This window comes from Rhamphochromis sp. 'chilingali' (genome assembly GCF_963969265.1).
Source record: "Rhamphochromis sp. 'chilingali' genome assembly, chromosome: 2".
Classification (NCBI taxonomy): Eukaryota; Metazoa; Chordata; class Actinopteri; order Cichliformes; family Cichlidae; genus Rhamphochromis; species Rhamphochromis sp. 'chilingali'.
The window spans coordinates 51,492,178-51,762,772 of record NC_137930.1 but is presented as its reverse complement, the minus strand read 5'-3'; the positions used below and the strand labels follow the sequence as shown (position 1 = coordinate 51,762,772).

The 270,595-nt window shown below is 41.5% G+C and overlaps 4 protein-coding genes across 6 annotated transcripts; 1 reads left to right on the top strand and 3 right to left on the bottom strand.

Moving 5' to 3' along the window:
• Positions 1 to 50,712: 50,712 nt before the first annotated feature.
• On the bottom strand, positions 50,713 to 58,823 carry c25h12orf75 (chromosome 25 C12orf75 homolog). Its single transcript, XM_080867485.1, has 6 exons — positions 58,498 to 58,823; positions 54,413 to 54,437; positions 52,630 to 52,665; positions 52,229 to 52,308; positions 51,437 to 51,467; positions 50,713 to 51,331 (listed from the first exon to the last, which is right to left on the bottom strand). The coding sequence occupies exons 1-5, from the start codon at positions 58,538 to 58,540 to the stop codon at positions 51,463 to 51,465; spliced, it is 189 nt and encodes a 62-aa protein (XP_080723611.1). The 5' UTR covers positions 58,541 to 58,823; the 3' UTR covers positions 50,713 to 51,331; positions 51,437 to 51,462.
• A 4,557-nt stretch (positions 58,824 to 63,380) lies between these two features.
• appl2 (adaptor protein, phosphotyrosine interaction, PH domain and leucine zipper containing 2) lies at positions 63,381 to 80,387 on the top strand. The gene is made up of 21 exons (XM_080861765.1): positions 63,381 to 63,511; positions 65,003 to 65,101; positions 65,695 to 65,754; positions 66,596 to 66,667; positions 67,520 to 67,607; positions 67,737 to 67,778; positions 67,869 to 67,927; positions 68,253 to 68,399; positions 68,598 to 68,680; positions 69,289 to 69,441; positions 72,148 to 72,336; positions 72,411 to 72,453; positions 72,712 to 72,768; positions 73,977 to 74,071; positions 74,719 to 74,874; positions 75,091 to 75,143; positions 75,316 to 75,490; positions 76,514 to 76,550; positions 76,662 to 76,817; positions 76,913 to 76,960; positions 77,178 to 80,387. Exons 1-21 carry the CDS (start codon positions 63,455 to 63,457, stop codon positions 77,307 to 77,309), a joined length of 2,001 nt encoding a protein of 666 aa, XP_080717891.1. The 5' UTR covers positions 63,381 to 63,454; the 3' UTR covers positions 77,310 to 80,387.
• A 76-nt stretch (positions 80,388 to 80,463) lies between these two features.
• tubgcp6 (tubulin gamma complex component 6) lies at positions 80,464 to 107,465 on the bottom strand. The gene is made up of 25 exons (XM_080868359.1): positions 107,201 to 107,465; positions 106,003 to 106,808; positions 105,674 to 105,837; positions 104,852 to 105,065; positions 103,366 to 103,524; positions 102,913 to 103,034; positions 102,691 to 102,754; positions 102,480 to 102,589; positions 102,242 to 102,333; positions 100,082 to 100,221; positions 98,089 to 98,238; positions 96,524 to 96,605; positions 95,860 to 95,948; positions 95,588 to 95,703; positions 94,602 to 94,740; positions 94,478 to 94,525; positions 92,521 to 94,333; positions 91,922 to 92,083; positions 89,478 to 89,646; positions 85,307 to 85,448; positions 83,494 to 83,688; positions 82,768 to 82,900; positions 81,848 to 82,061; positions 81,162 to 81,355; positions 80,464 to 80,954 (listed from the first exon to the last, which is right to left on the bottom strand). Exons 2-25 carry the CDS (start codon positions 106,786 to 106,788, stop codon positions 80,863 to 80,865), a joined length of 5,589 nt encoding a protein of 1,862 aa, XP_080724485.1. The 5' UTR covers positions 106,789 to 106,808; positions 107,201 to 107,465; the 3' UTR covers positions 80,464 to 80,862.
• A 2,468-nt stretch (positions 107,466 to 109,933) lies between these two features.
• LOC308384705 (plexin-B2-like) lies at positions 109,934 to 257,658 on the bottom strand. Of its 3 annotated transcripts, XM_080863289.1 has the most exons (37): positions 256,883 to 257,657; positions 229,301 to 229,487; positions 169,804 to 170,933; positions 166,600 to 166,788; positions 166,334 to 166,465; positions 165,304 to 165,404; positions 163,662 to 163,788; positions 163,056 to 163,215; positions 162,372 to 162,483; positions 161,744 to 161,855; positions 161,276 to 161,377; positions 159,897 to 159,989; positions 159,274 to 159,361; positions 158,806 to 158,972; positions 157,584 to 157,732; positions 145,232 to 145,337; positions 144,415 to 144,551; positions 143,778 to 143,960; positions 142,708 to 142,801; positions 139,603 to 139,800; positions 130,760 to 130,945; positions 129,529 to 129,665; positions 129,071 to 129,171; positions 128,505 to 128,734; positions 126,432 to 126,613; positions 123,488 to 123,554; positions 122,900 to 123,046; positions 121,586 to 121,742; positions 120,654 to 120,754; positions 119,190 to 119,274; positions 118,629 to 118,780; positions 118,226 to 118,386; positions 115,494 to 115,641; positions 115,242 to 115,306; positions 115,037 to 115,112; positions 113,550 to 113,624; positions 109,934 to 112,972 (listed from the first exon to the last, which is right to left on the bottom strand). In XM_080863289.1, the coding sequence occupies exons 3-37, from the start codon at positions 170,929 to 170,931 to the stop codon at positions 112,868 to 112,870; spliced, it is 5,553 nt and encodes a 1,850-aa protein (XP_080719415.1). In that variant the 5' UTR covers positions 170,932 to 170,933; positions 229,301 to 229,487; positions 256,883 to 257,657; the 3' UTR covers positions 109,934 to 112,867. The 3 variants fall into 3 exon arrangements, with proteins under 3 accessions (XP_080719415.1, XP_080719416.1, XP_080719417.1); XM_080863290.1 differs by lacking the exon at positions 229,301 to 229,487 and having other exon boundaries at positions 256,883 to 257,658; XM_080863291.1 differs by lacking the exons at positions 229,301 to 229,487; positions 256,883 to 257,657 and adding an exon at positions 175,612 to 175,728.
• Positions 257,659 to 270,595: the final 12,937 nt, after the last annotated feature.

Below are 270,595 nucleotides of genomic sequence, written 5' to 3'. Positions count from 1 at the left end.
TTTGAATTCCCCCAAAAATCTACCAAGGAAACTCCCAGGCTATTTTGTTCTACTGCTGCTTCACCAGCAAAAGCAGTATTGTATTCTACAAATACACCAGTTTGAAAGCCCCGTATAGCAAATGTACACTTTCTCACCATTGCCTCTCTGTTAGCTCTTCACAGAGCTTTATCACCTGTGCCAGCTGACTGTCTATCCTCAAACTAACTTTACAGTGACTGATAGGAGCATGGGTGTGGACTCTGTGTCCTGCTTCCTCTTCCTCCACTGCTCTCCAGAAGTGCCCTTTTCACACGGAGGTGGGGGGAGTGTGGTGCTTGATAAAACTCCACATTTTGAAGATTTGGTCTTTGTTTAAAGACATCACATGACTGACAATCACCAGGTAGAATATGTGCCTTAACATCTTACTAAATGTACCTTAGTACTTAACATTTGCAGCCAAACAGAGTTGACATGCATGACCAAAAGCACTCTATTTAAGTTTTTTTGTTTTTCTAAAAAAAAGCTTTTACTCTCATTTAGCTTTTCAGACAGTAAGAAATTCACCCAGCGTCATGTTTTGGCTGCATGGACCTGCACACACAGTGCATTATGGCTATTTGGCTCAGCACATCTACAGCACATATGACCATATATCAGCAGAATTACCATGTTTATATGACCTCGCTGAACCTTCAGCACATTCAGGTAACTTGGCAGCAAAACCTATCTGCCTGTCTACATTAATCCTTGTCAGGGTGGTCCATCTACTGTTGTCTCCCTTTAAAAGGAGGAAGGGGAAAAAACTTCCCAGGAGTATGTGTGGCCTGACATTCACTATCCCATTACAGCCCACCTAAGACACAACCTTGCACATAAAACAACATGAGACACGAGGTAATGAAGTGCTAACCACTGAGGTAATCGCTCTCGGAGCACTGACCCTTTCCCCTTCCCTTCTCATCCTTACGCCCGCCACTCTTCTATCTCATCCCTCCTTTCCTCACATGCTTTTACACAGAGCGTTCTCACTCCCGAGGCGTAACATGTCGACGTTTTGTCACGTCCCGCGGCGTTCCTGAGGAACGCGAAAGGAGACCTTCGGCGTTCTTATGGTACGCGGCGGGTTATGGCTGGAATCCAGTGCAATGACGCTCCCGCGGTAGTAGACGTTCCAGCCCTGTATTCCAGCCCTAAACCTAACCTTATCCCTAGCCCTGACCATAACCTTATTCCTGACCTTAACCAGGACTTTAATGATGTTAAATAGCGTGTTTCTAAGCGATTTGAAGAAAAAGAGCGAACATGTGTAGGTTCAGTCCAGACGGTTCTCATATTTCCTCTTTTTCCGAGGTCATTTAGGAACGTGGTGGGTAGCCGAAAACGTAATATGGTGACGATTTGTCACCTAGCATAAAATGTTACGCTTTGGGAGTGAGAACGGGTTGTTTACAACAGTATGTGACTGACAAGAGATTCCACCAGATAAGTAAAAAGCATGTCTCAGGCATGCTTGTGGGGTTGAAGACAACTGTGAGTTCTTCACATGATGAAGGGGATTAAAAGTAGCCACTGGATAAATACGTGCCTCTTGAATTGATATGAGAAAAGAGGAACAGCATACTCAGACATTAGGGGCTATATTTCCTCCTGAGATGAGGGGTAGGGGAGTTCTTTTGGTGGGGTTGAATTTCAAATAAAAGCAACTACTTTGTGACCACAGGTGAGTCCCACTTGATTCTCATTTATGGTGACATTTGGGATGGGAGTTTGAACTTTTTTCTCCCAGGCAAAGATAAAAATCTCCCTCTGGCAGCTGCAGTTTGTTAGAGTTGGGAGGGGGGAGGGGGGGGGGGGGAGTTGGCAGTCGGGCTGTCTTGTCTTAACATGGTAGACAGGCTGGTGAGTCGTCCCTGAAAGATTCCCTTTATGAGTGACGGCCATCCGGGCCGTTCTTCAGTATGCTTGAGCACGTGTATGGTTTCCCTTTCCCCCCCCTCTCTCCTTTTCCCTTCCACCTAAACAGCAATGAAATGCAGAATGAAAACAAATGAAAAGATAGTGCTTTGAAAGTGGATCTATCCCAGCAGCCCGCCGCCACCTCCCGCCTTAATTCTGACCCCCTCCTCCACCCACTTGTGCAGGCTTGATGAAAGAGTATACTTTTCTTCATCGCACGCAACGGAGGGTGGGAGGGTTGAGGTGAAATTTACAAAAAGAAAAAAAAATGTTGTGAGGAAGGAGAAAGGAATGATGGAAGCAAGAGAAAATAAGAAAGTGATGTTAAAGAATATCCATTTGTGGAGGCTGTTGATGAAAAAAGATAGAAAAGCTTGTCATCGGTACGCTAAAATCAACTGAGACACAATATATATAAACTGGAGAAGAGGGTGGCAAAAGAAAAATGTTACGTTTCTTGCTTTTTTGTAGATGAGGAATATGAAAAGGTTTAAAATGGGTAAACAAGGGTAAATGGGTGGAGGAGCTTTAGAGGACACGGTTGTGGTTTGCAGTGTGGTGGTTAGAGAAGGAGAGGGTGTTTCTTTAAAAAATTGTTAGACATTCATGGAAATATGTATGTTTTGCTTTATTCAAAGTGATTTTCACTTTTTTTTTTTTTACTCAAACTTCTACTATTCCTAAGAAAACAATTACTCTGTGATTACCAGGCAGCTGCCATAACTGGTACCTCTGACCACTCAAACCATTTACTGAGAAACTCAGTACCTGACAAGATCAAAGAAAGTAACGCACACATGCTTCCCGCACCTCTTTTCAAAACAGAAATCTTTCATACGCTAATGACACGCTATAGTGGTGAACTATGCACCGAGCAGGGTGGGAAAGATTAGTGAACTGACAGACATTCCTCTGAGGTGATGTTGAGGCGCTATCGCAAAATATGCTCCTCGCAATGTTGAGAACCAAAATATGAACCCTTTGGACAATATGAGAGCTGATATGTTTGTACGATGGTGGTCCCCAACTGGCTGACCCAGAGGTCAGAATCAAAACTTCTGAGGTGGAAATTCCTCAGGCTTGGTTCAAGGAGAACGTTACAAAGGTGAGAGGCGAACCAGGATGCCTTTGTTGCTAGACTTCGGAAGCAATTCTAGCCAAATGACTGGTTCCCGGGCCTGCTGACCACAAAGGCGCATTCCAGACATTCTGCCCTCAGACAGTGAAGTCCTGGTGTGTTTACAGAGGGCAGATGGCCTCCTTACAATCTGTGTGGCAGGAGGGGGTGTCAGAGAGCGAGCAGACAATCTTTTGATATCATTGTTTTTATCCCACTTCCAGACTTTGTGTGGTTTGGACTCTGTTGAATCACTCTGTGAGTCAATGTAAAGCTCATCCGTCTAAACTCTGTCAGAAGTTTATTCAGACTCCGAATAACCCTAAACCCTGCAGGCATAGCAGCTTGTAGTTTCAAGGTCAGGTCATCTGAACATAGAACAGAGCTCAAATTGACACGTCAGGAAAAAAAAAGGCCCATGGGTAACAAGAATCAGACCAAGAATCTGTAGAACCAAATTACAACTAGTGTCTGTAGTTTGCAAGCAAAGCAGTATTAATAATTATATGAACAGTGGTGTTGTATTTCCTTACTATAATGGTTATAACGTATGTTAAGTCCTCCTAGACATTCCAATCAATCTGGATGGAACTTGGCATACAAACTGCGTAGGGTTCAAGGATCATGGAATCATTTTTACAAATTATATATATTCTGTGTAGTACCTGATCTGAAAACAAATAGCAACATTATGTATACATTTCCACGCATCTTTTAATTGTCTTCTTACAAATGATATATGTCTGCTGGGTGTATCAGAAAGAATCACCTTATTTAAAGTGTTTTCATTTTGCAGCCGTTCACCGGTAATGACTGAAACATGAACTGTTAGAAAGAGGGCATTCTGGAGCTTCACGTGGTTGCTGGTAAGTAGCAACCGCGTCAGTACTTAAATATAACCTTTTGAAAATAGATGACTCAGTGTTGGGGCTGTTTGCTCATTACTTTTCTTAAATGTAATGCATTATGCATTGTCACATAATTACCATTTATCAAAATAAACCTTAGGCTACAGTCCCACACATCGACACAAAGCTGTATTCTAATGAGGACTCATTATTGATTCTTTATTTTTTAGGTATGAACACAGAACAACACACAACAAAGTTGAAAACCAGCCCAAAGACTTCACACTGAATTTCCTGTAAAATATGATGAGGTAGAAACACAGTCTTCAAGCCTGACTGCTCATCACTGCTTTTGTTAGCTGTTGAAGATCGGGCTCTGGCTGCTGGGCCGGGGTCAGCATTCATGTAGCTTTAACGTCCCCCTGGGTTCTTTGCAAGCTTTGCGTTAGCGTGCTGTCTGTGCAGATGCTTGCAAAGAGCCAAAGCTGTGTTAGCTTTCCATATCCATGAAAATGACAGTAGTGTTAATGCATTCTCAGTAACCATTTCTCACATAAATGTACCCAATACTGAATTTCTACATTAAAAACCACTCAATTAGATAGCCAATGTGGTCTGAAGATTAACATACCAACAGATTCCTTTTTCTGGCAATAATGCAGACTCATCCAAGCATTACAGATCTCGTTTCGTCTCTCCATCAATTAAACTGAATTAAATTAACCTCCATCGATTGGAGGTAGATATATTCAAAAATAAATTCAATAAAAGACTTATCAACATTGTCCATTTGGAATATTTTTTCCATGTTATTTTTGTTGTTTTTAATACCAAAAGCTTTTAACAGGGTGTTTTCTGGCTTAAAATAGTAGCGTTAAAATTAGTAACAGTAATGGTTTGTTTGTAAACTTTCATCTTCTCATTACAACACAATCTCTGCGCATCATTGCAAATCTGACAATTCAATTACCTTTTGAATTTTTACTCAAAGCTTCAACACTGAGAAAGTTGTGACTAAGGTACACCAGGTGTGCATACGGTATTTAGACATGGTATTTTCCTTCATCTAATTCACATCCTCAAACGGCTCTTTTATCTGGAATTTTATCTCAATAAAGCAGCTGCAAAAACAGGAAAAAGCAATTTGTGTGCATGCAACGCTGCAAGGGCCAAGGCTTCCTTCGGCACAGTTGGCTCTCGGTGAAATGTCAAAGACAGTTTAGAGTTTCAGTCCTGATCTAGTTTCCCTTCCGCAAAGCATAGCGTTTCGTTATAGGAAGACAATCTTACTCTAATTAACCTCTACCTTGTGTGGGTGAAGATAAACGTGTTGTGCAGCTAGTGTGACAAAACGAAGGCTTTGCATCCCCATTGTAAACATAAGAATCATTGGAGGGCCTTTTTGCACTGAGCCTTCTGCATCGCTAAACTATGAAAGGTTTTCATCCCACTGGCGGCGTGTTAAACTTCCTTTCCCACACACGTCATTTGTCTTTCAGTCAGCCTCGGCCACGGGTGGAACGGCTACTTCCTGTGCAAAGCGGAGAAGGCTGAAGGGGTTAAACGGGAGGCCGCCGACCCGCATAAATAAGCTCTCTCATTCATGGCCTCTGTTACTCCCTCATTGCTTAAGTCTGACTCACAAATATCCAAACACTAGTGAAGTCCACCACCACCACAACCACCCCAATCCCCCCACCCATTACTCTTTTAAACTCCATCACCACTACCAAACTCTTCTTCTTCTTCTCCCACACAACTCACCCGCTCCAGAAAAGCTCAAATTGTGTTTTCTTATTTGAAAACAACCCCAGTATTCATATCACACACACTTCATACACGTAGTATTATGCACCGCACGTTTTGTGCATATATGTTATACACACTTGCATGCAGGCTCACACTCAGTGTTTCCTTTACACACACAAACACCCTGCGAGAGGGAGACGAGGTCAAGATAACTCTTCCCTCAAGAATGCAGAAGAAGTTTATGTTGCCATTGGAAAGGGAGCGAGAGAGAGGCATCTTGTGTGAGCTCAGATGAGCAATTATCCTTTTCAGCACGCAGACAAGAAAGGGCCCTTTTTCTGGGAACGTGCCTCCCACTGATATTTCTCCTCGCAGCCGCGGGAGCCCAGCAACATTTGGACTAAATGGGCAAATGTCGATCTGTCACTCGGCAGGAATGTGTTATTTTTACCGTGACTATTTTTACCTCCACTTATTTCCATGGCGCCAAGTAATAACATTTTGTTTGGAAACATAAAAGTGGGACCAGTAAAGTTTCTGGAGGCGCTGGTTCTTCTCTTGCACTTTGCATCTATGTTATGTGTACATTAGATGTGGTGGATACTGAAATCTCAATTATGAGCGGTGTTCATTTGGTTTGTGGCCCCTGCAGCTTACTAAGATGTGGTACCATAACGTAAAGTAATGACAGTATAAATATAGAGTAAGAAAGATATTACAAGCACAAGTAAAACAAGGATCACTGTGTATTAATTAATTATGGTTTATCTTTGTCTGAAGGTCTGCTTACAACTTTATGATTGCGGGTTCTGAGGGTGTATAAAACAAACTTCTGCACTGTTACCAATTATTCTTATAGGGACTTTTATGGAGAGTAGAAATAAACATTCAGGGTTGTAATCTTTAAAAAGACCTAAGGCTCCACGCCCATTCATCCACTCGCATGTGTCTGGCACCTCTAGCTGATCCTTCCTGTCCTCCTGCTGATAACGAGTGTTTACAAGTGAATTCCCAAAGTTGATCAGTGATTCCTGTCCTGCCAACATTTCAGCCAGTCCCATGACCGTGCAGGGGTGGCTTCTACGGCACATTTTCCTTCACAATCACTGTTTATATCTCCTCTCTCCCTGCGTGTGTGTTAATGTGTTTATCCTGTATGATACTCAGTCTTCCCTGTCCTCTGCCAAAGATTAATTGGATTGTTTTCTGGCTTCTCCACTCACGATGTGAATAAATGACAGGCGCGCAAGTGTTTACACTTGATTTCTCCAGTTGGCAGCTGAAACCGAAAAGTTCATGTTTTGCTTTGCCTTCACGATCCCTAGAAAGAAAATAAGGGAGTGGGAGTGTAGTGTAGGGAAATAAAACAATTTCCTTACGCTACGCAGTGGGTTTGTGTTGGATTTCTGCACAGATAAATATGGGTCGTTTGTGAATAGGTCTGCACAATTTTATTAATTTTTTAATTTTAAAACATCCCTGAAACTTTTTACACTGACATGAGAAGAATGAAGAGTAATTCAGAATCAGCAGCTTGGTCAGCAGCTTAATATGCAATGTAGGTTTCTGTTACAAAAGGCATGTTCTTCCCTTTTGACCTAAATGTAAACCAGGCAATAATGACTCGTGCTTTTTTTTTCTTTTTGAAAAAACAACACGACACAGCATTTTCTTAAAACAGATAGATTTAGACTATTAATCCCACACCGGGGAAATTCATTTGTTACAACAGCACACGCGTCAGAAAGAATACGTGAATTCGAGAGATATTAGAAAACAATAAACATAGAGGAATAAATTAGAAATATAATACAAAAAAGCCTTAAAATGCAGAATCAGTAAAATACAAAAATCTGCTATAGCCTCTGTCATCCCAAATTGGGGTCATGATCCTGGATGTGGACATTTACTCTTTGTTTACCCTGTGTAAGATGCACTGCCCTTTTCTTCTGACCTTTCCTTATCTCTGGCCAGCCTTGTTCACAAAGCGAGAAAAAAAATCCATCCAGACAGGACGAGGACCTTTATTTACATTGCAGATAAGAATTGTGGGTAGTGGAGGGCACAAGGTGTGTCTGCATGTTGGCTTGTTTTGGGGAAGCTTCTGGGATGTCTGTGATAAGAACAAAATGGGTGAGATGTGAGGGGGGGAGAGTTATTTCCAAACATTTAAAAACAGGTCTATTAAACTTGCGCTGTCCTCCGGGGTATTTTTTTTGCTCTGCTCAAGCATTAAATCAGCATTGAATCCCACGAGAGAGTGATGGCAAAACACAAAGAAACACATTACACATCAGTAAACCTACTATTCAGCTACATTCAGCTTCTCCCGTATTTACAAGAGAGTCACTTCAACAGGTAATGCCACATGTTTGATTTTTACACCAGATGCTTCTGATGACACAACTCTAAAGGGACTTGTGTCTCCTTGACGGGACTGAACCAGGGATCATTTTGCTTGTCAGACAACTGTGTAAATGACTACACCGAACCTAATATTAATTTACATAAACATTTTTTGACAGGCCTAACCTGACCACTGTAGACAGTGTTCTGCCCCTGCATTGCCAGATGTGTCCATATAAAGTGATTTTAAAATATCTTAGATTAAGGTCAGTAGAATCACTTGACCTGATGTATGAAACCACCTTGACATCACTATTACCTTTTTCCCCACTAGCACCTACTTGGCCTGACTCAGTTTCAGTCTTTTTTCCATTACAAACGAGTACTAGCACATGGTGTCGTTATAGCAACGAATGCATGATACATGCAAATGGAAATGTCATTTGCATGAGACACAAACACAACACAACATTGGAGGACATCGAGGTCATGGTAGACCTGTTGCTCAGTCTATGGCTTTTTTTTGTCAGACTCAGGGACCTTGGTGTGGTTTTTGTGTAGCCATTTCTCTTGTTGGTTTCAAAAAAGTTTGCGACTGGCACTGATTGGCCAGTCTGAGGCATGCAGCCTGCAGTCATGCAGTCTGCTGACATCACATTTTAGGATCTACTGTACTTACTTGGAAGCCTGTTGAGCAGATACTAAAAAAGTACCTGGTATCCAGTACTACTACCTAATGAAAAACCCTAAAAACCACTTTGAGTCAAGTCAACCTGAGAAGGTACTAATGGAAAAGAAATATATGATGTCGCCCATTGTTTAGGTAGCTCACATACTTCAGGTTTAAGAGGAGTGTTCTGATGATGGCCTTCTTGGTGTTTTCAAAGCAAATGTGAAAAGCAAGAGGTAGATGTCACTGAAGAACGTAAGGACCCTACACGTCAATAAGAACTTGTCAGTGATATGTCCACCTTAAAGCAAACCATGCTTTAATGTCAAATCTTTGACTCTAATGCCACAAATAACATCATGTTGCATTTAATGTTCATGTTTTTGACCAGTGATTGTGTTTACATACAGTCAAAGGCCAAGAAAGGTGAAGGGTCATTTTCCCATAGACTTCTATACAACTCCACTAACTTCTGAGAAAGAATGTAGGTTTTAGGCAATTTCCCATTGTGTTCACTTTTAAGACTAACAAGTGACATCCATCTTTTGTACACATCCTTCTGTCTGAGACTTAAATACAGTTCTTTCTGTCATTAAATCAAATTGGAGCTAACTGCAATCCCTCAAAGTCCTCAAGGATTTACCTCTCTTGACAAGTCATAATGTTCAGTCTCATTCATTTCATACCAGAGGTATTGTAGCCACATGTTTCCTACTTGAGCAGTTTCCTACTTGTAAACTAGATTTGTGTGAATATTCAGGTTATAATCATTAAAAGGATTATGGAAAGCCATATTTTTCTCAAAGCTCCTGAGGCACCCAAGTTAATTGGTGCTAAAATATAAAGAAGTTCCAGTAAAAGCAAACATGGATAAAAAGCTGTAAAACGCAACAGTTAATAGATGTAGTAGCACTTGATACAGATTATAAGATGTAATGAAATGAAGAATTTTTGAGCAAATGCTTGATAGGTTGTGTAGAAATGTGTGCATGCATGTAAGTACGTATGTATGTATGTATTAAAGATATTATAAAGTTTGAGTTGCATGTTTAGCAGTCAGAGGAAATACCTTTGAAGGGTAAAATTGAAGGAAATCAATTAGTTACCATGACACGTTTTTTTTGCAGATTTCCTTTTTTAGCACTATATAGAATAAGAACTGTCTTTTTAGAGCTAACATGTCCAACTCTGCAGTGAAGAGTCAACTTTATTACACTTTATTCAAACTGCACACTTAAAAAAAACCACTTGCCAAGTAGCCATTCGGGAGAAGCAGTACTCAAGTCAAGCAGTCTCATAGAAACATATGAAATTACCCCTAACCTCATTCTGTAATTTGAACATAACTTGCCACCACCATTGAAATAAAGCACAAAGAAAATCAAATTTGGTGGACACAAAAATGCCCCTGTTCACCTGAGGCTGCAGTGTAAATAAGTGCGTAGCTGTGGCGCTGCTTTCCCCCAGGAGTCTAGGTTCAGGTTTAATGGGTGAGGTATATAAAAAAACATAAATAAATAATGGTTTGGTCAGCACAACTTCACTGAGAAAATTAAAACACTGATCGTTTTTTAAGGGGTTTAAAATGAGGGTTTGTTTAGGACTCTACTAATTTTTGACCTTTTCAGGTTGTTTTTATTGTAATGACAAATATGACAGGGATTTTTATTGATGTTTGCTTTATTCTGAAGAGAACACAGACGTTCCTGTTTATTTTTGCTTTTATGTTTTTTTTAAGACTCTGCAATGTTTAATCCTCTTTACAGCTTATTGCACAAGCCTACTGTATGCTGATTAAAACTGACACCCTGCTTCAGAGTATTATACACATAAAATGCTCCTTTAATGTCTTCAGAGAGGAGGAATGTGGATCTTGTCTGTGCCAGCTGAGGGAGACCCAGAAGTGTAAAGTGTGTTGAGTGAGAATTATAGCCATGTGTGATCACTGTAATTATAAAGTTCAGGAGAGTTTGCACTCCATTCATCATCACTTGGAGGTGTCTCATATCGTTCACACGTTGGCTGATTCAGCTGATGAATGTGTGTGTCAGTGAGGTAAAGTTTGGGCGCAGTATTTTATTTTTGTTATCTTCAGAGCTTAATATTCTTTCTATCTTTCTTTCTCTCTCTTTCTTATATGTCTTTTGCGTGCAAATAAGTATGAGTGTTTACCTAAGAGTCTGACAGACAGAACAAACTGCCTGTGAACGCTGTCGAATGAGCCGAGCTGTGAATCACGAGTTAATTTTTTTCTTATTCAATTCACACTCACATGAGTACTGGAGCATGAAGGTGTTTGATGTCCTCAAATGAGCCAGCTCCCACTCCAGCCCTCAAAAAAAGCCAATATCTGCTCTTCACCGAGCACTCATATTTACCTCTTAACGCTAAATTGCTGCTTGGAGCGGCGGTAGGCATATCTATCACTAAAATGCATGAAAAGCCGAGATAACTCGATTGACGTGGGATGAAAACAAGGCTTTCCAGCATTCCCAAACATTCTGCCCAAGTCCACTGCATGTACATTCATTCATTCAATCGGTGATTCATCTGCATGTTGACAGAAAAGATGAGCTAGAGAGACAGCTTTCCACAGGAAGAGCTGTAGCATGACGATCTTCACATTAAGTTGGTTATCACGAATGCAGTTCATGTCAACTTTCCCCAAAGAGCATGAAGGCATTTGTGTGTGTGTGTGTGTGTGTGTGTGTGTGTGTGTGTGTGTGTGTGTGTGTGTGTGTGTGTGTGTGTGTGTGTGTGTGTGTGTGTGTGTGTGTGTGAGAGAGAGAGAGTGTTTGTAGATAAACTGGATAAAAACAGAGAGGGGATAAATGAGATATAAGGAGAGCAATAGGTCTGTCTGTCTTTGATCAGTTTCATCATGAAAAAAAAGAGCTTCCAGTTTACAATAAGGCTGCTGTGCCCTTCTGCAAGGTAAAAGCTGGCCAGCAGTATTTCATTAACATCAAAGAGGCGAATCAGGTGCGCTGCATTTTCAACTTGTGTTGTACAACAAATCAGCAATTAGCTCATTCCTGTGCTTTGGCATCATCATCCTCCTCCTCTCTGGTTTAATTTAGCTTATGTAAGAGTGTCCCCTTACTACACAGGCCTGTTTTATATGGATGCCTTAGCAATGACTATGAGGGTGAAACTGACATTGTGAATGTTTATACCCTGTTGTGTTTACATGCTTACAAGTGAGTGATTATGGGAAGGCAGCTGTCATTGCTCACTGGATCTAAGGTAGATGAAGGTGGCATATTTGTATGTATATGTATATTTTGCTTAAAAGCTAATTGAAGCAGGATCCACTCTTAAAGGTGTAATAGGTACTATTGGATTGGATCTTTGCACAGGATAACCACTCATTCCTTTGTTACACTCAGGACTGTACTGTCTATACCCTGGATTTCTACATTCCCAAACCCCTTGGACTAAGCTTTGCTTACTTTCCCCCAAATTCAGAGCACCTTTGAACTACAGGATATACATCAGACATTAATAATTCTCTTTGTATACTTCAAACACTCTGACTGTTCATGGCAGGGAAAGCACATGTGTAACTAATAATACTAATGATATTTACATATACTAGTAAGCCTTGCCAGTGTTTCAGAATTCAGCTATTTCAGAGGCATGCACCTTCATTTAGCTTAAGAAAGATTTGACAGCACTATATTTAGTAAACAGAAAGGCTAACCTGTCTAACATAGCAAATATCAGTACCACAGCTTGCTTACGTGGCCATGGAATCTTTGTGAACCAATGGGGAGAGAGGAGGATTCCCAGATGTGAGCAGTATATTCACTACCATCCACCCACATTCACTTTCATTGTTGATAATTGTATTGTAGTGCACAGTATATATGTCCCATTAATAGTTACAATGTAATGCCAAATCAGCACAGCAAGATTTGCTGTCACACCTGATCAGGGGAGGTAAAGATGGCTGTATAACTAAACACAGGAAGAATGATGATGCAGAGAAGTACACTTTCAACAACTGAGAGTTTTGGCTTTATTATGAGCACTGTTTCAGTCAAAGAATTGCTATCTGTTGTAAAGTTTGTGTCAGCAGCAAAATGCTTCCAACTACGGGAAATTTAACACACACACACACACACACACACACACACACACACACACACACACACACACACACACACACACACACACACACACACACACGTATATATATATCTGAGTAAGATGTAATCACAAAATAACAACTCTGTCTAAAAGTCATTTCCGCCAGCATTCTAAAAATATCCAGCTCCCTTGTTTCACAGTAGGTAGTTATACATTCAGTGTAATATGTGAGTTTCCCCACTGGCTGACTGTCATTATAATCTGCTTCCTTCAAGTCTCTGTTTCCATTTTAAGTGTGGAGGAATAACTGATGGCAACTGGCCTAGACAGCCACATTCATGCCAGTGATTAAAAGAAATTGAAAAGCTGAAACTTGAAGGAAGCATGTAGGTGGGCCCTGTGCAAAATGTTCTTTAATTACGTGTACCCTTTCCGAACCACAGGATTTTAAACAGTGCTGCATGCTAGTTGTAAATGTTGTCTTTCTAACACTGTCAGGAAATTGAAAACAGGCAAAAAAAAAAATATTTTTCCGGCGCTAAGGATGATGGATTACCATTTATCTGAAACAAAGCGCCTTTAAATCCTTTATTCAGAGAAAACTGGCTTAAATATACCCCTTAATCGATCTGATGAAAGATTAACTACCTTGCATGAGTTCATGCTTTTGAGTTCTGTCTCTGCAATTATCATACGTTCAAATGAAGTAGGTTCATTATCGAAGGCAGATGTTCATTTAGCTGACATTGCTAATTGCCGGTCTCCTCCAGCGTACGTGTGTGAGAATAAATGAACGCGTGCATGTACATATACTCAGAACGCACAGCGGGCAAAAATCCCAAAGAAAACCAGAAGCGATCCAATCTGACTCCAAGCCATCTGTCTCTGCCAGAAGAAATGATAGAGGGAGCAGTGATAAATTATTCCTCTGCTTGTGATCTTCGAGGCAGCATTCTTCCCTTTCCACAAGCATATGTGACCCCTGTCTTCCGATTTTTTTCCTTTTCTTTTTGTTTTGTTTTTAATATACTGCCTTCCTCTAAATACATGTTTTATCCTCTTCCAAATGGACTAGTTCCTCACTCTTGTTCCTCTGTGGTTAGCTCTGCGTGTTGTGTCGTGTGGCCAGCTTTCAGATGTCTCCCCAAGGCCCCCCATAAGTAGCAGATGGGTATAACGGGATCCATGAGAGTTTAGAGCACCATATCGAAGATCATGTGATGATGTGACACCCAAGGGACAACAAAAGGAAAGACTGATCTCATTTCTTTTCCATACAAGTCCCCTCCCTTATTTAGGCTGTGTAAGTCTGGAAAATAGAAGAAAAAAACAGATGCTGAAGCAATTTAATGTGGAGTTAGTTAAGAATTAGCAATGGGAATTCTCTGTGGTGGCTGCACCCTTAAGCCAGACCCACACTGGTCTCACATTTACAGACTTGTCTCCACACTGCAATTCATTGTGCCAATGCACAAGGAAGGCCATGCAGAACCCACTATCAGTGGTGTTGTAAGTGGAAATAAAACAGGGTTTCGTGGAGCAAATTTGAATTTGCATAACGAGTCTATAACTTTTAGGCTGAAGTTATTTAAAACATTCTTTCAAAGTTTAGAGCTTCTTTCCACTGAATAAAAATAGACCACATCTACTACAGGCACAGGTTTTAAGAGACAAAACAGCAGTGTTTATCTCCTTTCCAAGCAAGAGCCTCCTGTCATAGTTCTTTGTATGTTCAGCAAAATAGTTGGTGCAGTTTGGTGGAAAGAAACTTGGGGACTCATGCCAGAACGATCCAGATTAATAAATATCACCGCATGCTGGAGGAAAAGAATCCAGCTTTGATTTGAGGGCTGAAATGTCCCTTTATGATCCACAGTACCGTGCAAAAGTTTTGAGTCACCCCTATTTAATTTATATTTTGCGTCTAAAGATCCAGATTTTCCTATACTTTTTTTTTCAAGTGGTCTTGAGCAATAGTTCATCAGGCTCTCTAAAGTCTTTCTTTGAACATTGGCTGCTTTTTTACTCATTTTCAGTCGAGTCTTTGTGCCTCACCTTTCTCAGAGGAACATTTTTTTTGTTTATTTTTTTTGTTCACCCACTTAAGATTAATTTCTGAATCATTTAAGCATAAAAAGTCACATAACTCAAGGTAAAACCCAGTGCTTGTGTTTACACATAACAGACAACTTAGCAAAGAACCAGTCCTTAATTGTTACTTTAGACACGTGTGTTTTTGCAACAGGCTGCTATTAAGCCTGTTGCAAAAACACACAATTAGTTTCCATGTCTTTATTGGAATCTGTGAAAGTGCCAAATATAACAGTTTTTTGTTCTTTTTTTTATTAAATAGGAAATATCCAGCAAAAATCTGACAGGGGACCTCAGACATGCATCTGGTCCTTTAGTTTATCCATCTGCTGTTCACTGAAACCTTCTCAGAAATGGTTTCAGTGGAAGGTTGGCTGTCAAGAAGCAATTCATAAGGAAGGGAAACAGGGAGAAAAAGTGAAGGTACGCCAAATTTCACAAGAACTGGAGTGAAAATCTGTGGCAACGGGTCTCATGAATGCAAATTTGAGATTTTTTGTTTAGAATACTCTTTGTTATATCAAATATTGACTTTCGAGCTTGTTAGAGTTCCACACTCTACTTTTGTCTTATACAGTGTATTGTATTTCTATGTATATTTGCACATTTCAATAAATTGCTGCATCTATTTCCTATTTCCCTAGCAAAAATATAAACAAATAAGGGGTGGCTCAAGACCTTTGCACAGTATTATAGGTTGTAGAGTAACTACTGCTCAAGGAGACAGATGCACTGCAGTCATGAGGTATTTATGCAGCAATGTATTGAGGATCATCTAATTGTCTCACAGCTGCTCCTCCACTTCCCCTGCAGCTTCCTCCTTAACTTCGACCCCTGTGCTTGGCTCCACTACCAGGTAAATCATGAAAATGACTTTCCACAGCTCACACTGCACTACATAAACTACTGTATGCCACATTACCTACACACTCTGAGGCGGCATCTTTCACCACCATGCTATGATGGCCAGACCCTCCGAACAGCGATGAGATGGTCTGTCCCTGCATATTAAGCACCCTGATGGGGAAAACACGTTAGGCCAGGGAGGACTGGGGACTTTCGTTTTTACACACAGACTTAAAAAATAAATTACATCTGTACTGACAAGTTAGACTTTAATAAGCTGTAATTTTGCATTAATAAATAAAATAAGTAGATGTGTGTGTGGGGAAAAAGATGCCTACCACTATGTAGGGCAGATTTAGCAGCTGTGAAATCAAACATATAGGCAACAATGACAGAGTGCTGTAGGTAAATGGGTTGCTCACACATCTCAAGTGTTGACACAGTCTGATTAGAGGCTAGAAAAGCCGAGAAGGTCACACACCTGCAAAGCACTTTCCACTTTATCATGCCTGCTGGTCAGCTCCTACTGTTAGCGTTCGACTTAACTGTTGTGAGATGCAAACAAGGTGGCAAACACAGCAGGGTCATGAAAAAGTCTGCGTTCTTCACTGAAGATGTTCTCAGAGAGGCTCCATGCGTGCAAACCTTCCATTCGTCATTGTCAATAGCCTGTGTTGTCTGGCCAACCCCCAAAAAGCTTGAGAATGAACCACTGACTCCTGTAAAAGTGTTTTCAAGTTAGCCAAGGTTCAATAAAAAAAGGCCCAGTGCACGAAGTGTGCTGCTAATTACCCCACTTCAAGTGAAGCAAAACCTCTGTTAAGTTAAAGTAATGGACTCTGTCACCTCTTTTTTAGGCTTTCTTGAAAAATCTATGTTAAGAATTGAATGGTTCTGTTAGGAGTAACAGAGAATTATTTAACGGGAATACAACCAACTACGGATAAAAAATAGTGATATTGACAAACAGAGCAAGGACGGATTATTATTTTTTCCCCATCTTCAAGATTTAAGGTCTGTTAAAATGTAATTTCCAGCACTGTAGTGGTGCAAACACAAGTATTGGTGGGAGAAATCATTAGATATTTTCTTAAAAACCATTGTCAAGTATGGTAGCATCGAACTGAAAAATTAGGATCACCAATTTTTTCTTAACAGAGCAGGAACATGAGCAGGCTAACAGATGCTGCTGTCCACAGAGGACCACCTTAACAGGCCTTAAAAAAAGAACTGTCCTGTTTTTTTATAATAAAAGCAGGACTGACCCATCTCTGCCGTTTAGAGGTCATGAAAGCACACAAACAAAAAGCAGAAAAGTGGAAACATTCGTTAGGCTGAGAATACCCGGCCTAGTTCTGAACTAGCCCTTTCTAAACTGGTACACCTCGCTTGAGAGCAGCTGGCCTCAATGTTTATTGGTCTTGTTTTTTTCCAAGACAAATGTGTGTCTGTAAATGTATATTTGCACCCTTGTGGTTTTCCATGGGACTTTGAAACAGATAATGTTGGTCCAGTGAGGACAAAAACACATGAAAAGTTTCTGCCTTTTGAATTTCAAGGAAATGATGGTGCAGCTACCAGCTGAGTGGTGGAGGAATATTGTAGAGTCAAATTCAATTACCACAAGTGGAGCAGATTCAAAATGAAGGCGTCTGATTCAAATTGGAGATGTTTTCAATTCAAAACAACAATTTTACATCATTAATGTCGACGTAATGTGAGCTTAGTGGTGCCACAACTGATGTTAAGCCTTTTAATGCTAAGATTTAATGCTTATACATGAACACAGCAGGGAAATGATCACTAAGGGTCAATGCTCTACTTTCAGGACATCGAGATTTCCTGCAGTCGCTGTCTTATTTCAAATTTCACTTTGAACTCTAAAAGTTTGCTTTTGGCTTCAGATCTTTCAAAAGCAATTACAGCATAACTTTATCTGCAATAGCAAATAAGGCCCAGATAGCTCAAGATCACATCAACTTCTAAGAAGGTCCATCTGACACAGGACACTCCTCCCACATGAAACTCTGTAGCGTACCTCACGTGAGGCCAAATTTCATTTGGCCAATCTTTCTGTGAATCTCGGTCTCTCTCTTTGTCTCACCTTTACAGAAAGTGAGTGCAAAAGAGAGAGAGCTAAATTACATAATGAGATCAAGGGCTGGAGTGTTTGTGTGGACCCAGTTTGACGAGCAGTAAGCAGACATGATCTGAGAACCATTATTCACTCTGACAGGTCCAAATGAATGGGCCATTTCTCTAATGCGGAACAGGGATGGGGGCCTCAGATACTTCAAATGTTTCAAATTCAGCAAAACAGTGACCTCCCTCCAGAGAGCTGCAAAATAAATCCCCAGTCACACACTTGGGCCGCAGAAAAAGAGAAAAATGGGGCCTGTCTACGCAGCCCACTCGCTTGCCTTCTTACCAGCACGTGAGACAAAGTGGAAAAGTATGCTGTGCTCTGCTTGCATTGTGTTACATGGTTTTCGATATGTTTCATGGCTTTTTGGAGGCAGGGGGTGGGGGTGGGGGATTTTTGCGCGCTCATTTTTCTCATATGTTTATCTGTGAATGGTCAAAAGCAGTGCTTTTGTGTTATCATTTTATGCATATGAGCGCGTGCCACTGAAAGACCATTTGTAATACTCTAGTGCACGAGACGCAGAGACTGTCTGCTTTCTCAGTTTTCCATTTCCCTCTCGCCTCTTGTTCTCTGTATCATCTCCCACTGTCGGTCTGCCCACTAGGCCAGGATCTCTGGACCTCAGCCACGGAGAGGCCATTTTCTGGCTCCAGTGGTGTGTGCCGAAAAATCCCTACTTGAACTCAGTAGAACCATGGGCTTCATGACTTTCCAGCTTCTCGATGGCGGTTGCCAATTTGAATCCACTTTGCTGGCTGGTAGAGGTACAACCATGTATTATAATAATAATTTTTTTTAAAGGATCATATTCTTGGAGCACAGTAGACATATAAAAATCTGTTCCAATTTCAGACTCCAAAAGGCACTCGCCTATTATTGCAAACATGAAGGTGATGTGCAAGTAAACTGCTTCCACTGACAGTGGGAAGCTTCAGAGGTAAATAGTATCTTGGGTCTTGTGGAAAAAAACAGAATGCAAATTACAGCTTTATATTTTAAGTCTTTCAAACCTCGTATCTTGAATCCATCAAATCATCAACTGCCTTATAGCTGCACTGAGTCAAAAAGCAAAAATAATAAAGGTTTCAAAACTACACGGACTGAAGTTCAACCACACCACTTTCCTCATAGTCCAAACTCCTGCTCATGTCATACTTCATGTCACTCAGTGTGTGAGCATGCCGGCAGAGAAAAGGAAGCCATAAAACCGTGAAGTGCTTCTTTTCCTTCCCTTCGACACATTTCTCTTTTGACAGGGCTTTTTTTGCACGCTGAGCAGGGAGGAGCGGCGCTAGGAGGAGGCTGATGGAAAGGGCCACCTGAACAAACCCAATGCGGAACCAGGCAGCCAGGATGACCAGGCCCAGCCAGATTTATGGCCCTCAGCCATTCTTTTCCCACAGTGAGGCCCCTCTCTGGAGCTTCTGGATGTATTATTCCCAGTCTTTTACTTTTTGTCACCTCTGTCTACCTCTCCTTCCTCTCCCTTTCCTGTTCCACATTCCCAATTCCCTCTTTTTTTTTTAATGCCTGTCGTTTATCTTTGTCGTTCCTCTTTTTCTCAATCTTGGTATCTTCCACCGCCCTTTTCCTTTTCTCCCAGACATCCTGGCCAGCTGCTCACTCAGACAGGGTGTCTACAACTCTCCATGTAAGCAGAGTTGCAGCTCCGGAGGTATGTCCCATAGCCTGCAGCGCGGAGCTCTTTCTCAACACCTTTGTGTCCTCTCTTCGCAGCATCCATGACCTTGACAGCACAACTGCATGCTTTCTCCAAAACCACCCACACACACTACACAGGGGTTGTCTGCTGGAAGTAGTGCTGCAGAATGCGTACTGGATGAACACCAAAACAATGTACTGTGCCATACACAAGCACACAATACACTAAAAATACATTTTGTATTTGAATAGTCCATAAAATTAAGTATTCCTTTGAGGGAGTACCATTTACAGTACAGTAAACACAAGAAACAAAAATGTGCTCTCAGCTTATTTTGTTCCCTTTCTGTCTTTTTTCATTTTTTTTTCTCCACCAAGCAACAGCAAAGCCTTGGCAAATGCTTCACATTAAAAATCAAACCACTGACTACAGACATCAGTAAAAGGGTAGAAAACTTCCCCAGACGAAGCTAAACTCTGTTACAACACCCCATGAGACAAGGGGTAGTAAAACCAAATGAAGTGTGCTGCAAATTAGCCCTGCTTTGCTGTAGATGTAGCAATAATTAATGTAGGTCTTGCATGCTTTTCTGCTGCGGTATTCTGCCCTGTTGGCCAAGTTAGTCTTAGATAAGGCAAATTTGAAACTATACCTTCATGTGTATTTACCTTGGGAAGTGTGTTATTTCTTATTATTTCTGAGAAACATCTTCTTAAAAGTTTACAGAGCTGCATTCCCCCCCCCCCCCGAGTTCTTGGGTAATTATACAGCATTCCTTTGTGCCTTAACAAAAAACATTTTAAATTATTGGAGGCAACAAATTTTTTTTATAAACTGAAGGAACACTGACCTAAATTACAAATGAACTTCAACTGACAACATGCTGTAACTAAAAGTTTGCCACCCAGTGTTGGTGAAACGCTATGAATTCTCCAAGCCTGTAAAATCATGGTTTATTACTTATTGGTGGGGCTCGGGTGTTTCTTTGTTGGTTGTTACAGTAAACCTTGTTGTCATCGACGCTGCACGGTGGAGACCTGAGACCTTTGAGATGGACGTGTTTACTCTGCAGTTAATCACCATGTCTGATGCGGCCTCTCTGGATGTGTGAGGGGGAAATGCCGGCTAAATGCAGTCACCGCGACCTAATGAGGTGGTTTAGCTCTAGCAGCGTGCCTTCAGTTGTACTCTGTAATTCAGAGACACCGATTCCACAGTTCCCCTGACCAGTCTGCGTCACAAGTGCGTTCGTCCGTATTCGCCACGTTGCCCACAGCTCTGTGAAACATGTTGAACGGCTGCTTTAGGAGACTGGGGTCCTGCAGGCCGTCAATCAATGTGGAGTGTGTGGTTTGATAATGGGGAGAATGGAGAGAGCTAGGAATGGTTACAGAGAAAAAGGAATTATAGTAAGCAAGTAAGCGTCAGACTTCCCATATGAAAGCAAAATGAGTGTAAAATGTATCTCTCAACTGCAGCAGGCCTTTCTTCTCCTCCTTGTCCTCGTGGCACAGCATTGCTGTTCTTGGAAGAGCGTGGGGCTGTAGCTCCACTCCTCGCTAATGGTTAAACAGCATGCCTATGCCATGCTCACTAATGACAGGCTAGGCTTATTCCACTGAAGTGGCGCTTTTCAGAGTCAACGGCGCACAAAGAGCATAGCGAGCACCTCCCAAAGCAGCTGAGGTGCTGTGAGGACACCGTCTACAAGAATGCATGCACGTATTAACAAAGATTCAGAGGGGTTTGAGCTAAGCTGTGCAACTGAGAAAGTGTTTATTACCTGGATGTCATTCCTCCTTTCGAAAGCATTCATTAGCTTTCCTTTTAGTTTACCATTAAAACCATCAAAATCCAACCTCTACATCCTGTTCTAATTTACATTAAAGTGTCCCAGAATCAATCCTGCGTGTTATGCAGGATATTTGTCTATACATGAAGATGAAATAGAAGTAAATGCTTCCCAGATTCACAGGGTCGGGCCTTTCGCTGAGCAATCAGCAGACAAGAGCATGTAGATGTTGCTTGTTTGTCTGTGTCTGTAGAGCCCTTTGTTTGACTTTTTTGTTTAGACATATTATTAGGGCAGTAAACTTCCTAGAAAAGACTTTATGTGCACCACATGTTAAGCCTTTTTTTAAACATTTCTCAAGACAGAGCTAAAGTGTAAGAGGACCTCCACCTATTCCCACTGTGAGGTGATGTAGGAGAGTTAGAGGTCTGAAATATGTTAAAGAATTTCATGCACATCATCCATCATTTCCACTGAGCAAAGCATGAATACACATGTATGCATGCACACAAGAAAAAGAAAAGACTTTGATTGCATTCTGCTTATGTGCCTGCGTGGGTGTCTGTGGATGCAAAGGTATGCGTGCACTCAAATTCTCTGGCTTTGGGATATTTGACTCTCGGATCCTGACACACTTTCCCAGCATCCATAGGCTATTCTGTTTCTGCCCCATGACGAGCCCACTTAAACACTTCCTCCGCAGAAAAGGTGGGAGCAAGAAAAACGTAGATTTTCATCAAAGCTTGTGCTGCATGAATATTTCAAACACGCAATATGATTCCTCTGTGCCACCCGACACAAAGGAGAGGTCTCTGGGTGAGTTCAGGGGTGGGGTAAGCGGAGGTGAAATCTCAGATTGTAACGTGCTTTGTAGACACCACCTGCTCACAGTGTCAGACATGCAGACAAGGGCCTGAAGCTTGTGCCGCGACAGAGGTTTGGCTAAACCCTATCCGACTATGTCTGAATGAGTCAGTGCCAGGCCTGCCACTTTGCTGTGGAAAACCATAAGTACAAGTCCAGGCGTGTGCTTGCATTGTTGATTGTATGTGTGGATGGAGAGGTTGGGTGTGCCTGTGGACATACCAGGCATTCCAGGCCAGCAATAAAGCCAAATTGAAGGTGGGGGATAAAGTCGGGATGTGCTGAATGATACCTGGGCAGCTGAGTATGAGAAGGTGGGACACTGCCCTAGGTAAAGTGAGGAAAGATTAAACTCGAGTGAGGATATTTGTGGTCAAAACCATCACTGACTCTGAAATAGACAAGTATGTCCTCAAGAGCCAAGAAGAACATATTAATTTCACCACAGCTGTTCCACAATCAGCCAAAGGGATTAAATAAGACTTGAGTAGTTTGTGTGAATGTTGTACCCACTGAATGTATAACAAACACTTATTGTGATGATTCTAGTCCTATATCACCGCCAACACACACTATGAGAATTTATTGTCATTGTAAATGTTCACAGTGGTGAATCTGGATTGGCACAATAACTCCAGGTGTTTAGGTTTAGAAAACTTTTCCAGGGTGTTGGTGACGACATCAGCTAAACACATGCTGTGCAGATCTTAAACAGTTGATGCTTTCCATAAAAAATACACAGCAAACAAAACTTTCAGGCATGCTGCAAAGAAATAAACTTTCATATTGCATTGATTTCAAACTTTTTGTCATGTGACATCTTTAAAGGTACAAGTTGTAAAATCTCAGTGTACGATAACAGTAGATTACAGACTTTTCTTACCCTTCCCCATATAATCATCAATGTGGTGATTACTGTAGGGCAAACTACAGTTTTAGTCAGCCAAGCAAGATAAAAACATTAAATTCAGGCCATACTGTTTGTGTATACCAGCGGTCCCCAACCCCCGGGCCTCGGACCGGTATCGGTCCGTGAGTCGTTTGGTTCCGGGCCGCGAGAGTTAAGGCTCAGGTGTGAAATGTATGGTTTTCAGGGTTTTTATCGGTTTTCAGCGTTATTTTGTTATCGTCTTTATCATTAACTCGGTTTTCCTGGCTCTTTTCATGTGTGTTATGAATAAATCTTCTTTTTTTCGGTACCGATACTAGTTTTATTTTGTTGTGTTTATCTGCGACACCTTAAAGGCCGGTCCATGAAAATATTGTCGGGCATAAACCGGTCTGTGGCGCAAAAAAGGTTGGGGACCACTGGTGTATACAATATATTATATTATATCTATCTATCTATCTATCTATCTATCTATCTATCTATAGATATAGCACATTGCAATAAGTTAAAAATAAAAGTTATATATGTTTCATTGAAATGTTTTGTGATATTTTATGATATTACCCATAAGACACCTCAAATACTATGGCAGTTGTTCATCTACAGTGAGTGAGTGAGTGAGTGTGACTGTTAGTCTGCTGTTTCCCTCATCTATCAATATGCTAGGTGTCAACATCTATATACACTGGAAGAGGCTGTAAAACTCTGTGAAAGGAATCAGATTAATAAAGGGACTACAATAGAGAATAATGAGTTCATAGATGTAACTTGCATGCTTAAAAGATTAGGCTGAAATGGGACAGACTAACAGGTAGTACAAAAGATAAAATGTCAGTTTTGAAGTGGATACAAGATAAATTGATGAAAAGCGATATTTGTTGCATTGTATTATATTCCACAAGGTGTGGTGTAAGTCAGTGATTAATAATTAATCGTGTTATTGTATCTGAAAGAGTAGATTTAACTTGTTCAGGCAAGAGCAGTAAATCACAGTTTGTTTTGGAGGAGCATGATACTGAACATGGTGACATAGGCTACCACAATGTAGTCAAACGCCCTCAACAGGGGCAAAGTACAAATACTGCGGGACCTGAGAGCAAAAATTTGAGTGTTTTGTGAGAATAAAGGTAAGGACATTCCAGAGCTCTCAAGTGCAGAATGGAAAGGAGATCTTGTGTTTGATATTAACAGTTTGACTGTCTGTCATACGTATTTCCACCTCAGATATTGAATTTGACTGCAATTGTTCAAGAACAAAATAGCACAGATTTCTGTCCAAAAAATTTAATTGTTTTCATTGTTCAATTGTAGCATATCTTACTAGTAGGAGTTTAGTAAGAGATAAAAAATTAATACTGAGCAGAATTGAGTTCAGTTTTTTGGTGAAGCTCATGTGGACCCTGAGGAAAATTCATTGCCAACCCCTGAGTCAGAAGGAAGGATAAAGCCGGCCAATGTTTAGGAAAGGCTTACTTTGTGTTAGTAAGTCTCTTCTGCCAAACAAGCGTGAAATGTCACCCAGTCTCTAAACGTCGCTCTCGAGTTAAGTGCATTGCAATAGTAAAAGCAGAATTTGTTTTGTTCTTGCCAGACATCATTAGGAATACTGCACAATACTTGTTTTGTTTGTTTGTTTTTTCCAAAACACAGTACATTCATGGCTAGAAATTGATCAGTAGTCTGTGCATAGTTTATTTAGCGAGTCACAAATACTCAACAGTAGCAGCACAGATTTCGCAGTTTTATGTTCCGTGCTGCTACCTCAACTTGTCAACTCATGTAGGTGGGGCTGCTCCAACTTTCCTGGTTGCAATTCCAAGTTGAGAATGTTTCAGATAAAAATTCAGACTGGGAGTAATTCCAACTTCATCTGGACTGCAGTAAAAATACAGACAGGACAACAGAAGTGCTGGAGGCTTCATAATGGCACCTCTCTAACCAATAGGAAAATGATAAAATGCTATATTGTGCAAAAGGCAGGTAATTACTACTTAGTATATATAAAATATTCTGTCTGCTTGGTATGTCAGGGGACTATTTTTGAATCAGGCCTCATTCACACACAAGTAAGCCCAGCTTGAGGTCTTGATTGGTGATCAACATGTTTTAAAATGGGCTTAATACAGTTTCAGATGGCTGTTGGTGAGTGCAAAGTACAGCTGAAGGCATGGTTCATTAAGCCACAACACTGAAGCAATTAAAGCCAATTAAAAGCCTGTTCGAGTCCAATGGCCTCCCTGCTGAGACAGCCTGTGCAACATGAGACTCGAGAAGAATGTAGGAGGTCCATGCTGCTGACATAATTCGGTCATCAGGGCTCACGGGAGTATAATGTGCTACAGTGTTTGAGTGGAGTTGCATTGACATTAGACAAAACGTTCAAAACGTTTCCCATGTTCACATGTAATTGAGCTAATATGTCACCTAAATGCTTTCATCTGGTGCTAAACCTTTAATTTAACTCCAACAGTGGATTTTACAATACTGAAAAACCTCCATTGTTCTTTTGATATACTCTGCATTCCCTCACTCTCAGACATACTCTAATCTCTGTTGTGGCAAAGACATGGAGTTCTGCTGAAGCCCCAAATAATCCCTGGGGTTTAATAATGGAGCAATTTCCAGAGCTGTGTAATAATAACTCAATGTCCATAGTTAATGGCATGCTGCTCTGTATGCTCGGCAGATAGTCTCCCTAACATGGCACGGCCAATTCAAAGAGGGGACTGTGTCTCAGAAAAACAACAGAATGGGCTTTTGTCTTTTCTTGGTCAGACCTCCAAGCAACATGTGGACAGGGCAACCATTTTACTCTTTAGGTATGCCCTGCTGAATTCAGGGCTCATTCTGCTCCTGGACAGGCTAATGCAAGCCAGATTGTTGGTTCTTCGGGGAAAATATAGATCTCATGATTACCAACAATTGAACAATTCATTTGACGTGGTGTATGTGCAGCTGCATTTGAAACTGTGGTTATCGGGGGTGTGTGTGTGTGTGTGTGTGTGTGTGTGTGTGTGTGTGTGTGTGAGTGAGAGAGAGTGTATTTAGGTTTGATCACTCCCACAATAATAAATCAAAAGAGGCTGGTAGCTTTTAGATCACATTGGGCCTCATGTTTTGAAGAATGGATTGGCACAGAATATGAGCTCTGATTGAACCACTGAGAGGTTGTTTGGATTAGAATGAGCCTATACATTACACAGATGGAGTTCAGTTTAAGTGTGTGTGCGCATGTGTGTGTTAATGTGCCAGCACACAGCAACAGTTGTCTGATGAACAGTTTAAAGACTCAACTGAGATCGCCAGCGCTTGGATAGCTGGAGCCCAAATAGCTTCAGATGGGTTGCCATAAAATCATTTTGAAATGGCTAAGGGAGGCAACAGAATAACCTTATTGGCTTAAGATGAATGCTTGTCTACAAAGGAATTTCAGAAATGCCAGGGGAGACTGCCGCTGCCAGGTAGCTTTCCAAAACATCCTCTTGTGTTATCACGAACCCATTCACAGCTGGCTTACACCTACTTTTTTGCAGTGCTCTGCCTAGTAGCAATGATATAGCACTTATAAACACATTAATATACTGAGCACTGCAAGGTAAATCTGAAAACCCTCTACCTGCATGCTAACTGAAACTGAATGTTATTGTCCACCGCTGACTAGTTCCATCTCTTTAGTCAGTTTGAAAGCAGCAGCAAGAATAACAAAAAGCAAATATACAAATAAAAAAGCCATCCAGTTTTATCTTCATATAGGAACTTTTTTGTTTTTAGCAGAAGTTAGTGTCTGCCACTGCATGAAAACAGTACTTTTTTGTTTGTAGTCTTTAAATAGGTGGATTAAATGTTTTTTTCCAGTCACGTCATCAAATCATGCATATTTTGATTCCCATGTTTATTCTTTTGTTGTGTCCAGGGTTGGCAGTAGACCGTATGAAGTGGACAGGAAATCAACATTGACAGGGGGGCATTCAGCTGAAATCACTTTGTTATTCCATTTCCTTTTTTTTTTTTAAATGTACTCACACGCTATGCATAATTACAACCATACATGCACAGTACACTCACAAAGAGATGTAGCCACAGTTATAAAAGTGCAAAAATATCTCTGTTTTTAGATTGCAGTGGCAAAGGAGGAAACAAACAGGAGATTTTCCCGAGGTACAGAAGTGGATCAATGAACTCACCACATGCTAGGACAGGTCACTGTGAGCGCACAGTATCCACAACACATTTCCATTAGTTTTGCAATTTTCAAGAAGGGTCATGCTTTAAAATTAGCTGTGCAAGTTAGAGTCTTTTTACTTTCAAAGAGACGTGGGGTGCTTCCCAAAGTCTGAACTGCACAGGTCCATCCACTGTCTTCCTCAGTGATGTTAGTTAACATGTTTGCTGCAGAAGCACCAAACTACTGTTAACAAAGTAATTTGATTGCGCTCCAACTGCAATAACTCATCAGTGACATGGGTGTTCAAGTATTCTATTGGGACGCAGTATGAATTAATGTATAGCTCAGTGCGTTGAGTGGGCGACGGCATTCCATACGGCTGAGAGTGGCCAACCCGGTTTGAGTCTGATCCACAGCCCTTTGCCCATGTCTTCACCTCTTTTTCTCCCTCCAATTTCCTGTCCTTTCTTCACTGTTACTGTCAATAAAAGCTGAAAAAGGTGTAAAAAAAATAAAAATAAAAAAAATAACGTGTATCTGTAGAATTCAGCTAAGGGGGCATGGTGGCTTTATTGGGCGAGCCTGAACCCACAAGGCTTGTCTATAATGCTGAGGCTGGTTGTGTGCTCCTTATGTGGTTTAACAAATCTGTGTGTATGTCTTGCTTGCTCCCTAACCACAGGTGAGCATAAAAGGTATATTTTTAATGTTGTTACTTAAATGTCCCTCAATAATTCAGTTTTGTGTAGCTCTTTAAAGCTTAAAAATACATTTTACTGGCAGTAAACAGGTGTTTTGGTTGCAGGTTGTAGCTGGATAAACCCCATATAGGTCGAATCCGCCCTAAATCAGAAGACTGACTGATTCAGAAGGTTAGCTTCTTGCAGTTCTAGATTTACTTTAGTTACTATCGACTTTGATGCTAATACAATTTAATCATGCATCATGGGGACAGTAGCGGCTATTCTGGCCTGTCCCGCAGTAACACTGCTGTGTTTCTTTTGCTTTACTGTTTTTCTTAGTTTTGGCTTATTGTATGTTCCCATCTAGGCTCATGTTCTGTTCTCTTTTTACTAAGTAAATGGGCACTGGCTGGCATTACAGTTAGCTTTCTTCTTTATTCACAGCCGGTTTAGTTATAAGTGGTGACTCTGAAACATTTTATTTAACTTAGTATAATTTGTCTGGTCTCTGAGCCCTTTTAAATAAATCTAAAAGGTTGTTTCACTCAAAGTATTGAATTGTTTACTGTTTAATTTAGAGTAAACTGTGTGCAGTTAACAGTCTCATATGCCTGAAATTTGATTTTGTTGTGCCAAACCAAAAATAATGTTTTTGTTTTGCATATTTTATTTCTGAGTGATTACTTTTGACTTTTGTCGGTTTCCTTTACACCACTGGAAGACGTATGTAGCCCAGTTTAAAAAAAAAAAAAAAAAAAAAGGGGGGGGGGGGACTGAGCTGAACAACGGGCTACCTCTGTGCGTGGACATCGTTTGGTTCTGACTTAGAGCAGAAAACGGCACTGCAATATATGCAGCAAACCATCCCCCACCACAGACACTACCAAAACAAACCCCTTCTACCACCTAAGCAATAATCATTTGAAAGAGTAGTTTATGAATGAGTAGCAAAACAGAGCCATCAGGTCCTGGGGGAAAAAATAAAAAATAAAAAAAATAAAAAAAGAGTCAAACATTAGATCATGTTTTTGCCCGCAGCACGCCATAAAATAAATGTCATGAACTGGCTGTGTGCAGGCAGGTGAGGGCCCAAATGCAAAACTCCCGGAAACAGAACTGAACTCAAAAATCACTGCTTTATTGCAGGCTTAACAATGAAAAGGAACATAACACTAGACTGGGAATGATAAACAGACACAAGGAACCACAGGGGAAGGAGGAGAAAGGGGAAGAAGGAAAGAAAGAAAAAAAAATAATAAAAAAAAAAATCACACAGCTTCAGGGAGGAGACACTGATGACAACACTAAGCACGGAGAACACAGGGCTTAAATACAAAAGGCAGTAACGAGGAAATGAGACACAAGGGGAGCACGGCTGGGAGCAATCAAACCTGACAAGACTGAGGGAAGCAAAACAGAACACGTTAACCTGAGACACTGACCTTCAAAGTAAAACAGGAAACGCACAAACTGAACTTACAGACTCAGGGAAACAGAGACATGGGACCAGGGCGGGCACAGAGACACAGAACAGAAAGAGCTCAAAATATAACCAAAACCCAACCGCAAAGAACATCAAAACAAGAATTAACTTTAAACATAAGATAATAATCAAAACCGCTGAGTCACAGACTGAGGACCATGACAATAAAGACTTAGCTTAAATCTATAAATGTATGGTGTCATGCACTCCAGGTACATAACAAGCAGCTGAAAAGTCTTAACACAAGTTGAGTTGCCTCGTTTATATTACAAGTGTTGAGCAAACGTATTGGAGGAAATCCGCAACATAGCATACTATGCTGCAACAACAGATATGTGGACGAGCTGAACAACGCATCCCTTGGGAATACTTGGAACACGGCAGAGAAACTTCCCAGGAGTGGCCTGCCTAACAAAATTAAGAAGAGCACATCAAGGTGGTCAAAAAAAGACCCCAGAACAACATCTAAAGAACTCCTAGCCTCTGCTTTTATGATGAATCATGGCACAATTCAACAATAAGAAAGACTGAGCAAAAATGGGAGATTTCCCTCCCCCCCCCCCAAAAAAGGCTTGCCCCACATTTGAAAGAGATCTTGATGAAGAAGGCTTTTGGAAAAATGACTCCTGAGACAGAATTTGAACTTTTTGAAATATTTGAGTACTGTTAAAACTAATACAATATTTCATAAAGAACATCATACCAACAGGCAAACATGTTGGTGGTCTGGGGCTGCTTTCCTGCATCAGGATGTGGACAACTTTCCATAATTGATGAAGTCATGAAATCTGCTCTCTACCAGAAAATCCTGAAAGTGTCCGGCCATCAGCCTGAAGCTTAAGCACCCTTGGGTTATGTAACACACCCAAAAAGATTCTATGTCTGACCAACCGTCTCAGCCGTGGGCAAAAAGATGACAGTCAATAACATTCCAGAAGATAATTTATTGACACAGTAATCAAAAGATAAAAGATAAAACAGTCCAGTGTCCCATTTGCGGATCAAGTAAAAACATAGAGTCCCAAGGCCAGAGCCAACTATGCCACAACGCCATTTGCACTCCACACATCGACTTCAACAGGGTTAGCAGTTGTCCTCTGAGACCCACCACCCTGCAAGTAGATAGCCAGTGGTCACTCCAGCCTCTGCAACTCCGCTGCCTTTAGGCTGTAGCATACAATAGGCCCTGGCCTGCACAGAGAGACAAAATAACACCTTCACTATATAATCCACAGTGCAAAATCCATCCATCCCAAACATATCAGGTTTCATCACATTACATACCTGCACAGAGAGACAAAATAACACAGCAGTGTTTGTAGTGTGGGCTATAAGTAGACCAGTGTATCAGTGCAATCGATTTCACCTGCCTCTAATTAGTCCAACCCCATTACAGCCATTGGCTCACCAAAAATGCGACACACACACCACCACTCCCAACCCAGTGCGACTTCACACAGTAATGTGGAGCTGAATTAATACAGGCACATTAGTCTACCATGTTACAGTTATTCAGCTGGACAATGATTTAAAACACCAGCAAGTCCACCTCTAAATGGATGTTTAAAAAAAAAGTTTTGGCATGGTCGAGTCAAAGTCTAGACTTAAATCAGATAGAGATGCTGTAGCATGATCACGCTGTTCATGTTGGAAAACCCCTCAGTGTGACTGAAAACTACTCTGCAAAGAAAAGTGGGACAAAATTCTTCACAGGAAGGACTCATTGCGAGTTGTTCCAAACACTTGATTGAAGTTCTTGCTGCCAAGGTTGGCACAACCAGTTAACTGTTTTAATTTTTCACAATTTTTTAATCAATCAAATCATTTTTTTAAACTTACTCTGGATATTTTTGTCAAATGTTATAATTTGTGAGATGATCTCGGGAAAATAAATGAAAAAAAGGAACTCAGGAAGGGGGCAAATACTTTTTCACAGTGGTACATTTTCTCTGAATGTGAAAAGAAAGTCATATCTGCAGTCATTATATATATCAAATTCCATTCACCCCAGAAATATTTCCTACCATTTTAACTCAGAGATCAAAACCAAACGCTGCCTGTTAGCGTGCAATTCCATGATCCCTCTGTAACATGAAACTTGTGTAGCGAGCCGGACCACATGGGGAGTGCGATGTTGTGAGGTGAGGTATTTTTCGACTGGGAGACAAATATGTAATGCGTTCCAGACACTCTGGCCGCACACGGCTTTTTCCCCCTGCTACCTATAGCATCAATCCTCTCCCCTTTCACTAGAACAATAAACCCACTGCCACTAAGGAAGAACACTTTGCAGATCCCAACAACACAACTACCTTCTTGAGGCCTGTGGAGAGGGATCCCACTACAGTCTCCTGCCTTACAGTTGGGCTCTCAGCAGTACAAGCTCTTTCTGGCTCACAAACAATGGCAAGACCTTATACCAATGTCCACCCATTCTAAACTTGCTTTCAGCTCACCCACAGAGTGAACCAGGACACTAAATCTCACCCCAAAAGAGCTGAGGTGGTTAGCTGAAGCGTGACCTCTTGGATGAGCGACTCATACAGAGATGTTTCTGGTGATTCTCCAACAAGGAAGCCTAAGGTGGTTTAACTGAGTTGCATAACTGGGATGATACTCAAGTTTATCTATTCAATGAGGGCCAGATGGAAGATGTGTATTTTAAAAACAAATCCCATTGGCATCTGCTTTTCCCCACCTAACTTCCTACTTTCAGCTCACCATCCTTCCCTCATCTTCTTCACAATCAGGTTTGATCCTAAAACAACAGCAATGTGCTCCTTGAAAGCCTCTGTTTTCACGTTGTCAACACTGTGTGGGATACAAACATTGACTATCAACTGGCATACTCTTTCTTTCCACACTTTTCTTTTTAAGCGATATTCAGCTGCAACTTCCTATTGTCACTTTTGGTCTTTTTCTTACTCTCTCTTTCTCTCTTTATTAAATCAGCTCCACTCAATGTTATTATGTTGGGACTGACTCACCAAAGAGAGCCAGAGGGGATTGGGGGGTGGCAAGGTAATTTGATATATTTCTTATTTTAGTTAAAGCAGATCCATCTACTCATGCATCTTCAAACTGCCGCCAAAGAACAACAGACTGACAGCTCTCCCTGTGTGAAACAAACACTCCTGCGTGGCCTTCATTTATTAGGAATGCACAAGTGGAAGTGTGTCTGCGTGTGCGATGTCTAAGCTTCCCCATGACTCTCCGATGTTCTTTTCTCTTTCATGCCCTCTTTTTTTTTGTTTTAATTCCTCTCTTCTGAGGCATCTGATACTGTGGACTTTCTGACACATGAGAGCTCATGGAGCGAACCTCTGAGAGGCCACAGAGCTTTGAACTGAGCTGCATGAAACAAGAGTTAACAAGGTCAAACTGAGCTCTGCTGGTCTGACTTTTACCTGTGATATACCTGCGTATTAAAAAGTCTCTATTGATCTATGAAGCATTGTATATCAGAAATTGGGCAAGATATAGGCTGATGTAAATACTGCATGTTTGTATTGATTTCTTTATGTTATGTCTCCATGTAACCTGTAACCATGCTTCCGTTGAATTATCCAGGTAGTTGCTTACTTTGTCTTACATATTGAGGATTGAACAGTGTTTCCCACTCCATACTACAGATGCTGCTGTTAATTGTATTTATATCTGTCTACAAAGTAAGTTCACACTGTTTTATTTTCACTTTTTCAAACCCCTGTTATACAGTAGTACCACTTCATTAGGTATATCATGCTTGTACTGGGCTAGACCACCTTTTGCCTTCACAGCTGCCTTAATGCTTTGTGGCATCGATTCATTTCTCAGAGATTTTTCTCCAATTTTAGCATGACACCATCACACAGTTCCTACAGATGCATCAGCTGCACATACATGATGTGAAAGGTGCTCTGTTGGATTGAGATCTAGTGACTGCGAAGGGAATTTGAGTACAGCTAACTCACGGTCATGTTCAAGAAAGCATGGGCGTCAGGACGCAATACACCGTGGTCATAACGTGATGTGGATATCACCAGAAACAGTACTATCTGAGTTATTGTTGCTTTCCTATCAGCTCCAAGCAGTCTGGTCATTCTCCTCTGACCTCTGAGATCAACAAGGCATTTTTGGCCAGAGAACTCATTTTCAGGCCATCCAATCCCAGTAGATCAGAAGTTTCTGAAATACTCAGACCACCTCATCTGGCACCAACAACCATGTCATGTTCAAAGTCACCTTTCTTCCCCAATCTGAAGCTCGCTTTGAACTTCAGCAGGTCATCGAAACCATCCCTACTGTAAATATATTGCGTTGCTGCCATGCGTTTGGCTCATTACATATTTGCGTTGAAAAGAAAAACCTAATGAAATGCAAATTCCAAGTAACGATGAAATCCTTTCATGTCTCAGAAGGAAACAGCAAATTGAAATCAGTGTCAGTTCTCATGGTGTTCAGGTCTTAATTCTTCATTTTTGTGAGTGTAATCTGACTGGATTGGATGGTTTTAAACTCAAGCTGTGTGGGGTATTTGGCCACGAGAAAAAGGTAGGTGGAAAAATAGAGCTGTAAGCTATGGTGTAGTCCTCCACATACCTTAGAGCGAGATACATCTTTGAGTTTTAATAAAAGTAAACACACAGGGTAAGTTCTCTGGAAACTGCACACCACACTGGTCTGCTTTATTTGCAAGGCTGCTTACCTGCTGCAGTTTTGCTACATGCTGGTCGGTTTGTGTCATTGTGAGGTTCATTTTCAATTGGAAATGAACATACCATGGGCCACAATTCACCATAACTATGTAATAAGGCAGACTTTTTGTGTGCATCTTGTGGTGCTGCAGTGTTTCAGAGTTTAGAATTGACATAAAAGTGTCACAAACTCTGGATAAAAAGTCCTACACATTAAGTGTTTCCTACGTTAAGAGGATAGCCTAGAAACATGAATGCCACAGGTCATGATAACTGGCACATTCCACACTCAACTACCTCTGAGACCTTGTCCTCTTTTTGCTTTCTGAGAATCGCGCTCCAAACTCTCCTTTATTGACCTACTTTCAAGGTGGTGCATAGATGATATATGAAGCAGGCTTTTTTTGGAGAGCAGGACTAACCAAATGGTGGGGGTTGTCGGGGGCTGAGTGGCTACATACTTCTGCAAATGTACAAGTAGCAATTTATTTTACCTCTTGGCCTCTGTGCTACATTTGTCTTTGTAGAAGAGAACATCACCAGAAACTGAAAGAAATAAAAAAGGAGGTGAAATAAGTAAAAGCTGGAGTTTCATTCTCAAAGTGAGAGCCAATTCACAAACCCCACTTCAGCCCCTATATGTACAGTATGTGAGTGAAGAGGCCACTTATGTTCAGCCTACAAATCATGCAGGCAGCTATAGGAGTTGGGAGTGATAAAGAGAACATAATAAAACAAGAGAGAGAAAAATAAAATGACTAGCATATTATCTCAGGTTGTAACTCTAATGAGCTCGACAGAAGACAGGAGCCGAGACAGTGAATGTGCAGCCTTTAAACGAAAGCCTTGGCTAATGTCTCCTGACTTGTCAAACAAAGGTGCAGCCTAACAGCATTTCCTCTTATGGTATTGACCTCTAACCTTTGACAATAGTAGGTCAGAATGACTGGCATGCACTTATTTTAACAGTAAACAGAAGACAAGAGTTCTCTCTGTTTGAATAGCACAGACTCACTTTTTACTACAACTGCTTTTAGACTTTAGATGAGAAAGAAGACTTTTAGATGAGTTAGTTCTACGATAAATATTTGTTGCAACAATTTGCTGCAGATTTGTGGCATTTTGAAATATTAATTCTATGTTTTTTAATTAGAATTTTCTATAATGTTAGAACTTAAAGAACTTACTGGTGAAGTGAGTAGGATTAGAATAAAATAAGTCAATTGAAACATGGCAATAGAACAATTAAAAGCAAGAACAGTTTTGGAAAACAGCCACAGAAAAATAAATCTATAAATATGAACCAACAAATTAGTTCACATTAACATTCCTGTTACAGCAGACCTCAAACCTCATCATTATCTTTATCTTCTCTTCTCAAAAAACATGTGAATTCAATAGTCCTTTTACCCTAACAGCAGCAAAACACCATAATCTGAAGGAACTACTTAAACACATCTCTGTGACGTACAGATCAGTAACAACAGAAGTCAGCAAATAAAGAAAGCGTAAAGGCAACAGATTGTTTTTTTCAAGTTGCAAAACCTAATTGAGATGCTTAACACTGGTGTAATATACTTTATTACTTTACGTAATAATAGAATTTCAGATTATTCAGTTGGCATCAGCTGTTTTTTAATCATTTTGATAATTTTTGGCTTTTTTTTTTCTATATTTCAATTAGATCATTCCAGTAACAATTTGTTATTCAGGGTTACTTTTCTATTGAAACGTGGAGCCAGTCCAGCAGCACTTAAGTGCTACAATGCGAAGTGTACCAGAAAAAAATAAATTCATTACCAAAAAAGGTTAAATCAGACTGAGCATTTGCACGCCAGCTTTAACCCACAGTGCTGCATGGCCACAGATTACCTATGTGTTTACCTCGAAATCATCATGACTAAGATAAAATTGTTTTGCCATAATTTTTTGTTTGTTTGTTTACACAGTTGGAAAAATCTCACCTGGAAACCTTTGTGCTGCATTTTTGGAATCTGATAAGCCTTTAAATACACTAAGTGGACTTCCTTGTATATCGTGTCTTAGTGATATCTTAAGATAACGCCCCCTTATCAGTCAGCACAACAACCCTGACTGTTTCGACTGTTTTCAGTTCACAGTCCACAGCTATCCTAAGTACTGATGTCTGCTAATATGCTCCCAGTGGTGGTTTTGCATGCTAATGGACAAACATTTGCATTGTTCCTAATTTGAATCTAGTAAGTATACACCTTAGGTTGTCTTAAACTCCACATCCAGCACTGTGCAATCTGAAGGTTGTATAATGGTGAAATAAAACAAAAAACACAGTCATGTAATCTAACACCTGATCAACAATAAACCATGCAATGATCCAGCTACAGCCACAGCCGTCATTCTCAGAACAGTGGATTAGAGGTGATGATGATGCACACATTGCAACAAGAGTAACATGTTCCAACAGGTGTAGGTCCTGTACATCAGGAGATATTACATGTTGTCCCTGTGTCATTACATAAGAGGTTTCAGACCAGGGCAAAGCATTCTTTCATGATGATTCACGAGAGCAAAAGCATTATAAAACATTGAAATGAGTAGTCTGATCATTGATTCTGGGACAGGGAAGCAAACAGGAGACCTTAAATCAGATTAAGACCTGAACAGGACAGAGACAGGTGTGAGCAGTTTCCCAGGTGCACCTCCACAGGCCATGCAGTGCCAGTAATCAGCAGTCGAGGCTGTTAATGACAGGGTGCTGCTGTCAGAGAACTGCAGACATATACACGCACACTCACACAGAAGCACACGTAGTCATAACTCAGAGGCACGCTTGCACGCACACAGTCAATTAAGCATTCAAAAGGCATTTTGCTTTCTCAAGCATCTCACTCATCCTCCATCTGTCTGTCTGTCGCTGTTGACCACTCAAGCATTTTAACACCTTTATTCCAATCTTTCAGTTGCTGTTGCACAGGTCAGCACACACGCAGTGAACTTAAACTGCAGCTGCGCAGTTACGTAAGCACCTGCTAACCTGTCTGCAAACCTGCTGATCTCTGGCCCTTTTATTACCAGATCAAAAGTCAGCCAGCAAAACAGAACGCTCTTCAAAACAGAACACAGAATGCAAACAACAGTGTTACTGATAACATGGAAAACAGCCCAGCATCATAAGTGAAATTTGGCCTCTCTTTACTTTATCTGCAAGTAAATAAATAAGGGATTCTAATTCTATTTTTCCTGTTCCTTGTTTATGGGTTCATGTAGCTGATGTGATGTTGTAAAATTTTGTGACACTATGATTTAAACAATGACATTTGGTATGGGGATACTATAGTTGTAATAGTCTAAACAAAACCTATATGAAAGTTTGTATATTGAATTCTCAGAAAAAATACAAAAGAATAAATTTTTGTGAATTTTAGATTACAACTTTTTCAGAAATTGTGAATTTTGTGTATATCTCCATTCTGTCAAAGTAAAGCTTTATGGAGGACAGATTTGTGTATCAGCATTTTTGAAAGACGTGATGAAATAGGCCACCTGTGCGCTGCTGATCTCTTAATCCGATGGGGGCTCCAGGTATGTGGGACATGCAGCCGATTCTGTCTTTTGCCTTCCCTTACCGGGGTGTGGTGATGGTGCTGCTGGCACATTGTGTCCTCGGTTCAGAATGTGAATGCCAATGGTGCGTTCAAAACCACACCACACTCAGCCCTGAATACATTTCAACTAGTGGTGCATGTGTTTCTCCTCAAAATTTCCATGATGGTGATCACAGACGTACAGGGAAACAAACACTGCACTTTCCAAAAGCAGCTAGGATGTCACTGTGAGATACCGATGACACCGCATGCTATTTTAACCTCACAGCCTGACCCTGAAGTCCAGTCAGATATGAAGTGTGTCACAGGGTTGTGCAGCTTGTCTCACACGCATCTCATGTATACCTGCTGATTACAGGCCCTGTCAGAACTTATTCAAAAGCGCTCAGCATGAAAAGCCTTGAGGGCATAACCATGGTGCTCATCCTCTTCGAAACTGCTGATGGTAAACACGCACCACGAGCACGCTTCAAAGCCTCCTTAAACTCCACACTAACAGAAACCTTGACCCTGTAAGTGTGCTGTGCTGCATTAATCATGTACATGTGAAATATACTTATCGGGCTTTTTTCATGCCACATCCAGCTTTATTTGTTTTTTTACATGACAACAATATTAGTAATGAGTAAACAATCAAAATAAACTGAATTATTAGACAAAATACTACTAATTTGATCTGATGACTATATAGAGTTGACCTATTATTGCCATACTGTACCATGTGTTCTTTATATAAGACTCACATACAAAATCACAGTACAATTCCAATTAAAGCTAATTAAAATAAACTGAACTTTCACCATAAATATTTTAGGAGTGAATGAAAAGGACATTAACACCACCCATGCTTAATTAAGGCTTTTATCATGGAAATGTTCAACTGATGTTAACAGTGAAGTGCAGATTGTGTAATGCACATATGTGTTCCCGAGGAAAGCCTCCCTTCCCTCCCTGCTGACAGGTCCTCAGCAGCTCTTCGTGCCACAGCTGACACTCACTTCAGATTGGCATCTCTGATCTTACATAATCTCCTTCCATTCTCCAGCCACCACCTCCGCCTCAGAGCTCAGTACAGAAAACAAGCTTTTGTCTCCAAACAAAGCCAAAACACCACATCTATCAGCAACTCTCATTTGTTTTGAATTTCTCTTTATATCCTTTTACATCGATATCAAGCATGGCCAGGACTGGTTTAATGACCTACAGCACAGAGAAGAGAAGTCCGTTGCCAAGCAGTTGTGTTTGTATAGGCTGTGGGTTTTGCTAAAGGGAAGCTATGGGTGGTGAGAGGAGGAGGAGGAGTGAGGTGAGAGGATGTGGAGAGGACAGGAGTGGCTTGGCACAAGCTACCGTTGGTGAGCATCAGGCCTCTTTGGCTAATGGATAGAGAATATTGTGTTGTATAGCAGTGCACTAAAGGGTTTTTATTGAGTGAGAGTGAAAGAGGGAAAAGGGTGATTATTATGGCTCCTGGTATAGCATAATTAGAGGAAAGCACTGTTCCACTGTCTGTGGGTGTACATATAGGGGGTAGGAGTGTTGTTTTTCTCTTTCTCAGGAGGATAAAATAGTATGCCATGCCTGGTACATTTCTGTCACACTTTTCTATATTTTCTGACTCTTCACAAAAGTTCTAACATTAGGCTGCATATAAAAGATGTGTACTGTTTCTAGAGTCCAGTAGGGGGGAATCCTGGTCACACTGGTTGCAAAAAGAAATCAGAGTTGCTGATTTGCAGACTGTATATAAAAGCTTGAAAATTGACAGCACTAAAGTGGGTTTACTTTCGTTACCTCTAATCGACCTCTGGTTGCAATAATGTATCTGATGGCTATGAGAGAATGAGCCTACTGCTAAGTGATTTGGGGTTGCTATCTTTTTGATATAGTCTATGCTTTTAACAAAAATGTAGCCAATTCTTTTTAAAGTGTCTGACAAGAACTCATTGAAAAAAAACAAGACCATCATGTTTTCCACCTTTGGCTATGTTCCTCTGCATAATTAAAAGCAGCAACCTGTCATAGCAGCAAAACATTCATTAATAAACAGCAAAAACAATTCCTAAAAATACAAAATTTGAATATCACCACCTGTCAATTTAGCAAAATTTGAATGTGTAATTACATATGAAGCAGACAGAGCAACATAAAGCAGTCCTTTTTGCTCAAAGTCTAGCTCTGTTTTGTGCAAATTCTTGAGGAAAATATATGGCTTTTTAGTTGCTCCACACTCCATAATGTGGGTGTGATAGCAGTTAAGCACACATCAAGGCTTTGTTCAGGAAATAGGAAGTGAACACTTAGCGTAGTTCGGCTGTGAACGGCAAAATGATTTTCTCCTCAGAACAAAGGCATAATCATGATGTTTCCAAATTTAGTGCTCCAGCATTTCCTTTAGCAAAGAGCGCATTAACCACAAGCGCACGCGCGCACACTCCCGCATTCGTGTGCAGACACACTTTTACACGCTCTGAGCTAATTGCATACATGCATGTGTATGTTCATACACATGCTGCCATTCCCCACATCAGCTTGACTTGATTAACAGCTGCTTGTGTGTGGAACTGCTGTGCTGATGAAAGACAAGAAGCTGGTTCTTTCACTGCTGCTTGGGCATTACAAGCACAACAATTTACACAACAGTAGAACACTAAAGTTGGCCTTCATTAGAGGGATTAGGAGCCTAATCTAAAACACTGTTTAAGTCTCTCATCCCAAACCCTAAACACTCTCTCAAGGGGGGCTCTTCCCTCCTACACCAACCATAACATCTCAAACTTCAAACACTCCATCTGTAACCCCAACCTCTGGGTGCTATCCCCTCTCTCATCGACCCCTATCTCAGAGTGAGGGGTTGCAGCGGGTGATGGAACCCACGTGATGGTGCAGCTGTGGAATGATTTATTGCTAGGTTAATTGTTGGGTGAGTGGGAATTGTGCCTGCAGGCTGCTAGCTTTTGTGTGATTACAGGTTCACCTGCTATTAGATTGAGCATACATTTCATTATCTTCTTAGAAGGGCTTGTGCATCCTTCTCAGCCTGTCTTTGGACAACTGAGGCCATGGAGGGAAAGGTTAGAGATCAGGGAATGGAGGCTACACTGGAGTATTGCAGCAATTAAACACAATTTGTTTTGAGCATTTCCTGCACTGACCAGCTGCACAGGGTCTGTCCACCATAAAACTGAGTGGAAATGCCCTGCAGGCCTAACAGCTATCTGATCTCTGTTTATACAATACATGTGTGAATATCAGGCCAAGACACTGAACCATCCACTGGAGTATGTGCACAATGGGTAGAAAGAGTGTAAAGGCATAGAATGAGTCAATATGGCAGTCAGATACACTGAAGCTCACTTCTGCCCAAAGACAGTGATACTGAGATGAGTTTCTGCTGCTCACCAGTGTTAGTTGAACTTTCTCTGAAATAAATGTAACAGTGTTGTACAAATATTCGACAGTCATATATAGTTTGAAAGAGCTTTTTGTGATCTTTAAATTGCAAGAAACTTATAAGAAGTACTACGTCCATAGTCTGTCTTTAGCCACAAGCATAAATTGAAACAGAAATGTCCATCTGGGCCACTGTATCCAAGACACAAAACAGTGTCTGCTCTTATGGTTTGGGGGTTTTTTTTAAGGATAAATTCTAAGTTTTTCGCATCAGTTTGCTGACAGACACAGTTAACTATATGTTTATGAGTACAGCATAAATACATTCTTTTTTCTATTAAATAACCTCAGAAAAAGCACTTACCTCCTCTTTAAAATGGGGAAACTTTATGCAAAGGTGCACTGGAGCCTACAGTAAATGACAAGTTTAATCTTTAGCTGTATTAGACATGTTGATTGGCATGTTTTGGTTAAGTATTTTCTTTAGGATACTAATTGCATACCATCTGTTACCCCAATAATCCACAATCAAACTTCCATCCGACTCAGTTGTTTGGTGTTGGCTAAACTTCAGTTCAATTTTCCAAAAACTTGGAACATAAAACCACAGATGTTTAAGTTACATCTTTGTGAACAGCGTGAGGTAGCTTTCAAGCAGACATAATATAAGAGAATTTGTGTAGCAGAAGTCACAAGGAGAGAGAGCGAGAGCCTTGACAGTCAGGAATGGGCTGTGGGATGCGGAATGAGAGGTGGTATAATCAATCCTGGGGATCAACCTAATGGACTGAAATCTTCTGTTTCCTGATATTAACTGCAATCAGTAATCAACCTGCACAGCAATTTTTGACCTTATAAAAACATGTTTCGATGAAGAATCTGTTAGACAAGTATGATAAACACTACCAATCTTGAAAATAAAATAAAAAAAAAAATAAAAAAAACAGATTTAAAATACCAGAAAACAAAAAAACCCAAAAGAAAATCTTGCTCATTAACCGAGAATACAAATGAAGTAAGAAATTAATGTCAGAGTTAATTTCTGTTCTTAGCACATGAAGGCCTGAAACTGAGTATGGATGGAGGGGAACCATGGAAAATCAGCTGCCACATTCTTTAATGTGTGACTGGATTCATTTTCCCATGGCTTTTCCAGCACCACCTTGGAATCTATACCTTTTTTTTTATTAATTCCCACAATATAGGTACTGGCGGAAGCATGCAGGAAAAGGTACTCCTCTGAAAGCATGTGAGCTGTGAAGTAATCACCCAAATACGCCTTGTTAACTCGAGTCCAGTTGACACTCACTGGGCTTTTATGCAAGCTAAAAATATTTCTCCTTTTCTTTCATCTCCCCTCCTTTTTATTCTGCACGTGAGAGCTTTACTGGGTGCTGCTGGTCCATCGCCTAACTGAGCCCTACAGCCGCCCTCCTGTAAAGTAGTGGGATGCCAAACATCCCCTGATTTACAGCTTGGAGCACACGCTATGCGTTTGCTCCTATGGGCTATAAAAGGCAAATGAGAGCGAGATGTCCAGATCCCACTTGCTATATTAACCTAAATTCTTTCCAATAGAGTAGAGTGGTTGCATGAACTGACTATTACCACATGCTGAAAAGAGGAAAACCTTCCAGGCCCCAACAGAGAGCTCACGTGAAGGGCGGATGAAGGGAAGGGTCTGATAAAATCAGCTGCTGACCTTCTCTTGCATACTAGGGCAGTCAATAACATGCCTTTTCTCCTACACAACCCTGCTCCACAGCCTTGTCTGGCCTCAGACTCTTTTACTCTCTGAAATATGACAAATATCACAAGAAACTCAGTGTCGGGATGTGAGGATTTTCTATTTTGCTTTTGTTTATCATTTCTAACCTAATTTTTAAGGGTTTTGGACTGATATTCTGAAAAATCAGATCATCTCAAGATGCCACCTTGAGACTTTCTGATAATATTTAAATTGAGATGTAAATGATGAATCCAAAAAACCCAGTGCAATCTGGCAAGAAATCAAAGAGGCATGTAATGTTTAGAACTAAACCTAAACAAGACCGAGAAGAATACAAACTCCAAGCTTTACTAAGTCTTAGCCTAAATAAAGAGTCGGGATTGCCAAGTTATTGCAATTCATCATCAGAGGAACACGACTGTCTCTGTCAGATTCTGCAGCAACATTTCACTCGTGACCGAAGTTCTGGTCTGGCTGACAGCGTCATCCATTGACCCATGCTGCTAACACGGCTCAGGATCAGGAGACTAGCAGAGCCAATAGAAATCCAAGGTAACATGAAAGGGGATGAATCTATCAAGTTCACATACTTCTCTGAATTCCAGGACCTTTTGACCAGTGTGAGCATGTCCTTGTTGAGGTTGGCTCCAGGACCCTCAACTGCCTTTACCCCAGTCGTTCCTCTCAGGATTAGCTTTGCTATGATTTGGCGCTGATTCTCACTGGCCTCTGGAATGCGACGGATGACGGATCTATTTTCCTACATTGTTTCACCTGCTCTAAATGGAACCACATGCTGCACAAGACCGCCTCTCCTTTGTCTGTAATTGGAAGCACATGCACTCTGAAGTCAAAAGTAAAGCGAAGCCGACACAGCCGACAAGGCTCCCTTCCTCTGCTCCCGCCCCACATCCCCTCCCTTTGGGTCTCGGGTGCCACTTTTTGGTCCAGGCCAAGTGGGAGAGCACTTATTGAACTAACTGACCTGGCATTACACGTCAGACTCAGTTCAGTGGGACGACTGTATCACATGTCCTTTGTGGCACTCGAACCTAAGACTTAAATGTGAGTGACAGTTACGAGTTTGCTGAGGAGGGAGACCTTGACATTGGGTCTGACATGTTTTCAGAACACAAGCAGCATACTGTACTATTCATTGGCTACGGTCTGTGATGTCTAAACGGGACAGGCCATGGATGCAAGAAACAAGCATCATCAGCTCTTACATAATGTCTTTGTGTCAGAACAGGATTGCATAAGAGAGGAATTTATGATATTTGCTGAAATCAAAAGTCACAATGATGCAGCATATCTATCACAAATGTAAGGGGACAAAAACAGCACTCTGTATTGCACATAAAGCTCTTTGGCAAGTCTAAAGCCAGGTTTTTTTTAATGATTTAAAAATAAATAGCTCCAACACAAGGAATAGACAAATATATATAGATTCAAATTATTGGCACCTTTGCAAAAACATGAAGGTTTAAAAATGAAGGTTTAAATATTTTCCTCCTTCACACAAAATCACAAAGGTCTGCAGACAGCACTGTGACTATTCCAACTTCAGTTGGATGTTTAACACTAAGTTGAAAGAACTGCTTTCACACCTCACCATCTCAGGTTGAGATTTGCCTCCAATATTTGGAATATTACAGGAGAACATAAGGCCTTGACAGGGATTTTTAAAAAAGAATCAAAGACCAGGTAGCTGTTCGCCCGGCCCCCCATTTTAGAGTTTAAAAGTTAACATAATAAAAAACTTTGAAATTCTAGATTGATCTTAAAACTGGCTGTATACACTTCAGGTTAAACTCGGGGGTATGTAATTGGCCTCACTGCCCTGAAAGCTGGTACGACCCCCCCCCCTTCTGCAACCAAAACAGTAATTTGCACCCTGTTGCCTGTTGCATGTACTGGGCTTGTTTAGCAACTTTGGTGCCAAGATTAGTGCAAACCTCTCAATTTAAATGAATAAGATTGTTAGAACTGATAGCTGGCTTTAATGATTTTGTCTCTTTGTAGATCTCAAAGAAGCTGCAGAGGCCTTGAGGGCGGGAAGACATACCTCTCATTTTTCATGGCTATTACAGAGGGAAAGATTTTAGACAAAAGTACTGTGAGAGTGCACAAGATTTTTGCTGCTGTTGCCACAATTGAAGCTAACGCTGTGCAGCAGTGACATCTACTGGTAAAAAGGATGAATTACAAATACAATTTCAAATAGGTGGCAAAGTAATATTTTTTTTGTCTGAATAATAATTCAGCAGTGCCAAAACAGTGCATAATATTTAATCGAATATGGCTGTTTACTGCATTTGTCCTTTAAGATAAGGGAGACTTTGAAAGGAGACAAGTCTAATGGACCATTTTACTAATAAATCACTGTCTTCGTTTTTATTGAGGATCACAAAAAAACAGTCAAAGAAAGAAAAGGAATTAAAAATTCTAAGGTTTTATATATCAGGACAAGTGTGAGGACCTCAGTTAAAGAAGACGTTTTTGCAGCTTCCTGGAACATTCAGGAGTTCATTAACACAGTGCCAAGGTGGAAAACAGCAGGAATGACTTTAAGCAACCAACTGCTGCTCTCCATCAGTCTTGTAGGGTTATAAGGTGATTTTCAAACAATTTGAAGTCCATCATTCTACAGTGAGAAAGATTATTCACACTTGAAGAACATTCAGAACAATTGCAAATGTTGCCAGGAGCAGACAGCTGAGCAAATTCACCCCAAGGTCAGACCATGCAATGCAACGAATGAAACGAAATGAAGCTGCAAAAAAAAAAGAAAAATATCAAAGGCTACATCTCAGTTTCTACAGGCTTGCTCTCCCTGGTGGCCCTATACACATCTTAAGATATCCTTTCTTCATGAATTTGTTTATAACATACTGTACTATGTCCATCGTCTATGCCGTGAGCCAAAATAGTTGTAACAACGAACCAATGTTTGGTCCTGTGCAGCTGCTCAGTGGCTATGAGAACAAAAAATGGTCAAATTAAATATACTTAAAAAACACTTGATTTTCAAGTGTGCCATTGATGCTGTTGCTATCCTCTACTGCCCTGCTGTGCAAAGCACAAAGAAAATGAAGAGGCTGTTGCAGCAAAATTAAATTAACACTGTTAGGTCCAGGGTTAGGTCTGATGCTAGCCTTATGCGATTTAGAGAAATTTAAAAAATGACATTTTTGGAATAAATGTCAATAGTTTTTGTGTGTCACTTAGTGCTCTATGATTGCCAAGGCAAAAAGGATATATTTTGATACCACAAGGTTAGACTTTAGGCATGTTAGAGTTGCAGTTGGGTTGCAGTTTAGAAGTTGCGATTATGATTTGTCAGAGGTATTTCTTTTAATATTCACAATATATCAAAAATGCATTTTGAATTTCTCTTTGATATTTGGGCTGATTGGGGCCCAATGAATGTAAAAACAAAGAATTACCAGATTTTTTTTTCACCTTATTTTTGTTTTTAAGAAAAATAAGAGCCACAAATGAGGATACTCATTTAAAATTTTGATAGAACAGTGGCAGTATAATGTCCTCGTCAGTGGATATCAGGCCCTTGTAGAGCAAAATTGAGTATTTTGGTCTAAATAACCCAAAATGTGATGTCCACATATGTGGATGCCAGGTCCTAGGCGGATAATATTTCCTTTTTTAAACAAGCAAGTAGGTGTGAGTAATTATGCTATGAAGTGAAAGGCAGACGCCAGTGTTTACTAAAAAATGTAAGCTTGAGAAAGAACAGCTGCTATTTCATGGTGGGCCAGATGCACAGATGATATGATTAAGGACCTGCTCTCAATCACGTACCTCTCACTGTTCACACAGAGTCAGATCTCTATCTGTGCGTGATACATATACATGATTACCTCAACACAAAGACGGGAGCAATTTTGTTCAAACCTTTTTGTTGTGTTTGATGTTGGTGTTCTGTTGAGTGGGACGTTTCACTCAGCTTGTTCACTTATATTACCAAATACAGACTACGGTATTTTTTTTCTCCTGTCTCTCATGGTGCCTAGTCTTGTAGGTGGCCTTGCTTTTAATTGTCAGTGCTGAGATTTCTCTGACTGAAATTCTAGTCTCAGAACAATTTAAGTACTGAATAGATTTTTTTTATTTGATTTCGTTCATCTTAAAGTTAAAAAATGCAAGGTAATTAGTCTGTGACGTAACACAAAGGACACATTTTTCAATAGACAGAGTTCGAAAGTTCAGTAAATACTAGAACTTATCATTTTTGCCCTTTGTAATTTGGAAGAAATAACTCTTTAGCAGAGCTTGTGTAACAAAGTATTTCAGCTAACACTGCATGTCACAGAGAACCACATCTGCTTCTTTGGGATGTTTTATATGTGAATGAAGGCTATTATGTATATGACAATATATGAGAAAAATGGAATATATGATAAAAAAAAAAATTATTCATATGTGAGTCAGTCCTATATGCTGCAGATATATGTCCCTTGATTACTTATTAGGGAAGTTCTGTTTTTTTCTTTTTCACGCACAGCTTATATTTTCTAATTTCTGCACCGGGAGCAGAACATGATATGTGATCAGTGGAGAGGCTCAAACTGTTTGCATGCAGTAGAAGAGGGGACAGTGAACCCAGCCTGCTCTTCTTTACCTCTCCTCATGCGATCTCAGCACAGCCAATTATCAAGATGAACTTGCAATTGATCTTATTGCACAAAGGCCCACGGCAGTTAGCAAATCTTATTCTATTTCTTCATGTCTGGAATATTTACTAAGAACACTTTTAATCCCTCAAGTCTGAAACCTATTGATTACAGGAGGCAGATACGTTCCAGCAAAGACCACAATCAATAAACACAGCTGTGTGCGGACGATATAAAAGTCTTTAATTGTTGATAATTCAATCAGAAAATTGTGGATTTGTTGCACAGAGGCAGTCACATTTTTTTAATCTTCAGCATCATTGATAGATTAGGTTTAGAAAGGAGTGATGAGTAAATATTATTTTTGCGTGAAAGACAGACATGATAAATATCCCATAAAATGTTTTTTAAGCATAGAACATCATTGAACAACCCAAGAACCTCACTTATTACCTCTTGATTCATAAAATTTTACAGTGGTCAAAACCATGAAGTGACATTGGTGGGGGGGTGGAGGGTTTTCTATGACTACTTTAGGTCTTTTCTAGTGTTGGAATAAATAAATTATTTAACAGCTACTTTGACTCCAGGTGGTGTCCAGAATTTTCAGCATCATTATACAACTAAACCGTAAGAATTTTATTTAATACACAAAAGGAATAGTATTACAGTTTGAAGAAAGGCATTTCATTCCTTTCTTGCTTGTATCAACAGACGTGTCCTTTTAAATCTTACTTTTGATGTTACGTGTTAAATGGTGACCTTTAAAGATAGGCTGTTTCCAAAGTTTACGCTAAGCTAACAGGTTGCTGGTAGCTAGCTTTGCTTAGCATTTAACATCCATAGCAGTTCCTCCCCCCAAAAATCTTCTATAAGCACAGCCCACCCCTACTACATTCAACACGCTGTACTGCAGCAACTACAGCAGCATTTTAATGTAGAGGACATCAGACGGTTATATTCATCCACATTCTGCCCCCTTGTCCCTGTTAAGCTAACTGAATAGGGCAAAGGCAGTGACATTCATCATATACAGGAGGAACAACCATAAAGGGCAACGTGAGGCTGATAGAAGAGGGAGAGGCAGGCAGCACAACACGCTGTAAAAGCCAAAGGCCACCGGTGGGGACAGCAGTAGGGAAAAAATGTAGACATCAAAGAAAAGGGACAGCAAAAATGCAACGTCTCAGGTGGGTTTGCTGATCAAATTTATGATCTGGCACTGTAGGCACACTTCAGCTCCTTTTATTATTTGCCATTAACTACAAAGTACATGAAGCAGCTCTTTGTATCTGCAGTATAATCTGTCTCTACAACAGGTGAACAATGCACACACTGCAACAATGTGAGTAGACAAATGGCTCGCAATTAAAAGACACTACACGAAATCCCTTGGTATCAGCTCGACTGATAACTGGCGACGCAGCTTGGCAGCTAGTGGGCGTCGATGTGAAGCGCCACCCGCAAGAAAAACTGATCAAACAGTAAACAGTAAGCTTGTGTGCTGGCAGGGTGAAACAAGTCCTCATTTTTATGAGGCTGGTCAATTGAGGCCGTCAGAGCTACACAGACAGGCGTATAAAGAGCTTTGTGTAGCTCAGACAGAACATCTCTTGAATCTCAAGTGTTTAAAGTTGGCCTATTTCCACCCTCCCCTAAAGTCTTGGTCAGTGGAAGATGTTGTACATTCATTAGAGGAGAGAACTGTCAAGAGTCTGGCTGACAAATGACCTTAGACCTTAATGCTCGACCAGCTGTAATGTGTTTTTTCTTTTCTGGGAACATCGTAGTGCTTGATGAGGTTTTACTGTTAAAGTATAAGGCTGATTATATTGTGTATTTTTTTCTCGAGGTCAACAAACTTCACAAATGGACCGATCCCAACAACGAATTGATCTACTAATGCACCATCTATTAGAATTCATTTGTTCCTGCAATGCCCAAGTTCTTTAAAAAGAAATCTCTTAACAATATGGTGGAGAAACACATAGACCCTGCCTACACTTGATTATAAATTGCACCTTCTGCGATCAAATTACACACGGACAGTGCTAAAGATAAAGAACAATCAATATCATGCAATCTGATCCACTTACTCAAAGTGCTTTCTGTGTTGGTTTGAGCCACATATTTATTGTAAGGTCAATGCTTTCATTTTCTGAATTGCCTAAAACAAGAAACAACCTGGAAAATTGTTATGAAGCATTATCCTTGTTGCAGACAGAACATTTCCTTCATTTTTTCTCACAAATTACAATATCAATAGCCGGAATAACTCTTACACAAATATTAGTTTTCGTTCTCTTTGCTAACCTAAAGTAAATCTGGCACTTGAGTGGGAATGAAACATCTGTGTTCAACAGTAGCAAAGACAGCTGGAGACACATGATTGTCACAGATTCGCAGATATAAAACAGCAACGTGTCTCTGTAGTCCAATCTTGATCCAATCGCCTGAGAAGCATTTTAGCATTAAGTGTGAACAGGGTCGCAGAGTTTATCTCAACCTTAGAGTGGACTGAGCAAAGCCTAAGTTAGACACAAGAATCTTTGATTTCATTTTTTTTTCCATTAGGACTTGTTGACAGTCTAAAAAAATACATAATAACACATTTCATATAAAGATAACAAAAAGCAAACAAACATAAAACAACTATGCTTATACAGTATAAAGGAGAATTATAATAAATTCAATGGAGTTGCTACAACGGCAGTTTCACAAAAGAGAAAAGAATTCACTTTTTTGGGCGGCTGTCTCTATTCTTCACATTTTTTTGTTATTTTTATTTTTTTTTGCAAATGAATATGAAATATTAAGACGTGTTTTTTTTCTCTTTTTTCAGTTGAGTGTAACATACATGGATGTTGTGAGATTTGAAGAAACTGTGTCAGTTCTACATCTGGAGCGAAATTATTATAAGAATTATGTGAATGAGCCAAAGGCAGTATAAACAGGGGGAACAGGAAAATACAATCCTGCAGACAATTGAGAAGGACGCAAAGAGAGAGAGAGAGACGGGTGGACGGGGAGAGCTCCTCTAAGTATCATGACTCATATGTTGTGGTTACATAATCAGTCTGGGGCCAAGATAAGTGATAACATCAGGTACGACCTGCCTGCTGCACTCGGGACATTTAGGAACATCATCTGTGAAACCCTCGACTTGACTCATCGCTGTTATTAACATTTAGAGCCATTGTTAAAATCAGTGTCATTTCAGACTTTTCTGTTGCAGCAGCAGGACCCTGATTGCAATCAGCACTATTTTCAACAACACTGAGATGTTCCATTATTATACATTAACAGGAATGTGCTTGCTGCTTTGTGTGTGTGTGTGTGTGTGTGTGTGTGTGTGTGTGTGTGTGTGTGTGTGTGTGTGTGTGTGTGTGTGTGTGTGTGTGTGTGTGTGTGTGTGAAACTCTGGTTTATCTCTGTCTCTCTATAACTCTATCCCTGCCACACAATGAATCATTGATGGCGTTTTAGAGAAATAACTGAGCAGTGATTATTATTGCAGAGGGCTGTTGGGAGTGTGTCAGCCCCCACCCAGTTATTTAGTAAGTTGGCTGGATCATCTGTCTCCTCCTGAGAAAGAGAAATTTCCAGTGAATTGACCGAGAAATCCAGATGACTGTCGATAAGTCCGGTGCCGCTGTCCATAGCTGCTAGTCCCAGATTGAGTGCTTTCCTAGTATTTGCAAAGTAAAGGGCGATGATACAATCCACTTGCAGGCCTCTGATGTGCACCTCTGTTTCACTTTGCCACCCATTACTCTGTGAGGGAACATCCCCCCAGCCCCTGTAGGCCGTCCACATCTTCGTAGAGTACTAGTGCCTGAGACTTTATTCAGTCTGTGGTGGGGCAGAATCAGAGGGCTTACATGCTCTTTGCTTGTAATGTGACTGTTTGTACGTAAATTAATATGCAGGATCCTGTCGAGATGAGAGAAAAAATGGAGTCAGCGGCCTTCACATGAGTCTTTTGCACTGAATAAGCAATGTTAAAAGCCGAACAAACAGGCTTCATATTTCAGGTACCTCTTGTGCGTTTTCTTGAATGGTTGCTAGTCTGCAAGAAGGAAGAAACAACTGAGTCAGTGTTCAGATATTTATAGGACAATTATTTGACAAAATTTTTTTTATTCTTCTCTGGTGTTTTTGTCTCACAGTCAAGACTGTGTTGAAAAACACCCACACACTCCACCCAGCAGTTTGAACATCTTGGCTTCAATAAAAACAAGAGCCAATACTTCTCATGCCAGAGGATACAAAACTGAATCAATCCATTATTATATTTAACCTCAATGAGCACAAGGACATGTATGCGAGAAGAAAGCCCTCAGGGCCGCAAAACGCAAGAGCGATGTGAGTTTACTCTAAACTCTTAATTCAGGAGGCATGGCAGTTTATCACTTATATTTCTCCATCAGAAAGTCATTTACATACATAAAGACGTTTTACTTTGTAAACAGAGAAAATGAATAACATTTAAAATATGCACAAAAATGTGGCTCTCTGTAAAGCCCATGTTGATTAAAAATACAATTTTTGGACAGAATAATTGTTGTCAACTATATTTAACTTTGCAAATATCAGTACCCTGTTGGGTATAGCAAAGTAAATGTTTCTCATTAATATTCAGTAAAAATAAAGGTCAAATAAAACCGAAGACGCTGCTGGCAACGTGGTTCCACGTGGTGGCGTGGTTTCATGTGGTGAGATGCCTGAGAGGCTGCCAGATGTCAGCGGTATAACAGTTCACTGTTCGCCACACCGAGTTCTGCTTCTAAATGTGAGAGATTCGTGTACGTAATGCGTGCTGCAGTTCACCTTTACGTGTAGCTTTGGACTGGCTGGCAGCCACAGTCGTTAGGTCTGCTGGCAAACCTACATACACACCACCATAGTTCCTGAGAGGAGAGAGGAGGAGAGGTTTTAAAGACCAAGTAGCAATTAAAAACCATAGATGGCATTGATTTTTGTTTTAGTGGATGTTTTTAATAGCATTACCAGTATCCCATCAAACTTACAGACCTCTAAATGAAATTCATTTATCATTTTATTCATTTATTTTTTGAGTTATTGTTCATTTACTTGTTTAAACCTTGCACTTTATTATGAGAATACTGCAAAACAAACTATTTGACATTTTTGCGATCAAAAATTTCAAGTATATTTCATTTCAAGTATAGCCGTCTTAGCAAAGTGCACTCAAGGGCGCTGCAAAGTACCTTCTTTTCTCATCTTCTGCTGAGGGATCTTCTGTCCTGATTGAGAGAATGGGCACAGGTCAGGTCATATGGGAGCAGAGAGGAAATAAAAAAAATCACAAATATACAAAATAGAGAGAAAGTGCAAACATTGTTCTTTTGCTTAGCCTCAGAAATCTTCAGCATGCTGCTCAAGCCCTGTAGGGAATACTTCTCTGTCAGGAACTTCTATAGACCAAACCTCCAGTTTTATTTCAGGCCTGCTGAACAACAAACTTAAAGTGGTCTCAGGTTTGATGTGGTGGCTGAGCATTAAGATCAAACATGGTAACAACATGAAGCCGATGTGAAGGTTTATTCACTGTGTGCACTATCCCTATGCAAGCCAAGCTGTATCACACTTTTCAGTTTTGTGAGTATATTATTCCCTTAACAGTGTGTCTTGCTCTGTGAGTGTGTGTGCATGAGCTTTTGTGTGGTAGTTTGCTGTGTAGTACAGACATAGATAGCTGTGATTAGCTTCACTGAGTCAATGCTTTACTGTCAGCTCTCATGGGTCCTGTGCTGGCTGTTCAGATGGCTATGAAGGGGAATACACACACTTACACACACAAACACAAACTACAATAAAGCACAAACACACATACACAGTGTTTCCAGGAAATGCTTTGGAAAAAGCTGCCCCTCCCAAAGCTTTTTACTGTATTCTAGATAGCAAAGAAAAGTATATCTTCTGTATTTCAATTAGAATTAAAAAACAAAAAAACAAAAAACAAAGAACAGAACACAAAACTATTTGGGAGCCAAAATAAATTATTTTTAACCAAAAGTATATACAACAAAAGCAGAGTGGTTCGTCTGAAATTAAAATATTTCTGTCACTGTCAACTGGGACAATCCACTACGCAGGAGTATTAGGGCCACATTAGAGGGAAAAATCATTTTAAGAATAAAGTCGTAATTCTATTTTGAGAAAAAAAGTCCAGATTACAGTTATTGTTTGACGACAAACTGTCAAATGTGCTATAAACCTCTACAAAATGCCTTGTGTAAATGACCTAATGAAACAAACTGATCAGCTGTCTTGTGATACAACGTGCATCCTCTTTATTGCACAACGGTGTAACCAACCATACTTTACATTATGCTGCCTAAGATTTTGTTAACTGTTCATCTTTGACTGTAGGAGGAACCCACACAAAAACAGGGAGAACATGTGAAGTCAACACAAAAGGCTCCAGCCAGATGGCAGAGTCAATCTCAGGACCTTATTGTTGTGAGACAACATTGCTAACTACCACACCACTGTGGTGCCCAACTTCACATGTCACATGTAAATCTCCAAAGGTTGATTCTGTTCATCTGGACGTAGCGTTTTCAGTGGGAGACACGCTTTGTCACTCATCCAAGTGACTTCTTCAGTCTCAGCTGACTGCAGGGTTCCCTAATCTTATAAACAGTCAGCTGAGACTGAAGAAGTCACTTGGATGAGTGACAAAGCGTGTCTCCCACTGAAAACGTTACGTCCAGATGAACAGAATCAACCTTTGGAAATTTTCTTACCTGTAAGATTGAGCATGCATCAAGACACGTAAATTAAAAAATGTTAACAATGATGATCTTTACTGTCAAACCCTTGCATATTTACCATTATTAAATGACCCTAAGTGTCAGTGTTAATATACAGCATTGAGGTATAAAGCTAATTTTGTACAGTGTAAAATTTGATGCAAACCTTCAAGGCCTGGAGCCTGCAGAGTTTTAGAAATACTTTAAATAATTAGAAAATGGCTTAAGTACTTACACATCTTTGGAGGCTTCTGCTGGCCCTGAGAACAGATGACAAGCCAGAAGTTAATTTCATTCCATTATGAAATGTACAAGTGGTCAAAGCAGGTGTGTTTCACCAAACTGATAATTAATTTCTTTGCATTTACGATCAGTGAACTGCACAGCAGGTTTTTAATCTACAGTCACTGAATTTGAACTACACACTCACTGAGCACTTTATTAGGAACACCTATGCACCAGCGTCATTCATACATCATTCTCCAATCTGTCAGTCTTGCTGCAAGAGTGCAGTGCAATGTCTCAAGGGTAAAAATCCATGCACCCAATGTGCTACAATGTATTGATTCCTTTATGCTCCCATAAAATATGACAGAACACCACATCACAAACATTGTCTCACACTGGTCTCATGACAAGTCTGGTGGACCTGAGAGTATCTCAAGTCAGCAGATCTGCATTCAGCATAATACTGCTAATATGTCCAGTAGCACAAAGGGAGCATGAATGTGCAGCTGACGATTCTACAAGAGTGATGTAATGCAAATATGTCATTCGAGGAATCCACGCCACAAAGAATAGAGGCTGTTTTGTGAGCAAAACAAGGCCTTGCCTAGTATACTGGCAACTATATTTTTAGATACTTCAATGTGCATAAATAATGCCTACACTACTTCTGTATCTGCCACACTTATCAGACTTACCTTACAAAAATTCAACACTTTATTGGCTTCTTTAATTGCTAGGGTGACGAAAGTGAACCGTTAACTGGCAATATTTTCGGAAGGTGTAGAACGAACCCCTCCCAGTGTAATTATCACGTGCGGTTTCGACAAACGTGAAATTCAACCAGGCATTACAATTGTTATTTGTTGAAGCTGAATGAACTGTTAACCAAAACCACAACTTCTGCCAACTATATTCAAAATGCTTTTGTTGCTTAAACTCAAGTAAACACTGCTGACTACCTAACTGCAATTCCCCTCAGTCACAGCAGATACATTTCCTGTACTGAGAAATGTTGCTGCTGAACAACAGGATGGACCCAATTTAGTGCACCCTGCAGTGACTATGATACAGGATTTACAGAGACGTGGTAATTTTCGGAAATGCTTGAAAAACACACACACACACACACACACACACACACACACACACACACACACACACACACACACACACACACACACACTCAACTCATATCTGTCCATTAAAATAAAAAGCTGCACGATACAGAAGGCACTTAGCTTCATGCAAGGTGAGACAGTTTATTTGTTTGTTTGCTAGTTTTTAAAGGCAACAAAATCCACCTAATTAAAATGTCTAATGTTCAATAATGAACTCAATAAATACAATTTCTTTATAATGTTAATAATTGCACATTTTAATTAGGTGGATTTAATTATCCCAGCCTTTATTTTAAACTAGATTTAGTCTAGTCTAAATTTTGCAAATGAGACAACCTTTTAAGGGACAAGAGACGTTTTTATTTAAAGTCGTTATTTGTTATCAGATGCTTTTAATTTTTTCACTGCATTTCAAAAGGTAATATTTGATATTCATTTCTAATGCCTTAGAACATTTTTCAGCAGCTAACATTTTACAGATCACACATTAAACCTTATACGCAATGTACAACGTTTAAGTACTGGGACAATAACATATATCCAGGAAATGATAGGATATCTCAGAAACACCTGGTTGGAAGTGTGTTAAATCTGGGATACAAGGATCAACTGATTAGAATCTGGTGGTCAAAGATCCTCACTCAACATATTTTTGACTTCCACTCAAATTCATGTGCAAATTGTGACAAATAGAAATGCCTAATATGATCAAATAGAGGTGATGACTGGTGAACTTCTGTGACCTTATAATGTTCTGTAAAAATGCTTTTCTGGCCATTACTCAGCACCATAATTCAGCAACAGAAGATGTGATATTGGCCTTATTTCACATTTAGTCGGATACTGAATTGGTGACACTAATCTTTGGTGCTCACAATAATATTCACAACATCACTGCAAGCTGGTGTTTTATTTATTTACTTACTGAAATCTTTTTGTGGAGGTAGTTGCACACCACCTCAAAGACTTAGTGACCAAAGTTATAACTAATGCTGGATTTATTCATTCATTTTTTTATAACGGCAAATACACAGCATGAACATTCCCAATTTAACAGCATTTACAGCCTATGTTTGAGATGCCTGTGATTCTCATAGCCTTTAAATGAGCTGTTCCAGAAACCAGTTTGGGATGATCTGAGCTTTGTGACATGGCACGTTTACCGGTTGATAACAACCATCGTGATGACTTGATCTACAAAGAGGAACATATTGTAAAATAACTTTGGACATACACTGTATGATGCCTCAGTTGCAGATACCCACTGAGCTCATCTCCATGCTGTTTGACTCTTTTATGGACCGACAACACTTTGTGCTTTGCCAAACTGCAGGCAGTCAACTGAGCTTGATTTGAATTGTAATAACATCATAATGCATTCTGCAGGAGGATAATCGGACTTTTTTCTTGAATGTACAGTTGCACTTTGACAACAGCGGTGGAACAAAAGCCTCAGTTGCGTCCTCCAATTGCTTTTTCATGTTATACCTTATTTTATAAGAGTAGAAATGTACCTTGAAAAGAACACCACAAGAATCACTTGCAATAGTAGAAAATTGGATAATCTACATTACACACAAATAGGCAACAGCACATTTTATCCTCGTAGAGGGAATGCTGACATGACACAGGGGCCTATTCAGTGGCCTGACAAAAGCTCATTCATATCCAAGGCAGCACATCAGGGTGCATAAGACTAGGGACAGGCAATGTGATATAGAACCACTAAAGCCGTCATTTTGAGTTTTGTAAGCAAAATAACAGCTGCACATCAGAGTTCTTAAACTTTATACCTGAAAATGTGCATTTGTAGGTTTGACGTTGTCCCTCACTAAAATCAAAGCAAAGCAAAGTTAATTTTATTGAACTTAATGTTCTCTGTGATGAATACTTGCAGGCTAACGTTCCAGTTACAGGTATATGTGTGTATATATGCAACTTATCACTAACAGAACAAATTATAGGGACAAAATAATTGTTCATAGATTGAAATAATAGGAAATGTAAACAAGAAATGCTTTTATCTTTATTTACAGAAAGCGAAACACTTGATTCTGACCTGGTGTCAGCCTCTATGGACAAATGAGTACAGCCACTAGTCGAAATTGCTAGTGTACTGATTAGGTACCTGCAAACACACACGCACATTTGCAGAAGCACAAACACACACCGTGCTTTAATAGGTAGTGGTGGGTGAGGTAATCCTGCAGATACTTCAGGAAAATAGTTACCTCAATTTGACTCTGGAGCCCAGAGATTTACTTCGCGAAACTTGAAACATGTCTAAAATCAGCCTACATCGACTAAGAAAGGTGTTTTATGAGGAAAATAACAAACGGAAAAGCACGATAGCCCAGTGAGAGTTGGTAAAATCACGCGATACAGGATTTTTTTTTTCCATTCAAATATGTCCTCCAGGCTTTATGAATGAACCTGGCTGTTGATTAGGCATTTTTAGTGCCGCCTGCTTATAGGGCACAACCAACATCAGTCAAGCGGGAAGACAAAGATGGATGGATGTCAGTGAAATTGCTTGTCTTCCATCCTCAGTGAACCCTTTCAAACAAGCACTAAGATGCTAAGAGAGAAGCTGCTCACTTAGATGTTAACGCCACATTTATGGTGTCAGGAGCCGCGATCTGCATCAAAGCGGCGCATTCTTCAGACCCAGGTGCCTCAGACGTGGGAGATCCTTCGTGATCAATCTGCCACCCATGGCTTCGAGAGACCACCACGGGCATACACACACACAACCCCGCCCCCAAACAAACACACACACACACATTCTTTTAAACGCAAGGGCAACCCCGACACACTTCATTGACATTCAAGACATCTTCTCCCATCGCTGCAGATACAGTGGCAACTCTTTCTTTCAAACCCCTCCAACCCCCTCGCCCACCTCACACACACACACGCTCACCCAGTATCGCACACACAAACGGATGTACACAGAGATTCCTGAAACACTCACCCCCTCCTGTGGTGCTGGTGGCTGAGGAATTGCCACAACCCATTTTGCATCGATGCAGCCACCGTCCAAGCTGAGCGGACACGTTTAATGAGTGGATGGACGGGGAGGACAGGAGGGGAATGTACAACACATTGGGAGAAGAGGGGAAAGTGGGCAGGAGAGGTGACAGAGGCACAAAGGGAGGGAAGGTCAAAGGAAATGCCTAGCAGGGACCTCCATTGGTTGTATCCCCCCCTGTCTTCAACCCTTGCGCCTGCCTAATGCGATGCAATGAAGAGCTCAGAGTGAAGTGACAGCATGGCGAGAGAGGCTTTTATACACACACACCACACTCACTGACAAGAGAGAACGAGGGAGAGGGGGGAATGAGGGGGGAGAGAGAGAGAAAGATGCTTTACCCTCACATGATTTGCTCTTTTCCTCCACCCTGACAAGGTTGCCCGGGAAACCAGGGGAAAAGGGGCGGAGGGTGGAGTGAGAGCCAACCAATAAGGAGCTTCCTTTATATATAAAGGTGTAAAATAAAAAACTGGAATACATTGAATGGCATCAATATATCAGCATGTTTGTGTGGCATACTGTAAAATTCCCAAAGTGCTCTGTGTATGCTAAAATATAGAGAAGCAATACTTGTGCTTTTTTTACAGAGGCGACACACACGTTCATGCTCACTCGTGACCTAAAGCTTATATACTTGAGCTGCTGGCAATCAGTGAGAATGAGAATATGGAAAAACCTTGGACAGTGAACAAGTGGACCCACAAAGGGTCGTGCATAGGCCTCTTTATAGCCCCGAGTGATTCTCAGAGCATCTCTGTTCTTCATTTCACTCACGATGTATGCGCTTAAAATGCAAGAACAGTCACATGAGTAGAGTATGATGGCAAGAAGCATTACATTAGCACTCTGCACCAGTCAAACCAATTCACACTTTCTGTTAGCGGTGTTATCTATATTATAATGGGAGTCGAGATGTTTAAAATTCAAATGAGAAGTTCCCAGAGGAAAAAAAAGACATCATGAATTCCCTTTCTGTTTTATGCTAGATGGACTCATTTCCAAAGGCCCTTAAACAGGCCTGAGATGCTTCTTATGTGTAGATGAATTGATGTGTGAGACTAATTTTATTCAAATTTCTCATATACAATTACAGGTGTCTAGAACAATAAGAAGACTTTGTGTGGAGTAAAGTCAGTCTTAAACTGTTGTGCACAATCCATTGCAATCTGAAGTAAAATACATTATAGGAAAAATGCTTTTTTGCCTCATGCTTGCTTTTCATGTGCGCTGTGAGAGGACTGATGACACTGCCATCTGTCAGTTCATTGTAAAACTGGCAGCTGGTTAGCTTAACACACTGACTGAAAACGGGAGGAAACAACTATACTGGGGCTCTATCCAAAAGTGGGCTGCAAAAATCAGCTTTGGACCTGATTCACCTCCTTACACAGCAAGAGCTGATGGCGTTTGTGAGGACGCAGGGCGTAAGAGATCCCGGGGAAGTCAGCGGTCACTTGGAATGGTTTGCTGCTACCACAATGAAGGAGTGCAGAATGCCACGGAGCCCCCCCACAGCAGCTTCCACCTGCTTGGATGTACTTCCAAGCTTTGGTGAGCTACTATCAGTTGCAGCTCAGATTGTGCTAATGAACAACTTTTCTCTCTAAAAGATCATCTTTCTGTACCTGTCACTGTTAGCCACCCACACAGAGAATCATAAAAAAGTGACCTTGAGTGGTAAAGCATCTGCATGAAATTCACCACATCCAGTCTTTGTGGCACACAAGAGCAGGACAGAAGGCACATTTTAAACGTCTGGGGGTGAACTGTCAGAAAAGGTCTCAACACAATCTGATCAAGAGATCATCATGGATGGTTGACCTTAGGCCATGTAAATAAGTAAGCATTGTCTAGTTATATTGCAGTGTTCAAGATCAAAAGTCACAAAATAAGACATAACAATTAAAACAGTATAAACTGATTAAACTAATTAAAGGTGATTGCGGGCAGGTGGGTCCTAATCTCCTCTTGTCTTTAACTTAGATCTAGGTGCAGCCAGCAAGCTGATCTCAGAGACCTAGCAATTGCATGTGGATGATGTAGAAGAAATAAATAAATCCAAATCCAGGACATCTGATTATGAAGCGTTCTAAATGTGATAACCAAAACTGAACCCTAAATTTTACCAGCATGAAGAAGATCAAATCGGCGTCACAATGGACCTTATAGAGGACCCGGTGAGTAGTTTCGTAGTAACATTGAGAACCGATTCAGGAATAATTTCCTCAGGCAAAGCAATAATGAATTACATTAATCGAGGTGTGAGAAACAAAAGAATAAACGGCCATTTCCAAATCACACTGAGACACAATATATGTGTCAATCAGTGAGACACAATATATATTAACACCCAGGCGTTAGCTAAGCAATCTGCTTTCTTAACAGCTGTTTTAAATGTATATGAAAGGATCTATATGACTAGTCTGTGGGATTATATGGTTACTGGGCAGAGATACGAGTTGAAAGCAGAAGATCTTCTGGATAAAAATGCGTCAGTATTTCAAAAGATGTCTGTCATCCCCTTTATGTTCGTAGAAGAAGTTCTAAAAGTTTTGGTGCTCGTCTGACTTTTGCTTTGGCACCTTGACAAGGTTTATAACTGCATTATCTGTGAGAGAGGTTGACAGAGGGATAGTGATCACATTTACCTCATGAACATGAGTGTAATTATTTTATATCAACAAGACTGAGATATTCTCAGTCTATTTTGCATTTACACTTTGTACTTAGCACTATTTAGGAACTGTTAGAAGGCTAACATGCTAAAATTAGAATGACTTAGTATGACTTTTAAGGTATGTTTTGACTAGGTGGGCTTTACTTTAGCCCTAGAAAAGCAAACATTATTAACTGTACGCCAGATAATCAGTGGCAATGCAGCTTGCTCCTTTCAGGGTGGTCTTTGGTTAGCTGAATCACTCTTTCATTTAAAAGAGGCTATCCAGACATTATCCATTGCTGTTTTACCAGACTTCAAGCATAGTTCATTATCAAAGTTAGAGCTGAAAAGCTATGTCTGATTTACAGCCACAACTACACCAATTAAACAAGGCAAGTCCACTGGGGAGCGAAGAATGATCTCCCACTCAGGCTGCCTGGAAGCTTGATGAAGAGGCTGTGCTTGTCACAGCTTGCCTAGATTATCGAGGCACAACACAACATGACATGGCCATCCTAACAAGTCAACAAGACAGTTATTCACATTGGAAAAAAATGTAAAATACTACATGAGTGCATATTACATGCTGTCTTCTTACTGTGCCACAGCCTAATATAGCTGGATTTGTTTTAGGTTTTTAAGTTTTAGGGCTGATGTTAATACAGATTTTTACAGAGAGAAAAAAAATAGTGAGTACTCTCATATTCATTATATCAAAGTTATATAAAGGTTTAACTTTGCAAAGGTTTATTTCTCAAACTACCTGTTAGGACAAAACAGTACATATGTTTTAGTTGTTTTTGTTTTACTTTGTATAGCCTTTTGCAGTAAGTGCGATTTAATTAGAGAGCCAGAAACTCAGCACATCACATGCTCAGCCAATTTGTCAGTTGCGATTGATGCAAATCAAGACAAGAGCTTCTGGTCCTGATTACTTACCAGACTAAAATGTAATTTTAAAAGGTTTGTGCAACTTATCACCATCCATCGGTCTACATCCATTTATCTCTCAATAAATACTAACTGCTGCCTCATATCAATCAATCTTTTTGTTTTGTGCTTGTTTTTTGTTGTTTCACAAAGTAAAGGAACATTTTATTTTGTCATGAGTGGAGTGAGCTTTTCCAGGGTAATAGTGCCACTAAATGGATTGATGAGTATAAATTTTATAGAAATGTTATGTTATCTATACCCAGCTGAGCATCTATGGAAGACATTGGTCCAATAAATCAGACAGTGCCTTCTCCCAACACTTAAACAGGACTCCAGTAGAATTCAGTGGCGCACTAATGTTTTTCTACTGGCACATGATGATCCATCCAGAGGTTGGTGGATGGGATAGGTATCAGATTAGTACTTTGTTCCTATCCTCTAGGTTCGAGCATAATGAATTGGGATACATTATTTATGTTTTGTTTTGTTTTTTCTTTGGGTTTTTTTTTTGTTTTTTTTTGGAAATGAAAAAAATATCCACTATGAAAAATGTCTGAACCCTTTTGTGTTGACTGTCAAATCAATTTTTATAGCCTATAGCACATTTAAACAACAGTAAATAGAGAGGAACATTTAGAATTCTGAAAAACCAAATTTCAAAATACATGAAAAACTGAAATGTGTGTTTGTTTTATTAAACTCATTAAAATGTGTTCAGAATTTGTCAATTAAGGAGGCTTTATCTCATACAACATGACACTGTTCTCCACTCCGTAAGCTTTATAGCTTTAAATCGTGGCTGTCAATATTGGTATCGGCAGTAGTGGCCCTTTATTTACTTGATATTGCATCTAAAAAGTGTAGTACTCCACAGCACTACATTCCGTCACCTCACGAAGAAACTTTGTGTTTTTCCTTTAATTAAATTTGAAAAATTTGAAAAATCAATGCTGCAATTCTTTATGTGACCACACGGGGTCACTGTTGACATTAAAATCTCCTAGGATACATGGACATTATTGCCGACTCTTTGCCGTAAATAATTCAGAGGACAAAATCAACTTAAACACTGAACTATATATATAGATATATATAGATATACATATATATATCTCTATATGTCTTTAAACAACTTCAGAGTTTGAGAATGTTTACTCTTACTGGTCACCGGCTGTTAGATGACATCATGACTGGGCCTGCTACCAATTGCATACGGCTTCTCTTTCGCGCAGTAGTTTCTGGGAAATTGAGTCCGTACTCTAAATAATTCAAGCCCTCGTTCCCTTCTCCTGCACAGCTAACAAGATGCCGGCCGTACATCACAAACTGCTCCTGGAGGACGCTTTACAGGACAGTCCTCAGGTAGGCCTGCGTCTCTTTTCTCATGTTTGCGTACCCAGCTGTCTCATTAAAGGCGTTACGAGCGCCGAAGTTAGCTTAGCCCAGACAGTATCCAGTACCCGTTGTAGTCTGTTTCCACTGGTCGATGACAGTTCTCAATTGACACATTGTTACAAGAATTGTAATCCCCCTGTGAGCAGTAGCTGCACTTTCCAGTCATTACTACAGCATGTCACGGTTATCTGTATTTTGTGTCTCTGTTGTATTTACAAAGCTACCGCCCTTCTTAGGGATTCCATCTCTCTGCCAGAGATGATTTATCTGCTGTACATCTAGACCTGTGTCAGTCACAGCCATAAAGCTCCACCAGACTCGGTGTCCTGCAATCGTTTTATTTTCTAATGCCGTCAAGTTATTTTGATCTAAATTCTGTTCTGTAGCCCTTCTGGGCCTGATTCCCAGGATGTGGGAGGGGTTTCCATTATCGGACTCCCCTGGAATCAGTCAACAGTTTGCAAACAGGGCAGTGTTACTGCAAAAATAAGATGCCAAATTTTTACAGGGTACAAAACGCTTACACTGTGTACAAGTTATTCACCAAGTTCGGCATTCATTTTCATGCATGACCGTGGGTGATGAATTCCGTCCTTGCTACAGCTAATGCATCCTGTTTTCTGTAGTCTGTTGCATCACTCTCTCCTAAAGAGGGCTGACCTCTTCGGAGGTTCTGCTTAAGTGTAGCCCACGCTGGAGGGTCACCGTCTGCTTAGTGGTTTGCTTCCTCAAAACAAGAAATGGACCTGGCATTTTTGTACAGTAACACACATACAGCCAAACGTCATGATGTCTTGTTGGTGTGAAATGAATCATGGTCCTTTTATTGGATAAGTCGGTTTGAGTGAACTATAAACAGACTTCACTCTCTGGGTGTGTTCCGTTCTGCTTGAACTGCCCTACCTTGCTGCACCTGTTTATGGAAAACACTTCACCAGACAGGATTTTGTCTGTTTGCATATCCACCCTGCAGTAAAACACGTATGCCTTTTAGTTTAACTAGTTTTAAGTTTTTAAGTTAAGTTTTGCTTGAGTATAATCCGGCTACCCACATTTCTTGAGCTCAGTGACTTGTGTAGATTTTTATCTGACTTAAGGTTAAGACCAGTATTTATCATCGGAAGTACTTGTTTATTTACAGTATATCTGTTCTTCAAAGTTTATTTTTCTTCTTTTTTTTTTTCTCATTGGTCAGAAAACAGTTTTAAAAGTTTCCATTACAATATTCCAGGATGCTGGGCTTTCATATGGGGTTTCATGCAAATCCACCACAACAAAAAAGCCACAGTGATATTTTTCACCTTGTGAAGTAACTGAGATCAGTTATCAGAATATTTAAGTTCTGTAAGTTAGTGGGATAATTGTTGGATAAGGTTTTTCACTTCGTGTTCAGCTATTCATGCCATTATAGTCATCAGAAGAGTCTGTAATGTTTTTGTTTTTTCCCCGTACCCACAGACTCGCTCTTTGCTCAGTGTGTTTGAGGAAGATGTGGGAATGCTTACGGACTACACCAACCAGCTGCTACAATCAATGCAGCGGGTGTTCGGAGCACAGGTACCAAAACAAATTACTGTCAGGCGCATGCTTGCACTCCTTTCCATTTGCTGTTTGGAACAGAGCCACATGTTCAAACACATAATAGGAGATTTCCCCCCCCCCTTATGTTTGTAGATGAACATGAGTTCTAATTTAACTTGCTGATTCTGGGGTTTTGCATCACTGAACAGCAGCAGAGTGTTGTGTTTGATTTGATTTAGGATGCCATTTGAGCTACTGTTTTTGATGAGAAACGTACCAAACTGCAACACCATACTCTCAGCCCCACACAGAAAATTTGTCTCCTGTAGAAATGGAGGAGAAAACATTTGATGTACAAGTTTGTTTTTGACCTATATTTACATTGTGGTTTAAACGCTGTGTTATTAATGTAACCCTGGTTCTCTGAGGTATCTCATTATTGAAGGTGCCCTCTGGTGTTTTTGCCAGCTTTTCAACAGATATTGAATCACATTGCACCCAAAAAACATTTTTTGTTTTTTTTTTAAAATGTTCTCAGTAGGTGAAAAAAAATGCATGATGTTTGAGCTTGAAGGAGTAATCAGTCCTTTTTAACATGTATTTATTTTCCTTCTTTCGTTCCACCACAGAGTGAGATGGGACTGGCCACAGAGCAGCTCTCAAAGCAACTTTTGGAATACGAAAAGAAAGTAAGTAGGGTTCATATGCTTACTTAATCGTGTGATTCCACAAAAAAGACAGCAGTCTGTGTTATGAGTAGTATCTATGTGGGCTATAGAGACTTTTTTATCATTTTGAAATGAACTTTCTGTCTGTGTGTGAGTTTGCATGTGTCCTTCCTCCTGTGTGCAGCAAAAAAACCCCACAAATCTGTTAATTCATTTAGAGAAACATATGTGGATAGTTGACCTTTGTTGGTAGACTTTGTTCTGGATTGCAGGGTGAATGTGAACACTTTAAAAAAACAAAAACAGCAGTGATCTGTAACTGCAGAACTTTCTTAGCACTCTTATGATTAAAACTCAGCATCTTGACATTAACTACTGGCTTTATTACCATCTTTGACCTTGTCTGTGTTTTCTACCATGACCCTGATGACCGAGAACCTACACAGATATCTTTGGCCTTGTTTAATGAAAGGGATGTGCCAGAAATCCTGGCAGAACAGGGCGGTTATTTAAAATGTGTCTCACAGTGAGAAGATTCTGGGTTTGAACCCCAGCTGGGGTCTTTCTAAGCGCAGTCTGCATGTTCTCCTTGTGTCTTCAAGGCTAAGGCTTTCTCTCAAAATCAAAAGACATATGTGTTAGGTGAATTGGCGATTCGATGTAAGGTAGCTAAAGTGCTTAGAGTGTTTTAATGTTTGGTTAAATGTGGCTTGTGGTCTAAAGCACTTTGAGTGCTCTATAGGAGCAGAAAAGTGCAATATAAATGCCAGCCCATTCCATTTCCTACACATTAAATAAATCTATGGCAAATTTCACAGTTTCATGGTCTAAACTCACTGCTCTTTCTTTTTTTTCTGTCTAGAATTTTGCCCTTGGAAGAGGTGATGAGGAGGTAATCACCACGCTGCAAAACTTCGCCAAAACTGTAGGGGAGGTAAGGCCCGTGCTTGCAGTTTTCTTGCTCTATGAGTATTTTTACGCGGGGTGTGTGCGTGCACAGCAAAAGAGTGAGATGATGAACTATCCCGGAGTCTGTAGTTGCTTTTTTATCATGTTACAAAGGGTATTGCACCTGCGTTCCCCTAGCATGGCAGAGAAAATGAGCTCAATGAAAAGGGCAGAGGACTTTTAAGACTGTGCGACCGGAACTGATTGATCAGTGTATCTCACTGGATGGAGGAATACAGGGAAACAGCAGTGGGCGGGTGGATGGATGAGTAGATGATGGAGTGGTGTGCCGGCTCACGTATATAGACAAAACAGATGGGCCTGTCACTGTCAGCCATGGGGGTCCACAAGCCTTGCCCAGTCAGCACTCATGACACACACCCATATGCTCAGAGGACACACGTTGATTGTTTGCTTGACCTTTTACCTTGTCATGCACAGGAAACAAATTTCACACTGAGATTAGGCTTAAACTGCACCTAATCTTGTGAACTTTAGAACTTGCTAAATCGTCATGTGGCTTGTTGATAACCACAGGGAATAATAGCTGAATTTGTCTGATATGCAGCCCTGTTTCCAGTATCAGAGTAAACACTAAGCTTTATTATTCTCTTTATGAAATGTACTCTTCCACAGTATGGCTTTATTATGATGTAGGGGGAGGCATTGTCTGCCACAATGCCCCTATTTCACTGAAAATGCAATTTTCCAGCTTGCTGGCAAGAAATTTTACTGTAAATATTAAACCGAAATCCCTCAAGATGTTTGGGGGAGGCTCATCTTCTGTTTGTGTCCTTGCACGGCGCCTCATATGTGTAATCTGTTTTGTATCGTCCAGCTGAATGCACTCCACTCCGAGCTAGCTAACCAGATGGCTGACAGCATGGTCTTCCCCTTGATCCAGTTCCGAGAGAAAGACCTCACAGGTAGCTTCTGACAGACTTGGATTTTTTTAAAAAGCCCTCCTCATAAAAACATAAGCAAAACCTAGGTGATAATGCATTTTTAAATACCTGTTGTAGATGTAGCTCTAATAATATTTGTCAATTTTGCAGAGATAAGCACACTGAAGGAAATATTTGCCATTGGAACTGATGGTAAGCACATTCTTTTGCCAGTCTGAGAAAAGAAAATGACAGGAAATAGTTACTATCTGATGCTCACGGTCTTTCCTCTGTTCTGTGCAGAGCATGAGGCGGCTATGGTCAAGTACAGTCGATTGCCCAAGAAGAAGGAAAATGAGAAGGTAGAGTAACTGCCAAGTGCTTTCTTAGCTTCTCTTTCTCATTGATCACAAGCTGTAAAACGAGCACGCAACACTGTAATGCTCTCATTAATGCAGTGGGAGTCTTTTAAAAGCATTTGAAGTACAAATGGATTAAACTAAATAATCCTCTGCTGCCGTGCCTCCTCGTGGGAGTATGACTGTAACCACAATACAGTGTATGCATTATAATGGGTGCAAAGATGAGACTCTTTTTGCTATGCTGAACATATCAACGTGTTTTCTTGGATGTACAAGATTGTGCTGCTGTGCTGCTTATTTGCATGTCCCTCTCCTGTCTGAATAGTTGAAGGCGGACTTGGTGAAGGAGGTGGCTTACACCAGAAGAAAGCAGCACCAGGCCTCACTGCAGTATTATTGTGCCCTCAATGCCCTGCAGTATCGCAAGAGAGTAGCTATGCTTGAACCAATGCTAGGCTACACTCAGGCACAGGTACTCACTGTCATCATATCAGCATTCAAATTAAGTGCTTAAAAAAGAGGGAAATGATTCCTCATTAGACCAGATTTAGCTTTAAAGAGATGTACAATTTCATCCTTTTAAATAAATGCCCAATCTATGGGCATGTGAGCTGCAACATGCATGTGCAGTATGGTACAAAGTGGCTCAGTGTTATCTTTGATTTTGCAGATCAGCTTCTTTAAGAAAGGCTTTGAGCTGGTGTCAAAGAAGATGGACTGTTTTCTCGCTTCTGTTTCCAACATGACACAAAGGTAAGTCCAATCCCATTCACAACTGTTTTGGTTTTGGGTGGTGAGGTGATGAAATATGGCTTTGGAGCAAGTATTATGGGGTATTGATGCTTGTGTGTGACTGGAAAAAGACATAATGTTACTATGATTTTTTTTTTTTTTTTTTTTTGTGTGTGTGTGTGTGTGTGTGTGTGTGCTCTACATCAGCGGTCCCCAACCCCCGGGCCTGTCCGTGAGTCATTTGGTACCGGGCCGCGAGAGTGAGACTCGGGTGTGAAGTGTATGGTTTTCAGGGTTTTTATCGGCTTTTAGTGTTATTTTGTTATCGTTTTTTTTCATTAATTCGGTTTTCCTGGGTCTTTTCACGTGTGTTATGAATAAATCTTCTTTTTTTCGGTACCGGTATTGGTTTTATTTTGTTGTATTTATCCGCGACACCTTAAAGGTCGGTCCGTGAAAATATTGTCGGCCACAAACCGGTCTGTGGCGCAAAAAAGGTTGGGGACCGCTGCTCTACATAATAGTATTGAATGATTTTTTTTAATGTCTTTGTATTTAAATGCTCTGTAGGGGGGGGAGAAAAAAAAATTCTGGAGCGAGTTTAGATTGATTTCGGTTTTCCATCTCAGCATCCAGGCCCAGCTGGACTCAGAGGCGGAGGCCATGCGAGTGTCCCACAGGGAGCTTCTGTCTGTGGAAGACACTGTCTACATGCCAGATAAGGACACAGAGCCTGTCAATCGCACGCTTATCCAGAAGGCTGGCTACCTCAACATTCGGAAGTAAGATTAATTACACTCATTATGGCCCTATCTGAAAATCTAAGGACACTTCCTACTTACTACCAAGTCAATATGTTAAAGGATGCCATGAAAGGAAACAAACTGAAGTGGCATTTCCAATTTTGTCAGGAAATTAAATGCAGTTCAGTAGATGGTGCCATTGATCCACAGTGGCTCCGGGAGATTTCGAATGCCTAAATTACCAAACACAACCAGGAAATGATTTTTTTGCTTCTCTCTCTCTCTCAGCAAATACATTTAAAAATAAGCCAAACACAGTAAACAGTAAGTCTGTCATAGCAGACAAGGTATGTCAGGTAACATGTTGACAGTGTGCGTTGTCAGCTTATACTAGACTAGATGTATGGCAAAGGAAACTTCCTTAATGGCTTCAAGGGATAAAACTGCTGCGTAGCTCGCATTGTGATTTAGTGAAATGTCAAAGCTGTCAAACTCTGTCTCTCCCTCATATACATCCAAAGTCTTTGACAAATGTCTGTGACACCGGAGAAAAGGTTTCCACAGAATGCCATTCTGTTTAATGACACACACTGCCAACAGCCTCAAACACTTGTCAAATAGAGCTGAGGCCAGAAAACATTTTCTGTTTCAAATGGTTTCTCAGTATTAAGGGTCTGAGTCACCCAGGGCAAAACGAGCCATACACTTAAGTATTTATCAAAGGACATTTATTTGGGAATATTTGTTGAACAGAGCGTACAAAATTGAAGGTTTACAGATGCGCAGTTGAAATGAGTCACGCATGTATAGATCAGAAATGGGGTGACTCAGAGTTGAGTTACATCCTAGCTTCGTTATAATTGCATATACAACATTAATAGCTAAAAACAAATTTAGAGCCAAAATAAAACAACCCAAAAATAAAAAAAAGAAGACAACTCAGGATCTACTTGTGGAATCAAATGATGAGCGGGGGAAAATTGTTGGTGTGAAAATGTTATTAAAATAGTTAATCATGGTTTCAACAATGGATGTGCAGTTCGTGTTTTAGATTCTCAATAAAAATTCTTCACATTACCGAAGACGAGACATTAAGTGCAAGCTAAAAAGATGACCTCTGTACAATTACCCGAACTCTAAGGAATATAGCAGACCACAGCAGATACGTGCAGTTTTGTTCTAATCAGTTATTGTGCTTTTTTTGGAGATGGATAAGAAGATTTCTGCCTATTAAAAACAAAAAATGTAAACAGTAAAAAGAAAAAAATACCAAAATGACAGGAAAATTGAGTTCTGTGAAACTTTCAGGTAACAGCATTCATGAATATATAATAATAATCAGTAATGAACATTATCCTGTTTGTATTACCACAGCAATATTCCATAAAATGAATGGATGAAGTATTTAAGTGTCTATCATGTAGGAGATGTTATCTTTCTGTGAGCTTTGCATAAATGTGTTTTACGAGTCATTATTAAAATGTGAGCTCAGGTGGGCTGTAAGCGACTCATAATTAAAGCTTTATCAACAGCTTTAAGCTGCATGGATTAAAAATTAAAACAAGGTGAATCTTTATTATTCAGAGAAGGTTACCCGCCTGTCAGATCTTAGCTCAAGTAATGCCAGGAATTAAGTAGTAGGTGCCCTGTTTGTGTGCTCATATATCTGGTTATTAAATATTACTAATGTTTCAATGCAGGAAATAGCACCAGCTAATAGATGAGCACACAGTGTCTTTTTTTAAATCAGAAATCTGTCATGTTTTCTAGTTTTCCAAAGGTATGCAAAATCACTATCCATCATGATGGCTTTTGAGCAGTGATTCTAATCATCGGGTGTGTTTTGAGGGCCCACTGTTTGTGCTGTATAATATGAGCTCGTGCAAGGCTTCTGTCTGGCTGCTGAATACACATCCTCCATTGTTTGTAAGTGGGAAACTTGTCTGTAAACATCTATAGATCTGCTGCTACAAGCATAACATCTGTTTATTTCTTTCAGAGTAGACAACAGGCGATACAGACAACAACTACACGTATAGCATATTTATATATGCGGTGGTGCAAGATGTTGGAATAAAATATGGAATAAATAGGGGATGAATGGATAAAGTTAACCTACCGCTGCACGTGCATCTCAGTTATAATAACATTATGAATTGCAGACTAGTTTCAGTGTTCAATATATTTTCCAGGAGACGTTTTTACAGGACTAGTTCATCTATATGTGTTTTTAAAGCGGCTCATATAAATTTGTCCTGTGGCAAATATTACTGTAGCCATACAACCACTGGGAGTTGTTGCACTGAATCATGTCTTGCCTTTGTCTTTGTACAGATGGGATAGAGGTCCTCTGGGGCCTATATGTTGACATATATCATTGATTTGTGAAGGCTGTTTAATAACGAGCTGTGTTTGCTCTTTCATACAGATAAGTCTGACACACTAATTTTACTTCTAGAATGTAAGGTCACTAAAAAGACTAGGAGATCCCTCTGAGGCGCAGATTAAGAGACTAATCTCAGAGGTCACTGGGTCATTATGACCTTTGAGAAATTACCAGATGGAGAGACCTGCTGTAAAGAAAAAATAAAAATCGTCCACTTTGTTGTTCAAATCACCTCGAAGCTAATTGCATACATGCATACAAATAGTATCCATTATCTTACTTTACACTTACGATCTGGATCTACATTTATGGCTTTGATTCAAACGCTGTTTCTTCTGTTTCTTCTTTTTCTTCCCCAGTAAAACAGGCCTAGTGACCACAGCCTGGGATCGTCTGTATTTCTTCACCCAGGGAGGGAATCTCATGTGCCAGCCGCGGGGGGCTGTAGCAGGAGGCATGGTGCTGGACCTGGATAACAGCTCTGTCATGGCGGTGGATTGTGAGGACAGACGTTACTGTTTTCAGATAACTTCCCCTTCAGGAAAAACGTATGTACTTTTTTTTTTTTTAGTTTCTCCATGCTCAGCAGTGAGAATAATACATAAACATTGTGTCTCTGCAGGTCAATGATTCTACAAGCCGAGAGCAAAAAAGAGTATGAAGAAGTGAGTGAAGGGGCAGCTCAAACAGCTCCATTTGACCTTCGTTTTTGTTTTACATCCACTTCACGAAGCTATCCGCTGCTACGAGTATCTGTCATAGAACAATGGAGAGACTGTCAAGACTCATTTGTGTGTTTTCGTATTAAGTTTTGTGCTCGGACACAAGTGACTGGCCTGTCACAGCTGGTATCAGTCAAGGGATTTCACACTGTGCCTGAGCTAGATGAAGCCTTAATGTAGTAATTTCTGTTTCTTTCTCAGTGGATTTGCACTGTGAACAACATCTCCAGACAGATCTACCTGACTGACAACCCAGAGGTAAAAATTTCATACTAACCAGCACAGATACACACTGTTTAAATTAAAAAAAAAATAAAAATAAGATAAAAGACGATTAACCAGTCATTTAAGGATAACATTTTAAGACATTAACACACATCCAGTTAACACATTAACTGGCGAATGTTTAATCTATTTAAGTAACATAACAAGTAAAGATTAACAAACCTTTACTCTGTCACGCCCTCACAGTATCTCAGTTGTCTTTGCCTTGAGAGGTATTCAGTCCCAGAATCTTGTATATTTGCTTTGCAAATGTTTATTCTTCACATTCTCTAATAATGAAATAACTGCATCCAAAACTGCCCTCACTCTTATGCGCTTACTTTTCATCCGTGGTAATCGTTTGGGGGGTTTCACATAGATTTCAGACACCGTTAACAGGTGCGCTGTTATAGACCTGGAAATTATGGTTTTATCACCTCAAGAGCAAGATTTCAGGATTTCTAGTGAATAGCTGTTGGACTGAGTGAGGTTTTTTGTTTGTTTGTTTTTTCCGAGTTTGAGAATTTTTGAGTGGGCTGGATAGAATTACCAGAAGAGCCGGTAATGAAGTTTAGCGCGCCAGGCAGCAGATGGAGAATGATTTTCGACGCAGCTTCTCTTGTTTATCTAATTGTTAAAGTTGTGCAATTTGCCTCCGTTCTCTCTCCCAACTCAAGTGTTCGTGGAGAGCTGCGTGACCTCACCCTCATTTGTCTCGTCAGTGATGTGACTTTTGTTAATTGTTTGGTGGATTTTTCTTAATTAGAGTGAAACCTCTTAGTACAGTGAATAAACCTGCTCTCCAGTATATCATTTACGTAAAACATTCTCGACAGAATTTGGTCAGGTTTTCTTTTCAGATTTACTAAAGCAGGATTTCTAATTATTATTCAGTGATTGGTTTCTTTTTCCAGTTAGCATTCCACATTACTGTAAATAATTACATCCCTCAAATCCTATACGTAATTATATATGAACTAAACAACAAATAGAAACCAGGAAACCATCTGCTGTTTTTTTAGGGATGCCACTAAATAAACTGCTTATGGTACACAGAGCAAACATGAGGTTGAGAAAATACACTGAAGACAATGAAACAAGTACTTGGAAAGTACTTGTTTTTAGGATCATTTATATTCCCTAAATGACTCAAACTAAGAGTATGTGAGATACTGAAAAGTCCCTGATTTCTTTGATATTAGGCTGTGGCTATCCGACTGAACCAAACCGCCATCCAGGCAGTGACTCCCATCACCAGCTTTGAGAAGAGACAAGACGGCTCACCCAACCCCGACAGGTCAGGCATGTAGCTTATGTGAGAGTGTGTTCAGAATCCTACATTCAGTACTGCATAACAATCCAAAGCTTGTAATGTAATGTAATGTTTCGTGTCATGGTGAAAGGACAAACAAACAAACAAACAAACATGCAGTTTTCTTAGTTCTGTGCTACAAAAGCTCCTGCAAATGAAGTCGGGTAACGTTAAAAAATAAAAAAAGTGCCACTGAGCTTTGGAAATGTGGCCAAAGCCAAACATCTTATGCATCCCTGTAAATACCCTTTGTTGAACAGGGTTCTTTCCCTCAGATTAAGCTTTGTGTTTTCTTTTAAACGGAGGAGGGTGGGTTTTGTTTGCTGTAATCTTTCCTTCTGTTCATGTTTTTAAAGCAAGTTTAAGAATTGGTGGAAGACCAGAAATACACTTTGAAGTCTGCCTTAAGTAGTTATCTTTCATTGTTAGGATTTTCAGTGTGAAATCCTCTCTTGAGGATTGTAGATTTTTGCCCCCTCACTGACACTCCATGAATCATTTCTCGGCTGCTGCTGACTGAAGTATTAGGTTCACATTTTTCCAATCTGTCTTATCCTTTATTGGTGGGGGTGGGTGGGTGTGTTCTTGGTTTATTCATTAGAACTCATCTTTATTTTGTCTAATTTCTGCAGAGCTAAGCCAGGAGGTGTTCATACTACCAGCAGTGGTTCTCAGAAAACAGGAGTTGCCCCAGAACCAGAGGACCTAATAGCCCCGGGGACACCCATTCAGTTTGACATCATGCTGCCTGCGTCCGAATTTCAGGACCAGAACAGAACTGGGGGGAGGTGAGAGCCCAGCTGAGACAGGAAGTTTGTGTGGGTGCTTGTTTGTGTTTTTGCAAAAGACAGGGGCGAGTTACTGGTGGGCGATGACACTAATTTCCTAAATGTTGGTCTCATTGTGGTTCTCACGTCATTTCCAGGAAGCAAATAGCTTCGTAATTGTGTAGCGCAGTGCTTTAATTGTTTTTTTCTTGCTGGTGTTTGCTCCCATCCCGACAGACGCACAAACCCATTTGGAGAAACAGAAGACGACTGTTCGACAGATACTGATGGTAACAATTTCCTGTTCTAAGTGCACTTTAATAGTCCACTCTCTTTTAAGTACTTAAGTTCACCTTAACCTCAGTGTGTGGTTGTCATCGGTCAACTTCTTTGTTCACTGTCCTTGTGCTTTTATTCTGCTGACATATTTAGCTTGCGCATGATGTTTGTCTGTCTCTGCAGACTCCCTGCTTCAGCAGGTATTCGCTGTGCGCTTCCTGGGCTCCATGGCGGTTCGCTGCGGCGACAATCAGGAAGTGATCTACGAGGCCATGAGGCAGGTGCTGGCTGCCCGAGCCATTCACAACATCTTCAGGACCACAGAGGCCCACCTCATGGTCACCAGCAGTAGCCTCAGGTAGACTTTCAGCACAATTTTAATAAGTTTTACATCAATATGAACCTGCTGGAGACAGATATGGGGACTTGTTTTGAGGCACTTGGAAATATCTCGTTGATATAGAAACAAAGTTCTTTTCAGTGGTGCAGGTACATGTGCAAAAAGGTCAAAAAAAATATTCATAGTGTTTTTCTTTCAACTCATGGTTACCTTGATTCTTCCAATAGTTTCATTTTTATTTTATAAAATAAAATAATACTTTAATTTTAGTTTTTATTACACCTCAGCTGCAAAAGGTTGACAATGTATTGTTGTTAATCTGCTGTGTGGGCAGCCAGACGGGCAGTGTGGACACCCAATTTTGTGAACACGAAAAGTCAAGAGCGCAACGATGTAGGATTGTCAAGTTGATAGTAAAAATCCATTTCAAATCGCAGGTCAGGTTTTCTGAAAATCTTGTAAACACATAAAACAGAAAGATGCGACCTAGGTCTGTGCATCTACTGGGAGGCTGAGGCTAAGCTGAGACGCTGGCGGTTGTCAGTGTTTTTTATATTTAGATTTACTGCATTAAAGCCTGAGTGACATAGTCTGGTTTGGACCTTGATCACAGCTACGTCTGTTTCCTGTAGCCAAGCACGCCATGCAAAGCACTTATGGAGAACTTGAAGTTCGTTCATCTTGTGTACGCAAATCCAAGTTGTCTGTAGCACCAAGGCAGCACAAGTCATTTACATAACTTTAAATGTATTGAAGTTAAGTGAGAGCCATTGAAAAAATAACAAACAAACAAAAGAATGTCAAGATGCCACAGGAACACAATCTTAAAGTTGGCAAGTTGCCGTAGGTCATTGCCTGAGGTAAACGACAAAAAGAAGCTTGAAGCAGGAACCCTGTGAAGCATGAATATTGGCAGCATAGAACAAACTTTGTGATGTTGAATTGCTACGTAACCCACGGTTTCTTTTTTTAACACTCTCAGAATAGAAATCCTGAGTATGACTTCAGTGTTTTTGTGGTTTGTTTTGTTTTCCTGAACAGGTTGATAGACCCACAGACTCAAGTTACAAGACTAAGTGTAAGTATCACAACAGGTATCACAGCTGCTCTTTTATTGAACTCTGTCAGGTTTTCTGTATTTGAACTTCTTTAAAAGACACTTCTCAGTTTTTATTTTATTTATTCTCAGTTCCAGCTTGGAGAAGTGTGTCAATTCGCAGCCCACCAGGAGAATGGGAGGCTGATGGGATTTGTGGTTGAAAGCAGAGACTGGAGCGATGGAGACGAGGAGGGAGAACCATCGTTTAGCGCCTTCGTCTTTGAGAGCAACACGGAGGGCGAAAAGGTTCACAACCCAGAACCAACAACTCGGTTTCAAGTAGAAGAACATGTTAAATGTAATATAATATCAACACACTATATGTGATTGTCTATTCACAGATATGTTACACCATAAACCTGGCAAAGGAGATTACAGAAGCTAAGAAGGTAACGTCTTAAAAAATGTAAAACTTTAGATCTTTTTGCTTTGAGCTTTAAAAACAACCAATATATGTTTTGATTAAGATTATTTTTTCTTGCTATCAAACATCAAACCATGATCCTGAGTAACTGTAGCCAACAAAGCTGATGAAAGTTGGGGAAAAAATGGTATAAAATAAATTAAGGATATTGTTCCTCAGCAAATCTGTTTAACATTTTTAAGGACCCGGAAGCTCTGGCCCAGCTAATGAAGAACATGCCTCTAACTAATGATGGCAAGTTCCTGCTGCTTGAGCCTGAGACGGGTGACACGACCGAAGGAGCAGGACAAGAAGATCTGGAGTCTGAAGCCTAGTTCCGGTTAGATTATTCTCCCACCTAACCACCCCCAAAAAAGATGAGCCAGTCAAAACCAGGGCCACAGTTCTGCTTTTGCCCCAGAGGTTTCATTCTGATGCCCAGCCCTAACTCTGGTACTGTGACATCAATATTAGATAGGCCACATCCACCAACCCTCAGTAACTACATCTCTCTCTCTCTCTTTTGCTGTGCTAAAATCTTAAGATGTTGACATGGGTTTGACCACACACACACACACACACACACACACACACACATTAAAAAGAAAAATTGAAAAAAGAACTTATTTTCGCCCGTGCTCAGACTGCAACATGAGTCTTTGCATGTGGAGTTTGTCTTTGCACCACTGTAGGTGGTGCGCACATCAAAAGGGACACCACATAGATACTGGATGCGTTTTCATCGTCTCCTAAAATCCCGAGCCATTTAACAGAGTGGTGACTCATTTTCTTTCAGTTTAGGTTTACATTTATTTTTAGGTTTACATAGTTTGAAGTGGTTTTTTGTGTTTGGAGAATTTAATCCCTTTACCTTACTTTGCTTGTTAACACGTATGTGAGGCTCTTACGCAAATACTTTGGCATTCATTCCTTGATTATTTATGAAAGAAAACGTTACTGCACTTTGAGGTTTGTGTTTGTGTAACACCATCAAATTACCACAGAATGTAATAATTGATAGGATTGGAGACTTATGATAGTGTAGGATAGTTGAAATGACATCAGCTCCTTTTATCCTTAGAGCAGCCACTCTTGCCTAGTTTAATATTTTTATCCTTTTAGCCTCGTAATGTGTGTCTCAAAGCAGGGTACACACTTGGCAAAACATTTTCTTCTCGGCTCTCTTGCCACTGTGAAGTTAGACTTGGCACCCTGGCTATCTTAAGCCTTCCCACTAAACTGAATTACTTTTATGCTCGACATTTTCCTCGGCTACCTATGTAAACAAGTTCTAAGATGATTTGTATGTCAGCGGGAAACGGCCCAGAAACGACTTCACGCTCGTTTCCCCAAAAGCCCATGTAAATATGATCTGTCTATGTATGTTTAACCAGAGTCAATATGCTAGGATCTATTGCAGTGCATGATTAAATAATGGCATTCAATCTAGTTCCCTCTGCAGAAGATTAAAGCTTATACTATGAGCACTGAGCCGTAACGCTAAAAGAGAATCAACTCAACTGTCACAGTCCACAGTGCACTTGTGTGTGGGGGGGAAAGCAATTTGCTCTTCTTTACATATGAATGCTAATCAGAGCAGAACAACTAATGGTAACGCAACCTGTGAAATTCATCGCCCCCTCTGGATGCCGCTGCAGTTTTGTTCATTTTCAGTCCGTTTGAGCTGCGACACAAATCTTGATGGACAGCGGCAGCCTATGCAGTGTCAGTGTGTGACCGTGTTTAGAAAAGGCAAAGGTGAAAAGAAACTGGCTGGAAGTAGAACTTGAAAGTTGCAGCGTGGTGACCAGTGCAGTCAGTTTGTGCCAGAATCGCCGTGCCAGAAGCAGAAACATGTCACACATTTTATTTAGAACTTGGAGCTGCACTAACAAAAATTGTTCGACTGCTCATCACCCTACGCATCGGAATTACAAGTTTGATTTGCAAAGAGAATTTCTTTTTGTTTTCTTAGAGGAAGTTTAAAAAAAGACCATCCTGGTTTACTTAACCGACAAGGTAGATCTTGTTTGTATACAAAAATCAACACCCATGTAGCAGATGGTAATTGACAGACTAATGCTTCCTTTCATTCAGGTCAGAAATCTCTAAATTGAACATTTTAAACTCGAGCTGGCGACGTTCCACACTGATGTCAGGCGTAAATACTCAGCTTCTTACAGCAGGCAGCATTTTAATATTTATGTCATGGATACATTCGAGAAGAGGAAGATATAAAAAGTCTGTTAAGAACATTATATACAAACTAGTGTCCAATCAAGTACATGTTTAAGATGGCTTATGACACTTACTAACCCAGGCAACATGTAAATAGGACCAAAGGCAGATTAGAGCTTCCCAGCTTCCAGGATCTATACCCTGCCCCCGCTATCTCATAATCATGAGATTCTCTCATAATTTAAACCCATCTAAATAAAAGTGGGCTGCACCAAACAAAAATGTTAATTGGGTTAAATATACCAACCAAATGAAGAAGTGCATGTTTGGATTCACTGGGAGAGAGATAATTGATTAGTTGGTGTGGATGTTTATGGCATGTATTGATTCAGGCAGTAAACTGGTAATGAGGATTACAGATCACCTGTCAGAAATGTGCAGTAGTCAGAAGCACATTCAAGCTCACCAGAGCATTAGAAGAGTGAGTCTCGCACTTCCAAGGGAACAACTGCTATCTGGGCAATTTGTCAGAATAGCTTTTTTTTTTTTTCCCCTTTTTCTTTTAATGGCTGAGTTCCCAGAGTTGACTCATGAACTCGTGGTGCCGCTTGTAGCCAGAAGAATACACACGTAAACACCGACTCTGTTCCAGGAAACCAAGCACATTTCCCTAAACGTCGACTAACTTTGTGGCCTGATTGGAAACTCCAAACTGGCAGGCTGTTTGATGCGGCATAGATAAAGCAGTTTATCCAATATCCTCCTTTCTCAGGGGACGGCAGAGGCACTTTAATTACACCTTTACTAAAATTGTGCTTAGTGCAGTGGCCAACAGTGAGTAGTTTGGGGTTTGATGATTCACATATAAGCGGGTGCCTGTGCTTTTGCTGAGCAGTGGCTTAATTGGTGAGATTTGCTCTAAATGCTTCTACCCAGTCACAAAAAGAAATCTTAGTGTATAGAGGCTGATGCAGCCCATTACACTCATTACAGCTGTGCTGCATAGTCTTGACATATTCTCTTGTAAGTAATGCACAGTCAGTAAAAATTTGGGTTATGAAGTTGTAGAAAATAAATTTCTGTAATATAGCAAGGATGGCATTTTCTCCCTTTTTCCTGTCTTTTTGTAAAAGGCTGAAGTTGCCACTACCCGTACAGCTTTGCACTTAATTTGTCCTAATTTTCTAGAACTGTGTAAACATGCATCCTTTAATAAACATGAGTCATTTTTCTTACTTGTGTAAATGTTGTATTTTCTTTATCCCACAAAAGAACTTTAAAAAGTATAACACAGAGACACACACATCCAGAGAATAGAGATTTTATTTAGAAAAGCATCTGCTGTAGCATGTACATTTACCTGACACTTATAGTTTTTAAAAATATACACAGCTGTGTGCACACCTCAGCAAGTGATGTATTACAATAGTGTCATCTCAGTCTTGCTCACACTCTCTCTCTCTCTTTCTCACACACACACGCAGGCAGGCAGCACAGATTTATTCAAAAGCTGTTTTTAATTATTCAAGTACATATTAAATTCTGCACACTGATTCAGGATGAATGCCTAAAAACTTTTGAGTGTCACAGCTATGTCCTATAATATACTGCAGGCAGGATTTAAAAGTATTTTGGTCATGAAATGAAGGTGTAAAAAAATAATTACAGACATATTAAACCCACTTTTTAGAAGAAAGGATTCCTTTAAGATCATGAGTCTTTGTAGTAGTTGTTGAAGTTGATGCGAAGCAGGAAATCTTCTAAATGTGGTTGATAGCCTCTGTTCACCAGCTTGGTCACCACTGAGAGAAGAAAGGAAGAGACATTTTTTAATGCTTTACACTCAATGAAACCAGTTTTTCAGCAAAGTCAAAAATACTAAGACTGCACAGACTAACTTATTTATTGATGCCTCACGTGAACCCCTAACAAACCTCTTTGAGCTTAGAAGGAAGATAAACAAGCTGAACTTTCATTCATACAGACAAAACAACATTCCCTGGCCTTACCTTTGAAAAGAAAGTGAGAGTAATACTTGAAGGTATTGTACGACTGCTGCATGGCAATGAAGCTTGGGTGCACTGCCTCCCCCTGCTGTTTGTCCCAGGGCTGTGCAATTAGCTGGGCCCGAAACTTGAGGATCAGGCTGAAGATGCTGTGGATGATGTTCATGACCGGAGCTGCTTTCTCCGTCAGCAAACCCCTGGAGAGGCGACGAGTGCAAAGTTTAAGAGACATGACAAGAAACTTCGGAATGACTTTCAGACGGGCTGAAGTTCGACAAATACGAGTGTGATACTGACAACCTCTCCTAATGAGATTAAATCTTTCATGGAGTTCGAGTTAGCCTCAGATTCAGCTGGAATTTTAATTAACTTGTTACGTGGAGGTTTAATTAATTTTAGATGAAATTATGGGAGCTAAATGCTACTTTGACATGCTTTGCCCGTACAGAGCCTCAAGAAATGTTGTTAATCTGCTGAACTGCAGCTGTGATCACTCAAAAGGCTGATTTTTGTTGTTGAAAAATGTATTTCATTCAGAATTTTTGATCTTGTTTTAAATTATTTCTTGACCTCTTAAAATAAATAAATTCGCCCAAAAACTAGTACCTAATCTATGCATAGTCAACAGAAAAATCAAACGGCAATAATTACTTAAGCGGCATTTCCCCATTTGCAGTTCCAGCACTCACCTGAAGATGGCTCTGTTGAGGTAGTCTGCATGTGTACGGTGGATGGCATCTAGGTCGTTGGCAGTGGCCAATTTGGCTGTGAACTCACTCCAGGACACTTGCAGGATTTGATTAGCGATGTATCCCTGTATCACCTTGACAAAATGCTGCATCTCGTGTCTGTACAGCTGCAGCTGACGGAACTGCACCGAGCGACCTGCGCCTTTCACCAGCGCTGAGAGACACAAAGGCCATCAGAACAAGTTATGCTCAGTGCTGCAAGGACCTAGAACATAAACATCTGCTGGTTACAGACTCTGACACGCAAGGATTTGTGGCTGGTATCAAATCAATGCAATAATCAAAGCCTCCAGGCTCTCTGTATTCTCTTAGTGTAACAAAAGGCTATTACAGCTGACTTTGGGCTCTGGGAACTTGTAGCAATCATCTTTTTTTGTTGTTTTGTTTTGACTTTTTGACAAAAAGTCAATATATATAAATCATTACAGAAAATAACTGATAGCTGAAACTACATTTATGAAACAGACTTTGGTGGATTGTATTTCCTGCATGTGGGACATTCACCCAGTTTACAGATGAAAACTACTAAAGGATCTGCCTGAGTCATAATATTATTTCTGTATTATTAATATTAATTCATTTAGGGGTTTTTTTTATCCATCCTATCAGGACCTCCATTTATGTAGTCTACACTGACTTTAACTGATCAATATCACCTAACCCAGGGATGCACACGGTTTTACAACAATCCCACAGGTCTGAGGTTTGCTTTGTATAAATAAATAAAAAAATCTCAACATTCTCTTCCATGTATATTTTATAAACCACTGCAGCACAACAGGGGAGATTCTGAACTCTTGCTTCTCAGAGGTAACCTGGAGTTCAAGCTGGGTTCTGAATCAGCAGCTCTGTCCTCTCACCTGTTCTCTTGAGGTGAAACCAGACATCACGGAGGCTCCACACCATGTGTTTGAGCTGCAGCAGGAACGAAAACAGGCGGTTGTACTTGTTCATGCAGCTGTCTGTGATGATGATATTCAACGGCCAGTCGACCTGGGAGATGTTGCGAGAAAAAAAAGAAGAAAAAAATGTAACTGCTGTAAGGAAGAACGGCACGTGGAGCTTTGAGTGTGAAGGAAAAAGGAGCTGAGAAAAACAGGTAAAGAGAGAGTGATGGATGATGTGGGGGAGGAGAGGAAAAAGGTGTGAGTGCAGAGACGTTGAAAGAGGAGGTGAGAGGATTGTGAAGTTAAGCCAGAGTGGTGAGAGAGAGGAGTTAGAGGTAGAAGAAAAATTGGGTGGAGAAATGTGCGGAAACAAAGCGAGAAGGACGAGGAGGGGAAGTGGGCCAGGACAGTTAAGACTGAGATCCACCAAAAACAGGAAGAGTCTGAGAGCCAAAGGAGGGAACGAACACTCAGGGCAATATGTGCAGCATTAGTCATTGCGCATGTCACCTAAAAGACGCGACTCCAATCGATCTATGAAGTTGAACCATTTAAGTGTGTGATAAGCCCATTTTCCACACCCAAAGCAGTTTGTCAAAACATGACAGGCTGTCACAGTCAAGCTGCCACTCAGGCTGAGACAAGCACACCCATGCAAGGGTACTCGCTCATTTACCCCATTAAAACACTCAGCCTCACCTTGTAGCGCAGCTCCAAGCAGTTAAGAGAGTCCGGGGCATGTGGGTGGAAGGTCTCGGGGAGGAAGCGAAGTGCGAAGGTGAAGTTTCCAGCCAAAGGCGTGTCCCCGTGTAAGCTATACTGCAGGGCCTTGCTGAGGATGGAATTCAGGACTAAGGGAGTTAGGAGCTCGCCTGGGGTTTGGCCACTGGCCAGCTGGGTGGGAGATGGGGGAAAGAAGAAAAAAAAGTAATGTGTTGTTGGGGCGCATGTTCATATTTAGAAAGAGCTGATTGACTCATTTAGGGTAAAAAGGAGTGATAATAAGTGAAATCTGCATTTAAGCTGGATAAACAAAACCTGTCTCGTGAGCGTCAAGAGACAGGTGTACCTGATCATTTCATCAGAAAGGCAAGAAGGTGTTAGCAAAGGCTGTGCTTGTTAATTCCTGGCAGGAAGAGGTTGAAGTAAAGAGTCTAGAAATATCACACTGATGCTTCGTGTGCTTCAAAACAAGCAAACAGGGATGGAATTGGATACAAATTGCTTACAAGGTTAAAAGTTAAACCTGCTTCTCTTTATGAACGAGCCCTAAAAGCTCTAAACAGAAAAGCACAACAGCATCACCGCTGTGATATTCTTGAGATTTATGAAATATTAAATATTTTGCAAACCTAATTTTGTATTCGGATGTTTGAAAATGGTTCGCAGTACTGCACGGCCACCTTTATAAAGATTTGTACAACTTTGCTCACAGCAGATGAGCAGAACTTCAGCATTAGTGTTCAAGGTAAATCCTAATAGACGCTCCACTTTTGTGCAGAATCGTCTTTTTCATTTAAGTCCATTAAAGATCTTAACAAGCTCCCGACCAATTTGAAAAATGTAGGTTTTTAATATCTCTTCTCATCATCCAAAAAACTGTCCACACGAATCACCGAGCGCTCATCTTTTTAAAACCTTTTACAGCTTTTTCAGCCACGTAAGTACTGAGAGCATAGTCTGGCTTTGAATGTAAAGTGGACATGAAGATTTTATAATGTGTATGTGTTTTGTTGGTGGTGTGGTGCTGGACAGTTTTTAAGATTTCATGAATATAATATTATTTTGTTGTGCTTTTATTTAACGTTTATAGTTTATTTGTTATTGTGTCCACCTGTCCAGAGACTGCAGATGAACAAACACCAACTCCTAAAAAGAAATCTGGCTCTTTAACTGCTAAATACTCCAATAAATGTACTATCCACTTGCTATGTTAGCATGCAGTTAGCAAACAGTGGTATTTTAGACATTTTTAAAATAGAAAAAGCTCCCTCCAACCCCCATATATACATGTAGTCACCAAGTCTATTACTAATATCAAAATATTGATCTGATGCAGCTTTTTGGAAATTGGGTTATTGCAATTTACATGAGCGATGTTGTGAGATTATATGTGACAGAACCACAGTGCACACACAGGCTCCAGGGTACTAAATCACATTTGCAGGAGGACATACGAACCCTTAGAAACTGACCCTCTGGGTAATGAGGCAAGAAACGACTGCTATCTAACTGTGGCGTATACATTCTAAAACTGTGTTTAGAGTTATAAATGACCGGGGAATTTTCAAGGTTACCCGTGCCTGCTTTTTACAAGCAGACAACATTTAATACATGCAGCATAAATAAAACAAAATAAAAATAAAAATTCCCAAATGGAGACCGGGCATTTGACCTTGCTCTGAGATTCTCTTTCCTGTCCGCTGCTAGAATTCAACACCAGAGAGAAAGAGACAACCAGCCCATTTCAAATAAAGACAACAAAAAGATATGAAGCACAAAAGAGCGTCACCTTCTCAAACAGCAGATCGCTGAGGGACTGCGCAAATTCGCCGTCCTCCATCAGCAGGAAGTGGCGCAGCGCCTCGAAGTGTCTTTCCACACCGAGCTCCACAAAAAAGTAGTCCACCACGGCCTTGTTCACTAAAGATACACTGGGAATGGAAGGTGAGGAAAGGAATGACTAAGTTAAGTTGAGAAAAGTTTGTGCTGACTTGCAAATTTCATACAGGTTGTAGACAGTACAGGCATCAACCCTACTGAAGCTCGGAGAATATACCAGCATATTATTTTTCACCCCGTGGATGGCTTTCTATGTGGCATTACTTTAAATCGTCTCTCAGCAATTCACATTTATAAAACAGTCTGATTGTGAGAAGGTTCTCTTTCACTCAGAAGTTAGCAAGGAAGAGTCGAAAATAGATTTCTGTCAAACTCCACTGCATTGTCTATGCATGGAATAAAAATGTGTTAATAAAAATTACGAGCTAACACTAAATATTCGGCACTCTGTGTGCAGTGAGGGATGAGAAAGCCATTTCTTTTACACACAAAGGCTTGACTGCATGGGGTGCAGGAACACTGCAGGTGAAGACTGACAAGCTTGTCTGGAGTTCTGATGGAATCTTAAAATGGATGAAAGGCAATAAGAATTTAAATTATTCCTGCAGCTCCGAATAGTGCGCATGCGCCAACCAGCGTGCAGCCTGTTACAGTCGCTCCTGCTTTTCTCTTAGTTTAGCTCTTTTTTCTTACGTATTCTTTTTTTTTCTGACTTGTATTTTCCTCCGTTTTCTATCTCTTACTCAATCATGTGGATTGAGAGAGTTTTTGTTCTTCTGGTGGCCGTGGAACTGTTACTTTTATCATGGAACGGGACCGCGGCACATCTCCTACACGCACGGACTGTTTACTCCAGAGATCAGCTGATCGCCCTGATGCCGGCCGGCTCGCTGGCCAGGCCCGCAGAAGTGCCCGCAGAAGTACCAGCTGAAATTTGGAGGAAAACACATCGGGGATGCAGAGGTCAAGGACAGAAGAGAAGAAAAAAGGTGACGGTGAGACAGCGGAGGCTCGAAGCGAGGAGGAGGTTTAAACCGTGTCTGCCGTCTATCGTGATGGGAAATGTGCGATCGTTGGCAAGTAAAATCGACGAGCTCTCAGCACTGGTACGGAGTCAGAGGGAATACCGAGAGTGTAGCCTGATGTGTTTCACCGAATCATGGCTGCACCAGGTCATTCCCGATGAGAATGCTTCCGTGGAAGGCTTCCACACTGTTCGGGCGGACAGGGACAGCATCGCTAGCGGTAAGCGTAAAGGAGGTGGGCTTGCTGTTTTAGTTAACAACCGGTGGTGTAACCCTGCCAACATAACAGTCAAAGAAAGGATTTGTTGCCCGGACACTGAACTGTGTGCTGTTGGACTCAGGCCGTATTATTTACCCAGGGAATTCTCTCACGTCATCTTGGTGGCTGTTTATGTTCCCCCCTCTGCTAACCCCACAGCTGCATGTGACACTATCCACTCTGCCATAGCTCGGCTACAGACTCAGCACCCGAGTGCCTTTATTGTGATCTCGGGTGACTTCAACCATCTATCACTGGACAATACACTACCAACATTCAAACAATATGTGGACTGTCCCACCAGGGGAGAGAAAACTTTAGACTTACTGTATGCTAACGTCAAGGATGCATACAGCTCCTCCTCCCTCCCCCCACTTGGTAGGTCAGATCATAACCTGATTCACCTCACCCCCCGCTATGTGCCAATTGTGAGGAGGGAACCTGTGACCACCAGGACTGTTAGGAGGTGGTCAGAGGAGGCAATAGCGGAACTACAGGGCTGTTTCGAGGTGACCGACTGGGAAACACTCTGTGAGCCTCACGCCGAGGACATCAATGGGCTTACTGAGTGTATCACAGACTACATAACTTTCTGCACCGACTCCATTGTTCCAGCTCAGACTGTTCATTGTTACCCAAATAACAAGCCGTGGGTGACTAAGGACATCAAAGCCCTCCTCAACAACAAGAAGAGGGCTTTCAGAGGGGGCAACAAAGAGGAGGTGAGGAAGGTCCAGGTGTTACTAAAGGACAAGATCAGAGAGGCTAAGGACAATTACAGGAGGAAGCTGGAGTGGAAACTCCAGCAGAACAGCATGAGAGAGGTGTGGAGGGGCATGAAGACCATCACTGGATTCAGGCCAACCAACAGCAGGGGAGCTGAGGGAGGTGAGAATAGAGCCGACGAGTTGAATCTGTTTTTCAATAGATTCGACACCACAGTGTCTGCTCCCACCCCCACAACCTCACCTGCAGTCAGCCTGGAATCCAGAGCCACACCACTGTGCCAGCCTCTCTCTTCACATGTTGCCTCCTGTGAGATTCCTGACACCCCTCCCCCACCCATCACCTTCACTCAATACCAGGTTGAGATGCAAATGAGGAGACTTCACTCAGGCAAGTCTGCTGGACCAGACGGAGTGAGTCCCCTTGTCCTCAAGGCCTGTGCCCCCCAGCTGTGTGGAGTCTTTCATAAACTGTTTATGCTGAGTCTGAGTCTGCAGAGGGTCCCGGTGATGTGGAAGACATCATGCCTCGTCCCTGTACCAAAGACGCCTCGTCCCAGTGGCCCCCAGGATTACAGGCCCGTGGCACTGACCTCCCACATCATGAAGACCCTGGAAAGGCTCATCCTGGACCAGCTGCGACCCATAGTAAGACCACATCTGGATCCCCTTCAGTTCGCTTATCAGCCTCGTCTCGGAACAGAGGACGCCATCATCTACCTGCTCAATCGTGTCTACACCCATCTGGACCAGCCGGCGAGCACTGTGAGGGTCATGTTTTTTGACTTTTCCAGTGCTTTCAACACCATCAGGCCGACCCTCCTGGGTGATAAGTTAGCAGCGATGCAGGTGGATGCTTCTCTGGTGTCCTGGATTGTTGATTACCTGACAGGAAGACCACAATATGTACGTCTCCCACAGTGTGTGTCTGACAAGGTGATCAGCAACACAGGGGCACCACAGGGGACTGTCCTCTCCCCCTTCCTCTTCACCCTCTACACCACAGACTTCAGCCACTGCACAGAGACCTGCCATCTTCAGAAGTTTTCTGATGACTCTGCGGTGGTTGGATGCATCAGCAGGGATGATGAGACAGAGTACCGGGCTGTGGTCGACTCCTTTGTCACGTGGTGTGAGCAGAATCATCTGCAGCTCAACGTGGCAAAGACCAAGGAACTGATCGTGGACTTCAGGAAGACCAGGAAACACTTGACCCCTGTTTCAATCCAGGGGGTCAGTGTTGACATTGTGGAGGACTATAAATACCTTGGAGTACACATTGACAATAAACTGGACTGGGCTAAAAACACCACAGCACTTTACAGGAAGGGCCAGAGTCGTCTCTATTTTTTGAGGCGACTGAGGTCCTTCAACATCTGCCAGAAAATGCTGAGGATTTTCTATGAGTCTGTTGTGGCCAGTGCGATCCTCTATGCTGTTGCATGCTGGGGGAGCAGGCTGAGGGTCGCAGATGCCAACAGACTTAATAAACTGATCCGTAAGGCCAGCAATGTTGTGGGGATGGAGCTGGACTCCCTCAAGGTGGTGTCGGAGAGGCGGATGCTGTCCAAGATAAAGACAATGTTGGATAACACCTCCCACCCACTCCATGACATGTTGGTCAGTCACAGGAGCACGTTCAGTGAGAGACTGAGATTACCGAAAAGCACCACTGAACGACACAGGAAATCATTCCTGCCTGTGGCCATCTCCCTGTACAACGCATCCACTTAACACACTGTTTGCTGCTACAGCTACACATGTTTCTTTTCCAAATATTTATTTATAAGTGACTTATGTATGTATGTATGTATGTATGTATGTATATATTGTACTATTCTTAGTTAGCGTATTGTCTGTCTTGTCTTAATGTTGGTTTAAAATGGAGCACTGTAACAAAAAATAATTTCCCCCAGGGATCAATAAAGTATTCTGATTCTGATTCTGATATACTCGACTACAGCTTAAGTGGCCTGAATAGAATCTATGAAAACTCACACTTGCATTTCTCTAAACATTGTATTTGGCTTTAAACACAGACACTCGGTACTCACTTGTTAAGGATGTTATTACCATTTTCTAACACAAACTCTTTTTTTTCCAGACACTCACTGTGTGATGAGCGGTGCAGTCACAGAGTGTTTTATAAGGACTGGCAGGGAAACCATCTCGCTGAGTTGGACAGCTGTGGTGTCTGTGGCTCTGTGGAGTGTGGGGTCCACAGGAAGGCCCCAGGGGCCCCGAGTTACCTGCTTCAGCAGCTGACACGTAGGGGAAGAAGCTGTGAGAGAGAGATGACAGGCATGCCGCTGAGGAAATATCACTCTGACGACTGCAAACAACAGTGCCGTGCCTCAAAGTGTAAAAAAAGACCCAGAGTCATTTAAGTAGGTGAAAATGGACTCAAGCAAAATGTATTTTTCAAACATTTAACCCTCTCAAGGCAGGCGTTGCTGATTTGCAACAGTTAAAAACTAACAACCTGATTACCCCACATACATATTTTATGAGTTTTTTTACTCAGAAGTACCACTGCAGGACTTGGTTGTGCATTAGCAACAAAAAGTTTAATTTGAGCCTGAGAGGGTTAAGCTGTTATGAACCAAATGATTAATCAACTTATTGAGAACCAAAGCCTATAAATGAATATTGCTTATACTTGTTTGTTACAGCCACTGAGCTACTACCTTAACTCTTTACCTATTGAAAGCCTCCTAGCAGTAACCTTTATATCTGTTTTCTGAACTGAGCTGTTTCTCTCATATTTCAGGCCTGCTTATGGACCAAAATGAGAAATCCAGAAACTATTCTAGTGGTCGTCAAACCACATTTTTATTGATATATACCGAGGTGTCAAAACCCATCATTAAGGATCCTGGGGAGGACATCAAATCTTCTTTATAGGGGTAAAGAGTTCAAGGTGCTCTGTAATGCTCATTTCCAGCTCCATATTAATAATATTGAAGTTGGTATCTTATACTGTGCCTCTGTCATCTTCTGAGAGAAACCTTAAGGCTGCTCTTTCAAAGAGCCTATTTTCTTCTGCCCGTTTGGCCATTACAAAGTTGGAAAAGCAGGTGAGTGGGGCTTCCACGGTCACAACCACCAGCTCCATCCCTCTGTGACATCACAAAGGTCCAGGAGTAGAAAAATGTGTCAGTAACTGAGTGTTGAAAGTTGTCTGAAGTTTAGCTTTTAGGCTTACTGGGATTATTTGCACATATGCTGACCTTATTATTTGAAACTTTTGGGAGTAACCATTTATTTGTACATATAGGATTAAAATGAAGGAAAAGTAAATTGGGTCTAATTAAAAATTATTCAGAATATATACAATTACCATCACTTTGATTTTCTTGAAAAGCTATAGCATTTACTGCAAGTTGATCCTGTCATTTTGTGGGTTTTCCGTAGCCTCATATCTTTCATAAAACTTCCTAAATTATTGCTCCTGACTTTGCTCAGTGGTGTGGAACACGTATTTGTCTGAGTAGATTTCCATGACTGATTTCACAGTAACTCCAGAAACAGGGATGAATAATAGCAGCATGACTGAATGTTGAACACAGAGTGAACAAGACAGGATATTACTCCACCGAGCCACGAGGCATCCCACCCGAGCATAAAGCAGACCTTTATGAAATATTACTGCTTTTTATGCAAACCTTTGCTTGCTGATGGAGCAAATATTCAACAGCCTCTGGATTTGCAACAGTCCTGAACATGTAAAAATAATTGTTTTAATTTACATCAAGTATGTACCACAAGACTAGGCTGTTACACATTTTCACTTCTTTGCAATTTGAAATGATGTTTTAAAAAGATGTGCCCAAGGCCTACTTGGCGTAGGCTGCAGCTATTTTAATTTCTACAAGAACAGATTAGCCTTAAAGTGCTTCATGTGCTGAGTTTCATCTCATTTTCAGCAAAAAGAAAAACATAGCAGTTTTAAAGGAATTATTTGTGGTTCGTTAATGGCACAAATTAATATAAATAGTATTAAAAATGGAGAGTAAAAAAAGCTCTCTTATAAAATGAAAAGACAAAAGTACATTCATTATTATAAATTGTTGATATTTACAGCACTTCTGTGAGTGCCGTTCATGTAAAATTTTGAAACGAACCTTTTTCAGCTACTCGCTAAGTATAGACAGATAGGCAGGCAGATTAGATACACAGATAGATAAGCTTATTATTTGAATGCACTGAAAATGCATTTGAAAAGGTTTTATAAAACAAAATCCTACAAGCCATAAATTGAAAATATTCTCTTGGGCACAAAAACATCAATGAGCCATTTAAATAGGAACAAACTGTTTCCGTTTTGCTGCTGTGCTGGATTTTGAATGCCAAGTACAAACTGATCAATTACACCATATGCACCTACATTATGTTACCTCTTATCCACAACACACAAAGGAGATGCCACGAGATGTGGCCAGAAATACTGTTCCACCCCACCCCTCCACCCCTATACAAGTCGCACTTCACTTTGCCCTCAATAAACAAGTCCCAAAGGAGCCGTTCATTTCGAGCCCTTGATATTTTCAACTAACCCATTAGGTTGTAGCAGTCCTCATACTGTTCCACCTGGTATTGGGCAGCCAAAGCCAAGAGGTATTCCTGCTCGGACTTTTCTCCAGGGGACAACCCTAAACAGGTTGTCCAGGACCCCATGCCCTCAGCCAGCTGCTCACTGGGGCATTCTGACACAAAACCTAAGGAGAAGTGTAGACTAATTACTTTTTACAAAGAAAGAACATAATTTACAGTGACGTCTCAATTTACACTACATGAAAAACACTTTACACTTCCAGCTTTTCACACCTTCATGCAAAGAGTCAGGTGACACAAATTTTGCCGTTACAATAAAACGGTGATTATGCTAAGCTTCACATGAAAATGCTAATGTGAAAACAGGGTTAACAGGGGTAATACACTTCAGATATACTACTTAATACCCCACTACAAGCCCCGAGACAACAACGTGGATACAAGGAATAATAATTTTGCAAATGAACACTAAAGAGCTTGGGTTCAATTTTATATCCTCAGAGTTCGTAACATCTTAAAAATTACTGAGTGTAACATGTGGTTAATTACATGAATGTCACAACAGAATGTGTATGTGTATAACACAGGCTTTGTTTCGTACCTTTGTTGTATTCATTGCCCTTTACTTTCTGCTGATTTCCAGTTTCTTTGTCCTTCACCACACATCCAACACCAAGTGAAGAATCTGATGAGTGTCCATAAGTACTGCCTGGCAATGGGGCAGGTTGTGGCTCAGTCCCCAACACCACACAGCCTATCCCCAGTGTCGAATCAGACGAGTGTCCATAGCTGCTGCCTGGCAGCGGTGATGGAAGCGGTTCACTTTGAGAAACAACACATCCAACACCTAAATTTGAGTCTGAAGAATGGCCGTGGGCACTGCCGGGCAGAGGAGACCGCTTGGGCTCATCTCCTGAAACTACACACCCAACACCTAACGCTGAGTCTGATGAGTGTCCGTAAGAGCTTCCAGGCAAAGGCGACAAGGATGGTTCTGCTCCAGATACCAGACAACCTGGCTGAAGGGTGCTGTCTGAAGCGTGCCCGTGCTTACTCCAACGAGGTTTTGCTTCGGGAACGTTGGACACAAACTCACCAACCTTTATATTTGCGTCAGAGGAATGACCGTGGATGCTGGGAGCAGGGAGTGGTACAACAATCTCCGATACATTTTCTCCAACTTGAATATGAGCATCTGAACTGTGCCCGTGAACACTGGGCGAAGGTAGAGGGGAAACTACATCTGGAATGAGTTCCCCAACTTTTATGTGGGCATCTGAGACGTGGCCGTGGACATTTGGAGTAGGAAGAGGAGCGACAAACTCTGAAACGTTTTCCCCAATTTTGACGTGAGCATCGGAAGCGTGACCATGGACGTTAGGAGAAGGTACAGGAGCATCGACTTCTGAAACATGACCTCCAATTTTGATGTGTGAATCTGATGCATGGCCGTGGATGTTCTGCGAGGGAAGTGCAGCAGTTACCTCTGATACATACTGTCCAATCTTTATGTGAGCATCAGAGGAATGTCCATGGATGGTGGGTGAAGTTTGACTGACATCTGAATGAGGACTGGAGAGAGGCCTGTGAAAGTCTGGCAAAGGAATATTTTTTCCATCTTTATTGTGTGTGTCTGAGCTTTGCTCTTTAGCGCCTGTCTCCTGTGGCTCCACGCCACCATCATCAGAAAGACTTGTCAGGACTTTGTGATCACCTTGGTCACCTTGCACAGTTGTAGTGGAAAGAGCCTTGTTAACCACGTCATCTTTGGATTGTCTGTCTTCTGGTTTAATTTCGAGAATCCCTGTTTTTGCATCCTGTTGGAGTATAGGTGTAGATTCCTTTTGTTCGTTGCCTGTATTTGAGCCACTCTCATCCACCTGCTGTGCTGAGGCTTGTGAAGGTTGCGCGCACACACTGCTCTTTTCAGACTCCTCTGGGGTGTGCAGGCCTAGAGAGCTGGACTGAGAGGCTCCGGCTAGCAGGCTAGTTTTGGTTACAGTTTCCTGGATTTGAGGAATTTTCTCTTCAGAGGAGATGTGAAAGGAGTGGTTTTGGATCATGTCAGGCAGGACTACAGGTCCCCAGCGGGGCCTGGGCTGGACTGACGCTTGGCCAGTGATACCCTCAAGTGGACTAAAGGGGGCACTGAAGTCATAGTCTACTAGTGGAGCTGTAGGACAGGCTTTGGGTAGGTCAGAGCCAATCTCCTGTAGAGCCATATCTACCTGCTGACTCTGAGACTTCGGAGACTTGGGAAGAAAGTCACCGATGTCAATTTCCTCAGAGATGAGGGCAGGGTCCGCTGTAACCTGTGCAATCTTTGGCGAAGGCAGATCGTGTGGTGGTGATACAGCTTCAGATTCTTGAGCCTTTGTTGTCTGCTGCTCTGACAGCTCCTGGGTGGGAAATTCCTGTCAAGATATGTTAACAATTCAATATTATGTTTCTGGAACACACATCAAGTGACATGAAGTGAAAAAAGACTGGATGTTCAAAAACTAGCTTGTTGTTTGTCGTGGAGGAATCTGTTGTGCTGAGGGAGCAGGTGACATTACTTCCAAATGAGGTCTCTCCTGACCCAAGGGATATTTTTCCAATATGGCCTGGAAACAAATCACAAAAGGTTCGGTTACAAAGTTTTGGTTACATGTCTTTGTTTTCTATTCATTTGTAACAAACCTGAGTTTTTTGCCCGTCATCCCTGAAAAAGTGAGCACGAGCTTCATCGAGTCTCATTCGCTGCACTCTCCACATGGCTCGTCTCTCTCTGCGAGCTGCTTCCTCCGATAGACGGCTGTACTGAGCGATCAGCTCCTTCCTAGAATTAAATAAATGGAAAAAAGAATGTTAAAGTAGCTGAAGGTCTTATCCTCAGTCGCTTACTGAAGTCTGCAATAAATGCTTGTATAAATGGCCCTGCCATTCCCGAACTGACCATTAAGTGATTTTTTTTATATTTGTGCTAACGTTTTATTCATATTTGTGCATGACTGTGATGTATCCAAAATGTTTGCCCCACCTGAGCTTGTGGTTTAGAGGGACTCTGAGAGTACTGGTAACCTGTGTGCTTATAATACGTGTTGGCTTTAATTAGAACTAAATTCCTCAACAAACTACAGGCAATTAATCAGTAAGACCTGCAAAAACATGAAACCTGTGCTTTCCTTGACAAAAGCCTTATTTATCCACACATGAAAAGAATTTAGTTTTTTGCCTAGCACAGCAAGAACTGCACTACTTTTTTATTCTTCATCCTGCAGCTGAAACACAATAATTTCCCTTGTGGGATCAAAAAAGTATCCGTTTATCTATCTATCTATCTATCTATCTATCTATCTATCTATCTATGGACAGTTAGAAGGTATTTATATTTTGAATAATGCAAAGGTTGCACCAAGGGAGAAGTAAGGATGTGAACTGTTTGGAGGAAAAGCTGTAGATGACAGGTGTTTTTTTTTTAAGCTATGGTACCCTCTGATCTCGGCCATGTCATTGTAGTAAATAAAAGCTTAGTGTTCACATTATTTGCTCATGGTGCTGAATCAGTTATGGAAATTTGGCACATTAAAACACGGGACACAGAACTGATGTCCCATCATGTTTGCATGAGTAGGTTGATATAGTTTTTTCAAATAAAATCTTAACAGCTGTAAAGGCAGTCAGACCTAGCTCTCTGCTCCAGCTGCTCCTCCAAAGCTTGAAGTCTCTTTTCTCTGTCCCTCAGCTCTCTGGCAAAGCTGAAGTCATCCTCCTCCTGCTTCTTCTTGGCTGCACTTCTCCACTGGCACCACACGCACATACATCATTACTGTTTATCACATGGTCTTTTCTTACTATCTGAGGATCACATGCAATACCTGACAATACACAGTTTAATCTAGGCACTCCTATTCACACACTTTTTTTTACCCTCTCTCTCTCTTTCATGTCTTACTACCTCTTGCTCCTGCTCCAGGTGCTGTTTCAGTTCCTCAAAACGCTCCCTCTTCTTGGCCTCCTCAGCCAGACGTTGTGACACCTGGCGCCCTACAGGAGGCGGGGGAGATAACAGTGAGCTGTTTACCCCTCCACACACACAGAAAAGTACATAACATTCTTGTCTGCCTCTCGCACACACTTAAACAAGACAACATCACCATCTGCCCCATATAAACAAACTCAAATATGCCCGTGCCAAGACACGCAAAGCGCATCAGGCTGAACACTCCCCCCCCCACCCAGCCACCACTGCCCCCCAACAGTGCCACACATCCTCTGAAGTAATAAATGATGTGAAGAGTGAGAGCTAAACTGTGCAAGTGATGATTAGATTTCACAACCCATGGTACTGGAAAGTATTCAAAGCCTTCCTCACTGCAATTGCCCCATGCATCTCCTCTGCTCTCCCGAGGGGTGGGAATGGAGCTGAAGGAAGCTCTCGCATTTAGCAATCAACAAGCGAATCAGGCTTATACTTAGAGTTGAGCCATTTGTTAAAGGTATACCCAGCAGGATGTGGGTTATGCATGTACGTCACGCAGTATATAAAATTCTACTTACAGTGTATGTATGTGTGTGTGTGTGTGTGTGTGTGTGTGTGTGTGTATAAATGTTACACTGACCGCGGATGCTCTCCAGGGTTTTGGCTGCTGACTCTCTGACCTGATTGATCAGCTCCTGGCGTGCCTGCTCTGCCCTCAGGGCCTAACAATAGACAGAAAAAAAAATATCATCATTAACAAAGATCTATGTCCCTGCCCTGTCTCTCACCTCTCCTCCCCCTCCTCAGCCAGAGGCTCACACAAGATCCGCCATACAAGCCAGGTTGTTACACTAAATCAAGTACAAGCTCGAGACTTCATCCACATCATTTTAATGACTGGCTGCTGAAATCCTCTGTACTTGAAGAGCAGTGCCACTTTGATGGATTGTGTAATGTAAAAAAAAAAAAAAAAGCGGAAAAAAAAAGTTCTCCTTTCTCTTTGACTTACAGGACCAAGACCTGTAATCCAACACTGTATATAAAAGATGGACACACCCTCTGGATCTAAAAAGCATAGAAGGAATTTCTGTAAAAAGATCATTGTCTGGATATGAATTTGCTGAATCACAGAACAAGATTTTAAGCAGTGGAAGCGTCCTGGTTTCTGTTTTTCAGTCTGATTACTACTAACCAATCCTGGCTTTCTTGGCATGCAGGCTAACAGTCAGCAAAAACTTTGGACTGTATTTGCTTAACTGCAATCCTGAAACCATCAACTGCTATTTGACAGTAATCACAGTTTCCATAAGTTTAGTAAAACTAAATTACATTTTTTTTTAGTTTATTAGTGTAATCTGCCTAAGGAGGATGTATTAAGACTGAGTCAACTGCCTTCCCAAACTGTTGTGTTTGTATTGAAATATCTATTAAATTTACTCCAGCTGGTAGTGTAAGACTGCACACCTTTGGACCAAGAGTCGCAAGTTCAACTCCCGCCCGGCAGTGGTATCTAGTAAGGGTCCTGGCTATTCCCCCCATGCTAAAACCAAGCCCTGAAATGGTGCAGCCATGTCTGCAGCCTGTCTGCTTGGAACATTTCACTACATGTTGTACTCTGTATGATAGCGTATGTGACGAATAAAGGTTCTTTGTTGTTGTTGTCCAGAAATGGAAACCAAACTGAATTGAAACAAAAGGTAAATAAAGACTGAAATGAATTAATGAAACAAAAATACAAAACTAAACTGTGTTCACAGATTAATGTGAAAGAACCCTAAATCTGCATATACTGTTCATTTGGGAATAGACAGCCCCATGTAGTCCAGTGTAACTATTGTGTAAGTCTGCAGTATCCTCATTTTTTAGTCAGATACAACCCCCTGTTGTTGTATTCCGTTTCAAAAACCTAGCGAGACAACTGCCAAAACGCCAAACTTAGGCTTTAAATGCTAGTCCACAAACCAATGGATGGCATCTTGGTGGCTATGTCCATATAAATATGGACTACATATAGTCTATGGTAATGATTTGTCTTGTTAAAGTTCCTTTTTCACTGCCTTGACTCTAGGCTATATAGCTGAAAAGCTCTCATAAATGTAACTGATGATTTTGAGCAATGAGAAAATCTCAGACTCAGAAAAAAAGAAGAAGAAAAACACATCACAGACATCTAAGATGCACAAGAATATCCATGTGTGTCATTACTTGTTCCTCCCTGCTGATAGCACTGTGCTTTGCAATTCTCTCCATGCGTCCACGATACACTGCACAGTCTCTCTCAATCTCCTCCACCTCCTGGAGAGAGAAGGTGACAGCGATGCGGGGTACTGGCAGCTCCGACCAGCAGATGTAGTGCTGTGGACACACAGTTGACAGAATCTTAGTATCATAAAAAGAGGGAAAAAAAATTTCACGGATCAATTCGGATGACTCATTTGGTGGATTTTGACATATTTTATAACCCCAGAGTTTCTTTCATATTAAAATATGTGTTACCAGCTGTCTGAAAATGTAACTCATTTTTACAGCTACCAGCACAACACAAACTAGCAATGAATTTAGGATGATGTTGAAGACCGGTATGGGAATGAATTTGAAATAGAAGCTATGCAATGACCTGGTTATGGTGGTGCTGCTTCTAATTAAAAAAAAAAAATCAAAGTGTTCATTATTCCATCATACAAATCTGTTATACTGTGTTTAACGAAGAAAGCATAATGCAGACACTGTAACTGGCCTTGTTCCCGTTTATGATCTTATGACTGCATGGGATTAAATCAGAGTCAAACCTTCAGAAACTGTATTAATTACTGCCAAAATTGAAAAACTAAAATGGATATCAAAAGATCCCCTGGCCCCAAGACTTCAGAAATGAATAATTACATTGCCTGTGACATAAGACACTTCACAAAATATGGAGAGTTGTTTTTTTTTGTTTTTTTTGTTTTATCTAAATCACACCGTGCCTCTTGTGCGTTTGATTGTTTCATGTAATTATGTTACCATGAATCAGTTTTTGTACTTTTATTCAAATATGTATGGTTTCCTTTGTGCGCTTGTTTTGCATATCGGTTTTATGCTGTACATTGCATTATGCATTTCATTCAGAAGATAACGGTAACAAAGTATTTCTTTAATTAAAGACATGGATTCATGTGCCATATCAGCTAGTAAGCACATTAATGCCCATCACTTCACTCTTGTGTTTTTAATCCATAAATTCTTCCTAGGTATTGATAACTACCCTGCAGGCTAGAAAGACTCAAGCATCAGGGGAAAGAACAGAGAGAGGAAAAGTTACAGAATGCCAATTAGAAACAAAGGTCCTACAGCTTAGGTCATGGAGGTAGGGAAGTTATGCAAAATACATTTTCATGAAAACTTCACCACTTTACTGATTTTTCCCCTGGTTTGCTATATAAGTGATTCATTTACTTACAATTTAAGTTCTTTTTGGTCAAATGTGAAAACTTTCTACATTCTCTTGTTATGATACTAAAGTGAATGAATTTGAAGCTTCAACTCCTGGTTGACAAGAGGCGGACCAATTTACTGGCAGGCTAATCTTTTTCAATTTATCAGGATGTGTATTTATGATGGTTAATAAATGTAAGGAAGAGAAAGAACAACCACCCTTCAACCATGTTGACGGTGCATAGTTTGTCCACCAAAGAACACTCTGTCAGTGTACATACGACTAATGAAAACCATTGGAGAATATTTTTGACAACCAGCTGAGTGATTTAAAAAGTAATATTTCATGATACCTAGGACACCAATAGCAATATTATTCTTTCCAAAGCAGGAGTCAAACATGAGTATGGAAGATGAAAAATCTGCCTGACAATAACAGGAAATGTATCACAATTCTGATGACAGCATATTAATAAAGTTTCAAAGAGACCACGTTCCCATCTGTTGCAGTAATGATTGTTTTTTCCACTATTTCTGGCCAGTATGGAGTTTCAAGTGAATAGAATTTGTACTGTGGCATTTATAATCAAGCACATACAGCCAGTTCAATTGATATCAACAGCAATAACAGAGGAAAAATGGCTAGGTACTTTTAACCATTTCTCAACATGTTTTCTGTATTTACAAGACTCAAAAATTCTATACTGGGCAAATTAAGAAGGCTATCTACGTTATATGTATGTATATCTACATAAATGTGGATCTGTGAATGTGCAAAACAAACCTGTGGGCAGCAGATTTTGAGGAAGTTGATAGTCTTTCCACACACATACACATCATTGGCAATGTGTCTCAAGAAGACTGGCACACAATCCTCCACATCCTTTGAGATCAGAATGTAGCCTTGGACCCAGAAGTGTTTGTCTGCAGGAATTCAAAGATGTCTATTACATGTTGTCCTACAATTTAGAGTAAGTAGTTTTCGTGGTCCATTATGCCTCTTATAACAGCACATCGTACCCGGCACTGAAACATCTTAAAAGCAATGGTGGTGGAGTAATACCCAGCCCATGCTGGGGCTGAAACTTTTCCTTATTAGTATGACTTACGGGGCATGGCAAAACTCTGGCTGCTTGAATTAACTCTTGGAAATTGTTAGCTCTTAGCTCAGTGATCCTCAGCAAAAAGTATAAGAGAACATGAATGCACGAGGCTTCCAGAGCTCTTTACAGAAAGCCCGCGGCTTGCCAAGAAAGCTTAGCTGCTGATTGCTTCCTTGGCCGATGGAGTTCGAGGAGAACAATGACATTTGTGTGTCCTCCAAAAAAGCAAGAGTGTGAAGTGCAGAGGTTCGCTGCAGGAGTTGATGAGGTGTAGCCGATGAGCAAATGGACCTGTTAGTCAGACAAAGCTGAGGTGGTGGTCTGACCTTGAATGGGGTGTTGCATGACGTACAATATTTGGACAGTCTTGATTCATGTAGCAGTATATATATGGAGTAACTGTCAAAATGGAAATAAAAAGAAATGTATACAAAAATGTTTACAAAAAACGAATAAACTAAAATGGGATGCTTTCACGTACAATTCTGCCTGGCTAACAATTTAAAAACCAGAGAACCAAAAATCAGCAAAATCCAAAAGTTGATACCATCAAACGGCAAACATTTTTTTCTTACCCGAATAATTAAATTATCAGCCAATTAACAAAAATATTTAGTGGTTAATCATCTGTTCAACTGACTAATCAATCACTCAGTGACTGGACTGACACACATATCTTCATACACGTCACTACCAAGCACAATCTCATACACACACTCACGCACACCTTCATGCACCAACGTACTTTTTGCACAATACTCACTCTTTTGCACATCTATTGCACTTTTGCGTCCTCACTGTCTTGTGTCTGTATCGTTGCGCTCTGTCTGGTGTTGCACTGTCTTTGTTATGTTTTTTTGCAATTTTTGCACATTGCACTTTATGTAGTCCTGCGTTGATTGTCTGTTATACATCATATGTAGCACCATGGTTTGGAGGAACGTTGTCTCGTTTCACTGTTTACTGTACCACTGCATGGTTGGCATGGTTGCCACTTGACTAATATTCAATTATTCTCAAATGATTCGGTGAGATTTGAACCCTGGCCTTTTTCTTTTTTTTTTTTTTTTTTTATTGTTTTTTTTCTGATCCTTTAAGGACTACACCCAGGACTGTTAACAATAAAAAAATAATATATAGCTGTTCATCTTCTGATAATAGCAACAACAATCAAATGACAGATAAGCTACAACAACATTTGTATATAGTAAACAGCTATTGTAATGTTTATTTTTCAAGTTTTGATATTAATGAAATTAAAGCCATTACACAATACAGATAAGATGACCACAGATGAAAAATTAGACATGACAATGAAAAGCAGTGTGAGCAAAGCAACATACAGAGACACACAAAGTCCCTCAGATCCTGCAGAGTACAAACGAGTCTATTTTGGCCTCAAAGCCTCTTTGGTCTCTTCTGGTCTCCCCAAGGGATCAAGTCATTAATAAAGTCATTAATTTTTCTGGAAGCAAAAAATAAATTCAGCAGGTCCATGTGTGTCCATGGCAATTAAACCAGAACCAGAATAGTTGTACCAGCTAAAAAGAATAAAGGACCACTACTTATTTGTATGGCTTACTGAGTGAAGATATCTCTGGTTCTTCCAGCTGGGGTATCTGATTCAGTTTCCCACTGATTATCGTGCAATAACGTCATGACAGCTTTTATAGACACAAGGACAAATCCTACTAGGCAACAAACGCTGTAATAAAATCTATTTTTTTCTGCTCAACTATGTATCTGGCAGGTTTTTCATTTTCAGAGCCTGGAGACCGAAGCCAAGGTTTTGATACGGTGACATGTGTGTATATGTGTGTGCAAGTACTGTGTCTCCTCACCTCTGTAGCTAAGGTATTCCTCATTGACCTGGATCATGAACTCTCCATAAACATCACGAAACACGCCACTGTACACCCAGTCAGACACAAACCTAAGTGAGGCACAGAAAAACAAAACAAAATAGTGGTGTCACTCTTAGACAGATTTATCAACCATTTAGCTATATCACTAAAATAATATAGGATATATTTTGCTGTTTTCAGGATGCCTGTCTGCACGGGGCGCATAGAAACTGACCGTGTATAAGGTTCACAGCTGCTCTTCAGCAACGAAAGAAGAACAGGGTAGTTCTCGTTGCTGCAGTTATTCTGTGCTTCATTGTACAGGTAGGACAGCAGTTTAACACCCTGAGGAGAGCCACACGGTACTAAACTGACAACTCATCTGATAGGCTAAACACAACTGTGATAGAAGACATATTGCAGTTTGCAGATAAAAGAGCACTCACCACAGGGAAGGTGGCCTGGCCTGCACCCAAAGGCCCATCCACACAGCACAGTTCTGACAGGTATCTTAGATTAAAAGAAAGCAAAGCATTTTTGATTTGCTGATATTTACATCAAGGTCCTCTTTGAAAGGATATGGCTGTACTGTCAACTAAGTGAGGTGGAGGTTCAAAATGACAAAGTTAACACCAGAAAACCAGCGTGTAAAAAGCATTTGACCTCACCTGAGTTGGCGACCCACTTTGCGGAAGAGAAAGCCAATGGTCAGCAGGCTAAGAGTGGGTGGCGTACTAAGAACGCAAGCCCTGTAGTAATGCAGATACTTCCTCAAGCCACCGGTAAAAGCCTAAGAGATGGAATATATGTTCACAGATTAAAATGCATGTGGACTTCTTTCTGTGTTGGATTTTGTTGCCTGCTATGGACTGCTTCATTTAGGGCACTTTAATTTTTTTCTTTCCCTGTTTTTATATATTATATAATATTTTTAGACGTATTTATTTATTTTGCTGCGTACGCAAATAAGATGCTCATGTGTTTGTCTCAAAGTGCCCATTCAGGAAGATTATTTCCAATTTCTGAACACAACACTATTAACAACAGTACAATGCAAGCAGAGAACTTAGAGGAAATAATTTGCAGCGTTAGTGGTATTAACGATGCTTATGCAAACATACCTGGAAGACTAAGCCCTTCTTGTCAGCACTCTGCAGAGAAAAGCGGCTGAGCCTCAAATAATAGGTGCCGTACTGGGCCAATTCCCCCAAGAGACGAGACACGCTCTCTGGAGAGGCTCCTGACACACACACACCGGGCCTGACGTCAAACTGAACACTCTAAGAAGGGAAACGCATATTGACAGATGGTGGACAAAACACAATAAATAACTGTACAGTCTAATAAAATCCAATAAAACAGCCCGGCAGCAAAGACTATCTTTAGTGCATTCGATATTGAATTTTGCCAAGGCTGTAGAAGAGTCACGTCCATGGTGATTTTTGAAGGCACGGCTTCTGCTGGTATTATTTTAGACTGCATCACATAATCTGCTGTGTGTTATTTTTGTTATTTTTTTCTTTCACATTGATTTTTTTTATAGAGATATTTACAGTACTTCAAGACAGCACACATCTGGGGGCCTTGATCCACAGCCTTGATTGCACTTGCAGTAAAGAAAACACCTATGTAACTATAGAAACAAAATTTGACCTCAAGGCAACCCAATGAAGGAGGCAGGACTCACTTAGATAACAATATACACATACACATATATACAATATATTCTTTATATAGTTTCAAAAAACCAAAAGTGGGCGAGGGTGATGATTATTTATTTGGTTTGCCAATTTTATGAGAATACATTTAATTTCCTTGCACTGCCATATGCCCCTAATGCATTCTGCCGTCATTTATAGCCATCCTTGTTTCTCTCCTCTGCTCCGGCTTCACTGTGTGTAAAACCACTCACCATAAGCACAGAGCAGGGCAATGAAGCAAAGTAAAGATTGCATTACTCGAGTTGAAGACAACTCGCCACATTACTGCAACTGCACAAAAAGCTTCCCAGCAAATGTTAATCTGCGTAAAACAACAGGGGCAAATGACTGAGATTTGTCGTTATAACAAAGAAGGAAGTGGGAAAAGCTATGTCTGCCCCGTACCCCCTGGGGCCCCACCAGCAGCAGTCAGCCAAAGGGAAACACTGATGTTAATCATAAAAATATGCCGGAGAGTCAAGATAAGGAATTGAGAAGTAAACAAGATAAGTAGGATGCACTTTATGTTGTAAAAATAAGTATAATCTTCTGACAAAAAATAAGAATTTAATGGGAAACAATAAACTACCAGCAGAGCTCCCCTGGGTTTTTGTGTTCAGAATTAGGAATATTTTATTTTATTTCATGATCATTTAATCAGGCAGCTGACTTAAGCATACACTTCACACTGTTACATTTTATGAGTCAGTACAGCTTGTTTATATGCACGAATTTCCCATTATATCACATTCCAGCTTCTCCTTTTAATCTGTTTTTCTATTTGTAGCATGTCACGGCGCTTTTAGTTACTTTTATCACTTCTGCCTGACAGACTACTAAAAAACAAAAAAAAACAAAAAACAAATAAAGTGCATTTTAGAGACTAATAAAAGATAACGAACTGCACCTGGTTGAGAGGAAAAGTAGTAGAAGCCACTCCAATCAGGACGTTAAGGAGATCAGACACCAGTTGCTTCTGGGAGTCCAGGGGTAAGGGGAGGACAGGAGACGGTGTGCTCGTGCTCACCACCCTCATTTCACCCTCCCAAAGCCGATAGAGCTGATCAAAGGCCTCCCTGCCTCCCTCTGTTAGATAGAAAGACTCCCTTTTTCCAGGTGGGCTAGTGAGACAAACGAGGCATTCAGTTCAGTTTTCCAGAGGGAAGAAAAATACAAAACCCAAAAAAACTAAGCAAGTGGGCCTCTCCAATACCTTGATGACTCTGTAGTTAATAGTGTATGTGTCATTATGTCATTTTCTAAACTAAAGGCTTTGGTTTTATTCAGGATACTCTTGAATTCAGTATCTACCAGCTAAAGTGGATTTCTGTTCATTTATATGTCACAGATTTTGTTGTCATTTAACATTTAGATGTTTATTTATATTAAACCTCACAACCCAAACACAGACTGGTTTATTTTTTTCAAAAATGCTTTTTTTCCACATTTTCATTAGTTTGGCATCTTCGGTCTTACAAAAACGTAAGCAAGCTTCTATGATTCAATCTATCATTATTTATATTTTTTTCAGCTTTTTCTGGCATTTTATAGACCCATCAATTATTTCAAAAAGGCAGAACAATAAAACTATGAAAAGAATCAGTAGTTGCTCTCATATTATAGTGAGGAACTAGATTTACAACTGTTAGTGGGTTACAGCTGTTTTTTTTTTAAATACGAAAAGAAGTTTGGCATGCTTACAGCATAATCAAATTGACACATCACTTACCAGCCAACAGACTCCCAGCAGCGGCGTCTTCCAGGCTCAAATGTGCGTAGAGCCTCCCAGATATCAAAGTCTGGAATGGGGCTAGGCTCTGACTGAGAGTCTGGGGTCAGGTTGGAGGCTGACTGGAAGCCCTCATCTTCACACTGATCTAAACAAGGAGGCACCTGCAGAGAACAACAAAGAGAGAGTGCATAAAGCAATGCAAAGATAAATTATTTAAATCAAACACTGTGCAAATATGAATACGCTGAGCTGCTGAAGTGGACATATGATAAAACAGCCTAAGCTAAACTAAATATATTACTTAAGGATATAATATGGTGTCTTACTCGTATCGCCAACCCTGTTACATCAATATTACTGGGGATTGGAGGCAGATCTAGTCTTATGTCCATGTCTGAGGTGCGAGTGTGCTGGAGTGCTCCAAACAGGGTCAGCCTGGTCTCCTTTTCAAATCTTTCTTCTGCTTCTAGTTTTGTTCTCAAAGTTAGCAGTCCTGTGCCAGGTGGAGCATCCATCAGCCTCTGAGTTCCATACAGACTCTCCAAAGTCCCCCATTCCTCCCCACACACCAGACCCCATGCCCGGGCCTCCAGCCTCTGCAAGTCCTCACTTTGGTAGCTCCATGGTTGAGGCATCCGCAGCACAGGCCTCTCTCTTCTCATATAGTCCCTGCTGAACGAGGTAGGGGGAGGAGGTGCCGACCCAGCAAGGTTCACAAGAAGGTCAAGGACTGCATCCACTTCCTTCAAACCAGAGTATTCTCCCTCCGGCAGCCTCCCGAGCTGCTCTTCCAGCCTTTCTGCTTCCTCTCGACAGCCAGCCACACGTAAATCAAAACATATCATCAAGACTTTATTTCTCGGTGGTGTATTAGCTGTGGCACTCAGTCCTGGTGCAGGTCCTTTGGTGCCATCTTGAAACAGGTTAGACAGGAGGGCACCGTAGGCACGTTTTTTAAGAGCCCTGTGGAAACTTTCTCTTGAGACTCCTCCCAGTGCTCTGCGCTTCCATGACACCCCAGAAAGGCTGCAGTCACACAGGGCACTCAGCAGTTCAGTGATGCTGCTGCTGGTACAGCTGGGCATCATGCAGTTGTTAAGGCTTGGGTTCATGGTAGCTCTCTTGCCTCAGCCTGTATGAGTAAAACAAACAAGTTTTAGGTGATTGCTTTTAGAACAACTGTAACTATAACAGATGTTTTCCTAACAACACATAGACATCAGACAATAACTCAGTCCAACCAACACTGGTAGACATATTACTGTTGAATACTTCCTTTATAAACCACAGTATACGTACGTGTGTGCGTATGTATCCTATACATAGTGCGCTTACTCTGGCTGTTTTTATATGTATACTGTGTCAGCTAACTAGCATCACCGTTAGCCTTATTAGCTAACGTTTGAGATATCAAACGGCATGTTTTTGTTTCTTTAGCAAGCCCTGTGCTGTTCCGAGCTAAAACTATATTTCCTTCTTGTAGTTTTCTATCTTCTTGGTATAGTATTATATGTATTAATTCACCTGAAAATTTGAACCTTGCATCCACCTCCAGCGACTCCTCCCGTGCATGCTACCGTTTGTTGTGACCAATGTACCTCTGCATCGATTAGCCTTCCAGCTACGTTTAAGCGCAATAACAGTCGGACCAATTATATATTTATTTCGATTTTGTTTTTTACTTCAGCTACAAATTAATATGCAGTGTTGCTGCACTTAGGAGCTAAAAGCAAGCTAGGCGCCTCATTCATCTTCCATCGTCCGCCGCAAGGAAACAAGAAACAGTAGATCTGCCTCCCCCTGTCTCTGATTGGACAATCAAGTTCTCCTCTGCAAACGACTGGCTAATGATACTGCAGAGGGCAGACTGATTGGTCCGTTTTGTTCGTCTGTCAGGGGATGAGAAAAGTGTCATTTGTAACCGCGCTTTTGCTGCATTCAGGTGTTACACGAAAAATGTACTTTTGTCTACTATGACAGGACACTTTTAAGTAATTGACGATAATTATTAATGAACAGAACTCTTAAAATGACAAAAAAGAGATATCCAGAGAAAACACTTTCAAAGCTACTGCAGCCAGTACTGCTTGTTTGAGAGTAAAATCGTTTATAAATAGACCATTTCAATGATTTATCAGCAAAACACCTAAGCGGTTTCCACTACTTATGGGTGAATACATTCTAATTACAGACCTGATGGTTGAATATGGTCTCCTCTTTTCGCTGATCAGATTCCTGAAAAAGTTGACAGGCACTCATGCAGCCTCCAACAAATATGCATTCCTAGTGTGAATGCAGTTAATGACCTGGGTCAAAACTGATAGGTTCAGTTTCCCAGAAATGGATCAGGCCTACTAACCATACCCCCGTCCCCAATGGAGGTCTTTGCTGAATTTATCTTTAAGTCTAAGACTAGGAGTAATCCCTGTCGGAAAAACCTGCCGATAGTTCTTGTTTTGCAGTACAGTCCAAGGATCACCTGCAGCTAAAGTTGTTTTAGATTTAAGTGGGCTTTGTCCCTCATGTTTGAGAAAAGAGTACCCCTTTAATGACCAGCATGAGCAGTAATCAGAAGAATTACATGTACTCGTGACTGTTATTTTCCTTTAATTATATTTTTCTTGCACACAAATGAAGTGGGAGGCGCTCTGTATGTACACCTAATTAAGTCGTTATAATTACATTTAAAAAAGCATGTAGTGATATTGATGGCTTTTTTTTAATTATTGCCTATAATAACTTGTATATCACACAATTAAAAACATTTTGAGGGTCTTTTTTATGTGTGTGATTTTTAAACATCAGTAAATCAGTTTTCTTGAGATACTGCCGCCCCTCACTACTCGTTAGACTCAATAGTTAAGTAGACTACAACCAATTTAAACTCAGACTAAGCTTAATAAAATCCCACATGTGAAAATCCAAGCTAACTCAACGAGATATTTTAATATGCTCACAGGATATGAGCTTAGAGAACCCTGGAGTCAGAAACTGCCTGCGCGGTTTTAAATTATTCATCAGAACAACTGTTTAGAATGACACCACACCATCATTGTTTTTATTTGCTCCAAGTTCTCCTCCTCCTCCTCCTCCTCCGTCCCTAAGGCAGAGAGAATCAAAGCCAAATCTCGTTAGGAGGTTTCAAACGTGGAGGTGAGACTTAACCTGCAGAAGGAGAGACTGGCTGCATTGTGTGAAGAAGCATCCTATGCGGGAGAACAGAAGCCAGGAATCGTGCAGATTTTAACCCAATTTCTTGAAACCCGGCACAGAGGCTGACTGAAAAATAATTATTCTTAGTGTGCAGTATCATTGATTTCTAGACAGTGAAGGGAATGGTTATTTAGAAATCTTATCACAAGCGCTGTGCAAGGCAAATAATGTTGAATCCCAAAATGATGTAAGGCGCGTGTCCTAATAGGAATATAAAGTACTGTATCGCCTTTGATTTCCCACAAGTGATCAAGGATAGTGTACAAAATGCAGTGCTTGCGATAATCAAGTGTAATCACTCTTGCTTTGGCAGCAGCCCTTGAAGTTGCTCTATCTGTTGCTGCATCAGTGATCCGCCCGGTTCGAAGATGGCCCGTGCAGGCTCCTAGTTTGTCTTTGATATCTCCACCCCTGCGTCTGGGTTTGTTAAGCAGTCCGATGAGGCAATTTTGCCTTTCATCTTTCTTTTTTCCAATTTCATTCTTAGCTGTCAGTACTTAATGTTTTTTGCCGCAATTTTTCCAACCTTCACCGCCGATGACAGAGATGCGGCGAGGCTATTTATATTATCAACTCATTTCATGAAGCCAGACCTTGGCTTCTAGTTTGTATTCCGAGCCTTGTGACAGGAACCTGATGTGGCATTTGGGGGAAAAAGCATCAGCCATCATAGGATACACTGCATATGAAGACTGATGATATCAACTGATGTTATCAACAAAGTCGTTTGGGGTCATAATATGAAGGAATATGTGTGATAAGGGGGAAAAAAACTGTCAGCTTTTGACACTTGGTCCTCTTCTTCATAAATAGGGCTATGGTGGTTTTAATTTTCAGAAACCCCACCATTACTCTTGCCTGTGCATGTTGTCTTCATAAGGTCATGCAGGAATACCAAAGACTTGCACAAAAGAGAGTTTCCTTCAGCAGTGGAAAAAGCTATTCTATTATCCAAGGTGATTGTTTCTCATGCATTATTCGTGAGAGGTGGGTGTCAAATTGAAGCAAATCAATATGCTGAAGGTGAAAGAAACACAGCAGATATGAAGAGCGTATATGTCTCTGAGTTTATTAACGGAGGAGTGTATGATGAAACCTGTAACCCTCCGTCCACACACAACTTTTGTAAAATTAAGTTCATCCAGTACAACCAGATCAGGTACAAGATCAAGAATCTTCTGAGCTGCCTCGGATGTGAAGGAAAACGTTGGCTTCCGTTAATGGTCCTGTACTGAAAATGGAGCGTCCCAGTTTCTTTTATCATCACAGCACATTCACAAGTTTCAAAATGGGGGGGAAAAAAAAGGTCTCGACAACTGCACAAACAGGTTTTTTTTTTTTTCACTTTTGTTATTTTTGTCCCAGGACTCAATGCATAGGATTATACAGTTAGAATACAGTATTTCAACGCGTTTTACAAAGATTTATATGATATAGGAAACGAGAAATAAAAATAATAACTGCACAGCAGTAAGAACGGTCATTTGTCGAGTATAGATAGTCATTTATCGTACACACTGTGGAACAGCTGAGAAACACAGGGCAAAAAATGAACACAACTGGAAAAATTTTGCGCATATCCATCTACATAAGGATAACCTTTTGGCTTCAGACTAATTTAGGAATGCCAGACATTTTCAAGGGAAACCCAAATCACATTGGCCACTGTTTTACATTTAATCAGTTTGGCTTTTTTTTTTTCTTTTTTCTTTTTTTGCCTTACCCACCAAAGTCCTACTAAGCACACACCACAGACACCCAAAGGAAATGCACACGTCAAAATTGCAACCATAAAAGAAATCTTACTGAAACATCTTCAGCCTATTGGCACGCAAATGGCTGCAGCAGGGCATCTAGCATTTGAGACAGCACACATAAGATCACAAGTCCAAATACATTGCTGTGTCTATATCACTATCATCATCATAGTCACCTAGGTTACCAGTAGAATAACTTAGAAACAATATATGTAATATCCTATATAAGGCACATTTTTGGTGAAAGAAAGGCTCTGAAAGAAGCTTCTTGCATCAACTCTGTCAGTAAGAAAGGACTCAGCAGTAAACAACACCGGAGACAAGGATGGAGCCTGCAGTTGGCATGCAATTAAGATCAAAAGCCTCCCCTGCTGATTCCATTATACAGAGTGCCACTCTGCACTGCGCTGAGTGGGCAGTGCCAAGTGCTGTTGGTCGGGATGCCAGGGTGCCATGCTGAGACAGCAGGCAGGCAAGCTCGAGGTCTGTGCACACCTCTCTCTAGCGAAGGCAGGAATCATTAACATTCTTGGGGCTGTGGAGAGCGTCATGCGCCGTCAAATCCACACACCCATGATCAGATACAGCGAGTACAATTAAATCATCTGTCAACAGCAAGGCCTACAATTTAGGGACGGCGTCTAATGGCCCAAGAAATAACCAACCTACCCTGTCGACACCTCGGTTCTGACACTGACATATCAATAACCCAATTAATATAACAATTATGTACACGACTGAACCAAACAACCCCCCTCCCTCCCCCGACATCATACAGAGGCTAAATCCACGATAATTGTTCAGAGCATGCCATTTAAGTACCGACTGAATCTCATCTAAATTATTAACATCAGCGACAGGCTATTTCATAGCTGTAGAGGCAGAATTCGTGATGACTATTTGGAACATTACAAGGGTAATACTAAAAATATGGTACAAAAATCATAAACATGAGCAATGCATAAAACAATTTGAATAGTCTTCTAACATATTGCTGAACTGCTACTTTAGTAAGCAAATGCAACTGTTGATTGTGGCTCATGGTATACTGACATTATTGCAGGGCTAATATGAGTGACACGAATCTGTGGCAGGAAAAATGGTTGCTTCTTGCTGATACATATATGTATATAAAAATAAAACAATACAGCAAAGGAAAAAAAACTTAAACACAGTCTTTAACTATAATATCTTTAAAACGTATTAAATGTCCTTCTGTGCTTTAGTTGAAGTGGAATGTTTCATGGCACTGTACAATAAAGGGAGACAGACTGTGCTATTATCGATTTCCACGAGCACAACAGGCAATCCAGCCAGAACCAAATCCGAGTCGAAAGAAAAAGAATATAACTCAAATGTTTCTGAAACGCCTGGTGATCTGTCATTCATATGAGCCTGTACATTGCTAGATTAACCAGCGTCCTTTTGAGGACCCTTTGGTCTCTGTCATAAAGCTCATTGAGAGCACAGGCTCCAGTGTGTTACTGAGTATGGGGGAATTAAAACGACAAAGCAGGCGTCCTGTCACCCTCGCGCCTGACAGTAGGCATCCCGTGTGTGCACGCACAATTTCACACATTCGCACACGTGCAATCCACCCAAACGCACACTTAAATTCAGCAGCACACACTCTTTTTTGTTTTTTCCACAAGTACTTCACACAGGCATCTACGCATACACAGGCTAATAAAAACACTATCCGCACCACAAGGTGATCCATTTAAAAAGATATTTTTTCTTATAAAGCTTTCCGCATAAAGACTGCACGATAAAAAAAATATATAATACAACTCTTAAAACCATTTTTTTTTTTTTACACAGAGTGAAATTGAACATCTGATTATCTCCTATGCCAGTGCTCCACAGAGGGGCTTAAATCTCAGAGAGAGTTCTGCCGCACTGCATTGTGGGAGCAATATTCAGTGAAGCATGAATGAGTGCGCAGACCTTTAAGGTTTGGCAAGTGAGCTTTAAGGCGTACCTATGACAGTGTAACCCACCATTTTCTTCCTGTCTCCTCTCTTTCTGCATTTCATTAGTCTGTTACTTCACACAGAACAGAAAATTACCCCAGGACCAAGTTGTACAATAAACACGCCCATTTCTCACATTTCCTCATTTCTGGAATTTATTCACTAAAAAAAAAAAAAAGAAAGAAATAAGCCCCTGTAGTCACTGGCGATATTCCCCCTTCCCTTGGTTCCTCCCTCCACTTAGTGGGTTAGAGATCAGTCACTTTGTTTTCCAGGGCGGCTGCTATCTGCTGGAGCCGCAGGGCTAGCTGTTTACTCTGGGCAGCTGGGTCCTCTTCCAGAGAAGCGATGATCTGGAAAAAAAAAAAAAAAAAAAAGGAAGGTAAGAAGGACAGAAAAAAAAAAAAAGTGAGATGTCGGGTATAATAGGTGTAGAGGATAGAGAGGAGACAAAGAGTTGGACAGAGGATGGCATAAGGGTAATGTCGGAAAAGCAAAGAAACAAGGAGGAGGGGGATGGACAGAGAAGAAGCACAGGAAGAAGAAGAAGGGTGGAGAGTGGGAGGAGAAGATGGTGTTATTCGACATCAGCAATCGCGTCATATAAGCTGTTATTCTTTGCGAGTCCCACTTAGGGGAGACTGACAGCCCCATTTGTTTATCCAACTTGTTCATTAGGTTTTGTTTATCCCCTTTTCGTGACCTCAAGTGGCAATGCACAATGGACTCTTAAAAATCAATTCCCAGAGCAATTTTCCAATTCACATCCCACAGAAATGCTTTCAATTAAAATTTCATACAATCACTCTTCTGGCATATCAAGAGTGAAGAGAGAGAGAAAAAAAAGGAGAACCAATAATATAGTGGGCAGTAGTGCATTCAGTGGAATAGCCTCCTTCGGGTGTGATAGGAAAAAGAAGGGCCTCTTACCCCATCATAGTATTTGCTGGCGTACTGGTAAAGCTGATGGAGAGCCACGTGTGTGTTCAGTTTGTCTGTGTGAGACTGAAAAACATAAACAGAAATTTAAAGGTTAAAGTGGAAATCCAACCAAACCACGAACCTGGACCCAGCTGAATAAACTACACCCAGGCTTTAAAAACTGTGGCGGAGCAAATGAGAATTACTGCACACACATAAATAAGCCTCTGAACAATGCTGATATGTAATGCCACCGGGCATTAAAGTTATAATCCTTAAGATTTTCATAAACTCAAATCCTGTTTTTCATATTATAATATAAAGAAAGTCAATTATTGACATGCTTTTTGGTTAAAACCATTTGAGTTAATTCGGCAACAGTGCAAACAAATACACCAGTTCCTCTTTTGTTGTTTTCAGCAGCATGTAGTTGCAAAGTGCACCCTTGGCGCAGTAAGTAAAAAATACAATTTTCATACAGTCCTTCCTGTGTAAAATGTTATGTGGATGCCACATCAATGCAATATGATTCAATTATGACTTTCTCCATTGGTTTCCTGTGTCACCCTATCCTATCTGCTGACAATTAAAGACAAAAACACCCAAAATAAATGGAACAAAAAAAATATTTTAACATTATGGACTTGAAAGTGGACTATGAATCTCTCACAGTTGACATGCCAGTACAAAAGAGGCTTTAATAATAATAATAATAATAATAATAATAATAATGGATTGCATTTATAAAGCGCTTTTTGAGAACCTCAAAGCGCTGTACAATTCCACTATTCATTCACTCTCACATTCACACACTGGTGGAGGCAAGCTACAGTTGTAGCCACAGCTGCCCTGGGGCAGACTAACAGAGGCGAGGCTGCCATATTGCGCCATCGGCCCATCACCAGTAGGCGGTAGGTGAAGTGTCTTGCCCAAGGACACAACGACCAAGACTGTCTGAGCCAGGGCTCGAACCTTCCGATTACAAGACAAACTGCTAACTCTTGAGCCACGATCTTGGCACGATCGTGGCTCAAGAGTTGGCAGTTCATCTTTAGAAAGGAAATACCTTTTTCTTAACGTCCCCGGGGGCATTTGGTTAAAAAAACAAAACCAAAAAACCCAACAATCTTAAATGTGTTCAATACCCACACTCGAGGGATGTTAAAAAGCATGTTTTAGACTGAAACCTTAAGGATTGCAACATTAACAGCAAGACAAGTTTTTATCCCAGAGCTGTAAAAGCATTAAATGCTGCATTGTCCACATGATTGTGCTGTGTGCAATGGAGGGTTTTGCAGTTTAGGTGAATGGAGAAAAGTTGTTTTTTTTTCCCATCTCTTATATAGTTTAATGCAATTTACAGATTTAGTTTTATGACTGTTGTGAGTGATCTCTGCACTATAGACACTGCACTTATTAACTGCACATGTTACAGTGACAATGAAGATATTCTACTCTATTGTGTTCTATTCAAAAATGACAGATGTATTCCTTACCCGTGACACCTCTGCCAAGTGAGTGTTCATGTCCTGGTCGCTGACAGATACCATCTGCCTGATGCCCTTGTAGTAACTAAACACACAGACACACACATAAAGAGTAGACAAGAGGTGGTAATTGATCCATTATGTTAACTGATATTTAAAAAAAAGGTATTACAGTCTCCAATAATAACAGATGGAAAGTGCTGCCAGTACTTACTCATCTACCATCTTCTTATAGGTGGAGATCTCCTTTGCATAGAGTAGTTTGTTACTTGGCGAGTCCTAAAGGGGGAGGGATACAACTCAGTGAAAATGGCACTTTAAATTAACGTGCCTATAACCTTTTCACATAATCAAATTTGTTCTCATCTTCTGTCCATCTTTTCACCCATCTTCCTTTTTTCCTCCTCACTCCTCCACCTCATATTCTCCCACCCCTCCCTCCTCTTGTCCATTCGTTTCCACTCACCCGGCTGAGTTTGTGCTCACTCTTGGTGCAAGCATCCATAAAAGTCTGGGCGATGACAGAGAGTGAGGCGTCCACCACTTCAGACACGTGGACGTCAAAGATGAAGTGGGGATTCTTGAGGATGTTCACCCAGAACCGCAGAGGCAGGCTGCACGGGTATTAAAAAGAGGGGCAAGAAATCAGTCTATCATCACTGGTTGTTATCGGTATTATTGTTTCAGAACGGGGGGGGGTGTCTCATCAACCGCATTACATCCATGAATTAATTTAAGTCAGGGAGGCATTTCATTTCATGTGTGAGAGCACTTGCCTGAGGTGCAATTGAGTGCAGTACAAGATAATAACAGCGATGGAGAAAAGCCTTTCGTGTCGGTGTCAGTTTATTCAGAACAATACCCTTGACTGTCAGTTTATATTACTGTTTCACACGATGCTGACCTCTGTGAGAACTATTGCTGTTCACGGAAAATTAAATGAAAAAGAAAAAAAATTATCTCTGAAGACTTTTTTTTAACAACTAAAGGGATCTGCACAAAGCAACATCCAATGACGCTTGTCTACTCTAACAAACAATGATTAGAAATGATAAAGCAGCTGACCTCTGAGGTTCCTCTGCAGCCTAACAACTTAAAGCCCAGACTACATAATGCAATGCTCGAACGGTCTTGCTAATTTCCCCCCTGAATGGAAAAACAAACTCCACAGACTTTCTTCCAAACTCATATCAGCTTTTACATTCAAAAGAACAACCAAATACAATAGTTTAGGAAAAAAACTCCTCCCCAATCGGTGAGAACGTCTTCTGCCATCTGAGAGAAGAAACGCACCGCATAAAATTCATACTGGTTTGGTAATATCTCCAGGGAAGGCTGCCGTGAGAATACAATGGAAGCATAAAAATAGCAATGTTGTCATAATCACAGAATTAAATTAGCTTGGGACATAATTACCATGTTTGTTTGTTGTTATGCCTCATACACACATTCATATTTAGTACATGGCCCTCAGTTGATTTGATAAACAGAACGGGCGGATGCAGAGTGTGGTGTGGAGTGTAGTAAGTAATTAAATCGCTCATCTTCTGTCCTTGTGTGGCTGCTCTCTTGCCAGCCTTGCGTCAATCACCGGCATCTACATGCAACACGTCGTCTTGTATGCTTGAGCCTTAGCCGACGTGACACTAATTTATGCACTTAAATGTCACATGGGAGCAGGGGGATTGCAAATGCAAACTAAGTAAGTTGAAATTGGGCATTTGTATTCTGTCCATTCTGGGATAAGTAAGTTTTATTTCTTGGAGAGTTACAGTGTCTCAGGCAGTGGGATTTCTGTTGGTGGGAATGAAATCGGATAGCTGTGTTTGTGTGGACTGGTTGTGAAATTGTATACCACAGTCGTATCTAAATGAGAGGTCCTTGTATTTCATTCAAGATGCATTTTTTCATACTATGCCATACTTCTGCACCACTATAGTTAAGACGAAATTATCCTAGAAAGCTGCTCTTACTATTTTACATTTTCGGGAGTTATAGCTACTCATTGGTTTTCTGATTTAAATGAAAAAACAACAACCTGTATCTAATGGAAAGCATTAAGATTAACTGAATCAGCCAATCAGTTTAGTGCTCAGATGGTTCCGGTCTGAAGAGGAAAGAGGGGGAAAGCAAATACTTTCCCCCTCTCCCGGCAAAAATGGCAATAATACATGAACAGTCCAAATTTGGGAGAAAATATTGATTCAATTTTTTTTATAATTAAACTGAAGATGAAAAGATTTCCCATAGTCCACTAATACAACATGTTACTTTAAACATTTAGGTAAAAGGTACTGTCAAAATGTATGAAACTATCTGCATAATTTCCTGTTCTATTAAGGAGGAGGGAACAAGATGTAGTAATTATACACATTTGGTTGAAATACCGTTAATAGCAAGTGGGGAAAAATGCCTCTCAGGGAAGGAAACATCAACAACAATGAACTAGCTGCTAATGACCATCTAACATCCCTTAATGGCAAAGGCTGATATCTATATTGACTACATGGAGCATAGAGCCACAGAGGAGCACTCTGTGATCGCCACCCTTTTCCATGCTCTGATTGCAAGGATTGGAAAACTTCTTTAGGACCTAAACCTATTTGATCAGTGTGTTACGTCCAAAATATTATACAGATAAAACCCTTGAGAATGACCCCAAATCCACTTTTTAAATTGTCCTCTAGTAAATAAAAAAATAAATCCCAGGCACAGATTCTTCTGTTACTCTAAATCTTAGACAATAAATTGCTGCAGTGGAAAAACTGTGATATATTCTCTGATACTGATGCATAAAGTAGGTCATAGAAAAAAATCCTGGCAAATAAAAACAAGATTTTTATTTTACATTGCAACACTTGGAGTGGGTTCCTGTGTTTAAAAGAGCTTAAATTTGCTTTTCAGGTGAGAATAAAGTTTAAGTGGCTATCTCCTGTACTTATAAAGTTATGCGGGCCCATAAAATCTGGGGAAAAATAGTACTTTATATGTACTTTAGGGGACAGTAACACAGAAATAGTTATTGTCTGATGCTTATTCTGAGGGAGTCATGTGGACTGATTGATTTCATGGAATGAGGCCGGAAACAAATACTTTTGTACTTTTGATACTTGGAGTACATCCACATACTAACATACAGCATACAAAAAGGAACTCTGAGAGTGATCATTAGTGTACGCAGTCGACCTGTTGTTTTACCTATTCGTCTTCCAGATATGGATAGTCTCCTCATCCACATTGTTGTGTTTCAGCGCTTGCTCATCCAGGAAGTCAAAGAAATATTTGACAGCTGGTGGGACCACTGCCCCAGAGCACAGCACGCTGCGGAAGAAGTCATCCACAAACTGCTGCAGTGTTCCCTGAAAAGGGCCACAAATAATGTGAGACAGGGCAGAGACACAGAGCGCAGCCAGAAATACCAGAGGCACAACTATTTGCAAGGAGAGTATAGCTATTCAAGTTTTTACTGTGCATTTTCGGCTCTTTCCAAAATAGCTTTAACTTGGAAAAACCTTGGTTTGTAAAGCAGAATTTTACTGTTTAGTCAGTGTAACAGTGCCCTATTTACTGTAATAATTGCATAAATGTTTTTTTCTTGTACCTTTACGGAAAGGAGTCTTGTTAGATAGATCTCTGTAATGGCTTTGGTCATCGACTTGTCCTTTATGCTTCCTCGTTTAGATTTGGTCTCATCCAGTTCGTCTGTTGGCCTCACCAAGTGAAACACTTTATCATCTTCCAATAAAGCATTTCCTATTGGAGGAAAACACTGGTGTAAACTTTCTTTTGACAATTCTGCTTCTTATTTATTCATGCACATGCTTACAGAAAACATTCAGACGATTAAAATTAAAACATGAGAGGGTGTGTCTACTGAATTTGAATGAGACTATCCAAGAAGAAATGCTAAACCATCAAATACTCTCAAATGTACATAAAAAAGCTGAAGATAAAAGGACATACTATTTCTGCATAATCTCAAAGCGTGTTATACATAAAACAACATGTATTAGCATGTTAATTGGTCGTGGGAATATGGACAAAAACCCTGGAGAAACAAAACAAAGGCAGGAACTCTCAAGTACACATTTCATCTGTGTCCTTCTGGGTTCAACACGTGTGTGTTTATGTGCACGGCATGCGTGTACTTAGAGATACGTACGCTCCTCGTGGTTTTCCTGATTCTGGTCATAGTTCTGTTGCGTGTGCTGCACTTTGGACAAAACTAATGTGGCGTTATCCCGCACCTGGAATGTACAGTCAATCATTTTGTTAGATGACAACACACACAACGATGCAAACTTAACACACCTTTGAATTTAATAGCTACTGTGACTGTGGTCAGTGCCTTTTAGCAGTGAGTCTTTATTGGGATATTTACAGACCATTTTCTTTGGCGTCAACCTATTATTGACCCCACAAATACTGTGATTAGCGCTACCCTGACACAGCCAATGAATCTATAGGAGCAGGTCTGTTGTCTAAGAACAACAGCGAGACAGCAGGTAGGATGAAAGAAACTCGAGCACCTTTAAAAGAGGCGGATTTAAGTGGCTGAAAAGCAGAACAGGTAGGGGATATTCACGAGTGACCTTTATTTTCTGTGGATCAATACAGTGCCAAGAAGATTTAGTGGCATTCTGTCACCACTGAGAGCCAACAAGACCAAACAAAGAGAAAGCTATGGGACTCGCAGGTAAGAAATTAAATTTTGTAGGTGATAAAAACAAAAAGTGAAGAATTTTATTACAGTGCTATTGTATAGCGTATTCTTTGGGCCAACATTATCGTAAATGATCTATCTTGAACACCTATACAACTCCATGAAAGTTAATGATGAAATCTTTAAGCAGCACTTTAAGGATAAAAGCTTTTTTCCTCTTAGCTTTTACACAGCTTAGTAGTTACTGGCATAGAAAGGAGAGTGAAAACTCTGTGATGGTTGTTGGACTTGAACTAAAGAGTCATATAAAAAGATAAAAGGAAGCTTCCAATGTTATCCTTGAGAACATATCGCACATTTACTTTCTCTTGCTATGGTATTTCATACATATTTTATAAAAAAGAAATCTTAATCTTGTTTCCTCAGGTAGGGTCACATGTGAGCTGTTGCATGACTGCAATTTTATATGGTTTGACAAAACAACACATTACAATGTGGCTTTGTAAGCAGAAAGCTGTGTCCTTGCCATACATCTTGCTAATTTTTTTTTATTGCAGAAAATACTTGGAAGAAAAAACTAAAATGGCTTAATGTAGGATTGCATAGAAAGACATAACCAAGAGAAGAGACTTCTAGTATGCAAAGATACAAGTATCAGCAATTTATTTTTACCTAAAGGTAAGTTTAAATGCTTATATATAAATAAGTATTTATAGGTATACTTATTTATACTGAGAGATTAGGTATAAATTGGTGGTAAAAAAGTAAGGTAAATAAACATCATGTTATTGTGGAAAAAAAAGAAAAGAAATACATTTAGAAACTCTACATATAAATTACATTATACATTCGAACTGAATGCACATTAAATGGTCATTGATTTACATCAGATACTGAACCCCAGTCATTTGGTTTTGTAATTTCAATTCTTATTACTGCATAGTAAATTTTTGCAGTACTCACGTTGTAGTGTGCCAGAGTATTGATGCGTTTCCACCTGCCTTCTTTCTGGGAGGTCAAGTCCAGATCCGACAAAATCTGGCCCGTTGAGCCAGGGCGCCACTCTGTGATGAAGGCAGGATGAGACCGTTATTCAAAACGCAAGTTATCTCTGCTGTGGGAGTAAAACATTTCAAATAAAATACTTTTTTATATTATTTCAATTACTTTTATCCTGGGATGCGGCTGTCCTGTGGTTACACTGTAATAATGTGATCTTTAACGAATGCAGCTATCTGCTCAGTTATCTCTTGGGATTTAATGATGCATTTATTAAATTCGCCTGTTAGCTATATGGCTGAACTCGGGTGAAGAAGTCACATGTCAGTAGTTTCTGCATAATTGAAACATAATAGAAAAGTTTGCACCCAAACACATTCTGCATAACTGAGCCCACCACCGTCTGCATTTCATTTACAACTAAAACCAAATACAAGGCAGTTAGCCTGAAAGAAAATAGATCTCTGCTTATCTAAAATGTATAAAGGAATGAGATCTACAGCGTGCGTGGGAATAAAAAAATGACTTTGAAGTTAGAAAATGTCTGTGGAGCTTTAGCCTTTCAAGTCACTCCCCAAGGTTTCTGATTACAGTAGCGAGCATAGCTTTGTTTAGGGATGAACGATTTCTTCATGTTGCTGACAATGAATAAATTCTAAGCTAAGTTGGTTTCTTTTACTCCACAAACTGAAATAAAAAGCTGTTTTATTAAAATAATAAAATATACTGAATACATGTGAAATGAAATAATTATTCACCCTCTCAGATAACTCACTTCTCATTTAATTATGAATTAATTTCACTTAAGACTGAAATAACAGTTACATTATTTATCATTACTAGACGTTCCTGCTTTAGTTCATCTGCTTTTTTTTAGGTGGCCGTCATTTACTCACCCAGGGTGACGCTGTCGACTTTGGGCCGCTGGGAGTATGGCAGGTTCCTGTACACCTGCTCGATGATCTTCTCTTTCACCTGCGAGATGGTGTCACAGTTCAGCACCTTGACGGGCGTAACATCCGGCCCCTCGCCTTGAACCAGCACTTGCAAGGTCTGACAAACAGAATCGCACATTAATACCTCACGCTGATAACGCGCACCTACGTTAATAAAATACAAACATGCAGAAATATTCAAACATGGTCAGAGCACCCAGGCACCCACCCACGCCAAGTTCTATTTGGATGTTGTTGTCACAGCAACAGGGCTTTATAAGCACACAAGCACACACACACAGACACACATTGGTGACACCTGACAGGACTTTTGGCCAGCTAATGACCAAAGCTCAGCAGGAGCCAACTGACCCGCCTCGCCTCTCACATCCAATTCTGTTAGAAATAACTGACCATTCAACGCTTTCAAATGTGAGCCAGGGAATACACTCACAATGGCAACCCTATCAGCCCAGCTGCATATAAAGTGCATAAGAGTAGCACGCTGTAAATTTAAGCCAGTAGGAAGCAATGCATCTGCTTTTGAAATCTGTCAAGCGTTTTTTTTTTCCTCCTCCCTATGTAATTCAATCACAGAAAGCAATCCATCACAGAAGGAGACGTGTAACTCACGCTAATTTGATAATTGTCCTCGACAACGCCATTACCCATGGGTCTTTTTATTTGTGCTGACTTTAACAAAAAACAGCTGGGTTCATATTAGCTTCCATTACCGAGACACAATATCAAAACGAGACACACGGGCATTTCCTGACTCCTGAAAGCTGCCCAAATGGACGGAGAGCAGGTGCAGGCTGCGAGGTTGAGGGGAGGTTGTGGAGGTGGCTTGTACTCCATACTTGTTCCCACTTGTAGGACTTTAACCTAAGTCACACATTTCCCTGCTACGCTGGATTGTGTTGGCTGTGTCGTTTCTGAGCTGAGAACATTGACACTGAAAATGGATGTCACACAAAAGCGGGCAGTCGCCTCAGGGCTTTTTTTTTTTTTTTGTGTGGTGGTGGTGGTGGTGGTGGGGGGGGGGGGGGGGGGGGGTTACCACGGCAACTGCACAGTGTGTATGTATTGCTCACCAGGCACAAAACACCATGCAATCTTGAAGCAGAGTGTGCAGTTTTTATGACGCTGAGTTTCTGAATTTCTATGACTGACTGTGAGGGGTGCTCTGTGTGTGTTTGTGCATGTGCATGTGTGTGTGTGTCTCTGTGTGTGTGTGTGAGAGAGAGTGAGTGAGTGTGTGCGCGTCGATCTCACCAAGACAGAGTACTCAACGTCGTCACCCAACAGGCCTGTGTCATTGAGGGTGTATTTGGCTTTCTTCACTCTGACATCCACGGGGCCTTTCTCAATCTGGTGCTTGATGGCTTTGAACAGTTTGTACAAGGGCTCGCCTGCAGAGTCCTGTTACACACACACACACACACACACACAACACACACACAAACACAGACACACAGAGGCACACAAAACCATTTAGCTTGACACAGCTGTTGTAAAGCAGCTAATTGTTGTGATTAGCAGCTTAAAAGTCAAATAAATTGGCACTTTCAACACGAGCACTAATGAAAGAAATGCAGAAATCCATAAAGCCCACAGTTTAATATTGAAGCATGCGATCATACTTTTTTTTAAAATAACTGATAAAGTATATTCACTCCTTAAAAAAATGTATTGAACAACATCTATATTTTTCAGACCACCAGTCTATACCATAAAGTTCACTGTAACACGGAACAGCTACTAAAATCAAAACATATCAGAGCTGCAACCAGAAAATATTCAAATCAAATCAATCTCCTGTCAGTCACTGCATCATTTCCAGTGACCCAAAACTTGCATTACCTTCAAAAACTGGTAAAGGCAGATTGACATCCAGTTACACAGCATCCGCTCCACCACTGTCTCTGACCTGAAAAACATATTTGTTGAGTTATTTTTACTCTTATTATGAAAATAAAATGTATTTATTTAGTGTAAAATACTGCATATCAAGAGACACGGCATGAAACAGACACCAGTATAAATAAAGGTATTGGGCCACACCTTTTAATCTTTGAATTCAGGTGTTTTTCCAGTTCCAATAAAATCAAGCCATGCAGTCATGTGTGTGAAAGAAAGAGTTCACTAAAATCAAGCATGGCACTGTAAGAGCATGCCACCTTTTCAATAAGTCACTTTGTGAAATTTCTTCCCTCTTTGACATTGCATGCAGTAATAAATGATAATATTGTAAAGTGGAAGCATTTAGGAACCACAGCAACTTAGCCACAATGTGGCAGACCGGAGCAGGGCTGCTGACTGCTAAGGTGCACGCTGACTCAATAACTGCAGACTTCCAAAATTCCTCTGGCATTAACATCAGCAAACCCTGTGCACAGCGAGCTTCCTGGCAGGATTTCCATGGTTGAGCGCCTCCTGTAGGTGTATCATGTATGCAGCCCAGTACTTTTGTCTATATAGTGTTTGTTGATAAGGGGAAAGTCTACACTACAGAGCCTCTGAAGTTGCATAAGGTGAGCTTATATATAGTGGTGTGGAAAAAGTGTTTGCCCCTTTCCTGATTTCCTATTTTTTTGTATGTTTGTCACACTAAAATGGTTCACATCACCAACCAAATTTAAATATTAGACAAACACGAGCAAACACAAAATGCAGTTTCTAAATGAAGAGGTTTATTATTAAGGGGAAAAAATTCCTGGGGCTGTTTTGCTGCCTCGGGACTTGGAGGACTTGCTGTGGTAAATGGAACCCAGAATTCTGCTATCCAGCAAAACATCCTGAAGGAGAATGTCCAGCCATCTGTTGGTGCCCTCAAGCCGAAGACAACTTGGGTTCTGCAGCAGGACAATGATCCAAAACACACCAGCAAGCCCACATGTGCATGGCTTAAGAAAAACAAAATGAAGACTTTGGAGTGGCCTAGTCAACGTCCTGACCTGAATCTGATTGAGATGCTGTGGCATGACCTTAAAAAGGTCATGCCACAGCAAGGTTGGCCCAACCTTGCTGTTAAGGTTGGCCCAACCAGTTATTAGGTTTAGGGGGCAATCACTTTTTCACGCAGGGCCATGTAGAGGTTTGGACCCCCCCCCCCCCCAAATTATAAACACCTTAATTTAGAAACTGCATTTTGTGTTTATTTGTGTTACGTTTTTGTAGTATTTAATTTTGTTCAATGATGTGAAACATTTAAGTGCGACAAACGTATAAAAACTAGGAAATCAGGAAGGGGGCCAAGACTACTTCTTAGCGCAATATGAAAAGACCTTCTGACATTTATCATTTATTTACAGAATAAATAAAGGCTTTGATAAAAAGCATAGTATAAATAACTTGCATAACCATTATTATATTTTTTTAAATCATCTTGTGGGACTTTATGGGCCTCGAATTATATACAGCTTATCAGTGTCAAGATATTTTTATTCAGAACTCATGTCATTGGTCATTTGACAGATATCCCATCAAAATGTCAACTATCCACTGGTGATGCTCGCTGATGCACATAGCATGCCTAATTAGATATCTTGTATATAAGGAGGTCTGTTTTGGCACAATGGGCTAATCAGCATAATGAGCTTCTCCATTGGGGGATAATTAAGATGTGTACTTGCATAACAGTCAGTCACAGCGTGCCTAGGCACAGGGAATAGTTCAGATCACAAAACTGCCCCTCAGAAACGATAAGCAACTGTGCCGTCAGACAAGTGTGTCCTGCTGAGGGAGGGGAAGCAGCAGTCAATGGATCACTTGACCTTGACATGATCATTAAAAAGATCAAAGAACACCAAAATCTGGAAGCTTCGTTTCTTAAGGCTATTTACTTCAATCAGATTAATAAGCTGAATGTTTATGGACTCAAATTTCACAAAGAAATTCTGAAATTTTGCCCAGGAAGAATATAGCGAACGATTACTATTAAAACAATCAAATCAGTGACAGAAAATAACTCACCAGTATGTGGTCAGTTTTTAAAAATACTAATTATTGTTAGCAAAACAATAATTACTTATAATTTCACACCAACCCAAATTTTACAACCAGTCTCCACTTAGCTGGAAAGTCTAACTAATAAAATAGAATCTGGGTTAGGGTTACGCTGGCTCAAGCACTAAAGCTGATCTTTTTAGTTACAATCAGCAGGGATAAGAAGGTGAAGATGACAAAGACGAGATGAAAGAGAAGAAAGAAAATTGTCCAGCACATTTTACTTGGATTCCAATGAGGAAAAACAAAAAAAAGAGGAAAAAACAGAAGGATGAGCAGATGGAAGAAGACTGGAATAGATGGAGCAGCAGTCTGGCTCTTGATAATGGACTACAGTAAGTCTTTACAAAATTCAACAGAAAACATGGCAACAGAATGAAACAGTCCGCTGCATTCTGAACTGAATCCCAGTCCGCATCAACTGGTTCATATCAGTGCCAGAGTTGAGCGACTCTGCTTCAAAACTGCAGAAAGAGGACATTTTACAATCTCAGAGCAATTACTGCTAAACAAATCTAAGAGTCCACCCAGAAGAGTGGCACCGAGAGGCTAGACTGAGGCAGCAGCACACAGAGCTAAGTAGGTTAGCATGCAAAAAGCAGGTGTTTACTGTTACAGTTTTGACCTAGAAAGATCTAGAAAGAGGATATGAATGTTTGCACCAGATTTCAAGGCACTGAATGGGAAGCAAGCACCAAAACATTTTGGATTCATGCTATGTAAAAATGTTGTGCTAATTAAGCCTGAAAGCAATACAGGAGAACCATTAATAAGCAACAGAGAGTTGGACCACACTCACCTGCGCAGCATTAGTTTGGGATTCTTGCTGTTGACATATTCCTCCATCAGCTCCAACAACAGTGTTCTCATAATGTCGGTGTAATATTCCAGCTTCCCATGCAGAGCTACTGTTAACAGGGAGGCAAAGTAAACCTTGGCCCTGGCGTTAAAGTCATGACTGCGCTCCAGGGTACGGATAAACTGCAAAAACACAAAAATCACACACATACACACACAGAAACAGGAGGCAAATGAGGTGAATTAATCATCGTGATGAAGCACACACAGAAGCAAATCCAACATAATATGCTTTTAAATTATCAAAAGACCAATGCTAGTGAAAATTATAATTATCAAGGTAAATTTAGTTCTGCCCTGTAAAATACTGTGGCTTAGAAATGATACCAATTAGTGGAAGAAGAATCACCCCACAAGTGCAGTTAGCACCTCAGAGGCTGTTTCTGTGCCAGCAATATTGGATTAACAGGAATCTTCACACGTCTCCCTCTGCTATGTCCTCTGCCTCTCGCTTGTATTACTGTAGATATGCCGCAAAACTGTAACACACTACAGTGCTCAATTCAAAGGAAGGGGGCGGCTTAAAGTTACAATAGATCCTTAATCTGTGAGGTATTCAGCCCATTTTAAAAACACCATCAATATAGTATCATACAAACATTTAGCTAAGTAGCTCAAGGTAATGGCTGGAGCTGACCTTCTCTTTTTCTTTTTTTCTTTTTCAAAAAAACAAAAACAAAAAACCCCACACACATATTATCAGAAATGCTAGTGAAAAAGAAAACCTCCCCTGCATTTATCCTGCTGCCTTTCAAGACTATTTTCTCCCGTCCTATTACCACAGCCACCTTGTGACTCCTTGTGCCACAAACCTCCACTGTCGTCTAAATACATATAAAAGAGCTGTATTGGTGCATTCAGTGATTTACCTCTTTCATTACACAAGGCCACTTTAGTTCATTCAGAAACAACTCCACAACTACATTTGTGATTTTCTCAGTAAATCAGCTTATGCCTAGAGAGTTTATGCAGTGGTGCAAATCTGGCAAGCTCAGAGGAAATTGTTGCAATGCTGCCACTTTTGCAAGTCAACTCCATTTATGGTATACAGTATGCTACATCTCATGAATTAATAGGCCAATCTTTATATCTGTCTGTCTGTTCTTCACCCTTCTCGACATCTGTTCACCCACTGTGCTTGAAACTTGATGCATAAGGACTCTGGTATTGATGGTGCTCTGATGGGTTTGGATTCACTTGGATGAGCAGTTGAAATAATGCAGTTTAGAAATAAGCCTCCAGTGACTGACATTTATATAACATATGAAGTAACATTAGTGATTACGTGTCTAAATTTAGACTGACTGATGTTTCATAAGAGTCTAAATCTGTGCTAGCTGCAAGCTGAGAGTCTTTACTGTGAGCTAAATGTTAAAGTCATAATGCCAAAATGATCCAAGCTGCATGATATTTAGCAGGTATAATAGTCTCACATTACTATCATCTCATGTAATGTTAATTAGCATTTGCCATTTAGCACTAAAAACAAACTACAGCTGAGGTTGATAGGAATGTCAATATTTTTTAAGTACTTCTTATTGTGTTAGCCCAAATTAGTTGAAATATTCTTTCTGAGCTGACTGTAGTTCAAGAGGAAAAGTCACTGGAACACCCAAGTTTTTCCAAATTATCCTGTGGGGTACAGTAATGTCTGTGCAGTCTCTCAAGCAACCGGCATCATTTCACTCAGACAAGCAAATCCCAGACTGCTGGTGGTATTATTAGAGAAGTTAGAGGGATCACCAAAGCCATCCATCATCCTAGAATCATAAATGTCTTTGTAAAACTTGATAGTGATCTATTTGAAGTGTACCAACTGACTCTGACATCCTCAGAGTCCTGGTCCCAGTGAAGCTAAAAAGAAAGCTTTGAAAATCTAGATGTATCCAGCATTGTTCAGTGTTTGGAGGTTTGATTTTGCACAGTTCTAAAGGACTGCAAACTCTCTGTAAGCAGGCATTATCGGTCCGAGCTCACAGCTGACAATTTGATGATGCGTGTGCAGTATAATTACATTAATGAGGAATGTCTTGGAGTTCAGGAGGTTGGAGAAGTGGTTGAGAGACTGAATCACGGTGGCCTTGCGAGCCTCTGGTATATCTAGCTTCCCTGTGATCATCACATCATTGGCACCGTCCTTAGAGGGCAGGAAGAAGACTCGGTCTGTGTACGTCTTGTAGTCCAGGAAAGGGATTCGTCCCTCATTCAGGTCATTGGTGTGGTCCTCCATCTCAATCATTAGGTCTGCGAGAAAGAAACAAAAAACACCACATGGTTTCTTTTTAATAAGCAACTCTTGTCACTTTCACACTGCTCGTCTGTCTCAATTACGATGCTGCAAGAGGCAGAAAATGGAGAGCATTGCCAGGAAAATGATTTCAACAGTGAAATATTGTTTTCTATTAATGTTACTGCAAAACTGCTTCTAATAATGATGATAAGATGACATTGAGTGGGAGAATTTATGCATTTAATCAGAGCTATGAACCAATTCATTACTTTACAGCTTCTTAGAAACACGGATCCTTAGAGGGACATTAGCAATATTGTGACGCTTCTGCACAGCTGCACAGCTTATACCTGTGAATTCCTTCTTGCAGCGGTCTCGTACACTCTCCTCCAGGTTCTCAAGCTGGTGTTTCACCTTCTCATACTCCCTCTCTGCCTGCTGACTCTTCCTCCTGAAAAGATTAAACACACACACAAAGAAAACGCATCATGAAAATAAGGTCAAACAGATGAATGTTAACTTGTTGCAAAGAGGTTCTTTTCTTTTGGCCATTAACTTAGCTGCAAGGTATCTATTAGTTCTTATTACGCAGTCGCTGTTGGTGCGCTCCTAATAATTTCTTATGAATATGAACATATTTCTTGGAACAGACACAAACAAACAAAGTCGTTTTTTTAAAAAAACAAACAAACTAGCAAACACAATGCAGAAAAAGCTGGGACTGACTGGAGAAGTATCTATACTCTTAAAAAAACAATCAATTGTGTGCTCCTGCTGCATAAAGTTAACCTAAAATAGCTCAATTCACCTGTAGCAGTAGACAGAGATAGTGATGATGAGCAGCATGGGCACAATGACAGCAGGGATGATGATGTAGAGCGGGAAATCATTCTTCGTCTCGTATTGCACCGAGTCGACCACCCACTCCCCTTTCCCAAACTTGATCTGTAGAAAGAAAAAAATCTTATTATTTGCACAAGCTCTCCACATTTTAGCCAAAGTCAAAAGCAAAGACCGGACGATACCGGGGAGGAAGTAGAAAGATTAAATCTAAATGTGAATAGTTTAGATTCCAACCGTCAACTCGGCTAAAGCAGCTCTAGGACCTTAAAAGTATTTTTAAAGTATGTATGTTCAGGTTGGTAGGGTTGCATAAAGAGGATAATTACATAAACGTACCAAGTCTGACACTTTATCAACAGCAGCAGATACCAATATAGAAAAAGCTGGATTACAGTATAGTCTAGCGGTGTCACTTCTTTAAGCAGTCGCTGACATATAACAATAAGAATTACCCAGGGAGAGGTATGGTATTCATCATAGTTGTGGCTTACCTATAATTACAGGCAATTATAGAGCCTGTAGCTACATGAAAATTGTTCAACCAGTGGAAAAAAAAATTGGATCTCAAATTGTATAGACGATTTGCCGGGAGAAGAACAGTAAAGGTTCATGATGCATGCATGCTCTCATCTTCAAGTCTGTGTATGGATCTGCAATGGTCCATTTACTCAAGTACTTTGCTGAAGTACACAGTTGAGGTACATGTACAAGGGATAAAGACCATGGGCACGAAAGATTTCTTTGCTCAGTTTTAATGCTGTATTTTACTCCACTATCCATTACCGTAATCTAATAGCCTGAGTAGTACCCAGTGTCCTCTGCCTTCATTCGTATCATTTCCTTATTTATTACAAACCAGACAATATAATTTTTTTAAAAAGAAAGAAAAGAGCCTACTAATTTGTCTATGATTCAAATAAATGGCTAAAAAGAAGCTTGCTTGTGTGTAACGCATGACATAGAGCAGTATAATTATAATAAACGATTACATAGAATCCAAAAGGAGCCTTTATCCATTACAGACCATTATTTTGAGTACTTAAAGTTCATTCTTGAGATATCTTTAAAACTTTAACATACTAAGATTTTGAGGCGAGTACTTTTATTTATGAAGCAGTGATCTTACAGTGTTGCATTAAAACGTTCACTGAAATAAGTGATCATCAGTCAGGACTCATCTGTTAGTGTGCTCTGACCATTAGCTCCAGATTCTCCGACCCCGTCTCTCTGTGCTGATGTTTGGAGCGAGTAGGAGCACGAGGCGTGGTGGAAGGTGGTTCCAAGAACAGCTTATCATCCTGAAGGGTGTTGACCACACACTGAACGTCGCCTACGAAGGCTTGTGCTTCTTTAGTTGTCATCGCTTTGGAGAATCCCCGACCCTGCAGGGGGAAGAGTGAATGCGAGGCTCTAAGGGCAGTGACTGAAGTACATGGGAGAGAAATTAATTAGACAGATCCTACGATGAGCACTGAAAACATTATCGGCAGCATTTTATGAGTAATGGGTAGGAAGTGTGCTGTACGACAGCTCCTTACTGCTCCAATATGAGCTAAAAGTAATTAAAAAGATAAAGATTGGAGTTATTGTAAGCACCTCACTCTCAGTAATTTCTTGAGATTTTGCAGCACACTTGTGGATCTACAGACATTTAATTATTCTAATATCGGCTGGAAGAAGGTGAAACCAGCTTAAATTAATCAGCGCCTGAGTAACTGAAAAGGTTTTACATGTTTTGCATATGACTTTCCCCACAAGTGAGTTTATCAACAGAAACTTTGAGGTGGTATACTCTGGGAGCTCAAAACAGCCATAAAAATAAGCTATAAGAAAAATCGATTCATTTTCTGGCTCAGGCTTCTCAGTCGTTTTTGTTTGTTGCATATCTTTGCCTTTTGTGACAATGCTCTATTGCACTTGTCAAACAAAACAAGCAATGTGAAAGTGTCACCTTGGACTTTTTAAAAAGAAGAAGTGGCACCCTTGAGAGGTAAAAATAATGCTACAAAACACGTGAGAAAATAAATCCATGATGATGAAAAGATTAAAAGTGAAAGAAACCGGGTTTTTATTTACTAGCTCATCTACATACTGTCTGATATCGAGAGCACAAAGTGTCAGATTAGCTATCGTAAAGATGAACATTCGTTATACTGTGGCTAAAACAATAATGTGTAGTCGTGGGTAGACTTGGAGGGCTTTTCAACCATTTGGCTTAACACCACTTAAAACTTAAGGTTATGTATATAACCCCGGTTCTCTGAGTAGCATGAGCGAGTGTCTCACTATGGGAACGCCTCCTGCGTGACCTCATCAGAAGCTCAAATACCATTACGCCAGCCCTTACAGGCTGGCTAGGTGACGCCCATGTCAGGAGGGGCCAGTGCCTCCCTATATAATAGGCTGACATAGCGTCAGATGTCATTCAAAACAAGCCCACCTCTTCCTCGCTTCCATAGCAAGGAGGGCGGTCTGGTGAGACACTCACTCATGCTACTCAGAGAACCGGGGTTATATACATAACCTTAAGTTCTCTTTCATAGCATTCGTTTCGTGTTTCACTATGGGAGAAATACTGACTCCCGGATTGCCAGACATGCCTGTTAAGAAGACAACTGTCCCCAACAGCACTTCACAGGGGAGAGGCCCCCACCCGGGAAGAACCTGCACTGAGGACTGAATGTGCTAGGTTAGGTGCTGTCACATCTAACCTGTAAAACCTAGCAAATGTACGAGGCGAGGTCCAGCATGCAGCTGCACACACCTCCTGAATAGAAACTCCCCCAAAGAGAGCCCATGAGGTTGCCAGACCTCTAGTGGAATGCGCACGTAAGCCAGCAGGGGGCTGAAGGCCCCCGCTAGTATAGGCCAAGGCAATTGCTCCCACTATCCAATGGGAGAGGCGCTGTTTAGACACAGGCTTTCCCATATGCGGTTTAGCCCAGGACACGAACAGCTGGTCACTTTGTCTGACACTCTGGGTTCGGTCCATGTAAATGCGCAGGGCACGGACTGGACACAAGGTATGCAGCCGCTGTTGCTCCTCTGAGGAGAAAGGCGGTGGGCAAAAGGCCGGCAGTTCTATAGGGGAACATGCGCCGACAACCTTCGGGACAAAGGCAGGGTTGAGCCGCATACAGACCCTCGTATTATCCGAGGAGAACTGAATGCATGACTGATGCACCGAGAGAGCGTGGATCTCTCCCACACGTTTAGCAGAAGCTAAAGCAATTAAAAGAGCCGTCTTCAAGGACAGAAATTTTAACCCAACCTGTTCCAGGGGTTCAAATGGGCAACAGGAGAGCGCAGCCAATACTGTGGGAAGGTCCCACGATGGAGCCAACGGCCTAGACGAAGGCAATTTACGGCGTGCACCCTTCATGAAACGGCATATTAAGGGATGCTGGCCAACAGTCTTTCCCTCAAAACCAATATGGCAGGCTGAAATTGCTGCCAAATACACCTTGATGGTGGAGAAGGCTTTACCCTTATCAATCAGGGCCTGAAGAAATGACAGAATCACAGCCACCGAGCACTGAAAAGAGATGGCCTGTGATTCTAAGCACCAGCTTTCAAACACACGCCACTTGTGCTCATATAGCGTCCGAGTAGACGATGCTCTAGAACACTGAATAGTGTCGATAACACTATGAGGGAGCCCCACCGTGTTCAGGTTAAACCACTCACGGGCCAAGCCCATAGAGCTAGCCTCTCTGGGTGGGGGTGGAATATCTCCCCCTGTGCCTGAGACAGGAGGTCTCTGCGTAGTGGTAACGGCCAAGGGGGGCCGCACAGCTGCTGAAAAATCTCCGCCAGCCAGTGTTTCCCTGGCCAGTGCGGGGCTATCAGGACCATATAGTGACTTCTCTCCCTCACTCTGGCCAGAGTTGGAGAAATGAGGGCCACTGGGGGAAAAGCATAGAGGAGGGTTCTCGGCCACTCGTGAGCTAGAGCATCCACCCCGAGTGGAGCTCTCTGATCGTGCAGCGAGTAAAACAGGGGACACTGAGCATTCTCCCTGGATGCATAAACGTCCACGGTCGCCTGACCGAATCGCAGCCAGATCTGCTTCACCACCTCCGGGTGAAGCTTCCAGTCCCCATACAGCGGGTTGCCCCTGGAGAGAAGATCTGCTCCAAAGTTCAAGATCCCCGGCACGTGAGTTGCTCTCAGTGACAGCAGGTGGACACTGCTCCAGACTATCAGTCTGTGTGCCAGCGTGTGTAACTTGGGGGACCCCAGACCCCCCTGTCTGTTGATGTAGGCCACAACGGTGGAATTGTCCGACCTCACTAAAACATGATGACCTCTCAGCCAAGGGAGAAAGTGTTTTAGCGACAGGTGAACCGCCAGCAGTTCCAGACAGTTTATGTGGGCGGAGCGCATGTGAGGGCCCCATTCCCCATTCACTGTTCTGCCCTCGTGGGTGGCCCCCCAGCCGGAAAGAGAGGCATCTGTGGAAATCACCTTCCTGGCTGAAACTGCCCCCATGGCAACGCCCTGAGACAAGAAACCTGGCCTCTTCCACTCGCGGAGAGCGAGTGAACAGTCTGCAGAGACTCTCACGCGACGGTGGCCGTCTCGGTGAGGGTCCAGTCCCCACGAGCCCACCCAGCGCTGAAAGCCTCTCATGTGCAGGCGTCCCAGTGTTATCGCCACTAGAGAAGAAGCCATCAGACCGAGCAGCCTCTGGCACTGTTTGAGGGTCACTGTGTTGCCTCTGCGAAAAAGTGCAAGGGATGACTGTATGGCCGCAGTTCTCTCCGGGGACAGAAAAGCCCTCACCCGAAGGGAGTCTAGGCTGAGCCCTATGAAAGTAATGCATTGAGTTGGCGTCAATGTGCTCTTTTCCACGTTTATCTGGAAACCCAAACTCTCCAGATGGTGTATGAGAGCATTTGTGTGACAAGTCGCTCCCTGGCGGGTTGGGGCTGCCACCAGCCAATCGTCGATGTACGTGGCCACCCGAATGCCCTTTTTCCTGAGCGGGGCCACTGCTGCCTCGGTGCATTTCACAAACACCCTTGGGCTCAGTGAGAGACCAAAAGGCAGGACTACAAACTCGTATGCCATCCCCTGGAAAGCAAATCTCAGATACTTTTGGTGTGGGGGATATATGGGGATGTGGAAATAAGCATCCCTCAGGTCGATTGATGTGAACCAGTCGCCCGCTCGTACAAACCGTAGCAGCGAGGCATGCGTCAACATCCTGAACTTGTATGTCCTCAAATGCCGGTTCAGGGCACGGAGATCCAGAATGGCTCTCATCCCCCTCCCCCCTTTCTTTGGCACAAGGAAATACCTTGAATAAAATCCGCTGTGCATTTCCTCGGGAGGGACAACTCTTATAGCTCCTTTGTCTCTCAAGGTGGAAATTTCCTCCAGGAGAAAACTGGCAGACTCGCCCGGAGCACGAGAGTAAACAATTTCTTTGAATTGTGGTGGAGCGACACTGAATTGCAGCCTGTAGCCCTTTTTCAATGTCCTCAGCACCCATGCTGACTGAGTGCAGGTGGCCCAGCTCTTCATGTGGAGAGACAGAGCGCTCACTGGCCACTCCACCGAATATGGCGTTTTGGCGCCCCCTTGTGGTCGCAGCGCGAAACACACGCCATTTCGGCGTCCCGTCACCTCTGTCACAGGCGAGCGAGGTGACGGGCTCATCTACATCATCACAGCCGTGGAAACGCGAGTCTCCACGGGCGGCGTTATGGCAGACGGTGCTCCGTTTTTCAGCATGTTTGATTTTCTCATGTGTTTTGCAACACTCGACAGCGCCCTCGGCAAATTGCCTGGATGCGCGTGTCGGGGCTTTTTTAATACAGAATGCATGAGGGAAGTGCTCGTGTGGAACATGTCCCGTTGAACTTGCTCTGGAACGGAGCTGGGAGGCGGCAGGGCGGCCCATGAAGGGGGGAAACTGGGTTCGCTCCCGCCTAGAGGAGAGGCTGTCAGGCCGGCCGCTTCTTCCTCCTCACGATCGCGGCAGCGGGGGGAGGAGGAGGGGCCGCTTGAGGTCTGGCCTGGGGAGACTGCTTCCGAGTCCATGGATTCTTAGTGGCCCCGGCAGCCTGGGGGGCTGCCTGCGTCTTAGGCACTTTGGGAATCCTGAAAGCGGGGACCGGGCGAGACGCTGCCTGCGCGAATGACTGGCGCGGCGCTGCTGGGGTGGCGTGCTGGGCCCTCCTCGGCAGGCAGAGTTTCAGAGCCTCATCATCTGTGAATCCCAGGAAGGCGGCAGGTCCTGATGGAATACATGGAAAGGTTCTCAGAGCATGTGCTGACGAACTGACCGGAGTCTTCACTAAAATCTTCAACCTTTCCTTGTCATCAAACACCGTCCCGCCCTGCCTCAAAACCTCCACCATCATCCCCATCGCCAAGAAGACAGCTGTGGCCAGCCCAAATGACTACAGGCCTGTTGCACTTACGCCTGTAGTGATGAAGTGCTTTGAGAGACTGGTCTGTCAGCACATCAGGGCCGGTCTGCCTCCCACTCTGGACCCCCACCAATTTGCCTACAGGAAAAATCGTTCCACCGAGGACGCGATCACCATAGCGCTCCACACTGCGCTGAGTCACCTGGAGCACCGAGGAAGCTATGTGAGAATGCTCTTTCTGGACTTCAGCTCAGCATTCAATCATATCATCCCGGAGATCCTGGTCCAGAAACTGTCTCACCTGGGACTCTCCACCCCCATCTGCCTCTGGATCAAGGACTTCCTGACAAATAGACCACAGTCTGTCAGACTCGGCCCCCACCGGTCCAGCACCATCACACTCAGCACCGGGTCTCCACAAGGATGTGTTTTGAGTCCCCTCCTGTTTACGCTCTACACATCCGACTGCTCCCCTACCCATCTCTCAAACACCATCATAAAGTTCGCGGATGACACCACAGTGGTTGGACTCATCTCAAGGGGGGAGGAGTCGGACTACAGAGATGAGGTCAACAGACTGACTGAGTGGTGTTCAGTTAACAACCTCCAACTGAACACCACGAAAACTAAAGAACTTATCTTGGACTTCAGGAAGGGCAGAGCAGACCCGGCCCCACTTTACATTCACGGGAGCTGTGTGGAGAGGGTACACTCCATGAGGTTTCTGGGCGTGCAGATATCTGATGACCTCTCCTGGACTGCAAATACTACAGCGGTGGTTAAAAAGGCCCAGCAGCGTCTCCACTTTCTGAGAGTGCTCAGGAGGAACAACCTGGAGGAGAGGCTGCTGGTGACATTTTACAGAGCCACCATAGAGAGCATCCTAACGTACGGCATAACAACATGGTATGCAGGGTGCTCAGCTGCAGACAGGAAAGTACTGCAGAGGGTCATCAACACAGCCCAGAAGATCACTGGCTGCTCTCTGCCCAGCCTGGAGGTCACTGCAAACTCTCGGTACCTCAGCAGAGCTGGCAATATCATCAAGGACCACTCTCACCCCAGCAACCAACTGTTTGAACTATTACCGTCAGGCCGACGGTACAGGTCACATAAAACCAGGACAAACAGATTCAGGGATAGCTTCTTTCCCAGAGCTATCACCGTAGTAAATAAGCACAAAAACAATTGAACCTATTCCATACCGTCACTGTCATTATATTATGCTGCTATTCATACTGTCATTATATTAATGCTGCTATCCTGTATATATTGTACATACTATTGTTTGAGTACTTACGATTGTTTTTTTTGTACTTTTTATATTTTACATTTATATTTATTATTGAAACTTGCACCAAGGGAGTGGCACTCCAATTTCGTTGTACTCTGTACAATGACAATAAAGGCTATTCTATCTCTCTTTTTCTCCTCACATCTCTTCTGCATGGATGTAACAGCCGCACCGAAGAGACCGTGAGGGACGACAGGGGTGTCGAGGAGTTCCTCTTTTTCCTTAGTCGTCAGGTTGGTGAGCCCGAGCCAGCGTGCTCGCTCCTGAAGAACCATGAGGCCCATGGCTCTCCCAGTAGCCTGTATGGCTACCTTGTGGAGGCGGAGGACGTGGTCAGTTATAACGCAGATTTCATCCCACACTGTGGTATCTGTCATGTCCTCTTCTAGCTCAGCTTGGTAAGCCATTAGCATAGAAGAGGCGTTGTGGGCTCTTACTGACAGAGCCGCTGCCTTGTAGCACTTATCTGTAAGGCTAGACAGGAAGCGGTCTGTTTTGGAGGGGAGAGATGGGGCCGATGAGGACAGAGACGTCTTCGGGTGAAGATGGCTCGCCACCAACGGCTCCACTTGTGGCATCCGGCGGAGGCCGATAGACTCCATCCCCTCACAATCCAGCAGGGAGCTCCCCTTGATGGGGTGTTTCTCGCTGTAAGGTTTTGCTTTCCACGTCACCGCTATCTCATCGAGTAGCTCAGGAAAAACAGGCAACACATGCTTCCCCGTCTTTTTCGCCTTCGGCAATTTCTTACTGTCAAAACGAGACTTTACAACCTCTGTTTGTATGGCGGGCCACAGGATGTTGAGCCTAGCGGCTGCGCGCTTGCACATGTCCTGCATGTCGAGATCCAGGGGAGACGGCGGTGTCGGTTTTTCAACCTCGCCGGTAGCCGAGGGCTTTGCAGCCCAGCTGATGCTAGCCAAGGAGGTGGAATCGTCCTCCTCGTTAGCATCTCCTCCCCAGGTGACTTCAGCATCGCGGAAAAACACACGATCTCCGTGTGCCTCCAGCGACGGGAAAGCGGTCGCGATGGGCTGAGGGTCTGCCTCTGCCCAGCTCGGCCCTGGCGTTGCGGCCAAATCATCGGGCATCTCAGTTTCTCCTTGCGCCGCAGCAGCCTCACACAGCAAAGGGTCGCCGCCCGACAGGTTAGCCCGGCGAGCTAGCCTGCGGCGGAGTAGTTTGCGTGGGACAGCCGCGCAGTGGATACAGTCGTGTGCAGGTGTCAGGGCAGCCTGAGCGTGAGATAAGCCCAGGCATGCCGCACACACGGGGTGTGTATCCCAGGCAGAAATCTTCTTGCCGCAAGGACAAAGTTTTACAACTTCGTTGGCCGTCGTAGCCATGGTTAGCTAGAGGGTTGCGCACGTTAGCGAGACTGACACTGAGTGCGGAGAATATTGCTATTCCTCGCTAGCGTGGGGTGAAAAGTGTTGCTACTTTTCTACAGGTATTGCTACCTAATGTGTAAAACCGCTAGCGTCGAAGGGTATTGCTACCTGATGGTGAAGCTAGGGGTACCTTTATTAGCAGAGTGTTGCTACTTCGCTTTCGGAAAGTATTGCTACTTCCCTGGGTGAAAGTATTGCTACTTGGCACCCACACTAGCCACAGAACAGTATTGCTACTGCTTGTATGCTAGTGGACAACTGAAAGCTGGGAACAAAGCGCCCGGCGACCGAGTTGTTCACTCGAATCTGTGGACAGTTTAGCTTTAGCACCCAATAGCACAGTTGTCTACAGGCTTCTGTGAGAAGCGAGAAGAGGTTTTTGAATGACATCTGACGCTATGTCAGCCTATTATATAGGGAGGCACTGGCCCCTCCTGACATGGGCGTCACCTAGCCAGCCTGTAAGGGCTGGCGTAATGGTATTTGAGCTTCTGATGAGGTCACGCAGGAGGCGTTCCCATAGTGAGACACGAAACGAATGCTATGAAAGAGAACAAAGCTTTGTTTAATTGGGGCCCCTGCCCAAAAAACACTGCATGATTTCAGATAAGTGTTACGAAACTACTTTTTGTGTAAACACTTGCACGTGCGTTTTCTGGTGTTAATCTTTTTGTGACCCTGCAGTGTTTGTCATAAAACAGTTTTACAGCATTACAATAAAAGCGTGTTTATTATATCATAAAATGAACATTTTTTAAAAAAAATCTTTTTTGCTTCCAAGCCAAAGCGTTCACTGAGCTCAAATGACAAATGTGCAGCAAATGCAACTCAGCATCTTTTCCATTTTTATCCTCAAGTCAGATAATAAGACAGTTTGTCTTAATTAGGACACACAGCAGACACCGACTCTTCAGGGAAAAAAGGGAAAACATAGTACTGCAACTGCATTAAAGTGACCTCGTGGTTGTACTCACAGTAACGATAATCATGCTGTTCGCAGTGATGATCTTGTTTTGTAGATTATTGAAGCTGGGGTTAGGGTGGTAGTGAAAGGGCTTCAGCTCCTTCTCCCAGTTGTCCAGCTTGATGACTGTTTTCAAGTGCTGGTTTAAGGAGCCGTTTACTGTTGGAGACTGAAACTGGATGACTGTGTCGTTCTTCTCATGGGCAAGCTGAGTTGGATAGAAGGACAGTAAAGCGTTTTACAAATACAAGCATGACAAAAAATGCAGGAAATTACAGCATGGAAAATATGGAGCAGCACTAAAAATAATAATGCAAACACTGGGCGTTACTGGAGTGAATATAATACATGGTAATAGACTGTGGGGGGGAAGAAAAAGCTTGTTTTGGTACAATGGGGAAGGTAAAATGATGTGCGTCTTTTCAGTCATTCTATTAAAATCTCAATCTTCAATCATAGAATGAGGCCTCTGATGAATCATAACTCACACTGAGTCACTCCTCCACTGCCTTTCTATGCTTGTTTGTGATTAACTGGACTGATGGTGATATTTCTGTCACTCTCATTGTTTCGACACTACGTGCATGACAGCTAAACTCCACGGTTCTACAAGTAGGTAAAGTTTTCCAACAGAACAAAGCAAAGGCGTCAAAATGTCATTATTAACACATAACAGAAAGACTGAGAACACACATTTTAAGTTTTCAGACATAATAGTACCGGTAATTCCTATGTTTTGGTATCTAGTGTGCAGTGTAACAATGTACAATATCCTGTGATTGGGACTCACCCTCTTTCTAAACATGTCAATAGGTGGTTAGGAAACATCTGGACTGTAATCAGGGTGTCATTGTAAATTCAAGTGCCAAACTTCAGAAAATAAGGCTAATAATTAAGTTAATAAAAGGTGTTAATTTGATATTTGTTATTTTTTCTGAAATATTTTGTCTTTTAAATAGTGATTCACACAGGGCTAAAATTGGTTTAGAAGTAGAATACAATAGAAATACGTGTAAAACTACCAATTTTAGACACACTCACACCTTTCCGCAGGGACCGGGTTCTCTAATGCTTATTGTGAGCAGCTGAAAGAAGAAGCACGTCACAGAAGTCTCTGGCATAATATCAAAACCAGAATTTCTTCAAATTCTCCCCTTCACCTTTTAAAAATCTTGCAAATTGCCCATTTGAAGGCATTTTGAATGTATATTTACACTCACTACTATAACATGCCAAATCTGTCCGTATACTCCTCCTACACAATCAGGATTCAGCATCCACATGTGGCACACAGCTACATGTTATCTGGATTAGATTTGACAACATTATGTTGCCTAGCAGCCACCTACAATCAAACTGCAAATGACCAACTTTTTGCATATATGCAAATATAAAACTTCATAAAAGCATTGTATCATTTTCATTTGACAGCAGTAGCATCTAATTTGCATCCACTTAATTTGACTATTATGGCATCTATTATGACAACATTACATTGCCTGGCAACCACCTGACCTGAACTACAATTACATTTATATAGTAGAGGAAAAGTAAAGAACTCCAGGGGACCCACAAAAATAGTTTACTCTATTTAGAGACTGTATCAAAAATTTAATGTTGAATAAATCACTGCATTAATGTACCTGAAACAATGAGATCTGAAGGTATGTGAATTAGTCCAGTCTTCAAAATAACTTTTGAATGTTATTAACATTATATAGATTTCTATTTGATGGAACAAATATAAATCCATACCATACCAATCTTTCACTACACATTTAACATCGTGGGAAGGTGTCTGGCTGACTGTAGCACACTTTTGTTTTTTAGACAATGGAGGTCCCATAATCATACATACACATAAATGCATTTTGCTGTATATAAACATTAAATCAGTCCCATATTTATCTTCTAGATAAACAAGTTCTACCAACCCCTTTTTAAAGGAACTTTTCTCAGTGTGATTAGGTACATCACTTTGCCAACAGCACAAACAATACTGTACCATAGGTATGTGCTGGAACTTTAACATGATCCATCCATTAAAACGTTATTTTTGTTGCTTCCATTAGGTGTGCAACAGTCACATTTGGTATAAGTAAACATTTCGAAGCAACTATTTAGTAGGATTTTCTGCGGTCCAATCAACTGCGATTTAGAAGTCTATAAAAATCCATCTAGGTTGTAACTACAAACATATGCTGCACAGACTCAAGGACTCACAGGAAGTTTAAAATCCAAAATAAGAACTAGTTGGTCTTTACAGAGAATAAAACCACACACAATAAATAAAGTTCAGGTCAGCAACTTGACCTAGAAATCTACATGTTTTTAAATATATGTCAGCAGCCATAATGGGTCCTCATATTTGGGTCTGGCTCAGAGATGGACTTAAACCAAGAGAAGCTTGTGAGGCTGACCAACCAAGGTCTTTGAGATAACACTTTACATCTACTGCTAGTTTGTGGCAGCCAGAAAATTATTTTTCTGTCCCTTGGTAGCAGGGCCAGGGGACTTCGCTGGGACGGGAGTAAAATCGTGAAGAGTGAAACAGACACATAATCTTCAGTAACCCTGATTCTGGTTTAAAATAATTTCCTTTAAATTAAATGAACAAAACTGCTACTTCTTAAGACTGCCCAGTACACTGGAGGGCAGACGGTGGCAAGCTGTGTGCAGGTCCTTAAAGTTCCCTGGCACAGTCAGTCCTACCTGATTGAGCTGGACGAGGGCCATAGTTACATTCTGGGTGAGGGTGAAACATTGGTGGTAATATCTGCAATCCTACAGGTTTTAGGGATTTATGGCTCAGGAAGTGACATGAAGTATTATAAAATCTCACTGATCAGTGGCAGCAAGGAGGAGTGGACATGTGTGTTTTGTTTATTGTTGTGTGTTCGTTTAATTGCAATGCTTCACAGAGTTTGAATGAATCAAAACTAGAGTTGGGGTTCATGAGAAGTGGGGGAATTGAAGAGTGGTGGTACTGTGAGAGAGGGAAAACATGGGAGAAAAAGCAACATTTAGGAGAAAGGGTAAGAAGATCTAAGATAATGACTGTCAGAGATGCATCAGTGCATTGACTCAGATGAAGATACAGAAAATGAACAGGAACCTCTGAAGCCGACCAGTTGCCTCCCTGGACCTTCATGATTGCAGTCTGGATTATGTCAAATCCGGAGCCGGTTACCACAATGTTCCTCCCTCCACTAAAACACACAAACAAACATATCTATTCACACCAAAAACACAGGAAAATACATATTAATCAAATGTATTCCCAGCCAAACAAAGACGAGAGCACAAGCTCACAGGACGACAGACAGTTCTTAAAATGCACCTGGGGTAATTTTCACCGGAGATGAAAACAAACTGTCGTCTGTTGTTTTAGTCAGTGTACCTAATCGTGTGTCAGAATTGCAGCAGAAAAAGCAAGGGAACCATCAAATGCATCAATTTTCAGCAATTATCAAGCAGTTTGTTACAACACCAAAAGCAGCAATGGTTCAGCCAGTTTCAGCCAATCACTATTAAATGCACGCACGCACACTCAGCAACTCTTGGAGGAAAAAATCCTAGATCCTAGTTTTAAACACAAGAAGTTTAATGACATTATTAAGGTTTCCCAAAGCTTCAGACAGAAATCTGCAGGGCAAAGAACAAGGCAGGTAAGTTTCTAAGTGTTCAGTTTTCTACATACAGAACAATCCTATTTGCCTGTGTCACTAATGTCAACTTAGAAGCTTTTTTCTTTTTATTTTAAAGCACATATTCAAAAGTAAAAGTCAGCCTGTGTCTTATTCTCTTATTTTTGGCCATCAAGACAGTAATCAGAATGGCATTTTCACACTTCTGAGGTTTACAGGTTGGGGAAATTTGGACTCGCAAAATAACAGAGTTAGTCAAGTCAGAGAGGGAGAGTTTCTTATCCAACTATGAATTTTTGATCATACCTACTCAGTAAGACCATATGTATGTACAGAATGCATTTAGTACTTGGTCATATTGGTCTTATTAGGTAGATATTTCAGATACTTCAGAGTGAATATGAAAAGTAGATCCTTGGAACTCCCTTCAGCAAAAAAAAAAAAAAAAAAAAAAAAAAAAAAAGGTAAAAATACAGCATGTAACAAACAGAGTGAATGTCACAAACACCATGACTGCATACTGCTGTGTTAAACTGACCAGACAAAGCTTGCTTTGGGCTGGTGATCCTGCACAGTGGGGTTTTCAACAAACCGAAAGCTAGCCGGGATGCTTTTTGTGGTTCTCTTTCCATACTTCATTACGACGTCGAGAGGGTCAGAGGGCACTTTATCCACGCGGTATTCTCCTGTCCTGCAGGTGATATTTTCTCCAAAGTGCTCCCTGCCAAGACAAGGACATAGCTCAGTACTCGCTGTCTGAAGGAGTGGGGGTGGCACAAGGTCACTGTGCAGTGGAAGCCAACATGGCAGCAGGCTGACAGCTTGTTAAAATCTGGCTTTGCTGCTTCTCTTGCTCGTTATTTTTCTGTTACCTCTGCCTAAAATGTCACCGCGAATCGGTTTTGACAGAGCACTGGTGGTCACAACAGTACAGGAAAATTGTAAGAGAAAAAACTCCCTCCTCATTGTGACACTAAAGTTTAGGTCAATTCAATTTTTTGCTTCAAGAATATACACATATATTAAAAAAAATCAATTTATGGACTTCAAAATGTGCGCAAAGCAGAATTTGCATAGAATTAAATGTCTGAATAACAAGTAGCTCTATTAACTAAAGAGGCTGAATTGAAAAAGTTTGGTCTGAATGAGAATTATTGAAAAAAAGAAATCCTTACACACTGCAGTTCACCCCTCCGATGGTAACCTGGACATCTTCCTTACTGCCAGCATTCAGAAATAGTCCAGAGATTGTAATGAGGGTTCCCCCTGCTTTAGGACCTCTATTTGGCATCACCTCCTCAGGCATCGGGTCCTAATGAAGGGGAGAGGGTGTCACCAAATACCACCTTAATACACACTCATATTTCAAGTACACACTAACTACTGGCAGATGCTGGCACACACTAGAATAACACACACAGATACAGCTCCATGTCAGAAACATTGCTTCTCAGCCTGATCTAACCCGACCCACTCTTTCAGAAACATTCAGACACACAAACTCCTACAAGCACCACATCTGCCTCAATTTGCTGAGCAAACAGTTAGGAGGAGCACTCCCCTGTGGGGAAGCTTTAGCAGAGCCAGAGATATGAAAAGCCAGTTAAATAGCTACGCTGTAGCCTCTTAGAGTATTAAAGTGACAAAGGGAACGGCTGCACAGCATCTGGTTAAAGAGGAATGCCTGCACATTTTGACTTACTGTACAGTAAATTACCACAGCAATGTGCATCTAGGTGCCTAATTTACTGTTACATTTAGCATGTTTGGTCAGTCTTCTTAACTGTCATGCCCTTGGTATGTTTTGATAAGAGTTTCTCTGGAGCTAATAAATGGAAAACATAAAACAGTCCATAAAACAACAAAATCAGCTGAAAGCTTTTGGATGAGTTTAATTTCTCAATAAAAAGTTGTACAACTCAACAGAGGACGTGCAGCTGAGGACAGTGTATGTCTGTGTTTGTGAGTGTGTTTGTGTGTATATGCATTTACCCTGTAGGTGAAGGAAACAGAGGAGGTTCCTCTCTTCCCTCCATTCACCTCGATCTCAACCTGTCCCCAGTCAGCTTTATCAGCAGGTCCAATCTCACACACAACTCTGATCAGAACAGAAAAAATAAATTAATAAATAAACAAAAATAAATGCTGGGACTTGACCTGGAAACTCAAAACTGGGTAAAGAATTATTTACTATTTACATATTAAGGCAAGTTTCAACTGTTTTATGATGGTAATGTCCACTCTACTGCTAACAAGTCATATTTTTAAAATGACTTTTTTTGTAGTGAGAAACAGAATTTTACGCTTTCGGTTCGGTACGCATATGTATCGAACAATACAAAATTTGTAATTTATTTTATCAACTTTCCTTCTGACGATGCTGTCTGTGTTGAGCGCTCAGTGAATCTGCGTTCGACTACTCCGCCTAGGCTGCACTGTCGAGCGCAGATCCACTGACACAGACAGCATCGTCAGAAGGAAGAGCGCAGGGCAAGCTAGCGAGACAGAAGTTAAGCTCTCCTTGCAACATGGCAAATTGAACCTCCCCCACCCTCATTCAGATCTGGCGTTTGGAATTATTTTGGTTTTCATGTGATCAAAGGAGCTTGCAAAGAAAAGCGTCTGGACTTCTTTAAGTTGCTTGAAGACGTTTCACCTCTCATCCGAGAAGCTTCTTCAGTTCTAAGGTCAAATGGTGGAGAGTCCCAGATATAAACCTAGTGGGAGGGACCCCCCACAGAGGGACAAAAGGACCCCCTGATGATCCTCTAATCGCCTGAGCCAAGGTGGGAAACTGGGCGTGGGTCCCAATCAGCCAGAGTTTCGGGTGTGTTCATTGTGAAACCTGGCCCCACCTTATCATGCGAATTCCTGAGGTCAGATGGCCCAGGATGTGAGTGGGCGTTAAGGCGTCTGGGAAGGGATCTCAAAACTGGATTATAGATGGCAGAGAGTTGGTGTCGTAAACCCCCGCCTCTGTTCAAAGATGGTCGCTCACAGTGGACATAGATGGCTTCTTTTCACTCCTCTTTCAAACCATCTGTCCTCTCTGTCCAAAATGTGAACATTGGCATCCTCGAAAGAGCGTCCTTTATCCTTAAGATGCAGATGGACTGCTGAGTCTTGTCCTGTGGAGGTGGCTCTTCTGTGTTGTGCCATGCGCTTGTGAAGTGGCTGTTTGGTCTCTCCAATGTAGAGGTCTGAGCATTCCTCGCTGCACTGTATAGCATACACCACATTGTTAAGTTTGTGTTTTGGCGTTTTGTCTTTCGGGTGAACCAGTTTCTGTCTGAGCGTGTTGCTGGGTCTGAAATACACTGGGATGTCATGCTTGGAGAAAACTCTCCTGAGTTTCTCTGATACGCCGGCTACATAGGGGATGACAATGTTGTTGCGTCTGTCCTTCTTATCCTCCCTCGCTGGTGTCTGATCTTCTTTTCTGTGCCTCTTTGCTGACTTTAAGAACGCCCATTTAGGATAGCCGCACGTTTTGAGTGCTTCCTTTACATGTGTGTGTTCCTTCTTTTTCCCTTCAGGCTTAGAGGGAACATGTTCTGCCCGGTGGTGTAGGGTCCTAATTACTCCAAGTTTGTGTTCCAAAGGGTGATGGGAGTCAAAGAGGTGGTACTGGTCCGTGTGTGTGGGCTTCCGGTAAACTTCGATGTTGAGTTTGCCGTTCTCTTCAATGTGCACAGCGCAGTCCAGGAAAGGCAGACAGTTGTCCTTTGTGTCTTCCCTGGTGAACTTGATGTTCTTATCCACAGCGTTAATGTGCGCAGTGAAGGATTCCACTTCTTGTGTCTTGGAATCTTGTCTTGGAAAGAAGTCCAGACGCTTTTCTTTGCAAGCTCCTTTGACTACGATGACCTGGATGACTGAGAACCTTCACAGACGTTTTCATGTGATGTATGACCCTGAAGGTAAGCGCGTCATGGACTAAAGTAAAACAGTATGTTGGATGTGCCACGCAATGCTCAATTACATGGGTGGGAACTAGTGTGTTAGCTCAGTTAGCTCGTTAACATGTTGGCCGTCTAGCCCCATGCAGGGGTAGCTCGTTAACGGAGATTTGCCGTGTTGTGGCGTTAACGTCATTTCAACGAGATTAACGCTGACAGCACTAGTGGGAACACAACGAATATGACTGCACATTTACGCCGACATCATCCTAGTGCAAAGACAAGTGGAAGCAGACAAAAACAACAAGCATGCATGCTACAAACTTTACCCGAGTCATTTAGACAGCCGTTAGCACATGATTCTCCTTATGGGGACCTGATATGTTTAATATTGTGGCGAGCTCAGACAAGGAGGAGACGGAGGTATCGTTTGGTCTTGCTTCCCGTGAGCTAGACAGGGAGCACAGCCGTTTATTGACATCTGCAGAAGAACACTGCGCTAGCTAACTGCTCAGCGTGGCAACCGCACAGCAACAACAACACACAGAGCGCCCTCTGACCCCGGAAGGACACACCGTCGCAGCGAGAAGGCGTCACCCGTCACTATGGCAACATAAACAAAACATTACTGTACAAACAGAACCCCGAACAGCGCTGACCCGCTACATAGCCCCCACCTAAGGGGTCAGTCGTCCCCGACGACCCCATTACCCCACACAAAGTCCTGCAAATGTCCAGGTGCCTTCTTTTGGCGCACCGGCCGGTCACGACCGGGGGCCCGTTCTTCGTACGTCGCTTACTACATCCAAGATCAAATGACACATCCAAGACCAAATCATCGCGCTAACCGTGAGCTCGCTAATCCGGTTCCCCGAACACACCTGCTGTTGACGATTAGTACAGCTGGATGAAGTAATGTGAGATCACTGGGTGTCGTAAAAGGGGCTACGCATCGATAGTAGAAACATTGATCGGCAACCCTCTGATTGGTCGGCGAAAATGTCGAAGGAGCGCGCTCGGTATTTTTCGGCAGCAGAGCAAGAACTCTTGAGTGAGGGATTTCAGGAGTTTCAGAGTTTAATTAAAACGCAAGGGAACACTGCAAAGGCTGCAAAAGCAAGGAGAGAGGGCTGGCAGAAAGTTGCTGACAAATTAAACTCGTAAGTAATTTAATAATAATATTAATAATAATAATAATAATAATAATGGAGTTGATTTATATAGCGCTTTTCAAGGCACCCAAAGCGCATGACAATGCCACTATTCATTCACTCTCACATTCACACACTGGTGGAGGCAGCTACGGTTGTAGCCACAGCTGCCCTGGGGCAGACTGACAGAAGCCAGGCTGCCATATCGCGCCATCGGCCCCTCTGGCCAACACCAGTAGGCGGTAGGGTAGATTTATCATATCACACTATATTATCCAATATTATATTACATTATATTATATCATGTTATATTATATCCCCTTTCACATTAGAGCCACAACAGGACCCACTAGAACATGGGAACAAGTAAAAGTGAAATATGAGAATATCCTACAGAATGGTAATATTTATCACTTATATTGCTTTTAGTCTCTTGCAAAGAAACCCTGAAATAATCTGTTTGTTTGTTCATAACAGCAACCAAGAAAAGGGCAGAGCAAAAAAAGACAGGTGGTGGTCCTGCACCCCCTCGTCAACAAGTTGGTTAAGTAAATAATATCCTCACGGGAAAATCGATATCTCTCTATGAGCACACTGTCGCGCTGAGCTAAAGGATCCTGTCTGTCCCGCAATATACGCTGAATTCTGAGGACTCTCCTTATCAATCTTGCACCTTCCGCAATGGGTTGCTCGCGTAAACGGACAGGACACGGCTGCGACAGACTTCCCAAATCCACCTTCGCTTTTATAGCCGTGGTCTCTCATCTTGCTTACACGAAGTAATTTACTATTACTACTCTGAAATATGACTTACATCTGTAATAATCCATACATGTAATAGAATGTTAATAGTACATTTCCCTTTTTTAGGAAATGACCTGTATGTATCTGTGTGAAATCAATAAAAGGATCAAGTGCTGCATTATCTTTGGTTACATTGATGTTATTTATTTATGGTGAAACAGTGGTGGAATATCGCTGTTGCTTTCGTATAAATGAAGCGGACATACCTGCATGGCCGCGATCTAATCCTGTTTACATAAAGTAAACCTGCTCCCGAGCAGGTTTACGCTTACGGCTCTGTTGCTATGACAGCAAGTCCCGGATGAGCTTCGGGGAACCGAACGATCCAAGATCACGCGAAATCGTCAACAATCAAATCCAGCTAACTTACTTAGCGAGGTACGAAGAACGGGCCCCGGCGGGGGAAAAGTCACTCGGGTCAGAACATGGGGTGCCACCATCATCCCACTTCTGACACCAATGTGGCGAGCTCAGACAACGAGGAGACGGAAGTGTCGTTTGGTCTTGCTTCCCGTGAGCTAGCCAGGGAGCACAGCCGTTTATTGACATCTGCAGAAGAACACTGCCGCTAAGTAACTGCTCAGCGCGGCAACCGCACAGCAACAACAACAACAACAACAACAACAACAACAACACACAGGGCGCCCTCTGACCCCGGAAGGACACACCGTCGCAGCGAGAGGGCGTCACCCGTCACTATGGCAGCATAAACAAAACATAACTGTACAAACAGAACCCCGAACAGCCCTGACCCGCTACAATATGCTGCTGAGAATATAGCCCAGAAGAAGCGTATAGTATAGCTTTTATTTTGGAAAGAGCCATTTCTCTGTAATAAACTCTCTTTTCCAAAGATGAGTGTTTCCTCAATCAGATACAGGTGTTACCGCGCCAGATCCGCGGCCCCGAACCGTAGTAAGGAAACCTCTGGCAGTTACTTGAAGGTTCCGTAACTGACTCGTAGCCGGCAACAGCTTACTATACAGGTCAACTCCGCTAGCAAAAAGATCGAAGGAGGCGTAGGAAACTGCTTCACCGAACTTTATTTCTTCTCTAAGGCACGAACACCGCGTACAATGGGCTGAAACAGTTTACTCACAGCGAGCATCGCCGACACAACTCTGGCTGTCGAGGGAGTTATTATATTCCTTTTATTTATTTTCTTTTCGTCTCTTCTGTAGCTAACCGTTACTTTCCCCCTTCTCCGCTCTCTCTCTTCACACACACACCAGGCAGTCCCGCTACACACATCCCGAATACATTTCCCATCAGGCTTCATCCTTAAAGGGCCATGCCTGTAACACAGGTCTTGCAAAATCGCTAGCCCGACGTCCCGGGGCTAGCGATTTTTCCAGTCGGGCTACCAAAATCTATCTCTGCCCTGCCCGTCGGGCTATTGTAGGAAGGAAAAATATATGTCAATGCTTTTGCATTCTTTCGGAAATGTAGCTGGGTAATTATGTCACTGGCATCGGTGAGCCACTGTCAATATGTGACATATTAAAATCGCGTTTGAATTTGCGCTTGTTTTTTGCTTTCACTTTGCAAATGTCCAGGTGCCTTCTTTTGGCGCACCGGCCGGTCACGACCGGCGGGGGAAAAGTCACTCGGGTCAGAACATGGGGTGCCACTATCATCCCACTTCTGACACCAATGTGGCGAGCTCAGACAACGAGGAGACGGAGGTGTCGTTTGGTCTTGCTAGCCAGGGAGCACAGCCTTTTATTGACATCTGCAGAAGAACACTGCCGCTAGCTAACTGCTCAGCGCGGCAACCGCACAACAACAACAACAACAACAACACACAGGGCGCCCTCTGACCCCGGAAGGACACACCGTCGCAGCGAGAGGGCGTCACCCGTCACTATGGCAACATAAACAAAACATAACTGTACAAACAGAACCCCGAACAGCCCTGACCCGCTACAATATGCTGCTGAGAATATAGCCCAGAAGAAGCGTATAGTATAGCTTTTATTTTGGAAAGAGCCATTTCTCTGTAATAAACTCTCTTTTCCAAAGATGAGTGATTCCTCAATCAGATACAGGGCTTGCAAAATCGCTAGCCCGAGGTCCCGGGGCTAGCGATTTTTCCAGTCGGGCTACCAAAATCTATCTCTGCCCTGCCCATCGGGCTATTGTAGGAAGGAAAAATATATGTCAATGCTTTTGCATTCTTTCGGAAATGTAGCTGGGTAATTATGTCATTGGCATCGGTGAGCCACTGTCAATATGTGACATATTGAAATCGCGTTTGAATTTGCGCTTGTTTTTTTGCTTTCACTTTGCAATCGTGCGAACTGTGTATAGAGAGCGACAGCACTGATTGGTGAGTGACAATAATTTGCGCACCAATTCCTCTGACATCATCTTATCAATCGTTAGCTTACTATGCAAACATGACAAGTGAAATCTCCCGCAGCAAGCTTAAACATGTGAGAGGTTGATCACGTAGAGAATTGCAGACCGTTATGTGTGTAAAAGCAGCAGGATATATATTTTAGTTCTGCTGAGCCAAATAAGACAGGTCAGGGTGAAGAAGTGACAGCCAAAGAAAAGCTTACCACAAAACGGAAAAGTTATGACAAATCAGACTATAAGGCAAAAAGAAAGTGCAGCTTTATGGTTTCTTGGACAAAAGAATTTCTGTGGCTGCAATATGACGAGCTATATAACCGGGGCTGCACATAAGTGGTCCGCAGGTGCGCATTCGCTGTCAAAAAAACAAAAAAAACAAAAAAAACGCGCACAAGATATGAAGTTGCAACGCGTGCTTGCATACATAAGATTTTCTGGAGGAGGACAGACATTTGTTTAAAACTCTTAAAGATGTCGAAGAAGCTCCTTTAAGCAATTACTTTAGTGTTCCTCTAACTCCAAAGAAATGTCAGAAGGAGTCCGAACCACAAAAGAAGCGCGTATTCTCGGAAAAGTGGTTGCAGGAGGTGAGCTGGTTTCAAACAAATGATGAAAGCACAGAGATGTGGTGCGGAATGTGCCGTGAAAATCCCACTCTAGCGGACAAAAACAGTGCTTTTTATATGGACGCAAACGCGCGTTGCAACTTCTTATCTGGTGCGCGTCTTTTATTTTGACAGCGAATGCGCACATGCGGACCACTTATGTGCACCCGTGTAAATAACATAATGTTCTGCCGGGTGTGTTGTTGGTTTTCTCTCGATTTCTGAGTCGACAAGCGCCTTTGTTACTGGGACCAGTCATTTTAAGAAAGGCCCCCATTAGAAATGCAAGAAATGCATTATTGCTCAGTCTGCAATATCTTTCCCAGAACAAACACCAATTGCAAATAACATACTAAAAATAAACCTGAAAAATCTGTTTAGAACAGCGTACTATGTTGCAAAGAGTGAACTACCACTGGCAAAATTTAGCAGTCTTTGCAAACTTCAAAAAGCAAATGGCCTCGATCTTGGTTCCACATGCCTCTTACCCGTGACTTCAGTGGAAATTTCAAATTCAGGATCTGACACAGACTGATTCATGTCCTACACAGTTCTTACAAGTTCATAGAAATTTCTGTTCAATTAGAACCAAGTATTTGAGTTGATGATTGTAATTTTTATACAATGTTGTAATTTGTTTTTCAACAATTTTTTGATTAATGTTTTGTTTCCTTTACAATATTATACTTTAATGTATAATATTGTAAAGGAAACAAAACAGGAAACAAAACATCAATCAAAAAATTGCTCTCTTTTTTATTCGGGCCACTTACATTTATTTTGGGCTACCAAAAACTGAAGAGTCCCTGCCCGAAGGGCTACCAGGGATTTTGAAATTTTGAGAGCCCTGAGATATATTTATTTTTTAAATTACTTTTGTTTCAGCAACATTAAATTTAAAAACTGTACTTTTGAGTTAAAATATATATTTATAATTTTAATAAATGACAAATTAAAAAGGCATGAACATTTTTTTGTATCGAAAAAATATCGAACCGTGACACCAAAGTATCGAACCGAACCGAACCGTGAATTTTGTGTATCGTTGCACCCCTAATAAATTCATTTGTTTTCTTGTAACTTGTACTTGTTATTTCAAAGTTTGTGTTAAGCGCAGGAGCTTCATTGATGATTCTGTTATTTTCAAGTTTTCTTCTTTTTTAAATTTTTCTAATTCTTCTGATAATAATGTTGAGCTCCTTGCTGCCACCATTAATGAACACTACCTTGCCATTCTCAGTCAGGTCACTCCTTACAAAACTGGTAATAACTCTGAACTTGTGGCCTTGGACATTCCTTTTAAAAAGCAGAGTAGCTGTGGAAGTCCATGGGTTGGGTGGTCCATGGTAAATATTTCAGAGAATTTCTTCACTTTTATAATAAGGCAATAAAAAAGCTAGATCCTCTTATTTTAATAATAAACTGTAATAGAATAATCCAAGGGTATTATTTGAAACCGTCAACAGCACCTTTGCATGTTCTGTTACTTTCTGATTGTGATTGTTTTTTCAGTCATTTTGTAAATAAGATGATGGTCCTGAACTTCAAAAGCTCCTCGGGTTCCTCCGCCTGTAACAATGGTGCTCGGTGTCCTGAATCATTTACTTCTTGACTACATGACTTGACTGCAGTAAAAGGCAAGATGAAACCTCATCATGCTCATGGTGACCATACAGTTAGTTCCTCCTTCTGTCCTGTCTGGGACTCTCACAAGCATTGGTCCATCATTGCTTCATTAATAGCTCATTGAGGTAATCCTACTTTAAACATGCTGTTGTAACTTCTTTACAGAATAAGTCCAATTTTGATGCCAGCTCTATTGGTAATTTTGAATGATTAAAATGATTTTAGAAAGCCAGTTCAAATCTTTACTATGCAAATGACAGATTTTTGACCCTTTTCAGTCTGGCTTTCAAAAGCAGCACACCCCTGGACCCCTATTTTTATCCATAAAGGTCTTTCAGTGGATTCTGCTGCAGGGGTTTGTTCTGTAATCATTTTACTTCATCTAAGTGTAACCTTTGATACCATTGACCATAACATTTTACTTAATAGGTTCTAGGTTTTGGGTTATATTTCTGGTGCTGTGTTGGTTTTCCTCCTTCTTATCAGACAGGATTTTCTCTATTAGGATGAGCAGGTTCATGTGTGGGGTTCCACAGGGTTCAGTCCAGGTCCACAGGGTTCATATTATATTATTTCCTTTCTTTGGCATCGTCCAATCTTTTACTGACATTTCTTATCATGTCTATGCAGATGACAGTCAGCTGTATGTGCCTTTTAGGTCTCATCATTTAGACAGGGTGTCCACCCTACACAACTATTGAACCTGGATTTGCCATTTAAGAGAACAAACTGGAAACACTGGAGAAGTCTGATTTTGTAATCTTTAGACCATCACTGACATAGTTAACAACTAAAACTCTTGTTTTAGTTTAGTAGATAAGGCAACAGTTAAAAAACTGCAGTCAGTTGTTTTTGTTTGTTCACATTCAGGTTCAACTGTTTAATTATTTGTTTGACTAAGCAGCTATGAGTGTAGCGTGATTTCTTCAGACAGTTTCTCTGCTTCTGTCCCTGTAGGGATTTTCTTTTATGAATGTCAATGTCTGGAGTTTAACAGAAACCATGTGATAAACAGTTCTGAGGGAAAATGCAGAGCTGATGAAATGGTCATCATTCATAGCACGCCTCCAACAGGAAGGTCATGACCAAACAACCAGCAGCTCCAACTAAGATGTGAAAGAGTGAAATAACACAATGCAAACTCTGCCCAGATTTTAGGCAAATGAGGAACAACCTGCTGCACAAACAGCAGGACAACTAACAGCAGGAGCACAGAGGCATTTAGCACCAAGAGTGGATGATTTAAGGGAGAAACACTTCCATCTGGTCTCATAAATCCTATTTTATGTCTCATCATGCAGATGGTGGGGCAAGATTTTGTCATAAATGTGGCTCCATCCTGCCAGGTGTCAACAGTTCTGGCCAGCGGCTGTGGGGCAATGATGTGGCCGTTTTCTCTTTTATAGACCATTTGTATGAAGTGAGCACTTTTTAAACACAGCTGTTATTGAAGTACAGTTTGCTTGACTTGACCTAAAGTTCATTCAATGTTTTTCACAGCGCTCAGTCCATTTAACACCTGAGGTAGAAGGATGAGGTAGTGCCTGAAGCATGAATAGACCACCAGAAGAAGTTGTGTGTGACACTATCAAATCACTGACATATACAGTACTTACAGGGAGTGCAGAATTATTAGGCAAATGAGTATTTTGTCCACATCATCCTCTTCATGCATGTTGTCTTACTCCAAGCTGTATAGGCTCGAAAGCCTACTACCAATTAAGCATATTAGGTGATGTGCATCTCTGTAATGAGAAGGGGTGTGGTCTAATGACATCAACACCCTATATCAGGTGTGCATAATTATTAGGCAACGTCCTTTCCTTTGGCAAAATGGGTCAAAAGAAGGACTTGACGGGCTCAGAAAAGTCAAAAATAGTGAGATATCTTGCAGAGGGATGCAGCAGTCACAAAATTGCAAAGCTTCTGAAGCGTGATCATCGAACAATCAAGCGTTTCATTCAAAATAGTCAACAGGGTCGCAAGAAGTGTGTGGAAAAACCAAGGCGCAAAATAACTGCCCATGAACTGAGAAAAGTCAAGCGTGCAGCTGCCAAGATGCCACTTGCCACCAGTTTGGCCATATTTCAGAGCTGCAACATCACTGGAGTGCCCAAAAGCACAAGGTGTGCAATACTCAGAGACATGGCCAAGGTAAGAAAGGCTGAAAGACGACCACCACTGAACAAGACACACAAGCTGAAACGTCAAGACTGGGCCAAGAAATATCTCAAGACTGATTTTTCTAAGGTTTTATGGACTGATGTAATGAGAGTGAGTCTTGATGGGCCAGATGGATGGGCCCGTGGCTGGATTGGTAAAGGGCAGAGAGCTCCAGTCCGACTCAGACGCCAGCAAGGTGGAGGTGGAGTACTGGTTTGGGCTGGTATCATCAAAGATGAGCTTGTGGGGCCTTTTCGGGTTGAGGATGGAGTCAAGCTCAACTCCCAGTCCTACTGCCAGTTCCTGGAAGACACCTTCTTCAAGCAGTGGTACAGGAAGAAGTCTGCATCCTTCAAGCAAAACATGATTTTCATGCAGGACAATGCTCCATCACACGCGTCCAAGTACTCCACAGCGTGGCTGGCAAGAAAGGGTATAAAAGAAGAAAAACTAATGACATGGCCACCTTGTTCACCTGATCTGAACCGCATTGAGAACCTGTGGTCCATCATCAAATGTGAGATTTACAAGGAGGGAAAACAGTACACCTCTCTGAACAGTGTCTGGGAGGCTGTGGTTGCTGCTGCACGTAATGTTGATGGTGAACAGATCAAAACACTGACAGAATCCATGGATGGCAGGCTTTTGAGTGTCCTTGCAAAGAAAGGTGGCTATATTGGTCGCTGATTTGTTTTTGTTTTGTTTTTGAATGTCAGAAATGTATATTTGTGAATGTGGAGATGTTATATTGGTTTCACTGGTAAAAATAAATAATTGACATGGGTATATATTTGTTTTTTGTTAAGTTGCCTAATAATTATGCACAGTAATAGTCACCTGCACACACAGATATCCCCCTAAAATAGCTAAAACTAAAAACAAACTAAAAACTACTTCCAAAAACATTCAGCTTTGATATTAATGAGTTTTTTAGGTTCATTGAGAACATGGTTGTTGTTCAATAATAACATTATTCCTCAAAAATACAACTTGCCTAATAATTCTGCACTGCCTGTACAGTGCTTTGATGAACACATGTATCTCAAAGGATGTGTGCAACATTAGGGCAAAAAAAAAGAAGACCCTCTCAATCAGCAGCCATGTGCAAGTGCTTGAGTGCCATTCAGTGGTGTAGTAGCAGCAGAAAGCAAATAAGTTCAGTACATTTATTTAAGTGCAGAACTTAAGTAAAATTTCCATGTACTTGTATTTTACTAAAGTGTTTCAATATTCTGCTGTTATACCTCACTATATTTTACATGCAAATATTATAGCTTTAATTTCAGTTTCTGTCAACTTTAATCTGCGCCTTATGTTCCTATCCAGAAAATAACTTAAATATATTCAAATGATATGCTTAAAAACCAAAACATCATTAAAAGGCTGATTGGCCCACTCTTTATTTAGACTGACCCTGGCTTGAACGGTTATAAAAAGTTTACTGAAAAATCAATCTGTAACGTGACTTTTTTACATTGTTGTCTTGCACATTTGTGAAAAGAAAAGGAAAAAAAGTGAATACTTCTACTACTGACATTTCCCTCTGGAAACTGTGACTGTCTCTAAATCAAACTGTGTCTGGGGACTCAGATCAATACAGTTGTAGAATGAGCTAATTAAAACCTGTAGTCAGGTTATCCTGAGCAAAAGGAAAGTATTCCTAACACAGTTAAGTATACAACATTGGTTGGGTTACATTTCCTGTGCATAGTGCACAACTACATGTGGGCAACTTTACCTTTTGGAGACGGAGTATTTTTCTGGCTCATGAATGCAGGGCTTCCCAGCCACCGTGATGCTTTTAATGTCTCCCTGATCGATGCCGAGGTTGGAACCGCTGATGGTGATGGAGATGCCTCCCAGCACGGGGCCGAAAAGAGGGCTGATCTGGATGTGGAGATGCAATAGGAGGGTGTTTATAGGAAGAAGGGATTGGAAATGGATTTAACCAGATTATTTGTGCAATAAGAACATACAAGAGATTTACACAGTCTGTTTAACCACTATTGAGCTGACTTAAGTATTTAACATTCAAGGCCAAGTGGAGAATTACATCAATACTGTATGAGTCACATCTGTATGCATGTCTGCATGTATTTGAACATGACCCATATTGTATTTGTAGGTCAGAAAATTTGACTAAAATATAAAAGCAGATGTTCTGGTAAATACAAAACAAAAACAAACATTTTTGTGACGAGATAAATTGAACATTTTATAGTAAAATATGAAATTTGAATATTTTTCCTGTAATTTTTTAATTTAAAAAATGTGAATTCAACTTCAAATAAAATACACTAATGCGAGACACACACAGTGTGCAGCATTCCTGCAAGGCTGTACTTAAAGAGATAATGGTGCTTCACACTGCACTGTAACATTAACATGCTCACAATGACAAAGCTAGCATGCTAATGTATAACAGGTATGATGTTTACTGCACTGTGTCCCTTATCATATGTTTAACCTGAACATGGGCACAAGTGTCTATGAATAATAAAACCATAAAGGTCAACACTGCAGACTCTCAACGTCTTCAGAAAATCTCACTGGAATCCTTTGTATAGTTGTTAAGTTGAATCTCAACAACATACAAAGTCATGGTGATTTATCTGCAGTATCTCTGTCTGTCAGGCTGCAGCCGGTTAGGTGATAGCCTCTGTCAGAATGATATAAACACAATTACTGATGGATTTTTATCAATGACAAAGAGGCACGAACAATTAGGTGAACAAACAAAGAATTGATCCGATCGACATGTGCTAAGGAACAGCGCCGCACACTCTCAAGGAGAAACACACTCCCAACTCCTCTGTGGAAGAAAAATACACGGCCAGTGAAGACCTCAGTCCAATCACCACAGTCAATGTGTTTTTACATCCAATCACAAGATTTTAAAGAAGGTACAGTTTCCATTTCAAAGGTAAACATGAAGTCATGACAGCACTGTGACGACTCACATTGGTGATCTCAGGGTTGGGACACTCGGTGTTGCTGGGGAGAGGATCGCAGAGCTTCTCATACACACACGCCAGCTTCTTGCTGCACCACACACACTTGTACTTTGGGTCGGCGTTCTTACAAAGACTACAGTCGTTCCTCTCAACGGCACAGTTGTACAGTGTGACTGTAGAGATAATAGTGAGGAAACAAAAACAATATTATGTTATTGTACATTCAAAGAGCATATTCTTGCATCCTCAATGAAAAATTGATGGACAATCTAATTTCAAGTGACTCCTGCAGTAACATACATTTATCTGAATCCTTCATGTACAAAGCTGTTAGATTGTGCAGTAATGTTTTGTAATTTTCAAGTGCAGATTAAAGGTAGCTTCCTTAAATCCAGCTGAAGCCCCACAGTGGGACTTGCCGTGTACACACAGGGCATTAAAATGAAATCTCCTCATTAATATGTGAAGACACACCGTTCACCGTGCTGTCCATCTTCTCGCCAGACTCCTTGTCCTTCACGTAGAACAGAACATTGGTCTCCGGTGACTTATCATAGAAAAACTAAGAAATTGGAAGAAAATGAATTATTAATACAGAATCCTGTGATTAATGGCACTTAAGCTCTTCTCTGCAAACAGTGTGGGCTGCTGCTCCCCCACGCCAAGGGAAAATAAGAAAGAAAAAAGAATATATACCCAGTCTGGCAGATTTTCAGCTACAGAAATCAATGTTAGAAAAGAACATAGCTGGAGGCTAAGCACTGTTTGAGCTTCCCAATCACAAAGTTCACAATGTGGAGATGGTGTTTAACTCTCCAGCGAGGGGAGCATGTCCATTAGAGGGAGCTAGAGAATATCAAAGGGAATGTGAAAAAAGGCTAAAGGTTGACTTCTTTTATAAATGTGGAACATAAATACAGCTGTTCACAAACAGAAAGTCTTCACACAGTTTTTTTGCTGCAGAATATATACATTCACTCTTTCAGTGTATTTCTAGGTTGTACTTTGAATACTAGGACCACAAACCAGTCACAGTGCAAAGACCTGTGTTGAGTGTGTTGCATCAAGACAAATGTCAAACGAGGGGTCATGCTCACATTGAAGCCACTGAATGTGTAGAATGGTCCCCCCTCAAACGAGACATCTTCTTCCTTTGTCATCAGCTCACTGCCAATGGTGAAATGATGACCCTGCAGAACCACACAAACAAACACAAAAATGCTGATGTGTATTCATGCTGATCATACTTTTACAGTACTGTTCTCTGATGCTCTTCTTTGTATAGAGCATGGAAACAATTGCAGTTTCTCTGATCCTACTCAAGTGTGTAAAATCAAATCAGCAACACTGAACATATACACACAACAACCAAAAGGGAAACAGCCCAGAAAGCTGTGTGATTACAAAACCTTCACACAGGGCTTAAAAATGTAGATTTTCACAGCTGTAAAAGATCAGCTGTCAAAACCTTGATTGATGAAACATGAATGGATCCCCGGGAACCTGCACCAATAAAGTCCATCAGAACTCACACATTCAAAGAAAATGATCAAGATGTATGTTGTGACAACTAAGTGAACTGTTACAGCTTATATTGCTGTCTGATAGTAAAAGAATTGGGATTTGTAATGTTATTCATGTGGAAAGATACTCTGCATAATCATGACAAAAACAAAAATACTGACAGTCCCCAGTGCCACCCCTTAACTTCCTTGATTTGCCTATGGTAAGTTTAAACATCCAAGGAGACGTCCGTCTTGAGTTATTGTATTCACAAGATTTTTTGAGTAATTCTGTTCACAAAGTTGGGTGTCCTCACACCTGTTCGCTACGGTTGAATGGTAAAAAGTAAGTTTTAAGCCCTCTTCCAACAGAAAACTCCAGCCTTAACCCTCTCAAGGCAGGCGTTGCCGATTTGCAACAGTTAAAAACTAACAACCTGATTACCCCACATACATATTTTATGGGTTTTTTTTTTTTACTCAGAAGTACCACTGCAGGACTTGGTTGTGCATTAGCAACAAAAAGTTTAATTTGAGCCTGAGAGGGTTAAAGGGGAACTATTATCATTACTTCAAATTCCAAAATCGAACTTTACCAGAGTAGCTTTGCATGATTCACAGACAAAATAATCCTTATTTATCTTATATTGGACTTTGGTGTGGCCCCCAAAGTTCATTCACTGTCTAAAGGAGCCATTTTTGCTTCCTTTCAATCTCTTTAAGTTAACTTTTTTTTTTTATTTGCAACATTTAAACAGTTGGTAAGAGTGCGGTATCATCACTTACAGATCACTAACAGATGCAAGAGTAGAAAAAACTGAAACAAGTTTGGCTCATTCTCCTTTCTTTTAGCCTAAAAATGAACCTGTTGTGTTTTTCCTTTTTTCTGTCAAAGGGATATCCACAAACAGAAAGAGAGTGTTTCTTTCCCTGGAACTCAGATGCATGTTGGGGGTGGAGTGGGGCCAGTTTACCTGGTAATGTTTCAGATTTATGCCTTCAAAGCTGATTCGAGTCTTGTAGCCCACAGGGATGAGCACAGGATCTGGATTCTCGAACCGAGGACAGTTTGCGCTCTGAAACAGAATGAAAACAAATTAGATACTTTAATAATTTACATTTTAAACATGCTAACCACTTAACGGACGCCCTCATCTGTGGCGACAGATAACTATATCGCTGAAACATCCGCTGATGTGGAATCTGATATCCTCCACCCTGCAACGTTTGTCATGCAAGATGGTGGCAGCTGATAGTGGGATTTGTGTATTTATTAATTTTTCAGGAGGAGTTTGGACCACTCAGGCGGTGAATCACATGTAAAGTTTAGATGTGTCCTTTAAAACTTGTGCTATAGTCGTTCTCCACATCTATCACACACATACATGACAGAAAAGAGTCCTTGACCTGTCACTGAACTCACAGCTCTAGAAAGAACTAACCTGACGGTGCTTGATGATGTGGGAAACAACCACGCTGTTGTCCGCATCGCTGCAGGTGTGGTCCTGCGTGTTCCACTGACATCCCCACTGACTGCTTACACATGACATGCACCTGAAAACACAGAAATATGGACCAACTTGGATAAGGAAATACTTTCACATGCACAATCAGGGTAGAGCATGCACACACAAAAGCACACACAAACAACATCTAAAACATGCAAACTCATAAGAGAGCGTCCGGCACAAAAATCTATGTTGCTGACAATGAAATGGATCTCTGCAACTTCACATAAGCAAAGCTCGTTCATCACACGTTCCTCTGTGTGAAAGAAATGCAGAAAAAAATGAGGGGAAAAAAACAGCCAGGATCGACTTTCTTTTTTTGATTAATGAAAAGGAAACTGAGGCAATTTCCTCGGCTTGGTAATAGAAGCAGGAGCGAAAATGCAAGAGGTGCATTCAAAACCACCATGCATCACAATTTACAAACAGAGCCTTGATCTCTCATCTGCTCATGCACGGTGATACATTTACATCAAGGTTGTCAGATGATGCTGTGTTCCATGTCACTGTGTATTTTCACTGAGTGACAGAGCAGAACTGAAAGATTAACAGCCTGACTCACGGTGTGTTTTCAGATTTCCTCACTGTGGCAGCACAGTTGTAGAACATGAATTCCCGCGTGGCCAACTCCACAGTCTCATTCACAAAGATCCTGATAGCCACGGCCACAAAGTCTGAAGATACAGTAAAACAGTGGTTAAAATGTGATACACTAGCTGTTTATATGAATACAAGTTTTATCATATAAAAGATGTGAAGTATGCTTGTACATTTAAAGACAAAAAACAGAGCGATTAAATATTTTGATAAATCTCCTCAGAATCAGTTCAGTGATTATTTAACTGCCTGAACTGCATATTAGTGTATAAAAGCCAAAACTTGAGCTGTATTTAAAAAAAGTTTCATGTTTTGTTTTATAAAGGACTTTTTTTATGGGACTCACTTTGTTTTGGGCAAGATGTTTGCTGACTACTGATACAAAAAACTATAAACTGAAATAATAAAGCTTAAATTAGATTAGTGTGTTGATTTCGTGCAATTTTCTGGTGCAAATTTGTTGGACACTGTAAGTTCTTCAACAAAATGATGGAGAATTTGCCAGCTGACATTAACTTAACCTCATGTTTTTTTCAGCCCATTTCCCACCTTGGCCAGTTAGTAATGCAGCGTTAACCATCATGGAGAAGCACAGACATTAGACCTTAAAGACGACAGAAACATGGCAGGGTAATTAAAGAGACCATACCTTGGCCCTCAGGTGTTTTCGGTATAAGCCCAGGCTGGGGCAGATCACAGGAGACCTCACCAGAGTCTGACATGATGCCGTTACTCTGGAAAGACTCAATCTTGCATTGCAGACGGTCAGAGTGTCCAATGGTAGGAAGGGAGGGAATATTGATGTTCACCTGGACAGACAAAAACATACTGACTGGAAACTGTGGCTTCTTAGCCCGTAACATCTCACTGAATTTGTATCTCTGTGTAACCAAAGTTATAATAAAGAAACTGTTTCTCTTTTTAAAGAAAGAAACTGAGAAAGAGAAAGGAGGGACATGCTGCTGATGGGAATTCATGTGTGAGTCAGACGGGCAGGAACACAGAAGAAGTAAAAAATGGGGGAATAGGAAGAGGCTCTCCATCTTCAGCCATGCAGGTTATAATAAGACAGTTTGGATTTTTCTGGGTGGATCAATACAGAGCTGGAAGACCTAGAGCTTGAGGTCTTTGATTCCCAGTTTATTACTCAGTCTCTGCATGTAAGTGGAGTTAGGTACTGCAGAGAAAAGAGGGACAATAAAAGAGAACAAAGGAAGTCAGAGACAGTTTGAGTGAGGAACAAACAGAGCTGTACCTTGCCGGTCTTTCTGCAGGAAAGGTTTGAAGGAGAGAAGGATACAATCTTGACACACTGCTGCTTGGGGCTCCACAACCAGCCATTCTTCTCCTCTGCCCGTCGGCACTCAGACCTCCTGGTACACCTTCAGACGAAGGATGAGAAAATCCCATCAGCCTGAGCTGCACATGCCATGAATGCTTTCACAAAAAGTCAGTTTGTAAATAACAACTCAATGCCTACGTGACTTCCAGCAGGGTCTGTGCACAAAATAAAGATTTATGTATCAAAAAGAAAAACATGCAAGGTCCTCAATGGTAACTACATTAGTAGGGTCATTTTAACTTATGTATGTATATATATATATATATATATATATATATATATATATATATATATATATATATATATATATATATATATATATATATATATATATATATACCTTTAAGCAAAGTACTAAAAAAATACTCCTTTGTTCAAGCTTCCCAGCTGTGATCATCTAAGGTATTTGGTTAATAGGACATAATTTTAATGAAGCTATTCATATTATGTGATGATTAGAATTAGAATTAGAATTAGAATTCAACTTTATTGTCATTGCACATGCACAGGTACAGGGCAACGAAATGCAGTTTGCATCCATCCAGAAGTGCTTTAGTGATATAGATATATTACAATATATATTAGCAATAGTATAGATATGTAAGTATATTACAGAAATGATGCAAGAAATGAAACTGTTAAAGACAAAAACTGACTTTGCAATCAGACAAAATACACAGGAGCGATAAAAACATGTGACTTCTTTTTGATAAAATCAATCTAGCACTAAATGCAGCAAAGACTAAAATACATACTCTGAAGGAAATACAAACTAACATAGAGATGAACTGATATTGTGCACATAAACAGAAGTACAGGATATAATGCAACATCAAATTTGCACTGTAAATCACGCGGACTGAATTTTTTTCATAAATGAGAAGCAAACGAACTAAGCACTGCTTCAAATCATTTGGAGCAATTGAAGGAAAAGAAAAATTGCAGAATTATCCTATTCAAATGCTCAAATCATCGAATCGTTTGCCTGAGAAATGACTGAATTGATTAATTCTTTATGAAAAGTTGATGATTCATATTCTGTCAATTGACTTATCAACTGATAAATAGATTTCAGCTCTAATACTAAATAGCATGCACAATGTTGCACAGTAAGAGCATCGGTTATATCAGATAGTTCCAGAGGGACAGAGTTTGCTTCTTTTTCCTAGTCATGATCACATCCCTGTAAAACACATGATACATGCGCACTTTTCTACCCTCCAGACCCTGATAAATATAGACTGATGAGAGTAAATTGCACAGCCTGCCTTCGCCGTGTGGGGCTGACAAACAGCTTTAATTCCTTACGGCTGCACGGACAACAGGAGATGGAATATAAACACTGAGGGGTACTAAAAGTGTCTGCAATAAAACACTGAACAAATATCCTGCTGTGTTTTACAGATGGAATTGCATGTGTGGGTGTTTGTGTTAGTCTGTTGCTGTGTGCATGCATTTGTAAATGCATGCAAGAATGTACGTGTGTGTGTGTGTGTGTGTGTGTGTGTGTGTGTGTGTGTGTGTGTGTGTGTGTGTGTGTGTGTGAGATCCTTACCTGCCCTCCAAAACACACCAGCCACAGTAAGGGTCCCTCAGTCCCACGCATGATTGGCAGTCTTTCATTTCGAGGCACGTCTGCACTGGCACCTTGGTGATCTGGATTATTACAACGTGAAATATGATCAAAGGTGCACCTTACGGGAGACACTGGACAAAAATAACAAGTATTTAAAGTGTAGCTGTAAATGTTCCTTAGTATGTTGCAGGTGTGCAGAGTGGGAGCGAGTGGGGTCTCTCCTGTCTTCTCCCCATGTTTAATTACTTAGTTTATTCAACACAAAGCACTGAATGTTTACTGTAACCAGCGTGAAATTGTTTTCTTTTTTACATGTAAAAGCCAATCCATTAGATCTTATTTCAAGACATCAGTATTTTTCCGATAAAATCTGAATGTTTAACAGCATCAACATTAGAAACTCTTCCCCCTCTGCAGAAACAGATGTGAGTCAATATAATGAAAGCAAAACTTCTGAAATCGCAAACTTAAAAAAGCAATGGAGCAAATAATTTTGATTATTATATATTTATTTATTTTTTATAAAATGCTAATACTCGTGCTGTGATTGGTCAGCTGTGTGGATGTAAGAACAAAGCCATGATTCTGTATAGATCTGATTATCTATTCTTAATGCAGCTAGCGTTGCTACTTTTGGTTGTGATCTGTGAAGTCCATGTCTTCCCTTCTAAAAATACCATCTCAATATATAAATGGTATTGTATGTGCCCGCTCTCTAAGACAGTGAGCTTTCCTCTCCACATTAGACTGAGGCTGCTCAGCAGAGCTATTAACACTTTGTTTTATATTATAAGACATTTTGAAAGCAACATCTCTCATTTTAATCAAGGCAGCTTTCTACAGTGGCACCATACAGGCTTTTCTCCGTGCATAACCACAGCATAGTTTTTGGGTTTGGATCAATTTTTCTCTTTTAAATGAATACAGTCATTGTGGAGCTCAGTCTTAGCACCAGCAAGTACTCTGCCAGAATTTTAATGTATAATAAGTGTTAAATATACACACACACCCTTTTCTCTGTGGTAATGTAGAGGTGGCTCTGGCTTTGGTCAAGGAAAAGGTTCTTGTTGACCTTCTCTCCTATGTTGTTGCCAACATAGGAGTACGGCTCGTTGCCATATTCACCTGGTCTCAGGTGTACCTGGACAAAATAAACAAAAGACAAAAGGTAAGAGAAATTTGAGGTTTTAAATTCACTTGATACACCTTCCCTCAGATAAAAGTTTAAACTGAGGAAAAAAATATCCAACAAAAAAAACCACAAGAGAACTCAACCTTGAAGACCTCTCCGTTGGCGCTGCCCAAAAAGGCGATCGTGTGGTCATTCTCCACAGCAACAGTTACAGCAGTCAGATGGACCGACATGGTCAACGCTGCATCTGCCTTTAAGGCAAATGCTGGCTTGCTTGCCAGAGGCGAAAGCAAATGTTCTGCACCACACTTGAAGTTTCCCAATGCATCCTTCTGTAAAGGGAAAGGATAACAAGAAGGGACGATCAGACATTGCTTGCTTTTCACTCCAATAACATTAACTGTCTTTGCAGTACTGTTCGTATCCTACTTAAACTTTATAACAGAGATGGGAAATGTGCTTTGAACACTCGACTATTTTAATCTACAATCTAAAATTGACTTTGTTTTGACTGATCATTTCTTTGATTACAATAATGAATTAAAATAATGAATAAAAATTACAAGTAAGTATTTGCTTTAGAGTTGGAAGTCTGAGACGAGAACAATAGGAAAACTCGTGTTAACGATCACTTAACAAGAAACTACTAATACATGCAAGTAAAAAATGTAAAATAACCAGTTAAGTTGGGCCATAACTAAAAAAGTCTTTGGCATATTAAAATTGTTCATGGAATACTTCAATTATTTCTGAGTAGGTACTGATCTCGGTATTAAGCTCAGTCTCTCTAAAGTAAATACCCTACAGCTGCAGACCCTATGGTGGGAGCTGGAGATGTGAAACAGCTAAAATATCAACCAGTGGTGCAGGGTAGCAGCGGTCTTGACATGTCAGAGGCAGCAAAGGGAAAATTTTAAAACATGAATAGACCGCCAAATTTGACAAGTGTATTTAGTACATGGAGAGAGGAGAGTGATCCATATTAAAGTTCGGCCTATAACTTGAACAAAGGCGTAATTTTGGTGGTTTTATTTTTCTACACCACAAAGGCTGGTTCTAAATCAAACAATCAATAAGTGATTGAAGTTAAACTTTAAGCTTTAACTCAAGGCATTTTACCAAATCTTTGCCAAAACTTCTTTGAGAATTTGAGCCATTTTTATACACAGTCCCCCTTTTTTAGAGGTTTAAAACCAACTGGATATTCGACTGACAAGTAGTTCCAGGTGAGGCCAGTTCCCTTGTTACTTCATGACAAATGAAGTGGACGTAATATTTGAAGGTGGTTTGAAGTGTCGAATTTACATTTTATAGCTTTTCTTTCTAATTGTAAATAAAAATCCCCAAATACATGTCAGTGCAAGTGAGATAGGCTAGCATTCAGCTGAAAAAATAAACCAGAATCTGGTGACCTGTCCACAGTGTACCCTGCCTCCCACCCTAAGACAGCTGGGATAGGCTCCAGACGCCCCTCACAACCCTGAAAAAGGATAAGCGGAAGCGAATAGATGGTTGGACAGAAATAATAAAAACTTCAGGAATAAAAAAAAATTAAAAATCTGGTACTTTCTTAGAAAATAAGGAATGAAATGGCCAGCTCAGCAACACATAAAGACCTGAGAAAAATTATTTCCATAGATAAGAAAAATGGCTTCATAACATCTAAGTCAAAAACACCCAGGGGTGGTAGACATATCACAACACCTCCATGAATGGGAATAGAACAAGGTTCAAACTATCGGTTACACTCAATAACAAGAGGATCAGATTAAACTTTGCCAAAGAAAATCTGAAAGAACCTTTACAGTTCTGAAATAAAAAAATCTTTGGATAGGTGAAACCAAGGGGGGCTCCTTTGCCTCCCTCCTGCTGTGTGCCCAGCCTGGAGGCTGCGGTCTGTGACCGGCTCCCGGTGCAGACAGCTCCCTGTTATAGTGTTTCCTCACTTGGCTCTTGCGAGCCCAGCCCAATTTTTACTCTTTAAGTGTGCGCGTGTGTGTGTGTGTGTGTGTGTGTGTGTGTGTGTGTGTGTGTGTGTGGGGGGGGGGGGGGGGGGGGGGGGGGGGGGATATGTGTGTATTCACATCATTTATGTTAATGAGAGTGTGGGGAGTGAGTTGGAGGGTGGGGTGGGCTGCTTTTAACTATGTAAAGCACTTTGTGCTACATTTTTTTGTATGAAAAGTGCTTTATAAATAAAGATTGATTGATTGATTGAAGATAAATAGCATGTCTGTGAAGGTTCTCAGTCATCCATGTCATCGTAGTCTAAGGAGCTTGGAAAGAAAAGTGTCTGGACTTCTTTAAGTTGCTTGAAGACGTTTCACCTCTCATCCGAGAAGCTTCTTCAGTTCTAGGGTCAAATGGTGGAGAGTCCCAGATTTAAAGAGAAGTGAAAGAAGCCATCTATGTCCACTGTGGACAGCCATCTTTGAACAGAGGCGGTGGCTTACGACACCAACTGTCTGCTATCTATAATCAAGTTTTGAGATCCCTTCACAGCCACTTGCATCCTGGGCCATTTGACCTCAAGAAATCACATGATAGGGTGGGGCTAGGTTTCACAATGAGCTTATCCGAAACCTTGGCTGATTGGGACCTACACCCCTTTTTTTACACCTTGGCTTGTGTGATTAGGAAAAGAATATATTGTCCCTTTTGGGGGAATCCTCCCACAGGGCTTAAATCTGGAACTTTCCACCATTTGACCCTAGAACTGAAGGAGCTTCTCGGATGAGAGGTGAAACGTCTTCAAGCAACTTAAAGTCCAGACGCTTTTCTTTCCAACCTTCTTAGACCAAGATTAACAGCCTGAACCAGAATGATGGGTAGAGAAAAATATGGAGGGGTGAGAAGCAGCTCATGATCAGATTGGGCATATATAGCTGCCACTGAAACTGGGTCACTACTGTCTGATTACTGTGACTGCTGATCGAAACAGAAACAGAAGGATGAAATGTGAAGTGTACAGGGCTATACTCTCTGCTTAGATTCAGACAAATGCTAAACAAAAAACCCCAAAAAATACTGAAGCCCCCTAATTAAAGTAGAAAGTCTGCACTTTAGCCACGTCTTGATTGTGTGATTTAAAATCCACTGTGGTGGTGTACAGAGACTACAAGAATTGTGTCTTTCACAAATTCTCATTGGACACTGTTGCATTGTAAAGGAAGTGTATGAGCCTTGTTTTTTAAGACTTGGTCAGATTACAAGTTATCCAGGGAACGAATTAAATGTTGAGATTTTATAATAAAAAGTGATAACTGCATTAAAGATTATAATTATACCAATCTGAGTTTTTCAAAACATTCTTTTAAATTAGAGTCAGCTGACAAAGAAGCACTTACAGAAATTTTTGAAGTGCATGCTGTGTAGGTTTGAGATGAGTAGGGTACGTCCACAGCAGGAACCCCAGAAATCTCCCCAGAGTCACTGTAGCATGCACTGATTATATCCATCAGCTGCTGATTGATGGAGTTCAGCGGGTACATGCAGAGAGCAGAGTCGCTTTCGTCGTCATCTGGATGAGCCACCATGAAGAGGACTTTTGTGAATGAGGTGACCGTCCCATAATTACCAGATTGAGACATGACCCGTGCCAGCTCTTTTCCTGGAAAAGTCACATATGCAGCTTGGACTTTGTTGTACCGGTTGTTTGTACCGCAGGTTAACTGGAGCTCTGTGTACGAATAGTAATGTTGGTCATTTTCACAAAGACGAGACACAAAAGTCAAGTTTTTGTTATCTGTGCCATCGAGAGTCCGAGAAAAGAGGAAATACACAAAACCATCCTCTTTGAAGGCATGTTGGAAGTCGTGTAAGTACTTGAGGACAAATGGCGCCGTCTGTACCGCTGATGCCTCAATGATGTTCTCAAACACAACCCAGTCCTGGTAGTCCTCAAGGATTCGTGTGCTGATTAGTTTTGTACTGTCCAGGCTTCCATAGCCCTTTCCAACAAGGAACACTTTGAAGGTCCGGCCATTTTTTGTGTAGTTGGACATGACGCTCACCACGTTCACATTATCCTCTATGCTAGCCACGTAAGTCCTCTCTCCTTTGTTGTCATTGTAATACAACTCTTGTTCTACATTAGACAGGTTGAGGAGGGAACATATGCCTCTGTACCGACTGCCACATACTATTAGTGAACCATTGGATGGGTGAACCAGCAGAAGTTTGTTGCTGTTGGGCATGAGCACTGTGTCCTGACAGCCTGAAGCAGGAGGTGTACATGTTTTGGCATCTTTTTTTGGGCCCGTCTCAGTGCGGGCCTCCTTCTGGAGGGACGGGCTCAGCTGGAAGATATTGTTGACTGCTCCCAGGTAGATGCGACCAGTCTGTGGGTCCTGGACCACATTGTTAATCAGGCTTTCAGAGATGAATTCCACAGTGGGGATTTTTCCACTCCCCCCTTGGGCTTGAGAGACTGACAGCCAGAAGAGGAAGAGAAGGATGGAGACCCAGCTTGCCATCTCTGGAAGGAACAGAAAGGAAGAAGTGTTTTATTATTAATGAAGTTAAATGGAACTTTAAATGCACATTAACTATCAGCAACATGACACATCAACAAAGGGTTTGTGTGTAGTTAATATAACCCCACATACATACACATATACTCATACATAAAACTGAAGGTAAATCAGTTGTCTTTACACTGGTTCTAAGCAACAAGCCTGCTTCACTGGGAGGGGCTGAGGGTCAGTTTGAGGTCAGGACTGTGTGCAGGCCAGTCAAGTTCTTCTACATCAAACTCCGTCATCCATGTCTGTATGAACCTTGCTTTGTGCACTGGCACACAGTGTGCACTGGCACATTGGAATAGGAAACACCCACTGACTGTGACTGCGACTGCGGAATATTTAGTAGGGAGAAAATTTCACGACTGGACTTGCTGCACAGGTGACGTCCTATCAGGGTACCACACTGCAATTCCCTGAGTTCCTGAGAGTGACAAATTCTTTCACAAATGTTTGTAGAAGCAGTCTACATGCCTAGCTTCTTGATTATATTCAACTGGAAGTGATTGGAACACCTGAATTCAATGATTTGGATGGGTGAGTGAATACTTTTGGCAATATAGTGTATTTTTAGAAAATCTGCACATGGAGACATTAATAGGGTTGCACTAGGCTATACACCTGAAGTTATAGCCTAGTGTATATACAAAAGTAACATGAAGTAATTTGAATGAACTGGGATTTTAAGGTGTACAACACATGAAGCATATCCCACTTTAGAGTCACAGATTTAAGTTATGGGGCTAAAACCATTTAAAAACTGCCTCGAGATGACAGCGCATGGCGTAGGTGTTTGTGTCTGACTCAACTCCCTGATCCAGTTATATTACGGGGGGGAGGGGGTTGAATTCAATTGACTTATCTCAAGCCATCACTGGTGAAAAAAATAAAACTGGTTTGTGTAGGGGTAAAAAAGACAAGGATAACAACTAGATCTCAACCCATAACACAATAAACAACTCTTTAAAAAGCTTGGATCACATCCAACTTCATTTACACTTGCTTTTTTTCCGCCCTAACAGCCGCACAATGTGTTTAGGAAGTACACTGTTTTGTCTCAGGAAATATGATCACACAACATCCTTGTAAACTACAGACAGCTTCATGTACCGGCTAACAGCAGGTGCCTGCGGAGCCTTCGTTCACTGCTGTTTGCGCAGGCTGTGGTAAATATGGAACTGCAGGTGGCTTTGAAGCAGCCATTGCCCACACAGCAAATGTTAGTGTATGTTTGCATGTGGTTTCAGTCTTGCACACACTCAGTAGTATCCTCCTCCTCATATCATCTTGCCAGTCAAGTTCACAGACACATTTGTCAATGTCACTTGCCAAAACTGTGTTTTATTATGTCAACCTGCCTTTGCTCACTGGACTAAGTGGGAAGACCACTGATTGGACATTTGCCTGGGGGGGGGGGGGGGGGGGGGGGGGGCGCATGGCCGTTAATTTCACTGGCAACACTCATTTTCATTTAAGTAGACAATTCGATTTCTTAGCCCCCCCCCCCAATTTACTGCCTCAAACTATCCACCCCCCCTTAACCCATTTCATTACATAAATGTATTGTGCCCTTTTCAATTCATAGTCTTAAATATTTCCATTAAAATGGGAATGGTGCAATAAAATCCCTCTCTCTGCTTATTCAGGACAGAAATGTGTGCGGCAGCTTTTTTTACAGCTTTAATTAAGGAGGGGCGGTAAGTGTTATGCCAAGATTTAACTGAGAGGAAAAGACCAAAAAAACAGAAAAGAAATCTTGAGTTTACGTGCACAGTACAGAGTGGACAAAATAAAGGGTATATTATGTAAACTATTATTTCAGCTCTAAAGTAACACAACTTCAATTTCAAAGGACATATCCATCGGCAATTACAAGCCCGTGTCAGCTTTAAGCGGCAGGACAATAACGCTTGTGCTTGAGTTTTCAGGGAAGCTTCACAGAAACTGCACGAGTTGCAAAACAGCCTCACAGCCTCAAAATGTTGACATCAAAAGCAAAACAGAGACAACTTTCACTGACAAAGTGAGGTGGCAAACTGCAAAAATGTCCACAGAGAAAAACTAAAAGGAAAAAATGGTATTAAAGGAAAAAAATCACCATAGAATGAAATCAGCAGCTCTGTGATCTGTAAACAAAAACTGTACTCTGAGCAAATTTAGGGTGACATTGTATGTAGTATGTAAGTTGGTATACTAATTTTATCATATAAAGGTGCCATCTGACTATTATTATGTTTTGACTAGACAGATTCAGGTAGTCTAACAAGCTACATGACCTTTAATGTGCATTTTTTCTGCTTAAGAACATACCTGTCAAAAACACTGTCAGCACACTCCTGTACATACAATTACACCTACTGCATATCTGCACACCTACAGAATGAAATTAAACAGCTGTTTGTATACTGCCACAATGTACAATTCCCACTTTTTAATGGATTGTCTACAGACATGGTGTAGATAGATGACTCTGTGTCTTTCACTAAAAACTATAATATCCCCTTTACTATCAATTTACCCTGATATGACATACCACACAGAAAAAAAGTGGATTATGTCAGTAGTATCCTGTGACAAAAAAAATTACTTGATTTCTTTTAACTCCCAATAAAACTTTCTCAGACCACAAATTCAAGGACAATCATCTCTGGACACTCATTTAGGTTTCAGAAAACTCCAGAATCACTTACAACTGCAACTTCAAAGGGTGCTTTTCCTATTCATGCAAATCCTATGGCCAGTCCCTGATCAGACAAAAAAAATGTGTCACACAAATTTCCCTCAGATGTTGCATTGTGGGTCAGTGCAAACGAATTTCTTAACATATTTCAAAAGAGCCTGTTCTCTCCTAAGATGTCTCCTTCTGTCACTCTGTCACTTTTTATCCTTTTTTTTCATGGGCTTAATCCTTAACGCTGGAATTAAAGAGGCTTCAAAGAGCTGAGCAGATACAGACGCCTGGTGGGGGTGGCACAGGTGGAATGAGGCCCATTTCTCCCCAGACCAACCCACCTCTTTTTTCAACATGTCTGCTGTGAGAGAACATGACAACTGGGCATATCATCCAACACGCGGCTATTCTGAATAAATAAAAGCCTGCTAAATTTAGAGGCTGCGTGCTGCATCAGCCTGCAGCTAATGAAGCCTCCAATGGCCTGGAATAAATAATAATGAAACACATCATGCACTAATGAAGCTGGCACATCTGAAAAATATGATCTGGTGAAAGTCAATTTTCAAATTCAAACAGCCTGAAGCCAGCACTGAATTGACCTTAAATTAGGCATTTCACCTCATTCCTTTTCACGTGATTGTTTGTGGTTACGGAAAGAAAAAAAATCTTTGAGCTTTAGAACTTCTTTAACTCTTCACACGAATGCTTAAATGGGCCAATTCTGGTCTTTAGCAGTTTTTACAATTATGTAAGTACAGCTTCAGGTTAACTACGAAACATATTATAATGTGTTATTTATTTAACAAGAATAAATAATGACACAGTCTAGAGTGTTGTGTTGTGTCTCAACACACAGGCTATTTTTCTGACAGGTAAAGTTTAGCTGAAACAGCAAATTTATAACAGAATGGCTGAAAAAGAAAAAAATTAAATTACGAAAACCTGATTGCTGTGTTGGGGCCTTAAGAGAGCTGTGCATAAATGAATGCCCACAACTGAAGCAACGTTTTAGAAGCTTCTCTACTTTTAGAAGACTAGTGGGAAAAGATTCCTTCATAGTGATGTGACAGAGTCATACAGAAAATGATTACTTTGGGTCATTCGTGCTAAAGTCTTTTCTAAAAGCTACTGAACCATGGGGTGCACTTTTTTTCATGACTGTTTATAGTAGGTTGTATTTACTTTAAACACATGTAAAACTGTATCATTCTTCTTAACTATGCATATATTTACAAAGCTTGTAGAAACCTTGAGATGAAAAATTAATTCAGTCCCACCACAGGGTAGTCACCTCACTGTCACTCAGCAGTTTAACAGGTAGTTTGCACCTAGTTAAAACTAATGCTGTCTGTTACAGCGGTGCTTGAAAATTCTTCATGAATAAATCATTCAGAGAGGTTATAATGTTCAGTTTTAGTATTCAGCTTTCATTCTTTTGGATTTGCTGATTTGTGTTGTTCTTGAATTTTAACACATTATAAAGAAAAATGCTGCAGTTATCCACCCTCTGATCTAAAAAAAAAGAATGGCATTGTAGCACAAATGTAGTAATTTTAATGCAAATGCTGTGAAAATATGAGCTACCAGTAGGTCTTGGGGCAGATCTCCAGAGAGCAATTTCTAGCACTCGGTATGTAAAACTAAGTGAAAATGAAACTAGGCAACAACAGAAAACTAAAGGAGCGGTGCAACTAATGCTTTTTTCCATTGTGGAAGAAAGTAGGAAGTACACATTTTGTTATTTGTTATAAATGAGATGTACAAACCTCAAATACCTAAACGCTCTGAACATTTTAAGGCTCAACAGTATCTGTAAGTTGTGTTGTCCAGTCCTTACAATATTAACTGGCATAAAGACCTGTGAAAACTGTTTTGTTCTCCTCAGACAAACTATATCAGTAGTGTTGTCAATAAACCGCATTTCCTAAACAGTACTTGTTTAAGCTAAGTTGACTACTCACCTCACCATAACGACACCAAACTGAAGATTCAGCTCAGAGTTGAATGAGCCATACGAACACGATGTGCTACACCGCTCTGATATGTAGTCTCCAATTCAAATGTACTCCTTCGGTTTGAGAGAAGCGAAGTAGGACAGCTAAACTGTTGAGGTATGGCATGCACAGGCTTGCCTGTAGCACATAGGTGTGGCTTTTTTGTTTCCTTGCTTATCATTTCACACATGCGCAAACACACACCTTTTATTGACAAATACAGAACCATTTCTTCCACCCTTCCTCCATAAGGTAGGCCATGTCTGGACAGGAGAAGCAGCTTTCAACAGAGAAAAAAATGAAAGATATTAAATTGAAAAATGGAAGGTGTGTGCACCCTACACACACACAAATCCACAGGCTTAGAGATACATGTGCAAGCCCCAATACATGAAACCAGCTCAGCTTGAAGTGCTGACGAGGTAATCCTGCTCAGACCACACAAAGACACTCTTCTCTTCAAACTGCCATGCTGTGTTTCTTTGACACAGGGGCACTAAAACCCAGCATGGCAGTCAACACGCCTCTTGGCCAATCCTAAGGAGGAAGTCTGCAAGTGTGTCGTGGTAAGGGAGCAAAAGATCAGGAAGGAGATAGCAGAATTGAAATTCTGGAGAAATATGTCTCTGATGATTAGATTAGATCAGATGCACAAACGGTTACATAACTGCTGACCCGGCAAGTTTTGAAGCGGCATGAGTCCCCTCGCCCTTATTAAAATAGATACAGAAAGGAAACTGATATAATAAATGAAGAAACAGACACCCTACCCAGAAAATCTAACAGGATATCACCCCATACTGCGATCATTCATATTCAGCACTTTCTTTACTGGAGAGCTGCCTTTGACAGCTCTGACACTGATGTGAAACCACTTTCCCTGTTATACACTGATATAAGTGAAGTACGATTAAATTAGCAGCCTGTCCCCAGAGAAGTCGACCCCGGGTAAAGAGAGGTGAACGCGGGGTTAATGCTCTGATTCAAACCTTACCATGTCTCTAACAACATGTAGCATGCTGAAAAAGCATGATAAAATGAGCCCAAGGAGATACAACAACCCAGGTTGAGAGCCATGACAAGGAACTGGAACTGAGGGGTGGATCCTTGTCCTTTATTTTCCTGCCACCACCAAGGAAACCACAGGCAGAACAGAAGCATTGTTAAAAGATGAAACATGAAGCGGGAGAGTGTGGAGAACTCTTTCTCTGCATGTCTTCCATTCCCCCACCACTTCCTTTTTTGACATGCAAAAAGTCTTGTCCCATGCTCGGAGTAAAATTGTTTCACAAGTTGTAAAGGAGGGCTGGTGTGACGATGGTAATCCAATTTCCATATGAACAATTACCCTGCCGTCAGGGCTGGCAGTTCATTTATTTCAATTTGACTGACTGGGAAAACCATGCTCACCAAAAGCAGCCAGCCCAGCCATTGTATTCAGGGCACCAGGCACAGAGGGGGTGGGGTTGATGGGGCTGGTCCATTTTAGCGGGATCCAGCTGCTCTGGCCTAAATTTGCTAACACCTTTAAAGTTGTCCCATGACCCAAGAGTGTGTGTATCACACGTTGCTCTCTTATTAGACCGTATGTGCCCCAATTCTCACATCTCTGGGTTTCTGCCTGTGTGTACGTGTGTGTCTACATGCATCTGTCCTCTTGTGTATGTTTGTCTGTTATGATGTATGACCATGAGTCAGCCGGTGCGAGCATAACCTGCGTGCACACATGCACACGATCCTTTTAGGCCCAGCAGTTTTCCTCATTAGGACTGATAGACTGTTTGTGTGTCTGTTTACCGCTCCGTCACCATTTTCAAGGCTCCTGCTATCTCCCTTCTGCCAGCTGGACACTTGAGCAGCAAGAGCGCAAAACCACAGGCTTGCACACACAAACTACTTGAGCAGAGTACACATTTAAATGTGCTTGTGTTCAGCGACACATACACACACACACTCACTCACTCACTACCAGGCTTCTCTGCCTCATACCGCCCGGCAGCTGACCTCTATGTCTCTTGTAATCTCTCAATCTCTGTTTGTCTCTCAAACAAACACAGAAATTCAACCTCTTCTGTCTGGCCAACAGCAGCTTGGGCTAATCTCCCAATGCTAACTGGCCTCCCCAACCCCAGCTGGATGCTGCAACTCTCCAGTGGGACAGAGTGGCTGTTTGCAGTGTGGACACAGCTGGCAGATGCGGGAAACTTGATTAAACAGCCTGGCCTGGCAGAGAAAAGGTACTTTCAGGAGCCAGTGCCTCTTCCGACTGCCATTGCGGCCACATCCAGACATTTACTAATGCATACTAACAGCTGTAGGGTGCAGACAAGCATACCCGAACCCAAAACAAATGCAATTTTTGGGAAATAATAAACCTATATTTTAATATTAAAAAGTTTAGCACTGTGTAACATCCTCTATTCTTTTAATTACAGTCTGGAAACATATGGGAACTGAGACCAGTTGCTGGATTTTTGGGAGAGGACTCTTATTCCATTCCTGTCTGATATGGAATTCTCGATACTCGAGTCCTGGGTCATCTTTTTCGTGTTGTTTGTTTCATGATAGTCCAAATGTTGTCAACTGGTCAAATGTCTGGACTCCAGGAGGGCCAATTCAGCTCCTGGACAGTTCCACTATGTAGCCATGATCTTATAATAGAGACATGTGTCATTCAGCATTGTCTTGCTGAAATATGCAAGGTCAAAAGTCAATGGGTGCTTGTGTTGCTCTAATCTGCTTATACACCTTTCATACACCGTGATGTACAGGCTGCCAGTTCCACTAATGTACCCCCCATACCATCAGAGATGCAGGCTTTTGAGGCATCAAGCTGGATGTTCCCTCTCCGTTTTAGTCTAGAGGACATTACATCCATTTTTTTTCCCAAAAAGACATTAAAATTTCCACTTTGCCTCAATCCATTTTAATTTAGTTTTGTCCCATTGAAGATGTTTCTAGTTCATGTTCATTTATGGTTTCTTCTTTGCGTGACAAAACTTTAGCCTAAAATCGTGGATGGCACAGTGAACTATGTTTGTAGACAATGGTTTCTGGAAGTGTTTCCGAGCCCATGCAGTGATTTCCATGATACAAACGTGCCTGTTTGTAATTCAGTGCTCCCTGGGAGTCCAAAGATCACAGAATTGTTCCACAATTTATAGATGCAGATTTTTGCAAAACATCTGCTCATCTTTACTTCTGAGAAATTCTGCCTCTCTAAGATGCTCTTTTTATACACAATCATGTTACTGACCTGTTGCCAGTTAACCTTATTAGATGCAAAACCTTCCTCCAGATGCTGGTTTTTTTCCCCCACATGGTACATTTTCTCAGTTTACCAGCTTGGTGCTTTCTGTGTGAATAATATATGGGGTTGCAAATCATTCCATATTGTTTTTATTTAAACTTTATAAAGCGTCCCAACTGTACTGTATCGTGCATTGTATTTCTACACCCACAGTTGAAACTCTAAAATATTTTCATTATCCGTCAGTCAATTAATATTCTAGTCTTGTTTTTATTGACATAGTTTTGATGAATAATATACCAACAGATCAGAAAACGAGTCCAATGTTTCGTCAGTCTACTACACAAACAATCCACTCACTGTGTCAGCGCTGACCCTCATTTCCTTTTGACTCAACAACTGCTTAGCTGCGGGGAATTTTTTATTTCACCATCTTCTGTCAGAGGCCAGACTCCTTTTTTCAGAACAGGTAATAACTCGGTGTATTGCTCAAGGGCATTTCAGCGCGTCGGAAGCTTGCTCTCACACACAGAAAGTTAAATCCCTGCTTCCGTGGGTTGAAGGGCAGCTTCTCTAATCCGTGCACCACCCTGAGGTGATCCCCTGGTCCAGGACCACAATCACCTTGCACTTACATATAAAGAACAGCTCACACTCACATACTGACACACATACAGTGACAATTAAGAAGTCAGGCAGGCAGACTGACTGCTGGGAAGGAATCCATTACACAGCTTATTGGTTATAATGATTTCACTTCCCCAGCATAAACGCCAATGAGCCATGAAGGTATCTTGTAATGTGGTTTAGTCTCAGTGCCCAGCTTTCGTTTTGTTTCAAGGAGAACACTGATCTTATAGTCTCTGATTTGCTTGCCTTCCCATGTATAGGAACAAGAAACCTGTGTAGTAGTGGACATTAAGATATAACTTTACGGTTGAACGCTAATAAACCCACAATCTAGGACTTATGTCTGTGTGGTGTTAGCACAAATGCTAAAGCCTCATGGTTACCCAGTGAAACATCAAAATGCACTTTATTAAAAGATATGTATATTAAAAAGAAAACTTGTTTATACCATTTATGAATATGCCATTTTCTGTTAACTTCATTGATAAATAAGGTACTTAACAGCTGTCTCTCTGTTCATTTAGTGTATTCAATATAACCCTTTCCTACACAGCCTTTAAGTTGCTGACCAGCTCAGTACAATGACATGCCTTGGTTGAGACATGGAATTTTTAGGTTTTGTGGTTCTTTTTCCCATCACCATCCCCCAAAAGGGACAACCCACACCACAGGTTAAATACCTGAGACTCTCCACCAACTGCATATTGAACTCCAGACCTAAAGTAGTCCAGCTGCCTTCTTTTTTCAGCCTCTCAAGACTACACGAACCGTATGACTGCGAATCTACACATACATAATACTGTGAATGCTGGTGCAACTGCTCACTGACTAAATGTCTGGGCATTATCAGACTTATTTCATAAGCGATGAGCAATAGAAGATGTTCCTTACTGATTTTATCTGGTAGCAGACGCCATAGTGAGAAGACAGGCAAACAGCCTTAGTGTAAATGTGTGTGAATTAAACATTCAGTGGTTCAGGAGTGGAAACCAACTCGTGTAAATTAATAGATGATACTCTGAGTTTCAGTTTGAGTCAGAACTGGGATGGAATAATTTAAAAACTCTCCATGTAATGATGCGCCTTTTTATCTAGCCACTCTGCCTTTCACTTTCTCTCCCTGATTTTCCCCCCCTCTACATGTGTACTAATAAAAGGCTGATTAAAAACGCAATAACCCATGCAGGGAGATCAGGGAGATCGGCTTTCTTTGCCCACCCAATTACAGAAACCAGTTTCCTTGCTTACATGACATTAAAGAAATTATGAAAGCTGACAGTGAAGACAAGACATGAGGAATCTTTCCACAAGGCGTTTATGTTTGCCAAGAAATAGTTCACATGAGTGGTTTCTGTTTCTGTGTGTAAGCATTTAAGAAGAAAAAAAGATACAACATGGTAACTTTTGCATTTTAGAAGTGCCAGTAGGTGTATTTCTCCCTCTGGACGAGTTTGATGCAATCTTCTTAACTCACTCTTAGAAAGAAAACAAATGCGTATTCCCAAAAATGCAATCCTTTAAACAGAGACATGGTAGCGTATGAATAGAGCACAAGCTCTAGTAACTTCAGCAAAGAAAGCAGAATGGAAAGGAAGGAGGACAGGAACAGAGGGAGGGCAATCACACACGTTACTGACTGAGTCTCAATAGCCCCTTTGTGCGAGCTGGCAGGTGCCTGTCACTTGTCAGGATGAGTCAGAGTGTGGATGGTGACTTGAGCATTGTGATGGTGGGGATATAAGCGTTGGCTGAGGCCCAGTAAGATTCTAGCTCTTAGTAATGCCTAACAGCTATCAGGTAATGGCCCAAAGATTAGCAAGCGCTGTTCAGCATATGGAGAAAAGGTCACGTTTAGAGCTTAAAAGGTAATGGCTAAATTAGCTGCAAGAAATACCTCATAAAATTAAATAGCTTTCAGTGAGAAGGAGTACTTTCCGCTGGTGGTGCAAAAGGAAATAGACTGGGCTACTTTTTAATTAGTCCGAAGAAGGGAACTAATCACAGGAAGGGTAGTCTCTGATAAACTGTGTGTGCCTCGACACAAAACCTCAACTCATAACACAAGGGCACCATCTAACAGCCTCTTTTTCTCACGAATGAAACACACGCACAAACACATTTGCTTGGACTAGTTCTGCTCCTTCTTCTTAGTATGGCGCAGTGATTTGGAAAAAAATTACATGCGATACTTGAGAGACTGCAAGAGCAATTTGATTTGCAATATGATTTAAAAAAACAAAAAAACAAAAAACAAAAACCAAGCACCAGTTCTAATAGATTTAAAACAGGCCCATCTATCCTTTCACTGACACCTTCTCCACAAGAAACTCCTCCAGCTCATCCAGGGGGACACCGAGCCAGTTCCCGAGCTAGTCAATAGATATAATCTCTCTAGTGTGTCCTGATTCTGCCCAGGCCTCTTTCCGGCAGGACATGGCTCTGGTGCTTAATGAGGTTCGTGAAACACCGTGCTTAGGAGGTGAGGCGTTTCGGGCACCTCATTAAAGATATCATCAAAATATTACTTGCTCTTATCTTTTAATGCAAGAAGGGGAACCACAACACATAAAAAGCTTGCAACATTTATCAGTTTCTTAAATGTGCATATGACAATCACACATACAGCAGCTATTACACAACATGACCGCGTTAAAAAACGTAACTTTACCATTTGTCATATTCATCGTTTCAAATTACAATTTCCGATTTAAAATCAATTTGTCATTGAGATCAACTCCTCAATGCATGCACTTCCACCGAATGTTCTTGATGCTATTGAAACCACTCCACGACACTCATTCCTCAATCCGCCAACCCCTGTAATCTTCATCCATCATCTATCAGAGCTGCTGCAGCCAGAGGGGAGAGAGCTGCTAAGCAGGGCTTGACTAATGGCTAAACAAACACCATTATCAGGCCGCAGTGGCCGAACGCTGAGCTACAGGAGCCCCAGAGCAGCTGAGGCTCTTTAATACTTAATCCCCGCTGCTCTGCTAGCTTCTGTTTTAAGCAATGGGCAGCTCTGAAGGTCCACTAATGGTGGAATAAGCACAGAAACATAAGGGACTATGGGCTAGAATAAAAATGAGCGTGACACCTACGCGCACGCACAATCACTTACTGCAAATGTCACAAATAGACTGAGAGGGGGTAAAGACGAGTGTGGCCCACTCGTCTTGGCCAATTCCCTCTCTAAAAAAGGCTCAGGGAGAAGTTAATGAGCCTGTTACTGCCCCACAGCTCCCACGATAAGGCTGCTGATTGCACCACATGTTTGGGGCAAGAGGATGGCGCGTGTATTTGCATGCACAAGTTCATGTGTGTCTGTCACCCGACCCAAAACGGTCATCTGCTGATCGTACGTTCAGAAGTAGGGAAAGCACACTTTTGCACACAAACCGCCACACTCTTGAGGCATGATCTATCCCACTCACTCTCACTCGCTTGCCTACATACACCAAGTCACACCCTGACCACACTATCCTCACAAACACACACACACACACACGCAAGCACACACGCACACAATCAAGTGTGACTGAGCGAGCAGGCCACTCAATGAGAGTGGGTGATTAGGCCCTCTGAGAGTGGGTCTGACCTTTCCCTGCACATCAAGTCAAGTGCACATGTGTGTTTTTATGAGTCAGTGTCTATAAGCTCTCGGGCCTGCGCCACTTCACATCAAATGTCACCGACTTAAATGAGATGACCACACAGACAGGACAATTGAGGAAAGGAGACACAGAAAGATATGAAGGACAGCTCCACAGGTAGACTGGGATGCTCACTAATTGGAAAGTTGGTGGTTCAGTACCGAGCTCCTCAAGTTTGCATGTCAGAAGGTCCTTCGGCAAGATAATGAACTTCAGAAGTACACCTAATGTATCACTGGTGTGCGAGTATGTGGTAAAAAATGTACCGTAGCTACAGGATACGTAATCTATGACTGGGTGAAGTGGCTAATTATATGAAATTACTTTATGGCAGTTGAAAGAGACCCCCCAAAAAGCACTATATAAATGCAGTCCATTTTTGACATTAAATGAGAGGACAAAAAAATAAATAAAAAAAACATTTAAAAAAAGAGGGGATTTTTTTTAGGCTGTGAGACAAAGATTAAAAAAAAAAAAAAGAAAAAAAAAAAAAGAGGAATAACTTAAAAAGGAAGGAAGAGAGAAGAACTGAAAGAAAGAGAGTGCCCTGTCACCAATCAATCTGCTGTCTTGGGCTCTTTCTCTACTGCTTCGCATGAGAAGCAGCAAAGCTGAGGTATTTTTATATTCATGGTTAGTTTTGGGAATTTTGCACAGGCCCTTGTGGGTACACAAACCTCCCTCGTTTGACTGTGGTAATGGTTGAGTCTGCACTTCCGTGTTCTCAAAGCTCAGACAGACAGCCAGACGGTCTGAGTCAGGTCTCTGGGGAGGGCATGAGCAGGGGGCAAGTGAGGTTTTGTTTTGCTGAGAGCAGCAGTTAGTTAGCCAAATTATATTTTTATAACTTCTTCTGAATTGTGCTCTAAAGCGCATGTGTGTACACAACAGACTGTGTTCCAGTTTTTTCAGTTTTCTGAGGGGATCATATACAGGTTAACATTGGATCATATATATATATAATTTCTAACTTCGGCAGGACTGTGATAAACTGAACATCTTTGGATTTTTGGCTGTTGGCTAGACAAAGCAATCTACATCACTTTGGGTTCTTAGGCTTCTTAAGTTTTATGGTCCAAACAGTTAATTAAATAATCACTTCTGAATTAATTGAAGAAAGAAAATAATTGTTAGCTGGAGCCACAAATATTACTGCATAACATTCAGTGAGGCAGGAAGTATGAAGGGACAGTTAGAGGTTTCAAGCAAACCCCAAGTTACCCCAACTGATCTGGAAGTAAACAAATATAAAATAATTAACCACATCTTCAGTCCAGTTTATAATTTCCCAACTCAACTTTGACTCACGATAGCAGAGTAAATTTCTTCCTTTGCAGTGAGGAATCATTCATGCTCCAGTACATTATTCACTTTCAATTTTACCTCCCAAATAAGGTGGCTTTGCTAACCGTTTTCAATTTGTCTGGTCCTCTCAATGCTTCTTCCTATTCAGTCTGACAAATTTGACTGATGTCATCATCTACCCAGATCTCAGTAAATGAACTGGTAAGTACAACAGTGTCATACCCAATAGAAATCACATCAACAGCTATGAAAAGACCCAGGTTGTGAATTGCTTGAATCGGTCTTTAATAGCGGGTTAAGGTATTTGATGCTGGTGGGATGACAGAGTCTCAGTCTTGTCTTGCCCTTTTTCTCTCTTCTTTCTCTTCCTGCCATCACAGTTGATCTGAGAGGAGATAGTGATCATCCACTGCTGATGGGCCAGATGATGATGTATGTGTGTGTGTGTGTGTGTGTGTGTGTGTGTGTGTGTGTGTGTGTGTGTGTGTGTGTGTGTGTGTGTGTGTGTGTGTGTGGCACAATGCCCAGGTTAATTAAGTTTGAAATCATAGAGATGATCAGTGCTACTTTCATTCAGAGCCCCCCCCCCCCTCCCGAACACACACACACACCCTCCCGTTGCTGTGTCCCTGCTACTACCAGAGCGTTAAGTCTATCTGAGAAGTAGAGGGGTGTTTGTTTGCCCAACTGTGAGAGAAAGACTGTAATTTTGTATGTGACTCTGAAGGAGAAAGATAAACAATTAAGGAATGGGAGTGAGCTGGTGGTGCTGAAGCAATTAAACAACAAACTAATTAGAAAATATAGGTTTCCTTCTTTTTGTTCACTTGAAACTTCGGTTTAAGGATACGCAGTGTTACAAGCCACTGAGGCACTTTTTGTTTTTGGATACAAATACAGACTTAATTTCAATGGAAAACTCATTTTAATTATTAACCTTTTAACATTAAAGCAATTAGCACATCATTTAAGCCAGTCATACAATAAGAATGCTGAACTCTAAATGCTAAACAACTGCTGCATCCATCCATCAGGATATGGTGGGGTGGTGGGGCTGGAGCCTAGCCCAGGTGCCATAGGGCGAGAGGTGGGATACAACCTGGACAGGTCGCCTGTTTGTCGCAGGGCTAACGCAGACAGCCATTCACACCATCCACTCCTACCCGCAATTTAGAATCACCAGTTAACCTAAACCCCCCTAACTTTGGACTGTGGGTGGACCCTGGAGTATACAGAGAGAATCCAGAGATGGGGAGAACATGCACACTCCAGACAGAAAGGCCCCATTCAGATGGTGGAGTCGAATCCAGTTTGCTGTGAGGCGACAGTGCTAACCCCGTGCCACAATGCTGCCCCTGCTTATCACCCTGAGCACACCAGGTCTCTCAATTGCTGAATGACAGGCTGCATTTTTTTCTGGTTTATATCACTGCAAATTATAAGTATGAGGTTCTGGACTCGTGGTCACACAGTAAATTGAACACATCACATGGGGCAATTGAAAATTTGGATAAACTGGGAGAAACGACAAACAAAACAATCAAATAATTAACTGGATTTTCAGGAGATTAACTGATCATGAAAACAGTGATTTGCATTCCCAGTGGCCTGTTGCGTACACATGCACTTGTATTTCTTTTCACTGCAGATCAATTAGGATCAAATCGCTCTGACAAAAAGTATAATTTTTCATATTTCTACAACAGCGATGTGGCACTAATCCTCTTCCGAGGTTAAGCCAAATTTTTCAAACAGAAACTAAAGAGTGCCAGTGTTTTTATTGTGAATGATTAAAGTGCTCACTAAAAGAAGCTGGACCTTGACCAACTGGAAAGATAATGGATAAGAAACAATATATATTTAATACTTGTGAAATTATTCATTCTGCAACAGTCCGACTCATTAGTTTACCAAATGATATACTTTTACTTGTAAAAGTAACAAATGTAATGCAGTTCCCTTAAAAATTTAACTGTGAATACTGTCAAAGGGTTTAGGGTTTAACATAGAGCTGTTATTGAAGCATTTTTAGTATTTGAGTGATGGTACATTGTTGTATTATTGTTTTTGTTTTTTTACTTAAAGTATTTGTATATGTCTTCCACCGCTGCTGAAGGTTTAGGTGTAATGCGATCCATATCTGTGGTTTCTCACCTGATTATATTTCATTTTGGAATCTTTTTCTTCATGATTAATTGCTCAGACCTCGTGTGATTGCCATTTCTAATCAAATGCAGAGGCACAAAGGTCAGAGGGAATTAGTCCCCCACCGTCTAAAAATAAGCTGCTTTAATCAACTTGCAGATGGCCTGATAAGCAGCAAGGTGGCATTATGGGCCAGTCGTGTGGCGTAGCTGAGGCATGTCAGCGATAACATCTGCACCTCATCTCTAAAGGTGTCACTGCGTCTTTCATGTCAGGTGAGAGCGCTGACATTCTGTCACATCCAGACAGTGTGTGGGTGTGGGGGGTCCTTGCAGGTTTCTGCTGGCGGGGGGCTAACAAAGATGCATACAGCAGCCTCACATAAAAAGGTACAGACACCTCTGCACACGTGCTCGGATGCACCGGCCATGACAAGTGTTGGGCATGAGATAGCACTGATGTCTGCCAGTGGAAGCCTGCATTTCAGACTCGTTATCTCCTGAGCCTTCTGCCGATAATTACAGCCGTCCCTTCTTTCAGACTCGGTCACACCAAAGCTGCCAGTCTGCGCAGCTCAAGCCAGAGGAATTATCACCCAGGCCATCGCGAGAGGGAGCACAGCAAGGTCAGGCCCCGTGTTCAATTTCACTTTTGATTCCAGTCCACCTTTCTTTCTCCTCTACCACTTATCCACTCCTCCCTCCCGACCTCCCCACGCTGTCGTCGTTGAATTTCACTTCAGGGCTAACCTCTATTTCCAGGACAACCACTGCTTTGACACTCATTCATTTCCAATCCTGCAGAGTGGTCAGCTGAATGGAAATTGACGATTCAATTTTTGGGTGCCCATTCTGCCATCCCCTCTGCCTTCCCCACCTCATCGCCACTACCACTGCTCGCTATCTTCGTCCTGGTCTGCTGAGTACAGCCAATTTCTCCGCTTGTATGGAGGCGTGGGCGAGATGGCTACCACAGCTTTAAAAAAAAAAACAAAAAAAAAAAACAGCTCACACAGACCTCTCTCAGACACCTTTCCTCCGTGTTCTCTCATCACTAAACTGCCATCAAGCAAGCAAACATTTAAAACCAGAGGGTTTATTCTCAGCATTGCTCCCAGCTGGATGTTGGGTGGCAATTTAAAAATGATCTATGCAAATGTAATTTCGCTGTGTGTCATCCAACACAGCCAATTAATGAGTGAGCTTCCACAACCCAACTATAAATTAACAAGGCTAGATATAACAGCTAGATTAATGTGTTTTTCTGGCACTTGCCTAATTGCTAGAAGGCTCCGGTGGGGCTAGTGCTCGCTGCCTCGTTTCTACATGTGATAGAGTAGGTTTAGACAGAGAGGGATAAACTCCTGCGTCAACTCTATTTATCATTTACATGAACTTTGTTGTCTCTTCTATCGTTGTTTTCTCTTTTTTAAAGTGAGGAAAGTGCACATAAAAAGAGTCGGGGAGTTGTGTTTTTGTCCTCGGGGAACTTGTATTCACTTGAGCAGAAATTACTAGTATCATTTGTTAGACTGAGCTCAGTCTGAAGGACGTCATTAGCTTTAGTCAGACTTAGAAATGTATTAATGGAAAACAAATCCATAAGTGGTCAGAGGGGCACATGTGCAGTGATGGCAAATCTGGTAATGAGAGATGAGCGTTCAAGGCGGAGTGAAAAGTCAGAGCAAGAGGTAAGGGAAAACGGAGGGAGTGGGTAACCGCTTTGTTTCAGCCAGAGGAAGGAAAGAAGAGCGTGAGAGCGAGGAAGACAGAAAACAAGCTCAAGGATCCAAACAGAACATCACCAACAAGGAGTTCTTTTTGTTTTGCCCTTCTTAACCAATTGTTCTCTTCGCCAAGGGTGAGAACGCTAATCCGCTGTGAAACGGGGAGTTGTGAGGATTTACTCTAAGTATCCTTATTAGTGGGAATTCACTGATATGGGGGTGGGGGGGAGCTGAAGTCGGGGGTAGTGGGGGTTACGGTGAAAAAGAAGAGGGCAGAGCGAAGAGGGAGGAAGAGCAGCAGGGATGTAGTGTGTCTTCTGAATACACTGTAGGTGCCATATGAATGTTTAATGCAGGGCTTAATGGTACGGGAGGGAAGCAGGGAGGAGTGGAGAATATAAAGAGTGTGAGGGAAAAGAAGCGGAATCTCAGAGGAGGTTACTGAGCTCCCCATATCACAACACTCCTGATAAGTGCCAGCCGCCCAGGATCAAACCTAATTCTTCACACCTTCAACTCCACCACAGAGCCCCTTTCAGCTGCAGAAGATGGTGACAAAGCACAGACTTGCCTTTGTCATGTGAAAACAAACAGAGATGGGCCTGATATGAAGACAAAAATGGATAAAGGATCTTTCCAGGTGATAAATTTCTTAATTACTTTTGTTAAAGACATACCCTGCTGGAAGCTTGGCCATGCTACATCATTTTAATTACACGAGCAAGGGCCTAATTAGTTGTATCTGTTATACCAGAGGCTAACGTGCACCCAATTAGACCCAAATCAAAAGGATCGTACAGTCAGATGAGGGGACTCTCCGCGTCTTTGTTCTTGCACAGTATTATTTAAATAACAGAGGAAAGTAAAGAGGGTGCTTAACTGCCCAAGTTGCTGATGTCACGATCAGCCCATCTATCTTTAAAATAATTAAAGACATGCTCCCTGTGTGAGCAGCTGGCTGCCTGGCATGCCAGTGTCCCCGTCTCTTTGTCTCGCTTGCCGATAACAAAATTGGTGAAAAAAATATCTATTTGTGCAACAATAAAGGCTAAACAACACAGCTTACAGTTGCGGCATTTTATGCAACAGTTTGTGGATTAACACTGGCAAAGTACAGCCTGCAGAGTGAGATCCACCAGCTGGCACCCACAAACAACCGCAAAAGAAGAAGAAGAAAAGATGACCGTTTGAAGCCTAATAATTGTAGCACAAATCGTTTTGCTTTTCCTGCAAAGCAGGGATGACATCAATTGATCATTTACAGAAGGCGTACGTGCCAGTACTGCTTTCGTTCTGTGGTAACTAACTGTCAAAAAGGTCCTCAGGGAAGATAGGATATAACCTAGTAAGAAACATTTGACATGAGGAGTGCAGAGCTTAAATGATTAATATACAAATGGTTTCTCTAATGACTTGATGCGCGCGCGCACACACACACACACACACACACACACACACACACGTGGGTAAAACAGAATGAGAAGTTCAACCACTTTGGAAGTAAATCTACATCAAAGTCTTTTCTTCATTCCCAAAAGAACAGCCTCCCCTCTCCGCAGAGGGGCAACTGATCCCAGAAACTTCCCCAGCTATTGCAAAAAAAAAAAAAAAGTTTAACATTCAGCACGGCAAGGTTTCTTTCCCTCCCGCGTATGAATTTTCCGCATTTCAGAGCGCACATAATGGTCTCCTGGGGCATTGCTACGGCAGAGTCAAAGGGAGACGGTATTGTTGTGATTCATTTCTGCACGTTCCCCTGTTAGCTGCTAACAACTTTGTAGGTCTACTCTACTCTGCATTTGCTCCCATAAGTCAATGAAAAGCAACTGGAGTGCATCACGAAATTAGCCACGGTTAAATGGACTCCTGTAGTGTTTTTTTTCCTCTTTTTTCACAGCTGCTATTAAACAGTGTTGCCAATTTTCAGCTAACAGTTGAGCAGCACTGGTGGGTTGTAGGGGCAGGAGGTGGTTGTAGGGGCGAGGAACCAACGGGGTAATATCATCCGAGAGGCTAGACAATTAATAATGCTCATTTTAAATGTTAATAGTGCACAGTGAAGCAGCAGTTTGTTTTTCTGGTTACCTGTTTCTTTAATTTGTTGTGTTACTGTAATTATTAGAGAAATCACATTCCGCGTATAATTAAGATCAATGTGCACAATAATGTCAGAACTGCACACAACCTAAGAAAAAGAAAAAAACCTGAGATAAAAATCTTGACATGAAAGGAAACTATTTCCGAGTTTAGTGAATGAATTGCACTTTTACAAACAGTGATATAAAATTGCCCCCTAAAGCTGGAATGAAGCTCGAGACCGATGCGTAACTGTGTGACAGATCCCCTAAGTGAAGACAAATACATATCTTCACAAAAAGTATTATTTTTTGAATCCACGCACGCTCGTTTTGGAGACTCATTTAGATTCTGTACACTACATGGATTTAATAGATTCAGAGGAAAGATTTCTACAAAAGGCTGTAGGCAAGAAACATAACTTCAGCAACTGTGAATGTGGGGTTTTTTTGTCACAACCTGGTTTTTATATTTATTATTGGAAAGCAATCCGACACATTACAGAATCCTTTTCATGAAAAAAAACTATGTTTTTGTAGACCTTTCCACATGCAACAGTTGAAAAATTTTATGAACAGCCCAAAATTAATGAAACAAAACCCGACATGTATGAAAGGGGCTTTTTGAGTTTGGAGAGGCGCATGTAGTCCCTCCAAGCACACAGACTGCATCTTGTGTGCTTTATGTGCTGTTTATTGACCAGTGCTGAATTGGCAATCATGCAAAAGACCAATCTACTTTGTGTCCCACATGCAGAGAAAGCCTTTTGGTCTATGCAAAATTACATTTGCAGATCATCTAATTAGGGTGGGCATTTGAACTTTCCTCATATTAGGTGCAAGATTTATTTGGACAGAAGAGTGTGACACAGAGACTAAAAGCAATTGTCTTACTTGAAACATGTGACATTTGGCAACACTGGGATTACAGCATGAACGGTAATCAGCAGGAGCTTTTCTTGGTACCCACGTAAACGTCAGACTCATAAAGACAACTTGTCTGAATTAATGCCGTTTTTTTTTATTACTCAAGCAAAGTGAAGTATGCACAGTTATCAAGGGGTACAAAATAACTAAGTAGCTGTAGAGATGCACATATGAAAGCGCAAAGAAAGTAATGCTAATAATTCATTCATTCATTTCATTTATTTATTCATTTTCAGGCACAACAAATACCTATATTGAACATAAAATACACAAAACAAAAAACAAAACTTGCCTGAAAAAGGAGTGGGACGAAGAAAACTTATTAAATCCCACCCCTATACTCACTCATCAACAAAAAAAAACAATAAACTTCCCGCAGCTACGCCCATCATTGCATACAGACCCATCAACAGCCCCGGGCAGATACAAGCATCTAAGCGGCAGCTCGCAACCAACAATTAGAGCCTTCATAACTGAATACAGAATATATAAATTATAAATTGCATTACCACAGGTAACAGGCAGTAATAACTACAAGTAACAGACACACATACATATACATACATATATATCTACACACACAAGTACATATATGTACATACATACGCACACTTTATTTTTTATTTTTTAGTTTGGAATCCATACCAGCAATGGTAAGAGGACAGACATTACAGAGCACACTAAAACCCATCATTGAGTATACTGTGACCAGACCAACTGTTTGTAGAGAAATTTAAATCTATGAATATTTTTGCATTGTTTCAATTGTAAACTCAGACTGTTCCAGATTTTCACACCACATACAGACACGCAAAAGCCTTTACGGGTTGTTCGAGTTCTGGGTAATTTGAATTCTCCAAAGCCTCTCACATTATAAACCTTTTCTCGAATTTCAAATCTAGTTTGTAAATTTGCCGGTAAAAGTTTAGTAAAAGCTTTATACAAAATTATGGATGTATTGTAATTAACCAGATCCTGGAATTTAAGTAACTTTGCCTGAAGAAAGAATTTGTGAGTATGATCTAGATAACCAGCCTTGTGAATAATACGCAGTGCTCGTTTCTGTACTGTGACTAATGGATTAGTTGTATTTTTATATGTATTTCCCCACACTTCCACACAATATGTAAGATATGGAAGAACCAGGGTACAGTACAGAGTACGAAGTGCATCTTTATCAAGGAATTGTTTCACTTTGTTCAAAACTGCGAGGCTTCTGGAAATTTTGGTTTTTATGTGTCTGACGTGGGGTTTCCATGAAATTTTGTTATCAATTATAACTCCCAAAAATTTGTTTTCACTCACATTATCAATTGGTACACCTTCAATGATAATTGGTAATTCTATATTATATTTTAAATTACCAAAAAACATTGCTTTAGTTTTATTTATATTTAATGATAATTTATTTATGTCCATCCATTTTTTTATTAATTTTAGCTCCCTGTTTACAGTCATTACAAGATCAGTATAATCATCGCTACTGAAAAATATGTTGGTGTCATCTGCGAACAGTATGAGTTTAAGTACTTGAGAAACATCAAAAATATCATTTATGTATACATTGAAAAGTTTTGGTCCCAACACTGACCCTTGGGGAACACCACATGTAATACCAAGTTTCTCTGAATGGTAATGCCCTATGCTAACATATTGTTCCCGACCTGTTAGGTAACTTTTTAACCAGTTACCAGCTTTCCCTCGAATACCATATCTTTCCAATTTATCCAGTAAAATTGAGTGATTGATTGTGTCGAAGGCCTTTTTGAGGTCAACAAAAATACCAACTGCATATTTATTTTTATCCAGTGTATCAGTAATTTCTTCTACTGCCTCAATTATCGCCATTGAAGTGGTTCTTTGCGTTCTGAAACCATACTGACCAACCTTTATTATTTGATGTTTTTCAAGGAATTTTTCTAATCTTGAATTAAAAAGTTTTTCTAGAATTTTTGAGAATTGAGGCAGTAGAGAAATAGGCCTATAATTGGTAAAACTGTGTTTGTCATTACTTTTATATAGTGGTATTACTTTCGCAATTTTCATTTTTTTTGGAAAACAACCGGACTGAAATGATAAATTACAGATATATGTTAAGGGACTAGCAATATTCAGAATAACCTGTTTAACTACAGACATATTTATGTCATGATAATCCATTGAAGACTTACTTTTACATTTTAATGTGATATTTATTACTTCTTGCTCATTTGTAGCTGAGAGGAACAGTGAAAAGGGATTTGATTTTATATTACTGATATTTTCATTTTTATGACACGGGATGTCCGCTGCTAGTTCAGGGCCAACATTTATGAAGAATTTATTGAACCCATCGACAATATTACTCATGTTGTGATTTTCACCATTTGCATCAGTAAAATATTCAGGATATGATGTTCCAGAAGATCCTTGTTTAATTAAGTTGTTTAACACATCCCAAGTTCCTTTTATATTGTTTTTATTTTCATATAATCTTCTTCTATAATAAAGTTGTTTGCTCGTTCTTATAATATCAGTCAATTTATTTCTATATGCTTTATATCTTTGTTCCACTTCTTTTGTTTTTACTTTGATAAACTGTTTATACAGATTGTTTTTCTTTTTGCAAGCATTAATAATTCCTTTTGTGAGCCAAGGACTTTTTATCTTTTTTTTCTTTGTCATGTGTTCGTTTACAGGACAATGTTTATTGTACCACATAGTAAAAATATCTAGAAAATTATCATAAGCCTTGTCCACATCTGACTCTTCATACACCGAACTCCAATCTTGTTGTGCTAAATCGAAATTGAAGGCATGAATTGCTTCTTCATTTATTGTTCGCTTTGCTATCATGATCTTGGTATCTATTTTTTTTAAATCACAGTCACACAAAGTAAAAACTGGTAAGTGGTCAGTTATATCACAGACAAGCAGACCACTATTAATTTGGAAATCCATGACATTAGTAAAAATGTTGTCAATAATAGTGGCGCTATGTGAAGTTATTCTGCTTGGCTTTGTTATTGTTGGATATAGTGATAAGCTGTACATTGTGTCAGTAAAGTCATCAATGGCTTTTAACCTTGTTGGATTTAGCAAATCAATGTTAAAATCACCACAGATAATTAGTAATTTTTGGTTCACCGAAGCAAACGTTTTTTCTATCCATTCATTAAAAGTGTCAATACTTGAACTGGGTGTCCGATATATACAACTTATTATAACATTTCTCTTTTTTTCATTCATAATCTCAATAGTCAAACATTCCAAAATTCCATCAATAGCCATAGACATAGTTGTTACAACATTATATTTTATAGAGTTATGAACATATATAGCAACCCCGCCGCCCGCCTTATTTAATCTATTCATGTATTTTAAATCATATCCATTCAAACAAAAATCTATTCCTTTATCGACATTGAACCAAGTTTCAGTGATGGCTATAACACTAAAGGGGCGAGAAAATTGTTGCAAATAGTCCTTAATGAAATCAAAATTAGAGTACATACTTCTGCTGTTAAAGTAAATTAATGAGAGCTTCCCGTCTAGGTTAATTTCTTTTTCATATTGTTCCTGAGTGAAATAATTACAATTAGTGGCATCTGGTGGAGCCAGTCCATTTCCTTGATTGGTTCTATTCTACCTCTGCAGGAGACATGCTGGGCTTGAGGCCTGGCAATCCACATCCTGAATAGCCCCTGACAAGTCACATCTGAGTGGTAGGAGTGGAAGGAGGAATGAGGTGGTGGTGGGGGTGGTGTTGGGGTGTAACTGCTGATTGTTACCATGGCAATGGCAGACCAAGGATCAGGAGGTTAGATCGCACGGCGTGCAGCCCTTGATAGCTGCGTGAGGACACACGTGGGAGATATTCCAGAGGTTTATAATCACTGTCAGCCAGGAGCTCAAGTGGTCTATGCACACAAATGTGTATTTACGTCTGCCTATGCGTGTGTACTTGTGTGTTTGTGTGTACAAAAGTGTGTTCCAATCTTCCTGGGAAACTCATCTGGCCTAAGCTTTCAAATCCTAAAATCCTACCTACCAGCTTTCTCATGAGTGACAATCTTCTCTTACTGGTCCCTTGTGGGTTCTTACTTTTTGGCTAAAGAATAAAATAAAATAAAAAAAACATTTTTAAGAAAGCAGGTTTTATGATTCTAACAAGACACGCTCTATGTCGCGATTATAAAAACAGACAGCTATTCTGCTGCACAATGATCCAACATCGCCTGTGCTCTCTTATTTCCCAATCAATAACTAGTATGTACACCAACAGCAGCTCTCAGTTATGCAATAGGCATTAAGGATCTAATCAATGCCAGCTTGCTTTAAAAAAAATCTAATCATTATTTCGCTGTGGTATGCTCATTGAGTCGCTCCAATCATCAACTTAAACAGTGAATTTTCATTAGGAGGCACTTAATAAAGACGGGCACGTTTAGAGTTTCTCTCTGGGTGGGTTGCGTCGATTAGGCTGAGTTAATCTCTATCACAATAAATAACATTGATTACAAATGCTAAATGCTGAGGGAAGGGTGTTAAAATTAAAGTGCAAAGGAGGATGGGGTTTAGAGATGACAAGAGCAGTGGAAATGAATAATAGGAGATTGGCTCGGATTTATATGTACGAGAGGGCGTGAGGGAGACAGAGAATAAGAGATTGACTGTGTGTGTGTTTGCGCAGCAGGAAACTAAGCAGGGTAGTCACAGTCATTCCTTTAGCAATATCGGATTCTCAGTGAGTCAGAGTGTCAGACCACTAACAGACACGATGGGGTTTTCTGGCGGGACACATGCATACATGAAGAAACAGCACTGGCTCACATTTCCCTGGCAGAGGTGAACATTAAAAAAGCCCCAAAAAATATAAAAAACAAATCAAACTGAACCCGTAATGACAGCGTCGCTGCTGAAAATAATCTGTGGTGCACACTTTGGGTGAAGAAGCATTTTCTCAGCAGACACAGTTCAACCGAGGGTCACAGTAGCAGAGACGAATGGTTTTCAGCTAAATCCAATCCTGAGCTGCTACAATGACTTCTTGACAGCAGGGAAAGTACCAGAATTATACTTGGGCTCTGCACAAATGAGACGTTTAGTTTTACTTCTGTCTATAAAAAGGAGGGAAAATGATGTTAGCATGCAGCTCTCGTCTAATTTATCTGCTCATACCGAACATAAGTTACTTTTCCATTAATATCACTCAGTTTTAAATGTACAGTTATTCAGCACAAGTGGGGGGAAAACAGAATCTTCTCCAGAGCTATGACCTTGCGCGGCTTAATAGATCTTTTCGACATTTGCTACCTCGGCATGCTGTCTGGATCTGTTTACAATGCAGCATGCCCAACATTACAAATCGGGGATTGCCTGGTTGTTGTCAGGGATTATCGGCCTGGTCTTTGGGTTTTTCATTAAACTACTATATCAGGAAACAACAACACAGGGAGAGAAAAAATAGCATCAGCCTTTTAGTAGAAAAGAGCATCACGCTCAAGAGACACATTTAAGCAAATAAAGTTTCTTTTCCTTTTTTTTTTTTAAAATGCCATTTAAAGTGCTGTGCTTCCTCATGAATAATTAATTGTTCTTTCAGAGTGTTTCTTCATACATTCTTATATAGTTCTATATTGTGTATTGTGTATTTTGTTGTACAGTTATTTTATTTTCAACTTTAATTTATATATTTTATCTTATTCTTCCCAGTTAAATTTACCCTTCATTCTAATTTGTGTTGTACAGTTATTTCATTTTTAACCTTAATTTATATTTTATTCCTTCCTAGTTAAATTTACCCTTTTTAATTTTTTATATTTATTTCCTATCTTATTCATAGCCTTTCCTTTTTTGTTTTCTTTAGGTCACGAGCAGTTGTCCAAGCATTTCACTACATATCGTACTGTGTATGACTGTGTACGTGACAAATAAAATTTGAATTTGAATTTGAATTTGCACTGATGAAGACACGTGAGCTTTTTTTGTTTCTAAGAGTCACAATGACACTGTATATGGGGAAAGGATAAATCAAGCAACGGCCTATGACCACAAGTCAGACATCATATACAGAGTGTTTTGGGAGCTTTTTTGAAGCTGTAATATATTTAATATCTAAGCTCTTTATCCTATATAGAACTGCAGTGTGATTTTGTTTGACACCGTAGAGAGTGGAATCCTCTTACTTTCGTCTTTATGAGGTCAGCAGTGGAAATGGACAGAGTTCAGACAGATGGGGCCCAAGGGAATGAGGCAGGAAAGGAGATAAAAAGTGGGGAGGAGCATCAAAGCAAGCGGAGGATAAAGAACGCCATGGGTGGCTAGACAGAAATATGTAAAAATTTACAGGCAAAGATGACAGACAATTAGAGAAAAACTGGGAAATGGAGTGTACGAGAGATTAAAGGCTTCAGCGTGCTGAACAGTGCTTTCTCTATGGTGTCTAAAAGCCTCCCTCACACTATTTTCTGACATCCCAATTGGGAAAGGCTGTGTAAAGCTATTTTAGCAACTATCTAAAGACAACGACAAAAATAAATAAATAAATAAAAATATCACACTGACATTTATGCTCAACTCAGAAGCAACTGGGCAGGTAAGCAGAGGCATGATTTGAACTTTTCTCTCCTTCTTGACACAAGTACTTCAGTCCCATTTCGCATGTACAAATTACAGCCTTTCTCATATGACTGCCTGTGAGGAAGGATTTTCAAAAAGCACACACCATTTGAATGATTATCGCACCTTACCTCACTTTGTGGTGGCAGCTTTCTCATATTGCCTGCAAGTGTGGCTGTTTGCAACAGCAATAAACACTTTTACCTTCAGACTTGGTCAGTCTAAATGTCATACAAACAAGTCTGTTTGCCACGTACTCTGACCTCAAAGACACCGAAAGCTCTGTTTCAAACACCAGGAGGACATTCAAGGAACCAAGGCTGCAGAATTGAAAAATGCGATACAGATTCAGAGTTCTTTTGTCCATGCTCCATATTTTCAATAACACAAGCGACACTCACAATATACCCTTTTAATGTAGTCATAACAAATATCATTAGGTATCATCCAGGTATTTCTGGACAGGTTAACATTTAGAGCTCTGCGTCCAGACACTATTGCTTTTAATCAATAATTCAATTACCAAAACAATCCACCGAGCTTCATCAGCTTCTGATCCAAATTTGAACTCTTTACCTCTTGAAAGCCCACTAGGAGTAAACCATAAAGCTCATTTGTGAACTGAGCGGTTTCTGTCATATTTCGGGCCTACCCATAGAACAAAATAACTGGGTTTGAATCAGGTGTTAGTGAGGGTGGTCTCTGAACAAACCGGGAAACTATGCTAATGCTCGTGAAACCACGTTGGTATTTATAAATGCTGAGGTGTTAACACATCTCATTAAGGGAAGCTCGAGAATTGCCATCTTAGAAAGTAGAGCGCCAGATATAAAAGCAAAGCAAAGTTTTCATGCTGCACTGCAACAGAGAAGTTTATTCCACAGCAATTTAAAAGCCTTATTTGAGCTGAGACTCAACTTTGCAACATGTTTTTAAAATTCAATCATACAGAGTCAACTGCTCAGTAAACAATTACCTGTAAACTACAAACTATTACCAATAGCAGAGGTAGCATTTCCAACATTAGGACTTTAACTTGCATGGTTTGGAACTCACATTTTGCACATTCAAGAAAGACGATTTCTTTACTTATATATGATTATAGGCATGTGGAGATGGCTAGGACACGCAGGGCGGGAAATCATGTTTGCTGTAAAGAGCAGAACAGTGTGCAGCATCAGCTGTGCAGTAATTTACTGCCCTGAAAATGAGTTTTTAGACTGCCACTCTCACTTTCACAGAGTAACTACAATGTTCTGCTCTGCAAGGTACTAATTTTGTTGACTTCCTCTTTGCTAAGGTGATTAAGGGGCAGATTCCCCATCATTCACAAAGAAAAGGAGTCCCGCTCCATCTCCACCTTATGTGCTGATGGACTCTACTTCATCCCTGTTTCTCATCTGCCCGTTATCTCTGCTTCCCCCTGAACACTGATGTGGGCAATCTTTTTCGTGCCTAGGCCATGGGGTGCTGTGTTTAAAAAAAAAAGAAGAAAAAAAAAGACTAGTCTGAAAAAAAAAACGTGCTGTCTGAAGTGAAGCTTTGATAAAAAGTGTCTTTTTTTCCACTTCACTGCTCAGATCTGCAGGAACCCGTCTGCTCCAGAAGCTGTCCCGCGCTCCCACCTCCCCCTACTCTCGCTGCCGCTTTCTTTTAGAAATGAAGAAGGGCTAGTCGCCATCCTCGGGGCACAAACGCAGCTCTGACAACTATCTCCTCCCTGCGACAAGCAATCCCTCTCCGCAGGCCTGCCCAAAGAAAAGTGTTGATGCTAACAAAATGCGTGACAGCCACTCACTTATGTTAACAGCCACCGCACACAGAAGAGCAGCATCCCTTTGCCCCATTCTGGTTTTATATTCAATCACCCCACACCACCCTCACGTCTAACATCTGAACTCTGCAGTCCCGTGGGTGAGGGAGGACAGCTGACAGTGAGCCAGACAGCTCCTCTCCGCCAGGGGTTTGAACTCTTTGTCCTGCAGGGAGGGAAGGGTGTGTCGGCTGGGATCATAAGGGTAAAGGAAATGCTGGCTAGGGGGTAGATTCTTTAGCAAAAGGGGAGAAATTGAGGGAACTAGGGAGATGGGGGCCATCAATATTCTGTCATGACTCCCTGTGAGAGCAACTTCTGCAGAAATGCTGAAATAACACCAGAAGTTTACTTCCTTGGTTTTTAATTCACAATGGAAAACACAACTTGGGAAAAAGTTTGCTTTATTTCCACTTAAAGACACACGTGAACAGCTGGGGAGTAATCAGTGTCACTATACCTCTGTGGATAGAATAATTAGAGGGAGGAGCAGTAACTGTATGTCATGTTTTACAGGACTCACTACAAGACCTCATCGTGTTATTCAAAAACAAGCAAATGGTTCTCCGAGGAGCAAACCCCATGAACAAATTTGAGAGCACAGATGAAAGGGTTTCAAGCAAGTCTGAAGTGGAGTTAATGACCTCTGTTTTTGGTAAACATCATTAAAAGAGTAAATTGTTCAAATTCAGATACTCTTTACTTTCCCTTCACTTTTTCCTTCTGGAAACACGACATGTTTGTTTCCTATCATTTATCATCTGCAGTATCTGAAGATTCTAGCTGACCTGTTAGTGCAGATATTTTAGACTTACATTTCATACTGGGAAAATAAATTGTCCAGCAAGCCTGTCAACACTGGTTAAAGGGCAATGGCAGCTCCCATAGACCATTACGCTTCAGCACTTTTAATGCATGCTAAGACGATGAGACGGGAAAATTAAAATCCATATCGGTTACTTTTAGTCTTCTCTGACCCGTGAAGGGGAGTACCATTTTAAAATATCACCCAGTAGGTGTACGTCATTAAAATGCATTACTGTTGTTCTAGCGCAACTTAAGACTGCTGAAAGATAAATGTATGAAAACTGAAAAAGAGAAAGCCAGGCAGTGACACAAAGCTGTCCATTTCTTTGAGGAGAAACTGCCTCGCAGGTGTCAGCGCTTGATTCACAGCGCATTCACATGCTTTCAAAATCCCCCCCATGCACTATTATTTAAAATGATGATCAAACATCTTTATTTCCTGGAGATCCCAATTCCCCTCCTTTTTTTTCTCATCGCTACAGTCCCTCCAATGAAATATTACAACAAAGCGCGGTATTTCTGGAGGGCGTTCAAACACAGGCTCAGTAAAACCACGGGTGCATCTCTAATATCACATTTAAGCTAGCAAAGAGTGGGCTTTGAGGGCCTCCCTCAGTCGCAGCAGACACTACTGTAGTCGGCTTTTCCTTTTCTTTCTGACAGTGATAGTGTGGGGCATTCCAAGCTTGCATTAAACAAGTCTCAGCTCTTTGCGAATGTTGATTGCAACGCAGTGCCTTCTGCTTACGAAGCCCGCAGAGACTAAGCCCTCTAAATAAAACATCACAGTAAAAACGCACATGTCAATTGTTTTGATCAGCTCGAGCAGATGGTGGGCCAGCCAGCAACATATCACACTTCCAACAAAAAGACTGGTTTTATTTAATTCATCTTGGACTGTTTATTGTTTGGCTTTGTTTACAGATTCAGAAAATTAAATCAAACACTAATTTCCTTATGTAGGCTCTACAACTGTTTATCGTCAGTGCTGGAAGTTGTAATCAACAAAAAGCAATAACACCCACTTTAAAAATGTCTAATTCCTTAAGTTGTCAACAGAATTTACTTTTAGGAATGAAAAAGTATTTTTTTTCTGCAGATAATTGACCTGGACATTTTGTGCAGTACCAGTACTGTTAAGGATTTCACGGTGGAAGATGGTCAGGGTGGAGCTAATTTTAAATAATGTCAAGCAAGTTCCAATCTTGGGGTTGGTATAAACACAATAGTGTGAATGGTTTTCAATGAATTCTGATCAAACTTTGTAGGTTTGTGGCGCACCGAGCTCTTCAAGGTCAAATTCATGAAAATCCTTAAAGTGTGGAAACTATGATTTTTACAAGTGTTGTGTATTATCAACATATAGAAAGTATCGCTCAAAGACTTAAAATATAACGTTGCATTTGACCTCTGACCTCTCCTTCAAGGTCAACACATTGATTCTTTAAAAACTGTTTCTCACTGCCATTGTTTGTATTGACAACATATAGGTAACATATATGTGGATTGTAATATATGATCTTACTTTGGATCTCTGACCTTTTGCTTTAAAAGCTAATTGTATGATAACGAGTTGCCTTGGCAGAGGTTCATGCTCTTGCAATGCTTCTAGTTGTTTGTAGTAATTAATACAATGGAAAGTTGTATTAGGATAATATACAAAATTGTCCGTTTATTTATTTTTATTTTTTTACTTAAATTCATTCATTCATATCTAATCATTCCTATATTCATAATTTCTCTGTAGACATTTGGGTTTACATTTTAAATGTTCTCTAGTGACCATCGAAAGCTTTGCTTCCAATAAACTATAATGTAAAAGCACCATGGACAACAACCTATAACCAGTTGTGAGAACATTATTAGCTACAACAGTTGACGACTGTTGCAGGATGTATTCTATACAGACTGTAAAACCTCGTTAGGCAAAGTTGTGATTTCAGACTGCGTATTTGTGCTTAATGAGAATAGGAAAACAATAGCTTTGGAAAAGCACCTACTGCACAAAAGATTTTCCAAGTCCAATTTCCTTCTTCCTATCTTGGCCCCCCACTTTCTCAGACAGCAATCGGAGGGCCAAAGCGGGTATTTGAACAGATCTACAGTAGAGCAGCGATATTTAAAAAAACATAGTTGGAAGGGAAAGTCAGAACTATCTGGTTCCCTTTGATCAGGAGGAATGGTGGATTAGAAAGGATTCTCCAGAAGTTTCCACTTAATCTGCATAAAATGTACCCACCAGTAGACGTTATAGCAAAAATCGAGATTACTTGACATGTCGGCGCCCCCACTACATCAGGCAGCATCTTCCCTGTCTTCGGCTAAATTACTCCAGAGTGATATGCCGCTAAACGCTGGTCAGTACTGCTGTCACTTTGCACAAAAAAAAAGTAAGTAAAAAAAATTATCTTTAGCCTCGGTCTCAGTCCTTTTCCAGTGATTGATGGTGTGGCACTGAAACTACCAGGTCAAGTTTACCGCTGTGTGTTAGGTGTGGATTTCTGAGAGAGAATCAGACAAAGAGTGACAAGGAAAACATTTCTCCAGGGGTGTTAACTATTGAGAACTGTGATGTTTTCTGCCTACAACAGCCCTCCGGCCTCCTTTGAACTTTAAGTGTCACATCTCCAGAAACAATTTGAGATTGCGGTGGGAATATGTTTGTGTGTATGTCTGTCCTCTGGGGGAAAGTATTATGTCTGCAGGGGTGGACTGATGAAAAAGGCATGCCGACTCAGTTTCGGAGTCGTCAATCACCTTTGCGTACAGTAAATGATTTTTCAACAAGCTCCGGGGTGATGGATAATCAGAACGAAAGGGTGGGCTGAGTGCTCCTCTCCTAGTTTTTCAATGGGCGGCAGGAAAAGGAAGAGAGGGTCCCTACATCACAGCGCTCTTGTTGTGCTGTGCACGTTTTTTCATTTGGGCGCTAACGTTAAATTTAACGCCCTGGGCCAAAGCTATGATGGATTCCCCCTTCTGGCAGCTTTCCCTTGTTTCAAAGGAACACTCAGGATGAGAGAAGGGGGAGGCGGTCGAGGTGTCTGGGGACAGAAGCCCCATGTCGAATAGCTGCCAAACGGAGGCTCTGCAGCTCTTCATCAGGGCCGGTGGTCCTGGAGGGGTGGCTGCTCCAGGCAAGTTCTAAAAACTGCGAGCTGGGCAACAGATCTGTGCAGCTGGGTTCCCGCTGCGGCATGAAGCATACAAAGCCATCAGCAAGAAGAATGTGGATCATAGACAAAAAAAAAAAAAAAAAGAGAGGAGAAATTCAAAGTGGAAACTGAGACGGAGCTAGTCAGAAACAGAGGAAAGTTGAGGGCATGTGCAGCTTCTGACTCGAGATGCTGAAACCCAGACTCTCTCCCCCCTCAGCATCCACCACACTGACCTGAAACCAAAAGCAGCCCTCCAAAGGCGCCGAAGGAATGCAAGACAAAACACCACAAATCTCTCTGCAATAATTCTTCTTGTCTCGTACCAGCTGTATAGCTCACACGGTGTGTCTCTATCTATTTTCATTCAGGCATAATTAAAACCCACTGTTTACTTTGTTTAGCATCAATTAAGATGATTCACCGTCTGGTGTGAAGACTTTGTGTTTCTTTGCTCGATGGCATTGTTGTCGCAGCATCTCAGTCTCGCTGTTGATCAGTCCAAGAAATGTATTTAAAACTGGGCCTGTAGTTTGTGCTGACACTTACTTTACATATTATGATGTCGGCCACAGTGCCTCTCCATCCATGTTCATATCTCATTTGCCAGCACCATACTCATTCTGTTGTCATCAAACCTCTTCAAAAAATTTAGCACAATAGTAACACGGCTGCTCTCCCAAACAATGCATTAAACATAAAAGCTAAATTGAAAGAAGGTTTCCCACACAGGCTTTTGATGTTGACAGAATCCTCATGCAGGAATTACTGGCAGACAAACATTTTTAGAAAAGAATATTGACTTAATCTTTTCTTTTTTGGGTTGGAAAGGAAAAGCTTCCATAGTGCCAAAACTAGCAAAGACCTTGGCCAAATGTCCCAGACTAGTTAATGACAATAAGGCTTTTAATCAGCAACAAACTTGCAGGACTCCTGAGACTTTACATATGGTTGCTTCTGTGTTCTGCACACAGCACAAGCTAAACCTGCATGCTGTCTGTGCGATGTGTAAATTACTTAAAGTCCCCATTTTATAAGCTAATGCCCAACCAGTGCCAGTAGTTGTGCTGACCTCATTTGATATGTGACCACATTGAATATATTCATTTCACAGCAGCTCCATCCACCAATTTGTGCATATCGCACTTGTTGACTCTGATCCGCGAGCTCTTTGTTAACCGATTTATTGGTTAATTTATTGCACAGTGATGGGTTTTATTTTTTAAATTTTTTTATTATTGTGAGCACGAGCAATGTCGGCTTGTTTAATAACCAAAAAAAAAAAAAAACCCTCGAGACACATGATTACAGTATGTTCTCCATAGCAGTAACACCCTAGCTTAATATGCATATATGCAAGGCTGTCTTGTATAACGTGAAGTGTGACCTTAAGTTTTATCGCGGTAATCACGACCCTGTCCAGGATTTCCATTTAAGAATATCTGTCTCGTTATATTATGGAATGCAATCTGTGCACGGAGAGATAAAGTGGTACCAGGTCACACACTCAATATCTCATCATTATGTAACAACGGGGAGTGCAGCCATTGCTCTCCACACACACACACACACACACACACACACACACACACACACACTCTTTCTCCCTCCAGATTACAGTCAAACTGGCCCCCTTCACATCCATTTACAATCCCGACACACACAAAAAACAAACTGTAGCTGCTGCAGATGGGAATGTGGATTTGGTGAGTGTTGTTGGAAATCAGAGTGTCTATGTAATGCACGGTTGTTAGGGGGTTTTTTTTTGGTTTTCTTTTTACACTGCCTTTCATTTCCCCCCTCCAATTCTTAGTGCATTTTGAATACTAGTGGACATTATTGGCAAAGTGACACGGCACTAATGATTTACAGCTATGGAAAGTAAATACACGAAGATACAATCAGAGCTAAAAAGGCCTCAGAGGTATTGTTCAGGGACATTCCTGTGTACAGCATGACTACAGTTTCATTTGAAAACATTATTTATGAGAACAATTTCCCAAACAGTGTCTGGGAGAAAACGGTAACGGCACTTAACATCCCTCTGCCTCTTGAGAAAGAAAATGTCATGCAAATGGATGATTTCTCATGTGCTCAAATCCTCCTCAGATGGTGCCCTGCAAATCACTTAATGCGGTGGGGAAATGGGCATTTTTGCCTCGACTTATTGCGCCTCAGCGATGGAGTACAAGATTGCCACTGTGTAATTCCACTTCTTGCTCAGTGCCAGCAAAATCCTCTCTCAAACATTTCAGCCATGATTTGGGGATAAAAAAAAGGGGGGGGGGGGGGGGGGGGAAACACAACCCCCTTCCCTCTGCGCTTTTCACCCATTTGTGGTGAAATTATTTTTAGGTTTAGGATTCCATGAGAATGAGAAACGGCAAGAAAGAGGAAGAAATGCTCCTTGCAGTGCCAGTGGATTATTGGCAGCTTGCTAAATCCCATCAGAAAGGATGGGGTAGAAACATATCACTCTGTGTTACATAGAAGAATAAGAGCTGCAGCAGCATTGTATAGCCTGCTGCAAGGGGCCTACTGTATTGCCCTCCTCATTTCTTCCCTCTGACTGCTGGGCCACTCCCGGGGAATTAACCCCACAGTCATTATGCTGGTGAGGGTCACTAGATCTGCGGCATGTGTGGAAACACCAGTCGTTCTTTGGCTTCAGTGCTCTGCCTTAGGCGTCCTGCCTGCCTCCACATTCTCTCAGACACACATGCGCAGCCCAAACTGAGCCGTACCACGAACACAGAGAATACCCACACACCCAGGCTTGCTGCCCAGTCACCAGTCAGCCTGCTTAATAAGGACAGCAAATAGTCCCTTCAGCACTAAAGGCACAATAACAGAAGCCATGATATTCTCTCTGTAGCTGGAGTTTAGCTGTCTCCATGTCCAAGCAGAGGGCTGAAGGTTCAGAAGGCTAAACACACACGCTTGATTTGAATTAGAGCTGGATTCATGAGGGGACAGGGCTTGTTTTCAGCCGCAGCCACTGGGGGAGAAGGCAGCCAGGCTATCTCCTAAACCAGCACCGCAGTGATGTGCCACAGGTGAAAATGCTGGTCCCAATAATGAGCGTGATGAGAGTAGGCAAGGCAAACAATGGCTTCAGGTAGTCGCTGTGAATGCTGGCAACAGTTTTTAATTGCCACTGCTCTCAGTTACCGCTTGGCTGAAGGGAAATTTGGGGGGGGGCAGGTGTCTGTTCTGTCGTGCTCAATCTGCAGCGTGCCCATCCTTTACACATCTGCTACGTTGAGACCTCCCCACCTTTAACGGGAACATCAAACAGATGGAAGAATTACCCACTTTAGCACCCACCATGAAAGGGCGTTCAATATACTGCCTGCCCATAGCAATTTTCCTCCCTTCTACTTCGACTAAGGTGGCAAGATGAGCAAACAGACATTCAGGCACACACTCAACCCCCCGGGGCATCATTATCCCAGACACAAGAGTTGCCGCCAAAAGTAATGGAGCTCTGGGTCTACCTGGCTCATGGCAGCTCCTACTTTCTTATATTGAAATGGAAGGAATGGGAGAGCTCTGAGCACTGTTTATAAAAAACTGCTGCCAGGGGCTTTACTGTGGGATTATGAGAATTGGCCAAAAATCAAAATAACTAGGGAGGGGTGAAGGGGGAGTCCTGCACTTTTCCCCCCCCCTGTGCTGGCTGGTTCTGTGCTGGGCTGGGCTAGACTGGGTTGGGTCAGGCTTTTACTGCCTGTCCCTAGAACACAGGGACCCTTTTTTCCCTCTGCCAATCAAAACCAGATGTGCCCAGACTCGTTTTAAGAATTCTGATCCCTTATTCGGGCCTACTTTCAGAGCAGAAAATTTGGCGAGGCACATATTCTCGCACACAGACAGAAATACACACACATATAATGGCAGGCACGCACACAAACACAGCGGGCTAAGACAATGTAATCACAGGGGCCCAAAAGGAATCCCAGAACAGAAATGGACTCCAATAACAAGCTTTTCAGCAGTGGACGCTCATCTCATTCACCAGTTCCCTAAGGACGTGTATGTAGTTTGAGAAGATTCAACGCGACATGACATAGATTTACGAGGTGTACACATAGGACTATTTTCTCGTTCCTATCAATGCCACGCCAAGGCCGATCAATTACAAACAAGTTTCTGCATGCAGAAATTCATCAACAGGTTACTCTAAGGCCTCTAAAGCAGAATCATCTCATAAAGTACTCTGCTACTGAGGCTTTAGCATGCCTGTGGGTGTATTTTAATATTTGAGTGTCACTGGAACGTTTTTCCCTCGAAACACAGTGTGAACACAAATTTATGCCCTCCAGCTACATAAAGCATTGCCGCTAATGATAACGGCGGCGGAGCGCAGACATCAGTTTGCACAGCAACTGTGCTGCTGATGTTTGTGTAAATGAATCCACAACTTCAAGGGGGTCACATGTTGTGTACATAACCAGTAGGAGCTGATGTGCAATTAACTATTCATTACATAAATCTGATTATGGAATTAGTCATCCACACAGGTTAGGCGAATAAGTATTACACAGTGCCTTAACCTCTATTCTCCTGTCTCGTGCGCTCCGGATCTGGTCTCCCCTCTCTGTATCTCTTTTGCAATGGATCCAACTCGGGCAACATTATCAGCGGATACCATCTGTTCCCTGCAGCAAGTATAAAATTGAGGTGCTTGAAAGTTGTCTGATATCGATCGGTGCCACATTAATTTTTATAATGCCACATACCGTGTGTCGACAATCATAATCACATCATCGAATCTGTGCACCTTGTCATTCCACTGCTCATGACTTGATGAAATGTGGGACTGTCTTTAACTCTAATGTCAGACTTGTATATGGCACACTTGTAATAACAAAAAAAAAAAAAAAATGGGAGAGATGCTTTTCATGTGTTGACTGGCAACCCATGATTTTTACCTGAATCTAAAAACCTAACAAAGTTTTTTGGTGCTCAAGTCCAACCAAAGTGATTTGATATCTTGGGGATTAAGCCTCCACCATTTTGCCTGCCAACTTCCATCATCTCCTTTGGGCTGCTCCCTTCAAGGGTGGCTACAGTAGATCATCTTCCTCCATCTCCATCCCTAGCACCATCCTATGTCACACCACCTCTCTACATGTCCTCCTTCACACCATCAATGAATCCTCTGTGGTCTTCCTCTTTTCCTCCTGCCTGCCAGCTCCATACTAACTATTCTTTGACTAATACATCCACTATCCCTCTTCTGCACATCTCCAAACCATTTCAGCCTTGTCTCTCTAACTTTGCCTCCAAACCACTCAACCTGAGCTGTCCCTCCGATGCACTCATGCACTATCGTTAATCTCTCCTATTGAAAATCTTCATCTTTCCTACCTCGAGTCTTTTTTCAGTGTTAGGGTTTCCAAACCATCATGGCATATACATCTAGTAAACCTTCCCTTTTACTTTTTGTGTTATAAATCAATCCTGATACTCATCTCCACCAGTTCCACCCTGCCTGCACTCTCTTCTTCACATCTGTTGCTTTAGAGGGTTCATACCATATATGTAAACTCATCTCCCTTCACTTCCTCTGCTCCGTACAGCTTCACTGTTACACCTGCCTCCATCTCATTCACATATATGTATTCTGTCTTGCTTCTACAGACATTCATTCCTCTTTTTTCCACTGCATACCTCCACCTCCCCAGGCTCTCACCTGCTCACTACTCTCGCTAAGAACCACCATGCAAACCTCATCATCCATGAAGATTCTTGCCTAACCTCATTATTCAACCTGCCCTTCCCTGATGTAATCCCAACCTCACTTTGAACACCTCACCACTGTCTGTCCTCATACATGTACTGCTCCACTTTCACATACTTCTGACACTCCTGACTTCCACACCTCCTCTCTTAGCACCCTATCATATTCTTTCTTGTCTAGATCCACAAAAGTCACAGTGCAGCTCCTTCTGACCTTCTCTATACTTCTCCATCAGCACTCTCAAAGAAAACATTGGATCTGTAGTGCCCTTTCCCGGCATAAAAATCTATGCTGCTGTTCACTGATCCTCACCTCTTTTCTTAACCTAGCTTCAGCGGCTCTGTCCCATATCTTCATGGCTCATCAACTTCATTTCTCTGTAGTTACTACAGCATCACCCTTGCTTTTGAAAATCAGTGCTAGTGATCTTCTTCTCTATTTCTCAGGCATCCTCTCACCACTCTCAACGACTGTGTTAAACAATCTGGTTAAAAATCCATTCCACTGTATTTTTTCTCAAAAAGTAAAAAATATTCAGAATGTAATTTTCAGAGACAGTCTTGGATGAATAACATGGTTACTAACAAAACGTTATTGATGAGATGCTAAATCTAGTTAGAAAATAACAAAGAATCTAAAACCATGCTACTCACCCACAGAGGCTTCATTGTTAAGCAAACTATGACAGTACTATACCAAAACACTAAAATACAGACAATTTTATTATTGACCATAACCGACAGTTTTTTCCCTACAGATCCTGAAAGAAATGCCCGAATTTTCATAACGCAGGTCAGTATAACTACCAGATTAATAAAAGATTACATTTTTGCACACAAGAGAACAGTTATGAACCCCAGAAGGTCATTTATAATGCCAGAGTGGACAGATTGATTTTGCCATTTTGCATTGCAAACTCAATGGCAGTCAAAACTGACAAAGGAAAGAGACAGTGATTCATCAATGCTAAATGCAGCTGTTGCAGTAAATGGCAAATCCCAAAGATCCTGGAGATGCACTAAAACATATTATCAGTAACTTGCTAAACAAAATTCTCTAGGCTGCAATTACACACTGTGAAACCGAACAATAAAATGAAAAACACCATGTCATTACCTAAAGTGCTGGTTCAAAAACAACTTTCTTTTTTTTTTTTACCAGACTTGAAGATGAAAGGTTAGGCAAACTTAATTATAAAATCTTTCTTTTTTGGACCATGACAATCCATAACAAATTTAATGAAAATTCCCTGAAACTGTCACAGACAAACAGACACACTGACCAACCATGCTTGCCATCTTTAAGCCGGACTGCAAGCAGGACAAATACAAGCACAAAAGCACTGGCAAAAATCCCGCAAATGCATTAAGCACAGCAGAGTCATTTATTTGTGTCTTGCAAATCCCTGAGGATTTCATCCATGGCAAGCTCAGCAACTGGAGTCAAAGGTGCCACGGCGCAAACAATACACAGGCAAAGATCCAATCAAATGTGTCGCTTGTGTTCAAGTGGTTTCTTCATGTGTTAGACTATATGTATTTACACCTGTATGCACAGCAGGCGGCCTATAAATAAGATCCTTATTCACCTACTAGGAAGCTGTCTTCTTCTTTTAGGTTTACTACTGTCAAAATTAGAAGGTTATGTTTAACAAAGGTAAACTAAGCTGGGTAAGACCCTACATTGCACCGCTGCATTTCAAATTCATCTCAGTCTGCTGCCTTGTTTTTTGATTAAATCAAGCAGCAAGCCTGTTGCAGAGGGCATAAAAGTCACAGCCCAGATGAGGCAATCTCACTTCAAACAAACCAGATATGCTGCTGTGTCTTTGTCAGCAACTCATTTACACATAGACATTAGGGTTAAATGGAAACAGTGAGAAGATTTATCTATGCAAAGTCATCTGCATGAAGTCATCTTAGAAAAAGTGCTGTTTAGTAGCGAAAATATATCAAGCACTTTACAGCCACAAGCCTAAAGCACATTAGGACCTAGTCTTGGTGAGGTTACGCAGGGTAGCAAAGAGGATCGAGATTGGTTGCATGGGAGATGGGAGGGCATGACTCAAGAGACTAGTGTGTGCCCTACAGGCTCCTCTTTAGTGGATGGCCCATTGTGGTTGACTGTACAGATCGATAGATCGGGTCAATAGATCATTAAGCAATCCCTATGCTCCTGAAATAACACAGGGATCAGAGTGGAGATAAGAGGCTGGATCAATGCTGGATGCACGGAAAGATGGAGCAGCGTGTGGAGCCTGGAACATGGATGGACCATGTTGCAGTAGGGAACCTGCTGGATGTGCCATGTGCATCAATGGAAGTGGATGGTACAGCTCAATCATAAATTAAAAAAATAAATAACTTATAACATGCTGTCTCAGGCAATGCAGATAGTTTTCTTTCCAGCCCAGCAGAAGAGATTAATTGTGGTGTTAAAAGTTTTCATGAGCCCTGGTTTGGACAGGAATACTATTAGAGAGGCGTGGGTAATGAAATGTTTCCCTCTTCTCTTGTAATAAGAGTTGTTGTTGTTCCAGACAGCATTTAGGCCAATGGCAAATTAATGGGCTTTTGTAATACACAATGAAAAGCTGCAGGAAATTATAAGACCATCACCAAGAGTCAAAGTTTCTTTTCTAATATTAAAATTATTTACTCTGGGTAGCTGTAATTAATTAATTAACAGTGGGAAGAAAATACTACTTATGCAACTTCTTGTGAATGTTGATTAGACTATGTTTTTACAGTGGAAATAAACAATAATTTCTATATGAAGCGTACCATAGCTCCAGTTTGACTACAGTCTATGAGTCGGGGTGAAAACACAATCCTCACTAACTAAAGTCTATCTTTAGTAGTTCCCGTCCTTATGAGAGCTGACAAATGTTAATGAGTTATCAGGTTCCTTTTCTGTTCCTTCAGTTGTCACACAGTGTGCTGAGCTGATTAAACCTAGTAACAACGATTGCACCTATATGCACAGTATATCAATGCAGAGATGAGCTAAATTATTTGTCCAGATGGAGGTTAATCAAAAACTGAGCAGGCAGTTTGTGCAGTAATAATTAGTAAGGTGGAAGTAATATCAATGTACCATTAAATCCACTCCAGGAAATCACATCAGCTCCCAAAAAGGATACAAGTCCCGCCTGAATTTAAGTCAGAAAATATTTTTTGTCTTTTGTGATATTTGTGAACCAGGACAAGGGGAGTGTCTGCCAGCGTTTGGCGACTTCTGTGTCTGTGGAGGATGGCTACCTGGGAGAAGCTCCTCTACCAAACAGAGCAGCCAGGAGGATTTGGCAGTAACAAATGGATTGAGGCTTTAGGCAGGCAAATGGGAAAGCACAGCTGGATAGAAATCACAAAGGCTAATCCTTTCCTACTATGTCTAGCGTTGAGTTTATTGCCTTTTTAAAATTCACTAATACAGATTATTCTGTCTGTTTAACTCATTAACATCAGTAGCTATCTGGCAAACCGATTTAACGACGTACATTATTCCTAACGCCTCTAGGCGTAAGCTGTGTGGATCTAGCTTTAAAAGATGCTTTCTATCAGATAAAGATGTAATTATACAAAACAACATTGCACTGACTGAATGCCATCATAAAGTACTTAAATCGGATAGCAGCCTGTACTAATGCCTTTCTATACGGCAAATATCAGTGTAAGCTCATTCTTATGGCTGAGACCCATTCATAATCTAAGAGCTTCATTTAAAAGGTCAACACCTGGTGTTTATCGAATTCTGCCTTTAAAAAAAAAGAAAAAAAATGTTTCGGTCTTAGCAGCATCAAATTTCTTCAAAGATGATTTTGTAATATATCAGCATGTTTATTTAAAATGAAAGCAGAGAAGATCTGTGGCTTTGATCATTCAGTCTCATTATCTGTAAGCAAGACTAGTATTAAAATATATAGGGCAGGGGGTAAATCCAGGGACTGGTGTTTCCTGTCTCCTGCCTGATGCTGCCGTGGGCTCTTCCTGTCTGGGTGTCGAGGCCAGGACTGCCTGCTGGGAACCTTAGTAGCTCTGTGCAGAAGAGAGGGAGGGAAGAGAAAGAGTGGCACACAGCAGCACACACGCACACACAGACACATAAGCTCCACCCTAAAGAGGAACAGCATGCCAGCCCCGGTGGACATCTGTTTTCACAGGTGTGCTCACCCAATGTGATTAAGATTGGCACTACACACCCACCGAGCAATGCTGCGCTGGTGCGCCAACACTGTGGGTGCTGGGGCATTAGCATGAGACGCAAGGAACAGTTGTGTTGTTTAGGGGCAGATGGAAATGATGATGAGAGTTTAAAGAGGAGGACGCAAGTGAAGGAGAAAACGAGAGGTATGGAGGAGGCAAGTTATGCGAGAAAGTTCATAAGGCTCATTTACTGCAAACAACTGTTTACAGACACTTCACTCAGGAAGACTGGTATTATTTGGAGAACATGCAGATTATCCTCTGCTGTTTGATACTCAAAAGAAAATGGAGAGATCACGTGAAAAGACTGGAGTAAGCCACACATGGGAATAGTATTTTTTTTTTTTTTTTTTAAAATACCAGTACAATCCAAAATGTTCTTAGAGGGAAAATCCATTCATCTCAAGAAAAGTCCATAGGATATAGGTGGGCAGCAGTTTTGGCAGAACCAACACAGCTGGTATGCAATCGTACAATGCACCTGCTCCCATGGCAACCAGAAGAGGGATTGCTTTCCCTTACACCAGCAGGCCACTTCATGCTTTAATGTAAAGCAACAACTTGCCGGAATTAATTTGTGTGTTGTCGGGAAAAAAAGAGGTCCCCCAAACAGATTTAATTCAGAAAAATGGGGGGGGGAAAGCAATTTTCCTTATTTATGCGCCCCCATCCACTGCCACACCACTGCTGCCACCCCATAATTCTCCAGTGGTTTTTGAGAACTTTCAGCCATTTCAAGTGATCTCACTCCTGGAGTAGTACGAGGCAGCAACAAGAAAATCTTTAATAAATGAGAAAGCAATTCCATTTCACAGCAGCAAGAAACCAAGGAGGAGGAGGAGGGGTGGGAGAGTCAGTCACTAGCTCCTAAAGAGAAATAGAAGCCTTGGATAAAAGCTGCTCACCCCAAGATATCTATGAAAAAAAAAAAAAAAAGAGGAGGAAGAGCAGACAGACGACAGACTTAACACCAAATCATCTTGCTGTACGATTCAGAAGCTTACCTAATGCTGACAAGTGACAAGAAGAGTGCTATGCTGCATGTAGCTTATTAGCATTTGTGAATTTCACTTTGCTTGAGCTCCTGAACTTTTTACACTTCTATCTGTAACTAACAGAGCAAAACTATCTGTACAGCAGCAAACACGGAATAAATAATAACTAAGTGAATATTTATATGTCGTGTTCACAGCGGGTATCAACAGTTTTGAGCCTCGTTTTCAATACAAGTTGGTGATTTAGCAAAGATATAGTGTAAAACTGATACATGTGCACATATGTGAGTCAGTATGCAGAGTAAATGTTGCTTGATGTGATATCAAGCTGCAAAAAACATATTTCATTAGTTAGTCTGAGATATTTATGATAAGCCCTGATCACACAGCCAAGGTCTCGTCCCGATTCCATTATCCATCCAAATGTGTGCACTCCTCCCCTCCTCGTTTCCAACCCTCCCATCAAGGAAGAAATGGCAGGCATCGCTCCCACAACTATGCCCGGCTCCAATCTGCTCTCGCTTCCCATCTCCTGGCGAGCATATCTCAGTGTGGGGTATGACTTCTCTCAAAAGCTAGATGTGAGAAATGTATATATTTGTAAGTGCTAATACTAAGCGGCACAGAATGTTGGGCCAGCACCAGACAGATGGTTCTGAGAAAGGCAGAAGATCAGAGAGATGCTCCCTCCCACCCTCGCTGTCCCCATTCCTCTATTTCTCAGAGAGAAGTCACTATCACAGCGCTGCATGGCACCGAGGAGCTTCAGTGTACAAAAGCGGCCTTAATTCCCCCAATGTTGGAATCGGCTCACTCTAACAAGGGTATCAAAGAACTTCATCAATGAAAGGATATTTAAAACTCAGCTCTCAAAAGCCTATCAACCCATGGGTGGAATACTATTGGGAGAGTTATTGGGGTGTAGGACAAATGGAGAGGCACACGATGTAAAAAATAAAACAACACAGAAAATAAAGAGGAATATAAATGATTTTATAGTCTCTTGTATTTGTAGAAGGATTACTAATGACATGGAAATTCTCGTATGTATCTGGTTTAAAGGCACAATTAGCCTTGCCCAGTATGTCCTTCACAAAGCACTGCCAAGGCAGATTAATTGATACAATCAGAGGCCAAGTGAGCTTAATTTACAAAGCCAGAAATCTCAGGAGCAAAAGTTATAAAGCAGCGAACAAAAGAATTGACTGTAAATGCACTGTCTGTGTGTCCATGTAGGAGGGGTTGTTTCACTTTTGCAACAGGAGGGATGTCAAGTCTTTATTTCTGTTGTACATTTGGCTCGCTATGACACCTCATAGGAGGCCAGGGTAAAATAAAGTGCAGAGCTTAACAGCTCTGGCACACCAGGGGAGACACGGCTACTCAGGAACTATAACGCAGACACACAAACAAATGGATTCACTTTCACGCATACAGACAGTAAGCCTCACAGATAAATTCAAAATCTCAAGACAAACTGAAAAATCCTCTTCTTTTGATTGAATGAGGATGGCAGTCTGTGTGGGCTACGTTAGCCATGCTTTCAAAACCCTAAATGGCTCAGACACATGTACAATAACAGAATGCCTGGCCCACTGCTTCTGTCTTTAACTATATCTTTCTATCTGAAACTCACAAGCGGAATTTGCGACAAATCACCCAAAGTGCAAAGAGCTCAGTTGGGGTGAAGTCAGCATCAGCAGGACTGCTTCCACGCAAAAAAAACATGTTGCTTGGTCTGGGAGGACGTTCATGCAGAAGCTGCCAATCAATCAATGGGATTTTTATTGTTCAGAAGGGATATAAAGCTCTCTTTGTCTGTCCATACTCTTCTGACCTTTATTGGGCCAATGAAGAAGGCAAACGCCACCAAGCCATCAGGGAAATGGAGTATCTGTTTTGCTCTTAACACACTGCTCACAGATTGCAGAGCTGGCATGGTGTAGCGGACACAGACTGTGTGCCGACCTGGGCGTGCTCCGCCCTACGCGACCTTGGTACATATGACTATGCCAACGTGCCAATGAGCGCTCCCACACTGTCCTCATCTTTAAAAAAGAAAAAAAAAGAAAAAAAACCTTCTCCCTGAGGCAAGGCTGGAGCTTGGGCTTGAGACACAGAGTTCATTAACAGATAAACAGCGGAAGTGTGGGGGAAAAAAGAGAGCAAGAGATGGGAATAAATGAGAAAATGACAACGGACGGAAGATATGGAGAGAGCTTGGCAGCCGTCCATAAAAACGACAGCTGGCAGCGACATCCTTCACAAACCTGGCGATGCAAGCGGTGTGATGGAAGCAACCTCCAGAGACATAGAAAAAGGAAGAGAGGAAGAAGGAGAGAGATTTGGGGGAGCGGGAGGGGGGACTGTGGCAGTAAATATCATGCTTTTCGTCTCCAGACTCCTGTGCTAATTAACACAGTTCCACATACAAGGCCCCCCCCGTTTGCCTCGCAGCCTGACACAGAGGACTGGCAAAGGCCTATGTTAAGTTGCATTTCCACAGCGTGGTGGAGGTTCTACTTTTGGTGCAAGGTACTTACCTATATTTCATTCTCCTAATCAAACATATGAGACTTTCAAGGTGGTCATCACAGTCGAGGACATCAAGTTATTGCATTAGTTGGTGCTTTAACAGCTCTCAAACTGACACTGAAACTGCAATATGATTCCTAACTGTTTTGTGGTGTGGTTCCTTCTTTAAGTCATGCAATGAGATGGAGGTTTTTTAAAAGTACAAAAACACAATGCATGAAAGTAAAGAAAGAAAATCCAAAGCATTTGTGTGACAGACACATGAGTAGGAATATATGACAGCCATGGCAGATAAATGGACAAAAATCGTAATTGCTGTTTCTTACTCATAACCTGAAAATTACGAGTATATACCAAAACCAGTTAAATCAATTAAAGGCAGAGTGAGTAATATACTGCCACTAGATGTCAGTAGATTGCAGTCACTTGCGTTCTTTTTTTAAATCTCTTCCAATTTAAGTGCATAATCCTAGCTAAAGTGTCTACTGTGTAACTCTGGCCGCCTTTCATCTGTAATGGGTGTGGGGTGTTGGCCCACTGAAGATAACATCTATTACCTCTGACGAGCCTGTAAAACCTTATGAGAGAAGTCTCATACATGATGATGACTCAGTGACTCAGCCCAATTAAGTCCAATAACAGTGATACTAAGGCAGACCTTCCCAAAGTGTGGGGCAGAGCCAAGGCGGGGGGGGGGGGGGGGGGGGGGGGGGGGGGCGGGATGAAAAGGGTGAAAAAAACTCCAAAAAACCGCTTGGACACTGCTAGCACGGGCGCCTACAGAAACACAAAGCAGGAGATGAAGCATAGCTGAATATGTTTCCAAACCAACTTCATTCTAAGCCAAAGACTAGAAAATATGGTGAAGCATATCTTCCCTTTGGCTTCACCTGCACAAGTGCCAAGGTAGGTCTCCCCTACAGAACTGGTTTTCCCTTTGTCGGGAGCAGCACTGGGCTGTTTAAATCACGGACAAACAGTATCCCACATTCGTGATTTTTAGTTCACAAACACTTCTTGTAATGACTAACTACTGCTGACATTTTGGAGATATACATACTATACTATATACAGTAAAGTTACAGCGGGATACAAATGATATCAGGCTGATCCTGCCACGATTTGTTCCCCCGGTTCAAATCACGGACAAACAGTATCCCACAGCTGTTTATGTTTTTAAACCTATTTTGCACAGAGAGGCATTTTTTGAAAAATGTATTGATAGCAATGTTGAATATTATTACACAGGAAAAAAAACAACAACAACTACACGTAAAATAATCACATCGTGACGCCTCTGCCTTTGTAAATGGGGGGACAGTAACTGCGTGTGTATGTAAGCGTGTAAAACCTGCAGATAGTCAGATTAACAGTATTTTGTCTCTATCTGCCATTCTGCAATTCATCTCATGTAAACAATAACATGGCACACAGCGTGACGTGAAAAAAGGTACATACCTTTGAGGTTGTGTGACAAACTCTGTATTCCTCGTCCACAGGTAAACGCAAAAAAGGAGTTTTAAAAAAATCTCAGTTTTCGGTGATTCAAAACGCCGTTTACGTGTGGACGAAACAGCTGCATTTTCAAAAATACCCGTGTAGGTGTTTTACGCTACGTAAAAGACTTAGTAGTTTATTTTATTACTACCTGTCATTTATTGCAGATTACTTGTATTTGCTTAATTGTTCACTAAATATTTGAGGTGTGAAATAAACCACAAAGGAGCAAAATATGTGTGTGTGGTTGGAGGATGTGTGTGTGCGTGCGTGTGCGGGGCGCGAACATTTTTCTTGTAAAACAAAGGGGGGCCCAGCAAAAAAAAAAGTTTGGGAACCACTGTACTAAGGTGAGCTGTCGAAAATATCCTGAACTTTTCTGTCAGTAGTCATTTCTGTTTTGGCTACGTTTACCTGTTTTTAGCTTCTGTTAGCTGCTGTTAGCCGCCATTAGTGAAATTTTCTTTCAAACAGATCTAGCATTGTTGGACTGCACCAAGCAAAAAAACTTCTTCTCATCTTATGTCAGAATAAAATCAAACTGTTTATCAGAGGGAAAGTGTGATTTTTAGGACACTTCGGTCCAACATTAGCTAGCGTACTGCTAGCTAATAACAAGCTGTTGTTGCCATTTAGCCGACTCGTGAGCTGTCCAAAGACAGGAGGGTCAAAGGGCTAATTTGCTGGATTAAGTAACTGTGACAGTATGTGAAATAAATAGGCATGTTTGTGTATGTTTTTGTGTGTTACAGCCCCAACTTCTATTCAGGAGAGGAGGAGTGAGGAGAGAAAGGAGGGAGGTGGAAATGAGGGAGGAGAGAGTGCAGTGATCTTTAAATTAAAAGGAACTTCTATTGCATAATGTATATGTGGTTGGTCTCTAGCGACATACATAAAATGCAATTATGTATCTTGGCCACTATATTCATGATGTTGAGGGAATACAGCATCTTTCAAAACCTGGTGCTCACTAATCCATTTGTGGATTAGTTCTAAATTTGTAAGACTGCTGGAAGACATAATTACACACTAATCAATTTATATTTATGAATACAACATTCCCTTGTCTATTAAATAACTTAAAATTTTACGTACTTTACCTTTAATGAGTAGAGTCCAGTTCAGCTGCACTATGCACTGGAAATGAGGCTTCAGTGTGTAAAAAGAAGTGCTGAGGGATTTTGAGAGAGGAAAATAAATAAAAAGGTGAGACAAGGTCTGGTGGCCTTGTCTGAAGGTGAGCTGGATCCCCTGCCAGCCTGCAGCCCGACTCTTCTGGCAGAAAGGGAGGGGGGGACAAAGACAAATGAGGTAGAGTGTGGGGATGCTGATCAACAACCGACTCACTCACCGGCCGTCGCTCACCACATCCAGAGGGAGCAAGTGAGAGAGAGCGGAGAGACAGAGAGAAGTGAGGAGGCCAATGAGCCGGCACTGGTCCAGTCACAACACCATAGACACAAATCCTGGTTCTGTACCATTAGCTCCAGACTGTCATAAATCAGACAAAGCCAGCCAGCAGGACCAGAGAGAAGGCCAAACAGAGAAGTCAAAAAGCCACAGCCACACAGGACTGATCAGACAACAAAGGAGGGGAACAAACAGCAACCTTTGGACAGAGGAAGCATTTATAACACCACAAGACAGAAGAAAGGCTCCATACACATAATAGAAGCACTGGTATTGAACCTGGCTTTGTTACTGCAGCCTGAAATGCATCCACAGTGCTATTTACAGTAATATTTATATTACAAAAAGTCACTCACAGTCAGTGCCAAGCCAGGTTTTTTTTTTTAAATCTACTCTTTCATTAGAAATTTTCTTATGTTAATCAGGCTATGGTTATGCATCTTTGCTATAAATCTTTATTAAATGTCTAACCCCTGTAGAGGGGTTAAAGAAAATGAGGATAAAGAGTTGGGGGAAAACATACGATAAAGATACATAGCTGCAACTAAAGTGGGACTAGCGCCTAAATTCACCATGAATCTGCCTTCTCTCAGGAATGCTTGTATTAACATGAGACACTAATGCATTTAAAGGTTTCAGATCATTTGGTAAATAAACAAGGAGTGAGCTGTACTGGCCAAGGTCAAAGTACCAGCATAATACACAGTCAGTGTCTATCATAAGTTACTGAAAACAAACAGAACCATAGAGCTTCTGCTTTTACATGTCATAAAAGCCTCCATTAATATTCATGATCCAAATTGTATAGTACACTTGATATTTAGTCATTAGGATTTTGTCACTGGAAATTGAGGTGCTCATTTAGAGCATGTGGGTTAGTGTTTTCATTTGGTAATGCCATTACTGGAGCAAAAGCTTCATTAGTATTTCTGCTTGTAATAACCTCGACAAGGGATTTCCTAACCCAGTTTTTCAACCACACCCATCCCAGGCACGCTGCCTTGGCATGCACCCTACTGGCAGACAAACAACACATCTGCCTTTCTGCTCGGAAACTTGCGCATACATATTGTATGAATCAACAGAAAAAATATGCGCTTTTTGTTTTGCTTGTGCATGTGGGTGAAATATGGACTGGGGTATAATATAGTGTGTGTGCAAAATTTCAATTTTTTGATTCCATGTAAGACTGTGTGTAGGAAGTGATGATCCAGATTGGCAAAAAAAAAAAAAAAAAAAAAATGGCAGCAGAGAGCAACTCTTGGTTTTGCTGTAAGTTTTTGGTGAGCGTGTGCCAATCCCACCTCACACAGCAGTGCACCACGGGGGGGCTGAACACTTTCTACAGTTGGATCCAATTAATTTCATCTCCACACGCCACCCATTTCGACATGCTAGGAGCATAAGAAGAGGAAGTGGAGGGTTGAAGGGAGTGGAGGTGTGCAGCGAGGCAAGTGGGAAATAACCGAGAAAAGGGAAGTGGAAGGATGGGCCAAGGTTGGGGAAACTTAGAATTCCCTGTATCTTCCGTTGAGTTTCTGCACAGGCAGACGAAAAATGCAATTACACGTGCCCTTTCAGCCTTTTCAGGCAAGTAGGGTGTGTGGATTTGTGTGTGTGTGTGTGTGTGTGTGTGTGGTGGGGTTTGTGCCCTGTGGCCACCAGCACTCCCATTTTCTATGCTAATAGACGCTTGTTCTGCATTCTATCAGGCATTTGGTGGCACAGCTCTGAGTGAGGAGCAGCAGAGGGTGAGTGCAGAGCGGGTGCGTAAGGAGCGGGGAGGGAGAGAGAGGAAGAGGGGGTTGTCGCCTTGTGTCTCCAGAGATAGTAGGAATAATGAAAAAGTCTGCTGGGACTTCAAAGCAAACGGCTGGTCATTTCCTGTGGTGATGGCTGATATGGGGCGTACATGTTCAGGCAACAAGCACACAGACACTTAGTCACACATTCCTGCTAGCAAAACCCTGTCAATGAACACCATCTCCTTTGATGGCATAGTGGAGCCCAAGCGAAAGGAGTGGAGTCTTTGGACAAGGAACAAATTCGAAAAGCTTTCGCACGTTGCTGTCAGAGCCATCTAAATGCTTTAGTCACAGCCTTGGGTCAAAACTTATGCAATGTGGGTGTAATGCCAGTAACCAGCTGCTTTTTTTGTTTGTGTGCGTGTTTGTTTGTTTGTTTTTTTTAAACAATTTATAACACGTGCAGTGTTTTCAAGTTAAAACAGGCAATATTAAATTAGAAAATAAACTAGCAGTTGTTATAGGGCAGGGAGACATCAAAATCCATTCTCTTGGCAGATCAACCTCTGGGGCTTTGCTAAACAGCCTGTGTAAAAGAAAAAAAACAAAACAAGGTATATCCTTCAACATCTTTGTGTTCTCAATTAACTGGTAGTACTTTGGGTTGTTCGCCTGTTTTACACTCGTTCTGGGTTGACCATTCTCTACGTTGGCAGGTGGAAGCATAAGGTAGCTCAAATGTGACAGAGTGTCTCAAAAATGCAGAGGGAGCTGCGTTACTCCTTTTTTGGTCACTAAAAAGATCGACATGAGGAAAGACGTATGAGCAGAACAGCCAGAGCGGTATGTGAAGGGGAGAGAGCTGATAGTCCAACATGATATGCAAACATAAACAAGCCAGCAGTCACATCTGCCTCATCTGGTTTCTTATCACTGAATCTTTCACTATTATGAAAGCCGGTCTACTGACATACATTCACTCATGGCTGTAAGTCTTATGTGCGAGCAAGATACACCAAAAGAACAAATTGTAGAATTAAATTTTTTTACAAAACAAAACAGACAGACACGCACGCACACACACGCACACACACACACACACACACACCTGGTTTCATTCAGGATGCCTGGAATTCTTTGCCTGCTTGGCTCACATTACTTCCTGAGCCCGCATGCTGACTGCTGCATGACAGCAGATAAAATATGCCACTCAGCACAATACCTCATCTGCTCAACATGTAACTGGAAAAACGCAGTTTGATGAGTGATAGAAGTGAAGCTGAATTTACAGGAGAGCTCTGAGAGTGGATGGGTCTCAAGTGGGAGACTCCTGAGAACCCAGGTATTCTAATTTACAGCGTCTCCCCTTTCGTAGACCCTTGACTGCAGTACAGTCAAGGGTCAGTAGTACAGTAGAAGTGAGCTAAAGATGCAATGATACTGTAAAATCTCTCACTCATTCTGAGAAACTGAGTCAGAGAAACAGACCAGAGACACACAGTGCAACGTGAGGAGCCAAAGAACCTTGATCTTATAAAAGTTATTAAATTTGTATTGTTTCATAAACAGACCAAAACCACAGGAGGGGGACGACGACTGAACAATACTAAAGTTTAAGAAAAAAGAAAGAAATCTTTATTGTTTTATTTTCTTTTGAGAACCCACAAAACAGAATGAGATGATTTCTGTTGCAAAGTAAAAACTATAAACCTTGGGATCAGTTTGCTCTACACACCATAATTCCTAAACGTCACCTTTCCTTTACATTTCCGAACGCACCCCTTCCAATTCCCCCATCCTATTCTCTTAGCTCCCAGGTTTGACAGAGTGATGTCTTCAGCCAAAATCACCTTGTCTACTCCGGTTCCCCAGGAGATGAAGTGCCAGCGATGTAGACGATTCAATCAAGAGAAGTGAAAGAGCAGATCACAGACAATACGCCGCGGCCCCATTACCCCCAGTCCTCAGTTACCAGTAGCGACGCTTAGCTCAGGCCCCCACCTAATGGGCCATAATATCATTTTGCGCCATGTACCAGCTCTTTATACTAGCTCTAAACATAACTCTGTCGCCAGGGCACAATAAAAACAGATATATTTCTTTATTACTCCTCGCGAAGCATATCACCAGATCTGAGCTCCCCTACAAAGGAAACTAATATCTACAGGAACCCGCTCTTTTCCTTGGCTCATTTAGAGCAGACGCACAGTTGTTATTACATTGAGCTGCACTCTGCCGGCCTCACCTCCCCACGCCATTCACTCAGACTGTAATGGATGTTTTATTATAAAGAAATGAATACAATATCTTCGCCATAAATAGCCTACTTAAAAAGCCATTTTCTCTGCCTTGCAATATGTTTGAATGTCCATCACGCCTCAAGCAATGAGGTGCCACATGTTTAATTCAGACACGACGCAATTTGCGTGTTACTGTATACGTGGAAACAGCAGCTCCTCTGCCCTTTGCTCACCCTCACTGCTCTTTTTTTCCCACTCACGCAATAATCACACTCCACCCTTTCTTGCATACAGTCAATGTAAGTCTCCAGCAGGTTCATTCGTTTACAACACGGCAGGGAAAAGGAAATGTCACCTGGGCACCCCCCCCCCCCCTTTTTTTAAGACATTCACTTTCTTCATCTCATGTAGTACATGCTGTGCTTGTAAGCCTCGAGTCAGATGAACAGAACTTCACTTTAGCAAGGGCAAGTTATTATCTGCTACTAGGAAAAAACCTACACACAGGGCACGTTGTTGCCATCGCCCTGTACCCTATACATCTCATCGTGTCTGACCAGCCCATACACTGTGAGGATATGACAAGAGATGAGTGAACATTGGGGCACGAACATGTGTGTTTGTGTGTGGCAAGACGAAGCAGGAGAGGGAGTTGGGGAATCCAATCTCTCACACAGAGGAGCAGAGACAGGCGGGCAGATACGTTCCAAGCCTGGTATAACCCCAGCGGTATCCATGAATGAAATGACAGGATTACAGGGGTATTAGAAAACCTGCTGAGATGGTTGATAATGCTGTTTATGGTTGGGCGTCACACCGCTCGAAGGGAAAAGTCAAACTGTTTGACTAATGAAAATATGGACAAGCTCTTCACACATAGTCACCAAACAGCAAACTTAAGGAGAGAGGTCTTCCTCTCCATTAGCACCCATGGTTTGGTGTTGACGAGCATTAATGCAGATACCTGAAAATTTGAGTCTGTGGTATTATTACAGACAGACCTCTTAAAATAGGGACAGAAAACATAGGCCCCACTATCCTTACAACGAGAATGGGATTACTGTTGTGTCAACAGTCCCCAAAGATAATAGTAATTACTGCCCTAGCTACAGCGCCATCAGACTGAGGCAACTTCGCTAGCTGACAGCTTGGTCCTAATTACCAAGAACCACCAATTACGGGCTCCATTTCATTATTTATATAGCACAGCACACCCAAATAAAAGAGACTTCAGTGACTCTGAGCAGTCACATCGCTGGCAGCTGCAGAGGAGCATCCAGAGGATCAGCTGAATCATTCTCTCAGAGTTTTTTTTTCTTCTTCTTTCTTTCTTTTTTTCTAGATAATATACTAGTAGCAGCATGATTAGTATTGAAAGCTGTGTAAAAATAGAAAATTAAGCCAACAGGGGGCTGCCTTTCCTTCCTTTTTGTCATCCACCGGAAGTAATTTAGCTGCGAAGGAAGTGCATAACCGCCTCTTCTTTTCCTCACTTGCTGCTGCTCGCTTATCTGAACAATTCGAAAAGATTATCCCTTGAGCAATTTAACTACTGAAACAGTTTGCCTGTTGCATCTACATTTATTCCACCGTGAGGTTTGTTTAGTAAAAAAAAGAATGTGCTCACCTGATGTTACACAAAAGATGTCTCAAAAAAAGAAAAAAACCCAACATAAAAACAAAATTCTTTATCTGGTGAGTGTATTCAACCATCCACACACACACACAGCAAATTTCACAGATGTTTCCCATCATCCTCTGCTGCCAAGCAGCGCCCAGTGATGGCTGAGAGGAGGGGAGCGGGGGCTCAGTGCTGGGGTGTGAAATTCTGCTATTCCTGCTCCAGTGAATTCAGCAGAAACTTGGCAGATCATTGTGGAGATTTGTATGTCTGTGGATTTGACATGAAACTGTTTGAGAGGCTCATCTGGAATCTGTCTCTCAACTTGCCTCCCCTTAAAATGGGCTTGGTTCACAATACCTATATAAAGCCAGACAACCACATTTTGTAATCCTCCAGAGGATACAGATGCAATGATTAGGTCATATACAATCATCTGAAAGATAACAGTCTGTTGCTTAAAAACCTGCCTTTGAGTAAAAGCTCACAATCCTTAAAATAGACAAAGAGCATCTGCAGCATCTATACAGATTTCTGCAACTATATACCTTTGTTATTAAAAAAGAAAAATACTCCCACTCTTGTTGAAATTCAGTATTTTTCACAAAACGAACACAAATAGAAGTTCATAGTCAGCAAGCTGTAAAGAATGTAAAGCTATCGTGTTCCAAGAGAGCAAGTAGTCGCAAAGAAACCGAACAAAAAAAACAAGTAAGTATGTACAAAAGGAATCGGCCGTGGCGATCCAAAGCGCTTAGCATTTAGATGACAGCTGCACAGGGCAGGCCTTGTTTGCAGGGGCTGGAGTGGTGCGGTATATGTGGCCCGGAGGCCGGATCTGGTCCAACTGTGCCCTGGCAAGAAAACGCTCAGCCCAGTCAGCCTCGACAGCTTGGATATTCACAGGAGGCAGTGGAAATGGAGGGCTGCAGTACCATGTTGGAGTTGGGGCGAACTTGCAGGAGGAGGGGCAGGAGTGATGAGTCAGGGAGAAGGTATTTTATATTATTTTTGTACCACAAGGACACGACATTCGCCATTTTCCGTAGAGAAAACCCAGGCTGGTGATGAGGGGGTATGTTGGCTTCTGGTGATGCCTGGAGCACGTTAGCAGGCTTTTTAAACCATTTTTGCACAGCCTTAAAAGACGTTAGTATACACCTGCAATGCTGTGACTTTTTTTTTGGTAATGAAAATTTTCTAAAGGCTCGACCTGCTCTGTGCTGACCGCATAGGCCTGAAGATTTTTACCCTGCTATGACCTAATCATAGCAGTTGGCTTCAGATTACATGAAACATTGTCATCTGACAAACCACTGTGACAATTTCAATAGATCACAGGCCTTAAAGTTAGGATCATCACTTTGATTTAGCATGACAAATGAATTATTCACTCTCATTTCTGGGGATTCATACTTAAACTCAGAGTCATTTTGAGTATCATAGAAAGGACTTTTGATGTCGGACAGCTTTCTCCTCACTTGATTAACCTGAACCAACTTCAAAAGTGCCACGGCTTGGGTATCGCCATCAGCAATATTCTAAACAAGCGTGGAGCCTTTTTAGAAAACAATATCTTCTATGAGCCTCCTCTTTGAAATACTGCAAGTTAAATGGTCTTGTTTACTTATTTTTGCTATTATACTTCAAAAATAGCACATTTTACACAGTAAACAAGGAGCAAGTCAAGCATGCAAAACTAAGAGTGCAAAACTACTTTAGTAACGTTCAAAGTATCAAAATTTAATGCAGAAGGGAAAAAAAAGGGGGGGGGGGCAGTGACACACAAGGGAGAAAGAAAAAAAAAAAAAACTAAGGGACCCACCCACAACATTGCAAAAGACAACAAAAAAAAAATAGAGAGATTTTTCAAGTGCATCCTAATTCATTCATCCCCCAAGTATGTCTTTGCTCCAGGGTTGTGACAAGGCAAAGCCTCATGGGAGAAATGACTGGCACCTCCTAATCCTTATGGATACCAAAAAGCATGTCATTACCATAACATTCACACCATCTTTTGGGATGTGAGACAAACTGAGTCAACAACAAAGGATCAAAACGAAAAACAGCAAAGAAAAATTAAAAAACAGAAAAGTGTGCCTGTTTAATGTGATCTATTTGGAGTCGCAACTGTAGCACTTTGATGAAAGCCACAGCTCCACCAAACTTCTAATCATTCAGCATAGGCCAAACAACCACCTGGTGTAGCCTATATTTCAAATGAGCCATATTTTGTTTATCTTTAACACCAGCGGGTAGGCTGGCAGGCATGCTGCAAGGGAAATTGGAGCACAAGAATTATGACCTAAGAAGAAGAAAAAAAACAGCTGATTAGGGAGAAGATGAGTGAGAAATGGAGTCATCTGTCACGTTAAGCACTCCACAGATGGACAAGTGTAACACCCTAAGAAACCTGCAAGTCCTGAGGCTTGGTGGCAGCTTTGGGATTTAAAGTAAATCCAGGAACGGTTTCAGAAGAAGTGATGAAATATGCCTCACGAGATCACATGTTCATATTGCTCACCCTTTCATTCACGTCATCAGACGAGTGGTAACAACGGTCCTTTTTCTGTGCTTAAATTAAATGTGAAAACATTTAGTTTTTCCAGCTGTCTACACAAAACTATTGTGAGTGTAGATAATTACTGGGGAGCTTCATTTAATGAAGCCTCGGAGCAGATCTAATCACTTGCGTTCTTTAATAAACAAGAATGGAAACCTACTGGTGTGCAAATAAAGATTTGACAGACTAGAACTTCTCCCAACTAGTAGGCTAAGACTTGACTTATAATTGGACCATTGTTTCCTGACACAAACCATTTACTCGTCAGCAATGTTCCGCTTCTATAAGCACGACAAGAAAGAAAAGATGTTTTCAATGGTGTACTGTGGCTAAGCACTGCCTGCATATCTCCCAGGTGAGATGGACAATTGCCTGCTGGGTAGCAGAGTCGTTGCCTTAGTGCCTTCTCTGTGTCCTGTACCTCCTGTCTGCTCAGACTTTACCATTGACCTCACTACCACTTCCTACCTCTGCTATTCTACCTCTGCTATTGACAGCCAAACAACCGGGAGTCAGGAAGGCCTTAACGAAGAGAAGTAGGAGGTTCAACTAATTAGAAATACCTCCATTCCATTACTTCATCCCCTCCTGTTCACTCAGAACACTGAGCTAAAGCTTGGCCAGAGCTGGGCCTGGAGGATTGTTTTTTCTTTTTTCTTTCTTCAGGCTGCTAGCCAATGGGGGACCGTGGTAATTGCCTAAATCCCACTGTGGCAAATGAGGACAGAGTGTGAGGGTCACGCAAGCCAAGAAAATGCTGGGATAAAGTGTGGGAATGAAAGTCTAGTAATAATAATAATAATCTTTTTAAAAAATACAGAGGCATAGGACACAGAGACAGAAACTTCAATCTTTATCTAAACATTCCACAGTAGAAGTTCTAACATTGCAGACCTGGTGATCCATAAAATAGGTAAAGAAATCTTCTTTGCACAAAATTAGCACAAGAGCGTAGGAGACTGGAAAGGAGTATTGTGCAGTGAGAAAATAAAATGACCTCGGGTGCTACTCACTAGGGAGAGGCCGACAGGGGTGCAACGACTGTCTTGGCTGTTGAAGCGAAACAGAGTAGGGTGCAGCAGTGACTGCACAGTCGGTGCTTGCTGGACACTTCAATCACAGGCTGCCGGAGCCCCGGGCAAACTTGGCCAATTAGCCGCACACCACCGCTGACCCCCAGCTTCATTAAGGGCCTGGGCTCTGGATAAAGGGAGAGAGGAGAGGAGGTGGAGAGGATTAGCAGGTGAGAGAGTAAACTGTCAGCAGGGGCCAGGTTTGAGGAGATACACACATGCATTTGCACAAACACGCACACCAAGAGGTGACGCTCAAGGTTACAGATAAACACAATCAGAGCACACCATACCACACACGTGTACACATTGGCCGAATCACACTCCCGTGTCCCTGTGGGCTTACACCTGCAACAAAGGTGGTGATGGTGGGGTAGAGAGTCAGGGCTATAGAGGCCAGAGGGTGCAGCTCTCCCCCTCTTTCCCACACTACTGACTTGACAGCAACAGGTGTGGTGGCGAACAGACATGCAATTACCAAGTTGAGAATCTGCTCTTTGTGACAGAGACAACAACAAATAAGAGGTAGGATTGGAGTTCGAGGAGAGAAGGAGAGCGTAGTGTTAGAAGAAGAAAGAGGATACAGACAGACTACCCGGAGGTGAGAAAAAAGAAAGACAAAGAGAAAGAGAGATTTCCAGTTGTCTCTTTTCATTGGAAATCTCTCACCGGCAATGTGGGGGGGGGGGAAAAGAAGATCAAAAACTAACACAGACAGTAACTATGACACACCTGTTGTTCTGCAGTGGAAATAAAAATTTACACACTTTGGTTGTCTGAAGAGGCATCGCATAAGTGTGCGCACAACACTGAGACAATTCAGAGAGGGTGGATGAGGCTTTCTGAGGTGCTTTGGGACAGGTTGTGCTCAATGAGCCCTGACAGAAAGACTGTTTGGTGTATGCGGGTGTGTTTGTGTTTGCCTGCATTACAAATGTGTACATCCACATGGGACCTCTGTTTGCATCAGCCTTGCAATGAAAACCACAGCAGTGCTACAGATTGGGTGGGGGAGGGACAGCAGCTTCATACACGCTCCCCTTCATTTTCTCTGTTTTCCCTCTCAGATTACGGGCCTTCGATCAGTCTAAAGTAATGTTTGTGAGCTTTGCCGCTTGTGTAGCAATAACTGCTGTCGGAGAGCTTGCATGCTTGGGTGGAGAGAAGATACTGGCCCTTTATTTAAAACAAGCCAAGGATAAAAGATCAATGGCCCAATTCAAGCCATGAATTGGAGGGAAAAGTTCACAAAACATAGTGGGAGATTACGAGCAGGAGATATATGCGTAGATAGAGGGGGAAGCGGAGAGTGAAGGGGCATCTAGCTCATCTGGGTGCTAGTGGCTTATTGATTGTTTGAGACACAGAGCTCCCAGCCATTCATCACCAACCACTCTCAGGCCCTTAGATAACTCCTATGATAGTGCCCTGCTGCTGAGCAGCTGCAACTGGCCACATCTATTATCCTTCAAAGTAAGCCCCCTAGCCTGGGAACAGGCATGGAGGGGCTGCTGGGTGACAGGCTGAAGGGAGGGCTGAAATGGAAATGGAGGAGGCCTGTGGTTAGGAGCATGTGGTTGAGGCTACGGTATACAAAAGCAGACGCTAAGGTTGAAGGGCCAGGGCTTTATGAAAAATGGTGCTCTGACAGCCACAGCAAAGACGAGAAACTGTCTGTTTCCACCAAGAGAAGAGGAGAAAAAAATGTGACAGCACTATTGTTTCCACTTCTTGGCCAAACAGTATTAGCAAAGCTGTTTTATAGCAGATAGTACACAAACCAACGAAGCGACAGGCAGCTCTAAAAACTGCTGAGTTGCTGTGTGTGTGTGTTTGTGTGTGTTGTGCGTGCAGGCAGACAGACAATTCCCAGATTGGGCAGGTGGGGATCAGCCATAATGAGCCATGCAGGGGGAGAAAAGTGGAACTGAGGGCAAAAAAAAAAAAAAGGAAAAAAAAGGAAGAAGGCCAAAGAGCAAGGGAGAAAGAGAGAGAGAGTGATGGAGACGGGCTCAGAGCCAGAGACAAGGCCCCAAAAGAGCAATTACAGGAGATCCAGAGAAGGTGTGGGCCCAGCCCGCAGGCATAGTTTCAAACGGCACAAAGCCCTGCCAGACATGTACTCACAAGGATTTACAAGCGTGCACACACACATTAATTTGCCTGCCTAAATTGAAGAAAAACTTGTTACAAGCAAACTAAACAGATGGACAAAATAGATGAGATGACGAATAAAACTCAAAATAGGAGGGAGGCAAGCGTGAGGTGGGAGGATTTTTAAACCGGGAGGGGCGGGGGTCATCTCGAGCCACACGTCACCGCGCCACATGTTTTCAATGCAACATTCTGCTCTGGTTGGTTGCAACCTGTTCCCTTAACAGCACGGCCTGAAAGCAAAGCTTAAAAACCCCAGGTCGGGTCACTGTGCGCAAAACTTTCCGGCTGATTGTGCTTTGTGCGGCGAGCGCGCTAAACAACACTGAAAAGTCTGGACAGCTTCACACCACGGTCCCTGTCACAGATACAAGTCCGAAATAGTTTCTGAAGGCAACCGTTTCTGCCTTCCCTCCTCCCCACCTCGCCCACCTCCACATCCACGGCTTAAAGGAGAACGACAAGTTGGAAAGAACAAGCGTGAATGATAGGAGAAAAAGAAGGAGAGAGAGATGTGCAAACAGATAAGGGGGAGGGGAAATTAAATTAAGAGAAAAGTTCTCGCGCAACGGCATGCACCATTGATTTCCTATTCTCTTGGAAACATTTAATGAGCTTAAATAGGAGCCTCATCTGACACTGCCACAGTGACTCGGAGGAGCCTCCCAGTGAGAGGAAATCGTTCAGCGGCTGTGACGGCTACCAGAGGGGGTGAAAGACGGAGACGAGACAAGGGAAGGGGGGGGGGGGGGTGTTTAATGCCAAAACAAGAGACATGAGCAAGACAGATGTTGGATCATACTCAGTAAATGGTCCAGCGATAGCATTGCTTGCCTAGTTCTCAATGAGGTGGGAAAAATGAAAAGAGATTACTGGAAGACAGCCAGATGTTAGAAGATGTCAAAGGTGCTCTACATTCAACCAGCCTGCCTAGTTATTAGGTGCTTACTCACATCAGACCCTCATAAGAACCTAACAAAAACATACTGACTGACAGCTTATGCACTACCTCATTACTTCCTTTACAACCTCCCAACAAGGTATTGATCAGATGCAGCTGTGTGGTAGCCACAGAGTTGCGTCTTCTTTGTCCTAGCCTCGATCCTCCCTGTATTGGCAGATCTTTAGTCACTTCACAGGGCTCAGTCCAGAGGTGATTCACTGCTCATGCCCCAATGTGAAGCATCAGTAGCTGTGTTATGATGCTGTCTGCTGGTGCTGCATCCAGCCACGTTTTAGCGTGAAATCATTATAATATGCACTATAACTCATGGTATAGTGCTGTGGTACATATGAGTGCGTATAAATCAAACTGTGTAAATCCAAACTTTGTTTTTATGTAAATATTAAGTATACTCTATAACTGCCTCAAGTCTTTGTGGCATGGGTTCAACAAGGTCCTGGAAACATTCCTTTCAGATTTCCATTTTTACACAACAGCATCGTGGAGCTGCTGTGGATGTGTCAGCCGTACATTCATCCTCGGCTCCAGCACATCCCAAAAGTGCTGTACTGGATTGAGATTTGATGAATGATGAGGACATTGGACTACAAGAACTCAATGTCATGTTCAAAAATAGAAAGTTGATATGATTTGAGCTTTGTACCATGGCATGTTATCCTGCTGGTACACTGTTGTCATAAAGGATTGAACACCATCAACAATTATACTCAATCATGCTGTGGCATTTAAGCAAACCTCAGTTGTTCCTAGGGGCCCTAAAGGTACACATACAAGGCAGGACGGATCTACGCTTTTATGTTGTTTATGTCAGTTTCTGAATCTCCCATCCGAGTGTCACATAGAAGTGCATACTCATCAGACCGGCTAACATTCTATTGCCCGGTTTTGATAAACCCGTACAAACTATAGTCTCAGTTTCCTGTTGTCACCCGATGTGCTCTTCTGCTGCTGTAGCCCTAACGCTTCAAGGTTCAACATGTTGAGCATACAGAGATACTCTTATGCATACTTTGGTTGTTACCTATCAGTTCAAAACAGTCTGCCCATTTTCCCTTGACCTCTGGCCTCAATGAAGCTTTTTTGCCATGAGAACTACTGCTCACTGGATATTTTCCCTTTTTGGACCATTTCATGTAAACCATCGAAATGGTTGTGTGGGAAAATCCCAGTATATCAGCAGTTTCTGATGTGCTCAGATCAGCCCATCTGGCACCAACAACCATGCCAACCCTATTCCGATGCTCAGTCTGAGCTTCAGCAGGTTGTCTTGACCATGTCTATATGCCAAGTTGCTGCCATATGATTTTTTAGATGTTTCCATTAACAAGCATTTGAACAAGTGTACTCAATAAAGTGGCTGGCAAAAGGATATTCATACTAAAGTACATCTGGCAGTGTACTGTGGTACATGACCTTCAGATAGGCACTTTGTACCTTTATCACCCAAGTATCTTGCAGGCTGCCAGGAATTACTTTGTAACTTTGGCAGTTAAAATTGCAAAATAATTCTCATCTTTCAGGAACTATTTGAATGTTCTCTCTACCCGAAAATGGTTGAGGAGTTATGGTAATGTGAAGCGCACATGGTAACATCTAGGCGGAGCTGATTTTTTGTTTTCTGAGTTCAGTCAGCAGTGCCTTGTGAAGCCTTTGTGCTACCGTGAAACGCAGAATGTCCCTTTAAAGCTCTTCTTCTCTTCTTTGCGAAACCATTTGGATTTTGTCTCTAGCAGAAACAGTAATGGAGTTACAGTGATTTAAAGAGCGCTTGTAAAATGGAACCGGCGCCGGGCTGATGGTCATTTAAAAAAAAGAAAAAGAAAAAGAAGAAGCGTTATCATGCAATGGGACACCAGAATTCAGCCTGACCATTAACATGTTATCATAGGTTTCAAAATAAGGAGTTAAAAGGCTTATCACCAGAAAATGCATTAGAATACGTAAGGAATAAATTGATTAATAATCAAATATAATCTACAGACAATTTGTTCCAAGCCTAAATGGATTTTTTCTTGGTCTATAATTGAACCCAAGAGTTAATTTTTGTGTAAATGTCATGTAGGAAGGCTTTTCAGGAGTGTACTTCTGGTTGGTACAAAGCAGAGTTTAAGACAAATAATCTTTAATGTGCTTATAGTTACACAAACTTGTTCCTATTCAGTGTTTTTCTATTCACTGCAATAGCTCCGATTGATTAAGCATAAACAGCTTAGTGTTTTTACAGAAGCATCTGTTTTCTGGTACACAGTCCCTTACCAATCCACCTCAGCCAGATCAGTTCGTGACCCCATTTTTCTCCCCCAACTTTGACATAGCTACTGTTGGAGTAGCTGGTTTGTAACACCTCTGAGTATCTATCCAGACAGATGCACAGCACGCAGCAAAGCAGCCAGTGTGGGTGTTTTGCACAACTGGCAGCAGCGCTGAGGCCTTGTTTCACTGGGCTTTTATTTGTGACTTGAAACAGAAGTTGTCCTAAGAGACACCGCTTTTGTTTTGTTTTTTTTCAAATGAAACTTGGGCTGAAACAATCATATGATGCCCTGGTGATTAATTATGGCAAAAAAAGAAAAACAACCCACATGACAGCGACACTGTTTCTTTCTGTGGAATTCCAGAAATACGCAGGCGTGAACTCCCACACATACATACCAAGTGCAGGAAACTGGAAGTGACTAACGGCAACACAAGGGCAACAACTAAAAGAAGGCGTGTCTATAGCCTTTGACTGCCTTCTTGCTTCAATTTTTCGCTCAACTTAGTACCAGCAAGACTGAACCTTTCACCACCAGAAACTGTCTGAACTCTCTGCAGGGATCCATAGGTCATCACGTATAGGACAGTGTAGATCACTCTCTAAACCATTTACACTGGTCTATATATAGCCTGCAGAGAAAAAGGTCATTATTGAAACAGAAAGCTATATTTCATAATTGCACTACCACGCTTCTATCCCCTCAGTGAAATTGGCTCTCCAGAATATTTTCTCTCTCACTCCTTTCCATCTCTCTTTATCTCCTCTCTTGTCTGTTAGAGAGGGCGATTTTGACAGGCTGACTGTCTCTCCTGATGCAATAACCACCCTCCATTTGTATCTAAGGAGGGTGCATTAACTAGACAGCGTAATCAGCCTGCACAGGAAAGGGAGCAAGCCTCACCAACTGACTGCTTTTTACCACTCTAAGCTATAACAGCTTGCCATTAGGCCACAATTAGCACCGCTCGCTTGGGGAAAAATAACCCCTCAAAAGACCTTCGGGCGGCAGGGCGGATGCGAGAAAAAGGACTTTCGTTCAAGTCCATTGTTGTGATAAACACTCAGGAGAGATAATCTTATTTGATCATGCTTGATGGTGAAGGCAGTGGGACTTTAAAAGATTTTTAAAAAGTGCCTTATAGTGCCGTGGGACAATGCCAGAGCTCAAACTGATACTACTGACGTGTTACAATGGAAGATTCAGACCGGAAAACGAAAAGGCTTATCGTCAGCCACTTCAGACAGTGCATAATTCCTCTGAAAAGTCAGCAGGTAAAAATGAAAGAAAAAGAAAAAAGAAACTTCTGACAGCACTGCCTTGAGATAAGTGCATTCACTTCCAAAACTGGGAGGCAAATGCCCGTGTGGCAAAGGTGCACTCCAGGTGAATGTGTTCAACCAGTGGAGGATACAGTCGCACAGGGCTGCAAAGGCTGCATTCAGTAGGTAAAAACACATTCTCTCCCTTGGGGTTTTTGGAACAATAAAGAGAAAATGTGTGTCCCTGTGGTCATTTGCGGCATGTTGGCAGTGGGCAGACAGAGATAAGAGTTTGGATCGGTGGAGGCTGACACGCTGTGATTATCCCCCGCTGCTAGAATTGACCGTCCATCAATCCAGACAACCAAGAGGACTGGGGCTAGCCGACTCAGTGGTTGCCCGAGACTCGATTTTTTTTATGATTCAATGACTCGCAGGGGGGAAAAAAAAAAAAAAAAAAGTCAAATGTTTTTCAAATATGTTGTCATACTGAATCACTTTTTTTTATTGGGATTCAGATTCACAAATACTCATCAAGTGCCGCAGTCTCAGAGGTATAATTACTAGCACATATGCTCTCACACCAAGTCTTAACACGTACTTAGACTACCACCTGACTTTCTATGGCTTCCTCTCAAGTTCCTGTCTGCCTTCCTGTCTCTCTGACCGCCTCCTCCCATCGCCTCACGCTGCGTGTTCTGGACCTGAAACCAACTCCAAAACAACAGAGTGAGCCACGGGAGAGATGGAGGACGGAACCGAGCAACGAGAACGAGAGAGGCATGGAAAGAGGGTGTGTGTCAAGAACCACATTCTTTCTGCTGAGTGCCATCTGGAAGTGGAAAGGTAGATAAACAATGACGTGAGACGCATCCCATCTCCTTCCTAAAGCCCGAACAGACACATGCTCGCCACAATGCATGAGCGCCGCTGCCACCGATCCTGCGTCGCGTGCCAAGCATTGTCAGGGATTGGGTCTTATCAATCGTTGGCCAGATACTGAGCAGAAGCACAAGGCGAACAAAGGGAAAGGGAGAGAACAAAAAAAATGGAGGGGAAATGCAAGCCACAATGAGAAACACAAATGAGAACATGGCCGGCAGCCATCCGTCCACGCGGTCTGGACCGACTCTATTTAATCTGGTCAAGTCTGCCCCAAAATCAAAGCAATCTCCCTCAGTGAGCCGACAGAGCAAGGAATCAGACAGCCAATCCCGCCCAAAAAGGAAGTTGGTGCGGTGCTGAATGAGGCAATATCAGACTATGCAGAATTGTGGTAGGAATGCAAACTATTACAGCTATAAAAGTCTTTGCTTTACTTAAAAAAAACAAAACAAAACAAAATCCCTCCATTTGCATTCACTCAACTTGCAAGTGGAGCTCCGGGGCAACGTTAGCTGCTGCTCCCTCTGCTTTTGAATTCGTCACCATATTTTTTTGCAGGCACCTTCTGGCATGCAATATATTACAGTAATAGTAGAAATCTTTATTATCCCTTATGGGGAACTTGCCCTTGTAGTAAGTCAGAGATAATAACAAAAACAATATACATACATTTCCAACACATAGAAGATGCAAACTGATGAAGAGCAACAGCTGGAGCAACAGCTGCAGGGATGCCCCCTGTGGGCGCTATGCCTCTTGGGACCACCCTGTCCTGTAAGAGTGCTTATCTTGACCCAAGTAAGACATACTAAGGCCACTGTGGGAATGACATTAAAAAAAGTGCTGGGATGAAGAGACCTTGACAGCTATCCCTCAGGAGGGAGGAGAAGCTGCACCTGCATGTGCCTCGGCTCTGCTCCGTTAAGTTTCTGTCTCTCCAGACTCTACTGTGTGCGTGTGAGTAGGAAAACAGTGTCCTCTGCCCGGTTTTGTTGGCACTATCGCTGGGGAAAGTAGATGGAAAGTGAAGAACTGGGAGGAGGGCTGACAAATAAGTCACATCAGGTAACATTCACAAAATTGAAGGGCTGGAGAGGGGTGTAAAGAAAAATGCATTAAGGGAAGAAAGGGTGTCTGTCGGTTCTTATTGATTCATCGGCAAAAGTCTCCAGTCCTGATTAGAAACCACTGTATTCAATAGTCGGAGAAAATAGCAAAGAAATGTTCTGTTTGCTCCCAAACACCACTTACACATTCTGACTGAGGAGACAGTGAAACACAATCTCTTGTTTTTCTTTGAGTTGGGAGACTTTTTTTTTTTTTTTTTACTGCAATGGCTCTGATCAAAAAAGCAGGAGGAGTGAGGAAGAGGAAGAAGCCTGAAAGAACTGAAAGGCCTGGAAATGTGGGTCAGAGACATAACATATTAATACAGTGACCAACCAGAAAAGAAAAACAATTTAGAAGAGAGGAAAATAGATGAAGACCGAAAGAGATCCAAAATATGCACAGCAGAGACAATTTCTGTTTCAACAAACCCTGGCATGCAGGGAAGAAAAAACAAAACAGGAACTTCTCTGCAAGCAGCTTCAGAAAATAAAAAGAATATAATCACTTTAAAGTTATTTGGCCAAATGATCCTTCAGCTGTATTAAGACCTTGATAAATGCCTACTGTCTGGGCTGTTATTAAACACCACAGAGACTGGTTGGTCCCTGTGCCAGCCAAAACTAATTAAAGCCAGGCAGATGTGTCTGGACAGTGGTGTACCACACACCTACAATGTAACACATTTGCACACTTGTAAGCACACTTATACAAGCATGCATGCGCACGTGCACAATATCTAAATAGGCTGTTAAATGTGTCTACCCTGTAATCATTTCCAGCTCATGAGACTGTCATCCAGCTAACTACACCAGGTGAACGCAAAGCAACCTTAGCTTCAATTTCCAATTTTGGCATGTTCGACTTCGGAAACTTTTTTTTCTCCCCTTTTTTGTCAGGCAGCGGCCAGAAAGAGAAAAAGCCCCCCCGTGCCTTATTACCTTCTCCGGCACCAGGCAAGACATTTTTTCTGTATTCCCTACCTTTTCTGCTGCAGGTGATGATGAGAGAGCTAACAGCAACCAATTAATCTTTCATAGTGCACGTGTTCTTGCTTTTGTTAGGTCTGCTCTATGAGTTGTATGAGACTGCAGCTGTACAATAGAAGGCTGGTGACGCTTTCATCCTTCTCCTCCTCCTCTTCCTCCTCTCCACTTTTCATTCTCATACTTTGTGAGCAAACAGCTGGGCTTATTTTATTTATTTTTTTCCTTGCAAAAGCTATCATTACAGCAGCCTACAGGCATAAGAGCTGCACTCCAAACTGCTGATGGAAGCCTGGCTAGCCGAGTCAGAGGTAGTGATGAGATTGCACTGGGGATGTGCGCTTGGGGAGGAGAGGGGACGAGAGCAGAGGAGGGAGGTTGTATTGGGCTAGGGTGGAGCCATTAGATGATAAACACACAGTGCACGAGTACACATACAGAAGCGCATGACATGAAGCGATGCAAGCACCTGCGTTTCATCTTCATTTAGGCTGTCGGTCTCATCCCCTTGTAATCAAACCTATCTTAGGTCACATACACACATCAGCGATTCTTCTGCATGCTCAACACACACACACACACACACACACACACACACACACACACACACACACACACACACTAGTGACTAATCACCCATCTGGAGCAGCCATTCGCAAGTCTGGATGACAAAGCGCCCATGCCCAAAAATATAGGTTAATGCCCTTCTCAACACAAGGCTTAGGCTGCATTACAACCAAACAGACAGGTTTAGGGAGGGGGTAGAGGTGGCTTATGAGCTGGCTCAGACATGCATGGACAGGGGAGGAAGCAAGTGACATCACAGATAAGGGTGATCTACTTGGGCTAACTGCTAGCAGGCACACGGAGCTGACAAGCCCGTATGTGCACTTGATTTCAACAATAGCTCACAGAGTCAAGGGCAGGGAGAGGGCAGAGACAAAACAGTAGGAAAAACCATTTCAGTGTGACTAGGCAGGTTTGTGAAGTGAAAAATCCGTTGTGGCTTACTCGTAGGGCATTGCTGAACATCCCCCCATCCCTGTCATCGCTAAATATTAGCGTGTTAGCAGTGGCAGGTGTTAGCCATCCCCTCTCAGATCCATCCATGAGTTTGGGCTTATTCTCTGAATGCCTCAACCACTGTGGAAAGCCTTTTCCCCCAGCAGAGGCTGTCATGATCCAGGTAAGTCTCCTAGTTGTGTGAGGGGACTGATGCAACCAAAGCCAGGTTCAGAATGTGGGATAAGGTTGGATCAGAGCCAGGAGCCATTAGCAAGCAGTGTGTCTGACACAACGGGCAGAACCTGACATTTTCAAAGGCGTAGAAGGACTTGAACAGAGCCGTGGTGAGGAGTGCAAGGCAGCTGTTTCATTCAGGCCTGCTGATAACAACCCTCTGTCCAGATTGGCTAGTGCAAACGAAGTAAGGGGACCACAAGGCAGCACGAATACAAATCACTTCTTCGATAGTCTACACTGAGCTAAGCAAAAACTACTGAACTGGCATTCTCGCATTCATTTCTTAGCCGATCAAGCCTCTTGTGGTTCAACGTTTTCTGCAGGCAAGAATTTTAATGTCCCAGAATGCATTAAGACTAATATGCATCCTTACAAAGAAGCATGTGACAGTACGGTTAATAAGCAGAAAACTCTTTAGTTATCAGGGGGAGCCAGCAGTATGAACAGACAACGATCTCGCTAATGGCCCTAGCCATATCATTTACCATACAGCCCCTAGCAAGAAACACATAGACACAGGCTCTGGAGAAGGGACACTTTCATTACTCAAAAGATAACATCCTAACAATGACTTTTTTTTTTTGCTTACAACCCCCACTGACAATAAGTACACAATTAGCACATCAATTATGAGTGAGGAAAATAAAAACGCAGGTTATTTAATTCTTTTTCCACTCAGTGCTCAGATATAACTACCACACAAAGCTTGAGAGCAGTGTTACTAACAGATGGAGGAACAGGCACTTAACCCCAACAGCACAGACCTTTCATTCTGTTTTGTTTTGTTTGCAAAATTCTTGCCAATAATGTTCGCATTTCAATTATAAATCAGCGGAACAAACAAGTGATTTAAAATCACTGGTGAGAAACCATCTGGCTTAGAGTGTTGCTTGATTTCAACAATCAGTCACAGATTCAAGTAGACTGTGCTCTGGCGGTATATACCTATTACACACTGACCATTGCAATCACAAAAAACAACAAGCCTTTACATCTGTGACTGAGGTTCACTCCCATTAAAAACCCATCACACCCACTACAACCATGCTACACTTACTGCGCGCAAAACCCATTGCTATAATTGGTTCCACTGCACCCTTTACCCACTCTGGACGGGGCCAACTGGCAAATTCAAACCACTCTGCAGTAACTGGAAAAGAACCATACCCTAGTTGTGTCTCAGAGACAATAAAGTGTGACAAACTGCTTCCAAACATGGGGAAGAACTGAAAACGCACAAATTGTTTCAGTCAGATAGGAAAGAAATAACAGACAAAACAGAAAAGAGAAGAGACGGGGAGAAGCTCCATTGCCTGCTACGGAAGGCAAACAGTGATGACGGTGTGACTGCGGGCCGACGGCATCCCTCCGGAGAAGAGTGCACACTCCATCAGACCGCAAAAACAGGCAAGAGGGTCGCAACCATTACCTCGGACAGAGACGAAGAGGAACCCCGGAGCCTGGCATTCTCAGACTCACAGGACAGCCGAGAGAATGTTTGTGTGAAGGTGTTTTAACAGCTAGAGAAAGCTAAACAGAAAGCAAGCAGGGCAGTTTGAATGTGATTGTGTAAGGAAAGTGTGACCGAATGACGTATGAATACATGCACGAGGGGTGGTGACTGTGTTCGATCAAGGCTCAGCTAGAGCTTGAGAGAGCATCTTGGAGATGTTTGTCATACCAGAGCGAGGAGCATGTCTGTACGAGGACGAAACTGAGAGAAAACGCTAGCAGGACCCCGAGGCTCTGAACACAAGCACGCTGCCTTCTCGCTAAAATAGAACGCACTCAAGACAGACTCGCTGACTCTCCCAAACTTGTGCTTTAAGGGAAGGAAAAAGCATAAAAACACTCATTAGTATTAAATAGTACAAGAAATTGCAAATGAGAGCAGAGCCGAGGACTGGAAGATATTTATTAAAAAACATGATTTATAAGCAAAAAGTAAGTAATTATCCTCAGCCAAACACAATAGAAGCTCACAATCAGTCATAATTGTTGCTTGGTGTGACATGACTGCAGATAAAGGAAAACTATAATTGATATTCTGAACTGAGTTTTCCTAATTAAAACACTGATTATTCTGGTAAACAGACAATGACAACCAGAGGCGTGGCACTGCCCTTTAGAGGAGGCACTTGCACGGCGCTAAACCCAAGTTCCTTCGAGGCCCTGATTTTTTTTGTTTTTTTGACAGTGCGCCGTTGTCCGGGGATTGGGGAACTTCATTGATATGTAAACACAAACACAAAAACGGGAGTGCAGTTTTTATACGACACAATCCCCTAACCGAGGCCTTTTATTTGTTTTCTCCAATAAATGTCAAGTTTTATTAACATATTGACCCTGAGAGACAGAGAGCGAGAGAATGGGAAAAGAGACAGTGTGTGGACGACTGTGATGTTATTTATATATATAAAATAAAAAAAAACTTTAAAAAAAATGCTCCAAATCCTTACTAAATCCTTGTGTAGGAAAAGTTTAGGATTGAAGGGCTTGTGGATTACAAAGGTTGGACACTGAACAATAGGGGCTTACTTAGAGCTGGTACTGGGCAAATAGGGGAGGCAGTTGAGGACAGCACACTTAATGGAAGTGACAGTCAGCAGATACGCACTGGTCCCCTTCATCCGCAATTGCACGCACTCCCTCCTTTGGCAGACCAGAAAAGAGAAGGGGAAGAAAAAGAAAGAGAGACAGAAGAAAGAAAGAAAAACACCACCCCATCTACTGATTACATACAATACAGTGGGAGAGAGGTAGGTGAGGTGAGGGGGGTAGAGTGGGGTGAAGTGAATAGACAGAGTGCTGCCAGGGCCTACTTTTAGATAGCGTGGTTATCAGGAAGAGAAGGAGCGCCAGAAACAAAGAGGAAGTTTGCTGCTGTTGTTTTATCTGGAAGCACATTAAACTGAGAGGCACACAGGGGACGAGACAGTAAGAGTAAAGAGAGAGGCCATTCAGAGCGAGGGAAGAAAGTGTCTAAAAATCAGGCAACCTTCAGACACATCCCGTCCCGTCCCTCTAACTCAAAGCTACACACATGTGCACACTTTGCCCTTGGCTCAAAGTCATCCCTAGTTCATGGTCGCTGGCTTTGATAGGAGACGGGGCCCTGGAACGAGTTACTAACGACCCAGAAAGCTGCTCGTCGGGCTATTGGTGCAGCCTGATATGAAGCGAGAGAGGTCGTCACTGGGATGGAAACTCAATGTGGCCTTTGATAAAACACTCAAAGAAGGATAAAAACAGAACTGGAATTAGGCAACCCATCAGGCCATGATGGAAAGTAGGCAAGATAGCGAGGGCCAGGCGATGGGAGCCGGGGGTAAATCCGTGCCCTTGTGGATTGCCCTTGACCCTGAGGCCTGCATTGAGAAACTGTTGAGCACAGCACCTGCCAGGTGTGGGCTTGGAGAAGGATGAGAGGCATGTCAATGAGAGGGTCCCCCCCTCCCGACTCCCCTGCTGCCAAACACAACACCCAGGCAGCCCGCTGGATCCAACTAATCAGAGAACTTAGCCGCTGACCTCTCCGCGGGCTCTATACCTTTTAATGAGATCCATGTCTTTGATTTGTCTAGCCGCCTGGAGAGAAAGACAGATCATGCATAAGCTCAGACAAACACACACACACACACACACACACACACACACACACACACACACACACACACACACAAGCTTTGCTAACAGTTGGGCAGTTTCACATTGACACACAAAGACACAAGCGACGTTGAAATAATGAACGGTCTGTAATGCACTATGGCCAAGGGCTCTCGCGCGTGTGCGCCCATGCACAGAGGAAGCGGATACACAACGATGAACTAGAACAACCGCTGCCTGAGAACTAACGAAAGCCTGCCCAGCTAATCAGCACACACAGGAGCACACGGAACCACACAGACATAAGCCGAGCCCAGCTCAAGGACACGGCACCCACCTTGTTAAGGGAAGGCCAAGGGAGGTGCAGGTGAGATTGGATCCAGACATGCTTGCTCACAGATAGAATTGAATTATTGATCAGCCAACAGATTGTGTTATGAGGAATTCATGGATCCATGCTTGGCCTGCCCGGCTCCCCGAGGCTGAAAGACAGACTGTGTGTGGACTCACTATACATGTATACATTTGTGCATGTGTGCGGATGCGTGTGTGCTGGGCAAGCCTAGGGGGAGGAAGGCAGCCCTGGTCAAAGACCGAATTATTTTCCGTGGGCAGAGTGGGCAGTGTGAGCTCGCACTTAGACAAGACAGAGCAAACAGTGAATCGATCAAGCTGGCTGGGGTGATGCATACAGAAGGAAGGCCTCAATCCTTGCTGTGCCGAGAGGGCTTTAACTGCTCACACACTGAGTGGCTTTTTCATTGGCACTCAGGCAACAGCACAATCCTCAGCTCTTAATACTACCAATGGAAAGAGAGGAAATGGGATTTTTATTTGTCTGAGCACCAAGGGTGGTCTGCTGCTCCGAATAATACACTAAAATACAGGGTCTAGCTTAGGCTGTGCTCTGTTATCAGCATCAGAATTGGCCAACATGAGGTGCAAAAGGACTGTGTTCTATCACAAGGCTGTGGAGCAGGCATAAAATGAGGGACTGGACAGGGGTAGGATGTTTGGGGGTTTTTTGGTGGTGCATCTTTTTACAAAGCTTAAGCATCCTGAGTGTAAGAAATACACTTTTAATTATACCACATTTAATAATCTCACTGGTTTTCAGCGATGAGGACTCGTTTGTTTATATCTCATGTGAAGAACAGATGCATAGTTTGAACATGCTCAGGAGACACAATGTTTTGTTTTCTGTACATCTGAAGGTGGAAAGAGCCATAGTAACCCTGTGGGTACGTGACTTTGTTTTTTTCCATTACCAACTCTGTACTACTAATTAAACAAAGGACACAGAGGAATGCTCGATGACAGCTCACAGAAACAGGGAGTGGGAATGAAACAGAACAGAACCTGGGTAAAAATATAATAAGAAAAAAAAAACTGAGGCTAAGAGAGATGGAGAGACATGTCAACGGTTGTGTGCTGCTGATTTAAACAAGGACGGCTACAGAGCGATCCTTACTGAGATCTAGAGCGGTAGCTAAATGACTACTTGGGCCTGATCGCGGTAGCAGTCGGCACCAGTCTACAAATAAACAAGCGACCGCGACTCTTACACCCCACCTCACGTCCATCTGTTACAGGAATTTTACACTCTGCTCCTCCATATCCAAATGAAAGAGGACAGGAGTAAAAGGGGGGAAAAATCTTTCCTGGTGAGACTTGTGTGATTTGGGGAGCCAATCTGGCTGAATGTTTTTTGTAAACAGTGTGACTGCAGCTTGTTTTTGGAGAACGCACTAGAGAGCAGCATTAGGTTGTTTAAGTGTGTAACAAGGAAAGAGACAAGGGTCTTGGTAGTAAGGTTCTGTAACCCCAGCAGCAGATCTACTCTGGCTAATGACCGTAATTAAAGAACCCAGCTTCATTGAGGGACTTGACGTGGGATAAGCTCAGGAGGGATGTGGAATAGACGTAGTTACAGCAGATGGAAGTAACCACAGGACTGAGTTTAAAAACGCTCGGGCTGAACGTATCGGAGGCTGAGTGGTAGGTTAGTGTGTTATGAGGGCTTGTAAATATTTAGGCATTCTTACAAGGATATGTGGCTACCGCTCTCACCATCTACCATCACATGTCTGACTAACTGTATATTGCACAACAACAAATCAGGAAATGGATACCACTTCACGGGATATGCCGACACCAGCATAAAATAGCCAACAACATCCTTTTTTTTTTTTTGGCTGAATAAGTTCCGGGGGGGGGGGGGGCAAAACTGGGAAGTTTTGAGGCTGCCCAGATGAGTCAGTGAGGAATAATGCATGTCATCGTGGCTGCGTGAATAGGAGAGCGAGGCTGGGGGGCAAGCGAAGACACCCAAGACATAGAGCTATGATGACACTACCACAGATCTGCATTTCAGAAGACAGCTCCGAGCCCCAGGCAGGTTTGAAGCACCAGGATTAATAACCACGTGCACTACAGACACACCGACGAAGAGAAGACAAAGAAGAGAGCTGAAAAAAACTACGATCCGACGGGAGGGGGAGAAAAGTTATGGAGAGCAAGAGAACAGATAGAGACTGCTAATAAAGAGAACTAAGAGAGATGAGGGTGTTAACAGGAAATTGTAAACGTGATCGCAGTGGGTACTTCTAAACTGATCCAACGTATGGGTCACGGTTGGCTGAATGTGGAACAACTGAGGTTCCTGTATACATTCACCAAACCGACGGGAGGTGATGGTATACAGAGCCAGTGGGGGGAGCGCATACTGCTGCAGGTCTGATTTTAGTCCACCAGAATGCCTCAATGTGACAAGGTCAAAACCAAGGTAAAGACCTGACTCATGGTGATGCGCTCTAAAAATCCAAACTATTTAAAAGAAAAGTTCTTCTTTTTTTTTTTATTTGTTTTGCTGCTTGTATTCTACTCATCTTCCCCCCCCACCCCCCCACCCCCCACAGAATTGCTTTGCTGCTGCACTGGGTAGCTAATTTCCCCAGGCAGATCAATAAAATTTAAAAAAAAAAAGAAAAGAAAAAAGGATTACCTTAGAAAAATCACACCACAGACTATCACACACAGATTTGAATACCCAATGGTCACTACAAAAAAAAAAAAAAAAAATGTCAGTCTCTAAGGTTACAGCAGTATCTTTGGCAGCATTATTACCGCTGTTGCTGAGACCGCTACCACAGTAAAACGCTCTGTCAGTTTACAGATGAGAAGCAACAGAGCCAGTGGCATTTAACGAGATTCACAGCAACTTTCACAATTGCTGTATGAACAGATTTTAATAGGTCCCTCTTGGATCATAGGCAGCTGAAAGGCCAAGATACCCACCTCATTTAACAGAGACAAGGACATGATACTGACCAAAAAAAGAATTTAATTTTCATAATACCATTTCAAAATGAAATGTAATAAAGGCAGATAACCTTGCTCCTACAGTATCCTCCATCACATCAGCCCTTTGTGAAAAAGGTTATGAATTTAGACCTAGACAGTGCAGAAGACGTATAGACATATATGCAATGGCCTGTATTTATGTAACGTTCTGGTGAGTATGCTACATTTTATAGGAAGATGCACAATGATATGTGGTCGCGCCATCATATTTTTTATTTTGTTCGTTTAGCACTATATCGTAATTTCAAACGACATAACCGCCAGCGGCAAGTAAGCGTTAAAGAAGGCCTGCAAGCTTCACACTAACAAGCACAGGTATTTGGAACATCTCCTCTTTCCATATTTTGACTGAAACAGACAACCGAGGGACAGACACCCAACCTCCAGCAGTGCTGCCACCCCCATGTCCACTTCCATCTGCCAGCAGGTTTTCAGCAGACGCCAGAGATAATAAGGGCAGCATATGGTTTCTCATACTATTTTAGTGCACATACCTTTGGATAAAATTTGGGAATTTATTCCACTATTGCATACTGATGTTTCTAAAATGTACAAACAAGAGTTGCTTGTGATCTGAAAAAACAGACAATAAAATGTGTATTTTTTATTTTATATATATATATATATATATATATATATATATATATATATATTTATTAATTTTTTTATTTTTTCCTTCAAATACTTTTCATATTAAATCTATTAGTTTGGTATTAATGTCACTAGCTGGTGTTGCCAACACATTATGCAGTTGCGCATAATTGTAATAATGTTTTTTCTTAATGTGACAATATGACACATTCAACACACATACAGTTCCTAAATTCAATAATCACAGCTATTAATTAAAGTTATGAATTAAAATCAATTACGTTATCTGCATAATTGTTAGACTTCACTTTTTATGCAGGCTTATGTAACAATCCTCTTAGTTTGTGCGAGAGAGTGGTGTGCAGTGGATGCACCTTACTTTAAATGTGTTGTCAGAAAGGAAAACTAAGTGACAGCATTGAGCAACTATGGCTAGGACATAAACAACTAGCCACTTTTTTTCTTCTCAACACAGCACAACTCCTGGACCACTCCCTGGTCACCTACAGTTTGGATTCCTGTAAGACCATTCTCTCTGTTCCCTCCCAAAACAAAAAAAAGCTCTTTAATCGGCTCCAAACGGTACAGAGTCGACACCCACACCAAGTCTGCTGACCACGTCACACGTATTCTCATCCAGCTTCATTGCATCCCCATTACTCAAGTGTATCTGGATCAAGACTCTGCTTCTCACTTTTAAAGCTCTCAATGACTTGGGACCCTCGTATCTTTCAAGCGTCCTTCACCCTTATACCTCTTCCTGTGCCCTACACTCGGCTTCAGCTGCTCTCCTGACTCCTACTTGCTTGGAAATTATCACCACGGGTGCCAGAGCCCTTGTGCTGTACCTCGTCATTGGAAATTATTACCACTTCACCCTCATCAGCTTGATTCGTTGACACAGGTTCAAATCACAGCTCAGAACCCATCTGTTTTCATCAGCATATCAGCTACAGCCGTCTTGTTCTACAATCATGTTATTCCTTGATTTTAAATCTCTCGTTATTGTTCTTGGTGTTGATTTTGTATTGTAAGATGACCTTATGACCTTGAGCACTTCCTAAGGTGAGCATATTTGAGATTTAACAATCAAAAAATAAAAAATTATATATATATATGAGTACTATTTTTAAGCTATAAAGTGTATTACATTACTTTATCTAAGTAGCAACTTTTCCACTGTTGGTAACAAAAAATATGTTTTTAAACATATGCCCAATTTCAAATTCTTTTAAAGCCCCAATTCATTAAGAAGTCTGTGTATTTTTTTTAAAGGCTCTCCAGGTGGGTTCCTTAGATTCAGATGGATCATTCATCTCTTTAACAAAGTTACACTGGCACACACCATTCCTCTAGGTCTTCCTCAGTTTGCCACATTACGGTCCCCCACGTCCCTCTCAGGTTGGTGTGACCTTCATCTGCAGCTGCTGCCAGTGCAGTGACCCCTTACGCATCTGACACCCACCGTTTCTGGCTGACACTCACATTCAGTTCTTCCTAATTAATCGCCCAGTGTACTTGATCAAAAAAACAAAAAGAAAAAACAAAGAAAAAAAAAAAAAAAAGAGGGCCTGCACTCAACCATATTAACATAAACCAACAGGACGTCATTTTAGCTGTAAAGCAGAGGTGATAATTAAAAATGATCTTGGCAGGAGGAAATTGGTCAGTTTGAGGATTAACTGTGAAATGACTCACTTGGATAAAAATGAATTGTAGTCTCTGGTGCCTCGGCTAGGATTAAATGGCACTCCACATAGAGTAACTCGGACAGGAACAAAAAGTGCAGGGAAAATGCAGTACAGGTGGTATAAGTACAGTGGGGCAAAAAAGTATTTAGTCAGCCACCGATTGTGCAAGTTCCCCCACTTAAAATGATGACAGAGGTCAGTAATTTGCACCAGAGGTACACTTCAACTGTGAGAGACAGAATGTGAAAAAAAAAATCCATGAATTCACATGGTAGGATTTGTAAAGAATTTATTCGTAAATTAGGGTGGAAAATAAGTATTTGGTCACCTCAAACAAGGAAAATCTCTGGCTCTCACAGACCTGTAACGTCTTCTGTAAGAAGCTTTTCTGTCCCCCACTCGTTACCTGTATGAATGGCACCTGTTTGAACTCATCATCTGTATAAAAGACACCTGTCCACAGCCTCAAACAGTCAGACTCCAAACTCCGCCATGGCCAAGACCAAAGAGCTTTCGAAGGACACCAGGAAAAGTATTGTAGACCTGCACCAGACTGGGAAGAGTGAATCTACAATAGGCAAGCAGCTTGGTGTGAAAAAATCAACTGTGGGAGCAATCATCAGAAAATGGAAGACATACAAGACCACTGATAATCTCCCTCGATCTGGGGCTCCACGCAAGATCTCATCCCGTGGGGTCAAAATGATCATGAGAACGGTGAGCAAAGATCCCAGAACCACACGGGGGGACCTGGTGAATGACCTGCAGAGAGCTGGGACCAAAGTAACAAAGGTCACCATCAGTAACACACTACAACGGCAGGGAATCAAATCCCGCAGTGCCAGACGTGTTCCGCTGCTGAAGCCAGTGCATGTCCAGGCCCGTCTGAAGTTTGCCAGAGAGCACATGGATGATACAGCAGAGGATTGGGAGAATGTCATGTGGTCAGATGAAACCAAAGTAGAACTTTTTGGTATAAACTCAACTCGTCGTGTTTGGAGGAAGAAGAATACTGAGTTGCATCCCAAGAACACCATACCTACTGTGAAGCATGGGGGTGGAAACATCATGCTATGGGGCTGTTTTTCTGCCAAGGGGACAGGACGACTGATCCGTGTTAAGGACAGAATGAATGGGGCCATGTATCGTGAGATTTTGAGCCAAAACCTCCTTCCATCAGTGAGAACTTTGAAGATGAAACGAGGCTGGGTCTTCCAACATGACAATGATCCAAAACACACCGCCCGGGCAACAAAGGAGTGGCTCCGTAAGAAGCATTTGAAAGTCCTGGAGTGGCCTAGCCAGTCTCCAGACCTCAACCCCATAGAAAATCTGTGGCGGGAGTTGAAAGTCCGTGTTGCTCGGCGACAGCCCCAAAACATCACTGCTCTCGAGAAGATCTGCATGGAGGAATGGGCCAAAATACCAGCTACTGTGTGTGCAAACCTGGTAAAGACCTATAGTAAACGTTTGACCTCTGTTATTGCCAACAAAGGTTATGTTATAAAGTATTGAGTTGTATTTTTGTTATTGACCAAATACTTATTTTCCACCCTGATTTACGAATAAATTCTTTACAAATCCTACCATGTGGATTCATGGATTTTTTTTTTTCACATTCTGTCTCTCACAGTTGAAGTGTACCTCTGGTGCAAATTACTGACCTCTGTCATCATTTTAAGTGGGGGAACTTGCACAATCGGTGGCTGACTAAATACTTTTTTGCCCCACTGTAGCTCTACATAGTTTTTATTAGTCAGAGGTTTCTGCAAACCTCTTTTAAACCTAGATCTCCTCGACAAAGATCTATCAATGGGCCGATAAATCCTGCACAGACAGCTCAATTTGTGCGGAATTAAGCATCGTCTCATCTTCGATGTGTTAAAAGTCTGAGAGATATGACTTGTCTTTTCATCGTAATGGCTAGGGAGGTGGGCCTTTCACGTTCCAGCTGACTGAAGCGGGCACGACCTAAAGTGTTTATTTTTTTCATAGCAATATGCACCAAAGCAAAAAATAAAAAATAAAAATGAAATTGCTGCTCACTTTTCTCCTGCCAATACAAAACCTGTGAAGTGAACACATTTGCTCAGATAAATCAAGGTGACCCACGAATCTCATCACTTGTGATAAATTTTCACATACCCTCCTCTGGGCTGTCAGGCAAAATGACTCAGTGGTTGTTAACCTTTGCCAGCGGCCTAAATAGGTGGGTTGGTTGACTTGCTTCCAGTAAGCAGGCACATCAGTAGCCTCTGTGATACTATGTGTCAGTTTCAACCAGTCAGCTCAGGTGCCACAGGGGAAGCTGGTGAGAGGAGGGAGAAACCGAGGCAAACATCTGTGTTCTCTATCCATCACCGAGTTCAGCCTTCATCCATGCGATGACGCCGACAGCCAATACCACACTCGTTCCCAAAAAACGCCCTTTGAACAGCAGTGCAGATCATGATTTCCTCTGGGCTAACTTTTTCAAGTGTTCGCTTAGCTCTGAATACATCATCATCATCACTCTTCTCCTCCTCTGCTCTCTCGCCCTCAAAAGAAGATGGGATATCTCAGTTCTTCTGCAGAACATCCTGAACAAAACCACTTAACTCAGTAATAAAAAGGAAGCTCCCTCCCTATGCAAATAATTTAGCTCCTTCAGGAATGCGAGTGTGTTTACAATATTCATCACATTCCTCTTATGCTCTGAGCACAGAGAGGGGAAAGAAGAGTCACAATGTTTAAAAGGTGGACGTGAGGACAGAGAAAGAGCAGAAAGGGCAGGAGTGGGGGGGAAACCAGTGAAAGTATGCAGCAGCACTGAGGAGAACATTTTCTCAAGAACCGACTGCATGGTATGTTCGGTTGTTGGCGTGGGCTAAAAGACAGCATGTGCTGACAAAGTGTCATGAATGTTATAGTGGTAAAAGTACACCCCACTGAGCTGTACATGACCACTTTATTTGTGAACTGCTCTGCAAGCAGACCAGCTTAAACCGTTGCAGGGAACTTTCTGTTGAGGGAGATGAGTGCTTTGTCTCGCCTTGGTTTCTTCCTCCACACAGCCCATCTCATAGCCTGCTGCTGAGGGAGTAGGGATGAAAATTACCACTGTCACACCTGGCAAGTTTGTTATGCTATTTTTAATTCTAAGTGGATGTGGCTGAGTCGCGAGGGTTTCATTTGAGTCGGAACGTCACATTGCTTTGGTATCGTGCTGATACAAAGCTGTGGAAAACATGATGGCATTAAAGATGCCACAGGTACTGGAGTACCTATAGATAAAAAGAACCCGTGAAATGACAGTGCATGCGCACCAACAGGTGTGATGAGATCTGAAGTGATATATAGGGATTGATTTGGACAATCAGTGACATGGACAACCAAAAGCTAGAATGTAATGTTTCTGATCATCAAAAACATTAACAATAGTTAAATTAGTTAAATAATTGTTAAATCGTTAACTTTGATTTAGCACATTTTTTTAAAGTTTCGTTTTAGTTTAGCTACACCCAGGCCTGAATACAGTAAGACCTGTTGAATCAGGTCACCTGACGAAGTGAAGTAGGGTAAAAGATCTCCAACAGCATGCCACGATCTAAGGAAACAGCTGAGGAACAAAGTCTGTGACATCTATCAGTCTGATAAGGGTTACAAAGTCGGTTCTACGACTTTGGGACTTCAGTAGACCACTGTGATAGCCATTATCCACAAACAGTGAAAACTTGGAACACTGGTGAAACTTCATAGGAATGGCCAGCCTACCAAAATTACTCCAAGACTGCATCAACAAGTCATCCAGGAAGTTACAAAAGAACCTTGAACACCACCTAAAGAACTCTGGTCCTCACTTGTCTCAGTTAAGGTCACAGTTCAGGATTCAACAATAAGAAACAGACTGGGCAAAACAGGGAGACTTCCAAGGAGTAAATGCCTGCTGACCAAAAAGACCCCAAAAACATAAAGACATTTGCCAAAACACATCTTAATAAGGAAGACTTTTGGGAACATATTCAGTGGACTGATGAGACAAAAATGTAACTTTTTGGAAGGTTTGTATTCCTCTGGTACAAAACTAACACATCACTTCATAAAAAGAACATCATACCAACAGTCAGGTGGTAGTGTGACGGCCTGGGGCTGCTTTCCTGCATCAGGAACAGGATGACTAGCCGTAATTGATGGAATCATGAATTCTGTCCTCCAGAGAATCCTGAAGGAGAATGTCATCAGTTTGTTCCCTCAAGGTTGGGTTATGCAAGTCTACCTCTGAATGGCTCAAAAAAAGAGAGAGATGCTTTTGGAGTGGGCTAGTGAAAGTACGGAACTAAATCAGAATGAGATGCTTTGGCATGACCTTAAAAAGGCCGCTAATGCTCAAAAACCCTCCAGTGTGGATGAATTAAAACAAGTCTTCAAAGAGAAGTGGACCAAAAGTCTTCGGCAGTGATGTCAAGGACTTATTGGCAGTTATTACCATTGCTTGACTGCAGTTCTTGCTGCCAAGGGTGGCACAACCACTTATTAGGTTTAGGGGGGATTTTTTTTTCCACAAAGTTCCAGTTAGGGTTAGATAACCTATTTCCCTTAATAAATGAAATAATCATTTATAAACTGCATTTTGTATTTACTGTGAAATATGCAAAAAGCTAAGAAATCAGCAAGGGGTCAAATACTTTTTCACAGTACTGTAATTGAGCTCCAAAGTGGTGTATGACTGTGCACGACATAGGCAAAAAAAGCCCTCCATGAATGGGTGAATGAGTGGTTAGTAAGACTGGAAAACCAGTTTGATGTCCATCTGTTTTAGAAAACAGTATTTGCAAAGGCTGGTGTCACGTGGTTAAGGCTGAAGTGGTCCTAGCTCACTGTTGTGTTTATGTGTATAAGCAGAGGAGGTTTATTGGTACTGGGACCAAATGCCATATATGACCTCCATAGTACAAACAACAGCAAATCAGGTCAAGATGGTGGTGTAACGGCAGGAATGCTGCTGAGAAGATAGTTTAGGACAAGGCTGTGGAATCCCAGGGCAGGGGTGGCAACTGTAAAACCCTGTGGTGATAAGATCAGAAATCCACCTCAGCATGACGTCCCTTCATCACGGGATAATCCTCGGACATAAAAAGACGAGCCTATCGCCAATCTGAAGGAAATCTCTAATGCCAAACTGACACACCCTTCAAACATTTACCCACACTCCCCTGAAACCTATTTGTACTTCTGTTAAGGGAGAGGAGCAAAGTACTCATGCATCCCACACCTATTTTATGACCAGTAAGTTTACAAAGTCCACTCGGAAACAAAAAATGTTGTGCAAACAATATCTGACAGTATGCCTTTCAAAAGTGAAAGTAAGCCTAGCAAATACGGCATTTAAATTATGAATCAGATGACATACTATATTTATTATGGTCAGAAAAAACAAGATTAACTAGCGGTAGTACACTGACATGAACCTTTTGCGATGAATATACACATGTCAAGTATTGGTTTAGGGGTGAATTTGTGGCAGATAGAGGAGAAATGGGATTGCCTGTTGCTTACAAAGATTATGGTTTCATTTTTTAAAATGAAAACGGCAGAAGTCAGTAATCCAGAGCAAAGGAAACATAAAACCCCCACAGTGGATTAGTTTAAATTCATTTGACCACAAAAATATTGCCAAACCGGTGTATATGTAGGAGACGACATGGTTTTGAGATATGAGCAAAAATTGTGCAGCACTACGAAGTTACAGGATGAACTTTAGCACAACCAAAAACACGTAGGAGCTTTACAGCCGAGTGCTCACTGCCCAGTGATTCACTAGCTCTAGTTCTCAACTGGTCAGAGGTTATTTACCAGATCCAAAAATACACACAGTGGATTATATGGCAAAGTTTCATTTTGAAACCTAACTGCATATTTCCCATAAAAGTCAGGCAGGGGTGAAAGCGGGCTCACGGAAATGCTTGCTTTGCTTGTTGTTTTCCCCGCTTTCCTATTACAGCGTATGAGCTTGCATTCGGCTTTCGGGATTGTTTTGCAGAATCCTGAAACACTAGCATGACCTGAATGAGAAATGTCTTCCTATTCAGTTGTCCTGAAAAGAGCATCTATGATGAAGAAGCGTGGTACGCTTGTCTTCTTCACCCTTGCGGGGAGCAGGAGAAAACATTTATCACCGCTCTCCTCTGCGCAGATAAGGTGTCTCTATTTATTCAGAGCAGAGGAGATAAACACTGAATGAAGCAGTGTGGGACAGAGTGAGAGAAAGAAAGAAGAGAGAGAGATGGTGGCATAAAAGGGGGGGAAAGGACAAGGAAGCAGCTTGGTTCTCAATTGCCTGTGTGTGTGTCCATGTGAGCAGATGGCATTTATCCCTGTGCAGCCAGAGTATTGGGAGGCTGACCCCTGCTCTACAGTAACATCCCTCCAAGCCACCACTACTTACTACCACCTACAGCCACCTTTCTTGCTTTCATGTTTCCCCTCACACTACTAATCCATTCCCACTATGAGACTGCTTGTATAATGTTATTTAATGAGAATAATCCCCAGGGCGATGGAGCATCCTACATACAGTAGACCTCTCCACAAAGAGGGATCAGAGGATGGCAAGGGCTGTTAATAAAAGCACTATTTAGAAAGGCAACAAGGCAGTACAGTGGTCTGTTGAGGTCTGCGCCAGGGACGGAGAGATACAGACTGACAGAACTACACAGGAGATTCAACAGGGACATGAATAGTGCTTCTGTCCTTCTTGTTTTCCACAAGAGAGACAAGACAGAAAGCAAAAAAAAGAAAAGAAAGACAAACAGAAGGCGTAGTTCACTACCACTTCTGTCCTCTCTCATGCTGATATACAGCCTAGTGTCCAGAGGTGAGGGACACAGTTCGCATGGCCATTTCTCTCTGAAGCTGCCTGTGGGGACAGACGTCTCGTAGCGCTGCTGAGGTGAAATGCATGGTTGCGAGACAAGAATGTCTCCCAGAGGTTTGTCTTCTAGAACAATCAGCTGTTGAGTTTGAGAAAAGTAGAGCAAGTTGGCACCCAGACAGCCATAACAACAACTATGCAACTACGGGCTGTAATGAGATTTTGAAAAGCCCTGTAAAAAGACGGCGTCAAGGACACTGTTTTAGAATGTTAGGAAAACCAAACAGCACCGTTTAACTCTCTTTGTAGTACATTTTTAAGCCACAAACGTTATAATAACTAAAACAATAACAAGCAAAGAACAGCGGCGTTACATCAGCGTAACAGCGTTCCTGGCACAAGGTTTACGCTCCCCTGCTCCGTCAATCGGGCGCATAACAAGATATCCAAACTTGGTTCCATACGCACCGGGGTCTGAAATTGACTCTGCGTTTATGAACTATGAAGCAAACAGTCCCAACCCCGCTTTACCGGGGATACACCAGCACCCCCCCCCTGGAACTCACCTTGAAAGGGGGAAAAGAGAGAGCGAAGACAGTGGCACAAACGCGAATACTCCAAATCCTGAAGAATCTACCCCCTCCTTCCTGGTTGAACGATACAAAAAAGGAGAAAGACGTCCGTAAGCAAGTTTACATTTTACTCGCCTCTCCTGTGAGGGGGGGGGGGCTTCAGAAAGGCACTATTCCGTAGTATAAAAAAGAAAAACAAAACCCGGACTGCTTGGTTACACGAATTGTCAATTCCCGCTGAAAGACGACGCGAACAACTCCTTCAACAAAAGAGTGTCTTTGCTTAGAATTTCGGGACTTTCTCCACGCCCAGGTGCCGAGTCACATGGTAGGTTAGTTTCCAGGTGTGCGTGTCTCGTAGCTGCAGATCAGTTGGCAAGCGACACACCTGTGGGATGCGCTCGTGCGCTCGCTCTGACAGTCATCTCGTCCGGAAACGCGGAGGTTGTACATAGGGATGGGGAAGTAAAAAAAAAATACAGAAAAAAAGCAATGGGATGAAACGGGGAGAGAGAGGAAGAGAAAGAGAGAGAAGTGCGCACTGAACGGAGAACAGACGTCGCTCGGATCGCAAAAGGAAGTAGTCTGACCCCCCCTCTCTCTCTCCTTCTCCTTCTCCTCCTACTCCACTCAGCCGGCGAAGCTACTGTACGAGGAGACAACAGCCGGGAAGTAGCGGGGAGGGAAAACGGAGCAACTTGTATCGTCTGTTCTCTGACGCACCGAAATATTTCCGCGCGATGGTAGCGGTGTGGTAAGCCCCCCCTGCCGCCGTACTGTGGTTCCCAAATTGTGGTCCGGATTCCTCAGTCTGCGGGGGCGGTTCCAGGTCAATCCAGGCAGTGCTCGCAAAGAATTGTTAGGAATGTGTGGAAAACAGCCGATTAGGTTTCGGTTTCAACTGATCCCATTCTCACCCGGGTGTATGGTACACTACACAGGCACACGCACAGTTCTGTCTAGTTAGAGCTCGCCACGTTAAATCGCCTTTATTGGGACAGAATCTGTCAGCAGTTTTCCCGCCACATCACAAGTGAGGAAATTAGTTCCCCAAAAGCAACAGACAACTAACCACGTGGAAGCCACAGATGACTTAGATTTTATTTTTGTTTAAGCAGTTATATGCTGCTGATCTTTGCCACCAAAATAACATAATAAAGGCTTCCCCATCAGCATGCATGATAGGAAATGGTGGTTACAAGAAAACAACGCAATGTCTTGGTTATTTATTTATTAACTGTGGCGTCTCAGTAAACCATGACGGTGTGGCACTGAGCCGTTATAGATCCATAAAAGGACCCAGCAGCCGAGGCGGCTTAATGGAATATAGTTATCACTCACACTGTTTCATTAGCTTTCTTCCACTCCCGTCACAATACTATGTGGGCGTGGGGTGCATTTATGAAATACTGAGGTCAGGAATCCAAAATTCTTCCTGGAGCAACTCAACTCTTGAACCATAACATTTGTATTTTATTTATTCTTGGGTCTCAAAATAGATTCTCTAGACTCTATTAACTCAATTACAATTACAGCAGCTTTTGTTGAAGCATAGCCTAATATGTGTTTAACTGCAGGGCATGCACTCCTCAGGTTTGCACTCCACCTTCCCTCAAGCAGTTTGCAGGGTCTTTCAGCACCTTTAAATCAGTGCGCATTTAAAAGTACATCATTTCCATTCGTCCAGGATAATCAACAGGCATCGCTGTGGAAAGCTTCCACCACATATTGCATTGGAAAGGGTTTTCACTAGTTCTCGGGAAGAACTGTTGACAAGGAGGCCTGTCATGTCTCCAGAGAAAGACACATTGCTGTTGACCTGGCATTTGTTGATCCTGTGAGATTCCCCCAGCAAGTTTTCCCTGACATTGTCTGTCATGATTGGCAGCAGAAGCCTTCCTTTAAAGCGACCTGACAGTCACTGTAAATTAGCTGTCAGAATGCCGTAAACAATAGGTGCTTTACTGGTATATTTAAAGTGGATGAATTATGAATTATGTTAATTGCTCCTTTAACCCCGATAAACAACAAAACAGAGACATAAATAATCCACCAGCACTCCATACAAATGAATGCAGATTAATGTAGGGAGGCAATCCAGGGACTCTGTTTGGTTTAAAAATATTTTCAAAAGCAACCACTCGTCGTTTATTTATAATTCACCAAGCCCCCGTTTTGACTGTGAATTTACAAGAGCTGTATTAGTAGTCATTATACCACAAATTAGTGGTGTGATCGCTGTACCTCGACTGAATCGTTAATCACGAGAAGCATCGTCTTTGCAGCTCTTAAATCCAGATAGTGAAACAATCTCTCATTGGCCCGTGACTCTGTGCAACCTTTAAATCAGCAATATGTTTTCATCACTTAAAACAAAATACGAGTCAGAGTTTCTGCAGATTCTTCAGACATGCAAGCAGCAAGGAACTGAAAGTAGCATTGATTTCAGATATGGGCCATATGTGTTTTTAAGTGCTCTTTGAGCTTGATTGGCTCTTTTTCACTCAAGAGGTTATACCCAGTGTTTTTTTTGTTTTTTTTGCCTTGGAGCCTAATATCACATAACATTGCAATTTGGCGCACTGAGTTTTGTGACACTGTGTCATGCCTTGTTGTGTGGCTGCGTGTCAGCTCCGAGAGTGATTTATGGGCATGCAAATGAGACTGTCTGTTGAACGAGGAGATGTGCTGCCTTCGCCCCAGAGCAAAAGAGTGGAGACAGCGTGGGGGTGTGAGTCAGTCCCTAAGTGCTGACACAGGCACAGAGCTGGCGAAGATGGGGGAGATGGCCTTCACAGGTCCTCACACTGACTGATGAGATCAAGAAGAAAGTAGGCCAAGCCAGACAAGTGTCAAGGAAACAGACACCCAGAGATGGAGTGGGAGAGACAAACACCTTCCAATCACACGTCGGACTGGGAGAGTGGAAAGTGGCGGGGGTAGAGCTGGCTTGTTTGGGGTCTGAGTTCAATATGTCCAAATCTGTTTGTCTAAAGAGTAATGAGGCTGCTGAGAGTCGTGGAACATGCTGGCCCAGGGGATCTCTGTAGAGTCCAAGTCAAGGCTTTCTAAATTCACTGAAGTGGAATAGAAGTTCACTTTGTTTTGCTAAGAGAGCCTGACTGTGATGACATTTTGATCAATGCGCCCATACCTTCCTGCAGCTTGCCTTTATGTTGCTTGAATAGTGATGATATGTTATCACGCTGGTGTCAAACACCGCCATTTGTCACGCGGTGTCCCTCAGCTGGTCTTGGCAGTAAAACGTTTTACTATCAACATATTATACAATGTAATTTATGGTACAGCATTTCGGCTGTCCATAGTGATATAGTGGTCATATTACATTCAAGGTTCAGAGTTCAAAGTCTGTTTGTCATGGGGACAGACTGCCCTCTGTTGGCTGCGGCTTATATTGTTTTTAATCAGTAATTTATAACCTGAAAATAGCAGGAGCATAACCTAAGTCAACCTATTGGGCAATGCTTTATATTGCACCATACAGTAGTTGCATGCTTATTTAAGAGGGTTTCTTTGCAGATATGGTCCAGGTGGCCTAATTCTGAAAACGGATGGGGTGGGGGGTTTGGTTAGTGCTTGTGAATTTGTTTGATTGTTTTAGCCATGGCAGTACTGTGAATTACACATCTTGCACTTGTCTTTGTGTACAAATCATACATGAAGACAAAAAAGAATCCGGTAAAACTCACAAATAGTTCATTATTACTAGTGTTGTCTCTGTTGTAGCTTTGTTTGTTTGACGTTTTTCCTACAATGGCATCATTTAGTTCATATATGCATATGCATGTCTCTTACCCACAGTAGTAATATAGGTGTGATATAATGAATGTAATGAATCCACATTGCACAGAAGGCACTGTGTCTTGTTTTTGGATTGTTTATTGTGTTTAAGGTAAACTGACTGCAGTGTGACTTATCACGCCGTTTCCTCCCATACAGATGGCATATGGAGTTCATATGGCTATATTCCTCACTAGAAACCACGAGAGTCCCACAGATGAAACTGTGTAAGTCTTTCACAGTTGGTAAATAACACAAAACAGTTGATCTTGGCTTTCACACAAAAATCCATGCAACTAATCATTTGTAATAGTGTCCTGGCCTTTTTTTTTTGTAATGGCGCGTGAGCATCAGTGTGCGTGCATCGCAATCATCTCTTCAGTAAAGAATAAGGATGTTAAAACATCCTGTACGTTCACATAATTGTGCCCCGGTGCTCTCGCTGTGTAGGTGTATTGTCACTATCTTTCAGTTTTGCTATTCCCTTTATCACCAGGTGAAGGTTGCCAGACATACTGTTGTAGCAAGCGTAAAGACGCTTGCTAGCGTAAAGACGGAGAGACAACAGATGGAGCAGTTCACAGACACAGGATCTTGTCATGGTGGTGATTGATAAAGGTGTGAAGAGAGACTCGACTGGGAGACAGGGGAAGGGTTATTTAAAGCATAGGCTGCACTTTGATATGAATGGCTTCCTGACTTGGCAAAGTGCATCTCCAGCTGTCAGCGTGACTTACAAGTAATTAAAAAAGGGGCGAGCGTGCGAGTAAACCGAGCTGTGGCTACTGTTTGCAGGGCTCACATCCTTTGCAAAAAGCATGTGCGACAGGGAGACATCAGGTTTGGTATAAAAGGGATAGACAGGCTTATGGTGCTGTTCTGACTCAGTCTGGGAATAACCACAAGCTGGGAATAGCAGGGTGGCAGCAGTGTGTGGGTTGGTGTGAACAGTCTGCAAGCGTGTGTGTGTGTGTTTTTATTTTGCATGTGTGTGTGTGTCAGAGAGACAGAAAAACACAATATTTAAAGGAGGCTGATGTGGTTGAATATATAGATATGTACAGTTAATGTGTATCATGTAAACTTACTGATCTACGGAAGTGAAACTGCAATGCTGAAGGTGTCTTTGCAGAACCTAAAAGGCATAGTAAGAAACATTTGTCTTGTGTTATCAGATGCCCCTTCAGACCAGCCGAACTGTCATTTTACCCAAGAAAAATGTCATTGTTTTCCTTCTCCTTCTGCTCATATCGCAATCTAATCACAGCTCGCTCAGCTCATCCTGTATGGTCCAGGTGGCCTCACTCTGAGAGCTAATAGAGGGAGTTTTAGCATTAATAAATGTCCTTAACCAGGCTGATGTGACACAGACCAGATTACACAATGGCCTCTTTACGTCCAGCCGTACTCTTGTAAGTAAACAAATGCATAAATCCACCGGTTGCACTTATATGTGTGTCCTGCCTGTTTCCTGTTGAGACTCTGATCAGAGAATCCAAGAGCTGCCTTGTCCTTGACAGCGTCTGGAAATGTGGGAATAAAAAGAGTAAGCTGCACTTTGTGAAAAAAGCTGGATAAGCCCGCTTGGTGCATACACAGAGTGGATTTGACTGGAAATCTTTCATTTTCTCAAACCAAAACAGCATTTCTTAAAATACTACAAGCTGCTCTACATGGTGCAAGACAGATTAGATCATGACTTGAATGTGACAGCGATTTTTTTCCTCCTCTTTTATGAGCCTTGTGATTGGTGGTTCAGGAGGAAAATAGCTCTCAGCTTGTTGAAGGCTATGGGCTTTCCACTGAGCCCCTTTTGGATGCCATGTTTTTTATGTGGGCTGCCCAGCAGCCTGTGCTGAACGGTGGAAACAGCTAAGCCATCTGGTACACTCTATTTTCATCAGTCTGCCTAACAGCGGGGGAGAGCCACAGCCCAAAGGGACTTTCAGCTACTCTCACAGACTCCTATTTGTTCAACAGGTCAAGTTTAAGCCTTGCAGCGAGGGACCACCAAGCCAGATCTCATTTTATTACACAGTCCAGGTGATTATAAAACCCACACGTTGCTTGACTGGGCAGAGCTGGTGATAAAAGGGACTATACTAATACCAAAAAAAGCAATCAGGTGCCTCAGAGAATTAGAAGAGATTATTACTGTCACAGTTGTTAAGTGACCATAGCCCGGCGTGTCCTCAAATTCATTTAAAGCCAGGTTAAAAGGATCATCTTGTGAATTGAACTTTGTTCGTCTAATGTATTTCTTGGGATGAGAAAAGACAAATTTGAGCTTTGCAGGTGAGGATGAAACAGAGGCTGGCAGGATTCATTTGAGATTACTTGGCACAAACATGGTGTAATCCCCTTATCTGCGTACTTACCTGTCCCTGACAGTGATCCAAGCCTACCTCTATGAGCCTCATTGGCCTGACATTCTGGCAGTAGAAAAAATCCCTGTCTAATGTGTCAGCCCAGGCAGCTTTAACACCTGGCACGCCAGTGCTTATCTGCTGAGCACCCAAAAGCACCTGCATTATCCTACTGAAGCTTCACAACAAGTGAAAAAGGCCTCTAATATCCACACAGTGAAATTACTGCGTCAGACACACAGCGTGCAAAGTACGCGCCATTATGAGGGGCTAATAACCTGATGAAAAATACACATACAGCATGAGATACACCTCATGATTTTCAGCACCCTGTCTTCCGGTGGTCGACACTGAGAGGGTTTCAAAACTGATGAAACAAAGAATAGTGTTGCTTCTTCAACTCATACTCAAGGGAGCTTCATTAAAACTCTGCACTTAAGCTTTTGAGCTATACTGATGATCAAATATGCCCAAGAATTAAGTCTTTATCCCCAAACCTGTGCTTTGTAGAGTGAATTTTGTGCATTAGTTTTGTCACGTAAATGGACTTAAAGTATTAAAACTGAAAAGTACTCAATGCAGTGCATCCCTTGTGAGTGTTAGTATCACATATTATATAATTTGATCATTGTTACTCATGCATTAATTTAAAAGAAGGATTTAAACCAGCGGCAGGTTGAGTTGGTACTTATTTTGAACTCTAACACTGCTAACAACAGTGCAGTTTACGTATTTAGAACTTTCTCAGGGATATAAATATTCAAAGCCCCATGCTTCCAGAGATGACAGTCTAAAATAGTCTCTGGATCAGTGGAAAATTAATGGCCCTTCTGCAAATATGGAATTTGTTTAAAGCAATATGAAAGGCAATCCATTACACACTCACATATCTTTACTTAAAAAAAACCCACAAGGGTGGTGATGGCGATGGGGAGGTGTTTAATCAATTTCCGGTCTGGTCATTTTTCATTCCTTCCACTTAGTTTTACCGAGGATCACCAGGGAGTGCATCGTTTCAACTGGAATTGGAAAAAGGAAATTAGGAAATTACTTTACCTTGAGTGCTCGACTTAGTTTTTATTTATTTATATATAACACTATAATGACTGCCAAATTTGTTCCCTCCTCCCATTTTAAATTTAATTTTTCGGCAGACGACGAGCAGGAGGATGCAGGTGAGAAACACCAGTTTCAGTGTGTTTCAGGGTGGGCCTTGAGCTTTGTTGAGCTTTGTTTAGCATCTATGTCTGCAGACTTCATTCACTTTCACTAGTTGTTTTGCTCGTTCATCCCCTCGTGATAATGTTAAACGTATTTGGACGGTAATAAATAACCGTGTGATGGTCAGGTGGCGTCAGTCAGGCCAACACAAACTGAAATCTGCGGTCTACATGCGATTTCAACTAACCAGTAGTTAATAGACATAGCATCTGAAGCCTACAGTATTTTACATGTATTTTGGAATTAGGAGATACACGCAGGCCTTCCTGTGTATTTAATTATTTATTATTATTTATTCGTATTATTTTTTCAGTAATGTAGGCCTTCGCTGAAACCTAAGCAGGCGTATTCGTGCCTATACTGACATCTGGTGGTGTTTTATAATAACGTTGTTGAACCCACTGGACGTTTGAAGCGTTGACTATCGAAGGAAGCTGCCAACTGTGGTAAAATGTTAATTTAAAAAACAATTAAAAAAACAGCTATTTGGTGTGTTATTTGCGTGTAAGCATTTTCTGGGCAGCGTGAAGCTCTAAATGAAGGACAGGGCGGGGCTGAAACGACAGTGGAGGATTGAATGTCCCATGATGCACTGCGGCTTGGTAACAATTTCTAAATAATTTTAAACAACCAATGGTGCATACTTCGGCAAACATCGGCGGTGGACAAGTGAACGATTGTGATTGTGATCAAGGGACCGTAAAATTATCAAAACAAAAACATGAACGATAGCACCATAACTAAGGATCGCATGCAGCGAAATGGCCCCTCTGCTTGTGCTGAGTGGAGGTTAGCTTTGCGCAGTGGCAGTATCGTAGCCTATGAGGTTTATCCGAGGCGCGATTATTGCTAGTTGAAAACTTTACCCAATACCCCGCCTTGACGACTTGAAATATAGTCGGCAATGGCAATTTTTGACGGTCTCTACGGAGACTTCTTTTATTGTATAACTTAAATGTTCTGAAGTTTAAAGAAAATTAGTTAGTTATATTAAATGTTTATAATCTTTAACTAGCTCATGTTGAAAGGTTAGCGAGCTATACTGTTGGTTTATTGTGATGATTTTGAGAACTGCTCAGTTCCCGAGCCCACATCGATAGACGTACCGTAGACTACGTCATTTCCTTTTTTAAATCCATAGCGCTTAATTATCATATATATATCCGCTGCGCTTAAAAGTAAATTCTCTTAATTCATCTTTTTTTAAAACATTTATATTTATATTTGACTTTATTCACACTGATAAGCCCCCTGGGTATTTAACCGCAGTTACATTCAACACTACCTTGCCAGCCCCGCCAGTTCATTGTTTAGGATAAGGGGAACGCTTCGGTGTGTTTTGCATCAGTATAATCCCAGCTTTCTCGTGTTTGTGTGTTTGTGTTCATTTGCGTGAGTTCGTGGTAAATGATATCGGCTACATTTCTACAGTTTTAGTCTTTTGAATTATAAACCACACCCACTCCTACAACCATGATAGAGACATGTAGGGCCCAGAGAGACTACCCTGTCGGCGGACTAGTTCTTCAGCTTTGCGCAGTGGCAGTATCGTAGCCTATGAGGTTTATCCGAGGCGCGATTATTGCTAGTTGAAAACTTTACCCAATACCCCGCCTTGACGACTTGAAATATAGTCGGCAATGGCAATTTTTGACGGTCTCTAAGGAGACTAGTTTTCTTGTTAAAAATGAATTCTAATCAAACACATTCACTACTGTTTTCTTACTATAAATGTGTGGAATACTTCGAGAAGCTAGCTGGTAGTTAAAGTATGAAAATGGTTTTATTGTGGGCTACGGTGTTCGCGTTTAATAACGAAGAGTATGATGCCTTATTTATTCATATTTTGTTGAGCAAATGTGTGAATCGCAGTTTTAATTCGTACTTAATATCTTATGTTCTGTGTGTTGTATAAGTTTGCATCATTGGCTATCCTCTCAGTTTTTGAAATGGCACGGTTAAAACTTTCTGGCTGAATACAGGAGCCCTAAAGTGACGCACCGGGGCACGTCACTTCCGGTTACAAGTTATTTCCAGTACTTGTATTTATAATTTTTGTTGTTGCTATTTAGTTACTCAGGCGGTTTGCCCGTGATTTTACACGCATCGATAACAAGCCATCACGTGCATTCACACGTGATGATGTTGTTTTGGATTACAATGAGCGCTTTTTGTGTTTTGTTCATGATCAAAACATTGTCATTTGCAAGGATTTTTATGTATATTTTTTATTTTGGATATTCTGTGCAACTAATATTGTTTATAGCTATACATGCGTCTAATTACAGCTCTATAAATCGTGCATGTTAAAGCCACGCCCACGGTTAAAACCCTAACAGAAAGGTGTAGGGCCCAGAGAGACTACCCTGTCGGCGGACTAGATCTTCAGCTTTGCGCAGTGGCAGTATCGTAGCCTATGAGGTTTATCCGAGGCGCGATTATTGCTAGTTGAAAACTTTACCCAATACCCCGCCTTGACGACTTGAAATATAGTCGGCAATGGCAATTTTTGACGGTCTCTAAGGAGACTTATCTTCTTGTTAAAAATGGACTCGAATTAAACACATTCACCACTGTTGTATTGCTATAAATGTGTGGAATACTTCGAGAATGGCACGGTTAAAACTTTCTGGGTGAATGCGGGAGCCCTAAAGTGACGTACCAGGGCACGTCACTTCCGGTTACAAGTTATCTCCAGTACTTGTATTTATAATTTTTGTTGGCGTGTTTTTGTTGTTGCTATTTAGTTACTCAGGCGGGTTGCCCGTGATTTTACACGTATTGATAACAAGCCATCACGTGCATTCACACGTGATGATGTTGTTTTGGATTACAATGAGCGCTTTTTGTGTTTTGTTCATGATCAAAACATTGTCATTTGCAAGGATTTTTATGTATATTTTTTATTTTGGATATTCTGTGCAACTAATATTGCTTATAGCTATATATACGTTTAATTACAGCTCTATAAATCGTGCATGTTAAAGCTACGCCCACGGTTAAAACCCTAACAGAAAGGTGTAGGGCCCAGAGAGACTACCCTGTCGGCGGTGTAGCTCCTCAGCTTTGCGCAGTGGCAGTATTGTAGCCTATGAGGTTTATCCGAGGCGCGATTATTGCTAGTTGAAAACTTTACCCAATACCCCGCCTTGACGACTTGAAATATAGTCGGCAATGGCAATTTTTGACGGTCTCTAAGGAGACTTATCTTCTGTTTAAAGTGAGATCTTGCTAGTTAGAAAGAGTTACATGAGGTCAGTGTAATTTTTTGAGTTGTGTATCATTAGCGTCTATATTGTAGTTTCCAGACTATGTTGCCATCTACGTTAGGGTACTATAAAGAAAGGACAGTGTGTTATTCTCACCCTTGCCTTCATATATTACTGAAGTCATAAAAGAGAAAATATTGCACTGTAAGGTTGTATAACCAGAGCTTGAAACAAACTTTTTTTTTCTTAACTCAATTTTACTTTTAAAATACATTAAAAAAAGTTAATTGGCTTGTAAAATACAATCAGAGCTTGAAAGCTAAAGATACATTTTTAAGGTCAGTTTTATTTTAAAAATATAGCCACTTATATTACCTTACTTAAACACAGACAGACTGCAGACAACAGCTTAACAGTCTGAATGGTCTGAATAGAGTGTGTGCGTTAGTGACCTGAGTGATGGGGTTTACTCAGACCATGGCTGGATAGTTTTTGTTGACAGTTGCTGTATGTCTTTACTGTTAACACTGGAAATCTTTTTCTTTTAGATATATTCATTGAGAACTCAAAACTCTGCTCTCTTGTAGTGACATACTGTAAATTCTTATACATGGATTTTTAATGCATTTTTAATCACCCGTGTGTACAATGCAGTGAAGCTACCAGACCAGCAGGGGTCACTATATAGTTATGCTGAACTGGAGGATGACAAAAGCCTAAAGCAGAACTTGTATTTGTTTGTATGTTTAAAGTCTTTAAACGAAAGGTCATCTATTTTTTAGCAGAAAAATGAAGAATTTATACATATGCTTTAAAAAAAAAAGTTTTTCAAATTTGATGGTGATTGCCGTATCATGGTCCCTTGTGCTCGGTAGTTGCTTGTAATTGAGATTCTTTTTCTCAAGTGAAAGTGACATTTGCGTAATCATGTTTCAGCACCCTGTAGAGACTTGTGATTGCAGTGATCTCTGATTAGAAGAAGGGTGGGTTTTAGTCAATCACAGGGGTGGAGGTTTTAATCAAGGCGGTGTTCTCGTTTGGCAGATGAGCTCCAAGCCACTCGTCAAGCCTGTAAACATTATTACACCCTTGTTGTCACGTGAATGCACTTCCCTCTTTCCCCCTTTCATACTGTAAGTACATGAAACTGTGATACATTCATTTTTCTAACACTGCTAAATCAACGCAACATTGGCTGAGATTTATAACTTGTGTCAGCAGCTTTGGTAATACGTAAAAAAAAATTGCTTTAAGATGTTCGCAAATACATTTTCACTCACAGTACTGCAGTTAAATTATCAGCAATATTAAAAACAATGAAATGCATTGACTCATTTTGATTTGTGTCTGAGCAATCATAAGATTAGCCCGCATTTTATTTCTGTATCTTTAATTAATCAGATCTGTTGTAATGTGATTTATGTAATCTTGCTGCTTGTAGCGTCTCCATTTCTGTTAACCAGAGGGTGAAAAAAAAAGAACGCTTTCAGATAAGTAATACATTTGGTTTTGTTCATCAAAGGTGACACTCTGGCTTTGAAGAGTGATTCGTATTTCCATTAATGACCCAAGTCGGCTTTTGCATTTAATCTGCATTCAGTGTGACCCATGAATAGTTTGCTTTTACTGTCTGTTGTACACATCCACCGAGCATTGATCAGCCGGTGCCATACTCAATATTCCTCGTGACCTGGTTATGGCCCTGTGTTTTCTAACTCTTATTCTCTCAGTGGAATAATGTCCGATAATATTTTATTATTTTTATTTTTGTCATTTATTGTAATCTCTCAAACTCTGACCTTTCCGATTTCATATAACAGCTCTGTATGTGTCAGAAATGAAATGGAAGACTTTGGGTGTTTTTCATGTTAGCGACAGCTGCAGACATGCCGAACATAAACAAATAAATTGCACAGCATCACAAGGACTAGTTCCTAGGTAACCATGTGACAGTACCGACAATTGCTATGGAAACCAGCGTATCCCCACTCTCGGTGTCTTTCTCTCCATCACCCCACCTCCAATGTATCTCTCGGGTCTTTCAGGAAATGTGTGAGAATCTTTTTTGTATCCCTGTGAATTGCTTTTACTTTCCAGGTTGGACAATGGCGTAGACTCGGCATCACATCACAGAAGGTAATTTCCCCTCATAGAGATGTAGCATAAATTCAGGTACGCTTAAATACCACAGACTGTTTACAAGGAGGGGGAAAAACATGTTTCATAATAAATTGAGTTGACAAAGCTTCCTAAAATATCAGACCTACTTTTCTATATTACCGTGCAATTAACTGCTCTGCTTTCATGTCTTTCTTTTAACTTATATGATACTGTAATTTGCACAAAGCACACTGCAAATGAAGACATTTGTCAAGATCAGAGTAAACAAAAACTTGTTTAATCATTTTCCTTAGATCTTTTGTTCAGCGGGCAATTTGCAATCTGCTTTGCATGAGGTCTTTTGTTTTGATCCTGTTTATCACAAATCCAGTTACAACTCCGTGCTCCAAATGGAAAATCAAGCTTCTCTTCAAAGACAGAGACATCACAGCCTATTCTATGTTTAAAAAAAAAAGCAGGTGCAAATCTAATAGAGATGCTTTGATTTGTGGCCAATTATGGACATCCTTGTTGCTTCACCTTTTTGTAAGGGCCCTTTTTCCTCGAAGCTACGTCCGCTATTCTTGGAAGAGAACCAGTAATGTAGCGATCGCACGAGTGAGCAGAAACCTCAAAAGTTATCAAGTTATTCAACACACCCAATTAAACTTGTTACAATCCTCCAATGCCATTTCCCTCTTAATCGCTGCGTGGCGTACAAGGGGTTGCCCCCAATTAGTTGCCTCATGTGACACCCTGACTCGGAAGACGGCTATTGTGATTGTATTTCAGCCTCAATTACGTTGAAAATTGTTCAGGCAGAGGTGAACGGTCTCCTCGGGTCTTTTATCTGCCTTTCTTTGTCCGTCTTCTTTCGTTTGATTGTGACAGGGTGTCGAAGGGTAGTCCATCGTGTTTGGAACTGAACGAGTCTTTAGCTGTAACAATCGTATCCGTGTTTTGTAATCACGCCATTCTAAAGAGATAAAGAAGCTATTTTTAACAACTGT

Excerpts from the sequence above, each read along its gene's own strand:
- c25h12orf75 (XM_080867485.1), bottom strand. The coding sequence starts at position 58,540 with ATGGGTTGTGGCAATTCCTCAGCCACCAGCACCACAGGAGGGG. Across the intron at positions 52,666-54,412 it reads GCAGAAGCCTCCAAAGATGT|GACAGAAGATCCCTCAGCAG; the intron begins GTAAGTACTTAA and ends TCTCTCAATCAG. Across the intron at positions 52,309-52,629 it reads GCAGAAGATGAGAAAAGAAG|GAACTATGGTGGTGTGTATG; the intron begins GTACTTTGCAGC and ends CTCTCCTCTCAG.
- appl2 (XM_080861765.1), top strand. The coding sequence starts at position 63,455 with ATGCCGGCCGTACATCACAAACTGCTCCTGGAGGACGCTTTACAGGAC. Across the intron at positions 68,681-69,288 it reads GTTTCCAACATGACACAAAG|CATCCAGGCCCAGCTGGACT; the intron begins GTAAGTCCAATC and ends TTTCCATCTCAG. Across the intron at positions 72,769-73,976 it reads ACCTGACTGACAACCCAGAG|GCTGTGGCTATCCGACTGAA; the intron begins GTAAAAATTTCA and ends CTTTGATATTAG.
- tubgcp6 (XM_080868359.1), bottom strand. The coding sequence starts at position 106,788 with ATGAACCCAAGCCTTAACAACTGCATGATGCCCAGCTGTACCAGCAGC. Across the intron at positions 102,334-102,479 it reads AGCTGTGAACCTTATACACG|GTTTGTGTCTGACTGGGTGT; the intron begins GTCAGTTTCTAT and ends TGCCTCACTTAG. Across the intron at positions 95,704-95,859 it reads ACCTGGAGCAGGAGCAAGAG|TGGAGAAGTGCAGCCAAGAA; the intron begins GTAGTAAGACAT and ends GTGTGGTGCCAG.
- LOC308384705 (XM_080863290.1), bottom strand. The coding sequence starts at position 170,931 with ATGGCAAGCTGGGTCTCCATCCTTCTCTTCCTCTTCTGGCTGTCAGTC. Across the intron at positions 166,789-169,803 it reads CATGCACTTCAAAAATTTCT|AAGGATGCATTGGGAAACTT; the intron begins GTAAGTGCTTCT and ends TTCCCTTTACAG. Across the intron at positions 159,990-161,275 it reads TAAATCTGAAACATTACCAG|GGTCATCATTTCACCATTGG; the intron begins GTAAACTGGCCC and ends GTGGTTCTGCAG.